This window comes from Cetorhinus maximus, chromosome 1 (genome assembly GCF_964194155.1).
Source record: "Cetorhinus maximus chromosome 1, sCetMax3.hap1.1, whole genome shotgun sequence".
NCBI classification, from domain to species: Eukaryota; Metazoa; Chordata; class Chondrichthyes; order Lamniformes; family Cetorhinidae; genus Cetorhinus; species Cetorhinus maximus.
The window spans coordinates 64,581,435-64,855,676 of NC_135879.1; the positions used below are offsets into that span (position 1 = coordinate 64,581,435).

At 42.4% G+C, this 274,242-nt stretch overlaps 1 protein-coding gene across 11 annotated transcripts; it reads left to right on the forward strand.

Moving 5' to 3' along the window:
* Positions 1 to 9,822: 9,822 nt before the first annotated feature.
* Positions 9,823 to 238,263, forward strand: arfip1 (ADP-ribosylation factor interacting protein 1 (arfaptin 1)). 11 transcript variants are annotated; one of them, XM_078541432.1, is made up of 10 exons: positions 9,824 to 9,987; positions 82,226 to 82,335; positions 108,122 to 108,223; positions 183,848 to 183,956; positions 201,223 to 201,318; positions 205,059 to 205,171; positions 214,324 to 214,545; positions 222,496 to 222,653; positions 231,750 to 231,924; positions 236,820 to 238,263. In XM_078541432.1, exons 2-10 carry the CDS (start codon positions 82,228 to 82,230, stop codon positions 236,973 to 236,975), a joined length of 1,239 nt encoding a protein of 412 aa, XP_078397558.1. In that variant the 5' UTR covers positions 9,824 to 9,987; positions 82,226 to 82,227; the 3' UTR covers positions 236,976 to 238,263. The 11 variants fall into 11 exon arrangements, with proteins under 11 accessions (XP_078397633.1, XP_078397558.1, XP_078397588.1 ...); XM_078541462.1 differs by having other exon boundaries at positions 108,122 to 108,190; XM_078541472.1 differs by lacking the exon at positions 9,824 to 9,987 and adding an exon at positions 10,162 to 10,319 and having other exon boundaries at positions 108,122 to 108,190.
* The last annotated feature ends 35,979 nt before the right edge of the window (positions 238,264 to 274,242 follow it).

Genomic DNA, 274,242 nt, shown 5'->3' on the forward strand with positions numbered 1-274,242 from the left:
ATCCAGAAAACATTCTATGAACTCCTCATCTAGGCTACCTTCGCCCATCTGATTTTTTCAGTCTATATGTAGATTAAAATTCCCATGATAATCACTGTACCTTTCTGACATACTCCCATTATTTCTTCCTTTATACCCCGTCCCCACCATATCGTTACTGTTAGGCGGCCTGTACACTACTCCCACAAGTGACTTCTTGCCTTTATCATTTCTCATCTCTACGCAAACCGCTTCTATGTTCTGGTTTCCTGAACTTAGGTCATCCCTCTCTATTGTACTAATATCATCATTAATTAACAGAGCCAGCATTCCACCTTTTACTTCCTAAATGCCATGTACCCTTCAATATTCAGGTCCCAATCTATGTCATCCTGCAGCCATATTTCTGCAATGGCTTTCAGATCATACTTACTTATTTCTATTTGTACTTTAAGTTAATCTGTTTTATTTTGAATACTCTGTGCATTCAGATACAGATGCTTTAGTTTTGTCCATTTATTATTTATTATTTTTGTAACATCTAGCCTTATCTGCTGATTTGCTCTTACTTTGTACTCCCTGTACTCTCTATGTCTCTTACTGTCATGGTCTGTTTATCATTTTGCACTTCAATACATTTCCCCCTTGCCTTGTCTCTATTCTTTGATTTACCACATTTTCCCAAATTTGATCCCTTGCCCCCACTATTTACTTTAAAACCCTCTCTAGTTCCCTAGTTCTGCAGCTCACTAGAACACCAGCCCCAGCATGGTTCAGGTGTGAACTGTCCCAACAGTACAGCCTTCTCTATCCCCAGTACTGGTGCCAGTGCCCCACAAATCGGAACCCCGTTCTCCCACACCAGTCTGTGAGTCATGCATCCATCTCTCTAATTTTACGTGCTCTATTCCAATTGCACGTGGTTCAGGGATTATTACCTTTGAGGTTCTGCTTTTTAATTTAGTGCCTAGTTCCTCATACTCCCTATGCATAAGCTCTTTCCTAGTTCTACCAATGTTGTTGGCACTTACATGGACCATGACAACTGGATCGTACCCCTCCCACTGCAACTTCCTCTCCAGCCCAGAGCAGATGTTCCGAACCCTGGCACCGGACAGGCAACACAACTGTCGGGACTCTTGCCCTTTGCTGCAGAGAACAGTGTCAATCCCTCTCGCTATACTGTTCCCTACCACCACTACATTCCTTTTCGCTCCCTCCACTTAAATGACTTCCTGTACCACTGTGCCATGGTTTGTTTTCTCATCCAACCTGTAGACCCCACTCTCAGCATAGCAAGCTGAGAGAACCTCAAACCTATCTATTGGACAGTTGCAAAGGCTGAGGCTCCTGCACTCATGCCCTCTGGTTCTGCTTACCTGCCTCACTCGCAGTCATACCTTCCTGCCCCTGACCACTGACCCAATCAGAAGACCCTATCCTAAGTGATGTGACTGCCTCCTGGTACAAAGCATCCAGGAAACTTTCCCCCTTCCTGATGTGTCACAGTGTCTGCAGCTTGGTCTCCAGCTAAATGACTCTGAGGCAAACCTCCTCGAGCAGCAACCACTTACTGCAGATGTGTTTGCCCTGAATTACACTGGCATCCAGGAGCTACTACATGCTGCAGACTTGACACATCACCTGTCCTGCCGACTTAATGTGTTTTAATTAATTACTTAATTATATTATTCAATTACTTATTTTCACTTTATATATTTTATTAACCTTACCACCAGTTTGTATACTATTTTAAACCTTAAGACTAGAATAGACCTTAACCACTTACCAGCTACTTACCAAACAGCTAGCTTTTTTCCCTGTAGTAGAGTAGGAACTAATTCCTACATGGTGAAAAATTTAGAAAAAGCAAAAGGAAAGGAACACCTCTTCACCAAACTCCTCTACTCACCAAACTCCCAGGTATGTGCTCAATTCCAAAGCTGCACTCATTCTCCAAAGCTGTACCTGAATTTATAGTAAACTAAACTGGACCTAGAGCAAACTGTGAGGGACTAAGACCTCACACTGTATATTTCTGTCAAACATATATAGATATCCTCATGGCTATTTCTAAATTTTAAAAACTGATCAAACATCCTTAAAATGGCTGAAACTCTGTTTGACCCCAGAACAAAAGAAGCCACTGTCCGTTTTCAGAAATCTCACACCTTGTTATCTCAGAAGATCTACTAATGATCACCTGGGGACTTCACAGCCCAACATCAAAGGGAGCTACACAAAATCCATTTGGATTTGATAGCCCAGGCTGGCCAGCGGAGATGGAATGTCAATTAAGACAATAGCCTCCCAAACATTTCTTTTAACCCATAATGTCTGAGAACGGAGCCTGGAACACAAAGCCAATTTCCAGGCACTGGATAAACATCTTTTGTTGAAGATATTGTGGAGAAGTAAAATCATGTGACACGGGCTTCTGGCTTGTGGAACAAGTAATATTGTCTTGCTGAACTGAAATGCTCATTCTGCTATTTACCATCTGACTGGCAGCCTCACAGAAAAGGAGCTCTGTCCAGGTTGAACACCTGGCCTCATCTACTTTGCTTCTGCTGGAACCTCTGTACCATCGCCTAAAAGACTGATTCATCTCTGTGTGTCTATCTCATCGTGTGTAGTCAACACTACTGGAAAAGTGAATTCTACACCAGTTTTTAGCCCGCCAACCCTTGTGAAGGAATAGCTCACTGGACTTTGATTCTGGACTCTGGAACCGAGGTGAACCAATATTTATTTTCTCTGTGGTCTCTGCACTGTAAATCCTTCTTTTCTCTATCCCTCTCATTATTGTCTGAGTATGGAGGCAACGTTGCACCCCATCTCCCGCATTTTGAATGTGTGCAAATAAACTGATCCTTGGAGTTCATCCTATCTCGAGTTTGCTGCGGGGTTATTTCTAGAAAATTGGATCACACAAAAACCGAGCTGTTGGGAAATAAGGAGGTAAAAAAATCAAAATACATTTCTGTTTACAGACGGGTGGTGAGAAGAGAAATTAGTACTGTTTAAATTAACCCCCATCCTGTCTGTAACAAACCAGATTGAACCAGTTAGCATATTAACTATTCAGCTCTCTCAGCAGAGTGTGCTCATCCAGCCTAAGGCTGGAAGAAAGAAAGAAATTGACTCTACTTACACAATACTTTCCAGTTACTGCTAATTGCAGACAAGACTAGATTTTTCAAGAACAAGATTAACACTTTAAACACCCCCACTCACCAAACTCCCAGGTCTGCACTCAGTTCCAAAGTTGCACTCATTTGCCAGGATTAGCAGCCAGGGGCAGAAGAGGTTTTTTTTAAAAAATAAAAGTTTTTTTCTATGGGCTGCACAAGGAAACCTTTGGCCTCCCCTGCCCCTCGCTTCCCCAGGTTCCTCTGATCAGGATTGCCCTCTTGGAGTACTTACCTCATTGTCGGGGACTATTGTCTTCCCCTGGATCCGTGACTTGCAGCTGCTGCCTGAATTTTATAGATGAGTAGCTACTTCCCGCCAACTTCCCAGCCACTTTAGGAATGACATTAATGAACCTGGATGTTAAAATGGGCCGAGATCCCCTCCCACTGCTCTTGGATGAGACAGTCGCTGAAATACTGTTTCAGTCTCTGGCATTTAAAATCAAGTCCATTGTTATCATTTTTTGTTACGATTCTGAAAATGATTAATTTTAAATGGTAATTACTTCAGACAGGTGGCAATCAGAGTTCAAGGGGTTTTCCATCTAAACTGGAAGTATAAATTCACATTGCATTATTTGCTGCAGATACAGTTTCTGGTGTAGTTTGTACACAGATACTGACATGGTACAATAAGTGACAAACTATCCTGTATTTTAAGGGATTATTGCTTATTTTTGCCTGTCTTTCCTCCCTTACTTCTAGGAGAGCTTGTGGGAGACTGAGCCTGGGAGTCTCCCCCTTTCCTTTTCCTCTTTATTTTTGAGAGCAGCTGTAGAATCATTGAAAGATAATGGCACAGGAAGAAGCCACTGGGCCCATTGCATCTGCACCAGCCAAAAACTGAGCCACCAAGCCTAATCCCACTTTCTAGCATTTGGGCCATAGCAGGATACACTACTTGAGGTGCATATTTAGCCACTTTTTAAATGAGTTGAAGGTTTCTGCCTCTACTACCCTTTCAGGCAGTGAGTTGTACTGGAACTGTCGGCTACCAGGGGGGATTATGGTCACCAGCAAACCACCCCCCAGACTCCTCCTCTGGTCGAAGTGGCCCTTATTTTATTTCATAAGAGCTGGTTATCCTGCATTGTGCGGTATGTTATTTAGCAATTGTGATCACCATCTCTGCACAGTAAGAAATGGCAAACTTCAGTTACTACATCCTGCCTAACACCAGTGTATGATTGGAACAATATTACAACATTCTCAAGCACTTTAACGAACCTTGGGCATAGAGAGCGATGTAAAGATCAATTGGGTGGATTAAAGTCAAAGCAGCCTTGCTGTGTATGATTGTACTTTGCTTTTGCATACTTTTTCTTTTCATTGTTCATTCTGGATTGTCAATATCAGGTTACAGTGGTCAAATGGCCATGGTGAGCAGAAATTGATGGAGGGCTTTTCTTAAAAATTGACTTTTTTGATAGTGAATAAAGAAAAACCATTTCCTTTTATTGTGGAATCAAAGATAAAACATCATCAATTTAAAATTGCCATTAACAGAATAAAGGTTGATGTTAGGAGAGATGGCACTGTGGAATCAGTTATGGTGCATAGAATATTTTGCCATAAGGAGTAGTTGAGGCTACTCCCATTGCATCTTTAAGGAAAATTTAGATAAATATTTAAAGCATTGGAAAATACAGACTAGCAGGGTGAGAATGGTGTGATGGTCATGTCAAGCCTGCAAATATAACAAATTCCTAACTTTCAAGATACAGACTTCAGCCAATGCAGGCTTTTGAAAATTGACTTTAAAAAGTGGTCAAATGCTGCCAAGATGGCCACCGAGGGTCAGGTGACCTTCTGCGATTTCTGTACAGGCAAAGGATTAACTCATGTTTGAACATGCTTCCAGTAAGTTCTTAAAATATAAATGACCAAGAATGGAGTTCCCTCCCTTGAATAGACATTCACAATGTGAAATGACTTGTGAATTTACAACTCCTATTGACTGGATATTTACCAAAACTCTAAATCAATAGCCCTCCCTGATGCAGTGTCTGCAAACTTGACTCTTAACAAAGAAAGATGCAGAGAAACCAATTCATTGCAAGCAGGTGTGAGCAACCATCATTAAAATCCCACTGTGTACATTGTGCAGAAACAGCTTCTACCCTCAAATCAGTCACATGGACAATGGAGGTATTAATCATGGGCAGTGGTGGGGGGGGGCCACATGACTGAAACCAACTCCAGGTCACAACTTCTTTTACTCCAATAACTGGGGAGGGACTGATCAGTTTGCAAACCAACAGGACAAGAGAGACCATCCTCCGGCAAGAAGAACAGAACCCTACCTGACAACCTGTCAACCCAGGCAGTGAGAGAGAGGGATTAATTTGTTTTCACCTGAACAGCTTCACCTCTACAGAAACTCAGCCATGACTTAATCTGGAAACCCAGAGGCTTCCAACTTCCCTCCATCCAAAGAACCATGAGGGAGAAACCCTACAGGCATACAACACTTTCAATTTAGAGGGCTGATTAAGGACACATGATTTGTTTCTTGTGATCTGTTAATAATTTGGTTCCTGCATGCTTTGTTGTCTAGAATCAAACTTTACTTGTTTGTGTCTCAATGTGTGAGGGAGTGATTGTGTCTCATTACATTTACATTTCAGGGTGTTGTGTGAATAAATGTTATCTTTTCTGCTGAGTTAAACTTACCCAAAAGCCTGTTTCATGTTTATTACTGAAAATCACAAACACTCCCTCTAAAACATATCTTACTGTAGAAAAACAAAAGGTGAGGAACAGGGTTAATTTAAGATAAAGGCAAAATACTGCGGATGCTGGAAATCTGAAACAAAAAAAAATCCTGGAAAAACTCAGCAGGTCTGACAGCATCTGTGGAGAGAAAGACAGAATTAACGTTTCAAGTCCGTATAACTCTTCTTCAGAGTTAGTTTAAGATTGTTCCAACAATTGTTATGTTGAGTTGAATGGCCTTCTCCTGTGCTGTGTACTTCTATTATTCCAGTGAAGTTATATGGGGTGGAATTAATTCCAGCTTTCTCTTCAATTAGCTAAGCTTGCCTGCACTTGGTATTGCTGATTAAACAATGTAAGGAATTTGACCCAGCTGGGAAGTTCAAACCTAAGGACATGGGCACATAACTAGAAAGCCTGTTTGGTAATAGATTAACGCAGGCCCTTGACATTGCTAGATGTCAACTGGTATGAGAGGCTTGTACATTGCATTAAATATCTTGTGTTCAGAGGTGCAGGTGCTGCCGTGTGTCTGTTCTGCATGAGGCCTAACTATTGATGTTTGAAACAAAAATAAAAATACCTGGAAAAACTCAGCAGGTCTGACAGCATCTGTGGAGAGGAACACAGTTAATGTTTTGAGTCCATATGACTCTTCAACAGAACTAAGGAAAAATAGAAAAGAGGTGAAATATAAGTTGGTTTAAGGGAGGGGGGAGGGGGGACAGGTAGAGCTTGATAGAGGGCAAGTGATAGGTGGAGATAACCAAAAAATGTCATAGACAAAAGGACAAAGAGGTGTTGAAGGTGGTGATATTATCTAAGGAATGTGCTTATAGGTGACATTAAGGGTAGAAAGCAACGAGCAAGGTACAGATAGCCCTAGTGGGGGTGGGGTGGGGTGGGGGGAAGGGATCGAAATAGGCTAAAAGGTACAGATAAAACAATGGATGGAAATACATTTAAAAATAATGGAAATAGGTGAGAAAAGAAAAATCTATATAAATTATTGGAAAAAAGGGGGATTGGAAAGGGGGTGGGGATGGAGGAGAGAGTTCATGATCTAAAATTGTTGAACTCAATATTCAGTCTGGATGTTTGAGTTCAGATTGAAAAGAGAAACTCACCTGCCACAATCAGGTGCCATTCAGTAATTTAAAACTAGGATGTGCCTTGGGCCAACTTCTGCGAAGTGGCCCATTCGTAGCTGTGTGCAAACCAAACCAATACTTACAAACAACTTACATTTATATAGCAGCTATAACATAATAAAACATTCAAAGGCATTTCAAAGAGCATTTTCAAACAAAATTTGACCACACCTTAAAACAGAAAATGCCAGAAATATTTTTCAGGTCAGACAGCATCTATGGAGAGAGAAACAAAGTTAATGCTTTGGAAGAAAATATTAGAACAGATGAGCAAATGCTTGTTTAAAGAAGAAACATCCTTTAGGGGGAAAGAGAGGGAGAGAGCAATGATCCTTCTAAGCTATGAAGGTGTGTGGCCATGCAGCAATTGGGAATCTGCCGTGCAGGGGAAACCAGGCCCCACAAAAGCAATGACCCCATTAAGATGTGCACACATGCAGTTGCTTGTCAATTGTAAAGGGACTGCATAGTGCTGGCCTCACACAGGAAACATAAATTTAGGGGACATTGGTAGAGATGTGGAGAGGTTTGTGAAGGCAATTCTTGAGCTCAGGGTCGAGGCAGTTGGAAGGCAAGGTTGCTAATGATACCACGGTCAAAATGGCCTACGTGCAAGAGGTTAGAGCTTAATGATGTTACACAGGTGCCAGATTGTGTGGAAGCTGGATGTTGGTGCCAGTGTGTGTGGTACCCGAATGTTGGTGCCAGTCTGCCCTGGGCCCGAATGTTGGTGCCAGTGTGCCCTGGGCCTGAATGTTGGAGCCAGTCTGTGGGACCCGGATATTGGTGCCAGTGTGTGGGATCCAGATGTTGGTGCCAGTGTGTGTGGGACTCGGATGTTGGTGCCAGTGTGTGGGATCCGGATGTTGGTGCCAGTGTGTGCGGGACTTGGATGTTGATGCCATTGTGTTTGGTACCTGGTCGTTGGTGCCAGTCTGACCTGGACCGAATGCTCGTGCCAGTAAGTGTGGGATTCACATGTTGGTGCCAATGTGTGTAGGACCCGGATGTTGGTGTCAGTGTGTGTGTGTGGGAGGGGTGAGGGGTAGGTGTACACAATGTTGATGGCAGTGTGCCTGGTGCCCAGATGTTGGTCCCAGTGTGCCCGGTATCCGGATGTTGGTGCCAGTGCGAAAGTTGGATGTTGGTGTCAGTGTGTGTGTTGGGGCGGTGGGGGTAGGTGTACTCGGATGTTGGTGCCAGTGTGCCTGGTACCTGGATGTTGGTGCCAGTGTGCCTGGTACCTGGATGTTGGTGCCAGTGTGCCTGGTACCCGGATGTTTGTGCCAATGTGCCCGGTACCCGGATGTTGGTGCCAGTGTGTGTGGGACTTGGATGTTGGTGTCAGTGTGTGGGTGTGTGGGAGGGGTGGGGAGTAGGTGTACCCGGATGTTGATGGCAGTGTGCCTGGTACCCAGACGTTGGTGCCAGTGTGCCCGGTACCCGGATGTTGGTGCCAGTGTGCCTGGTACCCAGATGTTGGTGCCAGTGTGTGTGGGACTTGGATGTTGGTGTCAGTGTGTGTGTGGGAGGGGTGGGGAATAGGTGTACCCAGACGTTGGTGCCAGTGTGCCTGGTACCCGGATGTTAGTGCCAGTGTGCCTTGTACCTGGACGTTGGTGCCAGTGTGCCTGGTACGCGGATGTGGGTGCCAGTGTGCCTGGTACCCGGATGTTTGTGCCAGTGTGCCCGGTATCCGGATGTTGGTGCCAGTGTGTGTGGGACTTGGATGTTGGTGCCAGTGTGTGTGTGGGAGGGGTGGGGAGTAGGTGTACCCGGATGTTGATGGCAGTGTGCCTGGTACCCAGACGTTGGTGCCAGTGTGTCCAGTACCCGGATGTTGGTGCCAGTGTGCCTGGTACCCGGATGTTGGTGCCAGTGTGTGTGGGACTTGGATGTTGGTGTCAGTGTGTGTGTGTGTGGGAGGGGTGGGGAGTAGGTGTACCCGGATGTTGATGGCAGTGTGCCTGGTACCCAGACGTTGGTGCCAGTGTGCCCGGTACTCGGATGTTGGTGCCAGTGCACCTGGTACCCAGACATTGGTGCCAGTGTGCCCGGTACCCGGATGTTGGTGCCAGTGTGTGTGGGACTTGGATGTTGGTGTCAGTGTGTGTGTGTGTGGAAGGGGTGGGGAGTAGGTGTACCCGGATGTTGATGGCAGTGTGCCTGGTACCCAGACGTTGGTGCCAGTGTATCCAGTACCCGGATGTTGGTGCCAGTGTGCCTGGTACCCGGATGTTGGTGCCAGTGTGTGTGGGACTTGGATGTTGGTGTCAGTGTGTGTGTGTGTGGGAGGGGTGGGGAGTAGGTGTACCCGGATGTTGATGGCAGTGTGCCTGGTACCCAGACGTTGGTGCCAGTGTGCCCGGTACCCGGATGTTGGTGCCAGTGCGCCTGGTACCCAGACGTTGGTGCCAGTGTGCCCGGTACCCGGATGTTGGTGCCAGTGTGTGTGGGACTTGGATGTTGGTGTCAGTGTGTGTGTGGGAGGGATGGGGATTAGGTGTACCCAGACGTTGGTGCCAGTGTGCTCGGTACCCGGATGTTGGTGCTAGTGTGCCTGGTACCTGGACGTTGGTGCCAGTGTGCCTGGTACGCGGATGTTGGTGCCAGTGTGCCCGGTACCCGGACGTTGATGGCAATGTGTGCGGGACTTGGATGTTGGTGTCAGTGCGTGTATGTGTGTGTATGTGGAGGGGGGGGGGGGGGGGGGAGTAGGTGTACCCGGATGTTGATGGCAGTATGCCCAGTACCCGGATGTTGGTGCCAGTGTGCCCAGTACCCGGATGTTGGTGCCAGAGAGAGAGAGAGAGAGAGAGAGTGTGTTTGTGTGTGTGTGGGACCCGGATGTTGATGCCTCTTACTTCCGGGAGCTGTTTCAATGACTGCCGGGGACGAGTTGGTGACATAAACGGCGGAGAAAAAGAGCGGCTGAAGAGTAGGAGCAGGTGAGAGTCGAGCAAAGATGCCGGGGTGCGGCGGAGGGTCGGAGACCCACTCACCAACCGGCTGTCAATAGTCAGCACTAACTGGGAGAGTAGCGGGCGGAGTGAGCCAGCCCTCGGGTGTCGCCGGACTGGAGGTGCTGCTCCCGGTACCGGCCGAGAGCCCGAGCCCAGGTACAGGGGGTGGGGCGAGCTGGGAGAGAGCAGCCGCTGCTCTCCCCCCGATCCCCGGGCCTCCGCTTACGTGTCCAGGCAGCGCTGAGCAGAAGGTGTTGGCTCTCGGCCTCAGCACTGACTCCGTGGCAGATACTGTTCGCTTGGCAGGAATTTACTCGGTAAAAGTGTTTAATTAGTTTTTCTAATGCCGCCTTTGGCCAGGAGTGAAGTTTGGCATGATCAGCTCCTGTGCAGCACTTTGGGACTTCTCCATGTAGAAGGTTTTATATCAAAACAACTTTTTTTGCATTGAGAACCTGTGGCATTTACTTTACAGATCCTCCAGAGAACTCGTGTCTGAGGCCCGTAAGTAGGGACAGAGCTGTTAAATTTTCATAAGTGCCAACTCAGAAAAAAAGCTTTGGTTTAAGAAAAATCCAAATGGCTGTGCTAAAGTTAAATGTTTAGCTGGTTAGTTTTATAGCTCAGTGTTAACAGTTTAACTGGAATAATTATGAAGTATATAAAACGAAATATATAACCAGGAAAAGAGTAGCTAAAGTGAGTGAACATTGATTCAACAATTTTAGATCATGAACTCTCTCCTCCATCCCCACCCCCTTTCCGATCCCCCATTTTTTCTAATAATTTATATAGATTTTTCTTTTCCCACCTATTTCCATTATTTTAAAATGTATTTCCATCTATTGTTTTAACTCTACCTTTTAGCCTATTTCGATCCCTTCCCTTCACCCCACCCCCACCCCCACTAAGGTTATCTGCACCTTGCTTGTCCTGCTTTCTACCCTTAATTAGTGCATTCTTTAGATAATATCACCACCTTCAACACCTCTTTGTCCTTTTGTCTATGACATCTTTTGGTTATCTCCACCTATCACTGGCCCTCTATCCAGCTCTACCCCCGCCCCCCCCAAACCAGCTTATATTTCACCTCAACAAAAACAGAATTACCTGGAAAAACTCAGCAGGTCTGGCAGCATCGGTGGAGAAGAGTTGACGTTTCGGGTCCACACTACCCTTCAACAGAACTATATTTCACCTGTTCTATTTTTACTTAGTTCTTTTGAAGAGTCATACGGACCCGAAACGTTAACTGTGTTCCCCTTCTCAGATGCTGCCAAACCTGCTGAGTTTTTCCAGGTATTTTTATTTTTGTTTTGGATTTCCAGCATCCGCAGTTTTTTGCTTTTAGCTAAAGTGAGTGTTGGTCCTTTTTAGAGGATGAGACTGGAGAATTAATAATGGGAAACAAGGAAATGGCAGAGATTTTGGATAAGTATTTTAAACCTGTGATCGCTGTAGAAGATACAAAAAGTGTTTCTAGAATAGTAGAAAAGCAAGGGGCAAAAGGGAGGGAGGAACTTAAACATGATCCCTAGCGAAAAAGTATTGGGAAAACTAGTGTGTCTAAAGGCTGACAAGTCCCCTAGACTTGATGGCCTGTATCTTAGTATCTTAAAAGAAGTGCATGCATTGGTTGTAATCTTCCAAAATTCCCCAGGTTCTGAAAGATCCCAGCGGATTGGCAAACTGCAAATGTAACAACTCTATTCAAGAAAGGAGGGAGACAGAAAGCAAGAAACTCTAGGTCAGTGAGTGTAACATTTGTCATTGGGAAAATGCTGGAATCCATTATTAAGGAGGTAGTAGCAAGTGAGTTAGAAAATCATAATACAGTCAGGCAGAGTCAATATGGCTTTGTGAAAGGGAAATCATGTTTGGCAAATTTATTAGAGCTCTTTGAGGATGTAACAAGCAGGGTGGATAAAGGTGAACCAATAGAGGTGGTGTATTTAGATTTCCAAAAGGCATTCGAGAAAGTGCCACATGAAAGATTACTGCACACCCCAACTGGTGTTGGGGGTGATATATTAGCATAGACAAAAGATTGGCTAATTAATAGAAAACAAAGAGTCAGGATAAATTCAGGTTGGCAAATTGCAACTAGTGGAGTACCAGAGGGATTAGTGCTGGGGCCTCAACTATTTGCAATCTACGTTAATGACTTGGATGAAGGCACTCAATGTATTGTAGTCAAATTTGCTGATATTACAAAGATGGGTAGGAAAGCAAGTTGTAAGAAGGATACAAAGAGCCTGCAAAGCGATATAGATAGGTTAAAAGAGTGCAAAAATTTGGCAGATGGAATATAATGTGATAAAATGTGAGGTTGTCCACTTTGGCAGAAAGAATAGAAAAGCAGAATATTGTTTAAAAGGAGATAGACTGTGGAATGCTGTGGTATAGAGGGATCTGGATGTCCTTATTAGTCACAAAAAGTTAGCATGCAGGTAGGCAAATGAAATGTTGGACTTTGTTGCAAGAAGAATGGAGTATTGAAGTGGAGAAGTCTTACTCCAATTGTACAGAGGATTTGTGAGACTGCACTTAAAGTACTGTGTACAGTTTTGATCACCTTACTTAAGGAGGGATATACTTACATTGGAAACAGTTCAGAGAAGGTTCACTAGGCTGATTCCTGGGATAAAGAGGTTGTCTTGTGCAGAAAGGTTGAGCAGGTTGGGTCTGTGCTAATTGGACTTTAGGAGAATGAGAGGTAAACTTATTGAAACAGAAGATTGAGGAGGGCTTGACATGGTAGATGAAAGGATGCTTCCCCTCATGGGGGAATCTGGAATTAGGGGCCCAGCTTAAAAATAAGTGGTCTCCCATTTAAGATAGCGATGAGGAAATTCTTCTCTGAAGATTGTTAGCCTTTGGAATTCCCTTCCACAGAGAGCATTGGAGGCTCGGTCATCGAATATATTCAAGGCTGAGTTGGACAGATTTTTGGCAACAAGGGAGCCAATGGTTATGGGGGCAGGTAGGAAAGTGGAGCTAAGGCCACGATCAGATCAGCCATGATCTAATTGAATGGTGGAGCAGGCTCAATAGGCCGCCTACTCATATTTCTTATGATCTTATTATGATCTTACTCTTAAGTTTTGTTTTGTCAGTTGAAGTACTGCAGTTACCCAGCAATCGGAACACAGGGTAACGCAGGAAAATAGCACACTTCTCTTCACTGCTCTTGTTCTCAGAAAACAAATATACCCCATGAGTATGCTTTATTAGTGTTCAATGGTTTGGAAGACAGCCATTTAAAGCAATACTTTTAGACTAAGTTTGTACTGCAGTTTTAAAACTTTTTTGAGAGTTGTTTCTCTTTTGCTTCCAATGAATTTCATGTTGCAATATAATTTACTGTCATTTCTGATTTTGCAACTTCTGACAATCATTTCAAAATGGTAGGCAGCAGCTGTGGGGTACCCTGATAGATGCAACTTATTGTCAAGGCTCCCTTCAGTGCTGTGTGCCTGAGAGATTGCTATTTATAACAGCTGTTGGGTCTTGACCTAATGGTAGAGGTGTGAAACCTCTTGGAGAGGATGGTTCATCCCAACATGGAACATAACTAAGGTGTAATGTAAGACCAGGTTTAGCAGATGTTTAGTGCGTCTGTGTATATATATACATGTATATGTGGATCAGTGTTGTCCCCTAGATCTTGCAGTTCAAATTCCAGACAGGAATTACAGCAAACAAATGAATAGATACTGTAGTGACTGATTCTGATCAATTACTACAGTATAATTGTAAGCTTAAGAATCAGCAGTCTTGAGATTTTGGCTGATCTGTTGGATTTGTGAATGCTGGCACGTGCTTGGCATTGTACTTCCAAAGAAAGTGTCTTTATATACTTTTCTTCCCCCTGAAATGTGTTTTTGTTTTCTCCTGTGCTGTTGGGCCAGTGGCTTTGCCAGTTTCAGGTCCAGCTGTCAAATGGTTTTGGATATGTATTTTTTAAGATTTAAGGCATTGTCCTTGCTGACAGGTAGATTTGTTGTTTTTTAACAGTGACATGACTTTGGACACATTTGGCAGCAGTATCTAGGATCTAGACACAATTGAGTAGTTATGAGATACAAATCTCAACCCTCCTGTAATTTTACTACCTAAAATTAGTTTACCTAGTATTTTGTTCACTCATTTTACAATGAAGTCCTTCTGTAATCTATGTAATGTAAGTTATTATCATGGCATACAGTGGTCTTGTATTGATGTAGGACAAAACTGCCACGGCTGGCAGCAATTATGATGCCATAATCTACTCCTAGGTTGCTATCTTTGTCCTTTTCATCTATATGCAATTACCTATAGTGTGCTTAGCACATCTGCATTGTGGTTTTAAAAGCAAATTCAAACTTGCGTAGTATGGAGAAGGAAACCCAATGTTTATTGTTCACTTGCTGATTCAACACTGTCCATTTGGATTTCACCCTGACCCAGCCTTCCGGCCCTTAGACTTGAACTTTAGATTGTTTCATTTAGATTCTTTCTTACTGTCAGTTTATGACCACTACATGCCTTGTCTCATCTCTGCCATGCCTGTCGAACCTGAATTTTCTTTGTGCCCAATCATTGGTTGCTGCTCTGGACCTGAGCTTATTACTTTTATGTAACTTTAAAAAAAATTATTTTCAAGCTCTGTCTATTGCTTCCCTCTATCACTCTTTCCTCCCTCAGCTGACTTGCTACCCTTATCTCTGTTCTTAGCTATTTTGTGTCCTCTCCCTTCCTCCCTCTAATAATAAGCCCTCACTGATTCTCCTGTCTTTACACTGTTGCAGATTTGAATTGCCCCTTGCCAAAGCCCCTGGCTACCGTTTCTATCTACCCTTTGTGTGTGTCCCAGCAATTTTCAAACAGGCTCATTATTTTCTGCTAATTGACCTTGCATACTTTTTTCAGCAACAGGACAAGGAATCATTGTGATTATTTTCAAAATTGTAAATGGTTCCTATTTTTCAAGAGTGGATTAGACATCTTTGCAAAACCAGATTCTTGTTCCTCATCTGAATATACGAGGGAGACATTGGATTGAAATGAATTTGCATGTGTATTTGGTATCAGCTTCTTGCTGATTTATACAACAAAACTGTGGAACAAAACAGATATGCTGGAAATACTTAGTAGATCAGTTAGCATACACCTTGAGATAATAGATGAGCTAGCTTGCAGGTGAAATCCTTTATCAGAACTGGAAGATTTGAACAGATAAACATAATTGAAAAAATAAAGAATAATGGGTGAACGGTAAAGTCATAAGTTTGAGAGAAAAAATAGAATAAGCTGTAAACTGGTAAAGGGATTTAATTAAGTCATTGGAGTGATATTAATGTAAGATAGGAGGCATAAAGAGAGAAATTGCTGTCAAAAAGGGGAAGCGGGGAAAGGCAGTTAGAAACGGAAGCATGAAAAAGTGGCAAAATGGAGCAGGCTCTAGGACCCTGAGAGGAAAAATATGAAAAGTAGGAGTTCAATTAGACCATACAGCCTTTTGAGCCTATACCACAATTCAATATGATCATGGCTGATCTTATGCCTCAAATCCACTTTTTTGCCTGTTCATAAGAGAACAAAAGTCTGTCTATCTCAGCCTTAAATATGACAACAATCTAAAAAGATTCACAACCCTTTGAGCGAAGAAGTTTCTCCTCATTTCAATCCTAAACGATTAACCCCTTATCCTGAGACTGTGCCCCCATGTTCTAGATTCCTCAGCCGGCGGAAATAGCCTCTTGGTCTCTAATCTACCAAACCCTGTCAGAATCTTGTATGCTTTAATGAGATCATCTCTCAGTCTTCTAAACTCTGGAGAGCATAGACCCAATTTACTCGACCTCTTGTTATTGAATAGCACGCTCATCTCGGGAACCAATCTCGTGAACCTTCGCTGTAACTGCCTCCATTGCAAGTATATCCATCCTTAAATGTAGTGTCCTAGGCCCAACCACCTTCAGCTGCTTCATTAATGACCTTCCTTCTGTCGTAAGGTCAGAAATGGGGATGTTCGCAGATGGTTGCACAATGTTCAACACCATTCGCAACTCCTCAGATACTGAAGCAATCCATGTCCAAATGCAGCAAGACCTGGACAAAACCCAGGCTTGAGCTAACAAGTGGCAAGTAACATTCGTTCCAGACAATGACCCTCTCCAACAAGAGGGAATCCAACCATCGCCCCTTGATGTCCAATGGCATTACCATCACTGAATCCCCCTCTATCAACATCCTAGGGGTTACCATTGACCAGAAACTGAACTGGACTAGCCATATAAATACTGTGGCTACAAGAGCTGGGAGTCCTGCAGCGATTAACCCACCTCCTGACTCCCCAAAGCCTGTCCACCATCTACAAGGGACATCAGGAGTGTGATGGAATAATCCCCACTTGCCTGGATGAATGCAGCTTCAACAACACTCAAGAAGCTTGATACCATCCAGGACAAAGCAGCCCACTTGATTGGCATCCCATCCATGAGCATTCACTCCCTCCACCACTGACACACGGTGGTAGCAGTGTGTACCATCTACAAGGTGCACTGCAGGTACTCACTAAGGCTCCTTAATCAGCACCTTCCTTCTAGAAGGACAAGGGCAGCAGCACACATGGGAACACCACCACCTGGAAGTTCCCCTCCAAGGCACTCACCACCCTGACTTCGAAATATATTGCAGTTCCTTCGCTGTCACTGGGTCAAAATCCTGGAACTCCCTCCCTAACAGCACTGTGGGTGTACCTAAACCACATGGACTGCAGTGGTTTAACAAGGCAGATCACCACCACTTTCTCCAGGGCAATTAAGGATGGGCAATAAATGCTGGCCTAGCCAGCAACTCTCACATCGCATAAATGAATAAAAAATAAATATGGAGACCAAAAGTGCACATGATAGGTGTGGTCTCACAAAAGCATATACAATTATAGCAAGACTTCCTTATTCTTGAGCTCCAATCCCCTTGCAATCAAGTCCAACTTACCAATTGCTTTCTTAATTGCTTGCTGTACCCACATGCTAACATTTTGTGTTTCCTGTACGAATGAAGAAGTATATGGGTCAACAGGTGTTCCATTGGAGGGTGCCCACTGCAAGCACCAACCTTTCTCTTCTCCTGCTTCTGAAATGCCAGTTGAGGAAAGGGGGGTGATCGCATTGTGGAAGCACAAAAATGCAGAAATGGAGAAAGAATGGAAGCTCTCACCAGAACTTGGGTGGGGAGGAATTATAATCGGACAGCTGTGGGAGATCGTGGGCAGGAGCAGGTGCAAATTATAGGACTGTGCTGGTCGACTAAGCTGTAATATGAGAAGGAGGTAGAAGTGGTCTATACAGGATTGGGGAACTGAGGGGCGGGGTAGGGTAGCCTTCTTCGACACCACTATCCTATGCACCACAGTGTTTTGGGTGAAAAACCAATTTACATTACCTTCCTTTGAGTTATTTGACCATATCAGCTGCTCGTGAACTGGGGGTTCCAAATGCGGAGAAGGTGCCCGTTTTGCCGAGCATCTCATCTCCACAAGTGCAACCCCGAGCTCTGTCGCTTGCCGCGTCAGTTCTCTTCCTCACTACCACTTTGACCTTTCCTTCTTTGGCCTTCCACACTCTTCCAACGAAGTTCACACAAGCCCGAGAGGCACTTCTATTGGATACTGGCAGTTCTCTAGCTTAAATATTGACTTGAATTATATCTTAACTATAACCCCCACTACTTCTTTGGCTGGCAGCACTTGTGGTGTGAGATGGGTGTGCTGGCATTTTGGAGCAAGAGGAACAGATTGGTTCTTGGGGTTGAAAGCCTCTTTGTTGGAAATGCAGTCTGCACTCATGGGATTAACCTGCTTTTGTTCTTTTTCCAGGCTTTAGGCTTCCTGGAGCCTGTTCACTTTGCCAAATTTTCTTCTTTCCATCTCCATTTGTCTTACCTGCCCACACCATTTTAGTATTCATGTATTCTATGTCTCATAAGTTTTTCATTATGCCTCCTATTGTCTCATGAATATCACTTTACACATTTAGCCATCTCCTGTTTCCCACTTAAGCACTTTAGTCATTCTACCTGTGTGTGTTTGGTGTTTTCACCCCTCCCCCTTCTGTTTATTTTCAAATTCTGTTTGTTTGTAATATCCCCCAGTTCTGACACACCTAAACCTGAAACATCCAACTTATCTGTTATCTGTGAATCTCCTGCTGAGCATTTCCGGAACTTGATGGTTTTGTGTTTTCATCTGTAGTTTTACTGCTTTTTGTTTGTATTGTGGGATCAAATAACCAATTTTTAGCATCATGTTCCATTTTAGTCCCAGCAAAGGGAGTGGATCTGTATATATCCAAGTTTACTACATGAGCATCATTTTTGTGGAGTTCCCTTCTTCCCTTTAGAACTGCTGTGTGGGATATTACTCATGGTTGTTCTCATATATGAAAAACCTTATGTAAGTCTTTATTAGATCTGGGTTTGAGGCAGGTTCTAGCTACTGGTGATTGGGAGTTCTGATGATTTAGGGCACATTTGCACTGAAAATTTGAGAGGCTGGTGTGAGTAATTTCTGCTTCGTACTGATACTAAATGAGTATTATGAATCAATAGTTTTGAGAATAAGAGCAGAAGAAAAGCATGTAAACACTTGATGAAGCTTTGTATTTTCAGCCTGAAAACTAGTGAAAATATAGGCTTGTGCTGTGAAATCATTGGGCTGTAGAAAAGAATTAGTTGAACAAATTGCCGAGGGCAAGAGAATGTGGTTTGTAGTTATAGTTACTGGTAATGAGACTGCACTATAAGTTTCAGGAAAATATAGTAATTTTCATAATGTTATTGGAATTTATTGTAAGAATAGGAAGTGTGTGTGCTTTGATGTACCAAGAAGAGAAGCTAGGTTTGAAATATTAACTAGGTAAACATGGCTGGAGTTGTAGAATGCAAGGTGTAAAGCGAACATTTACATTTTTAAAATAAACTAGAGTAGCTTGAATTCAAGAGGGGGCGAAATGTTTCACCTAGCCAAAAGAAGTTAAGCCAAACAGTATTTATCTTTCCCAAAGCTTACTGATAAAATTGGTACTGTGAAAGATTTTTATTATTAGAAAAGTAGAATTGAAAAGTCATATTGAAACAATGGGACTTATATTGAAAAGGGAGAAATCTGTGTAAAGGAGATGAGGTTATGTGTAAGGGAAGAAGGCATTCTGAGATCTAACAAGTGTGAAAAGCCTCCAGCACCTAAGCCTCAAGCTGCTGTCTACAAGGAACCAAAGCTGGGAAAAGCTCACTTTGAATTCAGCTGTCCAGGGTATTGTGTGTTTCTGTGCCTGGGTCTGTTAAAACCTGTGTCTTACTGTTGCCTTAATGGAGGTGTAACTGGGAGTTAGATTAACTAGGGGAACTAGGAGTTATCATAGTAGTAATTTGTAAATGTATGTATGTGCTTAAAATAATTTTTAAATTAATAAAGGTTTAATTTAGTTTTGTAAGAAACCTATAAGATGCGGTCTTACTACTACTGAATTCAAGGCACACATCTCGAAATAAATACAAATTGTAAAATAGTTGTGGCAGTTGTTTCAAGCTTCCCCCGGGATTTGAACAGCTCAGTATTTACCATCCACTGTGCCATAACAATAAGACGCAGTGAGAAGTTGTAGCTTTCAGCTGTCATTAATCTTGTATGTACTTCATTATTTCAGCGTAGTTAATAAAGTGATTGGATTTATTGGCAGTTGCAGCATCTGCTGCCTTGGTAACTGGAAATCATACTATTTAAGGTTAGGGGTAAACCATTTAATGATGAAATCAGGAAGCAGTTTTTCCACAAAATGGTAGTGGAAATCTGGAACTCTTTCCCAAAAGGCTGAATGTTGGGTAAATTGAAATTTTCAAGATTGAGATTGATGGATTTTTGTTATGTAAGGGTATCAAGGGACATTGAATAAAGGTGGGAAAAGGAATTAAGAACACATCAACCATGAGCTAACTGAATGGTGGCACAGACTTGGGTCTACACCTGTTCCCATGTTTAGTCTGCCACGTTCAGCATGTGTTCCAATTACATAGAGTGGGTGGGGGTGGGAGTAAAAATGTAAATTTTACAACTTAGCCAAAATTGTACTTTGACTTTAATTTTCTCTACTGTGAGCCGGAACAAATTTCCATAGCCATAAACTGAGAGCAAACAAAAGGAAGTCAAACAGAAGGAGAATGTAGGAAAGCAAATAAAGCTGCAAGCACATTTATTAGCGGGAATCTGTATTGCAATCAATGGGGAGGGAGTTTGGTCATAGCTTGGCTGGCTAAAATATTGCCAGATGTGTGAAAGAAATGTTGAGCATTTCACAAGAGATTGTTTTACAGAATGACAAAATTCAGCAGATTTGACTCGTGTGAAAAGAATGCCAAGAGCAAAGATTTGATCAAATTTTGATTCGCAAACGCAAGTATAAACTTAACTCTTGTGAAGGCATACAAAGAAGTGGGGGGATAGAAACCTGTATTAGATGAAGTACAATGGGATATAGAATTGAATTTGCTAAACGGCACCTCTAATGACATTTTCAGAAAAGACCTATTTATACCCATCTCAGATAGCTGTGGACACCGAAAAGAAACTGCTGGACAGTACAGTGCCAGAACTGCTGTGTCAGAAATAATGAAAATTAATTATTGAACTAAGTGAATAAACAGGTTGATCTTTTTAAAACTGTAAATGGAGCCAAACATTAGTCTTTGAATTTTAACTCTTACAAGAGGAAGTGTTGCTACATTTTGCAAGCACCATACTTGCTTAACCTTATTTCACTGCCTGAGTTTTAGGTACCTCACTGAAACTTGGTATATTCAGTTAGAACAGGATGGAAAGAGAAAAATAGCTCAACATAGCACCAGCAGTTAGACCACAACTTTAATTTAATCTAATTCTCCTACATAAGATAAAACCAGGTATGACAATTTATTTCTAGAGGGATTGAACTGAAAAGTAGAGAGGTTATGTTAAGCTTGTATCGAATCTTGGTTAGACCACGCTTTGAGTGCTATCTGTAATTCTAGTTGCCATATTATAAAAACGATATAGAGGCACTGGAGAGGGTGCAAAAATGATTTACAAGGATGATATCAGAAATGTGAAGTTGTACCTATTAGGCAAGGATTGGCAGACTGTCTCTCTTGAAAAGAGACTGCTGAGGGGTGACCTAACAGAAGTCTTTAATATTATGAAGGATTTTGATCGAGTAGACACAGAGGTTGTCCCCATTTGTGAGGAAGAATAAAACTAGAAGCCATCAATATAAAGTAGCCACCAAGAAACCTAATGGGCAATTCAGAGGAAACTTCTCACCTAGGGAATGGTGAAAATGTGGAACGTGCTACCAAAGGGAGTAATTAAGGTGGATAATGTGGATGCATTTAAGGGGATGTCAGATAAGCATATGAGGGAGAAAGGAAAAGTAGGTAATGTAGGTAGTTAGATGAGAAAGGATGGGAGGATGTAGCATTAATGCCTGCATGGACTGGTTGGGCCCAATGGGCTGTTTTTGTGCTGTATATTCCATGTAATGTACACAGATCAAAGAAAGAGGAAGGACACATTATTTATTAACATAATTATATTCAACACTGAGAAAGATATTCAAACTGAGGAAGGATAGATTTCAGGACAGTTTTTTTAAGAATGAGAGTCAAAATTAGGTACATAAATTAAATTATTTGTATTGGAAAGAAAAAATTCAGAATAAAAATTTTGATTTCAGGTGCCATTTACATCTTTATTTTTGTCATAGATTGAAAAGTGAATGGCTACCCATTCACTATCAGTTTTTTTTTCCTTTCCAGGCTCAGGCAGCTTATGAATTAGCCCAGAGTTGGAAGCAATGCTTTCCATTGAAATCAATGGATTTACTTAAGCTCAGCCTGTGCCTTCTCAAGCAGCTTGAATCATCATAATTATCATAAGCAGCAAGCCCACAGGCTGGAGGTGTGCAATCTCCTGATTGTGCTTTGACATGTTTTGGGAGTGCAGAAGCAGATCTTTTTTTTTTTAAACGATTTAAGGCAAGAATGTCAATGCAGGAACCAGTTGCTGATGGGGAAAGCAGTTTGGAAAATGCCAAAAACTGCAAAGGGACCTGTGGATGAAGTCAGAGAGGCAGGTTGATGACCATGGTAATGTATAAGAAAATATCAGATGGGAAAAGACCAGCTGGTCAACCTAGCCTGTCTCACACAGCTGTGATGCCTTTTGCATCACAACATAGACACTCCCTGCCCATCTAGGATCAGGCGATCTCTTGGGAGAGGCAAAAAAAACAGGTAAAAGCCCAGGCCAATTAGGAGGAAAACTCTGGAGAATTTATTTTAGACACCTAGGCAAGGAAGCGGCATTTACTGGATGAGCCGTATATTGCTCCACGTCTATTCTCTGAGAAAAGAAGAACCGCCTAACATTATTGCAGGATTAAAATGCTGGATCAGAAACTGAACATGGTATTATAAATGAGTCCTAATCAAGGTCCTGAAAGGACAAAATGATATGTTTGGTTTTGTAATGAATTATCATAGAAATATAACCTGGTACAATGCCCATTGCTTATTGTAGGTATATTTGTGCAAACCCAATTATCCAAATATAAGGACTGTTGAGTGCACTTGTAATAGCTGAAACAGAGTCGGATGGACCTGAAAGTCAACCATTAACTGGACATCACTGACAAGCAGCACTGACTTCACAAGTGAATTAATTGGTTTCTTGTAATTTTCTGTTGACTCTTTTCCACAAGTTGCATAATTCAGCATGCTTAGACATTGTATACACTGTTTTCTTGTATTCTCTGAATATAGCAATTTAAAATTACATTAACAGTATGAAACAGTTTGTATTCTAATTTCAACTGGAATTAAGAACCCACAAACAATCCTGCCAGGAAATGTCTACTCTCTTGTATGTAATAATGTGAAATCAAAATCTGACAAATAGCAAAAATTAATTAACTGAAATGAGTAAGCATTTTATCAATGGATTAAAATGATTTCATGCAGTTGTAACTAAAATGGTATCCAAAAAAGTAGTAATCAGTGGTCCATATTTACTGAGCAGCTTTCAAATCTGGGATATTCAATTCAGCTGGTGGGCTGTAGGCACAAATTCACTGGAAAGGTAAGAGTTTTCTCTTTGTATTAACAAGGCACAAAGTAGTAAGCAAGTATAGCTGTTCTTGCCCAAAACAGACAGAGCACTTAATATGCTATAAAGGACAACCTTAATATTAATCAAATTAATGATGTCTTTTACTTTTTGACCGATATAAATGATTGTCCGTCTTAAAGGTGAACATTTGAAGCAGTAGGGTCTGTACCTGTTTGCCTTAGCTGTAGTTTCTTGGCACTGGTCATAAACCTTTAGAGTGTGTTGGACGATGTCATCCAGATCTTCCAGCTTCTTTCATCATTGGCTTCAATTCTGTTCACTGTAAGATGTATGTATATTTAGCATTAGAGTTGCTCTTGTGCAAAAACTGCACTTTGCCAATTTAAACATAAATTGTCAAATATAGGATGCTTCCCTCCAACACTGTTGATTAGCAGTCTCCACAGTCTTAATATTCATACATAGGTTTGTATCATCTGCAAGTTTACAGACCATTGTGCCAACATTTACACCTATGTCATTGATGAAGATGCTGAGACATGGTTGCATAAAAATCAGGTCTGGGAATGAAACATTGCAGGGTATAACATAATTAGAAAATGTAGTGTGGAGGCAAAGGGGATGTGGAGTAGCTGTACTTATTTGCATTAACAATGGCAGTAGAAAAAAGAGAGACCGCTGTCAACAAGACAATAGCAACCAAATGGGCCAGAGATAAAAGATAATAAAGAATTGTTCACACTAATAGGTGTAGTCTACAGACCACCTAATGGTGAAAGGGAGATGGACAAAGAAAGATGCAGACAAACTAGGGAATTGAATAAAACCGTAGACTAATAATCATGGAGGATTTCAACTACATTGATATTAATTGGACAGAAGAGATAGGTCAAGGGGATAATGATTGGAGCTCTTACAATGTGTACAAGACTCCTTTCGAACCCAATATGCAAAAAGCCCCATAAAGAAAGATTCTCTATTGGATCTAGTAATAGGGAATGATGAGCAGAGTCGATAAGAAAAATAAAAGCAGAGAAACAATGAACATAATATACTTTAAGATGATGAAAAAGAAGAATATTTGAATGATGAAAACCAAGCTAGCCTTGTTGATAGCTGTCTCTTTTTTGTACTGCCATTGTTATTGCAAATAAATACAGCTACTCTACATCCCCTTTGTCTCCTCACTATATTTTCTAATTATGTTATACCCTGCAATGTTTCATTCCCACACCTGATTTTTCTGCAACCATGTCTCAGTATCTTCTTCAATGACCTAGGTGTAAATGTTGGAACAATGGTCTGTAAACTTGCAGATTAGAGAAAAGATGGTTGAGGAGCTGAGAGTATAACTTCAGAAAATAAAACGAACAACAGTGTAGTGCAACAAAGAGAAACATTTGAAACGGTATTAAACCAAATGCAGGAAAAATATATTCCATTCAAAGGAAAGAACAAACTAAACACTAGTGAGACTCGATGGATGAATGAAGACATAAAGGAACAAGTGAGGGTTAGGAAAGAGGCATACATTAAATAACTACTTGGACCACGGAGGAATGCATGATAATAGAGAATATGGAGAGATTAGGAGAGGAGTAAAATCAAAAAGAGGAACTATGAAATTGAACAACCAAGGAACTTTAAAACTAAATAGTAACTTATTTTACAGGCCGACAATAAAAAAGGAAGCAAAAACAAAAATTGCCGGAAAAACTCAGCAGGTCTGATAGCATGTGTGGATAGGAAGACAGAGTTAACGTTTTGAGTCTGTATGACTCTTCATCAGGACTAAAGAGAAATAGAAATATGGTGAAATATAAGCTGTTTAAGAGGGGTGGGACAGGTGGAGCTGGATAGAGGGCCAGTGGAGGCAAAGAAGTGATTGCCAAAGATGTCATAAACAAAAGGTTCAAAGGGGTGTTGATGGTGGTGATATTAGCTAAAGGATGTGCTAATGGTGACATTAAGGGTAGAAAGCAGGATGAGCAAGTGACATATGGCCCTAGTGTGGGGGAAGGGATCGAAATAGGCTAAAAGGTGGAGATAAAACCATGGATGGAAATAAATTTATAAATAATAATAGAAATAGGTGGGGAAAGAAAATATATATAAAAAATTTATAATTATTAGTAAAAAGGGGATGAGGGTGGAGGAGAGAGTTCATGATCTAAAATTGTTGAACTCAATATTCAGTCCGGAAGGCTGTAAAGTGCCTAGTCGGAAGATGAGGTGCTGTTCCTCCAGTTTGCGTTGAGCTTGACTGGAACAATGCAGAAGGCCAAGGACGGACATGTGGGCATGAGAGCAGGGTGGAGTGTTGAAATGGCAAGCGACAGGGAAGTCTGGGTAATGCTTGCGGACAGACTGAAGGTGTTCTGCAAAGCGGTCACCCAGTCTTCGTTTGGTCTCTCATTGGGAGCAATGAATGCTGTAGACTAAATTGAGGGAAGTGCAAGTGAAATGCTGCTTTACTTGAAAGGAGTGTTTGGGCCCTTGGACGGTGAGGAGAGGGGAAATAAAGGGGCAGGTGTTGCACCTTCTGCAGTTGCATGGGAAGGTGCTGTGGGAGGGGGTTGAGGTGTAGGGGGTGATGGAGGAGTGGACCAGTGTGTCCCGGAGGGAACGATCCCTGCGGAATGCCACCGGGGGGCTGAAGGGAAGATGTGTTTGGCGGTGGCATCATACTGGAGTTGGCGGAAATGGCGGAGGATGATCCTTTGAATGTGGAGGCTGGCGGGGTGATAGGTGAGGACTTGGGGGACCCTATCATGGTTCTGGGAGGGAGAGAAAGGTGTGAGGGCGGATGCGCGGGAGATGGGCTGGACACGGTTGGTTACGGACTCGAAATATTAACCCTGTCTTCCTCTCCACAGATGCTGTCAGACCTGCTGAGTTTTTCCAGCAATTTTTGTTTTTGTTTGATTTCCAGCATCCATAGTATTTTGCTTTTATAATAAAAAAAAAAGGAAAGTTGGGTTGGGAATAGGACCATTAAAGGAACTACAGGATTATATCATAGATATTAATAAAGAGACTGCAGAAATATTAAATCAACAATATTTTGCTTCATTATTTACTAGGTACATAGAACAGTAAACGTGACATTGGATGAGATAAGTGTGCTGAAACTAAGAGGGTGTATTGAATAAACTAAACAGCTCGAAGAAGGTAAATACCCAGTTCTGAATGCAATCCATTCAGGTATTTTTTAAAAGAATCTAGAGAAGAAATAGCAGAGGCATTGCCACACATATTTAACAATTCGTTAGAGAAAGGTGCAGTGCGAGAGGATTGGGGTTATAGACCAGTCAGCTTAACATTGGTAATAGGAAAAATAGTGGAATCTCTATTAAAGGACAGAATAGAAGAACATTTAGAAACAAAAAATATGAATAGTCAGAATAGTCATGAATAGTCAAAAAATGAATAGTCAGCATGGATTTCAAAAGGGATAAGTGCTTGACCAATTTTATTAATATTTTTGCGGAAGTAACTGATTAATCAATGATAATGCAGTAGATGTAATTTATCTGGATTTTCAAAAGGCTTTTGATAACTAATAGACTAATAAATAAGGTTAGAGAATGTGGAGTCAGGAGAGAAGTAGCAGAATGGAATGCTAGCTGGCTACAAGATAGAAAGTGGAGAGTCAGCTTCAAGGGTAATTATTCAGAGAGGCAGAAGATCAGTGCCGGGACCACTGCTGTTCGCAATTTATATTAACGGTTTGGATTTTGAAATCAAAAACACAATTTCTAAATTTCGGATGGCACCAAATTGTTTGTTGAGGGTTTGTCAATTCTGAGGTGGACTGCAACAAATTATAGGTGGACATTAATAAACTTGCAAAATGGCCAAATAATTGGAAAATGAAGTTCAATGTGGATATATGTGAGGTAGTTCATTTTGTTAAGAAGAATAGAGAGGCCACTTCTTACTTGGAAGGTGGGGCAGAGAAACAAAGGGATCTCAGAGTACATCCACCAATCATTAAAGGATGTGCCACTCATTAGCAAGGCTGTAAAAAAAAAAGCAAACCAAACACTTTTATTTCTAAAGGCATAGAATAGAAACATAGTGAAATTATGGTAAACCTGTATTGAACCTTGGTTAGACCATACTCAGTTCTGTTGAAGGGTCATGTGGACTCGAAACGTCGAATCTTTTCTTCTCCACCAATGCTGCCAGACCTGCTGAGTTTTTCCAGGTAATTCTGTTTTTGTTTTGGATTTCCAGCATCCGCAGTAGTTTTTTGTTTTTATCACACTTAAGAGTGATGCATCTCTGGTCACTGTATCGTAAAAAGGACATAAATACATTGGCGAAGGTGCAGAGACGATTTACAAGGATCATACCAGAAATGCGTAGGTATGCATATCAGGAAAGGATTGATAGACTAGGTTTATTTTTTCTATTGAAAAAAGTGGCTAAGGGATAGCTAATAGATGCCTTTAAAATTATGAAAGATTTTGATAGAGCAGCTACAGAGAGAATGTTCCCTCTTGTGGGGAGAAGCATTACTAGAGGTCATCAATATAAGATTGTCTAGAGGAAATCCAATAGAGAAGTCGTGAGAAACGTCTATACCCACAGAATGGTGAGAATGTAGAACTTGCTACCACAGGGAGTGCTTGAAGTGAATAGTATTGATGCATTTAAGGGGAAAGCAGACAAGTTTTTGAGGGAGAAGGAATAAGGGTTATGATAGTTTTAGATGAGGAAAGATGGGAGGAGGCTCAAGTGGAATGTAAATGATAGCATGGTCTGGTTGGCCCTGAATGGCCTGTTCCTGTGTCATATATCCTTTGTGGTCCTATGTAGGATAGTAAAGAGCAATGAGCACTTTGAATGAGAATTCAGCTAACATACATTCCTGTAGCATAGAGTACAAAGCACAGAAACAGGCTATATGACGCAACTTATCAAGGCCAGTGTTTGTGATCCACATGAGCCCCCTCTTTTAACCCTAACCCCATAACATTTTATTCCTTCCTCCCTCGTGAGCTGACCTGGCTTCCCCTTAAGTGCATCTCTGCTATTTGCCTCAACTATTCCTTGTGGTAACAAGCTCTACAACAGTACTTTGTTCAGAACACATTTTGATTTGTCCAGTTCTGTAATAGTCATGAAGCTGATCCCTCATGCGCAATATCTGAGTTGTGAGGGCATATTTAGCAAGCCTGCACTGTTTAGCTCAGAAAGGAAATGCCTGAGATATAATCTTATTGAGGTGCACAAAATAGTAAATGGTATGTTAAAGGTAAATCTGGAAAATTACTTGCACTCAGGGATCTTAGTTTTGAAATAGTAAAATTCAAACTTGGGACTAATGGCAGGCATATCTCCTTTGCATAAAGTGTTATTAATACATGAAATGGACTCCCAGAAAACTGCTGGAGGTAAAAGAAACCCTGAAATCATTTATAAGCTGTGGAGGCCCCCAGTGGGGAAATTTCAGGGTGTTTCCAGGTGGTTTCCTCCAATTAAATATTGGGAAGACAAGCTATTATTTTCATTCCCAGCTCCAAACTCCATCCCTCTCTCTGGAAAAGCCTGAGATTAAGCCAGTCTATTGCAACCTTGGTGTCACATTTGATCCTGAGATGAGCTTCGGACTTCATTTCTGCCTTGCTAAGACTGCCTTTTTCCACCTCCATGACATCACTCGACTTTGCCCCCATCCTTGTGCTGCTGAAACCCTCATTCATGGCCTCATTACCACCACCCTCAACTATTCCAAGACACTCCTGGCTCGTTTCCCACATTCTACTTTCTAAATTTGAGGTCATCCAAAACTCTGCTGCTTGTTTCTTAACTCCAAGCAAGTCCTGGTTGTCTATCACCCTTGTGTTCACTGACCTACATTAGCTCCTGGTCAAGCAATGTCTTGATTTGAAAATTCTCATCCTTGTTTCCAGATCCCTCCATGGCCTGGCCCTCCCTATACCTGTAATTATTTTCTAACCCCATAAGCCTCCGAAATATCTGCACTCCTCCGATTCTGGCCTCTTGTGCATCCCCATTAATAACTGCTCCACCATTGATGGCTGCGCCTTCAGTTGCCTAGGCCTCAAGCTCTGAAATTCCCTCCCTACACCTCTCTAGGTCTCTACCTCACTTTCCTTTTTGACACTTTTTAAAGCATACTTTTTCGATTATACTTCTATTGGTCATCTGACCTCCTATCTCCTTATGTGACACGCTGTCATAATTTATTTTCTAATGCTTCTGTGAAGCACCTTGTAGTGTTTCATCATGTTAAAGATACTATGTTGATATAAGTTTTTGCTGTTGTTGAATAAAACAATCTGACTGTCTGCCTTTATGTGTGATCTAGTGAGAACACATGAAAAGTTGTGGATGAATATAATTCCTAAAGTGCAGCTGGATAGAGCGTAAAAAAACAGTAGAATTTTGGGTTGTACAAGGCAGTGCATAGAATGCAAGAACAAAGATAAGTTTGTACCAGGCATTGATGAAAACACAAGTGGAGAGTATGGTGTGCAATTTTAAGTGTCCCATTATGAAAACAACACCTACTTGTATTATATAGTGCCTTTAACCTAAAAAAAAACCCCAAAGAGCTTCATAGAAGAACAATCAGACAGTAATTGACACTGAACTAAAGGGCATAAGAACAATGATGGACAGGTGAGGGATCCTGTGGTCTATTCAGCCTGTCCGATACAATTGAGATACTTTGTACATTACAATATAAACACTCCACTCACCATTGGAATTAGTGATCTGGATTTTGTGTTCAGCGGTGAAGAGATGGTGCTAACAGCTAATCTCTAAGATAGCTGCCAGCCAAGGCAATCTCTGGCATGGATTTCCCTTTTCTCAACATTAGGTTGAAACTGGCGCTAAATCGAGCAATCTCGGAGTATCCAGCAACAGTGGTGTAATCAAGCAGGATAAGCAGCCAATTACAGTGAAGAGTTCTCACACAGCAAACCAGGAAAGCACTTATTGTCCTGCATTTTTAAAAAATATTATCTTCTAGATGAGGATTGAGATTTAAATGTAGGATTAAGCTAGAAGCTGAAATATATTAAACTTCTTTTTAAAAAAAATGTACTATTTTAAAATTATGCCATTTTCTATCATTAGAGAAATTTAACTTTCCAGAAATATAAAGTTAGTTTTTCAGGGCCAGTGAGGCTGTTCGGCCACAATTCTGAAATTAGTACGCCATTAACTCCATTATACTGTACTCAACAAGGTGTAACTTTTTCAAGAGTTTTTATAGAGGTATTGATTGCGTGAAAAGGCAAGTTCCCATCAGTTCAGTGATTTTTAATTAATCAGACTTTTGAACTGGGGGTTGTTTGATGGAGGGAAGCGGGACGGTGGTGGTGGAGGGAGAATCTTCAACAGTGCGCCCTATCGCTAAGTGTGGAATCACAGAGAACAACATCTGGATAACTGCACGTGTGACTCCAGACTTGCTGTCAGTTTTAAAGGAGTAATGATGGTGAACGCTGACAGTTTTGCCATAATTACTACTGTAAAACCTAGGTATCCCTTGAAACTTTGTGAGAAAAGCAAAAGCCAGGTTAAAAACCCAGGCCAATTTGGGAAAAGAGACCTGGGAAAATTCTTCTCTGATCCATCTGGGTAGTGAGAACTAATACAGCAGATTACTCTGGCCCTGAGTTCCCTGCAATACATACTTTTATAAAAGGTAATATCTGCCCCAAACAGAAACAGTTCCAACTCTTGCTTGAAGGAATTCAATGATTGTCACCCACCCTGTGGAACACCAGCCTGTTCCAGAGGTCCATTATTCTCAGGGAAAGGAACCACCTCCTGACATCTAACCTAAGTCTGGCCTTAAATTATTAGAATTGTGACCCCCTGGTCCTCCTAACCTGTTTAATTGGAACAAACTATGAACTGCAAAGCTCTCTATCTCCTTCACTATCTTATAAACCTCAATCAGCTCATCCCTAATTTCTGTGCACAGTCCCAACTCTCTCAACCTATCTCGATAACTAAGATGCTTTATACTGGGAATTGATTGGTGGTTTGCCACTGCACCCTTTCATAAACCTCAATATCACCCATCATGTGAGGAGACCAAAACTGACACTACTCCAAGTGAGGGCTTATCAAAAGCTTTTTGGAAGTTTAAGACCTGAGTATTTCCAGCATTTTCTGTTCCGATTTTAGATTTCCAACATCTATGGTATTTTGCCTTCAGTAAAGCTACTGGTTTGCGCAATGGTGCTGATGGGCTCAAAATTCAATTCCTCATTGATGGTGACATCTCTTGAATATTACACATGCTAGTGCCATCCTGCAGGATGTAGCAATAGACAAAATGAACGCAGACAGAGCAGCAACATGTTCAACATTGATTGGTGTGATTATTGGTCAATTATTTATTGGGTCAAAAGTCAGTGATTTCCACACGTTCTTCATTCACAAATGCTGATTTAGTTTGGTAGAGTGAATTTTCTTGAATTGCAATACAATGGTCAATCTTGAATAGTACATATAAATTTTATTGTTCTGTTTAACATGTCGTGCTTTTTAAACCTTTACTTGACAATTGTTTTTGAAAGAAACATTTTGTCATATTCAAAAGTGCAGGGCCAACCAAGCATCCTCAACTTTTGATTTTGAGAATAATTGCATCAAGCTGTGCATCAACTGCAATGCATTCAGCCCATTCAACTCAACATGGACTAATAATAGTTGATGAAAGAAAAAGAAAATTAATCAAAAATGGATAATAAAAAAGGAAGAATGCTTGTCATTTTCACTTAACTAATTCATTGAAATTGTGCAGAATGAGTTCTGAACATGGATAATAAAATGTGATCTCAGTTGTGTTCGCTTGTTGACGAGACGATCTGTCAAAGTGAAAATCCAGACCCTGGGATATTTTTTCATGCTGTGGAAGCCTGCCATTTTTTGCTCTCATCAAGGCAACATTGACTTTGGCTGCTGGATCATCAGTGAGAGTAGCTCCACAGGGAATCCTGAGCACCCTTCTTGTCTTTGGATTCTGATTTTGGATTGGGGAGCATTTGACTTTGTACTCAGCTTTTAGGCTCAGTTGCCACTGATTGCAACTGCGATTCTGTTTGGAGCTGCCTGCTGACATTTTTGTACCTGGTGTCAGCAGAGTGATTGAGAAGAGGGGAGACCCATCATTTCCATGAGCTGAAATAAATGCTTTAAAACAGTACATCTGATTTGAGGTATGACACTTTTAACTTCACTGTACATGCATGAAAGGTGTATTTTAAACCACACGTTTTTCCCTATTTGCTGTCTTTCTCATTTTTTCAATTGTTTACTCACTTAGTTGTATTCATATAAAAGGAAACTAATCCTTGCCTTTAGAAATGATGGCTCAGATTTTAGCCTGCTCTTTTAAAGAATTGTCCAGTGCCTACCCCACAAAAATTCTGAGCTTCTAGACTGGCCAGCACAAATAAAAGTAACCGCTGCTGTTTTTCTGAGGTAGTAATAATTCAGGAGTTTGGATTACCTGATCAACTGAACACAAACTTCAAATTCATTATTAATGTTACCTGAATCTCAGGCTGCGTTACAGCTCCACAAATCATATCAAAATGCATTTTTAAACGTAAAAGCTGAGTGATACATTTTCATGGATCAGAATGTTCTTAGGTGAATCTTGTCAATGTTCTGTGACTTGAGCCACAGGAAATTTAACTTTCATCTGACCTTTTGAAATTGTGTCTGCAATAATATAGAAGAGTGTTAGCTGAAGCCTCTCGTGTTCCTAACACAGGACTATCTATATCCTATAAGTGTGAAGAATTTCTAACTTTTAATGATGTAATTCTGTTGTTATGTTTACTTTCGTGTATTAGTGGCAGCAGAATATTTTAAGAAAAAGATCAGATGTGAGCTGGTGCACTTAAATGTTCTGTGCTGCCTGGTGATACTGTTTTCTGTTATTACTTCAAATTGTTCCTAATGATGTTGGACCTGTAGTCACCAGGAATTAGAATACAAAATTATCTAGACAGAATCAAAGTTTGTCAAAATTTATACTTGGCGTCTTTCATAACAAAGACAAAGTGGACCTTCATAAAAAGACTTCACATGCATAACATTGTACTTTCCTGTGTTGCAATCCCAGCTGACGTTACTACTGGACAAGGCCAATCCCAGAGTGAAACCTGGCTTTGTAGATCCTAACTTTTTTTTGAAACTGCGAAGGAAATTTACTGAACAAATTCAGAGAAGTCTGCTGATGAACTTCTAACACAGAGTAAAACATTTATTAAACAAGAAAATGAACTATATTACACCAGACAAAAAGGTTGGAAAGATCTCAATCCGAACACAAGAAAATGTTTCAAATGTTCACTATTCCTTCAACCTAGCTATATCTTCACAGACGTACAAATTTGGAGAGATAAAACAATTTAACTTATCTATCTTGTACTCTAATTTCACGGTTAAGTATGCAGTACATGTGAACCAACAGGCGAACTGTGGTCAGACACACCACACTCCAAAGTAAATGACAGATGCAACCAAAGCAGATTCTGTCGATTTCTCAACAACCCACCCAGATGCTTTTCCCCACTGTGAGTCAACCAGTTTCACTGAAACTCTGTCTTTCTTACGAGGTTTCCAACCTCCACGTTTGGAGAACTTTTCTTGGAATTTTCTTTAAACATTGCTCCCACTAAGACGGCTTCTACAAGAATCCACCTCCAGGGTTTCAATCTCGTCTTCTGAGATTCCTTTCCTTTGGATCTCCGAGTACACTCATGCTTCACCTTGCAAGTGCACTTTCAGATCTTCAGCCGTGCCAAGCCAAACATCACTGCTCCAAAAGAACTTAAATGGAGAACGGCAGCAGAATTCTGAGGTGCAGAGGGCTCTGAGTGTTCTAGTGCATGAGTCACAAAAAGTTAGTGTGCAGGTACAGCAAGTAATTAAGAAGGCTAATGGAATGCTACCCTTCATTATGAGAGGAATTGAACATAAAAGCAAGAATGTTATGCTTCAGTTATATAGGGCCTTGGTGAGACCACATTTTGAATACTGTGTGCAGTTTTGGTCTCTTTATTTAAGGAAGGATGTAAAATACATTGTAAGCAGTTCAGAGGTTTACTAGAATAATACCTGGAATGATTGGGTTGCCCTACAAGGATAGGTTGGACAGACTGGGCTTGTTTCCACTGGAGTTTAGAAGAGTGAGGGGTGATTTGATTGAAGTATATAAGATCTCGAATGGTAGTGACAAGGTGGATGTGGAAAGGGCGTTTCCTCTTGTGGGTGAGTCCAGAACTAGGCGGCACTGTTTTAAAATTAGAGGTCGCCCTTTTAGGTCCGAGATGAGGAATCTTTTCTCAGGGTTGTGTGACTTTGGAACTCTCTGCCACTGAAGATGGTGGAGGCGGGGCCACTGAATATTTTTAAGGCAGAGGTAGATAGATTCTTGTTAGGCAAGGGAATCAAACGTTACCGGGTTGGGGGGGGTGGGGTAAATGGGAATGTGGAATTTAAAACACATACTGATTAGCCATGATCTTATTGAATTGCAGAGCAGACTCGGGTCGAATGGCCTGCTGCTGCTCCTATTTCGTACGTTCATAAAAGGTACCTTTTACAGCACAGAGTCACCAAACTTTAGCTGCCCTCTCAGATCTTCCGGGCTTCTCTCGTGCCCACTTCCTTCAAGTCTGTTCCCTGCAGATAGATCTTTAACTTGGAGCCATTTTCTCTGCTCCTGTTATTTATCTTGACTCAGTGGAATCTATCTCTGATCCCTGTCTTTGTCCCCGCCTGGGATCTTCTTCTGGGTTCTCTTTTTGTCCGACTGTCTAGTTTGGGACTTCCTTCTTCGTTTGAGACCTTCTCCCTGTTCACCCTATGTTCTGCTCCCCAGGACACCTCTGGAATGGTGCTCCTGTTCAGCTGACCTGGAGTTTCATGCCATTTCACTTTTCTTTTCCTTCCATGCATGTTCTCAGTTCAGCAGTATAGCTACTAGTCCCATCAGTGTGTTCTGACCCTTATTTCTTATCCCCGCCCGTACTGATTCCACTTGCTGCTTTTATGAGCCAAGGCCTTTCCTCACTACATTCCTCAGGTCATTCTTAACTGCTGTAGTGCTGTTCTCTCGCAGGCTAATCAATGTATAATCAGCAAGAGCTACTACCATTTTTACAGTCCTGAAGAAGAGTCATACAGACTCGAAACGTTAACTCTGTCTTTCTCTCCACAGATGTTGTCAGACCTGCTGAGTTTTTCCAGCAATTTTTGTTTTTGGTTTGGATTTCCAGCATCTGCAGTATTTTGCTTTTACCATTTTTACTGTGCTTGATTACGACAACATTCTTTCACAGCTAGCATTTGGCAAAAAATTTGAGACATTCATGGAAATGTTTTGTTTGTTTGAAACATGTTGCCAGCTAACTTTTTTTGTCAGCTATTTTTCTGTTAATGTGGAAGCTCAGTATTCTGATATAATGAAGGGTTTTCCTGGTGCTTGATGGAAGCTGACAGCTGAATGAGTGTGGCTCCTTTACTTGCTTTGATGGTGAGAGTTTTTATTTCTGGCTAAATAGAAATACTTAGATTATGAAATCAAGTTTGTAACCTGTAAGATATCAGTATATGTCATGATCAAAGACTGAACTTGGATATAAATGATTTTTTCAGAACGCTAGTTTCTCCTAAAGCTGCTTATTTCCTGTAATTGAACTTTCACTATGGAGATCAGTGAGGTATTTATATAGAGTGATTGGATTGGCCTGATTGATAGAGAACCCTCCTAAAGTGTTGCCTCCATTTCTGGACGCAATACTTTAGTTGAGGCCAAACCAGTGTTTTATACAGATTTAATGTTACTTCCTTGCTTTTGTAGTCTCTGCCCCTGTTAATAAAGCCCAGAATACTATCTGCTTTATTAACCTCTCTCTCAACCTGCCCTGCCACCTTCAATGATTTATGCACATATACACCCAGGTCCCTTTGCTCCTGCACCCTTTTTAACATTGTACCTCTTACCTTATAGTGTCACTCCTTATTCTTCCTACTAAAATGAATCACTTCACACTTCTCTGTTAAATTTCATCTGCCACTTCTCTGCCTATTCCACCAACCTGTGTATGTCCTTTTGAAGTTCTACACTATTTTCCTCATAGTTCACAATGCTTCTAAATTTTGTATGCAAATTTTGAAATTGTGCCCTGTACACTAAGGTCTAGGTCACTAATATATATCAGGAACAGGTCCTAACACCGATCCATGGGAAATCCGCTATAAAATTTCCTCCAGTCCAAAAAAACGCAACACCAGCCCATTCACCACTACTCTTTGTTTCCTGTTCTTCAGCCAATTTTGTATCCATGTTGCTACTGTCCCTTTTCTTTCATGAGCTATATTTTTGTTCACAAGTCTGTTGTGCGGCACTTTATCAAATGCCTTTTGGAAGTCCATGTACGCCACATCAACAGCATTATCCTCATCAAACCTCTCTCTTACCTCGTCAAAAAACTCCAAGTTAGTTAGACACGATTTGACCTGATCAAATCCATTCTAGCGTTCCTTAATTAACCCTCATTTGCCTGAGTAACAATTTTGTCCCGAATTATTGTTTCTAAAAGCTCCCCTGCCATTGATGTTAACTGACTGGCCTGTATTGCTGGGCTTACCTTTCCACCCTTTTTTTTGAACAAGGATGTAACATTTGCAATTCTGGGCCAGATCCATTCATACCCCATTGAGTTTGGCTTTTCCCTAGTTAATTGTTCTTACTCTGGATTGCTCCTTGCCCTTTTCCATAGCAAGTTTAAACCTTATGATGCAATGAACGTTGTCCCCTAACTGTTACCCTACAGACACGTGATCCACTTGGCCAAACTCCTTGCCAAGAATGAGGCCCAGCAGCACCTCATTTCTCGTTGGAGTGGAAACATACTGCTGTAGAAAATTTTCCTGAACACACCCCAAGAACTCTTGTATAAAAGCAAAATACTGCGGATGCTGGAAAGCTGAAATAAAAACAGAAACTGCTGGAAAATCTCAGCAGGTCTGGCAGCATCTGTGGAGAGAGAAACAGCATTAACGTTTCGAGTCCATATGGCTCTTCTTGTTCCTCCCTGCCCTTTACTACTACTGCTATCCCTGTCTATATTTGGATAATTAAAGTCCTGCATTATAACTACTGTATAATTCTTGCACTTCTCTGCAATTTCCTTGCAAATTTGTTTTTCTACAATTTTCCCGCTAGCTGGTGTTCCATTGACTACACTGAACAATGTAGTTGTATCTTTTGTTCCTTAGTTCTAGCCAGATAGATTGACCCCTCTGGGATATCCCCTTTCCAGCACTGCATGGCTGCCATCCCTCCAACTTTCCTTCCTTTCTTATCTTTCCCTGAAAACCTCATATCCAGGAATACGTAATACGAGTTCTGCCTTTCTTTGAGCCAGGTCTCCGTTATTGTTACAACACCATATTTCCAGGTGGCTATCTGCATCTGCAACTCACCTATCTTATTTACCACACTCTGTGCATTTGCATACATGCACTAAAACTCTAATTTAGACTTTATTAGAACAAAGAAAAGTACAGCACAGGAACAGGCCCTTTGGCCCTCCAAGCTTGCGCCGATCATATTGCCTGTCAAACTAAAACATTTTGCATTTCCGGGGTCCGTATCCCTCTATTCCCATCCTATTCATGTATTTGTCAAGCTGCCTCTTAAACACCACTATCGTACCTGCTTCCACCACCACCTCTGTCAGCGAATTCCAGACACTCACTACCCTCTGCGTAAAAAAACTTGCCCCGCACATCTCCTCTAAAGTTTTCTCCTCTCACCTTAAATCTATGTCCCCAAGTAATTGACTCTTCCACCCTGGGGAAAAAGCTTCTGACTATCTACTCTGTCCATGCCACTCATAATTTTGTAAACTTCTATCAAGTCGCCCCTCAATCTCTGTCGCTTCAGTGAGAACAACCCGAGTTTCTCCAACCTCTCCTCATAGCTAATAACCTCCAGACCAGGCAGCATCCTGGTAAACCTCCTCTGCACCCTCTCCAATGCCTCCATATCCTTCTGGTAATGTGGTGACCAGAATTGCAAGCAATATTCCAAGTGTGGCCTAACCAAGGTTCTATACAGCTGCAGCGTGACTTCCCATACTCAATACCCCTGCCGATGAAGGCAAGCATGCCATATGCCTTCCTGACTATCTTATCCACCTGCGTTTCCACTTTCAGTGCCCTGTGGACCTGTACACCCAGATCCCTCTGCCCATCGATGCACTTAAGGGTCCTGCCATTTGCTGTATAATTCCTGCCTGTATTAGACCTTCCAAAATGCATTACCTCGCATTTGTCCGGATTAAACTCCATCTGCTATTTCTCCGCCCAAGTCTCCAACCGATCTATATCCCGTTGTATCCTTTGATAATCCTCTTTACTATCTGCAACTCCTCCAACCTTAGTGTCGTCTGCAAACTTACTAATTAGCCCATTTACATTTTCCTCCAAATCATTTACATATACTACAAACAGCAAAGGTTCCAGCACTGATCCCTGCGGAACACCACTAGTCACAGCTCTCCATTCAGAAAAGCACCCTTCCACTGCTACCCTCTGTCTTCTATGACCAAGCCAATTCTGTATCCATCTTGCCGACTCATCTCTGATCCTGTGCGACTTTACCTTCTGTACCAGTCTGCCATGAGGGACCTTGTCAAAGGCTTTACTGAAATCCATGTAGATAACATCCACTGCCATCGTCGATCATCTTTGTCATTTCCTCGAAAAACTCGATCAAGTTAGTGAGACACGACCTCCCCTTCACAAAACCATGCTGCCTCTCACTAATATGCCCATTTGCTTCCAAATGGTAGTAAATCCTGTCACGAAGAATCTTCTCCAATAATTTCCCTCCCACTGACGTAAGGCTCACCGGCCTGTAATTTCCTGGATTATCCCTGCTATCCTTCTTAAACAATGGAACAACATTGGCCATTCTCCAGTCCTCTGGGACCTCACCCGTAGCCAGTGAGGATACAAAGATTTCTGTCAAGGCCCCAGCAATCTCCTCCCTTGCCTCCCTCAGTACTCTGGGGTAGATCCCATCTGGCCCTGGGAACTTATCCACCTTAATATTCTTCAAGATGCCTAACACCTCTTTTTTGATCTCAACATGATCCAGGCTATCTACACACTTCCCTAGACAAATCAACCGCTAAGTCCTTCTCTATGGAGGACTTTGCCTTTTACACTTGAACCCACCTAATACCATACTATTTCCGACTCTAATACTTTCTGTCTCTCCCAATATTCTTTACAACTTGGTATCCCTCTTTCATATTACTTCCTGGTTCTCACACCCCCTACTAAGTCAGTTTAAACCCTCCCCAATAGCACTGGCAAATCACCACGCAAGGAAATTGGTCCTGACTCTGTTTAGGTGCAACCCATCTGGCCTGTATAGGTCCCATCTCCACTAGAACTGATCCCAATATCTCAAGAATCTAAAGCCTCCCTCCTGCATCGTCTCTTCAGCATTCTTCTGCTGTATCCATCAATTTTTCTACTCAGTTACTCGTGGGAGTGGGAGTAATCTGGAGATTACTATTTTTAAGATCCTGCTTGCTAATTGCCTACGCAGATCCCTAACTTCTGACTGCAGGACCACATTACTCTTCTTACATGTGTCATTGGTGCCAATGAAGACCACGGCTGCTGACTGTTCATCCTCCCCCCTCGGCGCTCTGCAGTCGTTCAGTGACACCCTTGACCTTGGCACCAGGGTGGCAACATACTATCCTAGCTTCATGTCTGTGGCTGCAGAAACACCTGTCTGTTCCCCTAACTATTGAATCTGCTCCCACTATTGCTCTTCCAGTCTTCTCCGTGCTTCTCTGTACAGCTGAGCCAGCTGTGGTGCCATGGACTTGGCTCTGGCTGCAATCCCCAGATGAGTTATCACTCTCATTGGCATTCAGAACTGAAGACTGCTTAGAGAGTGAGATGTACTCATGGGACTTCTGCTCGCTCTCGCGCACGCTCTCGCGCACGCGCTCTCTCTCTCTCTCGCTGTGGTGTGACCACACCTATAAAGGCTATCCTCGAAGCTCCCGACCTCATGGATGAAACCCAGAACTCATGCTGCAGCTGATAACACTTCCTGCCCAAATGGTTATCCAGGACACAGGAAATGTCCTGGAAGTCCCACATGGAACAGGATGTGCATCCCAGGGTTTGGAGCTGCCCTGCTATTCCTCCATCGATTAGATAATAAAACTTCCTACAGTACAAAGACTGTAACAGTGCACACTGTGGAGGAGCAGTACCCCTGTTAGCAGCTTTTGGTTTTCTGTATTTAACTGTTCATGTGCAAATGCCAGAAATTGCTGTTAGTTTTACGCATTGATGATGGCGAATACTCAGTTTTGCCATCATCACAAATGCAAATTCCATCCAGGCCAATAACTGACCAGAATAGTTCTCAATGGTGAATCAGCTGCCACAGTGGGGGAGGGAAGGAAGGGTAAAGAAGGATGCCCACATCAGCCTTTTATGATGCAGTAAATTGAATAGTTTGAGCTTACTGAGGTAATAAATTGTAATTTTGAAATACACTCTTAGGTAGGTGTTCTTTACTTGGTTCTGTAGCCAACATGGAGGTAACCTTTAGGATATACTCCTTGGGTTATCAAAACTCTTTGAAGGTCAATATATTTTTAACCACAAACAAACCCACTTTGTCATGATGCATCTCAAAGCAAATATTTGAATGTGCATTTAAAATAGGAGCATAGCGTGATGAATTACCCCGTAATCTTAAATGCTCTAAAAGGATGCTTTTCTGGTAATCCTTCCAACTATGTTTGTGTTGTGCTTCAGAATACGTAAAGCAATTTGTGGCCTCAGAATTGGCGAGACTAAATTGTGGGCAGGACTGCTTATTCATAACGCTACAAGGACAGTTTAATGGATTAGGCTTGCCCTCTAATTAAGCATAGGTTTGTAACCTTAATTACAAGGCTTGTAGAATTCCAGAACAAGTCAAGGCCAATTTCTGTATCTAGCCCAACCAAATTCTACAAAATGATATGTGGAGTTTACATTACATCTGCACACGGTTAGAAAAACACCGCTGTATAATGTTAAAATACCCCATATTATTAAAACTGTTTTTTAACTCTGAAATGTAGCTGCTTTTACTGTTTGTGCACAAGTTCTTTGTATGTTGTTTTGCTGTTTATAATAATGTGGTGTTTGTCTCCTAGCTGTCTCACCTATCTTTCAGCAAACAATGCTGATGCTTTTTTATGTTTAAAGTGCTGCTAATTTATATTATTGCATCTTCTTGCTTGGAGAACAATATCAAAGCCTGTTTAGAAATTTGAGGGCTGGCGTAGATGTGTTCTTGGGTTTAGCAGGCCCTGGTCTTATTCGGATATGGATCCCATGTTCAGAGGTGTGCCCGTGCTGCCCAATATCTAATGATAGAGAAACACGTCCTATCCTCTTAACATTCAATCTAGATATTGTCTGTCACATGCTCTTAGATGCATTTTCCCAGTCTTTTTCAGTAGATGAACTAATGACAATCTAGTGAGAAATGGTCAGCTACAAATTGTTAAATGGCTTTAACAATGCAAAGTAATGGTTATCACTAAATTAGTCTAATCCAACTAACCTTCTATTCCCTCCTTGTGAACAAGATAAATAATGGCCTGGATTTTGCAATGGCAATGACAGTGCCATCGTCAGCATTCAATCATATTACTGCTCTGAAACAGATAGCAATTTCCAGAATCCACCCATGTTCGGTTAAGCATGGAAATCTGGAAGGTCCTGCTACTCCCAAGGATGCACTGTTGAGGTCCAGCTCCCCCCCCCCCCGCCCCCCCCCGCCAATTCCCCAGATTGCAATTAATTGGAAATCCTATGAACTTATAGCTGCTTCTATTGTGCTTAGTCTCACTATAAAAACCTTTGCAAAATTGCACCTTGTTGAATGAGGTGTAACTGGGTTTTTTTTAAAACAGTGTACTAACTTCATAATTACTGCTGATCAATCTCACTGGCCCTGAAAGAGTAACTTTTTAAATGACAAATCATAATTATGATAAACTCCGCATTTAAATTATTTTTCAAGTTTCATTTGATATCCTTCATTTGAATCCCATGTGTATGCCCCAATATTTTTTTTGCTATGTGTAATGATTTAAAGTTTAAAAGTGAAGGATGATGGGTTTTTACTTCCTGGTTTGCTGCCTGTGAGAATACTTCAATGTGATTGCCTGATAACTCTCCTTGATGACGACACTGTTGTTAGACAATAGAGGTCCTGTTTTCCTGCTGCCAGAGATAAACTGGTGCCAAGAAAGGGAAAGTTGTCATCACATAAATCACTATATCCTTGTGGGAAGCTTTGTTTGTCAGCAGTGAATGCCATCACCTTGCAGCTGATTGGGGGACGGTGGCATAGTGGTAACGTTACTGGGCCATTATTCTACAGGCCCTGGGGACATGGCTTCAAATCCAACCACAGCAGCTGATAGACTTTAAATTCAATTAATAAATTTGGAATTAAATGCGAGCTTGGTAATAGTGACCATAAAACTACTTGGACTGTTGTGAAAACCCATTTGGTTCACTAATTCCCTTTTGAGAAGGAAATCTGTTCTTATTTGGCCTGGCCTACAGGTGACTCCAGACCCACAAAATGTGACTGACTCTTAACTGCCCTATGAAATGGCCTAACAAGTCACTCAGTTCTACCAAACAGCTACAGGAAAGCCGAAACGAAATTAAACCAGGTTGACCACCTAGCACTGAGCTAGACAATGGAAATGACAATGGCACGCCCTGCAAAGTTCTCTTTACTATCATCTGGGAATTCGTGCCAAAATTAGGAGAGCTGCCCACAGGCTATTCAAGCAATAGCCTGACCCACTCAGCCAATGTCCCAGACATCATCATTACCTTCCCTGCATATGTCCTGTCCCAGTGGCAGGAAGGCCCGCCAGAGGTGGTAGCACAGTGGCATACAGATGAGAGGAAGCTGCGCTGGGAGTCCTTGATGATGACTCTGGACCCCATGAGGTCTCATGGCATCAGGTTAAACGTGACTGCCCTTGACATGAAGTCAGCATTTGATCGAATGTGGCATCAAGGAGCCCTAGCAAAATTGACATAAAGGGAACTCTGGGTGAAAACTCTCCACTGGTTGGAGTCATACATAGCACATACATTGTAGTTGTTGGTGGATAATCATCTCAGCCCCAGGGCATCGCTGTAGGATTTCCTCAGGATAGCTTCTTAGGCCTAACCATCTTCAATTGATTCATCAAAGAACTTCCCCCTATCGTCGATTTCGCTGATGATTGCACGATGTTCAGTACCATTTGTGACTCCTCAGATACTGAAGCAGTCAATGTGCATATGCAGCAAGAACTGAACAACATTCAGGCTTGGGATGATAAGGGACAAGTAACATTCATGTTTGTGATCACGACCATCAATGACCATCTCCAACAAGAGAAAATCTGACCATCGCCTCTTGACATTCAGTGCCATTACCATCTCCAAATTCAACACCACCAACTATCTGGGGGTTAGCATTGACGAGAAAGTGAACTGGACCAGCTGTATAAATATTGCGGCTGCAAGAGCTGATTAGAGGCTGGGAATCCTGCAGCGAGTGACTAGCCTCCTGACTCCCCAAAGCCTGTCCATTATCTGCAAGGCACAAGTCAGGAGTGTGATGGAATACTCTCCACTTGCCTGGATGAGTGCAGCTCTTACAACACTCAAAAGCTCGACATCCTGCAGGACAAAGCAGTCCACTTGATTGGCATCTCATCCACTGATATACAGTGGCAGCAGTTTGCACCATATGCATGATGCACTGCAGCAACTCACCAAGCCTCCTTCAACAGCACCTTTCAAACCGTGACCCCTGCCACCTAGAAGGGCATGGGCAGCAGACACATGGGAACGCCATCACATGCAACTTCCCCTGCAAGCTACACACCATCCTGACTTAGATCTGTAATGCTTTTCACTTAACTGTTGCTGGGTCAAAAAACTGGAACATTCTCCCTGAAAGCGCTATATTGGTGTACCTTCACCGGATGGGCTGTAGCGGTTCAAGAAGGCGACTCTCTCATTCCATGAAAAGAATAAAAAAGAACAACAACTCTTTTCCAGGAGCTCTCTTAACCTTTCCTGGTTAGCTCTATCTCTCAAAAGGAAACCTGTCTGTCTCTTGCCACTGTTTCCAGATCTTAAACCGAACTGACTTGCATATCGTGACCTTGGTTTTCCTTCATGCTCCCAGACAGAAAATTAATGGCTGACTTCAAACTCCTCTTGTCCGGGGCTGACTGGTTAAGTTGCCAAATTAGCGGCCAGGCATTAGGCCTCAGTACTATTTCCTGCAATTCTCATTACCTAATGAACCTGGGGTATGTCTTTGACTCTGTTTCAGTTTGAAATTGTATGCGAGTAACAACATGAGCAAAAACTGTTCACTCAAGCTCTACGTCCTCTGGTAATGTTAATTTAAATTCCATGAACTGCACTTAATTAAAAGTAAAATTTTTAATTTTAAGAAAGGACATAATTACATTAGAAACAGTTCAGAGAAGTTCACATGACTGATTCCTTATGAAGAAAGGTTGAGTGGGTTGGGCCTGTATCCATTGGAGTTTAGAAGAATGAGGTGATTTTATTGAAAGATCCCGAGGGGGCTTGACAGGGTAGGTGCTGAAAGGATGTTGCCCCTTGTGGGAGAGACTGGAACTAGGGGACACAGTTTAAAAGCAAGAGGTCTGTCATTTAAGACACAGATGAGGAGAAAAGTTTTCTCTCCGAAAGTTGAGAGTCTATGGAACACTCTTCCCCAGAGAGTGTTGGAGGCAGGGTCATTGAATGTTTTTAAGGCTGAATTAGACAGATTCTTGATTGACAAGGGAGTCAAATGATATAAGGAATAGGAAGGAAGTTGAGTTGAGGCCACAGTCCGATTAGCCATGACCTTATTGAATGGGGAGCAGGCTCGAAGAGTCGAATGGCTGCCTCAATCGTATGTATGAAATGTAAATCATAACATCCTTTGGGGGGAAATGGTCAAAAATTCAAAAATGTGTTAATACTGTTCAAAACTATTCTTCCCATTTCCAATTTTGAGTTGAGATTACAAACTTGAATCTTATATTTGAATTGTTAGTGAGCTCAGTGCAACTTAATGATAGATCAAGTAACCTGCTAGAATGTAAACTCTTAGTGTTATGTCAAACAGAGAGATACATTATCATTTTAAATGGGGCAAACTTAAGTGTTGGGACTGAATTTACCATGGTAGCACTTTAAATGTTTAAAACACAATTGGAAGACCACAGCTCCTGCAAAGCCAGCTGATTAGTTTCAGTTGTGTTGCCTTTGCAATTTACATATTCATTCTTTACCTGCATGGTACCAGTATATGTGCAATACATGTAGGTTGAATAATTTGCAGATAGAGATTGGTGACAGATGGTGGGTTTAATGTAATAGAAATATTTTAATACCATTGAAATGTTAGTGAGAGGATAAAACAACTAAGTTCCATTTCAGTTTCTGTAGAATTGCGGGCACTGGAATCCCCTGTTTAGTTATAACTTTTTATTCATTCACGGAATGTGTGTGTCACTTGCAAGGCTGGCATCCCGAATTGCCCTTGAGAAGGTGGTGGTGAGCCACTGCCTTGAACCGCTGCAGTCTATGTGGAGTAGATACACCCACAGTGCTGTTAAAGAGGGAGTTCCAGGATATTGATGCAGCACAATGAAGGAACAATGCTATCGTTTCAAATCAGGTTGGTGTGTAAATTGGAGGGGCGCTTGCAGGTGGTGGTGTTCTGATGTGCCTGCTGCCTTTGTTCTCCTAGGTGGTGGAGGTCATGGGTTTGAAAGGTGCTGTTGAAAGAGGCTTGGCAGGTTGCTGCAAGGACTGCACGGTGTCATTCCTTCTATATTGGAATGAGCATTTCCATCTTCAGCAGGTAGATTGGTGAGGACATGATCAACCAGGTTTTTCCCTCTTGTTGTTCTCTTGCCACATGCCGCAGGTCCAATCTGTAGCTATATCTTTAAGGAATCTGCAGGCTCAGTCAATGGTGATGCTATTGAGCCACTCAGTCCCCCAGCCAGAGTACATTCTGTGATGGCAGGGATGACCTTGCTGCCTCGGTGCTTCTTCCAGGTGGTGTTCAACATGGAGGAGGACTGATCTCCCAGCTAAGGATGGTGGGGGGTGGTGTGTGTAAAGGTGGAAATGAGCGGGTTTCCTTGTTCCCGTAAGATTTTTGGTTAGTTTGGATGTGACAAAGGAGTTGACAGTGAGACAATTTAATTGTAATAAATTGGAAAGATTAGTTAAATGTAAGAGATATAAAACTTAATAAACTAGGCAGTAATTATCAGATTTAGATCAGCTTCACTTCCTGTTTCAACCTTGGAAATGGAGTACACAGACTCAAATCATTCTCTTCCTTGTTGCTTTTTGTAGCTCTTGCGCCACCAAGAGGCTGTCTTTGGCAGTGTTCTTTAGCTGATCAGGAGGGTCTCTTTTATCCTTAACTCTCATCAATTAACCCCCCCCTTCTCCCAATCACTTTCAGCTTTGTGGCTGATCATGCACGGAGCATACCTTTTTTAACCAATCAGGTAGAATTCACCTGAACCTCACATCATTACACAATCCTCCTGAGGTCCCCAGCATCTCAGATGCCAGTCTTCAGCCAATTCAATTCACTCCAAGTGATATATGAAAAAACGGCTGAAGACTCCGGATACTGCAAAGGCTAAGGGCCCTGACAACATCTGGCAGTAGTACTGAAGACTTGTGCTCCAGAACTTGCTGCCCCCCCACCCCAGCCAAGCTGTTCCAGTACAGCTACAACTCTAGCACCTACTGGAAAATGTGGAAAATTGTTCAAGTGTGCCCTGTTCACAAAAATTGGGATAAATCCGACCCAGCCAATTACTGCTCCATTAGTCTACTACTCAATCATCAGCAAAGTGATGGAAGATGTGTTGTCGACAGCGCTATCAAGCGCTACACAACAACAACCTCCTCACATGCTCAGTTTGGGTTCTGCTTGGGCCACTCGGCTCTTGACCTTGCTACAGCCTTGTTTCAAACATGGACAAAAGAGCTGAACTCAAGAAATGAGGAGAGAGTGACTGTCCTTGACATCAAGGCAGCATTTGACCAAGTGTGACATCAAGGATTCCTAGCAAAACTGGACTGAATGGGAATCGGGGAAAACTCTCCGCTGGTTGGAGTTATACTTAGCACAAAGGAAGATGGTTGTGGTTGTTGGAGGTCGCTCATCTCAATTCCAGGATATCACTGCAGGAGTTCCTCAGGGTAGTGTCCTAGACCCAACCATCTTCAGCTGCTTCATTAATGATCTTCCCTCCATCATAAGGTCAAAAGTGGGGATGATTGCTGATGATTGCACAAAGTTCAGCGCCATTTGCAACGACTCAGATAATCAAGTGGCCTATGTCCAAATGCAGAAAGACCCTGACAACATTCAGGCTTGGGCTGATGTGTGGTTGAATGTTACTTGCCACTTAAGTGCCAGGCAATGATGATCTCCAGCAAGAGAGAATCTAATTACCTCACCATGACATTCAAAGGCATTACCATCACTGAATTCCCCCACCCTTAACATCCTGGGGATTACCATTGACCAGAAACTTAATTGGACCAGCCACATAAATACCACAGAGCAGGTCAGAGGCTGGGAATTCTGTGGTGTGTCACTCACTCTGACTAGCTAAAGCCTGCCCACTGTCTACAAGGCAAAATAATGGAATACTCTCCACTTGCCTGATGATTGCAGCCCCAACAGCAGCCCAGAAGCTTGACAAGCAGAGAAAGCAGTCTGCTTGATTGGCACCCCATCCACCACCTTCAACATTCACTCTCTCCTCTGACCCACAATGGCATCAATGTGTACCATAAGCAAGATGCACTGCAGCAACTTGTCAAGCCTCCTTCGACAGCACCTTCCAAAGCTACAACCTAGAAGGACAAGGGCAGCAGATGCATGGGAATACCATCACCTGCAAGTTCTCTTCCAAGCCCCACACCACCCTGACTTGGAAATATATCGCCGTTCCTTCACTGTTGCTGGGTCAAAATCCTGGAACTCCCTTCCTAACAGCACCATGGGTGTACCTACACCAGTTGGACTGTAGCAGTTCAAGAAGGCAACTCGCTACCACCTTCTCTAGGGCAGTTAGGGTTGGGCAATAAATGCTGGCCTTGCCCACGACTCTTGAAAGAAAAAAAATGTTTCTTGCATCCGTCCTGGTTTAACTTAAGACTTCTGAATTATATCTCTTAGAGAGGCCTTCTTAACTTCCTTTCCTTTCTGTTGCCTAGTATGAGCAGTTTTTAATTGCACATGATAGGTAACTACAAGCTCCTTTAGGACCTAATGCTCCACATAAAAGAATAAAATCTCCCTTGGAGCCTGAGGGTCCGTACAAAAGGAACAGCATAGTCATTAGGGCCTGGGGGTTCATAGTAAAAGGATAACTACCAATATGAATATAGAATAAATTGATACATAATTTCATCCATTGCAAAATATCAGTGTAATTAAAAGGTTAAGTGTTATTCAATTACAAATTCAAGTAATTATAAGGTTTGAACTATAATTTGACTACAGCTTCCCACCTTGAGTGTTAAATACGCTTATTGATCCCTTACTAATTACTACTTCCCATTGATCAATGAGACTATCTCAAAACTCTTGAACAAATGGACTAAGCATCTGAAATAACAGAACATGATAATACCAATCAATGCTAGAGCCTGAGTCAGGACCATCAACATTGACAATGTCCTGAGTCATGGATGTTGCCTTACATTATAGGCGCTTTCCCACCATGAACTTGCTCCCGATTCCTTAACCCTTTCACTCGTCATTCTGCATAGTCTTCACCAAAGGTTGTTGGTCTGTAGATTGGGCTCTGAGATGTGGCCGTGCCCTTCCGTATTTCATTTTCCGAGCAATTAGTGATGACACAGTGTTCTCCCATCTGGACGCTCGTGTCATACATTTGCGACTTTTGATCTAATATGAACCGTTGGGCTGCAATTCCAGGTTTCTTAACGTCACATTGTCATATGTGAACTGCTCCTCTTTCTGATCAGCAGTTTAAACTTGGGATATCCCATGTGTTATTCTAATGAATTGGGATAGTCGGGTGTCCCAAATGAGACAGACAAATATCCTGTTCTGAAGTCCCAATGGATTCCACATTAAATACTTCCCATTCAGCATCCTCAAGCAACCAGGACAAATATAGAACCATCAGTACTGCATTCTTACCCTGCTAACCCCTATTTCCCTTCACTAAATAGGGTAACCCCTGTTGTTGTGCATGTCACTATGATCCCTAAACCATGCCTTAATCATACTGCCATTTATAAATACTGGAATATGGGTGTTCTCTATCTCATTGAGGCTGTCTCTCACCTAGTCCAGCATATACTGTAAATGGAACATGTCATGGCTGTAGGCATGTCCTTCTCTGCTTTTCCTTTATCCTTAATTTCCCTATTAAATCTGTTGGAAGGGAGTCACCTCATCCTAAACAGTTAAGAGGTTCTAGTTTAATTCCTGAATCGCGTCCTGATCCCCTGTATTCTGATCCTCAATGTGCATCCACATATCCTCAATGTTTAATCTATTCCAGGCTGCAGTATCTGCTGCTACACTGACACCCATCCCAATCCCCAAAGCCCTGTCTCCTCTCACCATGGATTTTGAATCCCTTCCTATTCACTTCCTCTGGACCTTCATCTTTATTCCAAGATCCCCATTTGCCTTGAGCATAGTTTTTGGCTAGGAGATATCTCACCACTTTCCCTACTAATTCAAAACAAAAGGAATATGTTCAAGCTGGTGGTTTTTTTTTTAATAACCGAGGAACTTGGGAGCCTATAGTTCCTGTTGCTTTCCCGATGGCAATGCCTTGGCCAATCAGAGTCAGCTTGCCAACTATTGTAGTATAAATTGTGGCATTCTTTTGGCATTTGAAATTTGGCATTGTGTTTGTCCTGATAAGTGCAAGATGAAAAGCTTCAGCAACGTGCCTCTCTTTTCAGCAATATTCAAGTTCTGTACAACCAAATGTCGTCTGCTGTTTGATTATAAAGTATTGGTATTCCTTTGGACACAATCCCAGTGGAAGAGGAATGTCCCCAAAATGTGACAAAATGGGCACAATTTTGTACCTAACATCATTCTACAGCTGCATATATGTCTGGGTAACCACTAACCTATACGCTGGTCCCTTATGCAATCAGGGCACTCCTGGGGTCCAGAGTCGGCACCTAATCCTCCTCCTTTTCCTGGGCATTGTTCTTTAACACCACAAGGTCAATTTCAGTGAGATTAAATGGTTCCTGACAACAAGTCTCTCTTCTTGTCATAGTTCTGAGACTTGGTAACAGTTTACAATCCCTTGCTGTCTCTGGCTTACATTGGACTAGTTCAATATCATCACACTGTTAATAATATTAGGAATCTCTACTCTTATTCCTGAGTGCCATGCGCAGTCTTTGTTCCCCATTCGGTGGATGGGTTTGCCTGCATCACCCTGGTATTGACACACACACAATTTTTAATCCTCCCCCTTTCTTGATTCTAACCTGCCTAATTGGAGTGACATCATCAATGGTCACAAAAAGTCGTCATATAACATTCATTACAATGCACAGCGGATGGTAAATGCTGAGCTGCTCAAATCCCAGAGGGAAACTTGAAACCCCTGCCGCAACTGTTTTTGCCATTTGTATTTTTATTTCGAGATGCATGCCTTGAATTCAGTAGTAATAAGTTCACAGAGTCTTGGAGGTTTTTACAAAACTAAATTAAACATTTTATTAATAAAAGAAACAATTTTAAGCAAATTCATAGGTTTACAAATTACTAGTATGATAACTCATAGCTCCCCTAATTAATCTGACTCCCAGTTACACCTCCGTTGAGGCAACAGTAAAAACATAAATTTACACAGACCCAGGCAAAGAGCACAATACCCTGGTCAGGGATATTCACAGTGAGTTTTCTTAGCTTGGGTTCCTGTAGACAACAACTTGATGCATAGAAGCTGGAAACTTTTCATACTTGTTAGATCTTAGAATGCCTTCTGCTTACACATAACCTCAGCTCCTTTGTACATGTTTCTCCCTTTTTAATGTAAATCCCGTTGTTCTAATGTCTTTGCGACTTTGGCTTAGCCTCTGTTGGCTGGGTGTAACATCTTACCATCTCTTTTGAAATTCACTACTCTGGTTTATCTAAAAATGCAAATGTTCTTCACATCTCACATTCTAACACTTCAGCTGTATTTATGTATTTAGCATTTCAAACCTAGCTCCTCTTGATAACTCAACTCAAAAGCTCCAGACTAGCTGTCTGCAATTCAACTAAAAGCCCCACATACACACAACCTCACACAGAGAAACTAATCCAAACCCCACTATTAATCTATTTTTACAATAAATCTCTAACATTATGAAAATTATTACATTTTCATGAAGAAAATAAAAATCTTTAAATCCTGGCCAGGTTGTGCGGCCAGAGTCTGTGAACAAATTGAGGGTAATTTCCTTCCTGGACAATTGTTATTGCTGGAAATACTTTGGCTGTCCACTGCAATGCAGTGATCATCACACACATCATGATGGTATTCTGGGGCTGGGCCCCATCAGTAGGGCCCCATCAGTAAGACAATCAGTGTAGGATTTATTCTTTTATGGTTTTTAGCTGATTGATGCGATACCACTTTTTATTTTTGGAGCCCTTTTTCCCTGGAAACTGCACCAAATATATCATTGGATTCAGGGAGTCCACAATCACAGCTCTTTCCATTTTGCTTCAAATATATTTTCTTTTCTCCCATAACTTAGGACCATAACTCCGTCTCCCACTTGGTTGTCAAATGGGCATTCCTTTTGATCAGACAATTTAAAAAAAAATTTTTTCCCCAATTTCTGGACCACACATCGATTTATCTGGCTGGTATAAACTCCTTACTCCAACTACTTAGAACCACATGGCTCCTGTAACAAGGGATTCATCACTGTCAACATCAAATGGCCTAGTGTTCTCATGAGCCTTCCAGTCATGGCCTGAAGAAGAGACACTCCTGTCATTTTATGCAGTGTTGACGTTATCACCATTAAACACATTATAGCCCATTGAGTGGGGTGATCTGCAAATTGTTTTAAAAAAACTTAGTCTTGAGGGTCCAATTTCCCCTTTCCATCACTCCTGAGGAATGGGGATGGTGGGACATATGCAGCCTGTGTCTGATTCACATGCTTTCCTGTAAAATGTGGTCCCTGATTACAATCAGTCTGTAACGGCATTCTCAATAAGGTATTGGCAGTAGTAAGCACAGTGCTGGATCTGCAGGGAAAGGCCTCATTCCACTGAGTGAACTGGTCTGCCACCACTAAATCACGGGTGTAGTTACTGAGTTGGAGTAAAGGTTTTTATTCCCGTTATTTGTTCACAGGATATGAGCATCACCCGCTAGGCCAGCATTTATTGCCCATCCCTAATTACGCTTGAGAAGGTGGTGGTGATGAACCAACTTCTTGAACCGCTGCAGCCCATGTGCTGTAGGAACACCCACAATGCTGTTAGGGAGGGAGCCCCATGATTTCGACCCAGCAACAGTGAAAGAAAGGTGATATATTTTCAAGCCAAGATAGTGAGTGGCTTTGAGGGCAACTTGAAGATGGAGGTGTTTCCATGTCTGCTGCCCTTGTCCATCTAGGTGGCAAAGATCACGGGTTTGGAAGGTGCTGTTGAAGGAGCCTTGGTGAATTGCCCCAGTGTCTGTTGTATGCACTGCTGCCACTGTGCGTCAATGGTGGAAGGAATGAATGTTGAAGGTGGTGGATGGGGTGCCAATCAAGTAGGCTGCTTTGTCCTTGGTGTCGAGGGTCTTGAGTGTTGTTGGAACTGCACTCATCCAGTCAAGTGGAGAGTATTCCATCACACTCCTCACTTGTGCCAAGTAGATGGTGGACAGGCTTTGGGGAGTCAGGAGGTGAGTTACTCTCTGCAGAATCCCCAGTGTCTGACCTGTTCTTGCAGCAACAATATTAATGTGGCTAGCCCGGTTCAGTTTCTGATTAATGGTAAAGCCCCCCCCACCCAGGATGTTGATAGTGGGGGATTCAGTGATGGTAATTCCATTGAATGTCAGGGGGAGATAGTTAGAGTCTCTCTTGTTGAAGATGGTCATTGCCTGGCACTTATCAGCCCAAGCCTGAATATTGTCCAGATCTTGCTGCATATGAACACAGACTGCTTCAGTATCTGAGGAAGTGCAAATAGTTTTGAACATTGCACAAGCAGCGAACATCTTTACTTCTGACCTTGTGATGGAGGGAAGGTCATTAATGAAGCAACTGAAGATGATTGGGTCTAGGACATTACCTTGAGGAACTCCTGCATGACTGAGATGATTAACCTCCAGTGACCACTGCCATCTTCCTTTGTGGTAGGCATGGCTCCCAGTGGTAGAGTGTTTTCCCCAGATTGCCATTGACTCCAGTTTTGCTACATCTTCTTGGTGCTTTGATGTCAAGGACAATCACTTTCACTTCATCTCTGGAATTCAGCTCTTTTGCCCATGTTTGGATCAAGGCTGAAATGAGGTCAGGAGCTGAGTGGCAGAACCCAAATTGAGCATCAGGGAGCAGGTTATTGTTGAGTAAGTGCCGCTTGATAACACTGTTGACGCCACCTTCTATCACTTTGCTGATGATTGAGAGTAGACTGATGGGGTGGTAATTGGCTGGGTTGGATTTGACCTTTTTTGGACAGGACATATCTGGGCAATGTTTTCACATTGCTGCTAGATCTGTAATGGAACAGCTTGGCTAGCGGTTTGGCTAGTTCTGGAACACAAGTCTTCAGTTCTATTGCTGGAATGTTGACAGGTCCCATAGTCTTTGCAGTATCCAGTGCCTTCAGTCGTTTCTTGCCACTGCATGGAGTGAATTGAATTGTCTGAACACTGGCGATGCTTGGAACCTCAGGAGGAGGCCAAGATAGATCATTCACCTGATTGAATTTCTGATTGAAGGTGGTTGTAAATGCTTCCGCCTTGTCTTTTGCACTGATGTGCTGGGCTCCCCATCATTGAGGATGGGGATATTTGTGGAGTCTCCTCCTCCAGTGAGTTGTTTAAATTGTCCACCACCATTCATGACTGGATGTGGCAGGACTGCAGAGCTTAGATCTGATCCATTGGTTGTGGGATCGCTTAACTCCGTCTATCGCATGCTCCTTCTGCTATTTGGCATGCAAGTAGTCCTGTGTTATAGCTTCACCAGGCTGACACTTTATTTTTAGGTATGCCTGGTGCTGCCCCTGGCATACCCTCCTGTAACCTTTATCTAACCAGGGTTGATCCCCCAGCTTGATGGTAATGGTAGAGTGGGGGATATGTCAGGCCATGAGATTACAGATTGTGGGTGAAAAATGCTGCTGCTGCTGATGGCCCACAGCACCTCATGAATGCCCAGTTTTGAGTTGTTACATATGTTTGAAATCTATCCCATTTAGCACAGTGGTAATGCCAAACAGCATGATAGAGGGTATCCTCAATGTCAAGGCCAGACTCCCTAGCCACAAGGTTTGTGTAGTAGTCCCTCCTACCAGTACTGTCATGGACAGATGCATTTGCGACAGGTAGATTGGTGAGGACGAGGTAAAGTATGCCAATAACTCTATTGTTGATTCTCTCACCAGCTGTCTCAGACTTATTCTAGCAGCTCTGTCCTTTAGGACTCGACCAGCCTGATCATTAGTGGTGCTACCGCACCATTCTTAGTGATGGGCATTGAAGTCCCCCCCACACCCAGAGTACATTCTGTGCCTTTACCACCCTCAGTGCTTCTTCCAGTTGGTGTTCATCAGGAACGTGTGCTGATTCATCCAACCCCAGTAGAAGTTAGTAATCAGCAGGAGGTTTCCTTGCTCAAGTTTGACCTGATGCGATGAGACATCATGGGGTCCAGAGTCAATGTTGAGGGCTCCAAGGGCTACTTCCTCCTGACTGTATACCACAATGCTGCCACCTCTGATGGGTCTGTCCTGTCGGTGGGACTTGGTGGTGTCTGGGACACTGTCTGTAAAGTATGATTCCTTGAGTAAGACTGTCAGGCTGTTGCTTGACTAGTCTGTGGAACAGCTCTCCCAATTTTGGCATAAGAGCCCAGATGCCAGTAAGGAGGACTTTGCAAGGTCAAGAAAGCAGGCTTTGCCGCTGTTGTTCTGGTTCCTCGGTCGATGTCGGCTCGCCTGTCCAGTGTCATTCCTTTTTAGATTTTGTAGCAGTTTGAAACAATTAAGTGGTTTGCTAGGCCATTTCAGAGGGCATTTAAGAGCCAACCATATTGCTGTGGGTCTGACATTACATGTAGGCCAGACCAGGTAAAGATAGTAGATTTCCTTTCTTCAAGGACATTAGTGAGCCAGATGGGTTTTTACGACAATGGACAATGGTTTGATGGTCATCATTAATGAGTCTAGCTTTATTTTCCAGATTTATTAATGTAATTTAAATTTCACCAGCTGCCTTGGTGGGATTTGAACCCGTGTCTCTAGAGTATTAGCCTGGGCCTCCTGAGCAGTGATGTTACAACTACTCCACTGCCTCCCCTTAAAGGTCCAATAAAATCAATCTGCAGACGGGCCCAAGTCGCTCTGGAGGAATGGCACCCCACAAGAGAGCATGATTAGTACATGGGGACAAGGATTTTGTTCCAGACAATCTGAACATTATGACACATGTAAATTAACTGTGTCTTTCATGGCGGGCCATCATGCTGTCATGGCCAGCTTCTGCAATGTAGCTTCCGCCATCTAATGTCCTCCAATTGAATGGGAGTGAAAAAGAAAGAAGCTCCTGACCCACCCTCAACAGAATGCACACCGTAGATTAGGCGTCCGCTGCCTTCTGAAACCATAGCAGCTGGTACCAGAGTCCGAGTCGGAGGTGGGGGTTAGAAAGGTAGGAGAGGCTCAAGCCAAAGATTGTGCAAGGGATTTACCATGTTCATGCCAAGTAATTACAGAAGCATAAGGAAGGTGTTTCTGTTGCAAGGTTACTAAATCAGTGGAATCAGAGAAGATGTCATGTGCCAAAGACAGTGTTCCACCAAAGGGTCCTCGAGGCTACCTGACGTAGCTGCCTCTTGGCTTCATTGTGAGCTCCAGCGTTTCCTTCACAATGGGGACCTTCTCGTGGGCAGCAACTTTCCCAATAAAACAGGACTTACTTCTATGCTTCAAGACGGTCAGTGGCATCTATAACCATCAGACATGCACTAGCAGCTTACCGTCTATTGTACAATACAAATTTTTATAATACTAGGGCAGAGATAACATTGTGATGATGGCATAGGCACAGTTGGACCAAATTGGAGCCGTCCATGTACACATCAGGGGCATACTTGATTTGCTTCTTTAAAACAAGATGTGAGTCAAAGCCTATTCAGGGTAGGGAGCATTTATGTGGGTCCCCTTCGTATGCCAAAAACTGGGTTAAGTGTGGTTGCCTTTGGAGTAATGTCAGTGTCCCTTTGCATTAATTCTAGTGTCAATTTACTGAGTCACTCAGATGAGATCAGAAAATCTCCTGGCTTCGTGAGTAGGTTCTGAGGCTCATGAGGAGAATGTAGAATGATTGCTTGTAGTCCTATGATGTACGTAAAATGAAGTACTGCTCAGAACATAGCCAACAGGTGCCGTTCACACGCTGTGTAAGTCTTCTCTGTTCCCTGAAGGATATATAAGCAATCAGCTGCAGTCTGCCTGCTTGGTTCTGACGGAATGGCTGAAAGACTCTGGTCTATGTCTGTTTAAAAACCCCATTGTAAGCTCTAGATAGAAGAAACTTAGAGAGGTATTTTATTCGCTATTTCACTCATACAATAAAAGAGATGAGATAGAGAAAGAAAGATTTACAGGGGCAAAGAGCACAGAATAAAAAATTGTTTCACGTGAGTCCAAAGTCCAGCATCCAATCCAATGGTGTATTCTTTCACAGACATCAGGTTGAAGACTGATGCTGGATAATTCACTTTTCCAGTAAAGATGACTTCCACAATGAGATGGATCAATCTTGTAGGAGCTGTTACAGAAGTTCGAGTAGAAACAATGTAGGTGGGGGAGGGTGCAGGTATTCAAACCTGACAGAGCCCTTTTCCTGAGCTGCTGCTTGCCAGATGGAAAATGGCAGACTGATTGGCAGACAGCAAGACAATATTACAAATTCCTTCAGCTAGGGGGTAATGTCAACATGACTCCCCACCTGTCCCACTTTGGCTTTGACAAAGGATGTATATTATTTTGTCGGGATTCTTGAGATTGTTCATGTTCCAACCATTATGGATTTCAAAGGAAGCTGCAGGGTCCTTTGTCCCAGCAGACTGGTAGACTCCTATGGCTGATGGAGTGTAGATGGCCTTTATGGAATTCCCTTTGAATTTAAACTCTGCAGCCCCAGGAGTCGTTGGTGTCTCTTCAGAGATAACAAAGTGTCAGCTTCTCTGATACTGCCAAGCAGCTCACTTTGTTCAGGGTTATAGGCAGACATAACTTCAGCCTTTTTAAAGTCTTTGTCCAGTTTTTAAAATTTTAGGGAGTAATCGCTGCCTCAGAAGAAAAAAAAAAGAATTCTATTTCCTTTTTTTGTGTTTTTATGTGATCTTATGAAGGAAGAATAGGAAGTGAAGAAGTATACATTCTTTCTCTCATTCACATTGGCATGTCAGACACGCAGTTAACAGGGACAATGGCAGTTCCCTGCTGCATTTTCTTTTTGAGGCTTAAACCTGGGTCTGCATCAGCAAGAACATTGTCTGGTCCTGGAATGCGAAAGTTTCAGGAGGCTTGGGAAAATTCAAAATTTATCTGTTGGGATGTCTATTTAGGGTTAGAGTTCTGAACTTTCCTATTTGGGGATTGGACATAAGCAAAGGCATTGGTTTCAGAACTCTGCCTGTTCAACTCCTGATTAAGAGTCCTCTAAAGGGTCTGGGGGTTTTACAGGGCGGTTAGCACTCGAGGGGCAATTGATGGCCAAGCTGCTGTGGGCAATCTGCAGGGGAATGCTGGGTATCTCACTCTGGGATTTCCAGGTGTTCTGAGCATAGGGCTGAGTTGCTCTTGTCCAGCTTAGTTCCTGCATGTCCGCTTTGGTAACCTGTGGGTTCAGCTGTTTAAAACCAGGGTCTGGGTGTAGGCTGATTGTCAGGAGATTGAGGTGTTTTAAAGGGACTTTGGCGTCTTCAGGGAATTCCAGCTCAGTGCCCAGCTTGGGCACTAGCAAACTGGAGAGCTCCAGCTTTTGTTAAGGGATTTAGGTTGGCATAGCAGCAGGCGGGCAACCTGCTCCTGAACTTGGGCCAGCCTTTCTGGGCCTGGATGATAGGAAGTTGGCCTTCTGGAAGGAGCGGCCCCTGTATCCATTCCAGGCAGGGCGACAGTGCAGTAGCCTGGTGGGTTGTTATGGATAATTTTAAATATGATGGGTAACTCTTTCCAGTCAACTTGCAATTCTGCATTAAGGTGGGTGATCATGAGCCCAGTCTGGTTGGGGACCCTATGCTGGTCGCTTGTGGGGTAGGCTCCATGTCTTTTGGGACACTACTTCTCTCTGGTGGATGGTCAGCTCTTGCTGTACCCCTGTGACTTTTCAGCTAAGTGAGGCATCACACTCACCCTTTCTAGGCCAACTTGAGAACTTTCCTGGCCCATGTTTAAATTGGCCATTAAGCTACCGGCCAGGCCAATCAATAGCCTCCTAGCTAGGGCCTTTGGCTTTGGAAGAGTCACTCTCTCCTACCTTGTTCCATGTCCCCTGGAATACCTCTGCCCTCAAGTGGAAGTGCGGCCCTTGCCACACTCCTATGTGGCTTTTTGACTGGGGGAGGCATCTCGCTCTCTTTCAGCCCTTCTGTTTGGGGACTCCCTTTGTCCCTATTTAATGTTGAAAAGAAAGTTTCTGCTAGCCATACTTCAGGCAATTCCTTAACCTTTTCCTTTCCTCATTTAAAACCTTGCCTTCTTTCAGGGTCTTCGACTATGGGGGCATATCCCTTACTGTTTCTTTCCCTGCTCTGGTCCCTATTTAATTCTGGGATACTCTGTGGATCAATTTTAAATTCTAGTGGCCTTTCCTGGACCTCTTTTAACTTTACTGGCCTGGCTTCGATTTTGTTACATTCGAGCAGCTCTCACTCAATGTTTACGGGTGCTATTTCAGCTTTTTGGGCCTCTTTTTCCTCTTGCTGCCAGCCAAATCATTCCCAAGCAGGAAACCAATTCTTGCTACTGGTAGTTTAGGGACAATTCCTACCATGACAGGGCCTGAAACAAGGTCACACCCTAGGTAAACCTTTATAGAGAGGTGCAAATACAGATCCTCCTCCCACTCCACTGATCAGGGCTTTGGCATTCAGGGGGGACTTTGGGTCGGGGTGGGGGTTGGCGGCGTATTTTCAGTTGCCCTCCAACATCAAGGACTGAGTGGCCCCTTAGTCCCAGAGCAGTACAACGGACTTGCTCACATTTTGGCCCAGGTAGGAGGACAATGTTTCTGAGAGGACAAAAATCCAGAAGCTCTCGGAGTTTGTCTGGCTCAGACACATATAATGCCATGCCCTCTAAAGGGTAAGTTTCAGTAGCAAGAGTCTCCGCCTGCTCTGCTGCACTACCCATTGGAGCATCCTTCAAGGGACCATTCATGGAGCCCTATTAGACCAATTAGCTTGCCTCATAAACTCCAGCACTCATATCTGGAAAGGCCTATTTTATTGCAGTGGGAAAACATCAGTCTCCAGGAGTTCTTCTTTCGGGCTGCAGGAGAGCTTTGCGCACCCACTTTGATGTTTTTGGTTTGTGTGCGGGGCCTCTCCTATCTATGCTTATCTTTTCAAGGCTCATGGGAATAGTTTGGAAAGGGTCTGCCTGAGTTTCAAGGCCTATGGGTGAGATCATTCCTCTCTGCTGTGAGGGCTGCATCCTTGGCTGTGAGGATTCTTTGCTTCTCTAAGTGTATTCGCAGGTTGGAGGGTAAGTAATTTTAAAATTCTTCCAGCAATACCAACTCACGCAACCCCTCATATGTGCGTGGGATTCTTAGGGATCTTATCCCTAAGGGACGCGTGAGGAGACAGGTGACTATGCAGAGTGAGACGGAGACTGGGTGAGTCGCAAATTAGGTTTACGTGGGAATTCAGAGCACAAGAGGAAGAGATGTAGTATACATAGGAATTATTCCAAGTTAATTAAGTTAACTAAATAACATAAGTAACAATGGCAGGACAGTTATGTTGCAGCTGTGGAATGTGGGAGCTTTTGGGCACCAAGGCGATCCATGACAAACACGTCAGCAGAAAGTATAAGCAGCTAGGGGAATTCCAGATCAGGATTATTGATCCGGGAGCTGAACTGTAGACACTGTGCAACATAAGGAAGGGGGAGAAATACCTGGACATTTTGTTCCAGAAGAAGGTCACACCTCGTAGAATGGGGTCATCTGGGCTGCCATACAAAGTTTCTTAATGGCAAAGTATAAGACTGAGCTTCTGAAATTTCCATCGTGCCATCCTGTCATCCTGATCGCATCAACTTGCAGCCCCTATTGTAATCAAGCATCACCCCGTACTAGTTATGTTTTTTTATTCATTTGTGGGGTGTGAGCATTGCTGCCTAGGCCAGCATTTATTGCCCATCCATAATTACCCTTGTTCAGAGGGCACGCACATTGCTGTGGGTCTGGAGCCACATGTAGGCCAGGTAAGGACAGTGGATTTCTTTCCCTAAAGGGCAGTAGTGAACGAGATATGATTTTACGACAATCAGCAATGGTTTCATGGTCATCAGACTTTTAAGTCTAGATTTTTATTCAATTCAAATTTTGCCACCTGCTGTGGTGGGATTTGAACCCAGGCCCCCAGACCCAGCCTATCTTTGCCATTAAGAAACTTTGTGTGGCAGCCCCAAACACGAGAACAAGCTTGTAGCCAGACTTATTCAAAACATGTTCGTAAACAGATCCCTCCATCCATTTGCCAAGCAGTATCCTACACCAAAAGAAAGTCACCCCTATGTTAGGGATGCAACCTGACCCCTCATTAAACAGTGAGTTGTTAGGCCTGACATTTTAACAACCAATTCACAAATTTGGCCTGCAAAGAAACCAGACAACAGTTGGAGACTGGCAGTAGATTATTGAAAGCTCAACCCCATAATGCCAGCATCTTCCCTAGTCATGTGAGAGGCACCTACCCTTTTATCACAGATTCCTGTGGGTCTCTGGAATACTAGTCCAGTGACAACACCACTATGCCACCACCGCCTCCAATTACCCTTGAGAGCTGCCGCCTTGAACCGTGCAGTCCATGGGGTGTAGATACACCCACAGAGCTGTTGGGGAGGGAGTTCTAGGATTTTGACCCAGCACCAGTGAAGGAACGGCAATATATTTTCAAGTCAGGATGGTGAGTGGCTTGGAGGGGAACTTCCAGTTGGTGTTCCCCTGCGTCTGCTGCCTTTGTCCTTCTAAATGGTAGCAGTTGTGGTTTTGGAAGGTGCTGTCTAAGGAGCCTTGGTGAATTCCTGCAGTGCATCTTATGGATGGTACACACTGCTGCCACTGTGTGTCAGTGGTGGAGGGAGTGAATGTTTATAGATGGTGTGTCAGTCAAGCAGGTTGCTTTGTCCTGGATGGTGTCAAGCCTCTTGAGTGTTGTTGGAGCTGCACTCATCCAGGCAAGTGGGGATTATTCCATCACACTCCTGACTTGTGCCCTGTAGGTGGTGGACAGGCTTTGGGGAGTCAGGAGGCGAGTTACTCGCCTCAGAATTCCTATCCTCTGATTTGCTCTTGTAGCCACAGTATTTATATGGCTAGTCCAGTTCAGTTTCTGGTCAGTGGTAACCCCCAGGATGTTGATATTGGGGGATTCAGTGATGGTAATGCCATTGAATGCCAGGGGGCAATGGTTAGATTCTCTCTTGTTGGAGATGGTCATTGCCTGGCATTTGCGTGGCCCAAATGTTACTTGTCAGCCCAAGCCTAGATATTGTCCAGATCTTGCTGCATTTGAACATGGATTGCTTCAGTATCTAGGGAGTTGCGGATGCTACTGAACATTATGCAATCATCAGTGAACATCACTTCTGACCTTATGATGGAAGGAAGGAGCTGAAGATGGTTGGGCTTAGGACACTATCCTGAGAAACTCCTGCAGTGATGTCCTAAAACTGAGATGATTGACCTCCAACAACCACCGACCCTCTTCCTTTTGTGCTAAGTATGACTCCAACCAGTGGAGAGTTTTCCCCTTGATTCCCATTGATCCCAGTTTTGCTAGGGCTCCTTGATGCCACATTCTGCCAAATGCTGCCTTGATGTCAAGGGCAGTCACTCTCACCTCATCTCTGGAGTTCAGCTCTTTTGTCCATGTTTGAACTAAGGCTGTAATGAGGTCAGGAGGTGAGTGGCCCTGGCAGAACGTACATTAGCTCCCAAAATTCTTTTATCATCGGGAGTATTCATCATCATAGTTGCCAAGATTTTACAGGTAAGCCCTACCAACTGTAGTTCGGAGGTCTTTTCCATATATGTGATGGCAGTGTTTCCATTAAATCACCTAAGCATTAAGCAACCTTTGCCTGCCAATACATTGCATTCAGGGTGTAGGGTGTGGATGATGGTAGAACCAGTGGCAATTAACATGGCCTATTGCCGACCCCTTGGCAAAACAACATGGATCACTGGCCTCACATTCCCATCACATCAGAACCCCATTTCCATTCCTTCACTGTCACTGGGTCAAAACCCTGGAACTCTCTCCCTAACAGCACTGTGGATGTAGCTACACCACATGGACTGCAGTGGTTCAAGATGGAAGCTCACCACCACCTTCTCAAGGGCAATTGGGAATAGGCAATAAATGCTGGCCTAGCCAGCAACACCCACATCCTGTGAAATAAAAAACCACTTAACTATATTCGAACACAATGTGTGGTCTCCCAAGATCTATCCTTCATAAACTCTGCTGTCTGTGTCCAACTCACAACGAGTTCTGTTCATTCATCATCTCTGTGTTCGATGACCTGCATTGGCTCCTGGTTAAGCAACACCTCGATTTTAGATTCTCATTCTTTCAAGTCCTTCCATGGCCTCACCCTTCCCTATCTGTATAATCTCCTCCAACCCCACAAACCTCTGAGATATCTGCGCTTCTTTAATCCTGGCTTCTTTAAAATTCTGGATTTTAATTGTTCCATCATTATGCATCTGTGCCTTCAACTGCATTGGCCCTAAACTCAGGCACACCCTCTCCGAACCTGTCTGCGCCTTAACCTCACTTTCCTCTTTTGAGACACTCCTAACACCTACCCCTTTGATCAATCTGTCCTAACACCTCTTATGTGACTTGTTATCATATTTTGTTTTATAACGCCCCTATGAAATGCCTTAGGATATTTTATTGCATTAAAGGTGCTGTCTAAGTAAGTTGTTTTTTGATGTTGAGTGCTCACTTAAATTAATGTTCTGTGCCAGAGAGATTGCTCAGTTCTAATTATGGCTTACTATGCAATTAATGGAGGACTTATACTGGAATTGTCGCATTTAATCCATATCTAAAATAACTTATCACCTTTAATGTAATGCTATTCGATTTGCAAATAAATAACAGCAAGCCCTGATAGCTTCACTGTTACTTTCACATCACGACACAGCTCAAAATTAAATACATATTGTATTCATGCACTCCCCTCCCTCCCCACCCTCCTTGCTTTTTTTATTCATTTATGGGATGTGGGTATCGCTGGCTAGGCCAGCAATTATTGCACACCCCTAATTGTCCTTGAGAAGGTGATGGTGAGCTGCTGCCTTGAACAGCTGTAGTTCATCTGGTGTAGGTACACGCACAGTGCTGTTAGGGAGGGAGTTCCAAGATTTGATCCAACTTCTGCGAACACAGTTTGAGTAATGCTTTTATGATGGCAATTACTTACATCAACATTGTCCTGTTACATTGTTGTTGACAGCATGGAATGTTCCATTGAGCCTGTGCTTGCTTTTCGCATGAACAATTCAACAGTATAGCTGCCTTGCTGTCTCTCCACAACTTCATATCCTGTTCTGCCTCAGTTGTTTATCTGCTGTTCTTTAAAACAGACAGCAGGCTGTACCACAACTATTGTCTGTGACGAAGCATTCCATAACTAGAACTGAACAATCTCTCTGGCACAGAAAATTCACTGATTTTAAGTTGATGATCCCTTGTCACTGGTTCTCCAGCCAATTCCATCAGTCTTCCCCTATTCACCAGATCAAAATCTCTCATAACTTTAAAAAGTATCTGTTAAATCTCCCCTTGGTCATCTCTGCTCCAGTAGTAATGGTCAGTGTATTTCAAGTCTCTCCCAATAATTAACTTTCAACTCCAGTATCATCTTGAAGAATCTACTCTATATACTTTCTATGAATTTTAATGCCCTTACCATAATGAGGCACCTGACACTTCACACACTAACTCAAATTGTGGCCTAACCAGTGCTTACAGCAACTTTATATAGCACCTTTAACATAGTTTTGTTTTTCTTTATTCTTTCATGGAATAGCATGTGGGTGTCACTGGCAAGGCCAGCATGTGTTGTCCACCTCTAATTACCCTTGATCAGAGTGGCTTGCTAGGCCATTTCAGAGGGCAGTTAAGAGTCAACCACATTACTCTGGGTCTGGAGTCACTTGTAGGACAGACCAGGTAAGGACGGCAGATTTCCTTTCCTAAAGGGCATTAATGAACCAGACGGGTTTCTACAACAATCGATGATAGTTGTCATGGTCATCATCACTGAGACTAGCTTTATATTCCAGATTTTTAAAATTATAAATTAAATTTAAATTCCATTAGAGACTGAACCACCCAAGGTGAAAATAGGGCAAAAGCTTGGTCAAAGGGGTATTGAGACCCTCTTGAAGGCAGAGAGGTTTAGGGAAGGAATCATCCGAACTAGGGACATAGGTAGCTGAAGGCACAGCCGCTAATTGTGGAGCAATTAAAATCAAGGATCCTCAAAGGACAGAATGAGATGAGCACAGATTTCATGGGTGTCCTGGGGCTAGAGGCGATTACAGAGATAGGGAGTGAATGATTTGGAACCAACTATAAGAATTTTAAAATCAAGGCTTTGCTTAACTGGGGGCCAATGTGGGTCAGTGAGCATGGAAGTGGGGACTGAAGACAATGGCTTTAGCCTTCCCTGTATTTAATTGGAAGAAATTTCTGCTTATCCAGTACTGGATGCCAGAAAGCAGTCTGATAATGCTGTGTATAAATTTATCATAACTTATTTACTCATATTCTTAGGTTCCTCTAAAACACTCAATGCTATTGAGTTTGTTATAGATTGATCCACCTGCACATTTGAGTTATATATTTGCACTCCAAGGACTCTGTCCACACCTTTCAGCCTCTTTCCATTCAGTTGACACTCCCATTCCTTGTTCTCCCTCCCAAATCTATTACTTTGTACTTATCAAAACTAAATTACATCTACCACACCTGTTTGTCAATTCCGTTAACCGGCCAATCCTGAAGTGTTTTATATTTTACTTCACTATTTTTTGAAGTGCCTACTTCTATCCCCTCAGCTTATTTTGGTATTGTGCTCTGTGCTCTCGCCATTTATATATAACTGGAACAAAAGAAAACCTAGCACTTACTCTGTATTTGAGCAATGGGTTGCCTGCCACCAATTCTCCCTCTTAAGCTGCTTGGGTGCAAGACAGTGCAGCAGTTGGGAATGTGCCGTGCAGGGAACAAATAGGCCATGTACAGCAACGTTCCCTTTAAAATGCATATATGCATAACCGTGTACAACCTTAAAGGGGCCGTGCATTGCAACAAGCTGTTCATGCACAACAAACAGAAGTTAGAAGGGACATTACTCACCAACATGGGTTAATTTGGTGCTCTTCCTGCTCCTTTATGTGGACTCCCCTTGGAAGTGAGACATCCAGTCCATTCTATGCTACAAAAGTGGCAGCTGCATTCCGCTTCTGGCTTGCATCAATCCCAATTGTCGTTGCCACTTGGCCACATACTGCTCAACTACCTTGCGTAACCTCTGGAACCTCTTTACGGACCTCAGTCTGAGAAACACTGATCTAATACATCTGGAATCACATTTGAACCATTATCTATTAAGTATTGGATGCAAGATGCCAGAACGGAAACAATTGCGATACCATTACCCTATTGGATTATTCAACAGGCCAACAACTAGTGGGAAAGAAAAATGGGAGCAAATTTGCAGAGAGATGCAAAGACTAGAGTAGTGATAATGGGGGATTCCTAATATGGACTGGGATAGTAATAATGTAAAGGGCAGAAAGGGAGAAGCCTTTTCTAAAGCTCGTTCAGGAGAATTTTCTTGATCAACATGTTTCCAGCCCAGTAAGGTAGGTGGCATTGCTGGATCTGGTTCTGGGGAATGAGTGGAACGAGAATCAGTAGGGGAATATTTAGGAAACCGTGATCATTAGTTGACTATGGCAAAGGACAAGGAAAAATGTAGATTTAAAATATTTAATTGGAGGTTAGCCAATTGTTATGGACAGGAGGGGGTTTAAGTTAAACAGCCCTGATTTCTCCCCTCACCACCATCCACAAACAGAAAGGCGTTTTTGATTTTTAATTTCCCTCTTTATAAATGGTGGCGTAGTTTTCCCCAACTGCTCAGTTTTGGAGTGATCCAATCCTCTATTAATAACCTCACAGCAAACTCGAGATAGGGTAATATCAGAGGGTTAGTTTATTTTATACACACTCAGAACGTGGGGAGGGGGTGTCGCTACATAACCCTGGTATGGTCACACAATAAGAGAGAGATAAGGGAAAGAAAGAGATGCAGGGCAAAAATTGCAGACAGAATAAGAATTATTATTTCATGCGAGTCCAGAATCAAAAGTCCAATGGTGTATTCCTTCAGAGAGGTCAGGAGGCTGAAGCTGATGCTGGGTAATCCACTTTACCAGTACCGCTGACTTCCATGATGGGAGAAGTACATGGAGATAAATTCGTCTTGTAGTAGGCACTGGTACAGAAGTTCAGACGTTCCAGTGGAAACAATGTAGTTGAGGGCAGACAATTTAAATGTGGACAGAGCTCTGGTTCTGCTGCTGTTTTGGTTGATGGAAGATGGCAGACTGCCTTTATTCAGCTCCACAAGGCAATGTTGCAGGTTCTAGCAGCTTGGAGTGGGGGGTCCATGTGACATAACTCCCTCTTCTTCCCTTTGGCTGAGACAAAGGATGCATATTCCTGATCTGGATTATTGAGATGCTTAATGTTGCATCGAATAAACAGTTTAACAGAGATTTCAGGGTCCCTTTGGAGACATACCGTCTTCATTGGCCAGAGCTCTGCATTAGAAGTGTAAGGGGTCTTTGTGCATTTCCTTGAAATTTGATTTCTGCATTCATGGGGCATTAGCATCTCTTTAGAGATAATGAGGTCCCTGCTGTTTTCTGAAGGCTACAAATTCCTTTTGTGTGAATTGTAACTAGTCAGCCTTCAGTCAGTGCAAAGCCTCTGCCCATTTTTAAAAAATGATTTTATGAAGCAGCCAGGATATGTAATATATATTTTCCCTCATGTCTTCTGGGTGTGACACAATTTCAATGGGGTGAGAACAGATCTGTCCTAGGTAAATTGGAATCAAAGATTGGCAGATAAAACTGAAATGGAACAATAGGCTGCTTTTAAAGAGGTGGCTCAGATGCAGTTGAGGTACATTCCTTTGAGGGGGAAAGATAAAGCAACAAAAGCCAGCCCTGCCTGGTTGATGAAAGTGATAGAGAGCTATATGAAGCAGAAAAAGAAAGAAAAAGTCTATGACAGATGTCAGGTGGACAATACAATTGAGCATCAGGCTGAATACAGAAAGTTCAGGGAGGGGAAGTGAAAACAAAAATGAGCAAAGAGATTGAGAAGAGACTGCCAGCTAATGTAAAAGCGAATCCAAAAGCCATCCATGGACATATAAATTGTATTAGGGCAGTAAGAGGATGAGTGGGGCTGATTTGGGACCAAAGATGGGATCCCTGAATAAAGGAAGAGAGCAAGGCTGAGGTTAGAAATGCATCTTTACCAAGGAAGAAGATATTTCCAAAGTTATAAGAGGGGTAATTGTGACACTGGGTGGGCTAAAAATTGCTAACAATGAGGTATTAGTAAGGTTAGCTATACATTAAGTCACCAAGGGCAGATCAGATGCTCCCGAGGATGCTGAGGGAAGTAAGGGCGGAAATTGCAGAGGAAATGGTCATAATCGTCCAGTCCTCAAGTATGGAAGTGATGCCAGAGGGCTGGAGATTGCAAATGTTGTGCCCTTGCTCAAAAAAAGTGTAAGGATAAACCCAACAGCTAAAGGCCAGTCAGTTTAACCTCAGTGGTGTAAAAGTGTTTAGAGACAAATATCTGGGACAAAATTGAGAGTCACTTGGACATGTGTGGATAAGTTAAGTAAAGCCAGCATGGATTTGTTGAAGGCAAATTATGTTTAACTAATTTGAGATTTTTGAGGGAACAGAAAAGAATGGAGTTTATTTCTTAAATGGTGAGAGATTGGAAGTGTTGATGTCCAAAGGGACCTGGATATTTTTATTCATAAATTACTGAAAGCCAACATGTAGATGTAGCAAGCAATTAGGAAAGCAAATGGTATGTTGGCCTTCATCGCAAGGAGATTTGAGTACAGGAGTACAGAAGTCTTGCTGCAATTGTATAGACCCTTGGTGAGGCCACACCTGGAGTATTGTGTAGTTTTGGGCTCCTTACCTAAGGGAGAATATACTTGCCATAAAGGTATTGCAAAGGAGGCTCACCAGACTGATTCCTGGGATGATGGGATTGTCCTATGATGAGGTTGAGGAGACTGGGCCTGAGAGCTGATCTCATTGAAGCACACAAAATTCTTACAGGGCTTGACAGGGTAGATGCAGGAAGGATGTTTCCCCTGGCTGGTGGGGGGGGAGGGGGGGTAGTCTAGAACCAGGGAACACGGTCTCAGATTAAAGGCAGGCCATTTAGGACTGAGATGAGGAGAAATTTCTTCACTCAGAGGGTGGTGAATCTTTGGAATTCTCTACCCCAGAGGGCTGTGGAGGTTCAGTCACGGAATATATTCAGGACAGAGATTGATAGATTTCTAGATATTAAAGACATCAAGGGATATTGGGGCAATGTGGGAAAATGGCATTGAGGTAGATGATCAGCCATGATCTTGTTGAATGACAGAGCAGGCTCAAGGGGCCAAATGGCCTACTCCTGCTCCTATTTCCTATGTTAATGAGGTTTATGTTGTGTATATGGATTTCCAAAAGGCGTTTGATAAGGTGTGTTGGAGATGCCAGCAAAGTTAAAGGCCGTGAAATGCAAGGGACTGTGGCAGCATGGAATTGAAGTTAGGTGAGTGACGGGGGCTAGTGTAGTGTGAATGGTTGTCTTTCGGACTGGAGGAAAGTATACAGCGGAGTTCACTGTTTTTCATGATATATATTAATGATCTAGACTTGGGTGTACAGGGCACAGTTGCAAAATTTGCAGATGACAAAACTTGGAAGTATTGTGACCTATAGAAGGATGGTAAAAGACTTCAAGAGGATGGTGGAAACGTGGCAGATGGAATTTAATGTAGACAAGTGTGAAGTGATGCATTTTGATAGGAAGAACAAGGAGACACAATGTGAAATAAGGATACAATTGTAAAGGGATGCAAGAACACTTAGGCCAGGGGTATGTGTGCAAAAATCATTGAAGTTGGCAGGTGTTCTGATCCCTGTAGAGACCGATAACTTTTAAAAAGAGTATTTGAATTCCCAGTGACCAACTTAAAACCACAACCAGGCTTGTTGTCAGGCGGAACTTGTAGCAGATCACATGACTCTTCATTTTTCCATTTAACCTGCCTCTTCAATTAAAGGTGAAAACATAACCCTCTTATAAACCCTCATGTTTATGACACAGGGCATGTTGAAAATGATTTAAGAGGCATAACGGGTCCTGGGCTTTACAAATAGAGGCATAGAGTGACAAGCAAGGAAGTTATGGTGACCCCTGATAAAACACCAGCCCGGCCTAACTTGAGTATTGTCCAAACCTGGGCACCACACTTTGGAAGGATGGGAAGGCAATAGAGAGAGCGCAGAAAAGATTCACCAGAATGGTTCCAGGAATGAAACTTGGATAGATTGGAGAAGCTGGGACTGTTCTCCTTGGAGAAGGTGGAGAGGAGACTTGATAGAGATGCTCAAAATGATGAGGGGCTAGACAGAGTAGGTAGAGAAAAGCTGTTCCCGTTGGAGGAAGGGGCATGAAGCAAGAGAGTATTGATTTAAGGTGAGTGGCAAAAGAACCAATGGTGACATGAGAAATGTTTTTACACAGCAAGTGTTTAGACTCTGGAATGCACTGCCTAAGAGTCTGAGGCAGATTCAGTCATGGCTTTCAAAAGGGAGATGGATAAGCACCTGAAGGGAGAAAATTGCAGGACCACTGGGAAAAGGTGGGGGGGTGGGACTCACTGAGTTGCTCTTGCAGAGAGTAGGCACAGACACATTGGGCCAAATGGCCTCCACCTGTGCTGTAACCATTCTATGAAAATTGGAAGCCGTTGTTGCAGTAGTGATCTACAGTATAGTGAGAATAGCAGAAACCTGCTCGTTTTCAAGGAGGAAACTAACTTTAACATTGAAGCTTAACAATAACATAAGCAGAAAAGTAAGCCCAAAATGTTGGAGATGTGGGCAACAAATTGTTATGCAGGAAAGGTTGGAAAATGTTTACATGCAGTGGGAGTCCTTGGGTGAATCCCAGGTGCAACAAACAGTTAGGAATGTAAATAGTTTTTAGTTTACACTTAAATTTCTTTGTAATATAAGAACAAAGAAGTCTTACTACAATTATATAGGATCTTCATGAGACCGCACCTGGAGTATTGTGTACAATTTTAGCCTCCTGAGGAAGGATCTACTTGCCTTTGAGGGAGTGCAACAGAGGTTCACAAGACTGATTGCCAGGGTCTTTGGAATTTTGTGCCTCCCAGAACTGCAGATGTTCAGTCATTAAATATATTGAAGACTGAAGCCAAAAGATTTTTGGGTACCAAGGGAATCGGGCTTATGGGGATACTGTGGGAAGATGGAGTTGAATTAGCAGATCAACCATGATCTTATTGAATGACAGAGCAGGCTCAAAGGGCTGAATGATCAATTCCCTCTATTCCCGGTCTAAACACAGCAGCCAGTTTGCACACAGGAAGATTTCACCAACAGCAACTAGGATGAATGACTATTGAGGTCAGAAATAATAAGAATGCTTTACTAAACTTAACAAGTGGCTCCTGTCATCAAACAACAACTTTCATTTAGAAATAAACATGTAGTGTTGGAAATTCTTATCTGCCACTCTCTGAACATTAATTGAATATGCTGAACTGCCAAACTATCTACATCAATGTGCTTTATCTTTGACTATATATACTTTATTAATGGAATGTATGGCTTATTTTGAAATAAATTAAGAATTATTTTCTTTATGCACTTTAACTTATTATAGAGTGACAATGCAAATTATCAAAACTGCTGCCTTTAAGGTGACCTGTGTCCAGTTAGGTTTCAAAGCTGGTTGGTGGACTCACATTTAGAATTAAGTCCCAGTTTCTTAACTACAAAAAAATACATTCAAAACCATCAGGTGAAGGTTTAAGTAGTTTGAACTTCTTAGCTAACTAATCTCTGGCAAAATTGCCAAACAAAATAAGAACTAACAATTCTATCCAGCCTTTTTTGAAGTTGGTTCAAGACTTGGCAGGATTAATGAAGCTTCACAATATCCTGTTTAAGATGGCACAGCAATATATACTTTTAAATGAGGATTGTATTGTCAAGGTTTTCAAGATTAAAAGTGGTAAACAGCACCATCTTGTGGCTGTTTGTAATATTTTCCCTCTTTTAGGGAAGTTATCTGTATTTGGATTTACTCCCAAGTTTTTTAGATTTAGATTGCTTTCTTGTCTTTTTATATAAAATAATTAAATTAATGTTCCCTTGATCCTTTTATTTAGTTCTTTTGTTTCCTGTGCAACTTGATTCTTATTTTGCACCCTTCTTTCTCCCTTTATTACCTTATAAGTAAAGCAGCTGGTGCAGATCTAGAACTGGGGAGATGTGAGTGAAGCTTGAGGAACTGATCCAAGATATAGTTAAGATCTGGTGAGCAGAAGAAAGGAGCGTCTTCAGTAACAGGAGTTGAAATTGAGATATGAAAGAAAAATAACAATGACAGTTGAGTAACATGGTTGCTAACCAGAGGGGGCAACGTCTTGTTTTTGTATATATCTATTATAAATTCCAGCATTATATTGGTATATGAAAAAGTTACTCAAAAATTAATGATGTTCCATGATATTTTAAGTATGTGGCCCACACTTGCTTTTGACAAGCCTTACTTCCTATTATCATGGAGTTTGCATAACACTTTTTATGCCTACATTTATAAAGTGGAAAGACTATGAATAGTATGTTGGCTCTTTTATTAATGAGGGAGCCTATCTGCAGCTCATGCTGTAATTGCTGGTTCGCTACCGGGTGCTTGAGAAGGTGGTGGTGCAGTAAGGGTGGGCGGTAAATGCTGGCCTGGCCAGCGATGTCCACATCCCATGAACGAATTTTTAAAAAATGATGGGCCAAATGGCCTCTTTCTATCTATGTTGGCTCCCTGCAAGAGCAATTCAGCTCATCCCACTCCCCCACCTTTTCTCCATTGCCTTGCAAATTTTCTCTTTTCAGATGACCTCTTTAAGGTACAACTACAGCTTCTCCAATCTATCCAAGTAACTGAAGTCCCTTATCCTTGGAATCATTCTCATAAATCTTTCTGCACCCTCGCTAATGTCTTCATGTCCTTCCAAAGTGTGGTGCCCAGAATTTGCCCACCATTTTGTCTTTTTACCTTCTCATTTTTGTGCAAGTATGTTTTATATTTTCTTTTTCTTTTTAACTACGTAGCCTTCCATCCTCAGTACACTATTCGGCTCAGTCTCAACACTCTCCCAACCCAGAATGAAGTTGAAAAACCATTAATGAGCTGAAAAATACCAAGGCCTCTGGAGCAGAGAATTCTACCTCCCCCCCCCCCCCCCCAATCCTCTCCACCTAGCATGATTGCACAACCTCATATCCTTTACCTGAGAAAAGAGCGTATGCCAGGGGATCTCAGAGATGTTGTAATTGTGACCTCCTTGGAGAAAGGAGATAAGTCTGATCTGTGGTAATTACAGGATAGCATCCCTGCTGTCTACCACAGAAAAGATTGTTGTGAGGATCCACCTCCCAGTGGCCAAAGAGTTCCTCCCCGAGTCACAGTGTAGAGATCGCCTTCTGAGAGACACTTCACATATGACCTTCACTGTGTGGGGAAGTCCAGGAATAATGCATGGAGCAGCACCAGCTGCTGTACATGACCCTTTTTGACCTTGCAAAAGCCCCTGACACTCTCAATTGTGAGATTGGAGAGTCCTCCTCAAATTCGGCTGCCTTCAGAAATTTATCACCAGCTTCATGACATGCAAACCATTATCCTCACTAATGGGACCATCTCAAACCCTGTTTCAGTGGAGAGTGGGATCAAACAAGGCTGTATCATCACACCAATCCTCGTCTTAATTTTCCTTGTTGCAATTCCGTACCTCACTTCCAGCAAGCACCCCACTTATGAAAATGACCTACAAGACAGATGAAAAATTATTCCACCTTGATCGCTTCCATTCCAAAACCAAGGTCACTGCAAGCCTCGGTTATCAATCTCCAATACGCAGATGACGTGTGTGTATGTGCAGTCATGGACACTGAGCTCCAAGTCATCCTTTACTGAAGCATTTGAGAGGATGGGCCTTACTTTAAACACCAGAAAACAAAAATCTGCTTCCACAGCACAGCATCATCCCCTGTCAATTAAAATCCATGGCAAGGCCCTGGAAAACATGACCCTTATCCATATCTCGGGACCCTCCTCTCAGCGAAAGTGTTCATTGCATACACCGGTGGATTTCATCATATTTGTGCCAGCTCAACCTTTGACTAACTGAGGAAAAGATTATTCGAGGGCCAGGACCTCAAACCCGGGCTAAAGTCATGGTTTACCAGGTGGCAGTGATCCCTACGCTCCTACATACTTTGGAGATTTGGACATTTTATAGCAGGCACCTTAAGGCATTGGAGCAATGCCACTAACGCTGTCTCCGCAAAATCCTTCACGTTTGTTTGGTGGGCTAATGTCAGCATTCTCCCAAGCCAACATTTCCAACATCAAGGCCTGAATCACCCAAAACCAGTTCTGCTGGGGGTGGGGGGTTACATTGTCCTCATGCCTGACACCAAGGTCCCAAAGCAAGTACTCTACCTCAAAATTCATTCCAGCAACAAACTCCCAGGAGGGCAGAGGAAACACCTTAGGGATGCTCTAAAAGAAAGTACCCCTGAAAATATCCATCATCCCTACCAATTCATGGGAATCCCTGGCCTGTGACCACCCAAAATGGAGAAGGAACGTTCAGGAAGGCATTGGGCACGTCGAGAGACTGCAACATGAGCATGCGGAGACCAAGTCCAGGCAGCATAAGGAACGCGCAGCCTCCTAAACAACTCATCTACTTGATCCTTCAAACACCCCTTGCCCCACATGTGGTAGCATCTGCGGATCACTCATCAGACTCATTAGCCATCTTAGAACACACTGAGGCAGATTGGAAGCGCTATCCTCAATCCCGTAGGATTGCCAAAGAAGAAGATGGTCTTCCTATAGCTCTCCAGCCCTCCCATGGCACCCAGCTTCTGTCCAGGCCCTTTGCTCAGCCCTCCACTGCACTAGGTCATCTCGTGACCATATATGATGCTGCAATCCCTGTGTTTCCCCACCTCCTGCATGTTTTATTGCTGCCTGCCATTCTATCTTGACCCAGCCCTGTTCTCTCAGACCCATTCATAATTTAAAATTTTATTACACTGGCATTGTTTCATCCCAGCCTTGACCTCTTCCGTTTCTTTGAGTCAATGACTGGGAGACTAGGGGATGGGGAAGAGAGTGGAGAGAAATGGGGAGACTTGAGAACAGAGGAAATCATGGGAGAGATATTGGAGACATGAGCGAGGATATAGATGGGGAGTATAGATGAAAAATAGGTTAGGGATTGATTACAGAGATTGTGGGGAGAGAGATTAGACAGAGAAAGAGCCGAGAGGAAAAGAGCATTATCGATGTGAATGAGATTGGCGATTGAGGAGAGACAAATGGATACGAGATTGCAGATATGGATTGAATTTAAAAAAGATGAAAGAGTGCTCAATATCAAAAGGCAAGATCACAAGGACAGAGATCAGAGGCAATGATCAGGGAGAGGATAACAGATGGGGTGGGGGGGGATAGAATGAGTGCTAGAGGACAGAATACGGAATGAGAGAGAGAAATTCTTGCCAGAGGTGAAATCCTAATATCAGAAAAATATTGTGATGTTTTTGGTTTTGGATGTTCTCTTTTTCTATTTTAGTCATGCTGGAATTTAATTTGTTCCCTTTAAGTAGCAAAGCCTTTTGGATTTATTTTATTTTTAATCATTTATGGATTAGATTTGTGTGCTCATCAAAGTGAGTCCTATTGTGTCAAATTACATTTTAATGAATGAAACACTCAAATATTTAAATTTTGTGCATTTGAAAACTTTGGTTCTGATTAGTCCATACAATCCTGCATATTATAAACGAGAGCACAAAGTAAATGAAGTAAACTGGGGAAAAATGTAGGTACTGAAATAAATGACTCTTCCAACATTCACACTGTTAGAAAACCCATGAAAGTGGTGTGAAAAAATATTTCATCAGTTCCAGTTCCTTTACTCGTTCATGGCATGTGGGCGTCGCTGGCTAATCCAGCATTTATTGCCCATCCCTAATTGCCCTTGAGAAGGTGGTGGTGAGCCGCTGCCTTGAACCACTGCAGTCCATGTGGTGTAGGTACATCCACAGTGCTGTTAGGGAGGGAGCTCCAGGATTTTGACCCAGCGACAGTGAAGGAACGACGATATATTTCCTAGTCAGGTTGGTGAATGGCTTGGAGAGGAGCTTCTAGATGGCAGTATTCCCACCTGTCTGCTGCTCTTGTTCTTCTAGATGGCAATGGTTGTGGGTTTGGAAGGTGCTGTCTAAGTATAGTCTGAAATGAGTATATTTCAAATTCAAAAGTTGCACAGCAGGAGCTGTGTCCGAACAGTGTCCCACAAAATGTTGTCAGTTAACTAATGTAATAGAAATAAAATGTCCATTTCCTGATCCTTATGTAGAGAAAGGTGCTTGATGCCCTTTAATATAAGCCTCCTGTGGGAGGAATGCAGTGAAGATAGAGAATATCAATATTGTAATGCATTCACTAAGGTGGATATGAACTGTGTGTGTTTGGGGGCGATAGACTAGAGCTGAATGGTGATAATGCACTCCGGGGTCTTTAGGAACAAAATTATTTAGTTATGTGAAAAAAAAATGTTTTTTTTACTGGCTGCAGAAAGATTGTGTGCCAGCCTGTTAACTGGCTGAAACTGTGTGTCATTATTTATTTCTTTCTTCAGGTGTTTTGTTTTCCTATATGTTGCTTAGGATAGCCCAGCATGTTGGAATCCAGACACCTGTATTACAAAATTATAAACCCACAGGTTCATGTTTTGCATCCTGCATATTTTGGGTTAATGTGTAGTGGAATGCAGCTCTCCACAGAGAGGAGGGAAAAAAGAAGAAAAATCAGCCTTGGCCATTCCATGTAGATGGTTGCTTCAGGGTACTTAGTTGTCCATTCTTCTGACCGAGAAGGGGAGGCCTCTGAATGGTATGGTCTGGGCTGCACTCCAAGCAAAAACTGGATATGTTGCTCACACTTCTGGGTGACAAGCGTTGTAGCCCTCACTTGATTTTTTTAAATATCTCAATTTCGTGCCAGTTGGAGTTGTTGCAGTAGGGACTATCCAACATTAAACTGTTTCAAATTCTAGTAACCTCTACACTTATTGCATGGCAAAATGAAACATCAATTACATTAGATTGTAATGACCTTAATTATATCTAAACATAATGAAATTAATTGCCATGCTTTCTCCATTTTAAAAGTATGCATCCCACTTTCTTCCATGGTGATGATTGTGGCAATTATCAGGTTAGTTGCATAGTTAAACATGGTTGTGTTTATGTTAAACCATTAGAGATCTCATTGAAAAGGATTATCACCTATTTTTTTCCAGTATGATATGATTCTGAAATCGTTTTAATGCACCTGCTCACATTGATATTTGCAACTACTTTGTTCACAACTTACACATGAACCCCGTGCAGTGCCTGAACTAAATATATACACACCTTTAATTTTTGGTAATTGCTATATCTGCGGTTGAATTCCTTACATCCAGGGTAATCTTTAGGAGAGTGAGCCAGCTGATAACTCCACAGATCCTGTTGATGTCATTCATTTTTGGTTGAGCAGAAATATATCCTTGCTCAAGCCAGATATCCTCCTGAGATAGATAAACTCCACCAATAGGAGGAAGCTTGAAGGTAAATGCAAATTCATAGTCACTGTTGGAGCTGCTGAACTATATTTAGACTGCCATTTAATCTCTCTGGTTCATAAAATATTTTTTAATACCTCTATTAACTACCATAATATTCTGAAACAAAAACAAAAATAGTTGGAAAAACTCAGCAGGTCTGACAGCATCTGTGGAGAGGAAGACAGTTAAAGTTTTGAGTCCGTATGACTCTTCAGAACTGAAGAGAAATGGAAATGAGGTGAAATATAAGCTGTTTAAGGGGGGTGGGACAGGTAGAGCTGGATAGAGGGCCAGTGATAGGTGGAGGCAAAGGAGAGATTGCCAAAGATGTCATAGACAGAAGGACAAAGGGGTGTTGATAGTGGTGATATTAGCTAAATGATGTGCTAATGGTGACATTAAGGGTAGAAAGCAGGATGAGCAAGTGACAGATGGCCCTAGTGCACTGCCTGAGAGCAGATTCAATCAAAGCATTTAAAAGGGAATTAGACTGTTATCTAAAAAGGAAGAATGTGCAGGGTTATGGGGAGAAGGCAGGATAATGGCACTAAGTGAATTGCTCATTTGAAGAGCCGTTGCAGAAACGATGGGCTGAGGGCCGCCTTTTGCGCTATAACGTTTCTGTGTAATACACTCCCAATGTAATCTGCACCTGGACCTTCATGGATGAGAAGTTGGTGTATAATGTGCACCAAGACTTTTGCAATGCTGCAGTCAAAGTTACTCTTTGTTGATAAAGTAGTGACAAACTGACAAAGCTAAAAGGTTTGATGCCAAATTAACATAGAACAATTTTGCATCTATATAAAGAGACAGCAAAAAAGGTAAAACATTGCAGTTTACTTTGCTTATTTTTTAAGTCTAAATTGTCCCCCGTTCTGTCTTTCTCACACTCTATATTTTTATTTCTCTCTTTTTAAAGTAGTATTCCTGGCGGAATGCCCATTGTCAAAGTGGCCAATCCAACTGTGTGTATGGCAAAAAGAAATGCATTAAAGTTTTTTATTTTGCTCATCCCCACAATTAAATACAGTGCAGCAATAATGTAGAATTATGCTAGATTGAAATATGAGTACCTGGTATGTAAAATTAGAGCCATTACCCAGAAGGTCTATTCCCAACTTAGTTTGCTGAGTGGCCAGCACTCACGTGTTTAAGATTGATCGAACATGGCATGTGATATGCATAAAGAGGAATTCTTCATATTAGTTATTAATATGGCAGAGTAAACTGACCATTTAAGCAGCAGATGCAACAAAAGTTGGAATGCGTGGCTCGACTTTGGAGTGTGTGTTTATACCGTTGGGCAACCAGAAGAAGCCAGACCTTTGACTCATTGCCCAATGAATCAAAGAAGCCTGGGATGTTGCTATGGCACAGCCAATGGTGAATGCTGAATTGTTCAAACTCCAAAGGGAAACTTGAAACAACTGCCACAACTTGTTTTGCGATTTGCATAAATTTTGAGATGCGTGCTCTGAATTCAGTAGTAATAAGACCACCAAGTCTTATAGGCTTTTACAAAACTAGATTAAACATTTATCAATAGAAGAAATGACTTTAAATATATATATAGATCTACAAATTACTACTATGATCATATTTAAATCCCCTAATCATTCTAACTCCCAGTTACACTCTCGTTAAGGCAACAGTAAGCCACACAGATTTTCAAAGACCCAGGCAAAGAAACATGATACCCTGAGCAAGTTGACTTCCAAGTGATGACTGTGAAAAGGAGATTGCTCAGTCTTGAGGCTCTGGCAGGACAGCTCTGGACCTACTGAATTGATGACATAAAACAGCGCGGGGCATTGTGAGCCCAAAGCGCTCTTTAACTTCAGAAAATACTTTTAGTAGCGAGTTCCAAGTGGCTCCAGCAGAAGCTGGCAAGTGTAACTCAGTCACTGAAGGAAAAACCAGGAGGGCACGTGGCTGAGTTGGAAAAGTGAGCAGCAGCTTCAAACTGCTCCTGACTGCCTGTTGTACCACCTTCTTACCCCAGCTAGTGACTCTGCTTCACAGGCACTGGCAACTAGATCAAAAGGGGAAGGGAAGAGGGGCTGGGTGAGTGAGTGAGCGAGCGTGTGAGGGGTGTTGATAAGAGGGGCTACTGAGTGAGTGAATGGGAGAGGGGGTTTGGAAGAGGGCTGCTGAGGATTTTGGGATGAGGGACTACTAAGTGAGTGAGTGATGGGGGGGAAGGGGTTTGGGAAGGATGGTGGCTGAGTGAGTGGGGGAGGGGCATGTGTGCAGGGGTGGGAGGAGGAAAGAGGAGCTTCATTGAGTCTTCTTTCAACTGGGAACATGGACAGCTTAGTTGAAACCTACATGGGTACATAAAATAACATTTTTACAAAGTACTTTTAAAAACTCAAATTTTCATATATGATATATGAATTTTAATTATAAACTGAATTTTACTATGCTTAATTTTGTTTTTGCTGGCAGCTGGGGCTGCAAATTTTCAAATGTTAAAATGGGGTCACATTGGAAAATAGTTTGGGAAGCAGTGCTCAGCGACAATGCTGAAGTGGATGAAGACGATATCTACGGTGATACCTTTTATGGTGACGATTATGGGAGAGATTGCGATGCAGTAGGGGAGTTGTGGGAATTATTTGGGGCCAGCAAACAACATTTCAAGGTTTGTATACATGTAAATACATCAAAATAAAAGTAAAAACTCTTAAAGCTTACCAGTAGCTAATTGATTATTGCTTTCAAAAATTAAGTTTACAAATGTTGGAAGAAACATTTTGATTTCTTACCATGCATGATATGCAGCTGAAATTCCAGATACATTTTTTCCTAAAAATGTATTATATTCATAAAATTACAGTATTTTTATTTTTGTGGGATGTGAGCATTGCTGGCAAGGCCAGCATTTGTTGCTCATCCCTTTGAGAAGCTGATACTGAGCTGCCACCCTGAACCGCCATGGTCCACCTGGTGTAGGTACACCTACAGTGCAGTTAGGGAGGAAGTTCTAGGATTTTAACCCAGCGACATTGAAGAAATGGTGATTATAGTTCTAAGTCAGGATGATGTGACTCGAAGGGAACTTGCAGGTGGTGGTGTCTGCTGCCCTTGTCCTTCTAAGTGGTAGAGGTAGCAGGTTTGGAAGGTGCTGTTGAAGGAACTTTGGTGAATTGCTTCGGCGCATCTTGTAGATGGTACACACTGCAGCCACAGTGCGTTGGTGGTGGAGGAATTGAGTATTGAAGGTGATGGATTGCATACTGATCAAGCCGGCTGCCTTGTCCTGGATGGTGTCAAGCTTCTTGAATGTTGTTGGAGTTGCACTCATCCAGGCAAGTGGAGAGTATTCCATCACACTCCTGATTTGTGCCTCGTAGATGGTGGACAGGCTTTGGGGAGTCAGGAGGTGAGTTACCACAAAATTCCCAGCCCACATATAGCTGGTTCAGTTAAGTTTCTGATCAGTGGTAGCTCCAAGATGTTGATGATGGGGGATTCAGTGATGGTGATGCCATTGAATGTCCAGGGGAGTTGATTAGATTCTCTCTTGGTGGAGATGGTCATTGCCTGTCAATTGTGTGGTGCAAATCTAACATCAAATAGCGTAAACAATGTATTCTTCATATAACACGAAGACAGAAAATGCTGGAAGTACTCAGTAGGTCTGGTACTGATGAAAGTTCATTAACCTGAAACGTAACTGTTTCTCTCTCCACAGATGCTGTCAGACCTATTGCATATTTCCAGCATTTTTTGTTTTAATTTTAGATTGCCCGATCCACATTATTTTGCTTTTGTATTAATGTATTCTTCATAACTGTGCTGTGAGTATGTCACTTTGTGAAAACACATGCATTTGCATTTCCTATGGAGGGGTGGTGAAGTAATTGTTAATCTAGAAATAATGTGTTGCTTACACTGGAACTGCTTATGTTCGAAAACAGGCACAGGATTGGCCACTGCTGGTGCAATCATGACTCCCAACTAATGGTTGGCTGTGAACAGTGGGTTGTGAGGTGGGGAGGGTAGGGTGGCAGGGCAGGGTGGTGGTTGATACCTGGCAATAAATTGAGCTTAAAGAATCATAAATCTCAAACTAAGTCAACCGGACTTTCAATAATAACATAAAAATATACATGAATCTATATACAATTTGTGGGTGGTGCCATTAGTTGTCTAGACAAGTTCTTGCTGCAAACATTAGTTAAGATATTTTCCTTTCAACTTACATTTAATCCTTTGCAGTTTTAAATGTAGGTTCTTCGATATGTTCCTTTGTTGATGTTATTTGAAAGTACACCATGCACTTGGCCAATGCTTTTTTTTGTTTTCAGGAATGTCTGAAAGCGCCATGTCTGCTGCTGGTGAGGCTCCAAGTCTGGCTGTAGATTCCCATACAGCTGCAGCTGAAATGCATGCACAGGATTCTGAGTCCGACTCTGAGGTTATTATCAAATTATATATTTTATAAAATCAGCCAACCATTATCTGATTAAAAGGATTTTTAAAAAAAATTACAGCTACTGGAGCTAAAAGTGCCTAACATCAGTGGGTATCAGAGAGCTTTATAAGTAGGCAAGATTTTGCCTTTTTTATCAATTATATTCTAAACTGTCACATCCTTTGCACAAGCCAAAGTGCTTCACAGCCATTGAATTAGTTATAAAGTGTTATCGCTGTTGTTTTGTAGGCAGACACAGCAGCCAATGTATACACAACAAATTAACTAAGTGACCAGATAATCTCTTGCTAAGGTCAGTTGAGGACACAGGGAAAAACTCACTGTTCTTCATTGAATCGGGCGTGAGGATATTTTACATGCCCTTGAATGGATAGTTGGAATCTAAGTTTAACATTTCATCCAAAAGACAGCACTTCTGACAATGCAGCACTTCCTCATACTGGAGCTTCTATATAAATTATTTACTTAACCTTGAATGGGGTATAAACACACAACTTTTCTGATTCTGATGCCTTTACTAGCAACAAAACCAAGCTAATACTTAAATGAGTTAGTGCAGTCTGTAACAGCAATGAAGCAATTTTATTTGGTGTGGCTCAGTAGCTGTTCTTTATATGTAGTGCATAAACAGTCTGAAAAAGTAACTAAACTTATCTTGATGTAGTTTTACAGATTCTGTTCTCTGCTATATGATTTAGGTTAAAGTTACCTCTTTATTGCATTACAAATACAGGAAGCCAGAGAAAAAACAAAATGCTGGAAATAAGCAGGTCAGTCAACATTAGAAAATACAGGTCATTTATTTTGGAAAAAGACCTTTCCTCAGAATAGTTTTGAAAAATGGTCTTTCCCTGAAGCATTAACTTCTTTCTTGAGCTTCTGATTAATCTTCTGTATTTCCACCATTTTCTGACTTTACTGTATTTGAAAGTGTATTGAACACATATGTTGAATTTTCATACTGTGTTTGTGCTTTTTGTTGTAAAGACTCTGCTTTATTATCAGGCCCACAAGTAAATACTTGTGGATAACTAATGCATTGTATAATAATGCATTTGAGAGAGAGGCTATAGATAGAACTATATACATAAATTACTGGGTGTTTTGCACAGAATAATGGCCTGGACTTTGTGGTCAGTGACATAAGGGTTAAAGAAGCGTGTAGTTAGGTTAAAAGTTCTCTGAATTTATTACACATGTTACGGACAGATTGGAGTGCTTTTTTCAGTGAGAATCAAATCTGCATTTCTGAAGGCAGTGACTTATAACTGTGTAACTGGTTGATATAAGAAGAAGCCTTATACAGTGCAAGATGGATAGTGGTGACTGATTCTGTTAACCAAACTAACAATTTGGTACTCCCAAAACATTCACTATTGCTTTTATTGTTGTTATGTTTTGAAATGCGATCTTGCCTAAAATTTTAGTATGTTAATTGCAAAGTACAGGCACAGTTCACTGCCTGAGTTTATCTGGCAAGTAATTCTATCGTCCGGACGAAGAATTGTCCCAATTGTGATCTGTGCTGAGTTACTCGATTTTAGCTGAACCAGTGATAGAGCTGGCTTCAGAGTTGCTGGGACCTTATTAACATTTACTGATTAACATTTCTGTTCCTGCTAGCTCTTCAGTGACCCTTGCTGGGGCTGCATGAGTCAGTGTGGATGTCGAATGAGGGCAGGATTGATTTCTGCCGTGTTTCCATCCATGACACATAGCCTGCCATGTTCATTGTCGAGGATAACACATAATAGCCACTTGCGCAAGTTACTTGTGAAACTATACAACGAATCAATGCTTTTGAGATTCCATGACACATTCCACTGATCGAAAATGGTTTTATTCCATTCCTGAAATTCATCCCCTCTCCACAAAGCATTTACGCTTTTGATACCTAATTGAAATAAATTCCTTCGCTCCGATGGTCAGAACTATATATTGTTCTGCTGAAGGGTCATGAGGACTCGAAACGTCAACTCTTTTCTTCTCCGCCGATGCTGCCAGACCTGCTGAGTTTTTCCAGGTAATTCTGTTTTTGTTTTGGATTTCCAGCATCCGCAGTAGTTTTTTGTTTTTATATTGTGGGATTTGGTTGCAGTTCTATATATGACCAGAAGAGGGAAGGAAAGCTCCATACTAAAATGGAAGTTTGTGCAGTGTTTCTACTTCTGAAAAGGGGCAAGCGTGGAAGTAAAATTATAACTAAAGGCTTGCATTCCAGATTCCCCTCTGTTTAGAGATTTATGAAAGATTTATGAAAGAGCTGGAAAAGAGTGTCATTAGTTGTACAGAAGTAGCACATTATCTAAAAAAAGGTTTTGCATTTTTGGAAATAATGTAACCAACTGTATATATGCACAATGCCTTTTAATGACCCTTGAGTCATTTGAAGCTAGTGTATTTATCATTCCAATGGTAACTATTTTAACTAGACTTCCAAAAAAACTTGAGACATCACACTTGCACCATAACGAGCTTTTCAAATTAAAATGCATGTTTTGAGTGGCGACATTGTGGCCCTCCACAGACATTAGTGGTTTATCCTGTGGAATACACTTACGCTGGTGACTAGCAATAAACTACAGTTTTAGAATGTTTGCAGCAGCATGTGTATAATGATTTCTAGCTGAGATTATGTGGCTAAGAAAAGCTGCTATTTGTCACGATTGTAATTTTAGGTGTTATTACCCAGACGAGGTATACTGTCATCAAATATGACGTGCAATATAGCACATGGCTCTGAGAGATTGCAGCAACTGCAGAGTTGTGCAGGATTTAGTCTATTTCTTATGGATACTTTTCACCATGAAATTGTCCACCAGACTTTCGCCACACTAAAGGCATTTTCCTGCCATAGATCCTGGGTTAACTTACTGTCCTGAAATTGTGAATTTGATTCCAAACTGATGTGATGACAAGCTTGTTGCATTGCTAACTAAAAAGGGTCCAAAATAAATTTACTTGGACCATTTCACTCCAATTTCTAGCGGACGCAAGTGAATCTAGCCCAAATTGGAACAGAGAAAAGGGAGTTGCAGAATGGATAGGTAGCTGGCTACAAGAAAGTAGGGATAAATGGCAGCTGTTCAGAATGGCAGAAGGTAGAAAATGGCTCCCATAAGAATCAATGCTGAGATTGCTGTTCACAATTTATGGTAACGATTTAAATTTTGGAATCAACACAATATCTAGATTGGTGGACAACACCAAGTTGGGATGGGAGGGCATTATCAATACTGAGGATGACACAAACAGGTTTCAAGAAGAAATTAATAAACTTGCAAAATGGGGCTAGAATTACAATGCAGAAAAATGAGGTATTACACTTTGGTTAGAAAATTAAGGAGGTCACATATTACTTGGAAAATACAAATCTAAATGGAGTAGAGGGGTAAAGGGACCTGGGAGTATATATACCCTCAGGTCATTCTGCTCCAGCACCCCCTTTAGAATTATATCCTTTATATTGTCTCTCCTAGTTCTTCCTAACAAATTGTATCACTTCACACTTCTCTGCATTAAATTTCATCTGCCACACCGTTCCACTGGCCTGTCCATGTCTCCTTATAGTCTATTGCTATCCTCCTCACTGTTTCAGTCCTTCCAAATTGTGTCATCTGCACACAGTGACAAAGGTTAGTAATGCCTTCTTACAGGAAAAAATCTAAAACAAGCACTCGGGTTTATTTTTAGTGGGATTAAAAAATAGAGCAGGCATTAGGCTGACTGTGCTTAAGAGTTGATAACTCACCAGGACTAGATCAGATGCATCTGAGGATATGGAGGGAATTAAGGGTGGAAATTGCGGAGGTACTGCCCATGATCTTCCAATCCTCCTTAGATACGGGGTGGTGCCAGAAGACTGGGGAATTGGAAATGTTAAACCCTTGTTTTAAAAACAGGGTCTCAGGATAAACCCAGCAACTACAGGCTAGGCAGTTTAACCTTGGTGATAGGAAAGCTTTTGGAAACGATAACCTGGGACAAAATTAATAGCCACTTGGAGAAATGTGAGCTAATTAAGGAAAACCACAGATTTGTTTAGGGCAAACCTTGTTTAACTAAATTGCTGTAGTTTTTTGACGAGGATAATGTGATTGATGTGTTTTACGTGGGCTTCCAAAAAGCAATTGATGAAGTGCCACTTAACAGGCTCATCAGCAAAGGGACGGTGGCAACATGGATACGAAGTTGGCTGAGCGACAAGAATCCGAGAATAGTAGTTATCAGTTGTTTTGTGGCGTGGGGAAAGGTATATAATGGGGTTTCCATCGGGTCAGTTTTGAAACCGCTGCTTTTCTTGATCATATCAATGAACTAAATTTCAAAATTTGAAGAAAAAATTTAAGAGAATCGTTCCAGGGATGAGGGACTTCTCTGATAGATTGGTAGAAGCTGGAGTTGTTTTCCTTAGAGAAGGTTGAGAGAAGATTTGATAGAGGTGTTAAAAATCATGAGGAATCTAGATACAGTAGATAAGGAGAAACTGTTCCCATCGGCAGAAGGGTTGACAACCAGGTGATTGGCAGAAGGCCCAAAGGTGACAAAAGGAAAAACAAATGGGTATCGAGTGGTTAGGATCTGAAATGCACTGCCTGAGACTGTGGTGGAGGCAAATTCACTCCTCCCTTTCTAAAGGGAATTGGATAATTACCTGAAGAGAGAAAATTTGCAAGGTTACAGGGAAAAGGTGATTGAGTGGACCAAATGAACTGCTCTTTCAGAGAGCTGGCATGGGAGGCTGAATGCCATGATAGGCTGAGTGGTTGTTTTCTCTGCTGTAACCATTCTATGATTCTGAGAGAAGTTATGTTAAACTTGTATCAAACTTTGGAGTACGCTGTAGATTTGGTCACCATATTATGAAAAAAGATAGAAGCACTGGAGGGGGTGCAAAACGATTTACTAGGGCGTAACAGAAATAAGAGGTTATGCTTATTGTGAAAGGATGAACAGAGAAGGTTGAGGATGACCTTTTAGAGGTCTTTAAAATTATGAAAGATTTTGATAAAGTAGACACAAAGGGTGTTTTTTCCTTGGTGGGAAAGAATAAAACTAGAGGCCATCAATGCAAGATAGTCACCAAGAAATCTGATAGAAAATTCAGAAGAAACTTTTTTACTCAGAGTAATAAGAATGTGGAACTTTACAGGGTGTATTTAAGGCGAATAGTATAGATGCATAGAAAGGCAGACTGGATAAGCATGTGATGGAGAAAGGATTAGAGGGTTATGCTGATAGTTAGATGAGGAAAGATGTAACTCCCACGTTCAGGAAATGATATGTTCAGATCACGGTATTACTCACATCAACTCCAAGGATATGCTGTTTTAAACGAAGAGGTCTATTGTAACTGCCTTATTCTGTTGCTAAGGTGAATTTCCTTCCTTTTTAAGGTCACAACGTCAACTGTTGAGTATTCAGAGCCTTGGAACTTGGAGTTTAATTGCTCAGTTAGTATACTAAAATTTGAATATGCTGATCAGTTTCAGGCGATAGCACAAAAATATGCTGTATTTTAATATTGTTTGCATCTATAACAAAGAGAGTGATGTTTGTGCATGCTGACGCACTGCAAATGAAGTGATGTAATGATATTTCTAATGTTTATGTAGGAACATAGGAATTCTGGACAAGGAAAGATAACCACTCCTATAGTTTGTCTTCTACCATTCTGGTTGACAACATTATGCAACAATAATGAGGTTGCTTGCTAATCATAGCAATTGATCCTGTCCGTAACAACACTTTTGATTTTCAGTTACTGTTGTAATATAGGAAGTGTTTTAGCCAATTTGTGTAGGGTAAGGTTCCACAAGCAGCAATGTGATAAAGATGAGATTTTATGTTTAAGGATGTTGATTGATGGATAAATATTTGCCAGGACACTGGTGATAATTCCCTTGCTCTTCAAAATAATACATTTTACGTTCACCTGAGAGCTGACAGAGCATTGGTTTAATGTTTTATCTGAAAGATGGCACCTCAGACATTGCAACACTCGCTCAGTGCTGCACAGGAGTGTTCACTTCGATTTGTATTCTTTAGTCTCAAATAGGACTTTAACCCACAACCTTTTGACTGGGAAGCAAGAGTGCTATCAATTGAGGTACATCGGAGACTTGACACACTGACACTAGTCAGAACATGAGAAAAACCACAGTAATGAAGAGTTTTGGGAACCATAGATCCAATGTCATTTTTCCTCCCAAGCACACTACACTTACCACATATCATGTTTCAAATTACTCATATTGCTATTTATAGAATATTTTTTGTGAATTTTTTTCCCTATTCTTTCATTTCCCTAATTGCCCTTGAACTGAATGGCTTGATAGGCCATTTCAGAGGGCAGTTAAGGGTCAACCACATTGCTTGTAGGTCTGGAGTCACATGTAGGCCAGACCAGGTTAGGAGGGCAGACTTCCTTCCCTAAACGACATTATTGAACCAGATGGTTCAATTATTATCGCTATTACTGAGACTAGCTTTATATTCCAGATTTATTTAATTTAAATTCTACTGGCTGCCGTGGTGAGATTTGAACCCATGCCGCCAGAGGGTTAACCTGGCCCTCTGGATTACTTAGTCCAGTGACATTACTGCTATGCCACCATCTCCCCTGCATTTGCGTGAATCAATACTATCTGCTTCACCATCTCCCTAGGGAGCCTGTTCTATAGGTTGGCCACTTGCTCAATGAAATATTACCCTGCAGATTAACTTTTGAATTTACTCCTCAAGCGTCAGTCATGTCCGCTGCATTGTTCTGGACAAGGTGAAATAGCTGGTCATGGTCTCCGTTATCTGGTCCCTTATAAAATTCTAAAAGCTGCAGTTGTATCACCTGCCCCTCCTTTCCATTGAGGACATGCCCACTTTACATAATCGCTCCTCATAATCTGGCCCCTTCATTGCCTCTGTCATTCTGGTTGCCGCTTGCTTTTGATAGCTGCAATAATCCTTTTGTACTTTGACGATCAGAACTATGCTGTCACACCAATGATTTATAAAGTGGGAGTATTACCTCACTATTTTGGCAAAATGCTGACCATTTAAACCGGCATGCACTTTGTCCAACATGTAATATGCAATGTTAGAGTGCTACAGGATGGGAATGGTTGGTGCATGTTGAAACTTTGTGTCATTTCTGCTCTTATTCTGTTTCAGCGTGTGTATTTCAGACTACTGTACATGAGAGAGCTCCCCATGATCATCTTCACTGGTTCTGAGAACCAGTTAGGTTTTGATTGCATGCATATGATGATCAGCAGAAAACCTTAGTACAAATATCTTTAGTTACTGGCACTTACTTCGCATCTTCTGAGAAGCAGCAGAAAATCATAACACCACATCTTGCTTTAGGTTTTAAGTGCCAATGACTTTTTTCAACAATAACTGAATAAATAAATAATTAATAGCAACATAATGCATATATTTACAGTAGAGGTTAGTGTCAGCTAACTGCTTTTAAAAAGTTCACTATGTATGCTGCACTGTATATATTATTGCTTTTATATGTTTATGCAATTGTTTCAATTGTAGAATTTTACTAGCCTGACCTGTTCTCTTTAAAGTTCCAAAGATTTGAACAGCCCAAGCTAAATAAATGCCCTTGAAACAGTTATTGGAGCTTTGTGCTTTAAATAATTGCAATCTAAATTCAAAATGCTCTGCCAGTCATACATGAAACTGAAAAAAATGAGCAGTTGTGCAGAAGTGGCCATTTGGCCTGTTGTGCCTGTGTTATTTCTTTGGTCGAGCTGTCTGATTAGCTGCATTTCCCTGCTCTTTCTGAGAGCCCTGTAAATATCTTTACAATTCAAGTATTTATCCAGTTTCCATTTGAAAAATAATATTGAATCTGCTTCCACCACCCTTTAAAGGAGTGCATTCCAGATCACAGCAACTCAATGTGTAAAACAAAATGTTTCCTCGTGTCACCTCCGGGTTTTTTTTGCTAATCACTTAAAATCTCTGTGCTTTGGTTGCTGACCCTTGTGCCTTTGGAAATAGTTTCTCATTTTCCCTATCAGAAGCAATCATGATTTTGAACATTTCTACTAAATATCTCTTTAACCTTGTCTTCTCCTAGCTGAATAACCCCAGCTTCTTCAGTCTCTGCACATAACTGAAGTCCCTCATATGTGGTACCATTCTGGTAAATGTCTTCTACATTTTCTTTTGGGCCTTGACATTCTTCCAAAGGTGTTATTTTAAAGTTTTAGCATAACTTTCCTTGCTTTGTGTTCAATCCCTATTAATAAAGCCATATGCTTTTTAATCAGCCTTCTTAACTAATTCTGCCACCTTCAAAGATTTGTTTATGTACCACAGGTGTCTCTGCTCTAGCACCAAATTTAGTTTATTTTGCCTTTATTCATTATTCCAACCAAAATTTATCACTTCACAGTTTTGGGCCAAATTTTGTTTGCCATGTGTCTGCCAATTTCACTGGTTTGTCTGTCTTCTCCTGAAGTCTGTTAGTATCCTCCTCTTTTACAATACATTTCCAAGTTTTGTTTCACCTGCAAACTTTGAAACTATGTCCTGTTTATCCCAGGACAGATATATCAAAAAGAGCAACGTCCCTAATATTGTTCCTTGGGGATCATCAGTGTATACCTCCTTCCAGTGTAAAAATCGATCTCCCTGCTTTCCATCTCAGCCAATTTCCTATCATGCAGATCGGAAATGGGCTTTAATTTTGCTAAGTCTGTTGTGTGGTACTTTGTCAAAAGCCTTTTGAAAATCTATTTGCATACCATCAGTTGTATGACCCTCATCTCTCTCTTACTTCATCAAATAACTCAATCAAGTTAGTCAAAGATGATTTTCCATTAACAAATTTATGCTTACTTTCAGTTATTAGCTCAGACTCTTTGAAATACAATTTAATTTTGTCCTGGAATATTATCTCTTGCAAAGTTTCCCCATGTTGGGCAGACTGACCTGCCGTTGCCAGCTTTTTCTCCCCCTCTCTGTTTTGTTTTGAACAGTGGTGTAACATTTGCAGTCCCTCATCCTCTGGTGTCAACCCTAGATCTAAGGAAGATTGTGGCCGGAGCCCCTGCAGTTTTACGCACTTAATTCCCTTAGTAACCAAGTATGCATCCCGTCCCAACCAGATGACTATTCCACGAAAGGACTGCTGACCCTTTAAGTATTGTCTCTTTACCTAATTTTATCCTATCCAATGTGGTAACTGTTGTCTCCTTTACAGAGACAATGGCAGCATTCTCTTTTCTAGTGAAGACAGAAGCAAAGCACTCATTTAGAACCTTAACTATGACCTCTGCCTCAAGAGATCATCCCCTTTGTGGTGCCTAATCAGCTCACCCTTCCTTTAAATACTCTATTACTGTTTATATGTTTATAAAGTCTTTTGCATTCTCTCTTATGTTCGCTGCTAATCTATTCTCATGCTCTCTCTTTGCATTCCAGTTATTCCCATTTTTAGTTCTGGTCTGTAATTTTTGTATTCAGCTTAGTTCTCTACTGTATTATGAACCATATGTTTGTTTATAAGCCTCCTTCCTTATTTTAACCTCTATTTCTTTAGTCTTCCAGGAAGCGATAGCTTTGGATGCCCTTCCCTCCCCCTTGTGGGAATGTGTCTATTCTGTACCTGAATTATCACCTCTTTGAAGACCTCCCATTGTTCAATTACCACTTGTCTACTATTTTTTGATTCCAATCCACCTGGGCTAGATCCCTTTTCAACTTCCTGAAGTTAACACTCCTCCTGTTAACTATTATTATGCTCGACCATTTGTATTTTAATTCTGTCTTGGTTCCTCTCTTGAGCTTCAAGACTAACAATAGCCATCACAACACTGTTGAGAAAGGTTGTCAAATGATTCCAGATGCAAATAGATTTTTTAAACTGCTTATATATTATTGTTCATGTTATGATCCCATGGAGACAAGTAACTTTTTAAAAGAAACTTGAACTTCCAGTTAATAGCTGAACAGATGACACAAGATTTCATGTTTTCAGATGTTTATTAACTAAACACTATTTTTGTAGGCAACTTCTACTTTAAACTACAGAACAGAACTTTTAAGATGACCAAAAGAACCCACCATGAGGCATACATTACACTGTCCTTTAAGTAAACACTGAGTTCTCCCAAAATTGGCCCAAACTGATTCTTAATTCCCAAGGTTTACTTCCAATCTTTTTCCTTTCCTAGCCTGGAACCTTTTAACTCCAGAACTGATTTTTGCGGTGCAAGTTTACCTGGAGACTCCTCCCTCTAGTCAAAGATAGGCAAACCTTACAGCCTCGATTTAACTCCCCACGAATTTGGCCTTTCCAATCCAACTGTGAACTCCCATCCACTTTCCTGTGCAGTGAACCACAACATCTTGGTGCCATTAGCTGTTTTCCCTTTCCTGGACCCTGGCAGACAAATTGCGCCTGTGTGTTTTCAGGGACATCTTAGAAACCCTTTCCCTCTCAGAGAATGTCCATGGCAATGTGAATCACCTGGGCCTTGTATCCAGGTAGAAATGCTGATTTGCTATTCTTGCGAGTCCAACTCTCTTGCATCTTGAATCTAAATAGACAGTTTAAAGCACAACTGTTTACATCCCCATGTTCTCAACATTTCTGGGACTTTAGGGACTCAGTCAACCCCCTTCATTTTGCCTTAAATTAAAGACACCGTCCCAAAACATAGCCTTTATAAAACTTATAACTGTAACATTACTGAACTAAAGCAACACTACCAATCTAAAACTAGACAAAATACTTCATTTCTTTACAGCCCTGACCTATACTTCTGTACTCTACCTGAAATGGGCAAACATGTTCAGATCATGACAAAAGAAAAATTAAACTCCAAATGCCCTGAACCTTTGTTTACTTAATGGTCTGGATTTTCTCTCAGTGGCAAGAAGGAAAGCATTTTTCCATTCACCTCAGATACAACTCCCTACAGACTCTTCATGAGCTTGGGCTTGTCAGCACAAACATCTATTAACCCAGTGTCACCTTGAAGCCTCGAGGAAAGAAAATTGTAAGATTTAGTGTGCGGTGACAATTTTTGAGGATCAAATACTATTATTTGTGCTATAGTCTTTTGCAATATATCCAAACTTATTTGTTTGTATAAAATCTAAATGAGGGATTTATGGTGTATACCTATTGCCTTCTGCATCTCTTGTAAGAATGCATAAAACCATTAAATATACTTGGCTGAGATATAGCAAGCCAGCAGAATTGGCCTTCACTAAAACTACAAGTACTATCAGCGATGGTGGTGTGTTGAGCAGCAATGACCAGGACCCATGTGCCATTGAAGCCATTTCCCCCTTTGCAGCCAGTGAGACATAAGGTCTTCCTTTATCTGTTCAGGGTATTTTGACCACCAACCTGTCAAAATTGTGAGGACCCCAAGGTCCCCACATTAAACAAAGTCATGAGCAGGCTTCTACCATAGTCGACTCAGTAAATCAGGCTCTGGATTGTGCTCCAAAGATTTAGATGTCCAAATCCTGCAATTGCTTCATGATGATATGACTGCAACTGTCTTGAGTTGGAGATCTGAAACAGACACCTTCAAAATCAGGACTGGGGTCAAGCAAGGCTTGCTCACAATCTACCTGACAGTGGCTATTCATCTCAAAGATCAACTGCCCTCTGGTATCAGCATTAAATACCATCCAGATGGAAAATTCTTTAACCTCAGTCATCTCCAAATCTAAACTGACCACCATAGACATACATGATCTAAAATTTTCCAGTTTGCAGGTAACTGCAGTTTTGTCTGCACCAGATTTGCAAGCCACTCTTGATCTCTTCAATTCCACATACAAGAAACTTGGCCTGTCCTTGAATGTTGCCAAAACAAAACTCATATTAACCCACGCCTGGTCAGTCAAATAGTCCACCTCCCATATATGTTGAAGGAGAGACTCTGGAATGTGTGAAGTACTTTCCATGCCTTGGCAGCCTCCTCTCTGAAAAGGCCACCATTGTTGAGGAGTTCCAACACCACATCAGCCCTGCCAGCTCAGTCTTCTACAAACTATGGCAGCGAGTGTTTGACAACAAGGACCTCTGCAAGTCAACAAAAGCCCTAGTGTACAGGGCAGTTGTTGTCACCATATTCCTGCTGCAGTGAGACCCTGGACTACATCAGCGACACATAAGAGCGTTAGAGAAAACCCATCAGCAATGCCACTGGTGAATCCTTTGGATTCAGTGAGAGGACTGTCGAATAAACGCTAGTGCCCTTATTGAAGCCAACTCCACTAGCATTACAGCAAAACCCCTGTAGAATCAACTTTGATGACTGGACACTGCATCTCCCCTGCCACTCCAGTTTTCTCAACTCTCAAAAGGCCAAAGTTCAAGGGAGAACAAGAAAGCGCGTCAAAGACTTTTTGAAGCTCTCCTGAAGCGGAGCTGAATTGACATTGGTAGCGAGCTCTCCCAGTCATCAATCAGTCAAAATGGTGTCAATTCATCCATCAAGCTGCATCACGCTTTGAGTCACAAAATCTTAAGGATGTAGCAGAATAACGGCAGAGAAGGAAAAAAAAGGAAGCAAATCCTGATTCTGGATCCCACTACCTCATGTGACATCCTGCCCCATGTGCCCAAAAGATCTGTGGGTCAAGAATTGGTTTGTTCAGTCACATGAAGATCCATGGCAGAAACTCTCAACCGAGTGGATGTAATCTTCAAATCGAGGGGCAGTTGACAGCAACCACTACCAGAGAATGGGTACCCACCCCCTCCCTAATCTCCAACCAGCAATAACTGAAAGGTACACTTTTTTAAAAAAAAACGTGTAAATAATGAAGTGGGAGTTTAGCAGAGCAACTTGAGCTAGCGATTTGTATTCCAACTCAGCTGGTCAACATTAACACTGCAAACACAACACAATACATGCCTCTTCAGCTGATGATTAATTTTGCTCTAAAGAGGTTTCATTTAGAATACCCACCAGTAACATGCAAAATGAAATGGAGCATAGAAAATTAGCATAATCATGGGAGAATATCCCTCTGTAAAATGGGTGCTGTGAAATAGTGAACTCATTTCACTAATGTTTGAATACTCTTACAAAATGTGAACCACATATGAAAAATATGTATGATTTTAATATCGCTACCGCACAAAAAGAAACCTTCCTCCATTTGTGAAATGTTACAACTCACATTTTCAAACTGTTTTTACGCAGGGTCCCTAAACTTCCCCATATTTATCCCACCCCACCTCTCTTGAAGATGCAGATTCTTGCCACTGCATAGCACCTGTCCTCCAGTAAGACCGAGAGAGAGAGGAGAGAGACAGACAGACAGACAAACAGAGAACGGAGGAAAGGATGAACTTGCATTTATATGATGACAAGTTACAAAGTTGTAACTCGAGGATTAGAATGTTTCCACTGATCCAAGGTTGACACTTTGCCAGATTCTCTTAACAGATGCTGCCTGACCGACTGAGTGCTTCCAACATTTTTTGTTTTTGTTCCCCACACCAATACTTCCTTAAAGGGGTCACTGGACAGTAATCAAAACTGTAAACCCTGGATGAACCCTCCACTTCGTATTCCAGATCAGGAAGTGGTTAGGCCATTGCAACATCTTAATTGCAGTCCTGGCTGCACTGTGAAACGAAACCTGAAATTTTCTTATCTACATAGTTTAATTCACTAGCTTTAGGCTTTGTTAATTATGTCACAAAGAAGCTCCAAAGCTTTCCTTACTGCGTTCTTCAGCTTGTAAAGAAAGGCAGAATTGCACTATATAGTATCGTTCACAATTACACCCAAAGCACTTTGCTGCTAATGGAATAGTTTGAAGTGTACTCACTGTTGTAATCTAGGAAAATGGTAACCAATTTGCACACAGCAAGCACCCACAAACAGCAATGACCAGAAAATCTATTTTTCCGATGTTAATAAATTTTGGCTAGGACAGCAGGGATAATTCATTTGTTGTTCTTCAAACTAGTGCCATGGGATCTTTCACGTCTGCCTGAAAGAGTAGACAGCACCTTGGTTTATTTAATAGCTCATTGAAAAAATGGCACCACTGACAATGCAGCGCTCCTGTGGAGTGTCAGCCTAGATTTTTGTGCTCATATCACAGAGTGAGACTTGAACTCACAACCTTCAGACACAGAGGCAAGAGTCTACCAACTGAGCCACAGCCGACACTAAATTTGAAAACTGCAAACACCGTCATTGAAAAAGGAATCGTACCATCACAAACTGATTCTCTTAAACCATTGCAAAGAATATTACTTTGGCACTTTTCAGGTAATCCTTTTCCCTTGTAGCATCAGAGTACTGTTAACTGAAGAGAATGGTTCTATTTATGAACTTGAATATGTGGGGAATGGAATAATCTGTCTGTCCGTCCGTCCGCCCATCCGTCCACCCATCCACACGTCCGTCCACACATCCACACATCCATCCATCCATCCATCCATCCACACACCCACACACACACGCACTTAAAAAAAAGTCAAACTCTGCGGAAGTTGGAAATCTGAAATAAACAGCAAGTGTTGGAAATACTCAGCAGGTCTGGCAGCATCTGTGAAAAAATAAACAGCGTTCAGATCTATGACTTTTCTTCGAAACAGGAAAAGTTTCCACGTGTAAGAGATTTAAGTAAGCACTGTACACTTTAACTTACATGATTAACGTAAAGGTTGTTTATACATTGTTGGCAATTCAGTTCTTTTACGTCAGTCTCAACCACTGACAAACATTTAAATTAGGGACTGAAGTGAAAGGGGATAACTTGAATCAATTATTAGGAAGAGATCATTTGGATAAAGCTAGGACAAAAAGAAGTGAACTAAGCTGTTTCTACAGAGATGTCAGCAGGACAAGAAATACAATGGGTGAATTAGAAGTGATGGTAAATAACAAGTTAATAGATATCAGAGTCACTAAACCTGGCTAGATGATGATCAGTGGGAACAATTTGCAGGATCACATGCACTCCCCAAACAATAGAGAAGGAAACAAAGTGGAGTGGCACTGTTAATCAAAGGAGATTCCGCACTGCTAAGAAAAAAAGCTGGGAAAAGGCTCAGTCTCTTTGGGTGGGCCTGGAAGGTAGAAAAGAGAATGAGTTAGTGGTGCAAGTTATATTACAAGCTGCCATAAAAGTAAAACTGAGCTAGATGCACTGCTGTGTAAAGTAATAAAGATTTTACTCTTCCTGACTAGTGCAAAATCACAAGTAAAATTGTACAAAACAAAATCATTAAAAAATGCTAGGTAAATCAGAATCCATTCTCTTAATGAAAACATTTTAATTTAAGCGCTGTAGCAGTTTTTCAGGAAGTTCTGACTGCACGCAAAGAAAACACCCTTTACAGTATATGCTGAAGAATGACTGCAAATAATGTTTGACGCTGCTGAATAATAGTTCACTGCAAAATTACATTTAAAATTGACAACATATACTAAAATCTCACATTGTAGTGGGTTATTGGAAATGTAGACAGCAACATACACCCTTCTAGTGATTTAAGTTTTAGCAACGCAAGGTTTTCTTTTTAAACATTGTCTGTTTACATTGGTTGGTATCATGTTTCTGTCTCTTCCTCTATTACTTTAGGTTTTATTATTAAAGTCTTTTAACATTAAGTTTACTAACCCAAATCTGTGGCATTTCAGTTGTATTTATTATAGGATACAATCTGTATGCATGAAAGAGCTTTTTGAAGTATGTCAAGATGCTGTACTTTAATAACAGTGAAAAACACCAGGGGGAAGATATCACTGGATTTACTCCTAATGGAGGAGGAAGCAATTAAACCAAGTTGAAGTAGAGGAACATTTGGGGTTTGTGTTTATAAAGTTTTAGTTTTATGGTCACAATGTAAACAGAACAGGCAACAAAAACTATTAAGAAATCTGATATCAGGAGAGCAGACTTTCAGGTGATGAATTATTGCATTAACAGAATAAGAAGGGAAGAGACATTTAAATAGAAAGATGTGTAAAGAAAATGGGATTGGTATGGGGAGATCTTTTTCTTACATTTCGAAAGCAGTTTATCCAAACCAAGATGAGCACAAGAGTAAGACCAGCATAAGAGGAAGAGAAGTCATCGACATTACACAAGATGATTACAGATGAGGAAAGCCATTCAGCCCATCTTCAAACGTCCATTCAGAATGACCATAAACAACAACGATTGCCCATTCTAGCATCCAATTGTTCCTCAAAAGATTCCAACGATTCCATCTGCATTGCACTGTCTGGGAGCCCATTCCATATGTTGATCAGTCTTCCTGATACCAGTCCTAAATTTGCTTTTATCCAGTTTAAACCTATGACTCCTTGTCTAGCCTTGTAATTTAATTTGAAGTAATGTCAGATTCATCTCTTCCATACCATTTACAATCTTGTACATCTCTAAGATTACCTTTCAGATGTCTTTTATCAAGGCTTGAAGAGCCTGTGTTTCTCCAGTCTTTTTTCATAATTGAGACATCCAAGAATGGGATTCATTTTTATTGATTTCTTAGTTTTGCCTCAGGGCAAGAATATCCAGAACTGGGCACAGTATTCAAAAAATATGGTCTGAGCAGAGCAGTAAATGGTTTGAGCATGACTTCCTCTGACTTCTACTAAATGGTGTATAATAGTTTTGCTATTAATTTATCAGTTAGAGATGAACTTTTGGAGTGGGAGGTGGAGGATCCAGTTGTCATGGCCCACATAAGAACCAACAACATAGGTAGAACTAGGAATTATGTTCTGCTGAGTGAGCTTGTGCAGATAGGGTCCAAATTAAAATGCAGAACCTCAAAGGTGATAATCTCTGGATTGTTGGCTGAGCCATGTGCCAATTGGCATAGGGTCACGCAGATTAGAAAATTAAACACTTGGCTCAAAGAGTGGCGTGGAGAAGAAAGGATTTCAATTCATGGGGCACTGGCACCAGTATTCAGGCAAGGAGGAGCCTTTGCATTGGGATGCACTCCACTTAAACCGGGCTGGGACCAGTGTCCTGGCCAATTGTATAACCAGGGACTTGGATAGAGATTTAAACAAATGGACGAAGGGTTCGAGTGAAGGGAGATTTAGAAACCCAAAGAGAAAAGTTGAAGCAATAGAACACGTATAGTGATGTGAGTAAAGACAAGCAAAGTGCGACAGGAAGGGGCAGAGAGTTTAACAGAAACAATACATCAGCGAGTACGATCCATGTTGTCTGTAGTAGTAAAGAAAAATAAAGGCTCTTTGTCAGAATGAGTGAAGCATTCACAATAAGATAGATGAACTAGTGGCACAAATAGAGTTAAATGGTTTAGATCTAATCGCCATTACTGAAATATGGTTACAAGGTGACCAAGGTTGAGAAATAAATACTACAGGGTACACATTTCGAAAAGACAGGCAAATGAAAAAGAAGGAGGGGTAGTCCTAATAGTTAAGGATGACATAAGGACATTAGTGAGAAAGGAAATAAAAATTAAAAAATCTGGAAATACTCAGGTCAGACAGCATCTGTGGAGAGAAACGGAGTTAACGTTTCAGATTGACGCCCTTTCACCTGTGAGAAAGGATCTTGGCTCAGAAGATCATGACGTAAATTCATTATGGGTGGAAATTAGGAATAGCAAGGGTCAGAAACTGCTGATGGAAGTAGTTTATAGGCCCCCTAACAGTAGTTAAACTTTTGGGCAGAGCCTTAAACAAGAAATTATTGGAACTTGTAACTAAAGCAATGTAAAACTTGGTGGGGGGGATGGACCTTTAATCTTCATCCCAACTGAACCAATCAGACTAACAAAGATGGTCTGGAAGATGAGTTTGTAGAATGCTTTTGAGACAATATCCTAGAGCAATACGTTGTGGAACCAAATGGGGATAAAGCTATTTTAGATCCAGTTTTGTGTAATGAGACAGTTAATTAGTAATCTCATTGCAAAAGGTCCATTTGAAAAAAGAAATTAAGACTGAATATATTAAGTTTGAAAGCAATATACTCTAATCACAAATAAGAATTGTAAACTTAAAAAAAAAGTCACATAAATATGAGGGGAGAGCTGGTTAAGGTTTATTGCGTAAGTAGAGAAGGTGGTATGGCAGTAAAGAAACAAATCAAAATACTCAACTAAAACATTCCATTGAAAGATAAAAACTCAGCAAGAAAGATCCACCCATGGCTTATAAAGGAAGGATGTTAAGGATAGTGTTAGATTAAAAGGCTTAGAATATAAACGGCCAGTAATATAAAAACAGATTGCAAGAGCTTTTAGAAGTATATCACAAAGATTCATGAACAGCCTCAGCAGATTGGAAGTTAGCAAATGTAACAGGGCTATTCAGGAAAAGAGGGAGAGGGAAAACTGGGAATGACAAGCCAGTTGGCTTGACATCAGTCATCGGGAAAACGTTAGAATCTATCATTAAGTCTTAACAATGCACTTAAAAAACATTGTTTAATCAGGCAAGCTCAACATGATCCTACAAAAGGGAAGTCATGGCTGACCAATCTATTTGAGCTTTTTTGAGGATGTAACTAGTAGGGAAATAAAGGGGAACCAGTAGATGTAGTATACTTGAATTTGCAAAAGGCTTGCGATAAGACGCCACACAAAAAGTTAATACACAAGGTAGGAGCTCGTGGAGTTGGGGTAATACATTAGCATAGATACTACTCAGATTTACTCAGTTCTGCTGAAGAGTCATGAGGACTCGAAACGTCAACTCTTTTCTTCTCCGCCGATGCTGCCAGACCTGTTGAGTTTTTCCAGGTAATTCTGTTTTTGTTTTCGATTTCCAGCATCCGCAGTAGTTTTTTGTTTTTAGCATAGATAGAAGATTGGTTAATGGACAGGAAGCAAAGAGTAGGGATAAATGAGGCACTTTCAATTGACAGACTGATTAATTGAGTGCCTCAAAGATCAGTGCTCGGGCTTTAGATATTTGGAATCTATATTCAAAATTATGAGGGGTCTGGACAGAGTAGATATGGAGAAACTGTTCCTATTGTTGGAAGGATCAAGAACCAGTGGAACCAATTTGTCATTGGCAAAAGAAGCAATGGCAACAGAGAAAAACTTTATTTTTAAATGGAGCAAGTGGTTAGGATCCCTGAGAGAGCAGTAGAGGCAGATTCAATAATGGCTTTCAAACAGATTTGGGTCATTATCTAAAGAGGAAAAATTTGTAGGGCTAGAGGGAAAAGTCAGGGGAGTGGCTCTAGGAGAGTTGGCACAAACATGACAGGTTGAATGGCCTCTTTCTGCACTGCAACCATTCATGATTCTATTCCATAACACTATATGAATGAATGACAGATGAAGAGAAAAGTAATGTATCTAAATTTGCTGATGGTACAAAGCTAGGTGGGAATGCAAGTTGTGAGGAGAATGCCAAGAGATATGGCCTTGGGTGAAACATGGACAAAAGAGCTGAACTCCAGAGGTGAGGTGAGAGTGACTGCCCTTGACATCAAGGCAGCATTTGACTGAGTGTGGCATCAAGGAGTCCTAGAAAAACTGGAGTCAATGAGAATCAGAAGTGTCATACCTAACACAAAGGAAAATGGTTGTGGTTGTTGGAGGTCAATCATCTCAGTTCCAGGACATCACTGCAGGAATTCCTCAGGGTAGTGCCCTAGGCCCATCTACCTTGAGCTGCTTCATCAATGACCTTCGAACCATCATAATGTTGGAAGTGGGGATGTTCACTGATGATTGCACAATGTTCAGCATCATTAGCCACTCCTCAGATACTGAAGCAGTCCATGTCCAAATGCAGCAAGACCTGGACAATATCCAGGCTTGGGCTGACAAGTGGCAAGTAACATACTTGCTTGGATGAGTGCATCTCCAGCAACACCCAAAAAAGCTCAACACCATCCAGCACAAAGCAGCCCGCTTGACTGGCACCCCATTCACCACCTCATACATTCACTTCCCCCACCACCGATGCACAGTGGCAGCAGTGTGTACAATCCACAAGATGCACTGCAGCAACTCACCAAGGCTCTTTGAGAGCACCTTCCAAATCAGTGAGATTTACCACCTAGAAGGACAAGGGCTGCAGATGCATGGGAACACCACCATCTACAAGTCCCCCTCTAAGCCAAACACCATCCTGACATGGAACTACATCACTGTTCCTTCACTGTTGCTGGGTCAAAATCCTGAAACTCCCTTCCCAAAAGCAGTCGATGTACCTTGCTGCATGATTTCTAGCCTCTGAACTGCTCTTGCAGCCAATGTTTCTATGGCTAGTCCAATTGAGTTTCTGATCAATGGTAACCCAGGATGTTGATAATCGGGGATTGAGCGATGGTAATGCCATTGAATGTCAAGGGGCAATGGTTACATTCTCTCTCGTTGGAAATGGTCATTGCCTGGCACTTGAGTCGCGTGAATTTACTTGCCACTTGTCAGCCCAAGCCTCATCATTGTCCAGATCTTGATCCATATGGGCATGGACTGCTTCAGTATCTGAGGAGTCGTGAATGGCGCTGCACATTGTGCAATCATCAGCAAACATCCCCACTTCTGACCTTATGATGGAAGGAAGGTCATTGATGAAGCAGCTGAAAATGATTGGGCCTACGGCACTACCCTACAGTGATGTCCTGGAACTGAGATGATTGACCTCCAACAACCACAACCTTCTTCATTTGTGCTAAGTATGACTCCAATCAGCGGAGAGTTTTCATCCTAATTTTAAATGACTCCAGTTTTGCTAGGGTTCCTTGATGCCACATTCAGTCAAATGCTGCCTTGATGTCAAGGGCAGTCTCTCTCACCTCACTTCTGGAGTTTAGCTCTTGTCTATATTTGAACCAAGACTGTAATGAGATAAGGAGCTGAATGGCCCTGGCAGAACCCAAACTGAATGTCAGTGAGCAGATTATTTCTGAGTAAGTGGCATTTCATAACACTGCCGATGACCCCTTCCATCACTTTGCTCGTGATCAAAAGTAGACTGATGGGGCAGTAATTGACGGATTGGATTTGCCATGCTTTTTGTGTACAGGACATTCCTGGACAATTTTTCACACTGTTGGATAGATGCCAGTGTTGTAGCTTTAATGGAATTGCTTGGCAATGGGTGCGGCTAGTTCTGGAGCACAAGTCTTACTATTGCCAGAATGTTGTCAGGGCCCAAAAACTTTGCTGTATCCAGTGCCTTCAGCCTATTCATGATATCATGTGGAGTGAATCGAATTGGCTGAAGATTGTCATCTGTTGCTGGGGTCCTTCGGAGGAGGCCGAGATGGATCATTCACTTGGCACTTAAGGCTGAAGGTGGTTGCAAATGCTTCAGCCTCTTCTTTTGCACTGATATGCTGGGCTCCCCCATAATTGAGGATGGGGATATTTGTGTAGCTGCCTCCTCTAGTGAGTTGTTTAATTGCCCACCACCATTCACGACTGGATGTGGCAGGACTGCAGAGCTTAGATCTGATCCGTTAGTTGTGGGATCGCTTAGCTCTGTCTATCACTTGCTGCTTATGGTGTTTGGCATGCAAGTAGTTCTGTGTTATAGTTTCACGAGGTTGATACCTCATTCTTAGGTATGCCTGGAGCTGCTCCTGGCATGCCCTCCTGAACTCTTCATTGAACCAGGGTTGATCCCTGGTTTGATGGTAATGGTAGAGTGGGGGATATGCCGGGCCATGAGGTTACAGATTGTGTTCAAGTACAGTTCTGCTGCTGTTGGCCCACAGCGCCCCTTGGATGCCCAGTCATGTGTTGCTCTATTTGTTCCAAATCTATCCCATTTAGCACGATGGTAGTGCCACACAATCCTCAATGTGAAGATATGCGGTAGTCACTCCTATCAATACTGTCATGGACAGATGCATCTGTGACAGGTGGATTGGTGAGGATGAGATCAAGTATGTTTTACCCTCTTGTTGGTTCCCTCACTAGCTGTCGCAGACCCAGTCTAGCAGCTATGTCTTTTAGGACTTGACTAACTAGGAAAGCAGTGGTGTTACTGAGCTACCCTTGGTGATAGCATTGAAGTCCCCCCGCCCAATATATTCTATGCCCTTGCCACTTTCAGTGCTTCTTCCAAGTGATGTTCAATATGGAGGAGCACTGATTCATCAGCTGAAGTGGTGGGCGGTAGATGGTAAGCAACAGGAAATTTCCTTGCCCATGTTTTTCCTGATGCCATGAGACTTCGTAGGCCCAGAGTCAATGTCGAGGACTCCCAGGGCTACTCCCTCCCAAATGTGTACTACTGTGCCGCCGCATCTGGTGGGTCTGTCCTGTTGGTGGGGCAGGACGTACACAGGGATGATGATAGTGGTGCCTGTGATGTCAGTAAAATATGATTCTATGAGTATGACTGTCAGACTGTTGCTTGTCTAGGCTATGGGACAGCTCTCCCAATGTTGGCACAAGCTCCCAGATGTTAGTCAGGAGGACTTTGCAGGGTCGACAGGGCTGGGTTGCTGGGTTTAACCGTTGTTGTTTCTGGTGGCTAGTCGATGCCCGGTATTCATTCCTTTTTTTTAGACTTTGTAGAGGTTTGATACAACTGAGTGGCTTTCTAGGCCATTTCAGTGGGCACTTAAGAGTCAACCACATTGCTGTCAACAAATTTTTTGTTGGTGCCTTCAAGACAACACATATGAAAATCTGGGAAATTTGAATACTTTAATAGCATTTTTTAATATCAAAAACGAAGTTCTACACAAGCAAGTATGTCTGATTGGTAAAAGCTACGCAGTTGATGTAAAAACAGATGTTGAGAATTATTTATTGGTGAACATCATGAGGCCTTGAAGTTCAATGTACGTTTTTAGTTACAGAAAAACTAAATGTAAAATATACATTTGAGTCATCAAAAAGCTGCATACATCACCTCTTGAAGCTTTGCTGATTATTTTCTTGCCTGTGAATCTCTTGGGTATATTTGCATTGCATGTTTAACATTGATGATGTGTAGACCAGTCTGCACAAATACTAAACTTTTGTAACATAAATCTAGAATCTGGTTGATCCTTGACATTGAATTAAGACTGCATTTATACATCAACTCTAATATCAGTGCAAAGCAAAATTGCTCTGCACTAGTGGTTACAGGTATATAATAATTGTAGCCTTCAATGGTCATTGTCTGAACAGCTGACTGTTGAAATGCAATACTAACTTAAATTGGTGAGCTAGGTTTGGTGAAACAGATCAAGTTTTACAACTTCATTAACCATCAAACCATCTCAGTTATTTTTGGCTACTACTTAATATACAAATAGTTAACTCTGCTGAGAGTTCTACTGTTTCTATCAGAGAATCATATAGCACAGGCAGAAACCATTTGGATCATTATGCCCTTTGAAGGAGCTATCCAATTAGTCCCGTGTCCTTTCATCATAACCTGAAAAGTTTTCCCACATCTCATTGAGTGAAATGTTTTTCTTCTAGTGCCTCTGACCATGAAGATCGTGTTCCATGTGTTGGATGTGAATACAAATGTGAAAAGCTTGCTTCTGTTCCTCTGAGATGGATCTTTGTTAATGGTTTCTTTGTTGTAAAGCACGTGGGCACCCAAATAAAAATTGACATTCTTTTCAGATGTATTTTAACAATTAGTTAAAAATGACAATAATTTTATTTTTTCAATGCACATCAGCACGAACCTCTATGTAAAGGACATAATTATCCAGCTTGTAAATATTTCTGTGGAAATATCCTATGGCAACCCCTCCTCATCCTTCTCAACCTCTCTGCAGCCTTTGACATGGTTGAACAGCATAACATAAGAAATAAGAACAGGAGTAGACCATACAGTCCCTCGAGCCTGCTCCGTCATTCCATATGATCATGGCTGATCATCTGCCTCAACTCCACTTTCCTGCCCACTACCAATATCCATTGATTCCCTGAGAGATCCAAAGCCTGTCAGCCTCAGCCTTGAATATACTCAATGATGGAGCATTCCAAAGTTTCACAACCCTTTGGTCAAGAAATTTCTCCTCATCTCTCCTAAATGATTGAAACCTCAAACTGAGACTGACCACACCATCCTTCTCCAGTGCCTCTCTCCCATTATCCAGTTTGGTGGGACTGTGCTCACCTTATTGCATTCTTATCTAGCTAATTGTAGCCAGAGAATTACCTGCAATGGGTACTCAACCAGTTCAGTTACCTCTGGTGGTCTCAAGGATCTGTCCTTGGGACCTTCTCCTATTTCTCATCTACACGCTGCTTCTCAGTGACATTATCTAAGAACAGTGTTAGTTTGCATATGCATACTGATGACACCCTGCTGTACCTCACCATCAATTCTCTCAACTCTTCCACTGTCTCTAAATTATCAGATTGCTTGTCTGATATCCAGTACTGAATTTCCTTCGGTTATGTATTGGTAAGCCGGAGCCATTTTATTTGGTCTCTGGTACAAACTCCTCTCCCTAGCCATTGACATCATCCCCTCCCTGGCAAATACCTGAAGTTGAATCAGACTTTTCACAACCTTTTCACATCTCAAGATGAGCTTCCAATCACATCCACACCATTATTAAGTCTGCATATTTCCACCTCCATAACATTGCCTGACTGTACCTTTACTTCAGCTCATCTGCTGCTGAAACCTTCTTTCATGTCATTGTTACCTCTGGAGTTGACTCTTCCAATGCACTCCTGGCCAATTTCCCACATTCTGTGCTTCCTAAACTTGGGGTCATCCAAAACTGTGCTGCACGTGCCCATACTTGCACTAAGTCTCATTCACCTAGTCTCAATACCCCTATGCTTGGTGGTCTGCATTGGCTCAATTTTCAAATTCTCTTCTTCGTTTTCAAGCCCCTCCATGGCCTCACTTGGCTGTACCTCTGTAATCCCCTCTAGCTCACAACCCTCAGATATCTGCACTTCTCTGATTCTGGCCCCTTGAGGACCCACAAATTTAATTGAAGGTGGTTTGGCAATTGCTAAGGCCCTAAGCTCTGGAATTCCATTCCTAAACCTCCCTGTCTCTCTACCTCTCTTTTCTCCTTTAAGATGCTCTTTAAGACATACCTTTTTTGATCTTTTGTCATCTGTTCTTTAGACTTTTTGTTATGTTAAAGGTGTTTTATAAATGCATGTCATTGAAGCAGTCTTAGTAATCCCTGAGTAGATGAACAAAATGCTTTATTGAGCAATATGGAAGGTTTCCTTTCTCCATCTGATAGCCTGAACAATATTAGTGAAACTTCTCAAGTGTTTAAGTTGCAATCAAGTCATTGTGTACCAGGACTGGAAATCCAGCTTAAGCTGCCATTGAGAATGCGTCATTGAGAATCCAGTGAACAGCTGCCAATCAATCCACATTCATTATTATTTTATGCGGATTTTTTTATTTGTGTAATAGTTATATTTAGAAGTACTCAAACCATTTACTTGAAATTGAACATTACTGATGATTCATTTGAATTCTGTATTTCAAAAAAAAGTGCTGTAGGCGGTTGAATATTGAATAAGAGAAGAAAAGATGGTTCATCTTTTAAATTATCTCCAACCTTGTGATAATTTCTTTCCAAATGAATGATCTAATCAACCCTTTGCATGCATTGCACTGTAACTAATTTTGAAAGGACATGGATTCAACTTTTGATACTATTGTAAATCTTCACAACCTGTCTCGTATTCCAGATCCTGCATGTTGTGGTTTTCCCAGTGCTGCTTGTGACCCTTTTTGTTGAAAGGTGTGCTTTCTTGCAGGGTCAACCTTTGAGAGCACAAGAGCAATAGTCAGCCTTGTCTAAATGGAAACAAAAATGCTAATCCAATTGCTTTTGCTTTTTAAAGGAATCTGAAATGGCAGAAGCACCTGCTAGAGATTCTGCAGCTGAAATTCCTGTCACCAGTAATGGAGAAGTAAGTGATTCACAAGACGAACATTTTACATGGGTATGGATAAAACAATTTTTTGTACTTATTATTTCAGCATGATCACAATATTAGCTGCACCCTACCCAGTCAGTAGACAGTTTTATCCTGTGATAGGTTTAGGTCTGACAGAAGCTCTTTCATGTGCAGTGGGAATGATAAGTCTGTCAGTTTATGGCTCCCGCTGCATACTGATGGATCCCACTAGTACAGGTAAACAACCTTGGCTCAGAAACTGGAGGGGAGTAAAATAGTGCATCCTCTGCATCTCTTAAATGAAAGACAATTGATCATATTGTAGCTATTAAATTACTTACATGGGGACTTCCAAAGTACAGATGATGTTACGCTACTCCCACCAGGTATCCCAACTTAAATCTCCAAAAATTTGTTCTTGGCAGAAACTAACTATATAGGTAGTCATTTGATTAATACAAAGTGGATGAAAGAAGACTGACTGTATACCATGTAGGCCTCAAAGGTGATGTGGAATTTTTTGTTCAGTGCCTTCCAGTATACTGCAAGCCGTCATAGAAAAACTGTTGTATTGGAAGGATTTAGTAGTTGAGTGCTGTGTGAAAAGTAGTGTTTAGAGCAACATTCATGAAATGAGTGTGCAGAACAATCATTTGCAATTCGGGCTGCAACAATTACCTAAATCAATGTGAATATAAAATGCATAACTGACGGATCAAGTATTTGTTAAGTGCCAAGTATTTTTCAAGTAATTTAACGAAGTTTGCTGCTAAACCCCTCATCCTGACTTGTCTATTCCAATGTATAAATTGGTTGCTGTGTTTCCTACATTATAACAGTGACTACACTTCAAAAGCACTTCACTGGCTGCAAAATACTTTGGGACGTCCTTGAGTCATGGAAGGTGCCACATAAATACAAGCCTTTCTTTCTTATTTTCCTGACTGAACTCCCTATCTTCCACTTTTTTTGTAAACTTCAGCGCAACCAGAATGCTGTTGCCCATATCTATTCAACAGTAAGTCCCTATCAACCTGGTTCTCACTGGCTTACATTGGCTTCTGGTCCACCGACTCTCATCCTCATGTTTAAATTGCCTTCTGCCTTCATTCCTCCCTCTCTTTGCAACCTCTTCCAGCTTTACAATCCCTTTCTTCCCACTCCCCACCAACACTCCATTTCTCTGGCCCTGTCCTCTGTGAGATCTCCTTCCTCTCCACCCTACCATTGGCAGTCATGCCTTTAGCTGACTGACTCATGTTCTGCAATTCCCTTCCTAATGCCTCTGCCTCTCCCTTTCCTTGTCAGAGACCTCCTTAACCAATTGTGGTTGCCCTTCTGAATATCTCCTTTGAATCAATAGCCATGTTGCAAAATTCCTCTGTGGAACTGTTCTTATTGCCGAGTTATCACCAAGTAGGGATTTATGGAACAGAATAAAAGTCGATGAGAGTAGTTTTGGTTACTTCATGTGCAGGAAATAATTACAACTCAAGGTTGATGGACCCTCAAAATGAGAGATGACCTCATTGAAACATAAAAGAGGTTGAGAGCTTGATAGGGTAGACGCAGAGTATCTGTTGGCTGGAGAGTCTAGAACCAGAGATCACTATCAGAATAAAGGATTGACCATTTTGAACTCAGATGAGGAGAAATTTCTTCACTCAGTGCGTTGTGAATCTTTGGATATATCTGCAAGACAGATGTTTGGTGCCTCGGGGATATGGGGAGTACTGGGAAAGTGGAGTTGAAGCCCAAGATCAGCCATGATCGTACTGAATGACGGAGCAGGCTCAACAGGCTTACGCCGCCTATATCTTGTGTTCTTGGGAAAGAACATGAGGTGAGGTAGCTAAGTTAATTTTTCGAAGAGCCAGCATGGGTTGACAGGCTTCCTCCTTTTGCTGTAAACATTCTATGATTCTACTCTAAAAGAGTTCACCAAGTGATGTAGAACAGAGAAATCAAATTAATTCCCACCACTCTACAGTTCATGTCAATAGACAGCAGAGGCAGGCTGATTTCTGCCTACTTTGTGGCATGTGAATTGAAAAGGCAGAGAGTCGAGGAGAAAACAGGGAGCTGAGGACTTGAGTGAGGCTAGGGCTACTGAGGAACTGGCTAGAAGCTAGGGAGAATGAAACTGCCAACTTCAGCAGTGAATTTGAGCCAGTAGCAGGAAAACCTTCAGCTATTATTACTGGAAAATTAAAATTTCAGCAGGTTTCTTCTCTTGTAGATTGCATGCGCATCCTAACTTTTGGATACATGATCACTTGATTCCTCTCCATCACAAAGATGCCCGTAACATTACTTGCCACCCCATTACCACAGTTTACCTGCAGCTGAAATTTTCATCTATGCCTATGTCACTACCTGGCTTTTTTACTCTAATGCTCTGATAGACATTCTCTGATCCTCTGCGCACCATAAATATCTATGCATCCCATACTCTGGAATTCCTTCCCTAAAGCCCTTCGCTTCTCTCCTCCATGATCATCTCTGATTTTTTTTGGCTGCCCATCTACTCTCTGCTCCTTTAACTTGACATCTATTTTTGTCTGATTATCTCTCAATGAAACATCTTTGGTGTTTTTCTAAGTTGAAGGTGCCCTATAAATATAAATTGGCATTGATTCCCAAATCTGTAGAAAGGAGAAATTGATCACATTGTTCCCAGATATGAAACCAATTAATATTTTAAAACTCCTACATGTTCATGTGAAAATAACATCGCTGGGCAGAGAATTTCAAGTTTAACCTAGAATTAAAGAAGGTGTGTAAGCTCATGTTGAACTTTTTGAGGAAAAGACATAATTACAGCTGTTGGCTTTTCATTTCGGAGGAGCAAGAAATTTAGGAGGTGTGTGTCATTCCTGAATCACTTAATATGTTTGACATTTAAAGACTTGTTCCTACATACATGCCCTATAACCAAGACACACACAACTAGTAGAGATACATATGGGAGATTTCAGTCCTAATTTTGATGGATGATCCAATCAACACATTTATAAACAATTCTAGTTTCCTAATATTGTCCTGCTTGCTGGTACTATCAGCAGTGAGTTGCATTCCAGTGTGGAATGTTAGAGAACAGTAAGCTTTAAGACTCAAAGTAAAGGTGTGCATTTTAATAATTGTTTTCATCATTCCGGACCTTTTATCATCTTTCCTGCATGCTTTAATAATGGAAAAAGGTGATACATTAAATTGTTACTCTTAAGAGCTTGAAAGTAGCAGATTCCCTCAATGCAAATAGTCTAAAACCAGGAACAGAATTGGATTATATCTTTAATAAAGTCAGATAACACCACACCCAGAACCAGAGGACTAAGCATCTTTCACAAACCAATCTGTAGCTGCAATCAGCCTGCAGGGCAAGTTTGATCCAGTAGGAAATGTAATATTGCAAAGCAGGAGGAATAGAGGGCCTAAGAAGGAGTTGCCATGGAAATAGTGCCCAATCAAAGTAAAGTTGATAACAAAACAAAAATAAAAATACCTGGAAAAACTCAGCAGCATCTGCGGAGAGGAACACAGTTAACGTTTCGAGTCCGTATGACTCTTCAACAGAACTAAGTAAAAATAGAAGAGAGGTGGAATATAAGCTGGTTTAAGGGGGAGGAGTGGGACAAATAGAGCTGGATAGAGGGCCAGTGATAGGTGGAGATAGCCAAAAGATGTCATAGACAAAAGGACAAAGAGGTGTTGAAGGTGGTGATATTATCTAAGGAATGTGCTAATTAAGGGTAGAAAGCAGGACAAGCAAGGTACAGATACCCTAGTGGGGGTGGGGTGAAGGAATCGAAAAAGGCTAAAAGGTAGAGATAAAACAATGGATGAAAATTCATTTAAAAATAATGGAAATAGGTGGGGGAAAAAATCTATATAAATTATTGAAAGAAAAGCGGGTGGATCGGAAAGGGGGTGGGGATGGAGGAGAGAGTTCATGATCTAAAATTGTTGAACTCAATATTCAGTCCAGAAGACTGTAAAGTGCCTAGTCGGAAGATGAGGTGCTGTTCCTCCAGTTTGCGTTGAGCTTCACTAGAACAGTGCAGAAGGCCAAGGACGGACATGTGGGCATGAGAGCAGGGTGGAGTGTTGAAATGGCAAGTGACAGGGAGGTCTGGGTAATGCTTGCGGACAGACCGAAGGTGTTCTGCAAAGCGATCACCCAGTCTGCGTTTGTTCTCTCCAATGTAGAGGAAACTGCATTGGGAGCAACGAATACAGTAGACTAAATTAGGGAAGTGCAAGTGAAATGCTGCTTTACTTGAAAGGAGGACCCTATCATGTTTCTGGGAGGGAGAGGAAGGTGTGAGGGTGGATGCGCGGGAGATGGGCCGGACACGGTTGAGGGCCCTGTCAACCACCGTGGGTGGAAAACCTTGGTTAAGGAAGATATGGTCCCTCTTGTCCTCACTTATCACCCCACCACCCTCCGTATTCAAAGGATCATCCTCCGCCAACTCCAGCATGATGCCACCACCAAACCAATCTTCCCTCCCCCCCCCACCCCCCCGGCGGTATTCCGCAGGGATCGTTCCCTCTGGGACACCCGGGTCCACTCCTCCATCACCCCCTACACCTCAACCCCCTCCCACGGCACCTTCCCATGCAACCGCACCGTCCAAGGGCCCAAACACTCCTTTCAAGTAAAGCAGCATTTCACTTCCCTCAATTTAGTCTACAGCATTCGTTGCTCCCAATACAGTTTCCTCTACATTGGAGAGACCAAACGCAGACTGGGTCACCGCTTTGCAGAACACCTTCGGTCTGTCCGCAAGCATTACCCAGACCTCCCTGTCGCTTGCCATTTCAACACTCCACCCTGTTCTAATGCCCACATGTCCGTCCTTGGCCTTCTGCATTGTTCCAGTGAAGCTCAACTGGAGGAACAGCACCTCACCTTCCGACTAGGCACTTTACAGCCTTCCGGACTGAATATTGAGTTCAACAATTTTAGATCATGAACTCTCTCCTCCATCCCCACCCCCTTTCCGATCCCCCCCCCCCTTTTTTTTTCCAATAATTTATGTGGATTTTTCTTTTCCCACCTATTTCCATTATTTTTAAATGTATTTCCATCCATTGTTTTATCTCTACCTTTTAGCCTTTTTCGATTCCTTCACCCCACCCCACCCCCACTAGGGCTATCTGTACCTTGCTTGTCCTGCTTTCTACCCTTAATTAGCACATTCCTTAGATAATATCACCACCTTCAACACCTCATTGTCCTTTTGTCTATGACATCTTTTGGCTATCTCCACCTATCACTGGCCCTCTATCCAGCTCTACTTGTCCCACCCACCCCCCATATTAAACCAGTTTAAATTTCACCTCTTTTCTATTTTTACTTAGTTCTGTTGAAGAGTCATACGGGCTCGAAACGTTAACTGTATTCCTCTCCGCAGATGCTGCCAGACCTGCTGAGTTTTTCCAGGTGTTTTTATTTTTATTTTGGATTTCCAGCATTCGCAGTTTTTTGCTTTTATTAAAGTAAAGTCAATGGTTGGTTACAGAGAAACAATTGAAAGGATGAAGGATTTACACTATGCTACACAGTACCCTTCCCTTCTTCAGTGTTAATGACATACTAACATTAATTGTTCTCAACTTTGATTAACTTTGAGAATTAATAATTGCAATTTACTTAACTTGATGTAATTCATTTTGGTTGCAATTTCAAAAAGGGTATCCTTGTGGCTCTTGATACCTATAGAATCATGATCTAAATAATTAATGGATAACTTGACTAGTCCAGGCTTGTGCTAGCTGGTGCTGATTCAGCAATTTAAAGACTTTGCCTTTAATATCCTAAGTATGTAGTAACTTATTGATTACACAAAGAATAGTAGATGAAGGGGAAGGCACTTATATGGCTTCTAACTTATTTAAGGGGTTTGAATAATGTTTTAAATTGCTTGGAACCCTAGGCTCAGATTATAGAATATAATTCATTTCCTGGAGTAAATTGTTTTCTTAGGTAAAATATGGTGGCAATAAAATTATAATTGCAATGTTTACTGTTATGAGGATTTGCACTAGGACAGGCCACCTAGCAGAAAGGATAACTAGGACTGGAAATCAGGCTTTAAACAATAACTTAAGGGGAGGGGACTGCTTGAAATTATGGAAGTACAACAATGAAAGAATTCAGAAAAGAGAGTAAAGGACAAACTCAAGGAAGGATAAGGATAGTGCAAATGGCCAAAGATCAAATAAACTTATCGAGCACAAAGGTCAAATGATAATGCAGACAGAGAGATAGCAGAGAACAACTAAGAACAATTTAAACTGTTGGTACAGCAATGTACATATTAATAAAATCAAAATGGATGAACTGGAGGCAATAATTTGTGGAGAGGATCCAGATATAGTCGGGATGACTGAAACATGGCTACATAGAGAACAGGCTCAACAACTGAATGTTGCAGGATATAACACATTTATGAAGGGAAGGAAGGAGGTGAGGTGGAGTAGCTGTACTCATGATAAATAGCAATGTCTGTACAAATAAAATGATGTAACTAACAGTAATATAGATACAGAATCCCCATGGATTGAGTTAAAAGATAAAGGATTCGCCATCCTGATAGTATATCAAAGATCAGTGCTTCCCAAACTTTTTCCCATTGTGACCCCATTTATGAAGCTTGAAAATTATCCTGACCCCAGAAATGAGGGGAGGATGGGTGGGTGGGGGTGGAACAGATGGTAGAGCTGTGAGCAGTGGGTAGGGAGGAGGTAGTGTTGGAGAACAGGCTGCAATCTTTTCGCCTAATGTTTTGCAGGCTCTGTTGGAGGCAATGTTTGAGCCTCGGAACTGATTTAATTAGGTTACACCTACTGGACCAAGATAATGTCCTTTAGGGAAGGAAATCTGTCATTCTTGCCTGGCCTGGACTACATGTAACTCCAGACCCACAGCAAAGTGGTTGACTCTTAAATGCCCTCTGAAATGGTCTAGCAAGCCACTCAGTTGTAACAAACCTCTACAAATCACAAAAAAGGAGCAAAACCGGACGAACCGCCCGGCATCGACCTAGGCACCGGAAATGACATCAACCTCAGTCCTGTCGACCCTGCAAAGTCCTCCTTACTAATATCTACGGCTAGTGCTAAAATTGGGAGAGCTGTCTCAGACTAGTCAAGCAACAGCCTGACATAGTCATCCTCACGCAATCATACCTTACAGATAATGTCCCAGACACCACCATAACCATCCCTGGGCATGTCCTGTCCCACTGACAGGGCAGACCCAGCAGAGGTGGCAGTTCAGCGCTATACAGTCAGGAGGGAGTTGCCCTGGGAGCCCTCAACATCAACTCCGGACCCCACCAAGTCTTATGGCATTAGGTCAAACACGGGCAAGGAAACCTCCTGCTGATTACCACGTACCGCCCTCCCTCGCTGATGAATCAGTGCCCCTCCATGTTGGACACCACTTGGAGGAAGCACTGAGGGTGGCAAGGGCGCAGAATGTACTCTGGGTCAGGGACTTCAATGCCCATCACCAATAGTAGCTCAGTAGCACCACTACTGACTGAGCTGGCCGAGCCCTAAATGACATAACTGCTAGACTGGGCCTATGGCAGGTGGCGAGGGAACCAACAGGAGGGAAAAATATACTTGATTCATCCTCACCCACCTGCCTGTTACAGATGCATCTGTCCATGACAGTATCGGTAGGAGTGACCACTGCACAATCGCTGTGGAAACTAAGTCCCACCTTCACATTGAGGATACCCTCCAGCTTCCAACTTGATAGTCGCCCAACCTCGGACGGCCCGCTTCTACCTCCTACCCAAAATCCACAAACAGAACTGTCCTGGCAGACCGATCGTGTCAGCCTGTTCCTGCCCCACGGAACTCATTTCTCGTTATCTTGACTCCCTTCTCTCTCCCCTTGTCCAGTCCCTTCCCACCTACATCCGTGATTCCTCTGACACCTTACGTCACATCAACAATTTCCAGTTCCCTGGCCCCAACCGCTTCCTCTTCACCATGGATGTCCAATCCCTCTACACCTCCATCCCCCACCAGGATGGTCTGAGGGCCCTTAGCTTCTTCCTTGAACAGAGGCCCCAACAATCCCCATCCACCACTACTCTCCTCCGTTTGGCTGAACTTGTTCTCACACTGAACAATTTTTCCTTTAACTCCTCTCACTTCCTCCAAATAAAAGGTGTGGCTATGGGTACCCGCATGGGCCCCAGCTATGCCTGTCTCTTTATGGGGTATGTGGAACATTCCTTGTTCCAGTCCTACTCCGGCCCCCTCCCACAACTCTTTCTCCGGTACATCGATGATTACTTCGGTGCTGCTTCATGCTCTCGTCTGGACCTGGAAAAATTTATTAATTTTGCTTCCAATCTCCACCCCTCCATCATCTTCACATGGTCCATCTCTGACACTTCTCTTCCCTTCCTTGACCTCTCTGTCTCAATTTCTGATGATAGACTGTCCACCAATATCCATTACAAGCCTACCGACTCCCACAGCTACCTCGACTACAGCTCCTCACACCCCGCTTCCTGTAAAGACTCCATCCCATTCTCTCAGTTCCTTCGCCTCCGTCGCATCTGTTCTGATGACGCTACCTTCAAAAACAGCTCCTCTGACATGTCCTCCTTCTTCCTTAACCGAGGTTTTCCATCCACGGTCGTTGACAGGGCCCTCAACCGTGTCCGGCCCATATCCCGCGCATCCTCCCTCACGCCTTCTCCTCCTTCCCAGAAACATGATAGGGTCCCCCTTGTCCTCACTTATCACCCCACCAGCCTCCGCATTCAAAGGATCATCCTCCGCCATTTCCGCCAACTCCAGCATGATGCCACCACCAAACACATCTTCCCTTCACCCCCCTTGACGGCATTCCGTAGGGATCGTTCCCTCCGGGACACCCTGGTCCACTCCTCCATCACCCCCTACTCCTCAACCCCCACTTATGGCACCTCCCCATGCCCACGCAGAAGATGCAACACCTGCCCCTTCACTTCCTCTCTCCTCACCGTCCAAGGGCCCAAACACTCCTTTCAAGTGAAGCAGCATTTCACTTGCATTTCCCCTAACTTAGTCTACTGCATTCGTTGCTCCCAATGCGGTCTCCTCTACATTGGAGAGACCAAACGCAAACTGGGCGACCGTTTTGCGGAACACCTGCGGTCTGTCCGCAAGAAAGACCCAAACCTCCCTGTCGCTTGCCATTTTAACACTCCACCCTGTTCTCTTGCCCACATGTCTGTCCTTGGCTTGCTGCATTGTTCCAGTGAAGCCCAACGCAAACTGGAGGAACAGCACCTCATCTTCCGACTAGGCACTTTACAGCCTTCTGGGCTGAATATTGAATTCAACAACTTTAGATCTTAAACCCCCCTCCCCCCATCCCCACCCCGTTTCTTTTCCCCCCCCACCCGCCTTTTTTTTCAATAATTTATATAGATTCTTCTTTCCCCACCTATTTCCATTATTTTTAAATCTAAAACTAAAACCTTTAGTCTTTCCACCCCACCCCCACTAGAGCTGTACTTTGAATATCCTGTCTTGCATTCTTAATTAGCACTTTTCTCAGACAAAGACCACCACCTTCAACACCTCTTTGACCCTTTTGTCTCTGACATCTTTTGATTATCTGCTCACACCACACCCTCAATGTGTCTCTTCCCCCCCACCCACCTTAAACCAATTTATATTTCTCCCTTGTTGAAACTATGCTTCAGTTCTGCTGAAGGGCCATGAGGGCTCGAAACGTTGACTGATTTCTTCTCCGCCGATGCTGCCAGACTTGCTGAGTTTTTCCAGGTAATTCTGTTTTTATTTTGTTTTGGATTTCCAGCATCCGCAGTAGCTTTTAGCTTTTTGTTTTTACCCTCCATTGTGTTGTGTGGCACTACCACGATGCTAAATGGGATAGATTTCGAACAGATTTGGCATCCATGAGGCGCTGTGGGCCATCAGCAGCAGCAGAATTGTACTCGAACACAATCTGTAACCCCATGGCTTGGCATATCCCCCACTCTACCATTACCATCAAGACAAGGGATCAACCCTGGTTCAATAAAGAGTGCAGGAGGGCATGGCAGAAGCAGCTCTAGGCACACCTGAGAATGAGGTGTCAACCTGGTGAAGCTATAACACAGGACGACTTGTGTGCCAAACAGCATAAGCAGCAAGTGAGAGACAGAGCTAATCGATCCCACGACCAACGGATCAGATCTAAGCTCTGCAGTCCTGCGACATCCAGTCGTGAATGGTGGTGTTCAATTACACAACTCACTGGAGGAGGAGGTTCCACAAATATCCCCATCTTCAATGATGGAGGAGCCCAGCACATCAGTACAAAGATAAGGCTGAAGCATTTGCAACTGTCTTCAGCCAGAAATGCCGAGTGGATGATAAGACCATAAGACATAGGAGCAGAAATTAGGCCATTCGGCCCATCGAGTCTGCTCCGCCATTCAATCATGGCTGATAAGTTTCTCAACCCCATTCTCCCGCCTTCTCCCCGTAACCTTTGATCCCCTTACCAATCAAGAACCTATCTATCTCAGTCTTAAATACACTCAATGACCTGGCCTCCACAGCCTTCTGTGGCAATGAATTCCATAGATTCACCACTCTCTGGCTAAAGAACTTTCTCCTCATCTCTGTTCTAAAAGGTCTTCCCTTTACTCTGAGGCTGTGCCCTCGTGTCCGAGTCTTTCCTACTAATGGAAACATCTTCCCCACATCCACTCTATCCAAGCCTTTCAGTATTCTGTAAGTTTCAATCAGATCCCCCTCATCCTTCTAAACTCCATCGAGTATAGACCCAGAGTCCTCAAACATTCCTCATGTGTTAAGCCTTTCATTCCTGGGATCGTTCTCGTGAACCTCCTCTGGACCCTCTCCAGGGCCAGAATATCCTTCCTGAGATATGGGGCCCAAAATTGCTCACAATATTCTAAATGTGGTCTGACCAGAGCCTTATAAAGCCTCAGCAGCATATCCCTGCTTTTATATTCTAGTCCTCTCGAAGTAAATGCCAACATTGCATTTGCCTTCCTAACTACCAACTCAACCTGCAAGTTAACCTTAAGAGAATCCTGGACTAGGACTCCAAAGTCCCTTTGCACTCCAGATTTCTGAATTCTCTCCCCATTTAGAAAATGGTCTATGCCTCTATTCTTCCTACCAAAGTGCATGACCTCACACTTCCCCACGTTGTATTCCATCTGCCACTTCTTTGCCCATTCTCCTAACCTGTCCAAATCCTTCTGCAGCCTCCCCACCTCCTCAATACTACCTGTCCCTCCAACTATCTTTGCATCATCTGCAGACTTAGCCAGGATGCCCTCAGTTCCTTCATCTAGCTCATTAATGTATAAAGTGAAAAATTGTGGTCCCAACACTGACCCCTGCAGAACTCCACTAGTCACCGGCTGCCATCCTGAGAAGGATCCCCTTATCCCCACTCTCCTGCCTCCTGCCAGACAGCCAATCTTCTATCCACGCTAGTACCTTGCCTCTAACATCATTGGCTCTTATCTTTCTGAGCAGCCTCCTGTGCGGCACCTTGTCAAAGGCCTTCTGGAAGTCCAAGTAGATAACATCCATTGGCTCTCCTTTGTCTAACCTACTCGTTACCTCCTCAAAGAATTCTAATAAATTTGTCAGGCATGACCACCCCTTGATGAAGCCATGCTGACTTTGCCCTGTTTTATCATGCACTTCCAAGTATTCTGAAATCTCATCCTTAATAATGGACTCTAAAATCTTACCAATGACCGAGGTCAGGCTAATTGGCCTGTAATTTCCCATCTTTTGCCTCACTCCCTTCTTACATTAGCGATTTTCCAGTCCTCTGGGACCCTCCTTGACTCCAGTGATTCCTGAAAGATCACCACTAACGCCTCCACTATTTCTTCAGCTATCTCCTTCAGAACTCTGGGGTGTAATCCATCTGGTCCAGGTGATTTATCCACCTTCAGACCTTTCAGTTTTCCTAGCACCTTCTCCTTGGTAATGGCCACCATACTCACCTCTGCCCCCTGACTCCCTTGAACTTTGGGGATGTTACTCGTGTCTTCCACTGTGAAGACTGACGCAAAGCACCTATTCAGTTCCTCCGCCATTTCTTTGTTCCCCACTACTACTTCTCCAGCGTCATTTCCCAGCGGCCCAATGTCCACTTTTGCCTCTCTCTTACCCTTTATATATCTAAAAAAAACTCTTGCAATCTTCTTTTATATTACTGGATAGTTTACCCTCATATTTAATCTTCTCCCTCCTTATTTCTTTTTTAGTTGTCCTCTGTTGGTCTTTGTAGGCTTCCCAAACCCCTGGTTTCCCACTGCTCTTCGCCACATTGTATGCTTTCTCTTTGGCTTTTATGCTGTCCTTGACTTTCCTTGTAAGCCATGGTTGTCTCGTCCTCCCTTTAGCATGCTTCTTCTTCCTAGGGATGTATTTTTGCTGTGTCTCCCAAATTACTCCCAGAAACTCCTGCCATTGCTGTTCCACTGTCTTTCCTGCTAGGCTCATCTCCCAGTCAATTCTGGCCAGCTCATCCCTCTGTAGTTGCCTTTATTGAACTGTAATACCGTTACATCTGATTCCAGCTTTTTCCTCTCAAATTGCAGGGTAAATTCTATCATATTATGGTCTCTTCCTCCTAAGGGTTCCTTCACCTTAAGCTCCCTTATCAAATTTGCCTCATTACACATCACTAAATCTAGAATTGCCTGTTCCCTAGTGGGCTTCACCACAAGCTGCTCTAAAAAACCATCTCGTAGACATTCTACAAATTCCTTTTCTTGGGATCCATTACCAACCTGATTTTCCCAGTCTACCTGCATATTGAAATCCCCCATGATCACTGTAACCTTGCCTTTCTTACACGCCTTTTCTATCTCCTGGTGTATCTTGTGCCCCACGTCCTGACTACTGTTCGGAGGCCTGTACATAACTCCCATTATAGTTTTTTTACCTTTGCGGTTCCTCAACTCTTCCCACACAGATTCTACATCATCTGACCCTACGTCATTTCTTGCTATCGATTTAATTTCATTTCTTACTAACAAAGCATCCCCACCCCCTCTGCCAACCTGCCTATCTTTTCGATAGGATGTATATCCTTGGATATTTAGCTCCCAGTCCTGATCCCCTTGCAGCCATGTCTCCGTGATGCCCACCACATCATACCTGCCAAATTCAATCTGCGCCACAAGCTCATTTACCTTATTTCGTATACTGTGTGCATTCAGATACAACACCTTCAGTCCTGTATTTTCCGTCCCCTTTCTCATTGTCGTCCCTTTATCTGATGTGCTTGAAGTTAGATTCCTAGCCCTTTCCAAACACTCTGCCCTATTTTGTGTTCTGGGGACTTTAATAGCCTCTCCTTTCTTTTGAGTTTTTTCATAATTTTCCATGAAGTTGAATCCACCCCCACCCCCCACACGCTAACCTGCTGCTTTGTTTTCCATTAGTCATACCTCTTGGAGTTTTACCCTTCCCCCCCCCACCCACTTTCTAGTTTAAAGTCCTGTTGACCACCCTATTTACCCTTTTCGCTAGAATATTGGTCCCAGATCGGTTCAGGTGGAGACCATCTCAACGGTACAGATCCCTCCTGTTCCAATACTGATACCAGTGCCCCATGAAATGGAACCCCTCTTTCCCGCACCACTCCTTTAGCCACGTGTTTACTTCCCTTATTCTCGTGTCCCTATGCCAATTTGCACGCGGCTCGGGTAGTAATCCGGAGATTATAACCCTTGAGGACCTGTTCTTTAATTTAGTTCCTAGTTCCTGATAATCCCCAAACAGGTCCTCTTTCCTAGTCTTACCTATGTTATTTGTCCCGACGTGGACCACAACAACTTGATCCTCCCCCTCCCTCTCCAATATCCTTTCAAGCCGGTCAGAGATGTCCCTCACCCTGGCACCGAGCAGGCAACATACCATGTGGGACTCTCGATCCTGCTTACAAAGGATGCTATCAATTCCCCTAATTATAGAATCCCCTACAACTACCACTTGTCTTTTTGCTGCCCCCTCTTGAATGGCCTCCTGTGCCATGGTGCTGTGGTCAACTGGCTCATCCTCCCTACAGCCCTGTTCCTCATCCACACAGGGAGCAAGTACCTCATACCTGTTGGACAAGGTCAAGATCTGAGGCTCCTCTGTTCCTGAACACAGGATCCCTCTACCTGCCTCACTTGGAGTCACACCCTGCTGACCCTGACCACTGACCGAACTTGAGGTACTTAATCTACCGAGTGTGACCGCCTTCTGAAACAAAGCGTCCAGGTAACTCTCCCCCTCCCGGATGTGCCGCAGCGTCTGGAGCTCGGACCCCAGCTCATCAATTCTGAGCCGGAGTTCCTCCAGCAACCAACACTTGCTGCAGATGTGGTCACTGCGGCTCGCAATGGGATCTGCCAGCTCCCACGTCATACAGCTACAGCACATCACCTGCCCAGCCATCTCGACTTAGATAATTAATTTATTAATTAGCTTTGCAGTGTTTTTTTTTTTCAAATTTGGTGCAGATTTCCTACCAACCAATGATCCTCCTCCAGAGGTTTCCAGCATCACAGATGCCAGTCTTCAGCCAATTTGATTCACTCCACGTGATATCAAGAAACGTCTGAAGGCATTGGATACTGCAAAGACTATGGGCCCTAACAACGTTCCAGCAATAGCACTGAAGGCTTGTGCTCCAGAACTTGCCGAACCCCTAGCCGAGCTGTTCCAGTGCAGTTACAACACTGGCAATTATCCGGCTATGTGGAAAATTGCTCAGATATGTCCTGTACACACACAGCAGGACAAATCCAACCCAGTCAGTTACCGCCCCCTCAGTCTACTCTCGATCATCAGTAAGTAATGGAAGGGGTCATCAACAGTGCTATCAAGCGGCACTTGCTTAGCAATAACCTGCTCACTGACACCCAGTTTGGGTTCCGCCAGGGCCACTCAGCTCCTGACCTAATTACAGCCTTGGTTCAAACATGGACAGAAGAGCTGAACTCCCGAGGTGACGTGACAGTGAACTTGACATCAAGGCAGCATTTGACCAAGTGTTGCATCAAGGAGCCCTAGCAAAGCAAGTCAATAGGAGTCAGGGGGGAAAAGTCTCTGCTGGTTGGAGTCATACCTAGCAAGAAGGAAGATGGTTGTGATTGTTGGAGGTCAGCCATCTCAGCTCCAGGACATCACTGCAGGAGTTCCTCAAGGCTGTGTCCTCGGCCCAACCATCTTAAGCTGCTTCATCAGTGATCTTCCTTCCATCATAAGGTCAGAAGTGGGGATGTTCGCTGATGATTGCACAATGTTCAGTATCATTCGCAACTCCTCAGATGCTGAAGCAGTCCATGTCCAAATGCAGCAAGACCTGGACAATATCCAGGCTTGGGCTGACAAGTGGCAATTAACATTCGCCACACAAGTGTCAGGCAATGACCATCTCCAACAAGAGGGAACCCAACCATCACCCCATGATGTTCAATGGCATTACCATCACTGAATCACCCACTATCAACATCCTGGGGGTTACCATTGACTAGAAACTGAACTGGACTAGCCATATAAAAACTGTGGGCAAGAGCAGGTCAGAGGCTAGGAATCCTGCGACGAGTAACTCACCTCTTGACTCCCCAAAGCTTGTCCATCATCTACAAGGCACAAGTCAGGAGTGTGATGGAATACTCCCCACTTGCCTGGATGAGTACAGCTCCCACAACATTCAAGAAGTTTGACACCGTCCAGGACAAAGCAGCCCGCTTGATTGGCACCACACCCAAAAACATTCACTCCCTCCACCACCGACGCATAGTAGCAGCAGTGTGTACCATCTACAAGATGAACTGCAGGAATTCACCAAGGCTTCTTCAAAAGCACCTTCCAAACCCACGACCACTACCATCTAGAAGGACAAGGGCAGCAGATAGATGGGAACACCATCACCTGGAAGTTCTCCTCTCAGTCACTCGCCATCCTGACTTGGCAATATATCGCAGTTCCTTCACTGTCACTGGGTCAAAATCCTGGAACTCCCTTCCTAACAGCATTCTGGGTGTTCCTACACCATATGGACTGCAGTGGTTGAAGAAGGCAGCTCACCACCACCTTCTCAAGGGCAATTAGGGATGGGCAATAAATGCTGGCCCAGCCAGCGAAGCCCTCATCCCGTGAATGAATTTTTTAAAAAAGAAAAAAATAGTGCACATCAAGGGGCCTCGAAGCTGATCCCTGGACTGTTCCATCTGAGTCCATTGCTGCCACAGAGGAGAGGGAGCTGACATCTCCAGTTGCTTGCCCCAGCCCACAATTTGGGATCCCTTGCCATCGACATCTTATAGTGGAAGGGAATGGGAGGAAGAAACATGTTGGCAAATCCTATGAAGCGAGACCGGATGTAGAATAATAACCATAGGAGATATCAATAAGCTGAAATAAACTGGCAGGAAGTAGCAGCAAAACGAAATAAGGGAATTGAGCTTTTATTGTGTCCACAAAACTCTTACCTCACTCATGTAGAAGGTCAAGAAAATAGCCACTGCTGAATCTTGTAATTGGTAATGAAATTAAATAGGTAGAAGAGCGGGAGAGTACCTTGGTAGAAGTAGAACTACACCTTGGTAAGGTTCAAGATTAGAAATGAGAGCAACTTGAGTAGGACAAAGAGTAAGGTAGTAGATCTGAAAAGATCACAATGAAATGCCAGTGAAACTAAAGAAAGTAAATTGGCAGAAAATTTCAGAAAACAGAAATGAATCCGTGGAAAAAGAATAATCAATAGAATTCGGAGAAATGTATTCCACTAAAAGCCAAAAACAAGCTAGCCAATTGTGGAGCACTGTGGATGAATAAGTAACTAGAGAAAATTGAATCTAAAGAAAATGACATATAAGAAATACTTAGAAACTAAAGGAGAAGAGGACAAAAAGGAATATAAAGGGCTTGGTGGGGAGGGGGTAGAAGGGAAGTTTTTTAAAAAAAAGTAAGGCAAAGAGAAATTCTAAAATCAAATTACCAAGGAGTATAAAAATTAACATTAAAGTTTATTCTGTAGGTACATAAATAACAAAAGGAAAAGTAGGGATAAGGCCACTAAGCAATGAATGAGATAAACTTGCAGGTAGAGCTGTATTTCGCTGTCAGGAACGAAGCAGTGATGCCCACAGTTGACCTGTTCAAGGAGATCTCCAGGTGTCCAGCAGCAGTGATATCAAAAAGCAGGATAAGCAGCAAATCATATTGAAACATCCCCACAGGCAGCAAACCACGAAGTTAAATTCACTGAACCTCTTCACTTTTAATTTTGCATGTTTGCAGTTGGTAGAATAAATGGTTGAGCCATAAACATGGAATTAAGATAGAAGATAAAATATCAAAGATGCTTAAAAAATTAAAATATGTAGAGTTTCTTTAAGTGGCAAAATTTGACATTCAACAAATATAAAGTTGCTCTTTCAAGGCCTGTGAGGCTATTCAGCAGTAATTGTGAACTTAGTACTTTGTAAAGAAAAAACAGTTATACCTTGTTCAACAAGATGTAACTTTTTCAAAGCTTTACAGTGAGAGAGAGCGCAAGAGTCAATGTTCTTGTCAATTCGGAGATTTCTAATTCATTACAGTTTGTGGGGGGTACTTCAATAGTGCACACTCTAGCGAAGCATCGAAATCACTGAGAGCAGCATCTGGAGTTCTGCATTTAATTGTGTGTATATGGACTTCAGAAGTTGTCAGTTTTAGGGAGTAATGATGACAAATGCAGACAATTCTGCCATCATTACCATCATTAAAATTTAGGCTGTAATGACAGAGAAATGGCACAAGTGTTAAATAGCCATCTCAGATTTTACTAAAGAAGTTAATGAAACAGGTGCTCTGCTAGAAGATTAGCTTAAAAAGAATTTTAATACAGTTGGGAAAGAAATGGAGAAAATAATTAAGAAACTAGTAAAACTAAAAAAGGATAAAACCCCAGGTCTGGATGGAATTGGAGCTGATCATGATACTATGTACAAAAAGGGAGATGAAAGAAAACCTGGGGACCAGCCACCTGACAGTTGGTGATCGGAATGATACTCAAATTTATAGTAAAAGACGTGAGAGGAGATGGTGAAGGGTAGTTATTCTGAATGGAGGAAAGTAGAAAGCAATGGTTCACAAAGCTCAACGCCAGGATCACTGTTGTTCATAATTTACATTAATATTTTGGTCTTGGAAACAAGTTGCTCAATCAAAATTTGTAGATGATGCCAAACTAACTAACTAATATAACTGACACTGAGGAAGAATGCAATATAATACAAAAAGATATTAGAAAACTTTCAGACTGCACAGTTAAGTGGCAAATAAACTTTAACATAGACAAATATGAAGTGATGCACTTTGGTAGGAAAAATAGAAACATCACCTGCACCTTAGAAAGTAAGAAACTGAATGGGGTGGAAGAGAAAGGGGATCTAGGGATATAAGTGAACAGAGATTTAAAAGTGGAATCACAGGTTAGAAAAGGATTTATTTCTATAGGCACATAACTGATAAGTAGTGAAGTTTTGTTAAACTTGTTTAGGACCCAAGTCAGGGTGCACTTGGAGTACTGAATACAGTTCTGGTCTCCATATGATAAAAAGGACATAGAAGCATTGCAGAAAGTGCAAAATAGATTTAGAAGGACGGTACCAGAACTGAGATTACAGAGCTATCGTGAACTGCTGAACAGGCTGGGGCTTTTTTTCTTTGGAAAACGGAACATGTAAGGGTGATCTCATAGTGGCCTTTAAAATTATGAATGGGTTGGAAAGGGTCGACATGGAGAGAATATTTTCACGTGTAGGATCATTCAAAACTCGGAGCCATAAATGCAAGATAGTTTCTAATAAATCCAATAGAAATTTTTTTACTCCCATGTTTAGAATGTGAAACCTGTTACCACAGGAAGTGGTAAATAGCTTAGATGCTTTCAAAAAGCAACTAGACAAGTACGTGAGAGAAAAAGGAATAGAAAGATATGCTGAAAGGCTGAGATCATGTAGGTAGAATGGAAGGAGACTCCTGGATTATAGACACCAATTGGGATACTTGCCCTGTTTCCATGTACATTTTCTTTAATGTAATCTTGCAAATAGTCCAGCCAGTGCTCCAGTGGTACAGCACGAACCAGGCTTGTCCACCTTTTTACATGAGGGGCCATATTTCAACTTTTTTTCTCACTCAAGGGGCCGATGAGCAAATTACAGCAAAATAAGGTTTGGCACCAACATTAAACATCAATTTCAAAACAAAATCATTGTAAAGCAATAAGTTGATAGTTTTAAAAGAGTAATTTAAAAAAATGACCATTGAAAAAATGCCAAGCAGCAGATTTAACCAATAAAACCATTTGTGCCTTTTCGTTTAAGAAGCAGAGCTAGAGAGACAGACTAGGCCCCAGGTCCTGGTCACTAGGGAAGGGGCGGGGACTGGCGCTGAGCTAATGAATTGGGTTTAACTAACACTGACCTTGCATTAGCCTCTGGTTGTGCACTTAGCTGAATTCATACGAAAGCACGGGCTTGTTTGCTCCCCTGCATGGGCTTGCGCGCTCGCACCCTCACGCGATCTCGCTCCCTCACACGCCCCTGCGCAGACTCCTGTGTCCTGCCCAGGCCCGCCAAGTTTAGACCTTTTACCGCTGAGGAGATATTCAGGACGTTGTGAAGAGATGAGCTTCCTCACTCCATCCTGTTTGAGACTCCAGCTGTCCCAGGTGGGAGGCTGGGTATGCGCTGTTTCTGTGACCCTGCTGAACTTCATGGCTTCCCTGGTCTGCTCCACCATTTTGAGCCTGGTCTCCTTTAGGAGGCCAGTGCCTGCATGGGAGGGTGAGAGAGAGAGAGCATTCAGCCAAAGGCAGAAGAGAATGCATGGCAGCAAACACAGGAAAGAAACGGCATGTGATTGGTGGAATAACTCCTTGAAGACCTTTCATTGAACTTACCCATTGTTTGAATAATGAGTCCAAGGGCCCGATACAGAGGCTGTGCGGGATTGTGACCAGCAGGTCATGTGATGGTCACACTTGGTGAAACACAATACATTTTTAAAAAAGAGAAATAGTTTTTGTTCCTTAAGTAAGGCGGTCTGAGGTGATTCAGCATTGCTTTTGTCGATGAGCATAATAATGAGTTGTCCCATTTTTATTTTCAGCTTCACATTGCTAGTTATTTCCACACAGGGAGAAGCTGGTGAATCATATGCCTTCAAGCAGTATGCCACCTTTTCAACTGTATTTTAAAATATAAATTTCAATGTTTTGAGCCAACATTTTGCCAAATGCATCACAGATGGAAGTTGCCTTGTTCAGCTGCACTTGAACATAGTCTACGTAAATGTAATTTGATTTCTATTTAAAATGCTCACAGTCCAAAAGCCTTTGCTGGCTGTGATAGAAATATGGAAGCATAGAAAATTTATGATACAGAAGGAGGCCATTCAGCCCATTGTGTTTGTGTCTGCAGAAAAAGAGCTGCCTGCCTAATCCCACTTTCTAGTTCTTGGCCTGTAGTGCTGTAGGTTACAATGCTTCAAGTGCATATCCAACTAGTTTTTAAGTGTCATGATGGTTTCTTCCCTATCACCTTTTCGGGCAGTGGTTCCAGACCCCCATCATCCTCTGGGTGAAAACATTTCTTCTCAACTCCCCTCTAATCTTTACTTTAACTCTCTGCATGGCTATTAACCTCTCTGCTAACTGTAATAGGTCCTTCCTGTTCACCCTATCAAGATCCCTTATAATTTTATACACCTCAGTTAAACCTCTTTTCAGTCTCCTCTGTTCCAAAGAAACAACTCCAACCTATCCAATCTAAAATTCTCCATTCTTTGCAACATCTTTGTACATCTCCTCTATACTCTCTCTAGTGCAGTCACATCTTTCCTGTAATGTGGTGAGCAGAATGGTACCCAGTATTCTAATTCATGTTCTATACAATACTAGCATAACCTCCCTGCTCTTGTATTCTATGCCTCAGCAAATAAAGGAAAGTATCCCATTTACCATCTTAACCAGCTTATCTACCTGTTACCTTCAGGAATCTTTGGACATGCACTCTATGGTCCCTTGTTCCTCTACGCTCCTAAGTATCTTCCTATTTATTGTGTATTCCTTTAACTTGTTTGCCTTCCTCAAATGCATTACCACATGCTTTGCCAGATTGAATTTCATTTTCACTGTTTCTGCCCACTTGATGAGTCCATTGATATCCTGCAATCTATAGCTTTCTTCCTCACTATCAACCACACACTCAATTTTTGTATCATCTGCAAACTTTTTAATCATTTAAGTCTAACTCATTGATATACACCTCGAAAGGCAAGGAACCTAGTATGGAGTCCTGCACAACCCCACTGGAAACTGCCTTCCAGTCACAAAAACATCCGTCAGCCATGATCTTTTGCTTCCTGCCACTCAATCAATTTTGGATCCAACTTGCCACTTTCCCTTGGATCCCTTGGGTTCTTATTTTTCTGACTAATCTGCCACATTGTCAAAAGCCTTCCTAAAATCCACGTAGACTCTACCCTGTTTGATCAGACAAATCCGTGCTGACCATCATTGATTAATCCTTACCTTTCTGAATGACTAATTATACTGTCCCTCAAAACTTTTACCAATAATTTGCCTACCGCTGAAGTTAGACTGACGGGTCTGTAATTATTCAGGCTATCACTTTTTCTCACTTTTCAAACAACAGTGCAACGTTAGCAGCTTTCCAGTCCTCCAGCACATCACTTGTAGCCAGTGCTATTTCACCCCTTGCTTTTCTGAGCAACCTGGGATACATTTCATCCAGGCCTACTTTCAGGGATGCACAATCCTTAATATTTCCCCTGTCAGTATAATTATCTGACTCAATATTGCACTTTCCTCCCCCTTGACTGCAAAGTATGCATCTTCCCCATCTTTCCTGAAGACAGATCAAAATATTTATTAAGAACCATGTCCATGTTGTCTGCATCCACACACGGGTTACCTTTCTGATCTCTAATGGGCCCAGTTCTTTCATTAGTTATCCCTTTGTGTTTTTGTATTTATAAAACATCTTTTGGGTTTTCCTTGATTTTACTTGACAGCTTTTTTATGTTTTCTGCTTTCCTAATTTCGCCCCTGCACTCTCTGTACTTCTGTAGGCTTTCTGCCGTACTGAGTTTTGCCTTATATTGTGTAATTGCCTTGTCTATTGATGCTATATTTTTGTCTCAACAAATGTAATTTAGCAAACTCTTCCAAAAAGTCAAAAATGGCTTCTGGTGATCATAACCTAATTACAGATGAGAAGACCATTCATCCCATTGTAGTTAATTCATCCACAAGCACGTACAGCTCTCCCAACTGCCCCCGGTTCAGTTTCTAATTGTTCCATAAATTTATCCAGTGCTTTTGCATCCACCATCTACCAGGAACTCTATTCCAAGTGTCGAACACTTTCTATAGGAAAAAGAATTTCCAGATGTCAGTTTTAAAATTACTTTTTATTCGTTTGAACCCATGTCACCTTGTTCTGATCCCACAATTTAATTTAAAGTAATACTTAGATCTACATTTTCCATACTGTTTAACACTTTATATATTTCTGTGAAATCACCTCTCAGATGCCTTGTTTCCTGGCCGGAAAGCTTGTCTCTCTAGTTTATTTTCTTATCGGAGAACCCACACAAGGCTCTGCTCTTGAATATCTCTGATCTGGGTGAGCAGAAACTGACAGTGTTCATGATGTTGTCTGACTTGAACACTGCACAGCTTGACCATGACTTCCTATAGAATGTTCAACTGCTTTGAGCATAAAGTGTACTGATTCCCAGGTCTCAATCCACCTTATCTGTATTGCACCACCATTCATCGAGTGCATGTTCTTATTTTTCCATCTACTGCCTGCATTAAATTTAATTTTGTTGTTAACCAGCCCAAATACTTATTATGTAAATTATGATGTGTATTTTCAAACTACTTTCTTTGATTCAATTGCTGCTCTCTGTTTAATGTCATAAGAATTTCTGAGTCCAGATCTTTATGTAACTGAAAAACAATAGTGGTTCCACTCTTATTCCACTGGCACCTTAATTACTGTCCCCTGACCTAACTCGCTTCATGAGTACTCACTGTTTTTCTCCTTCAACTAATTCCTTATCCATTCCTAGAGTTTAGTCTGGATCTCTACAGCTTTGAGTTTGATTAATAACCTTTCACAGGCAATATTCTATTGACCTGTGCCAATAAAGAATTAGAGCATCCTCACAAATCACTGGCTAGCTCGCTTGTGGTGCACAAGTGCAGCACACACTCTTCATTTCCACCCTTCTCAGACAGTATTGATGGCATCCTGCTTGAAATAACATATTATGGATGTTGGGTGAAGACTGGAGTGAGGCTGAGTAGTGATATTATCTATGGTAAATAGCTAATAGGCACCTTATAGGCTTATACATGCAGAATGACCACTTGAACAGGGTACCATTTTATTTCAACGTCTTCAGAAGATAGGTTGGTAGTGGGGGGGTGGTAGCATTGGCTGCGGAATAATTATTTGCTGGAAGAGTTCTCTGCTTTCCTTAGTGCCATTGAATTTTTTTACATCCATGTGAGGGAACAGGTGGGACCTTGGCTTAATATCTTATTGGAAATACAGCACTTTTTGTTACAAGAGAACTTTCTCAGTCCTACAAATAAGTATCAGCCTAGATTATTTGCTGCAGTGTCTAGAGTGGATTTGAATTCACAACCTTCTGAGAATGCTGCCACTAAGCCAAGGTTTAAACACCAGCAAGTAGTTACCTGAAAGTGTGATGAAACATGGCGTAAGCTGCAGATTTACATGGCATTCAGTCACTTGTATGAGAGGAACAAAACGTGAAATACACGAAGGAATTTTTTTGAGCAAAGGATTCTTACATTTAGGAAGAGATTGCAAGTGCTGATGAAGTTAGCATTTTCTAGATGACATGCTTCACCAGGCCATTTCTTTTTAGACTTTTTGATTTATCTAACAGCATTTTACAGATAGTTAGCTGTTTAAAAGGCAGAATTCTGATTATATTTCCTGGAAAAGTGAAAGATGTTTTAAATATGAGAAATTAAATATTTCTATGGTGGTTATTGTCCTTTATATGGTCAAGTTAACTCATCCTTATAGAAAAGCAAAAATACTGTGGATGCTGGAAATCTGAAATAAAAGCAGAAAAGTTAGCATTGATTTAAATCCCCTAAACTTTGAGGCAAATAGAAGTCATACAGAAATTTAAGAGATCAAAAATATTAACCAACAGTGGGAGACTGGAGTTCATCTGATGGGATAAGATGGAAGAATGTCTTTAGAAGTGGCAGAACAAGTTCGGATTTAGCAAATTGGTATTGTGTAGCACAATGTGGTTTTACTGTGGCATAAATCTGACTGTGATATAGTGAGCACCCACTAGAACCAGATAAGTAAAGGGCATGAGATATCACACTTAATTTACATGAATTAAATACAGACCCATAAAATTATCCATATTGCTGGGGAATCAACATCTCATCAGTCCCACAAGCTGCAGCAGGTTAAGGAAAATGAATGGTCCAACTTATGTTAAATTGTGTTAATTGTTAAATTATGTTATATTATGTTCATTGTTTTAGTGCTAATAACACAAAGCATAATTTACCAGAAATGAAATTTATTTCACTTTGAGAGGACATTTCTTCTGTGTACTTCTTACCATGGGTAAAACAGATAATAAAAAAACAAAAATGCTATAAATACTCAGTTGATCAGACAGCCTCTGTGGAGAGCATCAACCTGAAATATTAACTCTGTTTCTTGCTCCACAAATGCTACCTGACCTCCTTAGTATTTTCAGCATTTTCTGTTTTTATTTCAGATTTCCAGCATCCACAGTAATTCACTTCGGTAAAACAGATAATGTACTTTATTCCTCCATCCAGGGATGTGAACTGAAGAAGGCACTGTGGTTAATTCTTGCAAATAAATTAATCACTCCATGTCACTGAGATTCTGCATTTGAAGGAATTGATGTTTGCAGGCGTGATCTATTTGAACAGCCTTCCCACCCCCTCTGACTCTGCTGGATTCCCGCGAGTGCTTCTGCTCCCACACATTGCAGCACTTTCAGCCTTTCATCAATTGTTTTGTTCTTATACATTTAAGTGTAAAGATTCAGAGTAGGGAGCAATTAGCACTGGTCTGTAAAGCATTTGTCAAGGAAATCAGGCCACCTTGAAGCCGGTCAGTATGTCAAGCTTAAAATGCAAGTCCACTGCGGTTTGGGAAAAGTCACATTTTGGATCTCTGAAAATAGCATGTAACTGTGTATTCTTCATGATGAAAGGGCGGCAGGAAAGCTGTTAAAATATTATGTATAGGCCGTAGTCAGTATTTAAAGTAAGGCAAAGATAGTCATCCAGGCATAGATGGCAACTTAATAATGAAAGCTTAACAAGTTGTACAATGCATTTCTTTGTTACAAAGATTGAGACCATCCGATTAGCTGTGTCTGGCACATCCTTCCCGTCCACTAGCCCACTGGGCCAAACTTCCTCTAAAATTCCCTCATGCCGTAATCTGAACACTCATCTTTCTCCAGTTTCTCTCCTCTTTCCCATCAGGCCCTCTCTGAGCTCATCTTGTCCAAGATATCCACCCACTGCTCTCTTGACCCCATTCCCACTAAACTGCTGACCATCCAACTTCACTTCCTGGTCCCCATATTAACTGATATTATTGCTGGTTCTCTCTCTTGAGGCGCTGACCCCCTCTCCTTCATGTCTGCTGTGATCAAAGTCCCACCCTTGACTCCACTGTCCTTGCAAACTACCACCCCATCTCCATTTCCTCTCCAAGCCCTTGAACATGTTGCCTCACAAATCCGTGTCCATCCTTCCCAGAACTCCATATTTGAATCCCTCCAATCAGATTTCTGTCCTTCCCACAGTACCAAAGTGGGTCTTGTCAAAGTCACATGGCATTTTATGTTAATATGGCAAGGGTTAACTATCCTCCTTATCCTTCTCAACCTATTTGCAGACTTTGACACAGTTGACCATAACAACCTCCTGCAACTCCTTTACACATCATCCAGCTGTTTACAATTTATATAAATGACTTGGATGAAGGGATTGAAGGGACGTTTGCCAAATTTGCTGGTGAGACAAAGATAGGTAGGAAAGTAAGTTGTGAAGAGGTCATGAGGCTACAAAAAGATATAGATAGGTTAAGTGATTGGACAAAAAATCTGGCAAATGGGGTATAATGTGGGAAAATGTGAAATTGCCCATTTTGGCAGGAAGAATAAAAGAGAAGCATATTATCTGAATGGTGAGAGATTGCAGAGCTCTGAGATGCAGAGGGATCCGGGTGTTTTAGTGCATGAATCACAAAAGGCTAGTATGCAAGTACAGCAAGTAATTAAGAAAGCTAATAGAATGTTATCATTTATTGCAAGGAGAATTGAATACAAAAGTAGAGAGGTTATGCTTCAGTTGTACAGGGCACTAGTGAGACCACATTTGGAGTACTGTGTACAGTATTGGTCACCTTATTTAAGGAAGGATGTAAATTCATTGGAAGCAGTTCAGAGAAGGTTTACCAGCCTAATACCTGGAATGGGTGGATTGCCATATGAGGGAAGGTTGGACAGACTGGGCTTGTATCCGCTGGAGCTTAGAAGAGTAAGAGGCGACTTGATTGAAACATATAAGAACCTGAGGGGTCTTGACAAGGTGGATGTGGAGAGGATGTTTCCTCTTGTGGAAAAATCTAGAACTAGGGTCACTGTTTGAAATAAGGGGTCGCCCATTTAAAACAGAGATGAGGTGAAATTTTTTCACCGAGGGTCGTGAGTCTTTGGAACTTTCTTTCTGAAAAGGTGGTGGAAGCAGAGTCTTTGAATATTTTTAAGGCAGAGATGGATAGATTCTTGGTAAGCAAGAAGGTGATAGGTTATCGGGGGTAGGTGGCATGCAGGTTTCAGGTTACTATCAGATTATCCATGATCTTATTAAATGGCAGAGTAGGTTCAAGGGGCTGAATGGCTTTCTCCTGCTCCTTGTTTGTATGTTCGTATGAACTTCTGACTACATGTCCCCGCCATCACCAAGACTGCCTACTTCTGACTCCACCCCTGCCTCAGCTCACCTGCTAAAACCCTCATCCATACCATTGTTACCCCTCGACTTGACAATCCCAATACACTCCTGACTGGACTCCCACATTCTATCCTCTGTAAACTTGAGATCATCTCAAACTCTGCTGCCTGTATCCTAACTTGCACCAGGTCCTATTCATCCATTACCTGCATTGACCCCAAGTTGAGCAATGCCTAGATTTTTAAAATTTTCAATTTTGTTTTCAAACCCCTCCATGGACTCGCCCATCCAAATTGCTGTGATCTCCCCCAGCCTCACAACCCTCTGAGATATCTGTGCTCATCCAATTCTGACCTCTTGAGCATTCTGTGTTTTAAACATTCTGCTGCCCTTGGCCATTAGCTTTGGAATTCCCTCCCTAAACCTCTCTGCCTTGTTACCTCTTTCTTCCTTTAAAGCACTCCTTAAAACGTCCTCCTTTGACCAAGCCATTTGCCCTAATATCTTCTTTTGTGGCTTGGTGTCGAATGTTGCTTCATAACACTCCTGTGCAGCACCTTTGAACTTTTTATTATGGCTTCGGGCAAACCAAAGAGTGTCGTTTACCAAGCTTTCCAGCAGTAGGTGATGTTTATCTCGGTATATGTCCCTGGGAACAGCTGGTAAAGTTCTGCCTTATGAATACAAGTTGTTGTTGTTGATGGAGGAGGAAAGTTTAGATGACTGTCCTCATACCAATATCCATAAAATAAAAGAAAAATCAGAAACATCGTGACAGAGGGTGGAACCTTGAGGTGAGAGGGTGATGACTTCTCAGGTGATGATTCTGTTTTTATCTTGTGCAAGGGAATTGCTGGGAGAGTCTTGCCATATAGGGGAACATTAGTCATTTTTTGGACAGGATTGGCTTTGTCGAGCAGAGTTTCTAAAGCCAACAATAAACATTTCAATTAGCTAATTTTGTATTCTGGAGTGCAATCAGCTTATATCCCCACAGCATGACTGGAGCCTGATTATTGTCAGTATTGCATTATTGACCTAAAATAAAAACAAAATGTTGGAAATACTCAGCATTTTCTATTTTTATTTCAGATCGCCAGCATCTACAGCATTTTGTTTTTGCATTATTGACCCTTCTGCCTTTTGATTAAGTAAGTTCCCTGTTAAGGCTGCAGACTCAAGTCCCACTCCAGAGACTTGGGCACAAAATTTGAGGCTGACACTCCAGTGCAGTTCTGAGAGAGCACTGCATTGTCAGAAACAGTCTTTTGCATGAGACGTTAAACCAAAGCTGTGCCTGCTCTCTCAAGTGGATGTAAAATATTCTGTGAAACTATTTCGAAGAAGAGAAGGTAAGTTTTCCCCTGTGTCCTGGCCAATGTTTATCCCTCAAACCATATCAATAAATCAGATTATTTTTTATCATGTTCTTTGTGGGACTTTTGTGTGCAAATTGACTACCATGTTTCCTATATTACCACAGTGACTACATTTCAAAAGTAGTCAAAAGTGAAGTGCTTTGGGATGTCCTGAGGTCGTGAAAGATGCAAGTCTGTCTTTGAAAAGTGTTTTTCAATATAGTACATGAGGTGCCTCACTAAACTTGCCATTTCAGTTATACTTGTAATTAATGTCAAACATTCTTTGGTGTGTACAGCCCAAGGGGTTTTACATGGTTTCCAGCCCCTCTGTATATTGTGGGGGGGGAGCCTTAGACAGTGACCTTTCCCCATTGAACCTTTGTGGTAGCTGCCCCAAGCTTTAGTGCATCCCTCAGCTGGTAGTCCTGGACCTTGGAATGTGCCAGCTTGCAACATTTGGTTACCGAGTGCTCTTTGCGCTGGAACACCAGCAAGTTTCGGGCAAACCAAGGAGTGTCATTTACCAAGTTTTCCAGCAGTAGGTGATGTTTATCTCGGTACGTGTCCCTGGGAACAGTTAGTAAAGTTCTGCCTTATGGAGCTGCTCGGGATGAACCTCGGCAAAACCACTGCATCTCTTTCCAAACCTGCTTTGCAAAGGCACATTTGAGAATGAGGTGGGAAATGTTCTCCTTTTCGCCACAGCCACCTCAATGTGGAGTGATAGAATTGAAAAGAGGATGTTAGATGATGAATGAAGGAGGTCATAGATGTAAAAAAGAAAGCGGGTGGGTAGGGACAGAGCCCTTGACCCTGTGTTAATGGATAAAGCAGAAGATGAACCATTAACTGTAGCACAGCGGGAGCAGTTTAGTTGAGGACCCTACATACCTTGGTGTTTAATAAATTTTTGCCTTTTGACTGATGGAGTTGTGACTGGTAAGAGCAGTCTCCATGAACAAATTGCTTCATTTAAACAGAAGTTCTATTGGTATTTATGTTACTGCATATTACTGGGAGTATTGCAGTTTCTATTATAGTAGTAATTTCCTTGTGTAGGTATTTTTTAAAAATTGCTTAATGTGGAAGGAAAGGGGTTGGAATTGAAGGCTGAGGTTAATGAACCATTTGAACTTTGCCCTTAGAATTTGACCAGAGAGCACCTCAACTTGATTGTGTTGTTCTAACTGTTTCTCTTACATGTATTGTTCAGCATTTGACATTTAGTTGCACCTGTTCCATGTGTTCTTTATTCATGAGATGTCATATTGAAGTTGTATTGATTGATTGTACAAACCAGGAAAATGCAGAGAAGTTGAGGGCAGACCTTGATACAAATGAAATTAAGTTGATTTCATATTGTCAGGATCAAATGGAGGTTGCGTGTAACTTATCAAAACTCATTAAGGCTAGTGGATTTAGCGCAGTGTCAAAATCGCCTTCTGGTTAAAAGGTAACAAATTTGTTTTAAAATGTTCAGATTGAAGTGCAAGTCCCCCTGCCAACAAAAGCACAAAAAATTGAATTGGTATTGGAAATAATCGGCTTCTACAGCCACAACAGACTATGTTCAATCCAGAAGTGACATACACTCTGCCACAGCCAATCATCTGCTGAGTTGGATGGATCCCATTTATATATAAAATAAATTATTTCCAATACCAATTTATTTTATATATAGATGGCATCTGCCCATCTCGGGAGACGATTGGCTGTGCTCAGGGTGTATGTCACTTCTGGATTGAACATCATCTGTTGTTGCTGTAGAAGCTGATTCATGAGTGGCAGTCCCTCCGCACCAGGCACAGATATGAATAGCGTTGGCCCGAGGTCGACTGATGCTTTTTCCTTCTGGCGGGCTCTCTTCTGCCATCTGGTCATTTCTTTTGTCTTCTGCTTTTTCTGTGCCATTCCTGACTGCTTGCCTGCAGGCACTCCAGTCAGCAGCGAGGTCTTCCCAGGCATCTACTCTGGGAGGGAAGAAAATACCTCATCAAAATGTACATTGTCTCAAAAAAAACAAATTCACATGTGAGCTCATGTCATGAAGTAAAAACAATGAATGCATCAAAGGAAACTATGAAACAGATTTAATGGAAATATTCTTCTATTTGTGTTGCTAGTTCAGCTTCTTGAGATATAATTAAATATTTGACTGTATTGATATTGCACATCAATTTGGACATACTTTAAAGGATGAATTTGGGGTCACATTGGAGACTGCGTCTTTGATTTATGTAGATTGGATGAAATGCTGGGGCTACATCCATTTAGGGAGCAGTAAAGCAACAGATTTTTTTTTATTTCTGTTGAGGAATGGTGAAGCACTTAATCAAGCAGTTCTTCCCATTTTTATTGTTCCCATACATGCTATTGTAAAAGCTACATTTTCCACAATATTCCTTCCTCTTCAATTTTGTTAGTTCGAGATTTAGACTCCTTTTTAAGGTCTTTTTAATCCTTTCCTGTTCCAATCACTGTCACGATTCAAAGATTGATTAAGAGACCCAACTCCACCAGAATAGAATATTGTGGACATATGCTGCTCTGTAACCAGCTACTAAATGATACATCAGTGTTTTGTGGGCCATGTTCACACATTTGCCGTTTCCATTGCTTGCCCTCCACTCAGTGCTCCCCATAAAAGTGAAACAGATTGGTAACTCAACATGCAGAGAGGCACAGATGCCTTGTTTATGCTATTCATTATGGTACAATCTGACTTGCTAAGGGCAGAGTAACTGGACTTATCCCAATGTCAATCAGATTTTTTTTTAGTTGCTGCAAGTGTGCTGAGAATCCAGCTGCAGTGAAACTATCACTTGATTTCTCCACACTGTTTTTTGACTCCAGCAATGCATTGTGTGTTTGAGTCCCTGGAATAGCTGAGTGCTTGAGATAATATATTTTTAACCAAAGAAAAAATGATTTTCCTATTTATCAAAGAGTAACGTAGTCTATGTATTTTCATTGAGCATAGCAATATAAATATTATGGCTTGTTTATGTCATTTTGATGTAATGTTTCATTATGTGTATGTATACTTTTGAGATGTGATCCATTCAAGTTAATTCACAGTTATTATAAGTGAAACTGGACAGACAGAGCTGCTAGCCAAAATTATCTCTACTCAGAGAGAGTGTAACGGTATAAAGTAGGACTATGGGAGAAGCAGCTGAGGTTTCTACACTGCAGACAATGAACATTGTCCTATTACAAAGCTGTCCAATTGTCCTGATTCATTCAGTGCAAACAAGGGGACATTCCTAAACTAGTATTGTGTAGAATTGATTTTTTTGAGTACTCCTTGTTTCACCTTGGGGAGTTTGTTGGAATCTAGGTTTGTTCTCTTGTAAAACTGTTCTTTTTGAGGTCACAGAAACATACTTGTTAATTAAGAGGCAACTATTTATTAAGATATGCTTTACCTAAAAATCTGTCCAGCTTCCTTACAGTGTAGTCAGTTCTATAACTATAGTTCTATAGTTATGTATACAGTATATCCAATTTAATGTTCAATGCAGTGATTTTCATTAAATATTAACATTTTGTAAATTGCCTTTAAAAATACTTGAATTGGATGATTGTGAGTACAAGCCTTCCTCCCATTCTAAGGTCTGTATCGCCAGTTGCTTGTGTCTTTTCTATGGGGATTGCATGACTTTTTCCCAATTTTCCCATTAGATTTTATAATCTGGGCATTTTCTTCTAAACCTGTTTCTGACGACTTCATTGTATTGCAGTGTTTCACAATTAGTGCCACTTAAAAGTAAGTTCTCTAAACCCATGCTTGAGTAGTCAAAACAGCAGTTTTATTCATCCTGTAACCGGTTAATGGCAGAGGGGAGAGAATAAAAAAACTGTCAACTGTGTATTTAAACATTGTTTATTTATCTCTTCTTTCCATTTTTTTTTTGCAATGCATGTGGAAAATATCAGTACTGTGAACACATTTTGGCCCTTGTTACCCAAGCTTGCTCAATCCAGGATCGACAGCCCATGTGAAATTTCCTTCCCTCTGACCCAACAATGTGGCTAAACCCCAATTTCAGAAGAGGATAGTGAGTCTATTTGTGTGTATTGCTGTAGACACTGATTGACAAACCAAATCAGGTTCATGGTGGACAGGAGCCTAAAGTTGCTCAGCCCGTCCACCAACCAATGATATGGTAGACCAGGAAGAGTGGCATAAGCATTATTTGTCTTGTAATGTATTTAGTTTTATTTATATCATTTTAGATTTTTACTTGTAGATTATTGTAATTAGTGATTTCCAGCACCAAAAATGTTAAATTAAACAGCTTGAGTATGATTAGAAGCTTAGAACTGGTAATTATAACTTGTAATTGCTTCAGTGGCAGCAGGGGATTTTCTGTCGGCTGCAGATAAAATGGCCCAAACTGATTTCTGGTTCTGATTAATTGAATAGGCACACTTAAAGATTGTAATTAGACCCCAAGAGCTGCAAAAATTAACTGCCAAATTAATGCTTTATAAATAACACGTGGTTCTATTGTGTTGCCTGAAAAACTAAGGTTTGCATTTAAGTAGAACCTTAAGTCTGTCAGAAATGCAAATGATGGAATATGTTGGAGTACAGCGACTCGTACAAGTAAATGCAGTGATCATTTGCACATAGCAAGATACCACAAATGGTAATGAGCGCATGACCAGTTAAACTGTTTTAGGTTGTATTACATGTAATAGTAGTTACACTCCAAAAGTACTTCATAGAACTATAGAAAAGTTACAGCACAAAGAGACCATTTAGCCCATCGTGTCTGTGCCGGCCGGAAAATAAAAAATAAAAAAACTGGCTGCCCATTCTAATCCCACCTTCCAGCACCCGGTCCATAGCCTTGCAAGTTACAGCACTTTAGGTGTAGATCCAGATACCTTTTAAATGAGTTGAGGGTTTCTGCCTCCACTGCCAAACCAGGTACTGAATTCCAAACACCCACCATCCTCTGGGTGAAGAAATTTTTCCTCATGTCCCCTCTAATCCTTCTACCTTAAATCTGTGCCCCTGCTAATTGACCTCCCCCTTAGGGGAAACAATGCATCCCTGTCTACTCTATCTAAGCTGCTCATAATCCTGTACACCTCAATCAAGTCACTCCTCAGCCTCCTCAGTTTCAAGGAAAACAACCCCAGCCTATCCAATCTTTCCTCATAGCAGCAACTTTCAAGCCCTGGCAACATTCTTGTAAATCTCCTCTGTACTCTCTCCAGAGCAATTATGTCCTTCCTGTAAGGTGGCGACCAGCACTGTACACAAAATTCCAGCTGTGGCCTAACCAGTGTTTTATACAGTTCCAGCATTACATCCCTGCTTTTGTATTCTATACCTCATCCAATAAAGGAAAATATTCCACATGCTTTCATTACTACCTTATCCACCTGCCCTGCCACCTTCAGGGACCTGTAGACATGGACTTCAAAGTCTTTCACTTCCTCTATCTCTCCCAGTATCCTCCCAGTTATTGTGTATTCCCTTGCTTTGTTTGCCCTCCCCAAATGCATTACCTCACACTTCTCTGGATTGAATTCCATCTGCCACTTTTCCACCCACTCAACCGAACCATTGATGATATTCTGGAGACAACAGCTATCCTTTTCACTATCAAGAACACGGCTAATTTTTGTGTCACCTGCAAATTTCCCAATCGTGCCACCCACATTTAAGTCCAAATCATTAATATATACCACAAACAGCAAGGGACCCAACAATGAGTCCTGTGGAATGTCACTGGAAACAGTTTTCCATTTTCAAAAACATCAATCAACCATTACCCTTTGTTTCCTGTCACTGAGCCAATTTTGGATCCACCGTGCCACATTCCTCTGTATCCCATGGGCTTTTACTTTTCTGACCAGCCTGCCATGTGCGACCTTGTCAAATACCTTACCAAAATCCATTTAGCAACGTCCACTGCACTACTTTCATCAACCCTCCCTGTTACTTCCTCCAAAAATTCAATTAAGTTAGTAAGACACAACCTTCCCCTAACAAAACCGTGCTGACTATCCCTGATCAATCCGTGCCTTTCTAAGTACAGCTTATCCTGTCTCTCAGAATTGATTCTAATAATTTTCCCACCTCTGAGGTCAGACTGACCAGCCTATAATTATTTAGCCTATCCGTTGCACCTTTTTTAAATAATGGTATGACGTTCGCAGACCACCAATCCTCTGGTACCTCACCTGTATCTATTGAGGATTAGAAAATGATCCTCACGGCATCTGCTGTTTCCTCCCTGCTTTCCTTTAACAGCTTGGGATACAATCGATCTGGCCCTGGTGATGTATCCAACTTGGATGTCAGTCCTTCCAGTATTTCCGCTCTCATTGTGCTTATTGGATTTAATATTTCACACTCTTTAACTGGAATATCTGCATCATTCCTCTCCTTAGTGAAGACAGAGACAAAGTACTCATTCAGAATCCTAGCCACATCATCAGCATCAGTGCACAAGTTACCATGTACATCTCTGATAGGCCCTACCCTTTCCTTAGTTATTTTCTTGCTCTTAATATACTGATAAAATATCTTCAGGTTTTCTTTGATTTTACCTGCCAATATTTTTTCATATCCTATCTTTGCTTTCCTAATTACCTTTTTAACTTAACCCCTGTACTTTCTATACTCCTCTCGGCTTTCTACAGTATTAAGTTTTTTGTGACTGTCATAAACTTGCTTTTTCTGCTTTATCTTACCTTGTATGCTTCTGGATAACCTCTAACCCTCTAGATTTGGCAGTAATGCCCTTTTTCTTTGTGGGGACATGTCTACACTGTGCCTGTAGAATCTTGCTTTTGAATGTCTCCCACTGGTCTATCACCGATTTCTCTTCAAGTAGTTGTATCCAGTCAACTTTCGCCAGACCACCTCACAGCTTCGCAAAATTTGTCTTTCCCCAATTTAGAACTTTTACTCCTGTTCTGCTCATTGGCTGTAAAACTTTTCGAAAGGTTCGGTAGTCATGAAAAGTGCTATATACATGCAGGCCTTTTTTTGTACTGGCTGAGTGATGTTATTGACCAGGGCACCAGAAGTCGTCCCTGCTCTCCTTCAAATAGTGCCATGGGATCTTTAATGTCCACAATCCATTACCATATGTGCATTGTCTTACACTATTATCTGAAAGCCCCTTCAACAAACGAGTTGCATTGTTTCTCATCCTCCAAGACAATCTATTTATTCTGACGTTTCTAACCTCTTTGTCTCAGTGAAATTTTCTCTCAGCTTTTTCCTATTCATAGCTGGCATACTTTACTGTCCTACTGTTAAAACCTTCACCTCCCCCTTCTGTTCATAAAGTGAAAAACAGATCCAAAGACTTTCGGGTATATAATGGTTGTGAGGTGTATTTTGATTACTGAGACTAATTATTTATTTACAGTTTATGGGGAAACAACACCCAGCTCGTTGACATCTTAGCTAACTAACAGCTCAGACCCTCTTTCTTAAATTGTACTATGCTTTAACACATATTTAAAGTAGCTCTGGTTTTCTGAATCCTTTTTCTGAAAAAATAGGTTTAAAAAATCCTGGAACATGGCTATCAGTAATAATATAATTAATAGTCAAAAATGTTTTCTCCTGACGCTTTGATGGATGAGTGTTCAAGCAAGGAGAAAAGTTGTTCACCATCTAGGTTGATGTCGTCTCATGTGATGTTAAACCAAATCTTGATTTGCAGATCCAATTGCAAATATGACATTTGAAGTCACTGTTGGAGGGGTGGGTGAAGGTACAGGCTTTGCAGTTGTTCACTTGCCCTTTAGGGACCTGACTTTGTTCTCCTCAAATGTTGAGATTGCTTGATGACAAAGAATTCTCCATTTGGATCTTTCGGGGTGGTTTTTTCCCCCATGTAGTGGCATCCAAATTGGCTTTCAGAATGTCTTTGTCTAAGTTTAGGATGTCCTATGGTGCAGGTTCCTCTACTCAGCTGGCTGTAGAATGCTACCTTTAGTATGTGGGAATCCTCCATGCGAACCATGACTGACCCAGCAAAGAAATTCTTTATCATTATTTTTTCTATGAACATTATTTGATTAGAAACTAGGGTATCCTTCCACATGAATCACAGAAAGTTAGCATGTTGGCACAGCAAGCAATTAGGAAGGCAAATGGTAGTTTAGCTTTTGTTACAAAGGGACCGGAGCATAAGAGTCTTACTAAAATTATATAGGGCATGGGCGAGCCCACACCTGGAATGCTGTGTGTAGTTTTGGCTCCTTACCTAAGGAAGGACATAATTGCCTTAGAGGGATTGCAATGAAAGGTCAGAATCTCTGAAATGGAGGGACTGTCCCATGAGGAGAGCATGAGTATACATGGTCTATATTCCTGGGAGTTTTGAATAATGAGAGGTGATCTATTGAAACATAAAAAATTCTTAAAGAGTTTGACAAGGTAGATGCTAAGAAAGTGTTTCCCCTAGCTGGGGAATCTAGGACACAGATTCACAGCCTTAAAGTAAGGGGTCGGCCATTAGCACTGAGATGAGGATAAAGATGAATCTTTGATATTCTCTACCCCAGACATTTGTGGACCTTGTTTAATATATTTAAGACAGAGGTTGATAATTTTTGGATACAAGGAGATATGGCGACAGTGCAGGAAGGTGCAATTGAGTTAGAAGATCAACCATAATCTTCTTAAATGGCAGAGCAGCCTTGAAGTGCCATATGCCCTACTCCTTTTTCTTATGCCCTTGTGTTCATCTTCATTGTGTCGAGTAAGATAACCCATTGACATTGGCTGGCATTTGATGCTTTGTATTATTATGGGTAAAGATTGTATGGATTGAATTAAGCGAGTCTTGTCATAGTGCCTACTCTACATGTTCACCTTATTATCGATTCCTATAAAGGGCTCGCCTCACAATTGTTTGTTCTGTACATGTGTGAAAGACACAAATATCCAGTTCAGATCATAAGGGGATTTTATCGTTTCCCCTTCAGAGTATGTTATCATACAGGACAGGGGGAGACATCTCCCTTAAAGTAAAGAAGAACCCTTACAGGGGCAATAGGTGCCAATGAACCTAAGCAGATCTCTATGACAGATCCACATTTGTAACAGTGACATGGAGACCATTGAATTCCATTTATCTCCACGCTAGGTCAGTGTCAATTGCAAGGAATGCACCTGTGCCTTTCCATTGTAATTTTCATTCTTTTGTAGGATGTGAGCGTTGCTGGGAAGACATTTTTTTCCTATCCCTAATTGCCCATGAGCAGGGGGTTTCATCCACAGTGCTGCTGGAAAAGGAGTTCCAGGAATTTTGATCCTGAGACAGTGAAGGAACAGTGATATAGTTCTAGGATGTTATGTGGCTTGGAGGCAGCATCCAGGTGGTATTGTTCCCATGCATCTGCTACCCTTGTCCTACTAGGTGGTGGTGGTTGCGGCTTTGGAAGATGCTGCTGAAGGGCCTTGGTGAGTTGCTGCAGTGCAACTTTTATTTGGTACACACTGCTGCCACTGTGCATCAGTGGTGGAGGGACTGAATGTTTAAATTGGTGGATGGGATGCCAGTCAAGAGGGCTGCTTTGTCCTGGACGGTGTTGAGCTTCTTGAGTGTTGTTAGAGCGGCACTCACCCAGGCAAGTGGAGAGAATTCCATCACGCTCCTGACTTGTGCCTTTTAGGTGGTGGTTCGGCTTTGGGGAGTGAGGAGGTGAGTTACTTGCCACAGAATTCCTGGCCTCTGACCTACTCTTGTAGCTACGGTATATGGCTAGTCTGGTTCAGTTTCTGATCAATGGTAACCCCCCCCCAGGATATTGATAGTAGCATTACCATTGCTGAAAATGCAACTATGTCAAGGAGCGATGGTTAGATTCTCCTTTGTTGGAGATGGTCATTGCCTTGCACTTGTGTGGCTTGAATGTTACTTGCCACTTAACAGCCCAAGCCTAAAATTGTCCAGGTATTGCTGCATTTGGACATGGACTGCTTCAGTATCTGAGGAGTTGTAAATGGTGCTGAACATTGTGCAATTATCAGCGAACATTCCCACTTCTGACCTTATGGTGGAGGGAAGGTCATTGATGAAGCAGCTGAAGATGGATGGGCCTAGAGCACTACCCTTAGGATCTCATGCAGTGATGTCCTGAGACGATCGACCTCCAACAACCATAACCACCATCTTTTGTACTAGGTATGACTCCAGCCAATGGAGAGTTTTCCACTGATTTCCATTGACTTCTGTTTTGCTAGGGCTTCTAGATGCCACACTCCGTTATATGCTGCTTTGATATCAAAGGTGGTCACTCTCACCTCACCCTGTGAGTTCAGCTCTTTTGTCCATGTTTGGACCAAGGCTGTAATGAGGTTAGGAGCCAAGTGGCCCTGGCATAATAACAGTATGGAAGTAACTTCACTCACCCAAAGTAATCCTCTAGAACCATTAAACCCAAAGAAACCATTGGCTGGAAAACCTGATGAGATGGACTCATTTTGAACATTTGTTACTATTTCATGAATGTATTACCATACAAGAAGTCTCTGATATTCTATAATGGTTTGTTCTGCATTAACTTGAGCACCACTGATCACAATCCTGACTTTTGCAGCAATGCAATGAAGTCAGCAAGGGGAACTTGCTACACTTAAGACTCTGAGGCCTGTTAAATTAGAGGTGTTTGAAGCCATTCGATCTGGTCACTTCTTGGCTGAGTAGCTCATCTCAGTTGTATGCTGGTCTTTAAGTACCTTCAGCCATTTGGTGATGAATGGTTGACCAGAAAAAGTTCAAAGTATAAACTGGCATTCCAGTGCAGCACTGAGGAAGTGCTGTATAACACCTTTAATGTAGCAAAACACCCTAAAGTACTTGAAGGGAGTGATGAGACATAGGAATATGTAGAAGAAGTAGAGGTGATTATCAAAAATGTGGTTCGTGAAGAAGGTTTTGTCAAGACTTTTGATGGTGGAAAGGAATGGAGCGAGGCAGACTGGGTTTGGAAAGGAATTATTGACTTCAAGGCCATGATGCCTAAAGATTCATGCGTCAACAATGGAGGGAGAGACCAGGGAAGGCAATAATAAATACAAAAAAATGGAGACTGTAAGCTGAAACAGACTAGAGGAGGTTGCAGTTTGGGTGCGCTGAAGTCACGGAGAGATTTGTAAATAAGGGCAAAGATTTTGAACAGAAACTACTCACTTACACACTCTCTTCCCTTTCTTACGATCAGGTGAATGGGTGATAAGATGGCTCCCCTCTCTTTTCATATACCTCTGGTGATCAAGCTTCCCACACTGAAAACACAGAGGGTGTGCCCTACCGGTTTACCATCTTGTTCCTTCTTTTAAAAGTTGGGGATTGATTTGTCCTTCCTTCGTTACTCCCCTTTTCTCTCAAGCCTGTATTGGCTTCACCTGCTTCCCTCCTATCTCTCCTTGGCCTATAAGAACTACCAGATCCCAATTTGCTTTGAGTTAGGGGTCTATGCGATAACTCCTAGTCATCTGCTATGGTGGCTGCCTGTCTGGCTTCGAGGATTCTTTGTTCTTCCCTGTGGGCCTTTATTGAAAGGAAAAGTAAGTTTTTAAACTCATCGAGGAGAATCACCTCTCTGAGGCTCACATAGTGGAATCTATTTTAAGCAGCCATACCCATTGGTCAAAAGCAAGTTGCTTAACCCTTTCGAACTCGGCATATGTGTGCTCAGGCTGTTTTTGGAGACTTCAGAATTTTTGGCGGTATGCCTCTGGTATCAGCTTGTATGCACTCAGGACAGCATTTTTGGTCATCTCATAGTTTGATGATTTCTCATTGGACAATGGGGAATAAACCTCATGGACTTTTCCTGTTAATTTCCTTTGCAGTAGCAGGTTCCAGACCTCTGCTGGCCACTTCAACTGCTTTGCAAGCTTTTCAAATGAGATGAAAAATGCTTCGACGTCCCCCTCATCAAACTTTGGTATCAGTTGAGAGTGCTTTGAGATTCCACTGGTTCATGAGTTGGGTTCATTTCCCTTACTGGAGGTGCCTTCACTGGGTACAGTGGATCTCTCCCTACTCAGTTTGAGCTGTCTTAATTCTCTCTCCATCCTCTTTTTCTGGAAAGCCCTCTCTTTCTCCCTTTCCTGGAATTCTCTCCCCTCCTGTTTTTTTCTCTCTTTCCTCCTTCCGATCCTGTCTCTTTTTTTTTTCTTGTCTCTCTTTCCCTTTCTTGGAATTCTAGCTCTAGTCTCTGCTGTTCCAACAGTATCTTTGCCAATGCTAGCCTGTCTATTTCAGATTCTACGCCTGTCTCTGGTTCTTCAAGTTCAATTTCAAAATGGTTGGCTGCAAGTTTTAGGATTTTGGTATTCCTAGCATTTGGACAGAAACTTATCTCCAAATGCCTAGCTGTCTTCAGTTGCTTCACTGTTCTCGGAAGGTACTGACCTCAAATGTGGACATTTTAAGCACTCTAACACTGAAAACCACAAAAACACCAGTATCGAAGTTTTTAAATTATTTCTAGGGATGAATTTAGTTTCCTGCTTCCAGTTTGTCATTTGTCTATGGGTTTAATCACGGGTGCAGCCCCTAAATTTCTGGTACAGTCAACCAAGGAGGGGTAAGATGGCTCCCCTCTCTTTTCCCACTTCTCGTTTGTCCACAACAGGTTTTTTGAAAAGGATATATTTGCCAAGTCAGTGAATGTTTAACTGTTCACGCACTCTGATCGTAAAAGACACAATCAGACAGGTTTTCTTGAGTTTTAGCAAAGAAAAGATTTTTTATTATGCGTAACTCAGTCTAAGTAAAATAACAAGTAACGCTCTGACTTGCGCACATAGATGCATTCAAAGTTCATGCACACACACACAGATTACGGAGTGGTGAAGGATAGATTAAGCAAGTTAGAGTCCAGTAAGATTAAAGGGATATACAGTTCATAGAGGTTGGTGACTTGGCTGGCTTCAGGCTGAATTCAGGTGCTTTTACTTGGTGGTCTGATATTTCCGGCATTGTGGAGATTTAAAGATGCAGACGGTTGATTTATCTGTTCTTCTGAAGACAGTAGTGCTGGGTTGAATTCTTTTTTTAAAAAGCTTCTCTACGGCACCTGGATTGTTAATTATCAAACGGGTTCAAAAGCTTGCAAATTGGTTGGAGAGAAAGGTGGAAGGAACCCACTGGGGTCTTGTTCCCGCAACTTTTCAGTTGCTTGCTCTGGAGTGCAGAGAAAGCATATGCTTAAAACACACAAAGGGGTTGGCTTGTCACATGACTGTCCCTCTCCAACTGACCAGTAATTCGAACCTGGTTGTGACTTACTGTATTCTAATTGTAATTTGACTAGATCATGTCTGGGAATCACTCTCTCAGCCAGGGTCGCATTGTCCAAGTCAATAGGTTTATTGCTTTGCTTCCAACCCATTGAATACCCCCAGGTGATTGTCTTGATGTTTTCTTAATGGGACAGGTTATGTGGTTCACTCATTTCCCTCGAGGTCATTGTCTTTGGGTTTTTGCAGTCTCTATCTTGGGGTTGGAATGTAGCAGTGATGCAATTTGTGTAGCCCACCTTTGGCTATGAGCCCAAGTCATTGGATTGTTTTTTCTTTTTTTAGTTTCTTTTTAAAAAGTTCAATTTGGATTTCCAGCCGGTGGATTCCAAAAATCATTATTTGATATAAAGTATGTTTTTGTGACACCTTTAACTACTTCTAAAATAGATTTTGAAAATGGTTCAGAATAGTAAGCCTCTTTTTTATATATTCGTTCATGGGATGTGGGCATCACTGGCTAGGCCAGTATTTATTGCCCATTCCTAATTGCTCTTGAAGAGGTGGTGGTGCCATTTCAGACGGCATTTAAGAATCAACCACATGTTGTGGGTCTGGAGTCGCATGTAGGCCAGACCAGGTAAGGACGGCAGATTTTCTCCCCTAAAGGACATTAGTGAATCGAATGGGATTTTTTGACAATGATTTCGTGGTCATCATTAGACTTTTAATTTCAGATTTTTTAAAAATTCAAATTCCACCATCTGCCATTGTGGGATTCGAACCCAGGTCTCCAGAGCATTACCCTGGGTCTCTGGATTACTAGTCCAGTACCACTGCGCCACCACCTCCCCAATAGAATGAGAAAAAGACTGTTCACCATTTGGGGATGAACAGGGTGACTGACCACCCTGGATTTTACAAGATCATCCCTTAATTGAGATGATCGTCCTGTGTCCTGTTCTGTATGTTGCTGGGCTGTGTTTTTCCCGTATTTCAGACCTTTAAAATTTGCGCATGCACAATATGCCTTTGCGTGTTGGCACTGCTCTTGGTTGCTGGATGTTACACTTTAACCATCAGTTTCCCTGCCCACTTGTGTGGAGCCTTGTGCCAGTGTGTCCTCTAATTTTTTTTTTCCCTGAGAGGTAGTCACCCTGGATGAGAATTAGATTCCTGAATGATGGTGTTAATGGGCAGAGCCTCTGGTATTAATGGTAATATATTGAGATGGATTGGGAACTGCTGGAAGACCATAAGCAAAGTTGGTGGATTTGGATTTGTTTGTCCCAAAGATGCGCTTTAATCAGCTTATTAATAATGTAGATGCAGTTGTTGGAGGCACAGTTTGTAAATTTGCAGATAATACTAAGATCTTAGAGTGTCAGGCCTATAGACAATGCTCAATTGCTTCGGGCTTGATGTTTTGGGGGATTGGACTCGCGACCGGCAAATGATGTTTAATTTGGAGAAATGCAGTGTTATGCGTGTGGGCAAGATGAATGGTCAACATAGATATAGCCTTCAGGGAAAAGCATTAAAGAAAGCGGAGAAGGAAAGAGAGAGAATAAATCAGAAGATGATGAGAGCATGTGAAAAAGGCATTACATTAATCATGGGTGACTTTAATCTTCATGTAGATTGGGAAAATCAAATTGGCAGAGGTAGACGTGAGCAAGAATTCATACTGTATCCGGGACGGTTTCTTAGAACAAAATATTGTGAATCCAACCAAGCTATTTTGGATCTGGCAATGTGTAATGAGGCAAGTTTAATAAAGGATCTCAGAGTAAAGGATCCCCTAGGAAATAGTGACCATAATATGGTAGAATTTAGCATTCAGTTTGAGAGTGAGAAACTTGGGTCAGAAACAACTGTGCTAAACTTAAATAAGGGCAATTACAATAGAATGAGGGCAGAGTTGGCTGGAATGGACTGGGAAAGTGGTTTAGCAGAAAAGACAGTTGATGAACAATGGCAGATGTTTAAGAAAATTGTTCAAGACTCTCAACAAAGATATATCCCAGTGAGGAAGGATTCAAAGAAGGGGATAAACCAACCATGGTTAACCAAGGAAGTTAAAGACAGTATCAAGTTGAAAGAAAAAACATACAATGTGGCAAAAAATTAGTGGTAAGCCAGAGGATTGAAAAAGTTTTAAAAACCAACAAAAGACAACCAAAAAATAATAAAGAGGAAGAAAATAAACTTTGAGGGTAAACTAGCAAGTAATATAGAAACGGACAGTAAGAGATTCTTTAAATATATAAAAAGGAAGAGAGAGGCCCAAGTAAACATAGGCCCCTTGGAGAATAAGTTTGGAGAAATAATAATGGGGAACCTGGAAATGGCAGAGGCATTCAATAAATACTTTGCTTCAGTCATCACAGTAGAAGACACCAATAATATTCCAAAAATACTAAATAATCAAGGGGCAAAAGTGGGGAGGAAATAAATACAATAACTATCACGAGAGAAAAAGTACTAGGGAAACTAATGGGGCTTAAGGCCGATAATTCCCCTGGACCTGATGGGTTTCATCCTAGGATGTTAAAGGAAATAGCAACAGAGATAGTAGATGCATTGGTAGTAATCTTCCAAGAATCCTTAGATTCTGGAAAAGTCCCAGCTGATTGGAGAACGGCCAATGTAACACCCTTATTCAAAAAGAGAGGGAGACAAAATAACAGGTAACTATAGGCCAGTTAGCTTAACATCTATCATTGAGAAAATGTTGGAGTCTGTTATAAAGGATGTAATAGCAGAGCATTTAGAAATACCTAATCAAGCAGAGTCAGCATGGCTTCATGAAGGAGAAATCATGCCTGACAAATTTATTAGAATTCTTTGAAGAGGTAACGAGCAGGATAGATAAAGAGGAACCAGTAGATGTAATATATTTGGATTTCCAAAAGGCGTTCGATAAGGTACTGTATATAAGCCTACTTAATAAGATAAGAGCCCATGGTGTTGGGGGTAGTGTATTAGCATGGATAGAGGATTGGCTAACTAATAGAAGACAGGGTTGGCATTTTCGGGATAGCAACCTGTAACTAGTGGAGTGCCACAGGGATCAGTGCTGGGGCCTCAATTATTTGCAGTATATATTAATGACTTAGATGAGGAAAGAAATGTACTATCGCCGAGTTTGCGGGTGACCCAAAAATTGGTGGGAAGGCAAGTGGTGAGGATGACACAAGGAGTCTACAGAGGGATATAGACAGATTAAGTGAGTGTGCAAAAACCTGGTAGATGGAATATAATGTGGGGAAATGTGAGGTTATGCACTTTGGCAGGAAGAATAGAGGAGCTGAATATTATTTAAGTGGAGAAAAACTATAGAAGGCTGCTGCATGAATGCCAAAAAGCTAACATACAAGTTTAACAGGTAATAGGGAAGGCAAATGGAATGTTGGCCTTTATTTCAAAGGAAACGGAGTATAAAAGTAGGGAAGCTTTGCTAAAACTATACAAGGCACTAGTTAGACCACACCTAGAATACTGTGAACAGTTTTGGTCCCCTTATCCAGGGAAAGATATACTGGCATTGGAGACAGTCTAGAGAAGGTTCACTAGATTGATCTCAGCTATGGAGGGATTTTCTTACGAGGAGAGGTTGAGTAGGTTGGGCCTGTACTCATTGGAGTTTAGAAGAATGAGAGGCAACCTTATTGAAACACATAAGATTCTTAAGGGGCTTGACAGGGTAGGTGCTGAGATGGTGTTTCCCCTTGTGGGAGAGTCTAGGACCAGAGGGCATAATCTCAGAGTAAGGGGTCGCCCAATTAAAACAGAGATGAGGAGGAATTTCTTCTTTAGGAAGGTTGTTAATCTCTGGAAATCTTTACCGCAGAGGGCTGGAGAGGCTGGGTCTTTAAGTATATTCAAGGCTGAGATAGACAGATTTTTAATCAGTAAGGAAATCAAGGGTTATGGAGAAAAGGCAGGAAAGTAGAGTTGAGGATTATCAGATCAGCCATGATCTCGTTGAATGGCAGAGCAGATTCAATGGGCTAAATGGCCTACTTCTGCTCCTACTTCTTAAGGTTATGGTCTTATAGTTGGACATTCTGTGCATAGATTTCTGAAGTTTCATGGTTATTGTCATAAAGCGATAGCGAAGTGAATAGAGTGTTGAGGTGCTTTTATAGGACAGTTGACTCTAAAATGAGAGATACTATTTTGCCCTGTTCGAGACTTCGGTAAAGGGTGCAAAAGAGGGCCATAGGCCAATTCCTGGTAATCTTATGATCATAAGAAACAGGAGCTGTAGTTGGCCATTTCGTCCCTCAAGCCTGCTTCACTGTTGAATAAGATCATGGCTGATTTAATTATTGCCTTAATTCCACTTTCCTGCCTGCACACATCATAACCTTTGATTCCCTTGTAGGTGAAAAAATCTATCTAACTCAGCCTTGAATGTATCCACTGCTCTCTGGGGTAGAGGATTCCAAACATCTGATGACCCACGAGGGAAGAAATTCCTCCTCATCGCCGCCTTAAATGGAAGACATCTTATTCTGAAACTCTGCCCGCCTAGCTCTAGATTCCTCCACGAGGGCAAACACCCCCTCAGGATCCACCTTGTCAAGTCCCCTCAGAATTTTGTATCTTTCAATAAGATCACCTCTCATTCTTCTAAACTCCAATGAATATAAACCCAACCTGCTCAGTGTTTCCTCAAAAGACAAACCCCTTCATTCTAGTAATAAACCTAGTGAACTGCTTCCAATGGAAGTATGTCTATCCTTCCTTAAATGAGACCAAAACTGTACATAGTACTCTAGGAGGTCTCTCACCATTGCCCTGCACCATTATAGCAAGATTTCTCTACTTTCATCCTCCATCCCCCTTGCAGTAAAGTATAGGATAAGACAGTTGGGTTTGTGCGTTTAAGAGAAGCAAAGCCTTGAGGATGGACTGATTGAGGTTTATAAGAGAATGAAGGGAATAGGTGATGCAGTTTGAAGCCTGTTCCACTTGAATAGGTTAGGGAGGACCAGGTGTTGTATGCAACTTTTTGAGTTGTAGAACGCCAGATGTTAGGAGGTGGTACATTTCCCCAGAGAGTATTCGACCTTTGGTACAAGCTGCCTTCTCATGCAGTGGTAGCCGATTCACTGTAGCCAAGAGCTGAACCTGAGTTCATGTCAACAACAATAATGTATATGGCAATCTTAAAATAATAAACTATCCCAAGGCACTTCAAATGAGCATTATAGAACTAAGTATGACACTGAGCCATGTAAGGAGATATTAGGTCAGATGACCAAAAGCTTGTTCAAAGATTAGGGGCTGAATATTCTGAGGAATGTCAATCACCGTTGGGTTGCCATGCCACTCCTTTTTTATTAACACTAAGATGAAGCCATTTAAGGCCTTTCTGCCATAGCGCACCGAGGGGCTGGTAACGTTATAGAACCCCTTGGGCTGTATGCTTGTCACGGAATATATATAGTAAATACAGTTGTGTTGAGGCACCTCAGAGTGTAATGTTCTCTCTGGAGAAATTTTATTAATAAAGTATATTTCTGGAACAAAAAGATGGAGTTCCGCATTTCTGGCCAAGACTTCCAATCCGGGCCTCATTAGAAGTGAGGAGAGTAACTGCTCTGGGAGTCCTTCTTTGTCGTGCAGGATCATTAGGGGAAGCCAAGCCACACCACCTTTTTAAGGCACTAGCTACTGTATTTTAGTAAGTCTTCATTCATGAACAAACTGAAAAACTTTGGAACATTTAAATAGCTTTTCACTGTGATAGTGAATGAGTATGACTGAGGTAAATGGGTAGGCTAGCACAGTGGGTAGGGGGCTAGCTGGGCAGTGTAGCAGGTTGGGAGCTGCCAGGGTGGTAGGTGACAGGATCCCAGTTGGATAGGTTGGTAGGGTGGTCGGGTCAGGGAGTCGGAGGGTCGGGGGGGTGGAATGGGAGTCTGGCGGTCGGGGCTGAGTTGGGGGGGAGTCGGAGGGTTAGGGGGTGTCAGAAGGTCAGGGGACCAGGGGCGAGTCAGAGGGTTAGGAGGATCGGGCTCTGGGGGTGTCTGAGGGGCAATTTGGGGGTCGAAGGGGGCATCACGGGAGGAGGGGTGTTGCAGGGTTGGGGTGAGTGAGTTGGGATGAGGGGGAGGAATTGGGGAGTTGACAGTTGACAGTGGGAGTTGTATAGTTATCCATGAGTTAGACATGCTTTTTCTCTGTTTAATGTTTCTTGGGTAACTATCCAGGTAAGTGAGTCGGAAGCCTCCGAAGTCCCTGATAGAAATTGAAATTTCCTGGGCAATTCCCACAGAGTCCTTTTGTTGGGGTTTCCAAGGCGCCCCCCTAGCACATATCCTGGGCTAGTCCAGTCTCTGAATTTCCGGAGACCGGAAGATCTGGGCCTTTACTTTAAGCAGTGTCTCAAAGGAGGAGGGAGAGATGTAGGGAGGTAATTCCAGAGCTTAGAGCCTAGACAACTAGAGACATAGTCATCAATGGTGAAGCAATTAAAATGGGGGATTTTCAAGAGGCCAGAATTAGATGAGTGCAGATGTCTCGGAGGGTTATAGAGCCGAAGGAGATAACAGAGATGGGAAGGGTGTGGCCATTGTAGCGTTTGAAAACAAGGATAAGAATTTTAAAATCAAGATATTGCCTGACTGGGAGCCAATATAGGTCAGCGAGCACAGGGGTGATAGCTGAACAGGATTTGGTGTGAGTTAAGACATGGGCAGCATAGTTTTGGATGAGCTCAAGTTGATACAGGATAGAATGTGGGAGGCCAGCCAGGAGTGCTGACCTAGCCAATGATGCCCTCATCCATGAATGAATGAATTTTTAAAAATGCATTGAAATAGTCAAGTCTAAAGAGTCCAAACAAAAACATGGATGAGGATGGTGTGGTCAACAATGTCAAAGGCTGCAGACAGGTTGAGAAGGACGAAGAATTATAGTTTACCTTAATAACAGTCACATAGGATATCATTTGTGACTTTGATAGATGTTTCGGTACTGTGACAAGGTAGATACCTGATTCAAAGGTTTCAAAAGTGGACGTCTGGGAAAGATGGTCATTGATTTGGGAGGTGACAACACATTCAAGGACTTTGGAAAGTAAAAGGAGGTTGGAGATGGGGTGATATTTTGCAAGGACAGTGGGATCAAGGGCTGTTTTTTTTTGAGGAGAGGGGTGATAATGGCAGGCTTCACAACAGCTGAAAAGAGAGAACATTTAACAATATTGGCCAACATGGGAACCAGGAGGGGAAGTTGGCTGATCAGTTTGGTAGGAAAAAGTGAGCTCGGAGAGGCCATGAGGGGAGATAGGAGAGAAACTGGAGAAAGATGGAAGTTCAAAGCTAGGGCAGGGGTGCATTAGAGTAAGTTTGGCCTGATGGACAAGAGAGGAATGTGACAGGGGCAGCTGATGGATGGTCTCGATCTTCGCGTCAAAAGTCTGTGAGCTCCTTGCCTTTAGAATTATATCTCTTTAAACTGGATTTTTCTTTTTAAAATATGGAATTATTGCAATATTTGGACATTTGGAGGCTGCTGAGAGTTTTTTTAAAGGGTCATAAGTTCACCTTGGAACTGTCAACAAGCAGGTCTCATCCAAGAAATCACCTAAGCTGTATGGTACTTGAGAAGGAGTTGTTTGTTTTGAACTGAAAGAACTTTAATTAATTAAGCTGGAAGGCAAAAAAACAGTCAGATGGCAGAGGCAAACCTTAAGATTGAACCTGTAGTTTTGCTTTCAGTCATTTTGGGGAAAGGCTGAGAACAGAAGGCTACCCTGTCTAGCTGCCTCTCCCTCTCTGCTTTGTGAAACTGTGTGTGGCTCTCGACCTGTACCCACATAATCCTCATCTGAGTGTAGTTTGTCTGCATAATTTTGGACTTGCTAGCTAAGACAGGAAGAATTGGTCCAGCTATACTCTCCACCACCCTGAAGCATTGTTGGTGAACTTCCCGACATCTACTGGGCCTGGTCTTCACCCGAGGGAACTTCAGACCGACAGCATCAAGCCTCTATGAACTTTAATTTTTCTTTCTTTCTAAGAGAGTTGTTTTCCATCCACCTGACTCTGCAGAGACTACCTGTGTGTCTCTTGTTTGTCTGTGTATGTGTGCCTCTGTTTATGCTGGGGAAGTTTAAAAGGGTTAGTTAGTTACACTTCCAGATTATAATTGCATGTCAACCAGTTCTTGAAACTTGTTTAAAAGGAGTTTTGGTTTATAATAAATTAATCATTGAGGCTTTTGAAAGAACTCTGATTAGAGTGTCTTCGGGGCACTAGAAGTATAGGTAAACAATTCGCCAGTTTGGTGAGAAAATTAAACATTTAAATTAATGGTACAGCTTCAGAGCAGTGGGGCTTGATAATTTGCGCACCCCTCCGATCCCAGTCATAACTGTACGTTGTTGAATGTGGGTGGAGGAGATTAGGGAGAGGGGTTTAAGATGATGGTTTGCAGTCGAGAAAAGAAGCCAGGGATTATCTTCACTATTGCATGATCATCATTTTAGCAGACGAGATAGTGCTTTGTGATCCAGCCTGATCTGGCAGTGGATGACTAAATCAGTTGTGCATCATTTCCTTCCAAGTCTGGGTGGAATTGTCCCAGATTCGCACTAAGTACAGTAGCGGGGCAGGAAAAAGAACATTTTACCCAACGGCCGCAATGGCGGCTTTTCACGCCATATCATCCCAATCCCATTAATCTCATTAATCGTGCATTTCCGGGAAACATGCCGTTTCGCTGGCAGGCAGCCTCCGATTTTCCCATCCCACTGTTACCTAGCCGCTTCCTCATACCAGGTACCATATTTAAAGTGCAGCTGCACGCACACCTCTCAGTGCTTCCAGCCCAGGACTGCTGTACAAAAGACATGCCCCAAAAGGCAAGAAGACTGCAGCCCTCTGATCCAGTGACGTGTTCCTGGAATGCCTGTTGGACCCGTTGGAGCCTGCTGTGATGTCCTCTACCCCTACTCTGGTCACAAGTGGGGCAAGAGCATCACCAATCTGGCTTGGGAGATGGTGGTAGCGGTGATCAGTGCCACGCCCTGCAAAAGAGGACAGCCACCTAGTCCCGAAAGAGGATGAATGATCTCCTCCGTTCTGCCAGGGTAAGTCACTCTTCTCATCACTCTCAATTCGCACACTCACAAACCCATCACACATCCACAGGGATCCACTCACTGCCAGTTCAAGGGACATCACCATTCACTCTCTCACAGGTACCTTTATTGTCCTCATCCAGAGGGTGGCATAGTGGTATTGTCACTGGACTGGTAATCCCAGAGATCTAGGGTAATGCTCTCGAGACCTGGGTTTGAATCCCACTTTGGCAGATGATGGAACTTGAATTCAATAAATATCTGGAATTAAAAGTCTAATGATGACCATAAACCATTGTGGATTTTCGTAAAAACCCATCTCATTCACTAATGTTCTTTAGGGAAGGAAATCTGTTATCTTTACCTGGCCTAGTCTACATGTGACTCCAGATCTACATAAATGTGGTTGACTCTTTAAAAAAAAAAAAAGCCCCCTGAACAAGGGCAATTAGGGATGGGCAATAAATTCTGGCTTAGCCCACATCACACGAACGAATGAAAACAAACATGCCAGGCATACTTATGGAAACATAGAAAATAGGAGCAGGAGGAGGTCATTTGGCCCTTAGAGCTTGCTCCGCTATTAAAGATGATCATGGCTGATCCTCTATCTCAACGCCATACTCCTGCTCTCAGCCCATATCCCTTGCCACCTTTAGAGTCCAGAAACCTACCCTTCTTAAATATATTCAGTGACTTGGCCTCCACCACCTTCTGTGGTGGGGAATTCCAGAGGTTCACCGCCGTCTGAATGAAGAAGTTTCTCCTCATCTCTGTATCCTGAGACTATGACCCCTTGTTCTAGACATTCTCCTCCCCCCCCGCCCCCAGCCAGAGGAAATATCATCCTTGCATACAGTCTGTCCATCCCTGTCCGAGATCCCCTCTCATTCTTCTGAACTCCAGTAAATACAGGCCTAATCGGCCCAATCTCTCCTCATACGACAATCCTGCCATCCCAGAAGTCAGTCTGGTGAAATGTTGCTTGACTCCCTCTATGGAAAGTGTGTCCTTTCTTAGGTGAGGAGACCAAAACTGCATACAATACTAGAGATGTGTTCTCATCAAGTTCCTGTACAACTGCAGTAAGACATCCTTGCTCCGATACTCAAGTCCTCTCACAATACCGTTTGCCGCCTTAACTGCTTGCTGTACCTGCATGCTTGCTTTCAGTGATTAGTGCACAAGGACACCCAGGTCCCTTTGTACATCAACATTTCCCAATCTATCACCATTTAAACAATACTCTGCCATTCTGTTTTTCCTACCAAAGTGGATAACTTCACACTTATCCATGTTATACTGCATCTGCCATTTATTTGCCCACTCAGTCACCTTGTCTAAATTGCCTTAAGGCCTCTTAACATCCTCCTCACCATTCACATTCCCACCAAGTTTCGTGTCATCAGCAAACTTGGAAATGTTACATTTGGTTTTGCTCATCCAAATCATTGATGTATATTGTGAATAGCTGGTGCCCAAGCATTGACCCCTGCGGTACCCCCCTAGTCACTGACTGCCACTCTGAAAAAGACCCATTTATTCCTAATCTCTGTTTCCTGTCTGCTAACCAGTTCTCAATCCATGCCAATATATTACCCCCAATCCCATTTGCTTTAATTTTACACACTAACCCCTTATGTGGGACTTCATCAAAAGCTTTCTGAAAATGCAAATACACCACATCCACATATTCTCCCTTATCTATTCTGCTAGTTACATCCTCAAAGAACTCCAGTAGGTTTGTCAAACATGATTTCTTTTTCGTAAATCCATGTTGACTTTGTCTAATCCTGTTGATGTTTTCTAAGTGTCCTGTTATCGCATCCTTTATAATAGACTCTAGCATTTTCCCTGCTACTGATGTTAGGCTAAACCAGTCTGTAATTCGCTGTTTTCTCCATCCTTTTTTAAATAGTGGAGTTACATTTGCCACCCTCCAATCTGCCAGGACTGTTCCAGAATCTACAGAAATTTGGAAGTAACAACTATTTCCATGGCCACCTCCTTTACCCTGGAATGTAGATTATCAGGCCATGGGGATTTATCGGCTTTCGGTCCCATTAATTTCTCCTCCTTCAATTCCTCCTCTCACTAGCCCCTTGGTTCCCTAGCATTTCTGAGAAGTTACTTGTGTCTTCCTCCATGAAGACAGAACTAAAATAGTTGTTAAATTGCTCTGCCATTTCCTTGTGTCCTATTATAAATTCTCCTGTTTCGTAATGTAAGGGACCTACATTTGTCTTCACTAATCTTTTTCTTTTACATACTTATAGAAGCTTTTACAGTCCACTTTTATGTTCCTTGCAAGTTTACTCTCATAACCTATTTTACCCCTCTTAATCAATTTCTTGGTCCTCTTGAATTCTAAACTGCTCCCAATCCTCAGGCTTGCTACTTTTTCTAGCAACTTTATATGCCTCCTCTTTGGATCTAATACTACCCTTAATTTATTTTGTTAACGATGGCTGGGTCGCTTTTCTCTTTGTGTTTTTGCACCAGAAAGGAAAGTATAACTGTTGCAATGCATACATTCATTCCTTAGACATTAGCCATTGCCTATCCACCATCATGCCTTTGAATGAAGTTCCCCAATCTATCTTAGTCAACTCACACCTCATACCTTTGTACCTTTGTTCAGATTTAGGACCCTAATTTTGGATCAGACTACTTCACTTTCCATCCTAATGAAGAATTCTATCATGTTATGGTCACTGTTTCCTAAAGGACCCCGCACAACAAGATTATTAATTAACCCCTTTTCATTGTACAATACCAAATCTAGGATAGCTTGTTCCCTAGTCAGTTCCTCAACGTACTGATTTAAAAAGCTATCTCATACCACGCTAGGAATTCCTCCACCACAGTATTATTGCTAATTTGGTTTGCCCAGTCTGTATGTAGATTAAAGTCACCCATGATTACTGTAGCACCCTTGTTACATGCATCTCTAATTTCCTATTTGATGCCGTCCCCTACCTTATCACCGCTGCTTGGAGGCCTATATACAACTCCCACTAATGTTTTCCACCCCTTGTTGCTTCTTAGCTCCACACAGACTGATTCTACATCTAGATTTTTTAAGTCAATATCCTTTCTCACCATTGCACTGATTTCATCTTTAACTAACAACGCCACCTCCTTTTCCATTTTGCTTGTCCTTGCTAAATATCGAGTACCCTTGGATATTCAGTTCCCAGCCTTGGCCACCCTGCACCCATGTCTTTGTAATTGCAATCATATCGTACCCATTTACATCTATTTGCACTGTTAATTTGTCTACCTTATTGCAAATGGCCGTGCATTTCGCTACAGTGCCTTTAGACTTGTCTTTGTAACATTTTTACATTTTTTTTGTACTATGGCGCTATTTGCTGCTAGCCCTTGTTTCCTCTGCCTCCCACTTTTGCTTTCTGTCTTTCATTCCTTTCTTTGTTTCCCTCTCCTCTCCTGTGTCTCCCCATTCAGGTTCCCATCCCCCTGCTAATCTAGATTAAACCATTCCCCACAGTACTAGCGGAATACCCCTGAGAGGATATTGGTCCTGGCCCTGCTGGAGCACAACCCATCCAGCTTGTACAGTCCCATCTTCCCCAAAATCAGTCCCAATGCCTCGGGAATCTAAATTACCCCCATCCTACAACATCTCTCCAGCCACACATCAATTTGGTCTATTCTCCTATTCCTGATCTGCACATGGCATTGGGAGAGATTACTATCTTTTGATGTCCTGGTTTTTGATTTATTTCCTAAGTCCCTACATTCTGCTTTCAGGACCTCATCCCCCTTTTTACCTATGTCGTTGGTACCGATATAGACCGCAGCCTCTGGCTGTTCACCCCTCCCCCTTCAGAATGTCCTGCAGCCACTTAGTGAAACCCTTGACCCTGGCATCAGGGAGGCAACATATCATCCTGGTGTCAGGTCTGCTGCCGCAGGCACATCTGTCTGTTCTCGTTACGATAGAATTCCCTATCACGCTTGCTCTCCCACTCTTTTTCTCCCCTCACCCCCTCCACAGCTGAGCTACTCGTGGTGCCACAGACTTGGCTTTTTCTGCATTCCCCTGAGAAAACATCTGCCCCAGCAATATCCAATACAGAAAATCTGTTAGAGAGGAAATGGATACAGGGGACTCCTGCACTACCTGCCTAGTGCTTTTACTTTGTCTGGCAATCACCCAATCCTTTTCTGCCTGTGCACTCTTTTCCTGCAGTGTGACCACCTCACCATACGTGCTATCCACAAAGATCTCATCCTTGCGGATGCTGCACAGTGACTCCAGCCGCAGCTCCAGCTCCAAAACGTGGATTTTGAGTAGCTGTAGCTGGAGAGACTTCCTGCACACGCGGTCGCCCTGGACACTGGAAGTGTCCCTGACTTCCCACATCGCACAGGAGGACTATTCCACATGGCCAAGCTGCCCTGCCATGACTTACTCTTAAATTACTCCCTCTACTTTTACTCCCTCTAATTTAGAGAATATTAAGGACAGAAGAAATACTTACCAAGGCTGCCACTCTTCTTACCGAGAAGAGGTAGAGAAAGAAAGGATCCCTTCTCCCCTCTTCCGTGAACACCCTCTCTCACCAAACTCCAACTGAAGCACTCTGATGCAACCCAAAGCAGCACTCCAGTGCGGACAAAAGCAGTATTGTAGGTGGCTTGCATTTATGCTGTCTGAATCTAACTTCTGAAAGCCTGTTTAAGCCAGTTAACTAATTAAGTAGCTGCAGCTGTAGGTTGAGGTTGTATAACCCCTGTTTGCAGCTGGACTAAAACTCACCTTTTCTCAACCCAAAGAGCAACTTTTAGTTATTTACTCAACCAAGTGAGAATCCAGCAGTGCAACATCCATCAGACAACCATCCTGTGAGTGATATATCCTGTTGCACAGGCCACAGCCATGCACTAATTATCTCTCCTTGCTTTCGCAGGCACATCTGGGAAACAGCCAAGGGAATCCATGACCCGGGTCCTCGACACAAGCCCCAAAGACACCTCAGAAGAGGAATCTGCTGAAACCCTCATTGAAGACCCATCCCAGTGCTCACCCACGCCCTCCACAAGTGCAGAGACACACATCTTGGTGGAACCAGGCTTTAGAGTAACTCGGGGTCACAATCTGGTGAGCACATCTTACTGTCTGATCCACTGCAGACAGAGGCAGCAACTTCCCAGGTTTCTGATACTTGGAGGGCTGCTAGAGACCAGAAATCTGCTGAGTCCGAGTCAGATGACAAGCCTCTGGACTCGGCCTGGAGCTGCAAAGGCAAGCTCGGGAGCATCAGGAAGGGATGTCTGCTGCACTCCTCAGATTGCAAAGCACAATGGATGAGTCCGCCCATCCATCTGAGGTGATAGTGCAGCGAGGTCAATGCTGGTAGGATGGCGACCACCATGGGCACCTTGATCCAGGACATCACCACTGCGCGGGCTGAGCCACATCACTGACACCGTAGTTGACCTCCAACAGTGTCAATGTGAGAAAGGTGCAGGCAGCTCGATCTCACTCCAGCTTCCCCTCTCCTCACGGAGTCAGCCAGGGGCCCTTGGGCACCCATAGAGAGGAGGATCAGTAGGTGCACACCCAGGGGCCATCCACCCAGGTGACTCTGGGTGTGTCCAGACCATCTGAATCCCCTCTTCCTGTGATCCCAGCAAATCCAGCTCCACAGGCTGAAGAGGGTGCCACTGCCATACAGCAGGACTCTAAAAACAGGCCGGGGCCCTCCAGGTTTCGGCCCTCCAGAGGACACCCATCAAGGTCATCACAGACAGGGCGTAGCAAACAGCAGGCTGCCTCCACCTCTGCTGTGGATGTTGGGGGAGCACCAAGATGTTCAGTAGAGTTAGGAAGATTAAGATGATGTAACTCTTTCGAGTTATCAACAGTCACAGATTGTAACTCTTTCGAGTACATTCACAGTTCTTGGTTTTTTTTCCGGGAGTGGGACATGAACCCACAACCCTCTGATTCAAAGGCGAGGGTGCTATGAACTGAGCCACAGCTTGAGCATGGGTGTTAATCACTTCCACATAATGTTCACTTTGTTAATAAACTCCCAAGAATGTCTCCTTGCCTGAGGCTCCTTGATCTGATGAACAGTGTTCGTGTCACTCAGATGTGAAACCTTAATTCCTTCAGAAGATAAAGGCAGGTGTCTCAGACCAGGCCCTTTGCCCTGTGCATTTTTGCAACCTTCCCAGCACACTGATGGTGTGCCTTCACTGTCACTGGTCACATCAGCCATACCTTCACCTCAATGAGGCTTATCATTGCTGCCAGAATATCCGGGGCCGGCGACACAGAGTTCCGTCATTCTCTCTGTGAGCTTCCAGCACCTTGGAGGTGCAGCTGACCTCCCCCATCTCATCAGCACCTGTGTCTGGTGACAGTGTGGTCCTGAAGGGTTCAGCTCACGAAGGATGTCATAGGATCAGGAGATGTTAAAGACGTTCTCTTCTGTATCTCCATGATATGACCCTGTTCAAAGAGCGCAACCAAGGTACCATCTGCCAGACAGGAGTCAGACATTCACATAAGCTATGTGAGGATCTATGGAGTGTCCTCACTGCATGTCGTCACCGTCCTCCATGAATCTAGCAGCTATGAGGGGCTCCCAAGCGCATCTGGCCAGCATTACGGCCTCATTGCCATCATCCTTGCCTTCGAGGACCCCCCTCACACTCATCCCCGTCAACGCTGTCCTCTTGGAGTACACGTGCAGCTCCTCCATCTTTTCCTCAGCCAGCTCCTCTCCCCACTGCAGCACCAGGTTGTGAAGGGCACAGCAGGCGACAGCATTGCGTGACCCCCGCTATGAACTGTATTGCAGGGCTCCATCAGACCAGTCCAGGCATCAGAATCTCATTTTCAACATCCCGATGGTTTGCTCCACCAAGGTACGAGTTGCAGCATGAGCCTCATTATATCTTTGCTCTGCTGCAGCCTGAGGCCGCCACATGGGTGTCATCAGCCATATCCTCTGCAAGTAGCCCTTGTTCCTGAGGAACCAACCCTGCAGCCACTGTGGATCCCGGATGACATCAGGGATCTGAGACCTACCGTGAATGTAGGTGTCATCGATACTCCCTGGGAACCATGCGCAAACCTACAGGATGCATTTGAGTTGGTCCCACACTAGCTGAACATTCAGCGAGTGGAAGCCCTTGCAGTTGACATAGATGACTGCTTGTTGCCATGGAGATCTGAGTGCCATATGAGTGCAGCCGATGGCAACATGTATCTGTGGGTAACCGGAGATCTGGGCAAATCCCAGCGCTGTTGCATCCTGGCTTTCCTGATCTCAGACGAAATGCACAAAATCACACCGACATGCTCAGATGATCTAGCGTGGGCGGATGATTCCAGCAAGCTGGGCTTATAATGGTATGCAGCTGTACTACAACAAAGTTCCTGAGGTGCAGTGGCAGGAAACGAGGCCCGCCATTGATGATGGAGCAGACGATTGCAGACTGATTTCATGACGTTGTGAAATTGATTTTTGGCCTTATCGCCATATTGTCCGGTTATGCCTGCCATGACGCCTGACAACAGCAGGCACGGAAAATTCCATCTGTTGTGGTGAATAGCAGGCCAAAGGCGAGACGGTAGGGATTTTGAAAGCACAATTGTAAGTGAATTGGGGGATAGTTTCTTCCAGGGAAGGATACAGAAGGATTTGGTGATAGAAGAGCAACTTCTGTGGAGAGTGATATAAAAAAGTGATCAAAGAGATGATCTTATTCGATGATTGATAATATGGGACCATGAAGACCATGTTAGATGGCAAGGTCAAGGTCGGTGGCCATGAACATGGGTTGGAGAGCTTACATGGAGGGAGAGATTTAGGGAGGATAAGAGGGCAATGAACAGAGAGAGAACATAATAAGTTTAGATGGCAGTTGAAATCACTGAGGGATGAGAAGTCATTTGGTGCAGAGGCTGAAGGGCAAAAGCAGTGAAGGTATCTCAGTGAGAAAATTGTTGTTGTACTAGTGAAGGCTTGAGAGCAATGATTTTGAATGAGGGGTGAGAGGAGTGAACAAGGTGAGATGCTCAAAGGAGGAGAAAGTGCCAGATGTGGTCAGGCCAAGGTGTGATCTGGTGATAAACGCAACTCTTCCACTATGATGGCCTTGTCGTGGCAAGTGGTGGAATATATAGCCAGGTGGGAAGACTTTGTAAGGGGGAGAATTTGTAAACGGGAAAGGTGTCATCATACCTCACCTGGTTTCAGCTAAGGCCATGACCAATGCAATTATCCATAATATGCTTGCATATGGCAAGAGCTTTGTTCGCAGTGAATGGACATTTTGGAGTGAGATGCATAGAAGGGTGGTGAGAGCTGACCTACTAGCAGAGTCCATTGGGTCAGCGGTGGGAGGGTAAGTTGAACAGTAAGGAGATTGGCAAGATTAGCCCCCAGAAGCGCACTGGAAGGAAAGGTCAGCGAGAGAAAAAAATGGAACAGTTGAAGTTGTTGTTTGTAATGAGCCAGTGCCAAGTGCATCAATGAGCCCTTCAGAGGATACTAAGAGAGGCACATAGAGAAGCTGTAGGCTTATCTAACTGGCAGTCAAATCTGTGATGGCAACAAAGGAGAAGGAAGGTAAAGGAGTAATGAAGGGTTGGGAATTGGGACAGCAGAGTTCCTGAGAGAGTAGAAATTGAAGGAGGCATGAAAATAAAAGAAAGGGGCTTGGGAGGGGTAAAGGGAAAAGAAGTTTTTAAAGAAGTAAAAATGGAAATAGAGTGATGGACTTGGGCAAGAGTGGCAGCCAAAATCTGCATACAAATAGACTCGGGAAAACTCAAGTTACAAAAGCCTGGTTATATAAAAATTAAGATATGAGTGCTCTCCTGGACTAGTTTCAATCACCATGGGGGGCAGTCAGAGCATGGGTTAAGGAACCTTTTTTGTGCACTAAATTTTAGATGTTGGAGGACATGTAAATAGTTTTTTGACACACACTATTTTCTGTTTACCGTGACACTCTGTGTGCTTTGTATTATTTAGCACTTTTTAAAGCCCTCTCTGTCAGCAAATCTGGTAAAGGAGTTTTCATGAATTTTGCTCAGATCTCCACATTAAACTAGGAAGGCTGCTTTTTGTTGAAAGGGACTTTGTTTAAAGTGCTTTGTTTTTGTTGTTAGTACCCTGTCGCTCTTTCACAAGGTCAGAATAAACAAATGCAGGCTTACTGTAAACAAAAAAAAGTGTGGAGTTACCTTGTGACTTGGTCATGCAATGCCAGAGATCAATGTGCTACAACTCCAATAATCTTTTCTGTGCTTATGCAATTATCTGTAGATCATTGGTGTTTCCCTGATTTGGATTTGTGCATATTGTAACAGTTGGGAAGTTCTACTTTGGTATGAAATTTGTATATGAGACATGAAGTGATACGTAAAAGAGGAAACTAAGGCAATTTAGATCGAGTGAATCTAGCTACTTGACACTTGACTGTGATTTTATCCCTGCTATATGAAGAGGATGTGTGCTTGTAAATGATGTGGAATGAAGAATACTCAGAAGAGGGCAAACGTAACTAAACAGAATTAGGGTGATCTCAGATTAACACTTCTTTGATTGGTATTGCAGTCCGGTCATACTGTAAGGAGAGCCTGATGTGAGGCTGTGCAGCAGGCCTTATTATGTTTCATTTTTCCTTTTCTTTCCATTTTAAATTTCTATTATGTGAGCTTAAGCATTCATTGGACTTTAGTTTTGTTCATGTGTATTTCCTTACACACTGTTTGAAAATACATGACGAGAGAATTTCATTAATTTATCTATTCAGCCAGACCAGGTTCATGTAAATACAGGTGGGTGCTTGTAATCCAATATTATCTTGTGTACACTGGTTCAGCCAAAGTGCAGTATTAATGGACATTGAGTCATATTACTGCTCTCTGCACTTAATTTGGTTACCAGTATAGACTGAGTTTCAACAGTGAAATTGAACAATGCAAATAATTACTCATTTGAATACATGAAAGAATCAAGATCACCCAAAGCTCCAAATTTTCTGTGCAGGTTTCAGAATACCCTTCTCCATTAATTCATATTAATATAAACTAGGATGAATGAAACTTTTGCATTATACAGTAGCTCTACACTTGCGGGGTATCCAGTATTAAACATTGCACAAATGCCAGCATCATCCTGGATCATAGACTGTCCAAATGAAGCGAGATATTTATTCATTGTGTTGGTGGTAATGCAGATGTTACCTTCACTTCAATACAACAAGGCTAATATTTCCCCCATAAAAAAAATCTTTCAAAGAGGAATATTTTGGGGCAACATGCCTAGATGTGTAACTGTTCTCCTGTGATAGAAGAATCACTTTATTATCAAATGATGCTAACTTGCTTGTGGCCATAAAGTCAGGTCTCTGTGTGTAGCAAGTTGACATGCTTACAAAGAGCTACCTTTCTGATACTGTCCATTATAAAGACATTATATTTTCACACACTGCAATTGATTGTTGCTTTAAACCTGATTAAATTAAATGCAGTAGGAATATGATTGTTTGGGTCACCTTGCAGTATTGTTATTTGATGTCCTCCTTGGTTCTGGATATTAAACTTGGAGTTCAAAAAACCTTTAAAATTTACTGCCTCTAGGAGCTAGACAACGCTGCTTATCAGTACTCACATGAGAAAAATAGTGTTCAGCACTCTTGTTGTGAGGGTCACTTGCTGTAAGGTCTTCTCAGAGGTGGTAGCACAGAACCTTGAGAGTTCAAAAGACTTTGAGCACAGAATCTAGGCTAACGCTTGAGTAGAGTGCTGCACTGTCAAAGATGCTGTCTTTTAGATGAAACAATAAACCAAGTCTGCCCTCTCAAGTGAATGTAAATGATCCCCTGACACATATCAAAAAAGAGAGGAGATTTCCCATTGTCCTGGTCAACATTTATCCCTGTGTCAATATCACCAAAACAGATAATCAAACGATTAATCGCTTTGGGGCCTTGCAGTGTGGAAAAATTGGCTGCCACAGTAAATACACATCAAAAACATTTCATTGGCTGTGAAGTGCTTTGGGATGCCCTGAGTTTATGAAAATCACTAAATAAATGCAACACTTCAATAAAAATAGCTGGAAAAACTCAGCAGATCTGACAGCATCTGCGTAAAGGTACACAGTTAACGTTTTGAGTCCATATGACTCTTCATCAGAACTAAGGAAAAATAGAAATGAGGTGAAATATAAGCTGGTTGAGGGGGGTGGGACAGGTAGAGCTGGATAGAGGGCCAGTGATAGGTGGAGGCAAAGGAGAGATTGCCAAAGATGTCATAGACAGAAGGACAAAGAGGTGTTGACAGTGGTGATATTAGCTAAGGAATGTGCTAATGGTGACATTAAGGGTAGAAAGCAGGACGAGCGAGTGACAGATAGCCCTAGTGGGGGTGAGGGGAAGGGATCAAAATAGGCTAAAAGGTGGAGATGAAACAATGGATGGGAATACATTTAAAAATAATGGAAATAGGTGAGAAAAGAAAAATATATTTTAAATAAATAATTAGAAAAAGGGGGATTGGAAAGGGGGTGGGGATGGAGGAGAGACTTCATGATCTGAAGTTGTTAAACTCAGTATTAAGTCCAGCAGGCTGTAAAGTGCCTAGTCGGAAGATGAGGTGCTGTTCCTCCAGTATGCGTTGAGCTTCACTGGAACATTGCAGCAGGCCAAGGACGAACATGTGGGCATGAGAGCAGGGTGGTGTGTTGAAATGGCAAGCGACAGGGAGGTCTGGGTCATGCTTGTGAACAGACCGAAGGTGTTCCGCACACCGGTCACCCAGTCTGCGTTTGGTCTCTCCAATGTAGAGGAGACCGCATTGGGAGCAGCGAATGCAGTAGACTAAATTGAGGGAAGTGCAAGTGAAGTGCTGCTTGTTTCTTGTTTGATTCTTCTTAATTAGAGGAGCAGCTGACTTACATATGTGACCAAATATAATTCCCACACTGTCCCTTAAAAGGTAAGAGAACACTTTAAAAGGAAATTGTTGCTATATGAACTATTCTCCCATTTCAAAAAGACATTTACATTCACTGTGATTTGCTTGATTACTTGATCAGCAATCAGGCATGGACTCATCTGGCATTAACTATTAAAGTATCCTTTTAAAATTGCAGTTACAAAACTGTAGTGACTGTAAGCTTTAAGACTTATTTTACTGTGTTGTATCACGCAACAGTGTGAATGAATCAGCCCAAAACACGGGGAATCTTAGGGGTGGAGTTTGTGTCTAGTTGTGGATCTTGCTAGAAGCCCTGTGAATAAAGTCCACTGTTTTTTATGAGAAACCTGTCTAGAAAATCAAGTCTCTCACAAAAACAGTTTCCTCCCTCACCAAGTATAAATAGGAGACAAAAAAAAGCTGAAATTCCTCCCTTCCTAGTACATCCTGTAATGAAACCATTCCAGTTTAACATGATTGTTGTTTACTGATTTAAATCTGGAGAAAAGGCACCAGCAGATTATTGTCCTGTATTGCGTTTCCTTACTATTAATACACCAACAAGTTCACCTGTAGCTACTTCTTATTACCAGTGAAAAGTCTGTGACAACCTAACAATCAGTCCAACTATATAAGAATGAAAAATATGATGACTTCAGCAAATCACTTCAATTGCTGGAGCCATTCTTATGAGAACTTCCATTTAAGGACAATACCTACTTAACAAAATGTAATTTTAGAAATTCAGTCCATAACTTTAGATTTCCAGATATTTGGTGGCAGTTGAATTGGGAATGTTAATTCTAAGTTTCTCTTTTTTTGCTGTTCTGCTTTACAATCTGTTGCCAGTTGCATTTAATTTTGGCTATAAAATATCTTTTGTAGCTACCATTCTGATACTACACTTGTGCACCTGCCATGGCATGTTCAGAGTCAAAGGGTATGGCGATACTTATGGAAGGAGGAGCTTGGGGGAAGAGCTCGATATAAATTTCCTGATTTGAAAAGTATTACAAAATTTTTAATACTTATAGTTTAATACTTATATGCAAAACTCATGCACATGATGTGCAGATCTTATGTTAATTAATACGTATATTAAATACCGGTGGACATCCGTTTGTGTTGCTAACAACCTGAGGTTCGGAGCATAATTGTGATGTTATCTGTTAGTTTGGCCTGTCCCTTTTTAAAGCTGCTGCTCTAAATAGGACACTATATAATTGTAACTGTTTGTAAACTAGGGTCATTCACAGGTCAGTTGAATCATACCATTCTGCAGCACGGTGACAACCATAGGGCCCAGTGTGCCTATGTTGGCTCATGTTAAAAAAAAAAGCTGTTCACTTAGTCCCATCCTCCTGTCCTTTTCTTGTGGCCTTTTAAATTTGTCAAACACTGATTTATTTTTTAAAAGCTTTCGCGGATCCTTCTTCCAGTGCTGGCTCTGGTAGGTCATTTCATGTCCTAACAACCTCCTCTGTTTTTCCCCTCATTCTAATGACGGTGATCTAATTACTGGCTCACCAACTAGTTCGTCTCTTACCTTATCAAAATGAATTTGACATCCTTCCAAAAATAAGATTCCCAAATTAGTTATAATGTATGGCTGCAGATTGGCTTTTTTTAAAAAGATTATTTTGCTTCTGTCACGCAGTTTGATTGCTGAATTGTCTTAGACTTAGCTACACACAGGACCATACTGAGATGCATTTTTATGGTACTGCAATTTTATGGAGGACTAAGTAGTGAGACTTAAATTTGAACCCAGACTGATGGAATAGTCATCTTCCTATCATAGCTGAATGGATCTTAATTGAAACATACGGTTCCAAATAAATATGAGGCCACAGTAAGAAACTATGGAAACGTAACATAGAAAGAGGTAAGTTTCAAAACCAAAGTACTTTTAGAAAGCAGTACTTAGTAACACGTTGACATGTTTGAACTTGAGTCATGAAAATAATTCACCTTCCAGAACTGTAAATACAAAAACGCACTTTACAATTTCCTTTTTATTAGTACTTAGGAAAGCAATGCTTTGAGGTAAGGTACTATTAATCTAAAGGTTAGCTCTTTTTAAAATCTTCTGTTCATACAAGGTCACTTTTTAAATGGTGCGTACAATGAGAGGATATTTTATTGTGTCTGACCAAATGACAGATCCACTTTCTCACTTGTTTCTCTCTATTACTATTATAAAGAAACATAAAGATTAAACACAAGTCAGTCATTTAGCCCATTGCATGTATGTCAGAAATAACTCCAACTTTCTACTCTAATCCCATTAACCTGCCCTTTGTACCCTTTTATATTTTTTCTTTTTGAATATTTATACAATCTTCTATGCAGAAAAAGAAATCTAAGTTCTCCCCTTTATTGTTTTCAAAATAAACCTGAGTCTATGCCCATTCTATCAATTCACCAATCGGCAGAAACAATCCGCTGGTCACAGGAATTATCTCGTCAGAAAATATAGTGGTAAAATTCCATGGTCTATGTCATGTTGCAAACTATCTTCTTCAGGTTTCACAATGGGTACAAGACTAGGGGCGGAATCGTCCCGGATTTGCACTCCGTGAGGTAGTGGGTAGAAAAAAGAACTCGCCTGCCGCAGGCGCTGTATCATCCCATTTCCAGTGTGCCTTACCTCATTAATATTGCATTCCTGAGAAACACGCCGGGTTGCTGGCAGGGCAGCCTCTGATTTGCCTGCCCTGTCACCACCTCAGTAAACCAGGTGCCATGTTTAAAGGCCACCCCTGCAGAGAGCTAGCACTCTTCAAGGGATAGGAAGCTTCTGGGAACTGATGGCTGCCAAAGGGAGGAAACAGGCTGCCCCCAAATTTAGGAAAGCCTCCCTCGAGCGCCTGCTGGACACAGTGGAGGCCCGCCGCTAAGTCCTCTACCCCCGCTCTGGGCAAAGACCAACAAGCAAGGTCACCAATCCAGCATGGGGGCGGTGGTCAACACCAACTCCCTGCAAAAGAGGACAGCCACCCAGTGCCGAAAGAGGATCAATGATCTTCTCCGTTCTGCCAGAGTAAATCACTCATCTCATCCCTCTCAACTCCCACACTCTCAAGCCCATCACACATCCACAGGGATCTTGCTCACTGCCATTTCAAGGGACATCACCATTCCCACTCTCACACGCACCTTCGTCTGCTCTGCAGATCATATCCTCATCCCGTCCATGGCACCACTCACCACCCAGACATACCAGGCATTCTTTATCATTTGGCCTGGCTGGCGTCCTGCTTACACTCTCTCCATCTGTTTTCAAGGACAAGCTGGCACGCAACAAAAGAGAGAGGTCGCAGACTGGTGGAGGAATGCCTGACTTCAAGGTCCTCACAAATTTTGAAAATAGAGTCATCCAGTTGGCCGGCGACAATCTGGACCATTCCTGTGCTGATGGTGAGGTCGGCAGTGCGCAACCACGTGAGGATCCAGCAGTGCAACATCCATCAGACAACCATGCTTTGAGCCACTTCCCCTGTTCCGTCGTCCCCTGCCATGCACTAATTATCTCTCCCTGCTTTCGCAGGCACATCTGGGAAGCAACCAAAGGGGACCACGACCCAGGCCCTTGACTCAAGCCCCAAAGACACCTCGGAAGAAGAATTTGGCGACAGCCTTATTGAAGACCAATTACAGTGCTCATCATCACCCTCCACCAGCGCAGAGACACACATCTCAGTGGGACCTAACGCTAGAGTAGCCTCTAGGTCAGAATCTGGTGAGCACATCACACTGTCCAATCCACAGCTGGTGGCTGCAGGGACTTCCCTGTACTCGGAGGACTACTGGAGGCCACAAATCTACTAAACCCGAGTCAGATGAAGAGCCATTGGATTCGGTCATACCTCATTTGCTGAAGCTGCAAAGGCAACCTCGGGAACATCAGGAAGAGATGTCCGCTGCATTCCTCAGATTGCAAGGCACAATGGAGGAGTCCATCTGCCTGTAGTCTGAGGTGATAGCGCTGGCATGCCAACACACCTAGGTCAACACTGGTGAGGTGGCAGCTGCCTTGGAGACCTTGGTCTAGGATATCAATCCTGCACTGTTGCGTGGGCTGAACTCCATCGCTGACACCAAAGTTGGCCTCCAATAGTGTCAATGCAAGAGGGGTGTGGAGCAGCTCGATCTCACTCCAGCTTCTCCTTCTCCATAAGGAGTCAGCCAGGGGCCCTCAGGCATCCATGGGGAGGAGGATCAGCAGATGCACACCCCAGGGCTTCCCACCAAGTGACTCTGGGAGTGTCCAGCCTATCCAAATCCCCTTTTCCTATGACCCCAGCAACTTCAGCCACTGCCACACAGCAGGACCCCGAAAGCAGGTCTCGCCTCTCCAGAGGGCACCCGTCAAGGTCACCACAGAAAGGGCCTAGCAGTCAGCAAGCTGCCTCCACCGCCACTGTGGATGTCCTGGGAGAACCAAGACATAGCGGCAGGGTTAGGAAGGTTAAGAAAATGTAGTTTCACTGCCTGGGCATGGGCATTAATCACCTGTACATAATGTACGATTGTAAATAAACTCCCAACAATGCCACCTGTCTATGGCTCCTTGTTCTGATGAGCAGTGTTTGTGTCAGTTTGAAGTGAAAATTTGGTTCCTGCACAAGATAAAGGCAAGTGTCTCAGTCCAGGGCCTCACCCCTGTGCTTTGTGCAACCTTCCCAGCACACTGTTGGTGCGCCTTCACTGTCACTGGACACATCAGTCATGCCTCACCTCGATGGGGCATCTTATTGCTGCCAGAATGTCCTGGGACAGCGGCACAGAGTTCTGTCATTCTCTCTGTGTGCTCCCAGCACTTTTGAGGTGCAGCTGGCCCCCCATCTCATTAGTATCTGTGTCTGGTGACAGTGGGGTCATGAAGTGTTCCACTCACGAAGCCATAGGATCAGGAGAAGTTAGTTTCCCCACTTCATCTCCATGATATGACCCTGTTCACAGAGCGCAAGTGAAGTGCCATCAGCCCGACAGGTGTCAGACATTCACATAAGCTATCTGAAGATCTATGGAGTGTCCTCACTGCATATTGTCACCATCCTCCACGAATCTAGCGACTATGAGGGCCTCCTAAGCCCGCCTGCCTTGTCTGAACCATGCGATGGCCTCATCGCCGTCACCCTTGTCTTCGAGGACCTCCTCACTTTTATCTCCGTCAACATTGTCCTCATTGGGGGAGATGTGCAGCTCCTCCAGCTCCTCTTCAGCCAGCTCCTTCCCTCATTGCAGCACCAGGTTGTAAAGGGCGTGGCAGGCGGCAATGATGTGTGACACTCTTTGTGGACTATCTTGCAGGGCTCCACCAGACCGGTCCAGGCACCAGAACCTCATTTTCAATATCCCGATGGTTTGCTCCACCAAAGTGTGAGTTGCAGCATGAACCTCGTTATTACCTTCACTCTGCTGCAGTCTGAGGCCGCCGCACGGGCATCATCAGCCACATTCTCTGTGGGTAGATCTTGTCCCTGAGGAGCCAATCCTGCAGGTTCTGTGAACCCTGGAAGACGTCAGGGATCTGAGACCTACTGAGAATATAGGAGTTGTGTATACTCACAGGGTATAGCACGCAGACCTGCAGGATGCATTTTCTGTGATCACAGACCAGTTGAACCTTCAGCGAGTATATACCTTGTGGTTGACGTAGTTGACTGCTTGTTGCCACAGAGATCTGAGCGCCATGTGAGTGCAATCAGTGACACCGTGCACCTGTGGGAAGCTAGAGATCTGTGCAAATCCCAGTGCTCTTGCTTCCCTGCATGCCTGATCATGGGTGAAATGCACAAAGTTGTGTGCCTTCGCAACTATGGTGTCTGTGACCTCCTGGGTGCATTTGTGTGCGGAGGTTTGCAAGATCCCGCCAAGGTCACCTGTGGAGCCCTAGAAGGAGCCACTGGTGTAACAATTGAGCACCGTGGTCACTTTCACAGTCACCAGCCATGGATGCGCTCCAAGTCCCTGTGGCGCCAAATACTGCAGCACGTGGCATATGTGACATCAGGGTGGAGGACTGGGAAATATTAGAGATAGCTAACAGAGAGAGAGGGGGGAGATACTAGTGGATTTAGCGGCCTTAAAAGTGGATAAATCCACAGGCCCAGATGAGATGTGTCCCAGGCTGTTGAGGGAGGCAAGGGAAGATATATCAGGGGCCCTGGCAGTAATTTTCAAATCCTCTCTGGCCATAGGTGAGGTGCCAGAGGACTGGAGGACTGCTAACGTCATCCCATTATTAAAAAAGAGAGGAAGGGCTAGACCTGGAAATTGCAGGCCAGTCAGTCTAATCTCAGTGGTGGGGAAGTTACTAGAAAGAATCCTGAGGGACAGAATATATCTGCACTTGGAGAGGCATGGATTAATCAGGGATAGTCAGCATGGATTTGTCAAGGGAATGTTGTGTTTGACAAAATTAATTGAATTTTTTGAGGAGGTAACCAGGAGTGTTGATGAGGGTAATGCATATGGTGTGGTCCACATGGACTTTAGCAAGGCTTTTGACAAGGTCCCTCATGGCAGACTGGTCAAGAAAGTAAGAGCCCATGGGATCCAAGGCAAAATGGCACATTGGATCCAAAATTGGCTGAGAGGCAGGGTGATGGTAGAGGGGTGTTTCTGTGACTGGAAGTCTGTTTCCAGTGGGGTACCACAGGGCTCGGTGTTGGAGCCCTTGCTGTTTGTGGTGCACATAAATGATTTGGGCTTAAATGTAGTGGTTATGATCAAGAAGTTTGCTGATGATACAAAAATTGGTAGGGTGGTAAATAGTGAGGAGGATAGCTGTAAACTGGAGGAGAATATCAATGGACAGGCCAGGTGGGCAGAGCAGTGGCAAATGGAATTCAACCCAGAAAAGTTTCAGGTAATGCACTTGGGGAGGGCTAACAAGGCAAGGGATTACACTATGAAGGGTAGGACCCTGGAAAGTACTGAAGATCAGAGGGACCTTGGTGTGCATATCCACAGATCCCTGAAGGTAGCAGGGCAGGTAGATAAGGTGGTTAAGAAGGCATATGGGATACTTGCCTTTATTAGCCAAGGCATAGAATACAAGAGCAGGGAGGTTATACTGGAACTGTATATAACGCTGGTTAAGCCACAACTGGAGTACTGCGTGTAGTTCTGGTCACCACATTATAAGAAGGATGTGATTGCACTGGAAAGGGTGCAGAGGAGATTTACCAGGATGCAGCCTGGGCTGGAGGGTCTGAGCTATGAGGAAAGATTGGATAGCCTCGGGTTGTTTTCCTTGGTGCAGCGAAGGTTGAGAGGGGAACTGATAGAGGTGTATGAGACTGAGGAGCATAGATAGGGTGGATAGAAAGGCATTTTTTCCATTAGTAGAGTGGTCAATAACCAGGGGGCATAGATTTAAGGTAAGAGGTAGAAGGCTAAGAGGGGAGTTGAGAAATTTTTTCACCCAGAGGATGGTGGGAGTCTGGAACTCTCTGCCTGAAAGGGTGGTTGAGTCAGAAACTCTTATAACATTTAGAAGTATTTAAATCTTCACTTGCGTTGCCATAGCCTCCAGGGCTATGGGCCTAGTGCTGGAAAATGGGATTAGTGTTGGTCAGATCTTTGTTGACCGGCACGGACACGATGGGCCAAATGGCCTCCTTCTATGCTGTAAACGTCTGAGTGCTCCCTGTAAGCCATTAGGCATACAGTTAAGTCACCAGGCTCCATGCTCCTGATGTTGTACTCCTGCAGGATGAAAGAGAGACACGCGTGCCTTAGACATGGGTGTACTAAGAACCTGTCCTGGTTAAGTCTGAAGGCCCCTTAACGCATGCCGGAGAGTGCTATCCACCACTTGAATGGTCAGAGTTTGGTGCGCTACATGGATGCCTGAGACCCGACCCACCTCCGCCCCACTCCACCTGACCAATTGACAGCAGCTTTGCTCACTGGACTGCATGCTGTGCTCTCAGCTCAGGCTCAGGCATTCTCCTAACCTACACTGCAAGGCTGCGCTGTTAGCTTGAACTATGGGAGAGGTGATCCAAACCTGATTGATGACATTGCAAGGGACTGTGACCACTTCCATCAGTGACTGCTCCATGATCAGCTTTCACAAGGAGATTGTACAACCTGCGCAGTCATCCAATTGTTCTGCAGCCCACTAAAATGCTCATTAATTTGCAGTCTATGCCCGAGGGATGAAAAGTTCAGGAGCATTTGGTGGCAATTTCATGCCTCTGCATTGCCTTAAAGGGTAGATAAACTAGAGGGCCGACTCCAGGCATGCCAATGTAGCAGCACCTGAACTGTCTCAGCTGTGGAAGAATGTTCACTTTAATACAAGGTTTCCCTAATGTATGCATTTGCTGCTTCCCCGCTCCCTCAACCCACTTGTATGTGCTTGTGCACTACCATCAGACAGTGCTGCCTTGCCCCACCCCCTCACCCCAACCGCAGTGCAGCCCTTTCCAGCTGAGACAAAGTGACTTACCTATGCCCTCACCTGAATGCACGGTGCCTCCTTGAAGTTGAACGGGCGACCCTTGCGAGCACTGTGCAACACTAGTGTGTGCTCACCTCCGAGTTCCCCTCGAAGTTCAGCTCGCCAGGTGCACGCCTTTTAAATACTGCTGTTGTGAAACATGTCAGCGTGCAATCACGCCAATGTGCCAGGATGATCCAGTGTGGGGGGATGAATCTGGCGGGCAGGCAAGATGATTAGATGCAAATATATTGAAATTAGGTTCCCAGCGTTGGATGGCGGGAAAGGCGGCCCACCATTGAAGAGTGAAGTGAACTGGTTTCACGATGGCCTAAAACCTATTTTTGGCCTTCTCACCATATCCCTGCCATGAAGCCCGATACCAACAGGGGCGGAAAATCCTGGCCTAGGAGTGGAGACAACAGATTAAAGTAATTCAAAGTTGCAAGTATACATGGTAAATAACAAAATGAATAAAATATTTTCTTCCCATTTCTTGTGCTACTTCCTGACAACATTTTTCCTTCCACTTTCTCCATTTTTGTAAGGGTACTGAATCATGGCAGGCACAGAGTGCCATAGGATTGGGTGTCCCCAGATATCTCACCAAAGTGATTGTTCCTTCAGCTGTAAATCTAGACAGTGGGATATTCAACCATGGGACAATATCTCAGCCAAGCCAATCTGACATTTTCTACATGCTCGTTATCCATCAGGTTGCCATTAAATTCTAATCAAGAATTCTGGCTGAATATTTTGTTTTAACCCAAGGTCACTGGGACCAGTTATAGCAACCCAGCTGCTATTATATAACTGGGTACAATATGAAAATTAACCTCACACAATGTGGTCTTTGTAACTTATACTACAATTAGTGTGGACATTATGACTATTTTGCATTGAATTCTATGAGAGGTTATTTAAACTTGTATCCTGAAACATAGAATTTCTCTCTTTTAAAAAAAAATTGCCTTGACAAATACTATTGTATTATATGCAAGTTCCCTGCATTTGTCACAATAGAAATAACCACCAATAATAGGATTCTCTACCCCATGAACATGGATCAGTAAGTCACCACTACAACGTTGTCATCCTGTCTGTAGCCCAACTTCCTTGAAGCATGGCTCACTAATGGGAGAGCAGAATGCCCAAATTAACTCCAAGTCTTTCCTGTTATCTATTTCAAAATGCAATTTCAGATCCCAATTAATCTAGGAGGAGAAGAGAGGGAGGCAGGGCACTCAAAAAGTTTAGACACGGAATTCCAGAGCTTTGGGCCTGGCTGGTGCGAAGGGAGTGGAGGGATACAAAAGAATTCAGAGATGAAGGAAATCCGAGAAAGGTTGGAAAGGCTACAGAGATAGGGAAAAACAAGTCACTGGAGGGACTTGAACACAAGGAAGCTCAGTTTAGGATCAAACACCAAGCTTATGAACAATCTGGTACATCTGCTCGCTCTCACAATTCCACCCCCCCCTCCCCACCACATGCAGTTTTCCCCATGTGCTTCCACACCGTTTCTCACTTGGTTGATGTTAGTGATTTGGATTGTTAGGGTGCACTCTTAGTACTTTATTTCCACAGGAACTGGGTCAAAACTACACCTGCCATGATGCTCTACCCATGTACAATTTATCTACATAAAAGCAAAATACTCGGATGCTGGAGCTCTGAAATAAAAACAGAAAATGCTGGAAATGCCCAGCAGGTCTGGCAGCGTCTGCGGAGAGAGTAACAGGGTTAATATTTCAGGTGTGTGACTTTTCATCACGATTTTTCACAGACCTGTAACATCTAACTATATATAGCAGCTTGATATGGCTCCAGGCAGAAGAATAAACTTAAGCAGGGAAACCTCATTCAGACATTCTTAACATTAAGTAACTAATTTAAAAGTTATATTTTTTGCTAGAATCTGGTCATTTTTCATATTTGTTGGATGTGTACACTGAGCTGAGTGACGAGGAAAATTAGGGATTGAAAATTGATTTTAGGCTCAATTTATTGGTTACATCCTTCTGTATCTGAACAAAATCTTCGGATGACTCTGCAGTGCTTTCCCAATACTGTTTGGAAGCTTGCCAAACTATCTAGTCAATAAATTTGTTTCTTTGATTGGATCTTAGATTTAACCAATTAATCAAAGCACTCATAAAGGACAGCTAAAGGACAACCTGTATTTATATATCACCTTTTCATGTAATGCAACACCCTAAGGTGGTTCATAGCGTTATAAAGCAAAATTTGACACCGAGACACATGGGATAAGGGGGAAGATAACCAAAAATTTTTCTAAGTGGTAGGTTCTAAGGAGCATCTTAAGGGAGGAGAGAGAGGTAGAGAGAGATGAGGGAGCCTAGGGAAGGAATGCCAATGGTAGAACAATTAAAATCGAGGATACTCAAGAGGTAGAATTAGAGGAGTGAAGACATGACGATTGTGGGATTGGGGAAGATTATAGCAATAGGGAACGGTGAGGCCATGGAGAGATCTGAAAACAAGATGACCATTTTAAAATCAGGGTTTTGGTTAACTGGGAGCCAGTGTAGATCAGCAAGCACAGGAGTGATAAATGAAGAGGACTTGCTGCAAATAAGGACACAGGCAGCAGAATTTTGGGTTACCTTAAATTTACAGAGAACAGAAAATGGGAGACCAGTCAGGAGTGTTGCAATAATTAAGTTTAGAGGTAACCAAGGCATGAGTGAGGATTTCAGCAGCAGCAAATGAGTTGAGGTGGGGTAGAGTTGAGCGATGTTTCAAAGTGGAAGTAGCGGTCTTAGTGATGGCACAGATATGTGATTGGAAGCGCCTGTTGAGGTCACATGACACCAAGGTTGCAAACTTTAAAGCTATCTCAACAGAGTGTTTATTTGAGGAAATCGAGAATAACTGCTGCTGCTTGTAGCGGCTCCTGCTAGGAGATCTGCTATCCTGGTATGTCATGCTCGTCTATCTTACGCCATCCTTACACATCCGCTGTCGCTCATCTGCAACCACTCTGTGACATCCATCATCCAACTACGCCTTTGTCGACCCCTCTTTCTGCTGCCCTCTAGGAGAGATCACTGTAGATTTTCAGCTCTGATTAAATGGCTGAAATCTTGACATTTTCTTCTCTGGTTGTCACTTTTTAGAGTTCCTCTTGCTCTTGCAATTTCAAGTACCTCTCCTTTTGTCTTAAGGTATATAGTGTGGCTGACTCTTAACTGCCCTCTGAAATGGACCAGCGAGCTACTCAGTTTCAAGGGCTATTAGGGATCAGTAACAAATGCTTGCCTTGCCAGCAATGTCTGCAGTCCATGAACAAATAAATAAAAAATAGGAATTTTTAGCATATGTCTTAAGAGGCCTTTGAATGTGACACTATTTTCTTCCACAGATCTTTACTCATTGTCCAGGTTCCTGAGGCATACAGGAAAGTGGATAGAATGCAGCACCTTATGAGTTTTTTTTTCCTTGTTACAAGCTTGAGTTTTCTTGTTGTTAACAAATCCTTCATCTTCACAAAATTATTTCTGGCTCTCTCTCCTTCTGACTTCTGCATTACAGTTGCTTTTAAAACTTTGAGGAAAGTGACAGTATAGAAATGGATGAAGATACCAATCCTTTAAGTGTAAATGAATCAACAAACTTGAATATGTCATGTCCTCAGAATATCCCAATGGTTTACTTTTGAAAAATTGCTGTCATGTAGGCAAAAGCACAGCAGTGAGACAAATGAGTGAGAAATCTGTTTCAGGTTGATAGACAGTTGTTGACTAGGATACCCCTAGAACTTCCCTCCCCATTCAAACAATGTAATACAATATAGACAGGAACTTTTACATCCACTTGAATAGTCCCCAATTTAGCATCTCATCTGAAAGACAGCATCTCTGACAGTGCAGAACCCAATCTGTACTACGCTGAAGTGTCACCTTAGGTTATGTGCTCAAGTCACTGGAGTGGGACCTGACTAAGAGGCCAGATTGCTACCAGTGAGCCTTGTCTAATGCTTAAATTAGACAAGGACTTTAAAGCATTGCCCTAGTAGTATATCATTCATATTAACTATCTTCTCATTGCTCTTAATACTAGCAGGAACACAAGGGGAAAAAATTCCATTGAGATATCTGTTTCCTACATGGTGATAAAATGAGCCAATACAAATGAACACATGAGCTTTTTTTCTGAATTATTTGGAGTTATCTTTTTAGAGAACCCTGGTGATCTCTGTGATGTCATAACTGTCCTCATGACATTGCAGTAGAACACACACACAGGTGCTTCATGTATCAGTGTGAATCAGCACTGTTATAAGGGATATCACTTCTTAAAAACTCATAACATTACAAATGCCTAAATGTGCTCTCATTTGGGAACTGCGTTTGAATTATCCTTTGCTTTCTAATATATCTCAGGACGTGAAGCACATGATGACTGGTGGGCCTACCCTGAAAGAAACCAGAATCGTTTCCAGCAGCTATGGTAACCCCTCTGAGGGAATAATTGAAGCTGAACCATACAGAGGTAATAGACCTGGTTTTATATATTTTATTTCTTTTTACAATGAATGCAATTTATTTTTCTGTTTTATATATTCAAAATAAATGCTTATTTGTTTGACATATAGATTTGAATATTCACATATTTATGTTTTGTAGTGAATCATTCTACCATCATTGGGGAGCTCCTGCAATGCAACTGAGTAGTGATGTGTTTCATGTGTAACTTGCTTATAAGGTGGAATGTAGGTTATTGTAACCTTTATAATTCTGACAGCTTAAAAATAAATGCTTAGTACTTGCAATAATTGATGTTAAAATGCTTGAAGTTCCTTCTCTCCATGAAAGAGTCTTTGAAAGAGTCATGGATACTTGCCTTTTACTCTTCTTCCAATGTGTTCTGGGGCTTTCAAATTGCACAAAACAAAAGGCAGCTCTGATTTAGAAATGAAAGATGCAATAATTAGATTTCTCACCAATAATGGTCATGCCTGGTAGTTCTATGAGCTAGAATCATGAAATCATACAGCTCAAGAAGCTTTTAAGCCTTTCGAGCTGTCCAATTAGTTCCTTTATCCTGCTTTTTACCCTAGCCCTACATCTTTTTCTCCTTCAAGTATTTATCCAAATCCATTTTGAAAGTTATTATTTAATCTGTTTCTACCACCCTTTCAGGCTGAACATTCTAGATTGGATTGTATCAACTTGCTATGTGAGAGAGATCCTCAATTTGCCTCTCGTTGATCCAATTACCTTAAATTTGTGTCCGCTGCATACTAACCTTTCTGCCACTAAAAACAGTTTTTCCTTAATTACTCTATCAAAACCCTTCATGATTTTGATCACCTCTATCAGATCTCCCCTTACCCTTCTCTGCTGTAAGGAAAGCACCTCCAGCTTCTCTACTTCCTCCACACAGCTAAGTTTCAAATCCTTGCTTCCATTCTAGTAAATCTCTGCTGCACCTTCTTTAAGGGAGTGGGGCCCAGAATTGGATACAATGGCCCAGATCTTCCGGTCTCCAGATCATCAGAGACCGGATGTACAACCAAAAATACACCTCGGACCCCACTGAAATTCCGACATACTGACTTCTTGAGAATTTCTTGGGAAGTTTGAACTTCCAATGGGCAATTTCCCTTCTCCCCAAGACCCTCCGAAAAAGTCTCTGACTCAAGAGTTAGAGCCAGAGACTTCGGACAGTTCCGATTTACTTACCTGGATAGGTACCCAGGAAATGTTAGGCAGAAAAATCCTAGCCTAACTCCTGGGTGACTATACAACAGACCCCCCCCCCACCCCCACACGACTACCCACCATGACTCCCTGACCACAGCCCCACATCAACTAACCTCTCCCAACTTGACCCAACTATCCCCCAAGCCAACCTGATAAGCCCCAACCACCCAACTAATCCCCAACCTGACTATCTCCCACAACCCGACTCCCCATTCACCCAGCTACCCTGTCACCACCCTACATATACAGACCTGCCACCCTACCGCATCACCCAGCTACCCTGTCACCACCCTACATATACAGACCTGCCACACTACCCACTTACGCACCTACACATTCATCCACTCACCCATTCACTTATACGCCCATTCACTAGCACACTGAGAAGCTTGGGGAGCTTTAAACACTTATGGCAACTAGTGCTGTAAAAAGGGGCATGGCTTCTGCGCTGATTCTCTTCGCTGCTCTCTCCATGGATTCCTGCGCCGAGGGAATTCATCTGCATTGTGGATCAGAAGTTTGGCCAGAAAAATCATATTCAAGTAAGTGGGTAGTTTTCTGTCTGATCAACGTCGGACACAGCAGTACCGACATTGATTGGAAGATTTGGGCCAATATTCCAGCTAGTACCGAACCAGTGGATTTTTAGCATAACTTCCTTGCTTTTGTGCTCAATGTGTCAGTAAACAAGGATCCTTTAATATTCTACTGAACTTGTCCAACCATCTTCAAACATTTTTGTATGTACACCCTCTCAGTGCTCCTGCACCCCCTTTTAAATTATACAGTTTAGTTTACCTTATCTCTTCTCGTGTGTCTTATCAAAATGCATCACTTCACGCTTCTCTACGTCAAAATGCAACTGGCATGCATTGTCCAATTTCACTGGTCTATATCCTTCTGAAGCCTACTATCCTCCTCACTGTTTGCTACATTTCCAAATTTCATGTTATCTGCAAACTTTGAAGCTATACCATGTATATCCAAGTCCATGTCATCAATACATATCAAAAAACCAGCATAAAAGATACATAGCTTAAAGTGGCTCAGAATGAGTCTTTCACATGGCTGCAAGTGTATCTGCCCTTTGCCTTCCTGGTGACATTTCTCTTCCCTTTAGAATGTACGGCTTCTAGTAGAATATTTGTTCTCTGAGAGGCTGCCTGTTGACGAAGTCCAGCAGGCTAGCTGGTTGCTGATTTTGGTGCTATTTTAATCTGTAGTTTAATTAAAAAAAGTTGAAATTCATACTCGTTCCCAAATCTAAATTGACCAAAAGTGGAATTGTGTGGAAATTTGTTTTGATTAAGTAATTTGCATTATCTCATTATTGGGCTGCGTTTTGTTTGGGTTGTGAATGGTCCAAGATGCTTCAGTAGATAACCACACAAGTTACCAATTTAAAATCAATTTTATGAACTGAAGATATCAAAATCTAAATTATAAATTGACGTTATATCGAAATGAGATTTAGCTCACTGTTGAGCCAGGGAAAGAAAAATCTAAATTCCACCTCTTGGGATTCATTAATTAAAATCAATTCCTTTGAGCAATTAACTGCTTTTATTTCTCTTCCCCCCTTTCCATATTCTGACACTACTTTCACTGTCTTCCTTCTGGCAGAGAGTAGTCAGCTGATTGTTCCAGGGTTTCTGCTAAAGTTGCTTTTGATTTAGACACTTGCAGAAACATGATGCAATATGTTTCCCTTCCCCCCCCCCCCAGTCACTTCCATCTTTTCATGACGGTACAAATTATATTGGATTTACAGGGATAAGACCACATCTTATTCGACTTTGTTCTTCACTTGATATTTTAGATGGCTATGGTGTAGAATAAACTGTAATTCATTGTGAAATGATAAATGATAACTTTGAAATTAAAAAATCAAAAGAAGCTCTTTTAAATGGCTGCTACTCTTCCATAGCACACTGTAGTCTTCACCAACTGATATGCTGCTTGGTTCTTGGGTCAGTTCTGTAATTGAGTTTGTTGTGTTGGATGTTTTGATATGACCGACATCATTTAAATTGTGAAATTGTTCATCTTTCTGTCAATATGCATGAACAAATATTAATATTGCTGTGGTACATATTGTGCATCTAGCAACATGGTTCGCTTGGCATCAAGACCTTGATTCATAGGATATCGTAGCTAAATGGAAATTAGACTAGACAAACAGAAAAAAGATGTAATCAAAGCACAGGATGTCAGTTCCTTTCAGGATGAAAATCATAGTGTACAATATCAAATAGTCACCATGTTTATTTAGGCTTCCTCATTGAATTGATAAGCTTTTGTGTTTTCACTGAGACTGAAAAATTTAAATCTGAAAAGCTTGAGTTATAATTAGCTGTTGTGGAACCTTTTATTTTCCATTCTTTCATAACCAGCTGCACATCTTAAGCAGATGCCAATAATTTCTTTAAGTCTGGCTTTCCTAATGAAAGGTTCTACAACAGAAAGATGGGTTTACTGAACACGGTGAATACCTTTTATACCACAACAAAGATTTCCCTCTTATAAGTACTTACTGCTTCATTTTTTTTCAATTAATGTTTATAATGTAGATTTTATGTATTCCAATGGCAAATAAGGGCTTATAGAAAACTGTACTATTTAATTTCTTTATATAAAATAGCTTTATGTACATCTGACAGCTTTACTGACCATAGAGCTAGCCAGCATAACTTTTATGAATGGAAATGGTATTTAAACCATTTGTAACCAAATTAAAAATTACATCAATGTCCTTTATGCTTATATGATGGGTAATAAATGGGTTTACACCCTGAGTCCAGTTATCCACTCTATTATTATCTATGTTCACAATTACCCTTGATTTGAATTCACTGGAGCCAAAGCTTCAGGATGGATTGTATCTTTCAGCTGTGTGGCTGCATTTAAGTCACACTTTGTTGATACTTCAAGAATAATTTTTTGCATACTTTGAGCCAGGTCAAGTCTCATCTTTTGCTGGACCATATTAAATCTGCACAAAATAAAATGGATTACACAAAATCCTTTGAGTAAGGTGTGGGTTGGGTACTTGGTTTGGGTCATGCTTTTTTTGCTGGGTTTCTTTTAACTGCTGAGTTAAGGTTTAGGTTGGATTTTAATTGGCACTGAGGTGCAGCTTTTTTAACCACTGGGCGTTGTCCTCGGTTATGGCAGACAATTGAGTTTCCATGGTATGTTTTAAAAAGGAAAAAAAAATCTTAATGCAAAGCTGCAAACATGGAAGTGCACAGTGTGATACAAGTGGACTTAGGGCTTCATCAAATGGTAAAATGCAATGTCTGAAGTGATCAACTGATGTAGGGGCAGAATTTTATGGCCCTGCCGTGACAGGGTCAGAAAACATGGCGAGCCGATCAAGTCATTGACTTCAACGGGTCCATATGATTCTGCTGGCGGGAGGGCCCTTATAATTCCACCCTAGGTGTGCAATTCTGGGATGCTGCAGCTTGGAGTTGAGAATTCCCCACGTGAAAAATTGGTTTGGAGTTCTTTGGGCAACACCTGGGGAGAATGGTGTAGAGAAACACTGGTGTACCTCTTGGCAGCATATTGAGAAAGATTGTTGGAGGCCTGGGGTCAGAATGCCCCTACTTCGTTGTACTATTCTCATAGAGCTAATTGCATGTGTTAATAGCTGCTAACGATGGGAATCATTCAAATTTTTAGATACAAGTTCTTAAGTATAATTGGAAACTTGCTCTGCACAACAGTTAGTTACACTTATATGAAATCATCTGATTGAAGGAACCAAAATATCCTCAAGCAAATTGATTTCTTTTTACTGAATTAACTTCCACAGTAAACGTGAAACTGCTGAATTTGTTCATTTTACTTTGAAATCCAACTAACTTACTAGAATGTGGATGTAATACACCCTTTAATGAAAATAGATTTGACTTTAAAACTTCTAAAAAGATCACACCGTGCAAGTTGATCTTTAAACATGCAAAGTTGTTGAAAGGTCAACACAGTGACTGTGGGAATCATAGTTTAAAAGTTCAGTTTGAGTGAACTGATGGAAAGTTTTCTTGCTGCTTTATATAGTCTCTTTGCTAGGGCACTGCTGATTGATACATGGTAAACATCAGGGTAGTCATAGGTAAATTCCATGGCTGCTCGATTAAATGGCTTGATTGATTTACTTGACCTTTGGTTGTGCTAAAAATACACCAGCATCTTAAATGTTAACGTATCTGTTTTTCACTTGTGTGATTTAAATTGTAAAATGAATATACTTGATTTGTGACATTTTCTAGGAATTACATTCAAGTCTGAACAGCACTCCATGTAAAGAAACAAAAATCACTTACCATGACACTATTTGAGGTGTTTTTTGTGGAAAGGAGTATAGTTAGCATTTCAATTCTGATTTTCTCCTTCAAGTACATTTTGTATGTAGAAGAACAGCTGACTACCACCATTCAAAAACAGCCCAGTAACCGATCAGATAATGGATAAGACTGAAAACTATACTTCTGTTTTTTACTTTGTGTATGTTCCTTTAAATAAGAGTAACTGATTTGCTGATTGTACTCTATCTAAATGCTTTTCCAGAAGTTACATTTCACATTCAGAGGATCTTGTCAAATAATTGGCTGCCTTAATGAGATTGCTACCTTGTATTACTCTCGTGGAACATTTTGTAATACCACTGAGGACAGTGTTAACATTTCAAATTGTATAGGTAACTTTGGGGTTTCTCACGCCACTGCCCACATTGATGTACAACATTTGGGCCACCTTTATGTTTATGTAATTGAGATGTCACCTCAAATTGAAGGAACCAATGCATTACTTCATAGCCCTGCAATCACCTTTCATATTCCCTACTATTCTTTAATGTAATTTTAAGTTCTTTGTACATACATAGTTGTTTGATTTTGGGTCATCTTCAAAGACAGTAGCAACTCTGTGGAGGTGTGAATTGTGATCCAAGGTTTGACCTATCATGATATTTGGAGGACTATGACATTTTCAAATAAATTTCAGTTGGCTTTCTGTAACATGTAAAGTTTATTTTTACATATGAATTAACCTGTCAGCAGCTACAGAGGTCTAAAGTATGTCTGAATTGCTTATGTCCAAATCCTGCAGCTCACACTGCAGAGCAGCACTGTGAGCCCCTGTAATCTGACTAGCAAACTCAAACAGGAGGGTTGTAAAGAAAGCAACATGGTGAGAGAGTTTGTAATCTTAAAATTTCCCAGTTATGGGAACAGGAGTAGGCCATTCAGGCCCTTGAGCTTTTTCCATCATGCAGTTTGATCATGGCTGATCTGTATCTTAATCCCATTTACTCTTATAATTTGACAGTAAACTAAACATACCAGTGTTATGTATGTTTTTGTTGACTGTTACATTTTACTTAGTTTATACAATCAACCAAGGAAGGCAAGCATTTGACGATAACCACTCTTAAGTGTACACCTGTACATAGGGAGCAAAAGAGCCTAGGATTGTTAGTATCTTTCATGACTAGTTAAGTACTTTTAAAATTTGATCACTGGTTTTTAGGCAAATGTGGCAACAAATTTGTACACAGCAACCTCACACAAGTAACAAATTAATTACCAGTTAAACTGTTTTTATGGTGTTGATTTAGGGGTAACTGTTGGCCAGGATGTGGGAAGAGCTCCCTGCTCTTGTTCAGTTGTGACATGGAATCTTTTGCATCTACTTGAATAGGTAGATGGGACCTCAGTTTCACATCTAATCTGAAAGATGTGCCTCTGTCAGTGCAGCATTCCCACAGTATTTCATGTGCATGGAACCCTAGGTTATGCACTGAATTCCTAGGATGAGGGCTTGAATTCGCAACTTTCTAACTCCAAACCATGTGTGTTAGTACTGAATCAAGCTGACACTAGAAAATGCTTTCTGTGATGTTGATTCCTCTCAGGTGGTTAGTTTTCCACAAACTCACTAAGTGCATCTTTTCAATTAGACTTTAAGGGCTTGATATGTTAGAGCAGGTTTACCCATTGGCCCTTTCTGTGCGCAGGTGCTTATGCCCCTGAATTGGACCAAATTCCTATCTTCTCCAGGTGCCATAACTGAGTTGCCAACATTGAGCTGACTGAAAGAGGCATTACAGCACATAGCATGACCAGCCTTCTCAGAAGAGAAATTTTCTGTGTTTCTGTTCTTCAGGTCTCAACTCAGTACTCCCTCCCATGTTTCTGTGGACATGCTGTACACCGAGCCTTTCTTGTAGCTGAGCATTATGAAAGCGTTGGGAAGATTAGCTGATCGTTGATCTCATTGCCATTTGTGGGACCTTGCTGTGCACGAATTGGTTGCGGTGTTTATTTACACAACATTGACTGCATTTCAGAAGTAATTCATTGGCTCTGAGGTCCTTGGCTCATCTTAAAGCAGGACGTTGGTATACAGTCAGGAAGGAGTGGGCTTGGGAGTCGTCAACATTGACTCCAGACCCCATGAAACCTCATGGCATCATGGGCAAGGAAACCTCCTGCTGATTACCACTTCCTACCCTGAATCAGTACTCCTCCATAAACTCACCAAGCCTCTAACAACACCACCTTGGGAGCCAGCAACCTCTACCACCTATAAGGACAAGGGCAGCAGGTGCATAGGAACACTACAATCTACAAGTTACACACTATCCTGACTGGAACTATAATGTTGTTCTTTCACTGTAGATGGGTCAAAAACTTGTAATTCCCCTTCTTAACAGAAACGTCGATGTACCTACACTATATGGACTGCAGAGGTTCAAGAAGGCGGCTCATCACCACCACCTTCTCGAGCGAAATTAGAGTGGGCAATGAATTCTGACCTTCCAACGACACTCATCCCATGAAACAGTTCTTTAAAAAGCAGCCAGCAGTGACTACCCAATAAGTTTCTTATCTCTTCTGCCCCCACCACAATTGCTGCAAAACTGCAAAGTGGTTATAATCTTAGCAAATATGCATCTGTTTGTAAATACTTTTACACAAAGTTAGACACCTGACCAGGTTGAATCCAGGCTGGTGTGACTGCAGAGGAAAATTTACTCTAGTATTTTTAATGTTCAGTGCTGGGGAGTCAATCCAGGATCAAGTCTATCACCAAGCTCCTCTCTCTTCAAGATGGTTATTAGTTCTTCCGTTTTCACCCCACTCTTCCCAAAAAGCAAAGTAATTCGGTTCCGAGGGAAATATGGTATGATTTGATGTGTCTAAGAAAGAGCTGATTCCCCATTTTTGGTGTTTCTGGACATGGGCAAATTAAAACTGTTACAACTCCATAGAGACCAATAAAGTTTAAAAAGAAATTCGAACATCCAGTTAATAGCTGAAAGAATGACATGTCAATACACACATTAAAACTTTTACTATAACAAGTGACTAAAAGCTCTATTGACTAAACACTATTTCTTTTTTGTTGGCGACATATACTTTATAGAGAAGAACATTCCCCTTTTATATTAACACGGTGTACTTTCTGGAATTATAGTCCTTCTAACAAACCATCCACAGTTGCTCCAAGCTTCGATTGGGTTCCTCTAACCTCGCCTCGCTGAGTAGTAGCTTCGAGCGACCTGGTGCTTTCCTCAGTTTTTGAAGAGTTTCTTAAATCCACCACCAGCAGTAAAGCCTGTTCCAATGATTCTTCTTTCCTCTGGCCATGCCAGAACACATCTCCAGGAATCCGTAGAAGCTAGATTCAGACAGCATAAAAGCAGGCCATCTACAGTGCTGCCTTGGGCTGCATTAGAGTGCTTAAGTTAGGATTTGGTGAGAGAGGGAGTTCAATGAAGTGGGAAGGAGGTGCTCCTTTCATTTCCTACCTTTCCTCAAAAAGAAGTGGTAAGTGGGAGCTTGTGAGTAGTTCTTCTGCCATAACATTCTCTAAACTAGAGCAAGTAAAAGTAAAGGGAATAATTAAGGATAAGTCATGGCAGGGCAGCTCGGCCACGTGGAATAATGCTCCCGTGATGTGGGAAGTCAGGGACACTTCCAGTGTCCAGGGCGACCACGTGTGCAGGAAATGTCTCCAGCTGCAGCTACTCGAAAACCAAGTTTCAGAGCTGGAGCTGCGGCTGGAGTCACCGTGGAACATCTGCAAGCATGAGATCTTCATGGATAGCACATACAATGAGGTGGTCACACCTCAGGAAATGAATGCACAGGCAGAAAGGGAGTGTATGGCCGCCAGACAAAGTAAAAGCACTAGGCAGGTAGTGCAGGAGTCCCCTGTGTCCATCTCCCTCTCTAACAGATTTTCCATTTTGGATGCTGCTGTAAGAGATGCTTTTGCAGGGGAATGCAGCAAGAGCCAAGTCCATGGCACTACAAGTAACTTAGCTGCACAGTGTGGGGGGGAGATAAAAAGCATGGGAGAGCAATAGTGATAGGGGATTCTATTGTAAGGGGAGCAGATAGATGTTTCTGCAACTGCAGATGTGACACCAGGATGGTATGTTGCCTCTCTGGTGCCAAGGTCAAGGATGTCACTGAGTGGCTGCAGGACATCCTGAAGGGAGAGGGTGAACAGCCAAAGGTTGTGGCCCATATCAGTACCAACAATATAGATAAAAAGAGGAATGAGGTCCTGAAAGCAGAATATAGGAAGCTAGGATATAAATTAAAAAGCAGTACCTCAAAGCTAGTAATCTCAGGATTACTCCCAGTGCCATGTGCTAGCCAGATCAGGAATAGGAGAATAGACCAGATGAATGCGTGGCTGGAGAGATGGTGTAGGAGGGAGGGATTTAGATTCCTGAGGCGTTGGGACCGATTCTGGGAAGATGGCACCTGTACAAGTTGGGCAGATTGCACCCCAGCAGGAGCAGGACCAATATCCTCACAGGGGTATTCGCTAATACTGTGGGGGAGGGTTTAAACTAGACTAGCAGGGGGATGGGAACCTGAGATAAAAGAGAGGGAAACAAAGATAGGACTGAAAGACAGTAGAAAGCAAAAGTGGAAGGCAGAGGAAACAAGGGCTAGCAGCAAATAGGGCCAAAAATAATATATAAAAATGTTAAAAGGACGGGTCTAGGGGCGCTGTGTCTGAATGCATGGAATATTCACAATAAAGTAGACTAACAGCGCAAATAGATGTAAACAGGTATGATATGATTGCGATTACAGAGGCATGACTGCAGGGTGACCAAGGCTGGGGACTGAATATCTAAGGTACTCGGTATTTCACAAGGACAGGCAAAAAGGAAAAGTAGGTGGCGTGGCATTGAGTTAAGGATGAAATCAGTGCAATAGCAAAGGAGGATATTGGCTTCGAAAATCTAGATGTAGAATTAGTCTGGGTGGAGCTAAGAAGCAACAATGGGCAGATTGCATTAGTGGGAGTTGTCTATAGACCTCCAAACAGTCGTGGTAAGGTAAGGGACGGCATTAAGAGAAGGAAATTAGAGATGCATGTAAAGAGGATACTATAATAATCATGGGTCACTTTAATCAACAGGTAGACTGGGCAAACAAAATTAGCAATAATACTGTGGTGGATGAATTCCTGGCATACATACGAGATGGTTTTATAGACCAGTACGTTGAGGAACCGACTCGGGAACAGGCTATCCTAGATTTGGTATTGTGCAAATAGAAGGGGCTGATTAATAATTTTGTTGTGCGGGGTCCTTTAGGGAACAGTGACCATAACATGATAGAATTCTTCATTAGGATGGAAAGTGAAGCAGTCCGATCTGAAACTAGGGTCCTAAATCTAAACAAAGAAAACTACAAAGGTACGATGTGTGAGTTGGCTAAGATAGATTGGGGAACTTCATTCAAAGGCATGACAGCGGATAGGCAATGGTTAATACTCAAGGAACGAATGTATGCATTGCAACAATTATACATTCCTTTTTGGCGCAAAAACACAAAGGGAACAGTGGCCCAACCATGGCTAACAAAAGAAATTAAGGATAGTATTGGATCTGAAGAGGAGTCATATAAAGTTGCTAAAAAGAATAGCAAACCTGAGGATTGAGAGCAGTTTAGAGTTCAGTAAAGGAGGACCAAGAAATTGATTAAGAGGGGAAAAATAAAGTATGAGAGTAAATTTGCAAGGAACGTAAAAGCAGACTGGAAAAGCTCCTTTAAGTATATAAAAAGAAAAAGATTAGTGAAGACAAATGTAGGTCCCTTACAGTCCGAAACGGGAGAATTTATAATAGAAAACAAGGAAATGGCAGAGCAATTAAACAATACTTTAGTTCTGCCTTCGCGGGGGATGACACAAATAACTTCCCAGAAATGCTAGGGAACCAAGGGTCTAGTGAGGAGGAGGAATTGAAGGAAATTAGTATTACGAAAAGAATAGTGCTGGAGAAATTAATGGGACTGAATGCTGCTAACTTCCCAGGGCCTGATAATCTACATCCCAGGGTACTAAAGGAGGTGGCCAGGGAAATAGTGGATGCATTGGTTGTCATCTTCCAAAATTCTGGAACAGTGCCAACATATTGGAAGGTCGCAAATGTAACCCCATTATGAAAAAGGAGAGATGGAGAAACAATGAATTATAAACCGGTTAGCCTAATAGGGAAAATGCTAGGAGTCTATTATAAAGAATGTGATAACAGGACAAGTAGAAAATATCAACAGGATTAGACAAAGTCAACATGGATTTATGAAAGGGAAATCAGGTAAGACAAACCTACTGGAGATTTTTGAGGATGTAACTAGCAGAATAGATAAGGAAGAACCACTGAATGTAGTGTATTTGGATTTTCAGAAAGCTTTTGATAAAGTCCCACATAGGAAATTAGTGTGCAAAATTAAAGCAAATGGAATTGGGGGTGATATATTGGCATGGCTTGAGAATTGGCTAGCAGACAGGAAACAGAGTAGGAATAAATGGGTCTTTTTCAGAGTAGCAGGCAGTGACTAGTGGGGTACTGCAGGGACCTGTGCTTGGGCCCCAGCTATTCACAATATATATCAATGATTTGGATGAGGGAATCAAATGTAATATTTCCAAGTTTGCTGATGATTCAAAACTTGGTGAGTGGTGAGGAGGATGTTAAGAGGCTTTAAAGCAGTTTGGTTGATTGAGTGGGCAAATACATGGCAGATGCAGTATAACGTGGATAAGCGTGAAGCTCTCTACTTTGGTGGGAAAAACAGAATGGTAGAGTATTATTTAATTGGTGATAGATTGGGAAATGATGATGTACAAAGGGACCTGGGTGTCCTTGTACACCAATCACTGAAAGCAAGCATGCAGATTTAGCAAGTAGTTAAGAAGGCAAATGGTATTTCATTTTATTCACTCACGGGATGTGGGCTTCACTGGCTGGGCCAGCATTTCTTGTCCATCCCTAGTTGCCCTAGTTGAGAAGGTGGTGGTGAGCTGCCTTATTGAACCGCTGCAGTCAATGTGATGTAGATATACCCACAGTGCTGTTAGGAAAGGAGTTCTAGGATTTTGACCCAGCGACAGTGAAGGAACGGCAATATATTTCCAAGTCAGGATGGTGAGTGACTTGGAGGGGAACTTCCAGGTGGTGGTGTTCCCATCTATCTGCTGCCCTTGTCCTTATAGATGGTAGTGGTTGTCCTTCTAGATGGTATGCTAGCCTTCATTGTGAGAGTACAGGAGCAAGGATGTCTTGCTGCAACTGTACAGGGCCTTGGTGAGGCCACACCTAGAGTACTGTGTGCATTTTTGGTCTCCTGACCTATGAAACAATATACTTGCCATGGAGGGAATGTAGTGAAAGTTCATCAGACTGATTCCTGGGATAGCAGGATTGTCGTATAAGGAGAGATTAGGTCAACTAGCCCTGTATTCACTGGAGTTTAGAAGAACGAGAGAGGATCTCATTGAAATGTATAAAATTCTGTTCGGGCTGGACAGACTGGATGCAGGGATGATGTTTCCTCTGGCTGGGGAGTTGAAAACAAGGGGTCACAGTCTCGGGGTATGGGGTAGGCCTTTTAGGACTGCAATGAGGTGAAACCCCTTCACTCAGAGGACAGTGAACCTGTGGAATTCTCTACCACAGGTGGCTGTGGAGGCCAAATCACTGAATATATTTAAGAAGGAAATAGATTTCTAGACTCTAAAGGCATCAAGGGGTATGGGGAGAGAGTGGGAGTAAAGTATTGAGATAGAGGATCAGCCATGATCATATTGAATGCCGGAGCAGGCTCGGAGGACCGAATTACCTACTCCTCCTATTTTCTATGCTGCGGGATATGTCTCTTTGACTAGAGACCGTCTCCTTCCCATATTCGGCTGTGGTAGCTTACAAAGTCAAGCAGCCTTTGCTCTCTGTTGACCACACACAATTCCTGCTGTCTATCCGTGATATTCATTGATTTGCAGGGAAGCCTGTAACAGATCTCAAAAATTGCTTCCCCGGGGCTCTCTTCCCAATGGCAACATGTCATGAAACTACCATATTTTTCATAATATTATTGTGGGGTATTGTAAAGTAGGCTTATGTTTGTGTGTGTGTGTGTGCGTGCGTGCGTGGATGATTTAACTGAATTAGAGTTGGATAGACTGCAAGGTTTGAAATTATCAAGAGTTAGGTGTAAAAAGGGCATTTGAAATGCTAATGAGTGAGCTAGGGTAAAGTCAGTAGATAGGGTGTGAATGAAATTTGCATTTTAAGATAAGTGGAAAGGTGTTTGGTTTCAAAGAAACATAGTTTTACAACAGACTGGATAAATAGGGCAAGGTTATTGTGTTTATTTTTCCCAAAAGGAAAAGGTCATATTGACAACATGAAAGATTTTTATAATTTGAAAAAAATAAATTCCAAAGACATAGGGAAACAATGGAATTTACAGATTAGAGGAAGGAAATATATTTGAAGAAGGATGGAAGGTTTTATCAGGGATGGCTGTCTAAGATCTGGAAGATACACAGTGTGAAACAAACTTGGGGAAACAGCCTCTAGCCACTTCGCAGAAGTCTGCTGTTCCAGTAATCAAAATTGTGTTTAAAAGTCTTTGGAATTCCACTGTCAAATGAGTGCTGTGGTAACTTTGCTGGATTGCCTTTCTACATTTAAAATTTATTTTGGACTTGCCGTAAAGGGGGTGTGTAATTGGGAATCAGGTTAATTATGAATTTTGGAATTTGTTATAATATTAAGTAACGGTATAACTGTAATCTTATGTATGTGTTTTAATTCTCTTTTGCTAATAAATGTTTTCATTTAATTTTTTAAATCTCTAATGGTGTTAGTGGACTCATTACTGAATTAAATGTCAAAACCTCCTTGTAATAAATACAAATTGCAAAGCTGTTGTGATAAAATGGCCAAGTTTCCCTTATGGATTTGGTCAGCCTGGCAAATACCACCTGCCGTATCATAACAAGCGTTAAACACATTAACCTTGTATCTAGGTAGAAATGCTAATTAGCTATCTTTAATCTCAAATTCCTTTCATCTTAGAGGTAAATGCACAGTTTACAGCACAACTGTTTAGAGCCCCGTACCTTCAACACCTTTCTTGAACTTTGGGAGACTTGGAGTCTACTCATTGCAAACTCCGACTGCTGCCATTGTCTCCAATATAAATACCTTGCACCACCTTCTCAGTAAGCAATCTAAGCCTTCCTTTGATCTCTAATAATCAAACCACCATGGCTTACAGTTAGATAGAACAAGTCACATGACCTCTTCACTAAATTTAAAGCTACAGTCCCAAAATGTAAGAATCTTATAAACTTCATAATTGTAACAAAACTAAAAGCTCAAAATAAAGGTTTGTAAGCACACCATAGTAACCAAAAGGCAAGAAATTCATCATTCTAAAATGAACAGTAATGCAGATAAATAACCAAGTCCTAGTGTGGTATAACTTTCCACTCGTCCACTAATGGTGAGAGATTAAAAGCACTATCTTTGCTAAACTAGAGGAGACATTGGCTGGTAGTGATACTTACTTAACTGGAGCTGGATCAATCATCCAAACAAATCACTGAAGAAGGGGATTGTATTTCGTGCATAGAGGATCAGATGGGGAAGACAGGTGATAAAACAGGTCTAAAAGTGAGAGTAAGGAACTATCAGAAATTAAGCAAGTTATCTAAAGAATTCTTGTGTACCCACAGCAATAAGCTTAAAATGTCATGCTACAAAACAATACAGTAAAGTAGAATAACTGCAAATAGCTTTTTACTCTTTGGCAGGAAGCAGGCTTTGATTCTTTTGGGATATTTTGAAACTGAGCTCCACAGACTCTTCAGCAGAATACCACACAGACAGGAAAATCTTTATATCTAATCTAAAATCCCTCCATATGCACACGCAGCAATACAATTTAACCGTTCAGCACATGTGATCCAATTGATAGGAATATATGTGGGGCCATAGGTAATAAATTTACAGGTAATGCATCCCCACCATTGGAGATAGTTCCCAGCTGAAAGATAATGTTAAAAACTATAATAAATGATCTAACATTTTTTTTTAAATCTTGACAGTTAACACCCCAAATGAAAAACAGAGTCAGTGAGAAGTTGCATATATTTCTACACAGAAGCAGGTTGTGACTTGTTAATGTTTCCTCACTCATGAAATTAATTATCTCCTCCCCATTTTGCATTTTTCACTGACTTTACACTTGCAGATGTATATTGTGTGGTGATCATTTTTGCAGTTATAGAAAATTCTAAAACCTAAATTTACTGTCACCTAACTGCTGAAACTTGATTTATTCTCCTCTCTTTTATGAATTTATGAGCAAGTGTCAGCTTTGGTTCAGTTGGTAGCACACTCACCTCTGAGATACAAAGTTATGGATTCAAGATCCACTCCAGAAACTTGAGCACAAAATTGAGATGGACACTCCAGGGCAGTACTGAGGGAATGCTTCACTTTAGGAGGTGCTGTCTTTTAGATGAGGCGTTAAACCGAGGTCCTGACTGCTTTTTAAGATGGACTTAAAAGATCCCATGGCACTACACTGAAGAGCTGGGGAGTTATCTCTGATATTCTAGCCAGTTTTTAACCCTCAATCAACATGACAAAAACAGATCATCTTTTTAAACACTTCACTACTTTTGCTGTGCACAAACTAGCTGCCTCATTTCCTACATTACAACAGTCACTACACTTCAAAAGTACTTAATTGGCTCTAAAGTGCTTTGCGATGTCCCGAAGTCATAGAAAGCAGAATATAAATGCAAGCCTTTCTTTTTTTGGTGGTGTCCTATGCCATGCCCAGGTGTCTGTTTAGTTTTCTCTCAATTTGATACTTTGTAGTGTTTAATTCCTTAGAGTTGTGATTAAAGTATTGGTGATGTTGATTGCTACAATACTGTATGTTCAAGGCGTTGTTTCTCCTACCAGTGAGAAATTGGATATTTTGCACTCAAATCCCCGCTGTTCTACCAAAATAGTAACTGTTGGCACCAAAATCGTAGCTATCAAATTTCTCAGAAACCATCTTTTAGGTGTAGTCACTAATTACAATATTGAAAAATTACTGAAGGTACATTGTACAGGCTTTTGTGGTTTCTGGCTCACCCCTCATGTAATTCGTATGCACGCACCTAAACCAGTATTGAAAATTAATTATTTGTCAGAACAGTAAGCTGGGTTAACAGCATTTCTCGGCCTTTTTGTAAATTGCATTTGGCCATACATGAGTCATAATTGTGCTTCGTGTATACATGAGTAGCTTATAACTATTAATTGTGACATTGCATATGGTAGTTGATGATCTATATATGGTTTGTAAGAGTTTAGGACTAGCAAATAATATTTGGAGCTATTGTGATGTGCAGATTTACTGCAAGTACTTTCCTGGCATCACTATTAAATAGATTATCTGGTATAAATGTAAGATTAGTTGCCATTTGCCGTTGAGTTTTTTATTGTGCCTGTAATGGATGGGTGTTTATCCTTCCCACTTTTAACCAAGGTGATAGCAGATCTGTTGGATGGATTTTAAAATTGTTCTGCTATAAAGGTTATCAGTGGTGTTTATTGTTTTTTTGGCAGTTCTCCTGGAAATAAATCACATTGAGTTTGAAAATGTTCCATTCTTTGGATGGTTTTGATATTTCTTACTATTAATCTTTGCTATTTTCAGGTTCCTCTTTCTTTCCAAAGAATCCAGTTATGTTTCCCAGCAACGCAGCTGCTACCAGATTGGCTGAACATGCGCAGGATGTTTCTGGTCATGCAGGTATTCATGGCTCTACCTGGGGAAATGATTCTTTTCTCGGCTGGCAATGCATTAACACACAATAATATCACCCTTATAAGTAATTGGATTACTTCAGATCTGCATGATGCTTACAGGTGTCTCTTGTGCCTTGAAATTAATAGATAAATGATGCAAAATAACAATGGCTTTTCCTCTTCCTATTCTTTATTCAGGCTTCCATCTTAACAAGCATGGACTCTTCAAATTTGTCAGTAGCTAACATTTGTGGTGCTTTTGCTGAACTCAAATTCTTAATACTGATCACTTTTTCTCGTAGGGAACATTTTGATGTTGTTTCGTGGATCACATGAAATGTAAGCTGAAACCGTAAATTGAAAGTGGCTGCTGGAATTTAGCCTCAGTAATGACAATGATGATGTGCACTTTGATCACTGACACATAATTAACAATTACAGTTTTGCTCTGTAATGCTAATTCTGTCCAACTGCAAAGCCCTTTTAAATGCGTATATAAATGAACTACAAAATGCCTGATTGATTTTATCCAGTGAGCAACTACGTAGGAAATTATTAGATTCAATCCCCAAATTGAACTGCATCAGCTGATCTCAACCAACATTTGGCTTCAGCATCCTGGGATGTTGATGGGAAAATCAGCCAGAATTTCTGGTCTTAATCACTATCCAATGTCCTGCTGGAAAGTGCACATATGAATGCCTGGTATAGTTTTAGCAGGATTTGGTTTCAATTTCACCCTGCCTGCTAGTCAGATAGTCTCCAACAAATGATGTCTTGAGTAATGGCCACTTGGACAAAAAACTTGGGGAACCAGCTCCCATAGGAGCAAACTCAAGTAAGGAGTCCATGGCTTTAGAAAAGAACTATTTCATCTGAACATGCTTAGATATTTTTAATCATACAGATGCAAAATACAAGGCTCACTTTTAGAGCTAAAATATTAATCTCTCATCTACTGATTTGCATGGAACTTTTAACCTATTTCTGGGTGAGTTCAGCTACTCCCTTCTTCTGAGTATTTCTTCATGAGGTTAAATGGGTCTTTAATTCCCTTCCGTGTGTCAAAAGTTCTTTGCCATTTCGATCTTATCAAATTTTGCCTTTTGGGGGAATTCTTTTTATTAACTTGCTGCAGTCATTATTGAATAGTGTCCTTTTGCTTTTAATTCATTTTGCATTTTCTGTGCTTTTCTAGATTTGTTCTGAGGATGCAATGTATTTATGATATTACAATGAAACTGTTGGAATGATTTGGGATGGTCAATACAAAAGCATCATTATTATTTTAAAATGTGCTTTCCTCTCCCTTTCCCCTCTCCTATGAAAGGGGGAGATTGGTTTTCCCTTGATTCTTTACATCTTTCACTTTCCCAGCTTGGACCAATATTTCTTTTTTATTTGTCACTATATACTCTTATATAACCAGGAGGTCATGGCAGTCAATTGAAGCATTCTGCCTAATAGTAAATATAATTCATAAGCTTATTTGTTATTCTCATCTCTCTCCTTCACCTTGCAAGATGATATAGCCTGTTTCTATGTGGCGTTCCACCTACTTGTCTGAGCATTGGTGAACTCCACTATCTAGGGTCTCCTTCAAGCCTTGATTGGAAGCCCCAGTGAACTACTTGGACCAGTAGAATGGCCCTACTTTTCCACAGTTTCTGCCTCAGTGTCGCAGCGTACTCTGGGACCTCTTAACTTTCCCTGAAAGTAAGACTGAAATAATTTAGTTTTGTGAGTAATTTATCCCATCATTAATGTAGCATGTTTGAAGTACTGAGGCATTGACTGGAGGATCATGGTTTTGATTTCCTGTACACCATTGATCTCAAACTTGTGGCTATAAAGGTGTTGCAATGGAGGGAGAAGTGGATCAGAGCAGCAGATCATCTGCCCTTCTGGCTACAATTGGTGTGTACCACATGGAAGAACAGGAAATTTTGGCTGAGATTCTCCTCTTGCTTCTCAACTCCATTTTTTCCAACCATTAAAGTGAATGGGCAAAAAATGGCAGGCTGAGAGGTGCAAATGTGGACAATCCAACAAAATTCTTAAATTGAGGGGTTAAAATAGAATTGATAAACTTTCATGGGGAAAATATTATCAGATGTATGTAAACTTTCACAAAGCACAACTGACATATTCATATACCATGTGCTACAGTATTTGCATTTACAGAATGATATTGTCTCCTGAATGGAGTCACTTCTACATAAACAGGAAAGCAAATGTGCTAATCCATAGTAAAAATGATTCATAATTTTACTACTTTAAGGATAGAGAGGAGTAAAGATTCTATATAGTGTTATTTCCTTTCTCATACCCTTTTGTGTTTCAACCAGCACAAAGCTGCTTAAACTAATATTGGTTCTCGCCTTTGCAGCATTCTCTTTCTCTTGTTCAGTCAGCAATGTCTAGCTTGCACTAAAATCATGCGGTGAGCTACAAGTGAAACATATTGTCATGCTATGGTGCAGATATAACCAGTTGTATCTTTATATAATTTATTGGATTTTGTCCATTTTTCTATTGTCATTACATTATTTATATTGTGTATAGAAAGTGACCAGACTAGAATATAAAAATATAGTGGTTTCACTACTACGTCTGCTCCATCCCCAGTTTGTTCACATGTTCTCCTCCCTCTCCCCGTGCCCCCAATCCGTCCCAGTTTACAACTTCCTTTTGACTTGTGTTCCTTTGGTGTTACCAGGTCTTTCATACCTCCCCCACATGACAGTGATTCTCCATAGGCTTTAACAGAACCAGGAGGCTATGTGACTGCAATGCAATCCCAAGCCAAGCATGATCCTATGCTCAAAAGGTGTCCACATGTAACCCATGAAACCTGCTACAAGTGTTTATGTTTCCAGATAAGGACCCAACTTTTCATTTTAACACCTCCAATTTTGAGACTAGATGCCACTTTGGAATTTGCCACTGATAACCCTGGCTGACAATAATTCAGTACAGAAAGAGGATTGAACCTAGTACCATCCTGGTCTGTTTAGCTCAGTGCAGTTATCATTTAGTATACCGAGCCATTGGATAAACTTAAATTAACAATAGTGACTGACTTTCTATTATACCAGAATGTGACATTTTTTTAATATTCCTGATCTTGAGTCTGCTGAAAATAAGTACAGCAGAGATGCTCTTTATAACATCCTAAAAACACACATTGCTATACAGGTTAAAAAGCCCTGATTAAAAATAATCATGCCACAAGTCTGTTTATCCACCATGTAAATACCTCCAAGGTTGATGAATTTGGATTTTCTCTGAAGTAAACTTTAAAGGGATACTCCCAAATAAAGAATGACGATTGCCTTATCAAGCATTCATTTATTTCTTCATACCCTCTCCCAATAGATTAAAAATATGTAGGATTTTAAAATGTACCTTTTAATGATTGAGTTTTGGGCAGAATTCCCACCTTTATTCATCTTTGAGGTTAAAGCATGGCCTTGACTGTTAAGCCACAGCTCCCAGTATTCCATGCTGTTCACCACTAAAACAAACACCGCTACTGTGCTATATACACCCACATGTAAGTTTCTGATTAGGAAGCTTAAGTTGACTGAAACATATACGTAATGAAGATGTATTGGAGAAGTTGTTCTATGCACATTCCCTAGCTCTGTTTTTGCTATTTTATTTGTACATTCTCTTTCTTAAGCTTTTTGTGTGAAGTATTATTTAAATGTTCACTGTATATGTTCTTTTGTTTAAAAACAGGAGGCCTGAAGAACACACAGAGTGGTCCAGTTGTCATTACAGATGACATATCTAAGAATATTGCTCTTGAAAAACTTGAACAGGTGAAAAAATGGAGCATAAGCACATACAAGGTACGTGCTGTGAAGTTGTTTTCCATATTCTCAGCTGGAATATAGCTTGCAATTGTTCAATAAATGTGTAGAAAATGTCTCCTGGGTATTATAATACAAGGTGTTGGCTATGTGGTTTATGTTACCAGCTCATAATACTGTACTATTTAGACATGTACCTTGTAGCCACCTATGCTTTTTAATAACGTCAACTTTTAAGGAAGTATTGGCAAGACCAGCAATGAGTTATTTCTCCAGTATGCCAGTTCTATGGTGTTTATATGCAATTGAGGAAAGTAAATTTGATTTACTTTTCAGATTCCTTTAACTCAAACTGCAGCTCCCCACCCACCTCAGTCTTTTGGATCCTTGCTTTCTCTCACACCATTTGCCAGCCAATAAATGCAAACCAGTGATCTGGTCAAAACCTCTCTTATTGCTATTTTTGAGCCAACAAATCACAGTGAAATGACACCTCTGTTATTAGCATTTGTGACCTGTTCTACATTCTCAGGATGGTAATCTTTCTTACATAGTTTCAGTTTATTTCATTAAAATATCCCAGTACATGTCACTAAAGGCCAAAGGCATTGTTAAATATATGCTGAAATACATACAATTATTTACTTTTATTGATTCATAAGACTGGAGGAATTATAAATTGTAAGTGATGCGCATGTTGCTGATTAATGCAATGTTAAACAGAATGTTTCTTTTATATGTCACCATTCTTAATTATTCCTGTTCCCTTAGTAGCCTATATGATGCTGGTATGTAGTACACTGAAATGTTTGAAAAAGCCACTACTTTCTTGTCTTTGGGAAGACATTTACATGAACAGTAGAACGTTGGAATCATTTCCAAGATTACATTATTCCTTTCTAGTTTATTCTAATAGATTGCGTTACATAAGACATTACCCTGATTGATCAACTAAGCCACAGAAAACTTGGGGAATTGAATTAATCAAAGGTTGGTTATTTTTCCCTGTGGTACAGTCCTATGACTTGTTCCTTTTTGTTACCAAAACCAATGGAAAATGAATATCCAACCTCCTTTCATTACGTGCCCATCTCTAACTGTCCTTTAGAAGTTGATGGTGAGCCATCTTCTTGAACTGCTACAGTCCATTGGTGTAGGTACACCCATAGTGCTGTTAGTGAGGGAGTTCCAGGATTTTGACCAAGCAATAGTAATAGTTACAAGTCAGGATGGTGTTTGACTTGAAGGGGAACTTGCTGGATGCCATGTTTCTACACGTCTGCTGCCCTGGTCTTTCTAGGTGGTAGCAGTCACAGGTTTGGAAGGTGCTTTTGAAGGAGCCTTAGCTAGTTCCTGCAGTGCATATTGTATATGGTACACACTGCTGTCATTTTGCACAGATGGTGGAGGGAATGAATGTTTAGGGTGTTAGATAGGGTACCAAACAAGCAGGCTACTTTATCCTAGATGGTGTCAAGCTTCTTAAGTGTTGTTGGAGCTGCACTCATCCAGGCAAGTGGAGAGTATTCTATCAGACTCCTGACTTGTGCCTTGTAGGTAATGGACATGCTTGGAGAGTTAGGAGATGAGTTACTCACCACTGAATTCCCAGCCTCTAACCTGCTCTTGAAGCCACAGTATTTATATGGCTGGTCTTGTAAAGTTTCCAGTCAATGATAATCCCCAGGATGTTGATGGTGGTGGTTTCAGTGATAGTTGAATGTCAAGGGGAGGTGGTTAGATTTTCTCTTGTTGGAAACAGTCATTGCTTGGCTTTGTGTGGGGCAAATGTTATTTGCCACTTATCAGGCCAAGCCTGAATGTTGTCCAGGTCTTGCTGCATTCCAACACTAACTGCAATCTGAGGAGTTGCAGATAGTACTGAACCCTGTGCAATCATCAGCCTACATACCCACTTCTGACCTTATGTTGGAGGAAGGCATTGATAAAGTAATTGAAGATGGTTGGGCTGACAAGACAATCCTGAGGAATTCCTGCAGCAATGTCCTGGGACTGAGATGATTGACCTCCAACAACCACAACCATCTTCTTTTCTGCTAGGTATGAGTCCAACCAGTGGAGAGTTTTCTCCCTGATTCCCATTGATTTCAATTTTACAAGGACCCCTTGATGCCACATTCGTCCAAATGCCCCCTTGATATCAAGGGCAGTCACCCTCACATCTGGCATTCAGCTTTTTTTTGGCCATGTTTGGACCAAAGCTGTAATGAGGTCAGGAGCTGAGTGGCCCTGATGGAACCCAAACTGAGTATCGATGAGCAGAAATGTTGAGTAAGTGCTGCTTGATAGCACTGTCAATGATACCTTCCATCACTTATGACTAGGAGCAGACTGATGGTGCAGTAATTGGCTGATTCAGATTTGTCCTTTTTTTGGATAGCACAGCCATGGACAATTTTCCACTTTGTTGGGTAGGTGCCAGTGTTGTAGCTGTCCTGGAACAGTTTGGCTAGGGCATAGCTAGCTCAGGAGCACATGTTATCAGTGCTATAGCTGGGATGTTGTCAGTGTTCATAGCTTTGCTATAGATAGATCTTATATAAATGCTGATTTTCACATTTAAATAAACAACCCTCAGACTGGTGTCTATTAACCTGCCTAGCCTTCCCTGTGCAAATCAGTTTGCAACATTTATAGTTCTAACTGACAGCTACTACCTCCGACTTTTGATGTCTCCACCCAAATAATCCTCACATTATTAAAACTCATCGCCTCATTATCCTGTCAAATGTAACTCCTATATCTCTGAGACATTATATTCTCTTTGTTCTGATTGTTTATTGTTCCTCTATCTGCAGAGGCTCTATCTATTATCTCACCCACACAATGAATAGAATGTGATTAAAATTACCTGTCTGTTAGGTGATCCATTTCTCACCTTTAACCTTTCTTTGCCTTAACTTTTCTTTGCATAACCTTTGTCTTTCGTCATGTCAACAATATTATTCTAATTAATGAAAAGAGAATATACTGAAAATACTCGGTATGTTGGCAGTATCTGTGGAGAGAGAAACAGTAAACGTTTCAGTTCGGTGACCTTTCATCAGAACTCAAAAGTGTTAAAGATGTGCCAGTTTTTAAGCACATACAGAGGAAGGACAGGTAGGAGGGGGTGAGGAAAGAGTAAAAGGGAATGTCTGTGATAAGGTGGAAAGCAGAATTGAATGACAAAAGGGATGAAGGTGCAAAACAAAGTTTTAATAGGATAAGAAAAATGACGGACTTGGATGAGCTGTGAATAGCAACAGCTGAACCATTACTGGCTCCTGCTGTCTGGAAAAATGGAAGCCGTTAGTATTCTGATTAATGTTCCACTGTATTTCCTTTCTTTTTCAAAACTTCATATTTGTGCCATCTCTAAGACTGCCTATTTCCACCTTCTTAACATCACTCAACTTCACCTGTCTCACTTATCTGCTGCTGAAACTCTCATTCACGCCTTCGTTACCTCTAGACTTGACTATTTGAATGCAGTCCCGGTTGGTCTCCCACATTGTACACTCTGTAAACTTAAGCTCATCCAAAACTCTGCTGCCAATGACTTAATTCACAGCAAATCCCATTCCTCTATCACCCCTGTATTTGCAGACCTACGCCGGCTCCTATCATGCAACATCTTGATTTTGAAATTCTCATCCTTGTTTTCAAATCCCTCCATGGCCTCACCCCTCCTTATCTCTGCAATCTGCTCCAGCTCCACAACCTTCCTAGATGTCTGCACTCTAATTCCGGCCTCTTGTGCATTCCCAATCATAATTGCTCTACCATTGATGGCTATGCCTTTAATTGCCTTGGACCCAAGCTCTTGAATTCCCTCCCTACATCACTTCGCCTCTCTATTTCACTTTCCTCCTTTAAAACACTTATTAAAACCTACCTCTTTAATCAAGCTTTTGGCCATCTGATCAAATAACTCCTTGTGTGTCTCAGTGTCATACCTTGCTTTATAATGCTCCTCTGAAGCGCCTAGAGACATTTCATTGATTTAAAGACGCTTTACAAATATAAGCTGTTGTTGCTTCATGCGTACTATCGCACATGTTTGAAATTAAACTGTACCCTGTATTGTCCAGTCTGCTGGTCTAACTTATCCTTTCCCAAGACTTCAGAAGTGTAACTTGTCACTTCCCTTGGGCCCTTCCTTTAGCTCCAACTTTTAAAATCCAATATAAAAACAGAAAATGCTAGAAATACTCTGATGGAAGTTTATTGACTTGAAATATATTTCAACTCTTGTTTCTCTCTCCTTAGATGCTGCCAGACCTCCTGTTTATTCAGTATTTTCTGTTACAATTTCAGATTTCCAACATCTGCAATATTTTGCTTTTGTTTTAAAATCCAACCATTAAATCACCAATCGCTGCTACTGATTTGTTTTATCTTCTCTTTTCGGTATTGGTCATAGCCTGAATTTATGGACCTTGATACTTTGATTTCTCAATGTAAAAAATTGCATGTTTCCTAGATGTACTGCTGTATCTAAAAAATACATCTGTAGAGCTGACAAGTATGAACAAGATAGCTCCACCCAGTCAGTTGGAGCCCAGATTATGGCACCAGTGTAAGGCTATGAGGACAGATTGACAAAATGAATAGCAAATACCTTTAGATAACTAAAATGACAGCAGCATTTTCTGGTGATTGAAAATTGAATGTTCACTAATGTTTTTCTATTTTGCATCAAACTGAACCTGAAATCTTGTACGAAAGTAAGTATAAGGGAGAATGGGAACCTGATCATAAGTTTTATAAATAGGTGTCACAATACATTGATGAAACTTGAGCAAGTAGGATTTAACATTTTGCAAGATAAGGATCTTGCCAAGCCGATTACCATATCATCCTGCTTCAAAGATCAACTATAATTAATGTCACTATTGAGATTTGCATGTTCACACCTGTCTGCTGACTTAACTAATGCCTTTATTCAAAACAAAAACAGAATTACCTGGAAAAACTCAGCAGGTCTGGCAGCGTCGGTGGAGAAGAAATCAGTCAACGTTTCGAGTCTTCATGACCCTTTATTCAGTGGCAACTGAACAGAATATTCTTAGGAATTAACCATTTTTTATTCTTTCACGGGATGTGGGTGTCACTGGCTAGGCCAGCATTTATTGCCCATCCCTAATTGCCCTCGCAAAGGTGAATCATTGAATCAGCAGCTTTGCAAATTATATCAACCAACAAGGTAGAGAATGGATAAGTTTGATAATTGTACAGAAAAATTTCAACAGTGTAACATTAAATTAGCAGCCAACTTGCTGAGTCACAATATCCTGCTGTCACGAAGGATCCAGAATGTCAGTAAAGCAAAATTGAGTGGGTTGAAAACATGACCTGTGTTTCAGTCACATTCTTGATGGTGACAGATTGTGGAGACAATCAAGATACAATCCTTGCCATTTCTGCTGAACCATCAAAGAGATTGCTGTAAATTTTCAGGAGTCGTATTCAGCACCAGTCTTCTGTGCAACAGCAGTAGCAGTATGGTGCCTCTAATTGACAATAGTAGGGAGAAAAATTCTAAGACTGCAGTACTGAGCTTTAAAAAACAGATTGGGAAATTGATATATAAAAATTGAAAGATTGGTTTGTTTTTTTTTAAAAATGAAGCGACTGACTTTCCTCTTAAAGATTGATGATTCTCATTTATCCCTATATTTTCTACCTGCTCCCTCTGCCTCATTCTAGCTTATCTGTAATCAGTTCAGCTAACATGACTTGTGAGTTTCAGAGAGTTCTTTGGATGCAGCTCTTTGACCTTTTGATGCGATGCTTTGTTTAGCCACATCATGCACGTTATGCTCACATTTTGGGGCTTTGAGAGTCAGAAGGACTATTTGGGCTTTTGCAGCTCTTCTCTGGATACAGCTCTTTTCCCCCAGATCTTGAGCTCTGAAGGTTCGCCATCCCTGTCTATTACTCATGTGTGCATTGATACTTAGTTTACAATCAGTGAATGGGTAGAGCTTATGATCTATGAAATTGTAATATAAAGTTTAATTATAATCATTCTGAATTGATTAAATCTACCTCTTTGCTATGCTTCAATTTCTGAATATGGATCTCTTGCCAGTATAGACTTTGACAGATAAACAGAAAATGCTGAAAATACTCAGCAGGTCAGGCAGCATATGTGGAGAGAGAAACAGATTTAATGGCCCAAATTTTCCAGTCAAGGTTGGAACGCCTGGTTCCAACCCTGATCAAACAAAAACACCCACTTGCCTTCCTCTGATTTTTCTGGTAATCTTCCGATGGAGGATCCTTCCTAACTGACTCAGCACAGGAAACCTTGGAGACATCAGCAAAGGGAATTCGCGCAAAATCCAGAGCCCCTTTTTACGGCACTAGCTGCCTTATTCTGGTAAGTGAAGAGTTTAAATGTCCCAAAGCTTCTTTGAAAAGCTATGGAGGGGAAGTAAGAGGAGTAGGGAAGGTAAGGTGCCAGTTGAGTAGGGTGATGAGGCCAAGTCAGATCATGGTTGGGGGGTGCAGGTAGGTCAGGGGGGAGTCAGGTGGTGAGGTTGGTTAGGAGGGGTCATGCTGGGGAGTCAGCTGGTGAGGTCGGGTCAGGATGTCGGGGGTGGGGAGGGCGGGCAGTGATGTTGGGTCAGGGAGAGTATGGAGTGTCAGGGGGGTAGTAGGGGTAAGGGGGAAAGAGTCGGGTGGTGAAGTTTGGGGCAGGCCCAGTCAAGTGGTGGTTGCGGAAAGTCAGAGGGTCAAGGGGCGAGTCGGATGGGTCAGCTCTTTAGTTAGAGTTAGACCAGGATTTTTCTGTCTAACGTTTCTTGGGTGACTATTCAGGTAAGTAAGTCAGAACCGTCCAAAGTCTCCAACTCTAACTCAGAGTTGGGGACTTTAGAGGGCCCTGAAGAGCAGGGGGAATTGCCCATCGGAAATTCAAGCCCCCCCCCCCCCCCCAGGCGATTTCCACAGAGACAGGAAAATCTGAGTCAATGTTTCAAATCTGTAACCCGTGCTAGAACTGGAAAATGTTACAGATATAACATGGTTTAAGCAAGCACAAAGGCAGAGAGAGAACAATTGGAGAGGTGGGTGGTGGAGGAAAGAACAAAAAAAGGTCTCTGATGGGGTGGAAAATGACACTCCTGACAAAAGACAAAAGAGAGCATCATTGGATAAGTAAAGAAACAGCAGGTGGGACTAGAAGAACTGTAAATGATAACAGGAGAATCATTACCAGCACCAGCCCCAAGAAATTGGGAGCAGTTGTTATAACCTGACATTGTTGAACTTAATATTGAATGGATCATGCATCGCCATTTCAGCCACCTCCAGTGTGACACCCACTACTGCACATACCTTTCTCTCCCCCCCCCCCTCCCTCCCTGGTCAGCATTTTGAAGGGACTGTTCCCTCCTTCACATCCTGGTTCATTCCTTCCCAACCCCAGGCACCTTTCCATGCAGGTGCAGGGCTGCAATACCAGACCTTTTACATCCTCCCTTTCCACCGCCTAGAGACCAAAACACACTTTCTAGACGAAACAGCTATTTAAAAAGAAACACTTGCATTTATATACTGTCTTTCACGGCCACAGGACATCCCAGAGCACTTTACAGCCAATGAAGTACTTTTGAAATGTACCATTGTTGTAAAGTAGGAAAAACAACAGCCAATTTTGCACACAGCAAGATCCCACAAACAGTAACATGACAATTACCAGATAGTCTATTTTTATGATAATTGAGAGATTAACATTGGCCAGGATACCGTGGATAACAGCACTGCTCTTCTTTTAAACAATGCCATGGGATCTTTTATAGCCACTTGAGAGGACAGGCCAGGCAGAGCCTCAGTTTAACATCTCATCCAAAATATTTAGTTGCACTACTTTCAATCTGTATACTATATTTGCTGCTCATGATGCAGTCTCCACTGCATTTGTAATCTCCTCTATATTTGTAATCTCCTCTACACTGGGGAGACCATACGCAGGTTGAGTAATTCATACTGAATACCCCGGTTCAGCATGATCCTGAGCTTCTGGTTACTTGCCACCTCATTGATAACCTGACCTCAGCCTCTATTGTTCTAATGAAGTTCAACAAAAACTGGAGAGGCAGTACCTTATCTTTCGATTAGGCACTTTACAGACTTCTAGGCTCAACATTAAGTTTAATAATGTCAGATTATAATCACTGCTCCCATTTTTTTCAGACAGCAAGAGCTTGTAATGATTCTGCTGTTACTATTTACAGCTCCCCTAGACCCATCTGTTTTTTAACTTGTCCCATTACCTCCCCTTTTGTTGCCTTGCACCATTACTCTTTTGTGATTTAATTTCTCCCACTTTCCACTCATCACAGACCTTCCTTTCAGTTCTTTCCTCTTGTTCCCCACTTCCTGCCTTGTTTTAACCTCTACTTGCTGAAATGTTAACTGTTTCTGTCTCCACAGATGCTGCCAGACCTGTTGAGTAGCTCTAGAATTTTCTGTTTATATTTCAGATTTCCAGCATCTATAGCATTTTGTTCCTTATAGACTTTGACAGACTTCACAGCTGAATTCAGCCAAGAGTGGGGGTGGGTCGGAACACTTGGCTTCCCTAGTCTACTTTCCTCTCTCAGAATTGTTTTAATGTTTCTTTCCTTCAATACAGATATGTTGGTAAGGCCTGAAGATAATGGCTTTAATATTTTTTCCACCGTATTTTCTCCCGCCTCTTGGAGGTGTTCAATCTTGCAGATATTTATTTCAGAAGCTCTGACAATCCCCTCAGTACTCCGCCAAAGTGACAATTCAGGAGGAGCTGCACCACATGTTTTTCCTCTTGCTCCTGGTAGTCTGTAGTATTGAAGCCAATTGTGCCCCAGCTTTGATCAATTAACTTGACACACAACAGGAATTCAATTTGAAAACCTTTGCCCTGTATGCCTCAGTGCTGTACTGAACGACTTCTTTATCTGGTGACTAATAAATTATCTCCAGTTTTCATTAAATCAGTTGAAATACTGGTAACCAGCAGGTATTGGGTCTACAACCACAGTAACTTAGAAACCTTTTGTTATAAAATAAGCACATTCTCTTTTTGCCAATATTTTTCCCTAATTTTTTGTATTTTGGTAAAAAATTTAGCCTAGTTCCTACATTCAAAATGTTTGTGTCCCCTGGCAAAACGAGTTGTTTTGTAATTTTTATTGCAGTGTACACGACAGGTCCTCTCTGAAAAGTTGGGTCGTGGTTCAAAGACTGTGGATCTGGAGCTTGAATCACAGATAGAAATATTGAGAGACACCAAAAAAAAGTATGAAAATCTCCTGCGACTAGCTCGACAAATGGCAACACAGTTCTACCAAGTGGTACAGACACAGCGGCAACTTGGGGATGCTTTTGGAGAACTTAGTGTGAAGTCTCCAGAACTCCATGTAAGTAGGCTGCTTATTTTATTTATCCACTTTATTATTATACTTTCACTGGCTTAACATATAAAAGTAACTGCTAAAGAGGATGATGCTTCAGAGGCTTCTTCCGATGCTGCTTCCGATGCTTCTTCAGGATGTTCTGAAGAAGGGTCATACAGACTTGAAACGTTAACTCTATTTCTCTCTCCACAGATGCTACTAGACCTGCTGAGTTTTTCCAGCATTTTCTGTTTTGGTTTCCGATTTCCAGCATCCGCAGTATTTTGCTTTTATGCTAAAGAGGATGGTTTGATTGTGGGTGTTGTTGAGCCACTAATGAGCTAGATTTGAGTGATAGCTTGTATGGTTTGCATGCAGAACTTTCGGTGTGACATGAACTTAATCTCAGCAAAAACAAGTTGAAACAAGAGTTGGAAGTTACATTACCAGTTGGGGCTCTTTTATTTAAGGCATGCTCCAAGCTTTGAATTCCAATTTACCCATTTCCTTGCACCCTTGCTCTGCGCTGTTAGGTTTCAAGGTGCATCTCCAATCTGCCATGCCAAAACATAGAGGGCTCTACTCCAGCTGCACTTCCTTTCTACTTCATGGAAGGTTTGATGGGTTCAGACAGATGTTGCCTCTAATCTGCACCGCTGTGTGGCCACACAGCAACCTGAAGGTTCCTGTGCAGGCTGTGCAGTTACTTCTTGTGCGTGGCTCCACAAAAAATTTAAAGGGTCCATGTACTTAAGTTGTCCCTGCACTTCAAAAAAAAAATTGGTTAGGACATTATGGGATGAATTTTTCTTATTTGAAATCAGGTGAGATTGTGGTGGAAATGGGGCATACATGTCTTCTTAACCCCTGTGCCCTAATCTTGATTTCTCTCCCAATTCCTGCCAGGCAATTACCCCTTTGTAGATGCAGATGGGTTTGGCAGAACCTGTGCATTTCCCTCCCACCAGTACCTGTTACCAACATTTCCCTAGTGAAAGCTGATGGTAGGCTTGCAGTATCAATAATGATACCCCTAAAATGCATTCATGGAGGGGTGTAGTAGAGGCCAGCTCTTCTCCAGTCTTGTCCTCACTCACTCACCTGTGTAGGACTCTGGGCATTGTGCCAAAACATACTGTGAAGAATAAAATCCAATCCTCTCCATGTATATGAAAGTGTGTTATTTGTAAACAGGATCAGGACCAACTGCAATGTCTTTTTGACTGAACTAGCCTGCCAACATCTGTTGTCTAGGCTCACAGTTGAAAACTACCCCTTATACACTGGACACACACCTGTTGTCCACCATCAGGAATCAAGAGAATGATAGGGGAGACTTGGTCTGAAGCCAAATTGGTGCTCAAATAGGTTCTCGTAGGTGGGATGCTGCAGCTGTTTCTCATATGGTATGCTTTCCATGAACATTGATATCAATCATTAGCAATAAGGATATTGGTCTAGTTATCATGATGTAATATTTACCATCACTCATGGCTTTGCTGTTGGCTACAAAGTGTGGGCAGTACTTAAATGAAAAAAATTAAATCCATGACCCAGAGAAGAAGCGTTGGAAATACTCAGCAGGTCTGACAGCATCTGTGGAGAGAGAAGCATGTAACATGCCATTGACCTGAAACATTAACTATTTCTCTCTTCATGGATTCTGCCAGCCCTGCTGAGTATTTTCAGCATTTCCTGTTTTTATTTCATATTTCCAGCATCCACAGTATTTTGCTTTTGTATCTTCCAAGCAACAGAGAACTTGCTTGCCTATATGATTCACACCAATGGTTTATCTAGTATCAAGCCTCTGAAGGGGATGTTTAACTTTGGTGTGCCTGATCATTTTGATTCAACTAATTGGATTTCTGCACTTTAATCACTGACCTCATACTTTAGGACAACTATTCAGTAAATATGTTCAATTACTCCACCTTATTTATTGCAAAGGCATGGGATTCCATTCTCCTCAAGAGAAGTGATAGTCAGGTTCAGCTGGATGTTAGAAAGAGATTTGCCTATCTTTTCTTGGAGACAATCTGAAAATTGAGCAGAATGGAATTGTTCTTGGAGTTCTGCCTCTGGCAGATTGATGAGGTTTTTTATATTGAGACTTGGAGTGGAGATTGATTTCCTAATTGATTTAATTACCTATTCTGCTTGGGCTCCCCACCAAAATCTATTGAAATGTTTGTGTTTTGTTATGGATTCAATGAGAAAAGACCATCAGGCCCATACATAAACATCCCCATATTCCAACCCTTTCTTTCTACCTTCTCAAGAGTCAAAATATCCTTCTCGAGATAAGGGGGTTATAAAGGGAACACAGTGCACTAGTGGTCTCACCAAAGCCTTATACAACCCTATTATTCTGGCCCTAACTTTATATTGAACTGTCCAAATGGACTTTACAATCCTTACTTTGTTTGTCAGTTAACAGCCAATTAGTGACCACTCCCAATTTTCTCTGTTCTTATCAGTTGAGCTAACAGCCACCCATGCAATACTCTCTCCCTAAATTCCCCACACCTGGATGTTTAAGCACACATTTATCTACGTTGAGGCACATTTGCCGATCTTTTGACCAATGTTACATGACACTTTGTTAAACCAACAATGTGAGCCAATGCTATAAAAACAAAAAACTGCGGATGCTGGAAATCCAAAACAAAAACAGAAATACTTGGAAAAACTCAGCAGGTCTGGCAGCATCGTCATCATCAAAGCAAGAACTTTGTTCTTTTCCACCAATGCTGCCAGACCTGCTGAGTTTTTCCAGGTATTTCTGTTTTGTTTTGAGCCAATGCTATAGTTTTTGACCTGAACAGAATTGAGTTGCTAAATATCATTTGTTTAGTCTCAGTCCAGATGACATTTAGGTCTTTGGGCTGATATGCCATTTTGAAGTAACAACTTCCTCTTCAGTCTTTCTCAAAGAGACTTGTCATACAGCCAGACTTCGAACTCGATACCCTAGTTGGATGCTGACCAACTTGTGCTCAGATGTGTTGACTGATGTCTTTGTTGAATGCTTTTACATTAATCAAGGGAGGTTGTAAGCTCACACATGCCTTTATCTCCAGAACTGAAGTTAAGCTAAACTGCCTCCTCCACCTTTGATCCTGGCCTTAATCCTACCACATTCTGTAGCTCCTATCCTCCCTTCCCGGCCATTATTAGACCTCTCTATGACATCCACCTCTTGGTCTCTTGATCATTTCCTGTCACTCCTCACCTCCCCTCCCCACCCTACCTCATATAACTCTAGGCTACTTAGCTGTTTTCTCACCCTATTTTTTCTGACATAATGAAGCCTCTCCTTCCTAACATCATCTTCAGAACAGCTGTCTTCATTCCCTTCCATTAAAAAAAAGCCTAGCATCAATGTTGTAGACACCACTCCAATTATTCCTCCATCTCCAAACCCATTTTCCTCTCTATGGTCAACGACCATGTTATCGCCACCCAGCACAGTGTTGTTATCTCTGACCACTCCCTGTTCATAAGACTTGGAGTCTGGTTTCCATCCTATCTGCAGCTCCAAAAAAGCCCTGGCCAAAATCGCCAATATCCTTCGTGACTATATCCAAAGCACTTTAACTTTCTCTTATCTGTTCTTGCAACTTTTGATCAGATCTTCCATCCTGTCCTGCTCCATGGCCTCTCTTTCATGCCCCCCCCCCCCCCCGCCCCGTGTAGCACTGCATTCTCATGCTTCACATCCCCATTCTTGCATTACCACCAAGCCACAACTAACCTGGTTCCATGAGGAGTGTTAGGAAGACAGGCTAGCAGCAGCACCAGGCTTACCAACCTTGTGAAGCTACAACACAGGACTACATGCAATCTAAACAGCAGAAGTATGACACTATAGACAGAATTAAGTGACCTGACAACCAACAGGTCAGATCAAAGCTTTGCAGCCCCATCCAGCCATGAATGGTGGTGGACAATTAAACAACTAACTGGAAGAGTAGGCTTCAAAAACATGCCCATCCTCAATGATGGCAGATCCCAACACGTCAATGCAAAAGACGAGGCTGAAGCACTTGCAGTCATCTTCAGCCAGAAATGCTAAGTGCATTATTCATCTCTGTCTCCTCCAGTGGTCCTGAGTATCACTGTTACCAGTCTTCAGCCAATTTGATTTGTCTACGTGATATCATGATACAGCTGAAGCCATTGGCTGCAGCAAAGACTATTGGACCTGCAACATCCAGCTGTAGTAGTGAAGACTTGTGCAAATCAAATTTTTTTTTAAATCAAGCTGCTTCAGAGGCCTGAACTATCGCCATCCATCCCATTCTCCTCCGTCTGGCTGAACTTGTTCTCTCACTGAACAATTTCTCCTTAAACTTGTCTCTCTCCCTCCAAATAAAAGGTATGGCTATGGGTACCCACAAGGGTCCCAGTTATGCCTGTCTCTTTATGGGGTATATGGAATATTCCTTGTTCAGTCCTACTCGGGCCCTCTCCCACAACTCTTTTCGGTACCTCGATGACTGTTTCAGTGCCACTTCATACTCTCATCTGGACCTGGAAACATTTATCAATTTTGCTTCCAATTTTCATCCCTCTATCACCTTCTCATGGTCCATCTCCGACACCTCCCTTCCCTTCCTTGACCTCTCTGTCTCAATTTCTGGTGATAGGCTATCCACCAACATTCATCACAAGCCCACCGACTCCCACAGCTACCTCGACTACAGCTCCTCACACCCTGCTTCCTGTAAGGATTCCATCCCATTCTCTCAGTTCCTTCACCACCGTCGTACCTGTCCGATGCTGCCACTTTCCAAAATGGCGCTTCTGACATGCCTTCCTTCTTCCTTAACTGAGGTTTCCCCGGGCCCTCAACCATGTCCAACCCATCTCCCGTGCCTCTGCCCTCACACCTCCCCCTTCCACCCAGAACCATGATAGGGTTCCCCTTGTCCTCCCTTTTCACCCCACCAGCCTCCGCATTCAAAGGATCATCCTCTGCCATTTCCGCCAACTCCAGCATGATGCCACCACCAAACACATCTTCCCCTCAACCCCCAATCAGCATTTAATAGGGACTGTTCCCTCTGGGACACCCTGGTCCACTCCTCCATCACCTCCAACACCTCATCCCCTTCCCATGCAATCACAGAAGGTGCCAAACCTGCCCCTTTACCTCCTCCCTCCTCACCGCCCAAGGGCCCAAACACTCCTTTCAGGTGAAGCAGTGCTTCACTTGCACCTCCTTCGCGTTGGGAGCAGCGAATGCAGGAGACCAAATTGGTCATCTCTATACAGGGAAGACTAAACACAGACTGGGTGACCGCTTTGTGGAACACCTTCAGTCTGCCCACAAGCATGATCCAGACCTTCCTGTCGCTTGTCATTTCAACACACCATCCTGTCCACATGTCCGTCCTTGGCCTGCTGCAATGCTCCAGTGAAACCCAACACAAACTGGAGGAACAGCACCTCATCTTCTGATTAGGCACTTTGCAGCCTTCCAGACTTAACATTGAGTTCAACAACTTCAGACCATGAACTCTGTCCTCTAACCTCTCCCCTTTTTTAATCCCTTTTTTCTACATTCATTTTTATTTTTTATCCACTTATTTTTATTCATTGTTTTATCCCCCCTTTTATCTCATTTTCTATCTTTTTTCCCCCACCACCGCCCTCTACCCCCACAAGGGCCATCTGTTACTTGTTTCATGTTGTTCTTTCACACAGTGCTTACTCTTATTCTGCTATTATCACATTCTGCTTTCTTACCTGAATGCCACTATCAGCACCTTTTTTAGCCCTTACCACTACCATTAACACTCCCTTTGTCCTTTTGTTCATGACATCTCCTTTGACCCCACCTATCGCTGGCCTTCTATCCAGTTTCACCAGCTCCACTCCCGTTAAACAGTATAAATTTAATCACATTTCCATTTCTCCTCAGCTCTGAAGAAGGGTCATACGAACTCAAAACATAACTCTGATTCTCTGTCCACAGATGATGCTAGAACTGCTGAGTTTTTTTCCAGCATTTTCTGTTCGAGTCCAACACTGGCATCTACCAGACAATGTGGAAAATTGCCCAACTATGTCCTGTCCACAAAAAGCAGGACAGATCCAATTCAGCCAATTACCACCCTCATTAGTCTACCTTGGTCATCAGCAAAATAATGAAAGGTCTCATTGACTGTGCTATTAGTGGCATATAGAAATAATATGTTCACTAATGCTCAGTTTAGGTTCTGCCAGGGATGCTCAGCTCCTGGCCTCATTAGGTCCAAATATGAACAAAAGAGCTGAACACAAGAGGTGAGGTGAGAATGACGGTCCTTGACATCAAGGCAGCATTTGACCAAGTGTGGCATAAAGGAATCCTTGCAAAATTGTCAACTGGAATCAGAGGGAAAACTCTCCATTAGTTGGAGTCATACCTAGCACAAACTAAGATGGTTGTGGTTGTTGGAGGCCAATCGTCTCAGTCCCAGGACATCACTGCAGGAGTTCCTCAGGGTAGTGTCCCAGGCCCAACCATCTTCAGCTGCTTCATCAATGATCTTCCCTTGAACGTAAGGTCAGAAGTGGGAATGTTCATTGATGATTGTACAATGTTCAGTATCATTCATGACTACTCAGATACTGAAGCAGTCCATACCACGTGCAGCAAGACCTGGATAGCATTTAGGCTTGGGCTGATAGGTGGCAAATAACATTCATACCAGGCAATGATCATCTCCAACTAGAGAGAACCTAGCCACTTGCCCTTGATGTTCAACAGCATCACCATCGCCGAATCCACCACAATCAACATCCTGGGGTTACCATTGACCAGAAACATAATTTGACCAACCATATAAATACTGTTTAAAAATAGTCAGAGACTGGTAGTTCTGCACTGAGTAACTGGCCTCGTGATTCCACAAAGCCTACCTGCCATCTAAAAGGCACAAGTCAGGAATGTGATGGAATATGGTATTGCTGTTCTTTCATTGTCACTGTATCAAAAAGCTGGAACTCCCTCCCTAACAGCACTGTGGGTGTACTTGCAACACATGGACTGCAGCAGTTCAAGAAAGCGACTCACCACTACCTTCTTGAGAGCAATTAGGGTGAGCAATAAATGCTGGCCAGCCTTTAGTGACGAGATCAGATTCAAAGAAGGCTGGTTTGGTATTGGCAGCATCTACAGAGTCAGCAAGTTCCTCACAGCTATTGGCATCTCTCGGGATCCCATCTGTCCTGCTTTAACTGACCTGTATAATACGCATGCTTCCAACTCTTGTTTTTTAAAATGTTTCTCCTCTTATAAGAGAATGTGCCAATAGGAATTCATTTTCAGCAGACACCTGTATTTTAAACGTACATAGAAGGGAGTCAGAGAGTCCATTGTTAAATATAAAGCAGTAAAAATAGCCGGGGCCTTTCACCTGGCACTGCGCTTTCTTGTCTTTTGTAATGGGTAACTAGATGCTTTATCTGTCTGACTATAATTTAGTTTATCCCATAAACTAATTAAAAATAAACTCAGGACAGCCAATTAAGTATTTTTTGAAGTGTTCTGTTGTCATGTAGGATAACAATATTAATAAACAAGAACTCAGCTCTACAACATTCAACCGTATCTCTCCATTCTGCCTGTAGCAACATGGCTGTTATTGTGCTTCCTGCCAGCTTGTCGGGTATCAGCTCATGGATCAAACCAGACTTCCTCCAAATTAACTTCAACTAAATTGTAGCCCTTTGTTTCACTCCAGCCAGGAACTCTGTCCCCTTCCCTCAATTTACACAAAAGCTTTATGTTTTAGTGATATCACTCATAGAAATGTTCAAATATGTAATTATTGCTATCGGTATTTTGTATTTTTTAGTGTATTGAGCTAATGCTCTAATATGACAAAGTGCTGACTAATTATAGACCCTCTTTAGGCATTGCATGGAACCTTTTCCTGGTCTTTTTGTATATATTTGAATTTTATTCTCTTTATATTTCAGGAAGAGTTTGGATACAATGCTGAAACCCAGAAATTGCTGTGTAAAAATGGGGAGACACTTCTTGGAGCAATTAATTTTTTCATTGCCAGTGTGAATACTTTGGTGAACAAAACAATTGAAGACACATTAATCGCAGTTAAACATTACGAAAATGCCAGGTAAACCAATTGTAGTGCCGAAAGGATTAAACATATTTTAGTTTGGATAGAGTATTAATTGAAAGTTATGCTGAAAATAATACAATGCTTTTAAGCTGTGGCACTGAAACCTCTATGCACTTAATTTATGTGGGAGTTGTTAAAATTCAGAAAAATGTATATTTACCTATCCCTAATGCACACCATTCTGCAGAACTCAGTTTCACAAATTGTGCTTCTGCTTCCAATTTATAATGATCAGATGTTTCCCATTATCCACATGCGCAAGTATACATTGGCCAGAATTTTCCCGTCAGTGATTTGGGGGCGGGGCCCGCTCACCGACGGGAAAATGACACGGGATGACATCAGGAGGAACCCCCGACGTCATCCCGGTCCCTTTAAATTTTCAGGGAGGTGGGTGAACAGCGAAATCAGCTGTCCGCCCGCCGACCTGTCAATGGCCAATTGAGGCCATTGACGGGGTAATTAAAGTAATTAAAGACCCTGCCCGTCCAACCTTAAGGCTGGCGGGCAGGCCAGGAGCCCCAGCGGGCTTCTGATAATACATGAAACCTCATCCACTGGCGGGATGAGGTTTCATGTTCCTTTTTAAAAACTTTAATAAATGTAATGTGATATTTATTAACATGTCCCATCTCGTGTGACATTGTCACATGAGGGGGACATGTTAATAATATTTTTATTTTTCTATTTTTTAAGTTTTGTACACTGTCACTAATCTCCCTGAGACAGCACTTAGTCTCAGGGAGCAGAGTGCTCTTTCGCGCACGTGCGCAAAAGATCGCACTTTGACAGCTGGGGATTTCCTACCCCCCCCCGCCCCCGCACAGGAAGCGCATAGCGCTTCCTGCAGGGCGGGCCTTAATTGGCCCGCCCACTCAAAATGGCGGCGGGCCCCGTTTCAGCAGCTGTCCGCCCATCGCCGAGTCGGTGGGGCCTGCACGCCCACCAAGGGCAAAATTCTGCCCATTAATTATAGCTACCGGGAAGAAGTGGACTCTAACAAAGTGTTTTTCCAACTGGCATCTAAATATCTAGATAAGAATATTGTCTTGTTTCATGATGCAGTAGAAGTTGGGGTTTTAGTTAGTTTGTGGATGATCTCCTTCTGCTGGTTCTGGGTGATGTTATATACACTAGTCAGTATGCACTGCATAGTTGATGCTTGATGATGTCCATCCTGTAGGATTATCTGTGGTGAAGTAGTTGCTTCAATTTTGAATAGCAAACCAGAGTTGATTACTGGAGATTTATTTTTGCCCAAATGCATAGATAATCCCAATAAATACTAGTTTAGGAGAACATTTCAAATGAGAGCACTGCCCTGATGCTTGATGTTCGTTGTCAGTGCACACACACTGACCTCCATAACCTTGTTTAAGACTGAACTTGAAATGCAGTGTCGTAACACGAGACATGCACTTTAGTCTTCAGCAAAACGGATGATATGGGTCAGAGTGTTTTGTACAAGGCATTGTTCATGTTGACTGAATACTTGTTTGATTGGCGGTTTCTTTTAAGTAGTGATATTTAGTTATCTGTGGTAGCTTTGAATTGGTCATGTTGTTTCAATATGGGGCTTGAACATTGTTTAACTTTCCCATGGTATAAAAGTACATATTTCCCCAGTTCAATATAATTTTTAAATCTTCTCTATCCAGCTATTCCAATAATTTCATTACTTTCTTAATTTCCTCCCCTTTTTGCTATTTTCTCCCCTACCATCCTACTGAAGGGGCTGACTCCTTTGGGTATGGCTATATTGGCATAGAGAACCCTCTGGTACCTCACCTAAATGATTGATATTCACATGTGGCCTTGAAAATTAACGTCAGCAGGGTATTCTATGGAGGTGCATCACATGTCTAATCCAGTTCTGATTTTTTTTTCAGTCCCTCTTGGGTACTTCCATCTCCCTCTGTCCCACCCTCCCTCTGTCCTCATCTTCTAACATCAAACCATACCACCTTTCTGTTCCTCTTCTCAGGTATTTCCCTCACCCACCACAACCCGTCATTACTCTTTCTGCCTTCCTTCTCTCCTGAAATTGTTTAGGCACGAATCCCCCCTAAACAAAGCCATATCCATCCTTCGTGCCTCGCTCATTCTCTAACAACCCCATTATGGTATCTGCTACTGTCTTCTTAAGAGCTGTAATTCCAACTGTCCGACCTTATCACTCATGGGTTCATGCCTAGCATTCTCCCTGGGGCTAATGTGATGAAATCTCCTTTCCATCACACTCACCTCACCCACCTTCATTCCCTTAGACTCTGGCAGTGTATCAACAATCATTGCACCTATCCTCATTTCCCTCCAGAATGTCTGTTCACCTGTGATCAAAGACCCTGTCCATCCACAATCTTAATATGGCTTATTGACATGCTGGCTTTGACTGAAAGAAGTTGATGACACCTCGCGCCTTACTGACTGACTGTACTTCCCCCTCTGCATTGCCGAAACCATGTCAGCAGGAATGCAGCTCTTATTACCAAGTCACACATTGGCCTCTTTTCCCTCTACTCCTCCATATTTCCTTTCTCTCCCTTCAAGCACTTCGCCCTGTTCTCATTTCTCCATTAAAATCTTCATTGTCTGCTGCCTCCACCCACCCCTCCCAGCTTCACCCTGAGATTTTGTCAAAGATATTCTCCCTCAGCCTCTACACTGAGACTCCAAATTCACTGTGAACTCAATCTTCAGCATTTGCTCTGCTTCCTATATCATGGCCTCTCTACTGTGGTTGTAATTGCTGCTCTGACCACTCCTTTGTATTCCTCACAATCCACCTTCCTTACTCTCTGTCAACCCCAGTTCATTCTGCATCTGCCCCTGGGAAAAATCCTCTCTCCCAAGTCACATTTTAGCTTTCCTCTTACATATCTGAGCATAGTCAGAGCATTTCTAGCAAAGGCTTCATTTCCCATCCTGCACTGTTAAAAAGTCCACCAAGGTTCCATCCCCTTGATGCTGCTCTCTCTTATCTACATGCCCCTTGGAGACATCATCTACAAACAACAGGTCCATATGTACACACATGTCGTCTAACTCTATCCTTTGACCCCTCCATTGCCTCTGTCACCAGATGGTTTGTTTGACATTTTGTCTTGGATAAGCTGTGGTTCCCTCCAGCTAAGCAGTGGGAAAACAGGGCGTTGGCCTCCCCAGCTCAAATTCTGCACAATAACCACTTATTCCATCCCCTTCCCCGATCAAGCTGAACCAGATTTTTCACAACCCTGGTATCCTATTTGACAAAGCTGAGCTTCCAGCTCCCTATTATCTCCACCAAAAAGCTGTCTATTCCACCTCTGTGAGATAATTTTCCTTCAGCCCTGCTTCAGCCCATCTGCAGCTGAAAACTTCATTCAAAGTTATGATACCTCCACTGTTCACCTGACTGGCCTCCCAGTCTGCGCCCTCTGAAAGTTTCTGTTCGTCCAAATCTCTACCTGCTTCTCATGCAGCTTTCCCATCACTTGTGAATCAACATCAGTGTGAACCTCTCCAGAGACACTGGCAGGTGGGGAGTTTGACTCGGATGGTACACCTGTCACACTTGTCACACTGTAATGCAGGTGTCCTAAGGCGAACTCAGGGAGGACAGAAACCTCCCGTGGAGCAGAAGCGCAAAAGCCCACTTGATCTTGATTTTCAATTCCTTGTTGCCCAATGCTATAAATTTAAAATTCTTGCATTAATGTTTTTGGGGGAGACAGTGGCATAGAGGTAATGTTGCTGGGCTAGTAATCCAGAGACCCAGGCTAACGCTGTGGGAACATGGGTTCAAACCCCACATGGCAGCTGGTGGAATTTGAATTCAATTAATAGATCTGGAAGGTAAAGCGAGTCTCAGTAATGGTGACAATGAAACTATCATTGATTGTCATAAAAACCCAACTGGTTCACTAATGTCCTTTAGGGAAGGAAATCGGCCATAAGAACATAAGAAATAGGAGCAGGAGTATGCCATTCGGCCCTTCAAGCCTTCCCCGCCATTCAATACGATCATAGCTGATCTGCCCCGGGCCTCGACTCCTCTTTCGTGCCAGCTCCTCATAGCCCTCAACTCCCCGATTTTCAAAAATCTATCTATCTCCCCTTTAAATACTTTCAGCGATCTAGCCTCCACAACTCTCTTCAGACATTCACTACCCTCTGAGAGAAATTCTTTTGCATCTCAATTTTAAATGGGTGTCCTCTTATTCTGTAATTATGTCCCCTAGTTTGAAATTCCCCCACTAGTGGAAACATCTTCTCAACATCTACCCTGTTAAGCCCCCTCAGAATCCTGTGTGTTTCAATAAGATCACCCCCCATTCTTCCAAACGTGAATAAAGGCTAACCTGTTTAGCCATTCTTGATAAGTCAACCCCTTCATCCCTGGAATCAGCCTAGTGAATCTCTTTTGAACTGCCTCCAATGCCAGTATATCCTTTCTTAAATATGGGGACCAACACTGTACACAGTACTCCAGCTGCAGCCTCACCAACACCCTGTACAGTTGTAACAAGACTTCCCTATTTTTAAATTCCAATCCCCTAGCAATACAGACCAAAATTCTATTTGCTGCCATAATTACTTGCTGCACCTGCATGCTAACTGTTTGTGTTTCATGTACAAGAACACCCAAATCCCTCTGTGCTGCACTTTTTTGGAGTCTCTCTCCATTTAAATAATAAGTCTGCCTTTTGATTCTTCCTACTAAAGTGCATGACCTCACATTTTCCTACGTTATACTCCATCTGCCAAGTTTTTGCCCACTCACTCAACCTATCTATATCCCCTTGCAGATTCCTTATGTCCTTATCACAACATGCCCTCCCACCCATTTTTGTACCGTCAGAAAATTTGGATACATTACTCTCTGCCCCCTTCTCCAAGTCATTAATGGAGACAGTAAATAATTGAGGTCCTTGGACTGATCCTTGTGGCACTCTGGTTATATCTTTCCAACCTGAAAAAGACCCATTAATCCCAACTCGGTCTTCTGTGTGTTAACCAATCCTCAATCCATGCTAATACGTTATTCCCAATACCGTGAGCTCCTATTTTGTGCAATAACCTTTTATGTGGCACCTTATCGAATGCCTTCTGGAAATCCAAATACCGGTTCCCCTTTATCAACTCTGCTTGTTATATCCTCAAAGAACTCTATCAAATTTGCCAAACATGATTTCCCTTCCACAAAACCATGTTGACTCTGTTTGATTGCGTTAAGCTTTTCTAAATATCCTGCTATTTCTTCCTTAATAATAGACTCTTAGCATTTTCCCAACGACAGATGTTAGGCTTGTTAGCCTATAGTTTCCTGCTTTTTGCCTCCCTCCCTTCTTGAATGGGGGCGTCACGTTAACGGTTTTCCTTGGGACCCTCCCGGAATCCAGTGAGTTCTGGAATATTTTAACCAATGCCTCCACTACCTCTGCAGCTACTTCCTTTAAAACCCTTGGATAACAGGCCATCAGGTCCTGGCGACTTGCTGCCTTTAGTCCCATTGGTTTGTCAAATACTTTGTCCCTCGTGATAGAGACTGTTACAAGATTTCCTCCCATTAGCTCCTTGATTATCTGATATCTTTGGGATGTTTATAGCGTCCTCCACCATGAGGATCGATGCAAAATATTGGTTTAAATTATCTGCCATTTCGCTGTTTCCATTATCAGTTCTCCAGTCGCATCCTCCAAGGGTCCCATGCTCATTTTAGCCATGCTCTTTCTGTTTATATACCCGTAGAAGTTCTTGCTGTTTGTTTTTATATTTCTTGCCAATTTGCTTTCATAATCAATTTTCTCCCTTTTTATTAGCTTTTTAGTTACCCGCTGCTGGTTTCTAAAAATTCCCAATCCCCTGACCTACCACTAGTTTTCGCCGCTCTGTATGCCTTAGATTTTGATTGGATACTCTCGTTGACCACCTTTGTTAACCACAGGTGGCTCATCCTTCTCATCGAGTCCTTCTTTTTGACCGGGATAAATTTTTGCTGAGCATTATGAAATATCTGCTTAAATGTTTGCCACTGCTCATCCACTGACCTTCCCCTTAGTCTATTTCCCCAGCCCGCTTTAGACAACTCTTTCTTCGTACCTCTGTAATTGCCCTTATTTAAGTTGAGGACACTGGTTTGAGACCCGAGTTGCTCGCCCTCGCACTGAATTTTAAATTCTACCATGTTGTGATTGTTACCTCCTACAGGATCCTTAACTACAATATCTCTTATTAATCTCACCTCATTACACATTACTAGATCTAAAATAACCTGTTCCCAGGTAGGCTCTGCAACATATTGCTCTAAGAAACAATCCCTGATGCACTCAACAAATGTGTCTTCCATGTTATCCCTGCCAATCTGATTGTCCAGTCAATATGCAGACTAAAATCACCCATGCCAATTGTAGCGTCCTCCTTACACCACACCCCCATTATTTCCCGATTTACACTTTGTCCTTGTGAGGCAACTCTTCGGGGGCCTGTAGGCAACCCTTCGGGGGCCTGTAGACAACTCCCACCCGTGACTTCTTCCCCTTGCTATTCCTTATTTCCACCCAAACTGATTCCATTTCACGACCTATTTCACCTATTATCACTACTCACCACTGCACTGATACCTTCCTTTATTAACAAAGCTACACCACCTCTTTTTCCTTTATGCTTGTTTTTTGGGAATGTCGAATATCCTTGAATATTGAGTTCCCAGTCTTGGTCACCCTGCAACCATGTCTCTGTAATAGCTATTAAGCCATATTCATTTATTTTTATTTGTGCCGTCAACTCATCTATCTTGTTACGAATGCTGTGTGCATTCAGATAAAGAGTCTTAAGATTTTACTTTTTACCATTATTACTCACTCTGGTTCTAATTTCTGCTGTACTCTTCTGCTTATATTTTCTGTCCCTTCCTGTCACACTTCCATTCTCGTTAGCCTCTTCACTACCCTGCACCTCTGCTCTCTTTGTTCTTTTTGATTTTTTAAACTTCCCTTCAATTGAACCCCCCCAACTAATTAGTTTAAAGTCCTATCTGCACCCCTAGTTATACAATTCGCCAGGACACAGGTCCCAGCATGGTTCAAATGAAGCCCGTCCCAACGGAACAGCTCTCTCCTTCCCCAGTACTGGTGCCAGTGCCCCATGAATCGGAACCCATTTCTCCCACACCAATCTTTGAGCCACACATTTACCTCTCTAATCCTATTTACCCTACGCCAATTTGCCCATGGCTCAGGTAGTAATCCAGAGATTATTACCTTTGTGGCTCTGCTTTTTAATTTAGCCCCAAGCTGCTCGTAGTCCCTCAGCAGAACCTCTATCCTAGTCCTACCTATGCTACCTACATGGACCACGACAACTGGATCCTTCCCCTCCCACTCCAAGTTCCTCTCCAACCCAGAAGAGATGTCCTTAACCTTGGGACCAGTTGGCAACACACCCTTTGGGACTCTGACTTTGCTGCAGAGAACAGTATCTATTCACACCTGCTCTAGGCACATCTTTTGTTTCTTTACTTGCTTCATCTCCATTCCCTTTGACCCTGAAAGAATAACCCTTCTGTCATTCGAACTCTCCTGTCCTCCATCCCATCACAGACCCTCTGTTGTACTTATCCCACCCACCTCTCACTCAAAACCTATTATGTCGTTAACTTCTATCAGTTCTGATATGAAAGGTAATCGACCTGAAGTGTTAACTCTGCTTCTCTCTCCACAGATACTATGTGACCTGCTGAGCATTTCCAGCATTTTCTGGGTTTTTTTCCCTCTTCCTCTGATTCTGGCCTCCACTGCCATTCTCTTTCCTCCTCCACCCCTCCAGCCTGGAACCTTCAATTGTGACTTTACCTTAAACTAGGTTCCATGCTCTAGGCTACCCTCTTTAAACCTCTCGTCCCTCCTCCCCATCTCCCTTCAAAAATCTCCTTTAAATCCATCTCTTTAACCATGCTTTTTAACATTCAAATATTTCCTATTTTAGGCATGTGATATTTTCCTTAAGTCTCTGCAAAATGCCTTGGGATGTTTTTCTACATTGGATCAGCAATAAAAACTTGCAATTAAAAGACCACATCTGTACACTTTGAAACAGGGGTCACTGAATTGAGATTAGGGCGAGGGCCCCTGACTAATCTTTTCTCTCTCCCTCCATGCTCCCACTAACCCAGTAACCCAGTGCTCCTCTACATGTTCCAGCTGCAATCTGCTAATTCAGCATAGAAGCTGGAACTTTTCTGATCTGTAGGGGTCACTTACTCACTGAATAAACATGCTGAACTATTTGGGGAACCTTCTTTTCAACAATAATTCACAAAGAAATATTGACGTTAATCCTCGCCACTTCTTTGTATTATCTGTAGAATAAGAAGTTGGCTTGGTGAGCTACAATGCTGCAGCGAAATCTGTGGTTTCGAATATCTTTGCAAGGTTATCTGAACCCAGTGACTATGTTACATCATTGCAATGAACCATGAGAGCTGGCAGCTGTTGTAAGCAAGCACAACTTGTCCTCTTCTTGTAAAAATTGAAATTACAATTACAACACATGCTGCTTTAAACACAGCATTTTTTACTCTGGGGGCAGTGGCAACACCTTTTATGATTTAAGCACTAGCAATGGGACAGTAAGAAGTTGAACTAAGTCTGTATTCTTGCAACACTGAAACATTGGATAGTATGCATTGTATATCTGTTCAAAACTCAATTTTCTACTGGAAAGTATTGCATTACATTTCATCACTGATGTAATTATCAGTGAGGTAATGGAGAAGATTGTCTTAGGCAACATTTTAATAGCGGAATGTAGAAAATTCACTCGTCAGCAATACACTATAATTTTAAAAATAAGCTGCTGCAGCCGCTGAGGTAGTGAAACCTCCAGTATATTTAAGATGTAAGTTTGTTTTGATCCTTATAAGATAGCATACAATTCTACAGATATTGTGATTCTACTGAACATTTTGTAAAATGTACTCTGATGTATTTTTATTACCCTGGCTACCTTGAGAAAAAGGCTTCTTTTCAGTTACTGTTTTAATCTGTTGTCATTGATTTGAAACGGTAATTTTATGCAATTTCTGTTGTGCTATGCTTTGTGCCGTAGGATAGAGTATGATGCATATCGTACTGATTTAGAGGAACTGAACCTTGGTCCTCGCGATGCCGTTACAATTCCAAAAATTGAACAGTCTCAGCTACAGTTCCAGATTCATAAAGAGAAATTTGACAAACTTCGAGGAAGTGTATCAGTCAAACTGAAATTTCTGGATGAAAACAAGGTATTTAAAAGCTAGTTAATCTTGCATATTATTGCACGTGTCTAATCGAGATTGTGTCATAATGTGGTATTAAAGGGCAGGGGTTAGCTAGACCAAGACATACGTGTAATTCAAACCCCATTATTTTTGTGTTGTTTTGCATTAGATTTCTAGTTAAATAGCAAAATTGATGGTAATTTGGGAAGCAGAGAAGTAGTATTCGATGGACCATAAGATTTTCAGGGCAGATAGGAGGTGCAAAACCGAGGGACTATAGTGCCACCACTGTTGGGAGGGTGTATTTGCGGTGTGACAACTTTACATAGGCAGTTCCTATTACAAGTGTGAACACAGACCATTATACTAGCAAAAATTGACAGGAAATGTATGAAGATAAGATTAGCAATAGAGATTGATCTAACACATCAATAGACAACTCCCACCCGTGACTTCTTCCCCTTGCTATTCCTTATTTCCATCCAAACTGATTCCACATCACGATCTATTGCACCCATGTCACCACTCACTTCATATTCTACACACGTCAATATTCTAGAAGGTGGCCTATGCCTCATGCTATTTTAATGGTACCGAATGGATGGAACACGGGTTGACCAAGGGATCTGGAAATGGAGATAATATTTAGTGGGCATAACATATGAGTACGGGCATATCATTTGATATCCACAGAATTGCCTTCCATTTAAGAGTGAAATTAGACTTGCATGAGGAGAACTGAGAGCATAAGGCTGTAATGTTACAATAAATGACACAAGCATAACCCTGCTCAAATAAAAAATTGTATTTATATAATGCCTTGTACCCAAAGGATGCTCCAATGTCCTTGGCATTCAGTGATTACTTTCTTTCCTCCAAGTGTAGTCACTGTTAAATGACCAGACTCTTGCAATTACAAAGTGAAATATCCTATGCACAGGATCCTCCTCCACGTTGTGTGGAGCATAAGCGGCAGCTTCAACCAATTGGGTGAAATAGCCCATTTCTATGCTGTAGACTCACTGTAACTCTATATATTTAAATGGCTGCAACAAAGAGAGAAATGAGGACACACTATCATCACAAAATGACTAAACACACCATAGCGAAGTTCCTGACCAAGCATGGTTTGTTTGTCACCAAATCAGACGATGTGAAGAGAAGCTTAGCACAGCACTTGCACAAAATCATCAGGAAACTTCCTCCAGGCATTAGTATGAACTCAGACAAGCCTGCATCTTATCATTTAGCATTGTGCTTGATTTTGTGATGAGATATTTACAACAACAGCAACTTGTATTTGTAGCATCTTTATTGAAGTAAAATATTCTCGAGGCATTCCAAAGAGTACTATCAAACAAGATTTGACACTGATTCAGATGAGGAGATATTAGGACAGATACTTGGTCTAAGAGATAAATCTTAAGAAGCATCTTAAAGGAAGTGGAGAGGTTTAGGGAGAGAATTTCAAAGCTTGGGGCTTCTGCTGCTGAAGGTATGCTGCCAGTGGTGAAGTGATTAATATCAGTGTTGTGCAAGAGGCCAGAATTGAAGGTGCATAGAATTCTTGGAGGGTCACAGCAGGTTGTAGAGATATGGAAGGAGGAGGCCAGGGGGGGGATTTGAAAACAAATTTACTTAGTGCCAAATCAGCCATTGCATGGGGAAGACGGAGAACTTGGGAACTCAAACTTTGCAGGAGTTATGTTTCATTTATTATTTTAACCATTTACCTTAAGGCTCCATACAGAGCAATACTCACGAGTTCTCCAACTAGAAACTTTGCGCATCAAGAATTTCACTGGGAATCATAAGCAATGCCTGTCCAGGCCGTTCACCTTGAAGCTAACCAAAATTCCTACTAAGTGAAGCTTTGTACTACTATTATAACAATTTTAGAAATCAAGCTTTCATTGTCTAATTTTTTATTTATTCATTCATGGGTTATAGGCATCCCTGGTAAGGCCAGTATTTATTGCCCATCCCTAATTGTCCTCGACAAGGTTCTTGAACCATTGCAGTTCATGTAGTGTAGGTACACCCACAGTACTTTTAGGGAGGGAGTTCCAGGATTTTGACCCAGCAACAGTGAAGGAATGGCGATATGGTTCCAAGTTGGGATGGTATGTAGCTAAGAGAGGAACTTGCTAGTGGTGGCGTTCCCATGCATCTGCTGCCCTTATCCTCCTATGTGGTAGAGGTTGCAGGTTCTAAAAGTGCTGCCAAAAGAGCCTCGGTGAGTTGCTGCAGTGCATCTTATAGGTGGTATATGCTGCTGCCACTGTGCGTTGGTGGTGGAAGGAACAAACATTTAAAGTGGTGAATGGGGTTGCAATCAAGTGGGCTACTTTGCCCTGGATGGTGTTGAGCTTCTTGAGTGTTGTTGGAGCTGCACTCATCCAGGCAAGTGGAGAGTATTCCATCACACTACTGACTTGTGCCATATAGATAGTGGACAGACTTTGGGGAGTCAAGATTTGAGTTACTCTCCTCAGAATTCCTTGCCTCTTGCCTGCTCTTGTAGCCATAGTATTTATATGACTGGTCCAGTTTAGTTTCTGGTCAATGGTAACCCCCAGCATGTTGATAGTGAGGGATTCAGCAATGGTAATGTCATTGAATCTCAAAAGGAGTTTGTTAGATTCTCTCTTGTTGGAGATGGTCATTGCCTGGCACTTGTGTGGAGCAAATGTTACTTGCCACCTATTAGCACAAGACTGAATATTGTCTGGTTCTTGCTGCATATGGACACGACTGCTCAGATACTGAAGCAGTCTGCGAATGGTGCTGAACATTGTGCAATCATCAGCAAACATTCCCAATTCTGACCTTATGATGGAGGGAAGATCATTGATGAAGCAGCTGAAGGTGGTTGGGCCCAGGGCACTATCCTGAGGAACTCCTGCAGCGATGTCCTGGGACTGAGATGATTAACCTCCAACAAGCACAACCATCTTCCTTTGTACTAGTATAACTTTAGCCAGTGGAGAGTTTTACCTCTGATTCTCATTGACCCCAGTTTTTCTAGGGCTCCTTGATGCCACACTCAATCAAATGCTGACTTGATGTCAAGGGCAGTCACTCTCATGTCACCTCTTGCATGGATCAAGGCTATAATGAGGTCAGGAGCTGAGTGGCCCTGGTGGAACCCAAATTGAATGTCAGGGAGCAGGTTATTGCTGAGTAAGTGCTGCTTGATAGCACTGTCAATGATCCCTTCCACTACTTTGCTGATGATCAAGAGTAGACTGATGGGACAGTAATTGGCCAGGTTGAATTTGTCTTGCTTTTTGTGGACAAGACATACCCAGGCAATTTTCCATATTGCCAAATAGATGCCAATGTTGTAGCTGTACTGGAACAACTTGGCAAGGCATGGTCAAGTCTTCAGCACTATTGCTGGGTTTAACTTTCAGATATTTTATGATCTTTGAGTCATTGAACAAGTTATTTAACAATGATACTAATGTCCTGGTGTATATCTTGCTATAACCTTGGCATTTTTTGCTTCTCTCGTTTTCTCTTTCCAAACTCTCACTTTTATTTTGCTCTGGAGTGTCATTGTGATCAAAAGATAATGTCTGCCAGTATATAAGTCAAACCAATTTTGATTTGTCATGTAATTTAACATTAACTTGCTACATCAGCTGTTCTATATTATTTAAAAATATTTTTAAAACTATATTCTAACAGACTGTTTTGCTTACTAATTTTAAAAATTATCTTAATGCCAAGCCAGCCCATTCAACTCTGTGTTAAAAGTACATGTATTGGAGAAGCAGGTTTGATATCCGCACTTCCCCCAATCTCCATTGTGCTACTTTGCAGGGATGAGGAGAATGGAAACAAAGGCCTTTCTAAAAACAAACTGGCTTTTATATAATGCTTTTCACTTCCTTGGAATATCCTTTCCATTCATTGGGAAATACTGTTTATAATGAGGGGAGAGAAAACAAGAGTGTAGTTTACACTTGCATGTCTCCTAGTGAGCTGCTTAGTGCAATATTGGTGGAACCCTGGGAACAGGTCATGCACACAGTGCCATAGTTGGTATGTATTGTGGAGAGAAGACAAAAGGGTCTAATTTTAATAGGATGTGCCAACCGTGGCTCGATTGGTAGACTCTTGAGTCAGAAGGTTGAGGGTTGAAGTCCCCCTCTGTAGACTTGAGTAGAAAATCTAGGCTGACAAAATTCAGTGCAATAATGGGGCAACAGTCTGGAAATTTGGATGAGACTTTTGGCTGTTTCTTAGGGTGATGTAAAAGATGGCATGGCACTATTTTCAAGAAGAACTTGAAGTTCTCCCTGATGTCCTGGCCAATATTTATCCCTCAACTAACATCACTAAGACAGATTACCTAGTTATTATCACATATTTGTGGGACCTTGCTGTGTGCAGATTAGTTACTGTATTTCCTGCAGTGACTACACTTCAAAAGTAAAGCACTTTGGGAAGTCCTTGGGATGTGAAAAGTGCTATATAAATGCATCTTTTTTTCTTCCTCCTTTCCTTCAACTTGCATTATTATTAACGCATGATTCATTTTCTGTAACTGAATAAACTACAAAATAAGGTCCAAGGAAAAATGTCTATTATAGCTATAAATGAATCATGGGTCATGAGAGCAATACAAATCCATTTAACTTCTGCAGTATGTAGTGTTTTGTGTATAACGTATGTGCATTTAACACAATGTTGGTATTTCATTCTTATTTAGCTGTGTCTAAAAATTGTAGAGTGATTTTGTTGAGCAGTTTGGGGCAAATAAGAATAGTTCTGCAGTGAGTCTGTGTGTTGCAATTTTATCGCCGTAAAGGGCAGGCAAAATTGTTGGTGTCTACTGTTTACAAAATCTTGGTGTGCTTTTTTTTTTGAATGAAGGAGACTTGAATAGTGATGATTTTGTCTTTCCACAGATTAAAGTGATGCACAACCAACTTCTTCTCTTTCACAATGCTGTGTCTGCTTACTTTGCTGGCAACCAGCATCAACTTGAACAGGTGCTCAAACAATTCCACATCAAGTTGAAGGCTCCCGGTTCTGACGGTCCTTCCTGGCTGGAGGAACAGTGATGCCTCAAAGCCTGAAGATATGATTGATGCAGTTATAAAATCTAATTGAATATTTTTTTTCATGTTATGAGATGGGGAGACAGTAAGTAAAATTGTGGTCAATGATATAGCTGTTTCTCACTTTTTTTGCTATATGTTAATCTGAAAAATTAGATTGAATATGGTCATTTTATGTAACTGAATAAACTTTATAAGACCAAGACCTAAGAAAAATATTCCTTTTTGTACAGGGGTTAGAGGGGGATAGTTAGTATATATTCAGATTTGCACTGAACAGTAACTGTAGATTTGTTTAGTGTCTTCTGGTCACTACAGTGTAATTGTTTGAAAACATGATTGACAATTTTATATACAAGTTCTTTCACAAAAAGGGCACCTGAGTTCACAAAGCAAGTGAACTGTTAAGCAAAATGTAATGACTTTGCAGAGCAATAGGATAGAAAGTCCCTGAATGAAGCACCTGTGCTGAGTGAAATGGTTATTTTAGCACTCCAAATTCCAGCCAATACTGTACTTCCAATAGACTTTATTCATTTGTTAATTGTGTCAAATAAGAATCCTTGAGACTGGGTCAAGGAGGAGGATATGTAACTTTATTACAAAGGCACCAAGCAATGACAATATTTGCAAACATCTGGTGACATGTGAAAGTATGTTAACTTGGTGCCATTAACTCACAAGATTTGCTTGCTTTTGATTTGACATCATTGCTATTTTCTTAAAGGTGTAACTCTAATTAAGCCACGTACCAGCCTTATGTCTACAATCGTGTGCCTTTAACAATACATTTTCCCACTCGGTCACGTTACCGAGGTCCTTGAAACATTTTACGATTCGCTGTTGTCATCTCACCATTCCCAGGATGACATGGGGAGGGGGTGGAGGAGGGAGAAAAGCAAGATTGCGCTAATTATTTCTTCCTAATATTTCTGTTGTGGGATTCTATTAGCTGCATTTGGCTTTAGTCTTCTGGCCATGCTCATGTTTGCTGATAGTGTACTATCATTCACTGATTTTTTTTCATTCTATGTAAACAGTCTTTGAAATTAAAGCACCTACATGTAATTTTTTTGTCATTCTGTTTAAACTTTGTGGCAATGCCTTCTGAATTCTGTATCGAATATTTAACATTAAATTAACCGCATATTTTTAATGTAAATCATAATTGCATTATTTAATTTTTTTTCTCTATGGTTGTCAGTCACTATTTGCTATTGAAGTTAATATCCGGATTGTGCCTCTATTATAAATACACGTATATGTACAAATTAAAAGGTGTTTGCTGCAAGCCAAGTTTCTGAATGCTATTGTTTTAAAAAGAACACATGGAACATTTTAAAATCTAATTGTATGAATACGTATGCCCAAGTGGGATTGAGTCTGCAGCTCTTTCGTATTGCTGCATATTCATGAGTTTTCCCAGAGTATCCTTGCAATAAAGGGCTTTGAGTTCATGGGGAACTTGTGTGAAATAAGAGTGTCAGTCTGTGGTCCAGTAGGTATCAGAATCTCTACTAAAGGAAGATGACATGGTTACAGTTCTGATACTTGTAACCTAGTTACTCCGTGTCTTGAACACTATTCATGCTATTATTGTGGACATTCTGTGAAAGAGCACTTATCCATGAAAGAGCATTTATTGATACCGGCAGAATTTCCCTTACATAGTCTGATGTTAACGGCTTACAGAAAAAAATAGTCCTGGGAAAATATTCTCACTTACATAGTCAAAGCAGAAAACGGTCACAATTTTTTTTTTCATTTTGATGGCATTCACCATAATCTGTTTCCTGAACAGTAGCATGAAGTGCAATATGTCATCTTACTGGCTAGCTTGGGAAACAGCTTACAAAAAAAGAATAAATCTTACTGTTTTATTTTTCTACCCTGTCTTATCTCTCTAGCTCCCTAAAATTATACAGCATCTCTGTCTCTGCCTTTGTTCCAGACCAGACCACATTAAGGTCTGCAGCAGTGAATTAAGTAATCTGTGCTTCCTCCCTTTCAGGAGGAATATCATGATCTGCCCATAATGCTTGAAATAATCATTAAATCAAACCAACTTTGAGTCACTCAATTTACAAGGTGTTTCAGAGTGCGAACCTAGGCTGCTAAACATGAAGCACTCCAAAACACAGGTCAGGATTTTACATGGAAAATCGGGTGCAAGCCCACATCCACTGGTCCCGGAAGCCACAAGTGAATTTTGCATTGTTCAGGAAATTAGTTGCCTGAAGTTGTGGAAAACGCTCCTCTGAGGCAGGATCCCCTGCCTCCAAGAGCTGCCAGCCTCTTCACTCCCATCAGCGCCACTAGGAGCGGTGGCCACTGCTGGGACTGCAGTGGGCCTTGGACCAGTGACCACTGAGGCGCCCAAGTACAGGTAAGTGGGGTTGGGGATCGCCAGGGCCAATCAGGTATGCACTCAGTGGGTTTTGGGGTCTTACAGCAGAGGGCCCTCTGAGGGCCACAGGGTGCCCGATCAGATGGGGCTCCCCCCTGCGCACCCCACCCCCCCCACCCCAAACCACTCCACTGAGCTTGCAGGAAGGCTGGCAGGTGTTACTGGGTATCCTCCCCAGGTGGCAAAGTGCCCATCTGCTGCTGGTAAAAAGGGTGAAGAGACCCTTAAGTTGTCATTAATTGGCACTTCAGGGACCCATTGGTCTAACGGTGGGAAGATCATGTACCACCTACCATGCTTCTGGTAAAATACCAAGAGAGGTAGGATGGGTGACAGGCACAGCAGCCCCCACCATCCCACCTGATTTTACCCCATGTCACTGGCCAGTACATTTATAAAACTATTATTCTAAATATGAAGCGGAGGCTAGGGACAACATTAAGCTAGATCTAATCTGTTACGATTGTTAGTGTGTTTAGACTATCAGTGACATCACCAGTTGGCATCTTCCACAAATATATTAAACCTATCTGGAGAAAACCTCTTAATCAGTTCACCATTCATGGCCAGTTTGTTTTTAAGCAAGCACCAAAACTAACTTTTCTGCTAGCAATTTACTAATGCAGTTATTACCTACATAACTGCCAATATTCTGTAGCATTTGCAGGATTTGAATATTTTAAACTGACATTTGAATTCAAGTTAATTACTTAATTTGATTTGGATAGGAGATTAAGTAGATTAGTAGAGAAATGGAAGTAGGGTTTGGAACTGAGAATAAGAGTTCTTAAAATGATTCAATAATAAAAAGCATGGTTTGTTTACAATAAATTTTAGATTACTACTATTTTCTTGGCTTGGAACAAAGTTTCATGAAACTTGTTAATTGTATAAAAATGAAGTGCAGTAAACCATTTTGCTACATTGCCTTACAGTGCAGAAGTTGTTGCCTTTTCATTGATATTTGCAAGAAAGAAGAAAAACAATCTCAGTAATGACCTCCAATCAAATGAAAAGTCTGCTCACTTCTGATCATCATCAACATCATTGTGTGTGCTCTGCCTGGAGGCAGGTCCTTGGCTCATAGCCTTGTCCCTGTCTCATAGCAAGCACAGAAGGATTACTAGTAGACTACCAGATAGACTAGTAGCAGAAAGCATGAACTTTGGGATGAAAATGAACATCAACAAAACCAAAATGATGCATATCTCAAAATCACCAAGAAATATTCATAGAAGGAAAATAACTATAGGTGCAAAAATTCAAGTATTTAGGAAGCATCATATCTGCAGATTGAAGGTGCTACAAAGAAATAAGAACAAGGATATCGATGGGAATGATTATATTTGGTAAGAGACGGTTGCTAACTGGAAAGCTGAATAAACAATTCAAAAAGTGACTTGGAAAGAGCTTGATTTGGAGTGTTGTTTTGTATGGATGCGAAACTTGGACCTTGCAGAGAGGAGACCAGCTTGCTAACTAGCTTTGAAATGTGGGTTTGGAGGAGAATGGAAAGGATCAGCTGGACAGAAAAAGTAACAAATGAAGTGCTGTGGAGAGTGAACAAAAGTTTGCTGAACATAATTAGGAGAAGGTGGAGAGACTGGGTGGGGCACATCTTAAGAGGTAACCCTAGGAAGAGACACAATGGAAGGAAGATTTCAAGGAAAGAAAAGGATGGAAGGGAATATTAATGCTGAATGGCTTGAAAATTGAAGTAAGTTTTTGGAAAATGGCACTGGATAGAGAGATGTGGAGAAGACTCAGAACCAAGTCACTTCTAACGGAATAGTGTAATTTAGGTGAACTAATTGAGTAGAGAGTTTTGCATCATACTACATTTAATAGGGCAGTTTCCTTTGCAAGAGAATTTTTTTCTCATTTCTTTTGAGTACATACACAAGTGCAATTAATAAACTTATTTTCTAGAACTGAGAGAAAGTGGAACATGATACAGAAGATTCAGCAGTTGTAATTTGGAGATTTGGTTATTAGCCTGCTACCAGAATATACTGGTACATGCTTGAAACTGTACTGGCTATCAAATCACCTCCGGAGATGAGGCTTACACCAGGATCCACTTGACGTTATATAATTGGCCAGTGTACATTGTATTTTGAAAGACAGATATCAAAAGCATAAATATCCCATTCAGAAAGAAGGCCAGGGGCATCAAAAGCTGTGCATAGGAGTCAGGATTATCACCATTGCAAAATATGTCATGTGAATAGATATTCAGCTTTCATTGGTATAACAATGGTAATGATATAAATTGAACCCATTACACTGTTAACACTGCCAGTCCCTGTTTGTTTATTGTGTGTTTCGCCTGTATCTCTCAGATTATAGTTCAGTATCAGGGTAGTGCCTGAAGTTGCGATGTGACCTTAACAGTAACTAGGTTTTGGGAGAGTTGTACTCTTGATCTCATTTTAAAATTTCAGATTTGGGTTTACACTGCCATTTTGACAGTACAATTCTAAACAATTACTACCTTCTATTCATTATGCGTGGGATGAAATATGGGCCCAGAGGCACCCCAGAAGGTACTCTAGGGGACCCCTTGGAAGTCCCAATGCAAAGACTCTTCAGGAATTGCCTGGGAAGTTTCAACTTCTGATGGGCAATTCCCTTGCATCCAGAGCCCTCTGGAAAATGTCTCCAACTCAGAGTTGGGAGTCAGAGACTTTGGAGGGTTCTGACTCACTTGGATAGTTGCCCAGGAAATGTTCAACAGGAAAAAAACATGTCTTAACTATACAACTGACCATCCCCACAACTTCCACTCCCCCACTGACCCTCTGACTCCCTCCCCAACTCCTGGCCCGACCTTGCCACTGTACCCACCTAGCTGGCACCCTACTACCCTAAACTCATTTAAGTCACCCACTCATTCACTAACCCAGTGAAAAGCTATTTAAATGTCCCAAAACTTTTCACTGTGTTAATGAAGGCAAACTTACCAAATTATGATAGCTAATGCTGTAAAAAGGGATGTGGCTTTGCTCCTCCCAACAATCCTGCCCTACGAAGAAGGACCCCCAGAACAGGTATGCTCTACATTTCTGAAGAGGCCTGATTCAGAAGTCTGGTCCAGAAATACAGAGCTCCAGTTCTGTGTAAAAAACAAAAGGAGCTAAGTGGCAATCTGACACTGGCTGCCACTCCTCAGAAGATTCTGCCCATGGTCTTTTAATTTTGCCATACAGTTAGGATCATACTAGAATATCCCAGAGGACAGACCAATGCACAGGTTCTACTTCAGATACAACTGATGCAATGGGACCATTACCATTTACAGTGCCATTGTTGAAGTGTTTTTTGCGACCTATTTGGGTATGGTACATTGCAGTTTATAAAATGGTAAAGCATGCATTCCTTCCTATTTTATTTTACAATTTTCTGAAAAAGTTTGAAACACTTGACAAGCAGCTTGCTCTTAAAAAAAAATCAAGATATTTGTTTTGAAAGGAAATATAGCAGCATGGATAAAAAGTTTGCTGGGACACAGAAAATAAATCAAGTTAATAGGTGTTGCTCAAGCTGGAGAAAAGTTATTCACGGTGTACCCAAAAGATCTGTGCTGATACAGACACAATGGGCTGAATAGAGTTCCCCAAGTAAATACTCAGTCATCTTTTAAGAGATTCACCCTCTTTCCACATTCCACCCACCCACTACCAGATTAACACCAGTAATGAAAGCAATTAATTTATGTTTTCATGCAAACATGTAAATTACCATAAATGAGTAACCCTGATGCATATAACACATCATAAAACAGTCATGAGTAATACTGCAAGAGATTCACTGGTAATGGTAGAGGACACTGATTTAAAGTGTTTGGCAAAAGAACCAGCGGCAACATGAGGAAAACCCTTTTTGTCCAGCAAGCTGCTAGGATCTGATGACAGATTCAATCTTGACTTTCAAAAGGGAATTGGGTAAGCATGTGAAGAAAGAAAATTTGCAGAAATGTGGAGGAAGGTTAGAACAGTGGAACTAACTGAGTTGCTCTTGCAGAGAGCTGGTACAGATATGACAGACCAGATGGCTTCCTTTTATGCATAACCATTCTATGTTGGCAAATGCAGTTAAGTTTGGTATCCTGGCTACCAATATAGCAGCAACTCTAGTAATTGTAAAACTTAAGATAAAAACCTTATAGTATTTTACAGTATCATTCTATATAGACTCAATAATGGAAACTTTTGGGATTTGTTGTGTTACGGACAGGAGAGACACAAACTGAACTGCTTTATCCTCTCACCGTCTGTCCATAAACAGAGGTGTTTTTAAAGTAGGCTGCAGCATATTTCCCCAAACCCTCACTTTGTGGTCCAATTTTATAAGTAACACACAGCAAACTCTCTATGATTAACTCAAAAGATTATTAGTTCACATGGTTCCCAGAGTCCAGAAAGTCAAAGTCCAGAGGGTGTTTCAGTTCAAATGAGTTCCTCATTGGAGACAGCAGCATGAAAGCCCTTGAAGGTGAATGAGGGTACAGCACGAGGAGATTTCTGCACGTAGACAGTTGGCAAGCAATGGTCAGATGCTTTTAAAATAAACAGATTTCAAGGAGTTGAGATATGGTGGCCAGCTGCTTGGTCAGCTAGGAACACTACTGTTCTTTTCAGGCTGGAAATAATTAGCAGACTGATCTAGGAGACTAGAAATGTACTATTAAAACTGCCCAAGAGGCTGGACACTTTGGGGTCATGTGATGTGGCCCATTAATGAGTTAACTGCAGCTTCACAAGCAGCTTCTGTGCCTCTGACCAAAATCCATTGCTTTGCTTAGGAGTGAAATGGTGGCTGTTAACACCTCTTCAGGTGGAATGAGTTTCGATGTCTCTATCTTTGTCATCACCCCAGCTGTGGAACCAATTTGTCTGTTAGCCTTCTAGTTTTGTGATTATAATGTGGCCTTACAATGAGGTGTGAGATTCCACAAGGATGAGTGGAGAACTCTTTTGTTCTTGTAATCTCTGTTGGAAGCTTCCAGAACAGATGGCCAATCTTGAGTCATGTGACCTGTAGCAACCATCTTTTGGTTCAGCAAAAGTCCATTTTAAAATAGCACAAAAACATAACATTTTGAAGTACGCAGTTTTAATTTCTTTTCATGTCTTATTGACATGACAGTTGCCAGCCTGTACTGAGTTAGTAGTTGTGGTCAGCAGGCGGTGGTATGGGTTGTACACTTCACCTTGGTATATTTCAGCTAGGGTTCCAGCTTCCGTTTGCTATCCAGTAAGCTGCTGCTAAAAATTGATTGTACCTGAATGCCAGGGATAACATGGGATGCCTTTGACCTCCCCCAAGTCCAATTGTCCAACAACATTCACCATATTGGCTGAGTTATTAGAGGACTGCTATTTCCCATGAAGCTGTATCCAACAAGAGCTACCATTACCGAGAGAAAATTGGAGTGCTGTGTATCTTTCCATGCCTGTTTCTTCCACTGTAATCATAATCCATTTTCTGCTAATTTAATGTATCCAGACCAGCTGCTGGATACTTCCTGACAGTTGGTGCAAACCCTTTGTATTCTCAAAATAATGGGCTTTGAAATAAAACCATGAATTAAGACAATTGTCATTTGGGATTAAATACAGAATAATCAATGTGGGAGTAAGTTTACCAAACTGAGGATTTGAAATGTAGTAAACTAATGGAAAATTCCTCTTTCTGAATGTCATGTGAATGCAACGATTGGATTACAGCTTTTACATTTTTTATTTATAAGGTATCAAACAATATTATCCTCATGTAGTTGCTGCACAAGGAGCAGTTACTAGATCAAAGTCAAATTTGCTAGGACCAAACTGATTACAGCTGTGCAGCATCATGTGCAGAAAGAGGTGATCAGAATGTCACGTGGGAATTTGTTGCTTAAGGACTAGGAAGAAACATTTTTAATTGTGGTAAGTGAGAATATAAGCATACTAGAAGATGACATGGGACAATTGTTAAGAGATGACTGTAGAAAAGAATTTGGTTCTGAAAAGAAAGCTAACTCAAAGGCAATGTATCCTAATGGTAGTTGAATAAAGTGAAAGAGAAGATAGCAAAGGCTCTGACTACAATTTTTAAATTTTTAAATATGCAAATGATGTTGGGGAACCTGGGGGATTGATCACCTTGCAGAAATTGCTGGATAACTCCTTTGGGAGTTTCAGGCTCCTTCAGCACTTTCTGTTAGACCCTCCCTAGCCACCTCTGCTGCACGAAGCAACACTGGAGTCATTTCAACATTCTGGGAATCTGTTGGCCTGGGTGCCCCTGATTGACCCTGCAATTTGGAGGAGAATCCGTGTCTGTAGTTACAGGCTGGTGGGACGGCACTACATCATTTCACCAGTGATGGAGCAAGGGACTCTGCAATTTCAGACCCATGGTATTTTGTTGATTTGTCATTTGTTTCTCTTCTCTGTTCATCTCAATTCCTAGGGGAAAGAAGTTCAAATTTAAACTATTTTTGTAGCTCCAGACAGCCTCCGGAAAATGTCAAAGGTCTTTGAGTTGTCCAGCTAGTACTTGGCATGGGGCTTTTGGGCAGAGGTTGGAATCCTCTCCAGCATGGAAGTGGTGGACAACTCCATGGGAATGTCTGCAAACCCCTCGGTGATGCAGCGTTTGATGGCTGATATCCCAATTTCCATTGCAGCACAACCCGAAGCCACCTAACACCTGAATGCTGCTGTGGGAGTTCAGGTGGAGTCGTGCAATCTCACCTTGATGCCATGGCAGGCTCAGAATGCTGCAACAATATCAGTATTCAAAAGCGCTTGTAGGCTCTCTTAACAGTCCAGCAATCTGAATTCCAATTCATTGCTAGGATTGCTGAGGTGCCCGACTGGGGTCATGGCAATGGCTCTGTGGAGCCCAAACCTGCTGTCCCCGCTCAGGAAGGCAGCATTCATCCTTTCATCCCTGCCAGTTTGCCAGTTCATATGCTATTGCCTTTCAGGCAGCCAGCACAGCTACAGCTGTGAATTGTGTCACAATGGTGCAGTCCAAAGCTGGGCTTTCCTGAGCCAGGGCTGCTGGATGTGGTCCTTCAAGTCTATCTGCAGTTTTTCCCACCGAATGTCAGCAGCCTTCCACCAGCCATGCTGCAGCCACTGGAGTAGAAAGGTATAGGAGCACAAGGACCAGCAAATGTGTACACGTGGCAGGCACTAAGGGGATGCACAAGGGTGAATAGTTGACTTTTGTACGCAATATGGCATGGCTTGATTTATAAATTTGGTTTGGAATGCTTGTTTCGTTGTGTCCTTTATTTTAACATTGTTGCCAAGAGGATACTGTGATGGCCAGTAACAGAGGGAAGGTAAGGTAAAGGGCTGTTCTGAATGGGGATTTTGGGTTGCATTCACTGGCACCACAGTCATATGAGTCAGATCCAGACATCCTGGCTGGGATGGGGTTGTGTTGGGCGCCTCCACCCTGCCTCCTCCTCTGCTAGTCGCTTTATAGCTGGTGGCAAGGCATGTGCCCCCAAGATGACGAGGTTGTGCAGCATGCAGCTAATCATGGTGAATCTTGACACATTCTCTTTTGAGTCCTGCAGGGTTCCTCCAGACAGCAGAAGCACTGTTTAAACACCCCAGTTGTCTGTGCGAAGGCATTTTGTGTCTTACATTATATTTATGCTGTCAACACATGCACGGATTGCACATCAGAGCCATGAGTTGTGTTGCCAGAGGATAGCCCTTATCATCCAAGAGCCACTCTCTGATTTGTCATGGTGGTTTAAATACAGATGGCACAGCAGACTTCTGCAGAATGGAGGTATCACAATTGCTGCCGGGAAAATAATTAAATTAAGCTAACTAAACAACATAAGAGAGCCCATAAAGCAGCAGGAGTTTGGAAAGAAAAATAGTCCATAAAACGGTGAAAAGAAAGCTGGGAGTTCACAGATAAAATCTATAAGTGACGTCACAGGAGTCCCGTGAGTTGATTAGTTGGTAAGTATAGGAATTTCTGGACCCGGCACAAAGGAGGCAATTGGTGAATAAAGGTGAGTTATTATACCATTATGGTCAAACAGGAGTCTCAGGTACAGGTCATGATCGTTTATTCGAGCAATTGCAAGGGGAGAACCATCTCAATGCAGCTTGAGACAGCACTCTGCTAAATTACAAATGTTCAACATATTTATACATTATTGGTCACGTACAAGAACAGTTTCCAGATTCTGATCTCGTCAGCATATAGGTTTACATTAAACAGACATCTCATAACAGGTACATGCATCGTATGTCCCTATTTTTCACCCAGGCAGAGACCTTCCCTCCTATCTAAGCTGGGACCATCTGTTCTTCCCCTATCTGTTGAAGAGCACACTTAATCTTAGCTGTTATTACCAATGCTCTGACCACAGTCCGGCTCCCAAGGCCTTTCTGTTGTTTGCAGGCCCTAAGGCTGTGCAAGGTTCATCTGGTAACCTTTAATAGAATACTTGGAGAGTTTGATAGAATTAGAGTAGGCTATAGTAAGTCATGAGATTGGGTCAGAATAAGGGAGAAAAGTTAAAAAACCTAAATCAGGGCTAATGTACATGTATGTGACTGCACGGAGTGTGGTTAATAAGATTGGTGAACTACAGGCACAGATTGACAAATGGAATTATGATATTATAGCTATAGCAGAGACCTGGCTCAAAGAAGGGCAGGACTGGGTGTTAAATATTCCTGGGTGCAAGGTGTTTAGGAGGGACAGGAAAGGAAGAAAAGTTGGGGGGGGGGGGGGTGCGGGGGTGGGAGGAATGGGAGTCTTGAATACAGTACTGGAGAGAGAGGTTGTTCCAGAGGGATTTCTCTGGCTAGAGGTAAGGAATGAAAAGGGTGCAATAACATTGACCTGTGTAGTATATAGATCACCAACTAGCGAAATGGATGTAGAGAAACAAATCTGCAAAGAAATTACAGAGAGGTGCAAGAATTATAGAGCAATTATAATGGGGGACTTCACTTATCCAAATATAGACTGGGATAGGAATAGCGCAAAGGAACAAGAGGGGCGAGAGTTCCTGGAATGTGTTCAAGATAATTTTCTACAGCAGTATGTTTCCAGCCCAAAGCGAGGGCAGGCACTGTTGGTCTTGGTTCTGGGGAATGAGTTGGCCCAAGTGGATCAAAGATCAGTGGGAGAGCATTTAGGGGACAGTGACCATTGTATCATAAGGTATAGGTTGGCCATGGAAAAGGACAATCCAGAGCAGGGATAATTAATTGGGGGAAAACCAACTTCGATGGGATAAGAATGCATCTGAGTCAAGTGAGTTGGAATCAAATGTTGACAGAAAAGACAGTGGCTGATCAATGGGCCACCTTCAAAGAAAAGGTTTTGCAAGCAATGTTAAGGTATATTCCCTTGAAGGGTTAAAGGTAGGACAAATAAATCCAGTGCGCCCTGGATGATGAGAGAGAGAGAGAGGTGAAAATGGAAAGGAAGAAGTGCGCGTACCACAGATGTAGGGTAGAAAATGCAATGGAGAAAGAGGCTGAATATAGAAGGGCCAAAAGCAAAGTGAAAAAACTAAAAAAAGTAAGGAGAGAGCATGAAAAGAGACTGGCAGCTAATATAAAAGGGAATCCTAAGGTTTTCCAAAGCATCTAAATAATAAAAGGCAGTAAAAGAAAGAGGAGGGCCGATTAGGGATAAAAAAGGGGACTTACACGTGGAGGCAGGAGAAATAGTGCAGGTATTAAATGAGTACTTTGCATCTGTCTTTACAAAGGAAGAAGATGCTTCCCAGGCTTTGAGGGGATAGCTAGCAGGATAGATAAAGGGGTACCAGTAGATGTAATATATTTGGATTTCCAAAAGGCATTCAATAAGGTACCGCACGTAAGGCTACTTAATAAGATATTAGCCCATGGTGTTGGGGGTAGTATATTAGCACAGATAGAGGATTGGCTAACTATTGAAGACATAGACTTGGGATAAGGGGGGCATTTTTTGGATGGCAACCTATAACTAATGGAGTGCCACAGGGATCAGTGCTGGGGCCTCAATTATTTACAATATATATTAATGACTTAGATGAGGGAAGTGAATGCACTATCGCCAAGTTTGCAGATGATACAAAAATAGGTGGTAAGGCAAGTGGTGAGGATGATACAAGGCGTCTACAGAGGGGTATAGACAGGTTAAGTGAGTGGGCAAAAAAGTGGCAGAAAGAATATAATGTGGGAAAATGTGAGGTTGTGCACTTTGGCAGGAAGAATAGGGGAGCTGAATATTATTTAAATGGAGAAAGACTGCAGAAGGCTGTAGCACAGAGGAGGGAGTCCTTGTGCATGAATCCCAAAAAGCTAACATAGAAGTTCAACAGATAACAGGGAAGGCAAATGGAATGTTGGTCTTTATTTCAAAGGGAATGGTGTTTAAAAATAGGGAAGTCTTGCTAATACTATACAAGGCACCAGTTAGACCACACCTAGGATATGGTGAACAGTTTTAGTCCCTTATCTAAGGAAGATATACTGGCATTGGAGGCAGTCCAGAGAAGGTTCATTAGCTTGATCGCGGGTATGGAGGGATTTTCTTACGAGGAGAGGTTGAGTAGGTTGGGCCTGTACTCATTGGAGTTTAGAAGAATGAGAGGCGACCTTATTGAAACACATAAGATTCTTAGGGGACTTGACAGAGTAGATGCTGAGAGGTTGTTTCCCCCTCTGGGAGAGTCTAGGACCAGAGGGTATAATCTCAGAGTGAGGGGCCGCTCATTTAAAGCAGAGATGAGGAGGAATTTCTTCTCTCAGAGGGTAGTGAATCTGTGGAATTCTTTACCGCAGAGGGCTGTAAAAGCTGGGTCGTTAAGTATATTCAAGGCAGAGATGGACAGATTTTTAATCTGTAAGGAAATCGAGGGCTATGGGGAAAAGGCAGGAAAATGGAGTTGAGGATTATCAGATCAGCCATGATCTCATTGAATGGTGGAGCAGACACAATGGGGGCTGAATGGCCTACTTCTGTTCCTACATCTTATGGTCTTAGGCTGAGGTGAGATAGGATGTAACTGGTACACGAGAAGAATTTACAATTGAGAAGGAGGAGGTTTCAGAAAGGCTATCTTTACTTAAAATTGATAAGATTACTAGGACCGGATGAGATGCATCCTAGGGTACTGAGGGAAGTGAGAGTGAAAATTGCAGAGGCACTAGTGAATAATCTTCAGTTTTCCTTAGACTCAGGGGAGGTGCCGGAGGACTGGAGAATTGTGAATGTGACACCCTTGCTCAAAAAGGGGTGCAAATATAAAGCCAGCAACTACAGACCAGTCAGTTTGACTTCAGTGGTAGGGAATTTTTGCAAAACTATAGTTCGGAACAAAATCAATAATCACTTAGACAAGTGCAGGATAGTTAAGGAAAGCCAGCATAGATTTATTCAGGAAAAATCATGTTCAACTAACTTGCTGGTGTTTTTTGAGGAGGTAACAGAGAAGGCTGATAAGGGCAATGCTGTTGATGTTGTGTATATGGATTTTCAAAAGGCATTTGATACAGTGCCACACAACAGACTTGTGAGCAAAATTCTAGCTCATGGAATAAAAGGAAGAGAAGGCACTTGGATAAAAAATTGGCTGAGTGACAGGAAACAGGGTAGGAATTAATAGATGTTTTTCAGATTGGAGGAAGGTTTGTAGTGGAGTTCCCCAGGGGTTAGTGTTGGAACCCTTGCTCTTCCCGATATATATTGACTTAGACTGTGGTGTTCAGGGCATGATTTCAAAATTTTCAGATGGTATGAAGATTGGAAATGTCAATGTGATGAGGATCGTCTTGAACTTCAAAGGACATACACATGTTGGTGGGCAGGCAAGTGGCAGATGAAGTTCAATGCAGAGAGGTGTGAGGTGATTAATTTTGGCAGGAAGAATATGGAGAGACAGTATAAAATAAAGGGAGAAACTTTAAAGGAAGCGCAGGAACAGGGGGACCTCGGTGTATACATACAAAAGTCATTGAAGATGGCAGGGCATGTTGAGAGAGCAGTTAATAAAGCATATAATACCTTAGGTTTTATTAATAGGGGCATTGAATACAAGAGTAAGGAGGTCATGTTGAACTTGTGTAAGACACTAGTTAGGCCTCATCTGGAGTACTGCATCCAGTTCTGGGCACCATACTTGAGGAAGGATGTGAAGGCATTGGAGAGAGTACAGAGGAGATTCACAATAATTCCAGGGATAGATAACTGTAGCTATGAGGATAGATTGGCGAGGTTGGGACTGTTTTCCTTGGAGAAAAGAAGGCTGAGAGGAGACTTGATAGAGGTATTCAAGATCCTGAGCGGTATGGACAGGGTAAAGAGTGAGAAACTATTCCCACACAAGGGAGCATCAAGAACTAGAGGGCACAGATTCAAAATAATTGGCAAAAGGAGTAAAAGTGACGTGAGGAAAATTTTTTTCACCCAGAGTGCAGTTGGAGTCTGGAACAAACTTCCTGAGAGGGTAGTGGAGGCAGGGTCAATCGAGGTATTCAAAATGGAACTGGATGGCTATCTGAAAAGAAAGAATGTGCAAGGTTACAGGGATAAAGCAGGGTAGTGGGACTAGGTAGAACTCTCTTTCAGAGTGCCAGTGCAGACCTGATGGGCCGAATGGCCTCCTTCTGCACATAATGATCCTGTGAGGATACCAGCATTGACCTGCATGATGCACTATGGTCGCATACCAGTTGAATGTTGAGGGACTGGAATCCTTTCCGGTAACTATATATGTGAGAATTGACATGCGGAGCCCGCAATGCAACTTGCATGCAGTAAATGGACCTTACACCACAGGGAAAACTTCAAACCTCACAAAGCTGTCTATTTGGTCCACCTGCTTCTCCCTAATAAAAGAGAATGAAATGTATTCAGCATTCTTGGAATATAGAGCCTCAGTGACGTCCTCCTGTGGTGGGAATTGGAGTCAGGGTGCTCTGGGTGGTGATCTGTCTTTGGTAAATCACATTTTATTTAAAAAAAATAAATTAAAAATCACCTCTTGCATTTTCTCTTGGGGCACCAATGTAATGTAAATTCTAACCAGGTGATCTATTCAGTTTGTCAAAATGTCTATAGCTACTCGATGTGATGGACTTCACATGTTACTATCAGACATGGGAGGAAACATTTGGCACAAAAATCCAGCTACCTCAAATGGCGGAGGTTCAAATTCTGTTTTTGGGTGTGTCTGACAAAATGGAACTCCACACAAAACCTGTGTTTTATTTTTTAAAAGGGTGTAATCAGGAGCATCTGTCTTGAACAACACCTGTCTCGTGTCTTTTAGGTCTCCCTGATGTCTCTGGTACTCTAGTAATAGTGGAGTAACTGTTGCATATTTGAACCTGTTGATTTTTGTTCAACCTGCCTTTGCCTGCCTTATATGGCAAGCTGCACGTGTAGCTAGCAGATCTACAGAGCTTCACACACAGGTGTATTGCAGATCATTACCATTTATTTTTTCTGCACTTCAAAGAGAAGATTACAAAAATACTATCATTTACACACCAGTTAAGTTACACAAATAGCATAAATGCAAAGTAGTTTCAACTTCACATTGATGTAAGCTATGCAACTCCACAGTGAGGTTAGCCAGATCAAATTCCGTTGTGAAGACAATTGATCTTGAAAATATAGGGGATGAATTTCCACATAGTTTCTCCAGATTGTTTAACGTAACGTCAATGGAAGAGCCACAGAAACCCCCGAAAAATGACTGCTGTGCGAGAGGGTGGGCACCTTCCTACCAAAGCTACAGCAGATAATCAGGAGACACTGCATAGCCTCACAGTGTGTTGGTTTTACATTAATTGAAAGTTAACTAAAACCAGTGCAAAACAAACTTTTAAAAGTTCCCATTTGGTCCAGCTGAAACCTCTACACTAATCTGGAGATACCAATAGCAGTCAGTTAGCAGGTCTCTGCAAATCTACTGTTTTCTGGCTAGAGAACTCTGCAGAATTAGCGGTAGAACTGAGCACTGGCAGTCCCAAGCAGGTATGAATGGCAGATCAGTACACAATCAGCTGGTGCCTTCAATGAACCTGACTTGATGAAAAGCAACAACAATGAACATTTATTATCACTGAATTTCTGCTTTTGAAACTCCTGAGCAAAGCATCAAATATTCAAGTATTAGCCGGATGTTTCAATCTTGTGGCTTGTTGTCATTTGTTCCACAAACCTACCTGCCTGTCTTTGTTTTTGTTTGCTTTGCTTTTTAATTGATAGCAATAGTGGAGAGGGTTCCTTTCTCTTTTTAGGAAAAATAATAGTTAGATTCATATGAACATACAAATTAGGTGCAGGAGTAGGCCATTCGGCCCCTCGAGCCTGCCATTTGATGAGATCATGGTTGATCTGATCGGGGCCTCAACTGCACTTTCCTGTCTGCCCCCTATACCCTTTGACTCCCTTGTCAATCAAAAATCTGTCTAACTCAGCCTTGAATACATTCAATGACCCAGCCTCCACTGCTCTCTGGAGAAGAGAATTTCAAAGATTAACGATCTGCAGAGAGAGAAAATTTCTCCTCATCTCCATCTTAAATAGGAGACCCCTTATTTTTAAACTGTGTCCCCTAGTTCTAGTCTCTCCCACAAGAGGAAATGTCCTTTTAGCATCCATCCTGTCAAGTCCCCTTAGGATCTCATATGTTTCAATCAGATTACCCCTTAAGTACAGTAAGTGGGTTCCTTGTGAGCATTTTGACATTCTGCAATCTTGTACAATCTGTATGAAGTCACCCTACAATTCCTCACAGGAGCAAAATCCAGCCTGATCCTTTCTGGTTTCTCCAAAAATATTGAATATATATATGTCACAGTAGCCACCTAAGCAGCCACTATTATCAACAAGATTCCTCGGTGATTTTAAGTCTCTCTAGGAGCCATCTTTTTGTGATTATGAACCATGACTGTGTTCTGGAACACTGAAGGTATCGATGCCTCAAAGAAAATCCTATACACCAGTCTCAAAAGGGCATTTACAAAATGAGTCTTTTTTTGCAAATTTAACATTGACAAAATTGAAACAGGCCTATTTAGCTCCTATTAAATACTCCACTCTCTTGCATTGTTTCCATTATTTCTTCAGCTGTTTGCTCAGGTTGTAACCAATGATGCAGAGCCTTGGTGTCTGGTTCAATCTTGAGCTGCATTTCAAGCTCCATATCCTGTTCATCAATGCCTTCATTACCTTCAGGTATGAGTTCTCCAATGTCCTTCCTGGCTTTCCAAGCTCCACCCCCCGTGAATTCCAACTCACCCAAAAGGCCACTGCTCAGATCCAGTTTCACACTATGTCCTGTTTGTTTATTAACTCTGTCCTCACCAATCTTGAATGACTCCCTGTTCCTCAACATATTGAATTCAAACTTCCTATCTTTGTTATATATTCCCCATGGTCTGTCCTACTCTACCTCTGCAAATTTCCCATTGTACCATTAGTGGTACAACCTTCAGCTATCAAAGCCTTACTCTTCAAAACTTTATCTCCCTAAACCTCTAACTTATTTATTCTCATGTGCCCTTTAAAAGTCTCACAAAGACTTATCCTTTTGAGTCACTCTTTCTCAGTCATCTCCCTAACTCTTATGTTACTGCCTGTTTCTCCTTTGTGATGCCAGTTGGGGCACTTATGTCAAAGGCATTTGGAGTTCAAGATCCAATGCTATTTGCCCCATCTGATCTAGAATATATTTTAAAAATTAGATTGAGACATTATATTTAGATGCTGGTCACCCTACTTTGGGTAGACAATGAAATATGGAGTCCTCTTCCTTCCAATGAACTGGTTCTTTAAGGCCCTCTTTCATGAAGCTGACATTTCCAACCTTCATGTAAAGAGTTGCCTTTTGAAGCAGACACCAATTTGATATAATGCTCTCTCCTGGCTACATGGAGGTCCTCAGAGGTTGTTGAAAAACACTGGATTAGTCTGTCATTGCAGCAAATGAACCTTTGACTAGGAGTAATGTTAAAATTTAGCCAATGAAAAATGATTTATGATCACTTTGTATAATTACTTAAAACAACCGACTTTACTCGACTTCTTTCTGCTGCCTGAAGACAGGGCTGCTGTCAATTCCTGTCTCTATTTGCTATCCAATGAATCCCACTTAGAAAGTGTATATATGTGGACATTAGGAAAAAATTGGGCTCATCCGTGTATCCTCCATGCTGGAGCCACTTGTTAGCATTCATTGCACAGCCTCATACAGGAATAATCGCCGCTTGTGTGAGATACCCAATGGCTGCCTTACTTGTGAAACTGTACTCTAGCATGAGTCACCCCCTTAAGGGGTAAGTGGATGATGAAAATAAAAGAGTATATATATTCTGGAAAGAAAACTAAGCCCTTTTTTCCTTTCTGCAATAAGCGATGTTTGCCAGGAGGGAAACAAACATTTTAAAAATGTATAATATAAGCAGAACATAATTGCAAGAAATAATGTAGCTTTTATCTCCACAATGCCCCTGTCAGTGCCGTACTAGGTATTATGTTGAACTGATCAAACTTACACCAACAAGCCAGAGTTTTGGATTTATGTCTGACTATGCAGCTGCTGGAATTTGGCACATGATGTTTTCACTGAACATAGTGACCGCACACACCAATACTATCTGCCTTATTGTGATGAAAACTGTTTTCTTCCCTACAAATGCTTAAACTCTTGCTGCCTTTGGAGCATTGCAATTTTGAGTATTTTATACAACAACCATTTTCTCTCTCAATGGTTTATCATTGGTCCCGTAACCAAAGCCTGTTCCTTAAAGGGGGGAGGCAGTGGCGTAGTGGTATTGTCTCTGGATTACCAATCTAGAGTTCCAGGGGACCTGGGTTTGAATCCCACCATGGCAGATGGTGGAATTTAAGTTCAATGAAAAAATTCTGGAATTAAAAGTCTAATGGTGACCATGAAACCATTGCCAATTGTTAGGAAAAACCCATCTGATTCACTAATGTCCTTTAAGGAAAGAAATCTACTGTCCTTACCTGGTCTGGCCTATATGTGACTCCAGACCCACAGCAATGCAGTTGACTCTTGAATGTCCTCCAAATAAGGGCAGTTAGGGATGGGCAATAAATGCTGGCTTAGCCAGTGATGCTGACACCCACATCCCAAGAATTAATTTTTTAAAAACCTGGAAGCTGTACCTTTTCAGTAAATATATCTTTGTAGAATTGGTGTGACCTAAAGGTTAACCTTGTTATCTTGTTTGCGGTAATCTTATTGAATTAAATTCTATCTTGTTCTATACTATCACACTCACTTTGGAATGGCAGGTATCTAATGATGAGTTGTTTAATGTCATAAAATCTCATTTGAGATTTAGAGATAAAAAAAACTAACTCACAGTTGAATAAAGATATGGGCCTGAATTTCATGCTTGGCGTGTGCGCCAGGTTGGTGGGCCAGGAAGTGGATGTAGAATCGGCTCCCGGGCCAGATCGCATTTTCAACACGATTTCAGGCAGGGTGACCAATTAAGGCCCGCCCAGCATGAACCACGTATTTCCACTGGTCGGAAGGGTGGGGCTGGGGCGGGAACCTGTCGGGATTCTAAAGCAGCAGAGGCAGCTCCCTGATGGCTGCCAGGGGACACAGTGGGAACTGTCGAATTTGAGGAAGAAATATTTACGTGGAATAGCAATGGCATCTGCACCTACTGGGCACACCAGGCAGGAGGGCAAGTCCAGTGGGCATTCGATCCCCCCAGTTCTCGGATGAGTGCCTGGGAATCTTTGTGGAGGAGGTCAGTGCCAGGCGGACATCGTGATACCCAAGGATGGCAAGAGGAGGCCACTGCATCTCACCAAGATGGCATGGGCAGAGATGGAAGCCCAGGACAGTGGCCATGATGTTGTGCAGTGCACGTGGGTGCAGTGCCATAAATGGTTCAATGATCTGCTGTGCTCGGCAAAGGTGAGCGCTGAGTTGGCAGGGATCTGTGTGGAGAAGTGTTAATGGCTGGCCGAGCCCCCGTGGTGCTCAGGGGTGTAAGAGCCTGAGTGCCAATCGTCACTGACATTGACGCCGGCCAAGGTGGTTAGCTCTGGCTGCTTGGCCTGATTGCTTTGCAGGTTGAAGGCCACGACTCGGATGTGTGTTCCTCAGGTGGGGTTGGCCGGGCTGCAATGGTGCTGCAGGTAGAGATTGGACTAATCAATGCTCCTCTGTCCCCATAACAACATCAAGAGGTCAAGGACAGGCGGAGGTATCCCCCAAACCTGATGATTCTGACGAGGTATGAGATGGATGCCCTGGAAATTCTGACACCCTGTTTGGTGCACCAGTCGTGGAGAGGTAGGGGTCTCTGATGAAGGTAAGAGTGCAGTGCACAGATGCGAGAGTGTCTGGGTGTGTAAACATAGTTGTGTTGTCTCATCTGAAATGGAAACCTTGAACCTGGAGTCCCTATTGTTCATTGAAAGGTGATTACACCATGATTCAGATCTCCATTGGTCCCACTAGCCTGCCTAGCATGCGCAGTGACAGTATGAGATGACTGATACTGCTGACATGTCTTTTTCCTCAACAAAAACAGAATTACCTGGAAAAACTCAGCAGGTCTGGCAGCATCGGTGGAGAAGAAAAGAGTTGACATTTCGAGTCCTCATGACTTCATTTGTTGAAGGGTCATGAGGACTCGAAACGTCAACTCTTTTCTTCTCCGCCGATGCTGCCAGACCTGCTGAGTTTTTCCAGGTAATTCTGTTTTTGTTTTGGATTTCCAGCATCGGCAGTAGTTTTTTGTTTTTATGTCTTTTTCCTCCCCTAGAATCGTCATCCAGCAAGCGATTGCAGGACCCCAAGAAGCCACCCTTGACACCTGAGGACCAGTGTCCATCAGATGTATCTGAGCCACACCAACTCTCTGCACCAGGCACCAGCGCAGAGGTGGGGAGGTTAGGGTGGAGGTGGAGGGGGTTGGAGCGGTAGGGGTGGAGGGGGGTGGGGCGGTGGGGGCCGTGTGGGGGTCACCAAGACACAGCACTGACAAATGTTTGTTTAAATCACTGTGAACACAAGAGGGACTTTTCATGGTTGATCTTCCATTCCACCATTATTTGTTAAGTTGTTTACTGGTGTGACTTAACACCTTATAATGTTATGTTCATTGTCGGTAAGTGCAAAGAGCATATAAATTTTGCTTTTGTGTTGATGGCTTGAGTATGCTTCACTTGTTTTATAGGTGCAGGGCACACCAGCATCTCAGGCTGGACGTGAGGTCAATAGGCTTTTCAATGGCCTTAATTGGCCCTGTAATTGTCCGTGCGCGTGGCACTGACTCCCGTGTGCACCTGCTGACCTCAATATTGTATGTGTGCATGATGACTTTGGGACGCGCACCTAATATCATTTCGTGCAATTTTACGTGCACACGCCTGACCCTGGAACATAAAATTCAGGCCATGGGCTCTCAATTTCCCCAGGAAAATCCTTGCATAAAACAACTGGCAGTTTTGAGGAAGTTGCAGAAATTTATGCAGGACCAAAACCCCAAATGTCTGTCCCAGAACAGTTGGCACAGAGCATTTCCACTAGGACATGAGGAAGGTGGAATTTCAGCTGGTCATACACAGGGCTCATTAGATTAGAAGGAGACAGCAATCGAGATATTTGAATGAAACTATCATCCAGGTCCATGGAGAGGCACCAGTGGGGACAAATGGAGTCTCCAAGCTTGGGTCTTGTCAGGACACCCAGATGAATACTGGGAATATCATGGCAAATTTTACAAAATAAATCCCTTGAAGCAGGCAAGGCCAGCTTGCTCCATTCCACTTTCACCAAACAGATTGGCAGTGCTGTATCTTCCTCCTGACATTCCCTTACTAGCACTACCCAAGTTGCACCAATACTGGTATGGATACCACAAGCAATATTTAAGTAAGCTGAACCCAGGTACTCCAGTAGGGTCAGCAGACTGGTTCCAAGAATTTTCAGTTCAGCATGCTGTATGCGTGAAATCCATGAATATATACAACAGAAGTCTGCACTGGATCAAATGCTCCCTATAAAAATATTGAAGAATGTAATAATGCAAATTCCATGTATTTAGCCTTCTCATAATCCTTTTAATATTAGGGTAATGTATATTGAAATGTCTCCCTCAAAGAGGAAGTTAAAAGTAAGCTGGCCATCTGATTTATCAGCACAAAGTGTGAGATGTGCTTTTAACCCATTAATTCTTTTGAAGTGATCATTCTTTTGAAGCGATATTTCATGCAAATACTATTTTATGGCCAGGATTTTGAGGTTGGTGGGCGGGCACATTCGGCAGGCCCGGGAGCAGCCAGCAAACGGCCTGCCAACTGCGATCGGCCCCGACCCCCATTTCACGCTGGCAGGGTGATTAAGGCCCGCCCAGCGTGAAACGCGGCTCCTCACTGGTCAGGAAGGGGTGGACGGGGGCAGGTGCCTGTCAGCCACCGGGTCCAATGGCAACCTGGCGGCTGGCTTTAAAATGGCCCAGGCAGCCCCTGGGAGGCTGCCATGGAAGAATATCTCCTCTACGTCTTCAACATTCAAGCTATGGAGTCGAGTGCAGCTGGACACAGCAGGCGGGACGGCAAGTCAGGTGGGCACTCAGCCTCCCGCCTTTTGGATGAGTACCTCTTGGTCCTCCTGGAGGAGATGCCAGCCAGGAGGGACACCCTTGTCCCCAGAGATGGGAGGAGGAGGTCACCGCACCTCATAAAGAGGGCATGGGAGGAGGTTGCAGCACTGGTTAGCAGCCATGATGTGGTGCGGCGCACATGGATGCAGTGCCGGAAGAGGTTTAATGACATGTTGCGCTCAGGAAGGGTGAGTATCTGTTGGTATGGGTCAGTGTGCAGAAGCGTAAAGGTGTGGCCATCCCTCTATGGACCTCAGGTATGTTAGAGTCTGAGTGCCAACTATCAGTTACGCCGGAGCTGGCCAAGGGGGTGAGCCCTGGCTGCTTGTACTTCTTGCAGCTCGAGGGCTGCGACTTAGATGTGCTCTGTGAGGTGTTCCTCAGCTGGGGTTGGCCAGGTTGCAATGGCGCTGCAGGTAGAGAGTGGACTAATCAATGATCCTCTGTCCTTTCAGGAGAAGACAAGCCATAACCAATTGGAGAGGTCACGGACAGGCAGAGGCTGCCCATCCTGCTGCTGCTCACCAGGTTCGAGCAGAGCGTCCTCAAACTCAAGAGTCGGCACGCTCCCCGTGCAACCGGTCATGGAGAGGCGGGGGGTGCCAGACGAAGGTAAGAGCGCAGTGCACAGATTTGAGAGTTTCGGCTTGTGCAACCATTCTAGTATAGCTCCTGCATTGATGTGAGCCTCCAACCCAGAGTCCCCATTGATCATTGAAAGACGATGGCACCATGATGCAGATCTCCATTGTCTCACCAGGGTGTCTGGCATGCACAGTGACAGTGTGATGACTTAAACTAATGACATGTCCTTCTTCTCCCTTTTAGATTTGCCAGCAAGCATTCACTCTGTGGACCCTGAAGGGTCACCCCTGATGCCGGAGGACCACTGGGCTTCATTTGCACCTGTGTCACACCCAGTCTCTAGCGCAGGCACCAGCACAGATACCAGCACCTCAGTGGGCATTAGATTAGCGGCTAGAATGTCGGTGCACATTGGTGAGGGCACTTCATACTCACTTGAGGTGCAGACGGAGGCAGAGAGTGCCTAGTGCGTCGGCAGTCATTGGAGGACTGCTGGGGACCAGGACGATGCTGAGTCAAAGGCAGATGATGAGCCTCTGGAGTCGTCCATTAGGCGGCAGATGCTGCGTGTCCAATGGGATGTGCGGGAGGATCTGGCGGAGATCCATGAGGGTGTGTGTGCCATGGCCTCTGTTGTGGAGGAGTCCATGTGGAGCATCAGCACCGCATTGACCCTCATAGCCAAGCGCACTACCTCCTCCATTGAGAGAGTGGCGACACTCATGGAGAGACAGCTCCAGGGACAGAATCAGGGGTTACTGGGGTTGCGCTCGGACCTGCAAGCCCTCACACAGGAAATGACCTCAGGTGGTCAGTGCCGGTGTGGGAGATGGATGAGGCACCCAGTATCCCAGCTAGGCGCCCATCCATCAATGGTGAGCAGAGAGGTCTAGGGCAACCTCACGTTGGCGCATGAGCTGCCTGTCGTCTCTGTGGGCACCTCTCAGGGTGCTGTGGATAATGACAGCAGCTCCTCCACCCATCCGCCAATGACCATGGCATCTGATGAGGCTGCGATGACTGGGGATATGCCAGCTGTGGCACTGGCTGCTCCCTCTCAGGTGGGGCCAGCACAGGCTCCATTGGCCAGTGGAAGACTGCTGAGGTCATCAAGGTCAACAAGACAGCAGAGTCAGCAGGCTGTCTCCAATGCCGGTGGCAGTGAGGGGAGGGGGCCCCAAGATGTGATGGGGTGGGTGGGGCATTCAGAAACATAAGTTAAAGGTACCATGAGCACAAGAGGGATAGTTCACAGGTGATTTTCTGTTTATTTATTTTGGTTTATATGTCTGCTGGTGTGGACATCAACACCAGTAATGGTCATGTTATTGTGCTTTCAATGTGACAATAACAGTAAATTTGCTTTGGTTCTGATGGCCTGAGTATGCTTCATCATTTTTTTTGGTGCAGGGTACGCCGGTATGTAATGCCGGACATGAGTAACTGGATACTTCATTGAACAGGCATTGAGTGGCTTTGGGTGCAAATGAAAGGGTCATTTCAGACATCCTGGATGCAGGTGGCAGCCCTGGCATGAGTGGAAGCAGATCTTTGGCATCCTAGCTGAAGGAGCGTTGGGTCAAGGCATCCCTGGTGCCTGCCTCCCTGTAGGTTACCGAGGTCTGTCTCCACACCCTCAGCATTCTCCTCACCATGCTCCTCTTCTGACTCACTACTGGACTCATCCTCTGTGGCCTGTGCAGCTGTGTCAAGATCCTCTTCCTCCAGTGGGTCCCCCCTTGCCAGTGCCAGATTGTGGAGAGCACAGCATGCAACCACAATCAGTGACACCCACTCTGGGGGGTATTGTAGTGCTGCCCCTGAACAGTCCAGGCATCAGAATTGCATCTTGTGAAGACTTATGGTCCTCTCTACCACTGCCCTTAGGGAGGCATGAGTCTTATTGTAACACTGCTCTGACACAGTTCTTGGTGGCGGAGAGGCATCATGAGCCACCTCTATAACGGATTGCCCTTGTCACCCAGCAGCCACCCATCCAGTCGGGCTGGAGCACTGAAGAGCCTCAGCACCTGGGAGTGTCTCAGGATGTATGTGTCATGGGAGCTGCCAGGGTACCTTGCACAGACTTGCAGAATATGCAACCTGTGATCACACAATATCTGGACGTTCATGGAGTGGAATCCGTTCCTGTTGACAAAGGCACCCAGCTGACCCACTGGCCCCTTGATGGCCACATGTGTGCAGTCTATTGCACCCTGGACACGGGGGAAGCCAGCAATGGCCGCAAAGCCTCTGGCTTGCTCAGCCTGCCTGGACTCGTCTGTACGGAAATGAATAAATGTCATTACCCACCTGAACAGAGCTTCTGTCACCAGCTTGATGTAACTGTGGACAGCTGATTGGGAGACTCCACACAGATCCCCCACTGAGCCCTGGAAAGAGCTGGAGGCATAGAAGTTGAGGGCCACTGTGACCTTCAGAGCCACTGGCATGAGGTGTCCACCCACACAGTCGGAGCTGATCACAGGCCCAATCACTTGGCAAATGGAGGTCACGGTCTCCCTTGAGAGGCAGAACCTCCTTCGGCATTGCACCTCAAACTTATTGAGGTAGCTGCATCGCCGCCTGTAAACCCTGGCAGCAGGATAGTGGCGTCTGCTGCGTCCCCTTCCACCTTGGACTTCCTGCTGGCTCTGTGCCCCTTGAGCCTGTGCCTCTCTTCCACAGGTCCCTCCCCTGGAAGCTGCATAGGGACACCTGGCCTCCTCTCCCTCTGCCCCTCTCTTCCTCCTTAGAGGGGGTGCCACCAGCGGAGAGCACAATCCCCATTCCCAGGGTAACGGAAAGCTGCCTGGTGCCTGGAAGGGTTCACATGGTCTGAATCCTCTGAGGGCCTTGCAGACACCAACAGGTCCTGAAATGAAGCCTGGAAGTGCTAAGAACGAAGCCCCGAACAGAGAAGAAGCTGCCAAGTACCAATAAGCAACCAGCAGCAAACTATCTCCAAAACACCGGCAATGCTGCTGACCTTTTTTATCCCACCCTTGGATGAGGCTTTTGAAATAGTTGCCTGCCCATTTTGCCCGTGAGATGATCGTGAAATCGCACAGGCAATGTAAAATACAGCTTAATTGCCTTTTTAATGGCCTTAACTGATCTCGTAATTAATGGTGGGCACGGCTCTGGCACCCGCGCATGCCTGCCGAGCAAAGTATCGTGAGAGTGCGCGATGACGTCAGGATGTCCACCCGATGTCATTGTGCGCTATTTTACGCTCAAGCGTGTTGGGCGCGTGCCCGCATGCGGAGTAAAAAATTCTGGCCTATTATTTAATATGTTATACATAGTATACAGCCATAGTTACATGTAGAATGTAGATAATTCATTCAACAAGAAAAATACATTTGTAAAGCAAAGTTTTACTTAGTTCAGATCTTTCCAGGCACTCACAATCATACAGGAACCTCTGCAATTTTAATGCAGCAATCAAAAATTAAAATCCACTAACCAATCTCAGCAAGGATCAAGAGAAAATGAGGCTGATTTTCCTTCCTGCCCTGTCTGGGCACAGAAGGCATTACTCTTCTGAGTTTGGGACTGAGATAGAGTAGAAGAAGCTTTAATCTATATTCTGCTGTGTTACACCAGCCCTAGGAATATTCGTGAAAGAGTTCCATTCTCTTGCACTAACACCGGTGTAGCACAGATTTTCCACTTTTCTTATCAGTCATCCTATGGCCTTAATGAATGAGTTTTATCAAGCTGATATCAAAGTGAACCTTTACAGCCCACAGATGGGAGAGATATTCATCCCATTAGTTTGGGCTATACTTGATCCCAAATGTTCAGTTCAATGGTAGCATTCTCATTTCTGTATTAAAACTTGATTAAATAACCTAGGCTGACATTTCATTGCAGCGCTGAGCTGCAGCTGCTGCACTGTCGAAGCTACTGAGACAAATTTTCATATGGGTTCTCCCCTCATCTGCCATAACTTCTTTTGAATAGGATGTTAAACTGAAGCCCCAACTGCCTGCTCAAGTGGATGTAGAAAATTCCATGGGTACCCCATGCAAGGGACGCTCTCCTGGTGTCCAAGCTAACCTTTATCTCTCAAACTGTATCACCAAAAACAGTTATTTAGTAAACTTTCTGACAGTTATTTCAGGGATTTTGTTGTATGCTGTGATTATTACAATTATATTATTACGTTACAACACTTTAAAGGATTTCATTGGCTGTGAAGTGCTCTGGAACATCCTAAAGGGGGGGGGGGGGGGGGGGGGCAGCAAGGCCCCCTATGAGTGCAAATTCTTCCCTTGTGAAAGACCAGTGCGTGACAGACTTCACCACCCACTTCTCAATAACCCAAATCTTCAACCACCATAGGGCCATTCACATGACTTCACCATTCTCAGTCTTTGCCTCTCCCATTCCTTTTCTGTCCTATTTTCTCTCTTCTTCCCTGCCTCTTCTAAAGTTCAGCTACCCAAATTCTCCGTCTTTATATCTGAGCCTGAAGATTATCAGCAGGGTATACCAGTAGGTTTGGTGGGTGGTAGTAAAATAAGATCAAAACACTGAAGCCAATTAAAGCATTCCAATATGTGTCCCAGTTCAAATTAAGTAGCTTAGCATGGACAGGGTGCTGTTCTGAGGCTGGGACATTGTTGAAGCAGAGATCAGAGAGAGTAATAGGGATTTTCCTATGCTATACCTGACCTGGGAATGCTTAATATGTATACTGGGTGCTTGAAATGGAATTAGTTTCATTCCTAGCCCCTTGATGAACACAGTAAAGAAATTAAGCAAACTTTGTGTTGTAGTCTAAGATAGTATAAGAAATCTTACATCTCTTGCAGATTTCTTAGTAGGCAGGTAAGGTAGGTAAGATTTCTTAGTAATGAGGAGTAAATATAAGATCTTAATATTTGTAACTGGTGGGAAACTATTTAATGAAATAAAATAACTGAAGTTTAAAGAAAACATTAAATTCTTCTCACTCATAAAAAGCAATAGATTCATTAACCAATGAGCGGTACAAATCAGCTCTGAAAAGAACACAAGGATATCTATCAACTGTTTAAATGGATAAGATAAACTGTCAGCTGAACCAATAGTAAATATCTTCTTTCCATGACAAAAAGATAATAGCCAGCTTACCAGGAAACGTGAGCTGTATTTAGAAACCCAGCAAGATAAAAGATTTACCTTCTTACCTCAATTCCAGGTCACTTCCACAAACACAGATGTATATTTGCTTCCTGCTGACTGGTCTGAATAGGAGAGAAGAAAGAAATCAGACCTCCTCCCCCTAAATCCTTGTACTTGTGGCTCCTGAGCATTTGTCCGAGGACTTTGAGGAGATTCCGTGCAATCTGCCAGCGGTTTTTGTAAAAACAAAACTGACTGGTTTTAACAACTTGTCTTTTGATGTTTTAAAGAAAACTCTACACCCCACTCAACTTGTATTCAGCACATATAAGCTTCTTCCAATATCCAAATGCTACCATTATTGTTGTTCTATTTACATATATAAAAAAAGTTTCACCAAAGGGATCTCCAAACAACGGCCCATGGACCATGAAGTCTGAGTGATTCAGTTCCATGTACAGAGATATTTCTCACTTGTTTATTATGTTGAAATTAGTGAGGTTTGGAAACAGCTGTTCTTTCTTTGTTCCCGCGATGTAGGCAACACTGGCAGGACAAAATTTATTATCCATTTTCAGTGGCCTTGCATCAGTTCTTGCAGTGATAGCTGGGTAGAGAATTCCGAGATGTTAATCCAATGATAATGAAGGAAAGGCAACACAAGCGGAAGTCAAGGTAGTGTGTGAATGGAGGAGAAGTTAGAGGTGATGGCATTCCCACGGCATTGCTGCTGTTGTCCTTGACTGCATTCCCATCCACCTCTATCGACCTCAGTTTTCCTTGTGCTTCTTAGTGCCATATTCATGATGCCTTGATGTGAAGGGCAGCTCTTCTCATCTCTCTCAGACATTCAGATCTTGCATCTGAATCTGTGATAAGGCCTGGAGCTGAGTGGTTCAAGGAGAACCAAATTTGGCATAGAAGCATCATACAGTCATAGAATGATTACAGCAAGAGGCCATTTGGCCCATCATGTCCCTGCCAGCTTTTTGCAAGAGCAATTCACCTAGTGCCACTGTCCTGCCTTTTCCCCATAGCCCTGCAAATATTTCCACTTCAGATAATGATACAGCTCTATTTTGAAAGCTATGAAAGGAGAGCAGTCAATTGGTGAATTTCTGCAATGGATAGATTGTGAGATCAAGTACATTGCTTTCTTGTCTTGATTCATCATCCTGTCCAATATGGCAGTTAAGTCCCCAACCAGAGAATATGCTATCCCCAGCTTTCCTTAGAGCTTCCTAAGTAATATTCAGGAGGAGTAATGATTCACCAGTTGACATGTGGAAGTAGGTAATGATCAGCAGGAGGTTTCCTTGGTCTTGTATGTCAATAGGCAGAGGCTAAAAACAGTCTATACATAGAGCACCAATAGGCAAACAACATAGTTACACGAGAGCAGAACAAGTAAATTTCTATATCAACTGTCATTCTTACAGTTACCTTTACTTAAAAGCTTAAATAGGTTGATTGAAGTTAATGAACTTTACAACAAAATTACCACAGAACTGAGGTGGAATACATACACAAAACTTTAAAGTTCCCTTCTTAAGCTGCTTTTGGAGATCATTAGTAGTTGATGGAAACCTTGAGTAGGTTGCCTGCATTGAGACTCAGGAGAAAAGCAGTGCTTTGTGTGGAAGGGGCTTAAAGGTTGAAGAAATACGTTTTAAAACTGGTGAAAAATAGTAAATGTTCACCTGGAGTCACAACTTAAACAGACTCCGTGTGTGCAAGAAGAAGCTGACGAGGAAGGCCCTTCTCACCACCAGCCAAGCTATTACTTTAGACATACTTAACATTTAGAAGGTACTAAGTAGGCATAAAGAGGTTATTCTACTTTCTTTCTTGCATAGTACTTATTACTGTAATTGCAAAGCACAACCCATAACTTCCACAAATTTTTAGCAGTATTTGTTTTAAATGTTTTTCCTGTTTTAATTTAACCTTTAGCAACACTCCTCTATTTGAAAATTTTATCTAAATCCATGACACTTCCAAGTCTGCTCATAAACAATGAAGGGTTGTGACTCCATCATCTGTTAATGTTTGAGTCTTCAGTGCTTGTAGAAAAGTACATATTCCTCGGTGTTGTACATTGTACATACTCTTGTTTTCCAATTATATTGAAGGTTAAATAAACAATGTGCTAATTAACAAAATAGCTGGCTACAGACGTTTAACGACACTTCTGTTTCGAGAAGTGATGTAAATCCCTTCTTGTGAGATTAAGGGCAGAATCGTCCCAGATTTGCACTAAGTGCGGTAGCGGGCGGGTAAAACGAGGTTTTACCCGCTGGCCACAATGGCGGCTTTTCATGCCGTATCGTCCCAAACCTGCCGCATTAATTATGCATTCCTGGGAAACACGCCATTTCCAGGGCGGGCAGGCTCCGATTCACCCGCCACGCCATCACCTCGCCGCTTCATCATGCCAGGCACCATATTTAAAATGCGGCCATGCGCACACATCTCAATGCTTCCAGCCAGGACTGCAACACAGAACACAGGATGGCCTCAAAAGGCAAAAAGACTGCAGCCCCCTGGTTTAGTGACACATCCCTCGAGCATCTTTTGGATGCTGTGGAGGCCTGCTGTGATGTCCTCTACTCCTGCTCTGGCTGCAGGAGGGGCAGCGGCATCACTAATCAAGCATGGGAGGGAGGTGGTGGCGGCTGTGGTCAGCGCCAATGCCCTGCAGAAGAGGACAGCCACCCAATACCGCTACAGGATGAATGGTCTCATCCATTCCGCCAGGGTAATTCACTCTTCTCATCACTCTCAATTCACACACTCACAAACCCATCACACATCCACAAGGATCTCACACCTCAAGGGACAACACCACTAACTCTAAAACACACCCTCACATCTCCATCAGGCTCATATCCTCTCAAGCTTACGTCCTCATCCCGTCCATCCCGCTCCGCTCACCACACAAACATTCCATGCAGTGCCATGTGTCCTGCTCACACTCTCTCCATCTGTTTTCATGCAGGAGAAGCTGGCTCACAACAGCAGGGTGGAGTGGCCCACATTAGGCCCCTCACTCATTTTGAGGGGCGTGCCATTGCGCTGACCGATGAGGACATGGACCGTGCCTGTGGCAACGGTGAGGTTGGCGGTGAACACCCATGTGAGGATCCTGCACCACATCATTCCTCTCTCGACGCAAATGTGAGTGCTCTCTCTCCTGCTTTTGAATCTGCTGCCATGCACTAATTATCTCTACTTTGGTTCACAGGGAGCTCAGCCAAGCCACCAACACCCTCAGCCAGCCAATCCCTCAGCTCCAACCAGGTCCTCATCTCCATCCAAGAGGACACCTCCTCCATTGAGGAGCTAGAAATAAGCAGCCTGCAAGACTCATCACAGCGCTAATCCACACCCTGCACCAGTGCAGAGACACACACCTCAGTGGGACCTAAATCTAGAGCAGGCCCAGGTTCACAATCTGGTGGTCATCGCATGGACATGTATCCACAGCAGGAGGAGGCAGGTTCGTGCAAGCTCCCATCACTCAGAGGACTGCTGGCGAAGAGGCATCTACGAGGTCCGAGTCAGATGATGAGCTTCTGGGTTAGGCCTTCCAACTCATCCTAGAGAGTCAGCAGAACACCTGGAAACATCACGCAGAACTGTTGGGAGCCCTCTACAGCATGACTCACAAGTTGGAGGTATGCGTCCGCCTGCCCTCTGATAAAGTGGTGCCCACATGTGCCTGTATGGAGATTTCCATGGGGAGGACAGCGGATGCCATGGAGACCCTGCAGAATGTGGAGATGTGTGCAGACCTGCATTCCATCGCGGGAGGGAGAAGTGTGTATATGGCAGGGCCTATCGGTGCCTCATGCAAGCACTCTCCCACGTACACAGATCCTTCCTGTATCACACATCACACTCACCTCAATGTCCTGAGCATTTTCAATGCTGCCTGCTGGGGTTTGATTTCAGGTGTCCATCTGAGCTGACCTGCATCTCCACCCACCCACTGATCACACTCCCATGCGGCACCTGATCTCGCCCACTATGACTCTTATTTCACTTTCCATTTAGACAGCATGGTGCTAATTCGGTTTTACTTTCACTCCCCTGTCCTTTACCCTCCCCCAGTCACTCATTTACTTTCCCCCATCACAATTCCCCCTGGCATCACCTTCCACCTCCCCTCCATCACCTACCAGCCACAACACTTTTCCTTCGGGGATGTCCAGGTGAACATGCATGCTCCCTTCCCAAAAATCCCACCCCCATCCACATTAACCTCCCCGGCCTCCTCCTTCCCACCCCCAGGGTCTGTGTCTGCCTCTGATTCCCCACCAACCACCCTTGCCGTCCCTTCTACCAATACCGTCGAACCCTCACCCTCCCAGCCTCCTGCCTCATCCTGCCTTCGGTCATTCTCACCATTCCCTCATACCACACCCACCGATCCCCAGAAGGCAGTCATGAACCAATCAAACCCCTTCCTTGCACATTCATCTGGACATCAACCCCTCCAGATCCATTCCTCTCCCCCACCCCCTGAACCCCTTCCCCCCTCTGGACCCCTTCCCTCCGGAATCCCTTCCCTCCTCCAGATCCTTCCCCCAGGACCCCTTCTCCCTTCCCCCTTCCGGACCCCACCCCTCCCCCCAAAACCCCTTCCCCCCCACTGGATCCCTTCCCCCCGGAACTCCATCCCCTCTCTGGATGCCTTCGCCCGGATCCATTCCCCCCCACCTTAGTCCTCCTAACACACCCCCCCACTCCCCGGACTGTCCTCCTCTTAGTCCCTCTCCCTTCCCGACTCCCTCAGACACCCTCACCTCTTCCTCCGGCTTTATTACTTCCCCCTTCCTGACTCCTTCTTCCACCCTTACTTCTTCCTCCCCCTTGACTCCCTCCCCTCTCCGCACTCCTTCCTCACCCTGGACTCCCTCCCCTCTTCGCATTCCTTCCTCCCCCAGACTCCTTCCCCTCTCTGCACTCCTTCCCCCTCAGAATTCCTTTCCTTACACATTCCACCACCTTACATCTACCTCCCCAGTTGCCATCTTCTCCCCTGTTACTCCGTCCTCTCCCGTACTCCCTCCCCCCTCCCAACCTCCACCCCCCCCCCCGACACCTTCATTCCCCCGCTCCCAACCTCACCCCCCAAACACCTCTTCCTCGCCCAGTCAATCCTAGACCTTCCTCTCCCACCCCCTCGACCATCATCCGTTGTGAGCATCAATGGCGACTTTCCAACTTCTGTGAGCTGCTTCACGGCAGAGCCATGCCCATGAGGATCCACGCAGCATGTCAAGGATGTTCCTCTAGTGTGCCGTTGCTGTTGGGCTCCAGCATCTTCTGCTCATTGGATGTCCGCGATGTGAGCAAGGCCCTGGCATTCAGTCCCAACTTCTGCACATCATAGTTGTCAAGATGTGTTCTGCACCGGCATGTTTTCTCCACCAACGTGGGCAGATGATCGAGCGGCGGGGGGAATGAGTCCAGCAGGCTGGCCTTATAATGATGTGTTGATGTATTACAATGAGGTCCCTGATGTCCAATGGCAGGAATGCAGCCAGCCATCGACGGGCTGAGCAGATGACGTCGTGAAACCGATTTTTGGCCTTCTCGCCATATTGTCCGCTCACGCCACTGAACAAGCCCGATGCCAGCAGGCACGGATGATTCCGCCCTAAATCTTAGAAGTTTGGATCTCACTATCAACAGGAAAAACTCAAGTAAATGATATTTCAAGCTTTCTTTATGTTACATTACATAGATCGCATTACATTGATTAGAAAGCACAGAAACAGGACATTCAGCCCAACCACTCAGTGCTGATGTTTATACTCCTCATATTCTTCCTGCCTCATCTCAGCCTTTCAGCATATCTTTTGATTCATGTTTTCTCTCATGTACCTGTCTAATCCTTTTGAAAGCATTTAAGCCATTTACTACTTCCAGTGGTAACATTCGGAACACTCTAAGTAATGAATATCTATGGCCTGAATTTTTCACTCGTTGGGTGTGAGGGATTGGCAGGCCCAGGAGTGGACAGGAAATGGACCCCTGACTACGATCAGCCCCTGACCGCGATTTCATGCTGACTGGCCAATTAATGGCCAGCCAGAATGAAACATGCGCTGAGAAAGTCTCAGCACTGCCAGTGGGGGGAGGGAAGAGGACGGGCGCCGATGTCACTGCGGGTGCTGGTGAGCACTTCCACTGAGCTCCCTGAAGGCTGACAGCTGCCCCAGGGAACTGCAGACCTCCACAGAATAAACAAAACAACAAAAATGCTGCAAATTATGTCCATGCAGCACAATCAAGCATCCACATTACATACATATGAACATACGAATTAGGAGCAGGAGTAGGCCACTCAGTCCTTTGAGCCTGCTCCACCATTCAACAAGATCATGACTGATCTGATTGTAACCTCAACTCCACATTCCCATCTATCCCCGATAACTTTTCACCCCTTGCTTATCAAGAATCTATCCACCTCTGCCTTAGAAATATTCAAAGACTCTGCTTCCACCCCCTTTTGAGGAACAGTTCCAAAGACTCGTGACCCTCTGGGAGAAAAAATTCCTCCTCATCTCCATCTAAAATGGGCAATCCCTTATTTTTAAACAGTTACCCCTAGTTGTAGATTCTCCCACAAGAGGAAACATCCTGTTCACATCTACCCTATCAAAACCCCTCTGGACCTGAACAAAAACAGAATTACCTGGAAAAACTCAGCAGGTCTGGAAGCATCGGCTACAGGTTCAACAACACAGGTGTGGCCACCAGTGTCAAGCAGCTCGATGACTTTGTGGGGTTCAGGATATCCAGTATCTTATTCCCCTTATATTTCTATTCTGGAGGAATACTCTTACACCAATTGGAAAGTCAGCCTTGTCAGTCCTGTGGTCATGTAGTATTTTTCTTATCAGCACTTTATTCTCTGCCCTTGTGGATGCCATCTCAAACACCTGGTTTAGCCTCGCATGATGCTCAGCTATCTACTCATCAACTTGACCATTTCCTCACAATGTGTGTTGAGCCCAAGGAGATAGTCCGCAGGGAGGACTGGATCTCTTCCAAAGAAGAGATAGTGTGAAGAATAGCCCATGGGGGAAAGTGGGGTACTATTATAAGCATAGACTGGTTCTGGAAGGTACTCAGGCCACTTTTATTTGCTCCCAGGAGGCAGGGTGTGCAATCCGTCATGAAGAGTACAGTTGAATTGTTTGTGCTGTCCATTACCCTCTGGATGGTAGGGGTCAGTGCGTCTCTTGACAATGCTGTACACCCTGCAAAGTTCTCGTATGATCTTGCTCCCAAAGTTATGTCCTTGGTCGCTGTGTATTCTGCATGGAACACCAAAATGAACGAACCAATCACACACTAGAACTTGACATATAGTTGAGATCTTCTGATCACAGGTGCACTGTGGGTGTACCCACACCATATGGACTGCAGCAGTTCAAGAAGGCAGCTCACCACCACCTTCTCAAGGGCAGCTAGGGATGAGCAATAAATGCTGACCCAGCCAGCAAAGCCCACATCCCATGAATGAATAAAAAAAAAGGGTGGGAACTGGCTGTGTAAACTTGCTGAAGACATCAATTAGTACAAGAATGTGTTCAGTCCCGTTGCAGCTCGGTTTGAGGACTGTGAAATTCATCATGAGTACTTCCAAAGGCCTAGTAACAGTCAAGGATCCCATGCTGGGGTGAAGCCACTTCCCTGCTTTGGCCAAAGTACACCTCTCACAGCTCTGACAGTAGCCATTAAAATTGGCGGTCATCCCTGGCTAGTAATGCCACTTTTTTGTCAGCACAGTCTTTTCCAATGCTCGTTGCCCACCTGATCGTGAACTCCTTTCAACATTTGACGTTTGAGACTGCTGAAAGGATATGTTGCTTCACCTGTTCTCCCCTGTTGTCATGGACCAGTCAATAGAGAATGTCATCTTCCTCCCTGATCTCCTTCCAGCATCTCAACAGTTTACGTGCCTGTTTGGACTCCTTCATTAGATGACACTGAGTTGGTGGATGTTGGGCTTTCTAGTAATGGTAAAGTCTACCGATATCTTCATTGACCAGTTGAAGTTGCCTGATGTGCTGTTTTGAGATGGATGGCAAAGGTGAAACTGTACGTGGCTCTACCCCTCTGGACCTGGTTTAGATCTCACTCATAAGCACATTGGTAACATTCTGCAGAATCCTACTCATGGGGAATTGGGGTTTGAATGCTGCCTTTTGCTTGAGGCACGGGCATAAGCATCAGCCATAGCCTCCTCGAAATGGGCATGGGTGAGTTCGCTCCTGTGGTCAGTCCTCCAGCTGAAGGCATCAGCATTCTCGTTACTTTTGCCTGACCTATACCTGATCTGGAATGAGACTGAGCAAGTTTATTAGCCCATCGGTTCTCTGTTGCTCCAAGCTTGGTGGTTATTTGGAAGTAGCTGAGCAGGTTGTTGTCTATAAATAATTCAAACCCTGCACCAATCAGAATGTCTCTGAACTTCTGGGAAATAGCCCACCTCAAAGCCAGC

Coding starts and splice junctions, on each gene's coding strand:
- arfip1 (XM_078541423.1), top strand. Junction 201,319..205,058: donor GGATGTTTCTGGTCATGCAG/GTATTCATGGCT, acceptor GTTTAAAAACAG/GAGGCCTGAAGAACACACAG. Junction 205,172..214,323: donor GGAGCATAAGCACATACAAG/GTACGTGCTGTG, acceptor TTTTTATTGCAG/TGTACACGACAGGTCCTCTC.